Here is a 287,439-nt window from a genome sequence, read left to right as displayed (position 1 = left end):
AGATTTGGGGCTTGCCAGCCTCCATAATCATGTGAACCAATTCCTTAAAATCAATCAATCTTTCTCTCTCTCCCTCCTATACAAAGGACAGGAGCCAACAGAAGGGTCCTCATCTCTAGGGAAACCTCCAAGCTGAGACCTGATAAAGGAGGCGGAATTAGCCAGCCCAGGAGTAAGAAGAAGGGTGTGGTCCCTGAGCCAGGAGGGAGATTAGCGAGATGGAGAAGATAGTCCACAGTGGCAGGAAGGGAAGCATGCGGCAGGGAGGAGGCCGAAGAGCTAGGCTGGGACTGAACCACACGGTCTGTGAGCCTCTGTCAGGACTTGGGATTTCATCCCCAGGGCAACGGGAGCCCCTGAAGGTTTCAAGCAGGGACAATGGGGTCCACTAGAGTTGCTTTGTTGCCAAGGTACGTGGATGTTCTTGGGGGTAGGGTAGTTGGGGACGGGGGTCCATGGAGAACGGTCCCTGGGTGCCTGCCTTACTTTTGGGCAACTCTCCCAGGCACTCTGGGGTGGGGAGACTGAAGCATCCCCTAGCGGATGGAGGGGGCACAGCAGCGGGAGAGCATTCAGGTGGTTTGGGGCCCCTAGATTCTCCGCTGCTTCCCTCCCCATCCTCACCGTCACAAGGACGGGCCGAGGAATTGAGTTGTGGCATCAGGCTTAGTGTGTCGAGCTATTGTAATTAAAGGTCTGTCATTTTTTCTGCTGGAAAGGCAATTTTCCGAGGGCATCTGGGTTTTTTTTTTTTTTCTTTCTTACTGATTGTTCATGCGAGACAGGTCTTGAGGTCGTTATGCGAGTGTTAATGTTCCGTTACAATATTCAGTAATGAATTGGGACTTTCAGAATAATAGCAGTTTGTGCTATTGGCCAAAATGAGAGAATTCATCTTAATTTTTAACATCTATTGCCTTGGAGAAGCTTTTATAATTAAATGTTTGGTTGCACCAGCAAATAAGAAGAAGGAAATTTCCTTCACTACATAGGAAGGACCTTCCTACCTTCAACCAGCAAAGATTCTGGCCCTGTTGCCTCACCCACAGATACAGCAAGATTCAGATTTCAGTCCGTTACAAAAAGGAACTTTATGATGATTACAGTCATCCGGCAATAGTCCCAACTTTTTTTTTTAAGGCAGTGAGTGCCCCATAGCTAGTGGTATTCAAATATGGCTTGTAAACTGCTGAGCTGTAGAGGGGATTCCAACATTAGAGAAGGGATTCATATTCATAAAGTTACAGGGATTTGTGGACAGGACCCGCACAGGAGCTTCTTTTAGCATGACCTGCAAGGAAGGTTGTATGGGGAATTTATCACCAATTCACAGGATTTTAGTGGCACCTGCCTGCTAGCAGACAATGTGCTCTTCTGAGCTGACTCGTTCATTCTGCTGTTCTCCAGTCACTCATTCCTGCAGGCTTGGCAACGTGATGGGGTTTTCTGAGTCATTGCTTATACTTCAGAGTAATGAAGCTGAATTGGTTTTAACCTAATTCTAAACTTCAGACTTGTTGCTCTTCCCATCTGCTTTCCCAAGGCAAGTGGTCAGGAGAACTAAGAAAGACTCAGTGGAGTAAGTCCCTTCAGTGTTTACTACAAGAAATAACCTTGGCACAGGATTCCCTCTGTACATCAGGAATCAGATTTGAGCAAATGTCAGGGTGTTTTAGAACTACCCAGGGATTCCTGGAACTCCTTGGAGAAAGTTTAGGACTCTCTGTGGGTCCCTGGCTGCATGTATGAACTGAAAGGGAAAGTAGGGTTCATTGGGGGGAATCTCCATGGCCCCATGCTGACCTTTGTTCCAGGTACCCCAGTGCCATCATGGGCATTGGTGTCCCTCATTCAGTATATCTCCATGGAGAGCCAGTGCTGGAAGACCTTGTCCTTGAGAAGCATCCTGCCTATTTGGTTTCCCATCCTTCTGCCACTAGACTGTGCTTCTCCACAATTTGTGCCCTAATCTGCCCAGCCCAGTGGCAAGCACGTGGTAAGCATCCATGAAGTGTTTCTGGGATGAATGAATGAATGTCAAAAGAGGTTGGAACTGTTTTCAAACCACTCTTTCCTGACTCCTGAAGTCGGTTAAGACAGAGTTTTCCACTCCTTTCTTCCCCGCTCTCTCTTCCTCTTTTAAGAGCATCTAATTGCACCAAAACTACAATGTCTGATATGCATGCCACACTTTCTAGTTGCTAAAGCCCTTTCATTTCCATCATCTGATCTGACCTGCCCATTTTAGGGTGAGGAAACTGAGGCGCAGCGTCTCTGGAGCAGTAGATGGCAGAGAGAGGACTCCAAACTTGGTCCTCTGATTCCAAGGCTAAGGCGCTGGTGACTATGCATCCACAACTCCTGCCATTTCCAGCACTGTGTCCTCAGAAAACAGCAGCCACCAGAGGGGCCCACGCCTCATTTCCATCTCACGCAGGCCACACAGGCTTTGGATCCTGTCTTCCCCTTCTGATGTCCCATAACTGCTCCAGGACTCGTTCATAAGGGCTTTTCCTCCATAGGCAATTACCTGAGTTCATATGGTTAATTGAAATATTCCTTTTCCTAGAGTTTTAATTCATCCAGTGTAGTTTCAGGAGCCACAGATAATAAGACCTAATTTATAATTAGGGCTTATCAAGAATCAGCTAATTTCTAGACCCCTGATTCCCAAGGAAGGAGTGTGCAGAGTAGGGGCTTCTCTTTCCTTTCCAGGGAGTTGCTACCCACAACGCTCAGAGAGACACCAGGGAGGGAGGAGAACTAATTGGGAGCTGGCCTTCCATCTTGGACAATTTATTAATTGGATTATGGGAAATCTCAGGCCCCAGGCAAATCCCAAAGAGGCACTGCTGCTTCCCCTGGTTTACAGTGAGAATATTAGGCACAAAGAGTTAAGACCTAGGTTCTACTTAGTCTTTCAGGATCTGGGACTCTTTAAACAAGTTATTGAGCACTGCCTAGCCTCAGTTTCCCCATCTATACAATGGCTGGGATCGTCTCACCCTCCTGGCATCTCAGAGCTTTCCTGGGAATTACATGAGATGATGGGCATTTCACGATTTCTTCTGGGGCTGATATGCCTGAGATGAACCTGAAAAACAGCCAGAAAAGGGTGTCCCGACACAGGAAACCATGTCTCAGAGAGACTGAGATTGGTCAGGACCCCACAGGCAGGAAGAGTTGGGGTCTGCTTCTGATGCCAGCTGTCCTTTTGCCTAGCTTCCTGAGACTTTCCTTGCACCTGAAGGTCCCAGGGGTCTTGAACTCCAGTCGCCTTGTTGCTTACCTACTGCAAGCTCCACTTCTCTCTAGAAGCAACTCAAACATCCACCCAACCAGTTTGAGTGTCAGGAAGGGTTAACGCAGGGACAGCGGAGTGAGCACAGCTTTAGAATCATATAGGTATGGTTTCAAACACATACACTGACCTTTACTAGCTGTGTTAGTCAAAATTCTTTGAACTAAAAGAAATTGACGTGAGACAGAAACCCAATATAAATGAGCTTAAGCTAAAAAGAAATATTAGCTAATGTATCTAAACATTATAGAGGTCCTGGCTTTAGGGATGACTGGATCCAGGTGCTCAATGATGACAGAGCTGTCTTTCTGTCTATTGACTTCATTCCTCAGCAGGGTTTCACAATGGTGGGCAAAGATGGCTGTGGCCCACCTCTGGGGAGAGGGAGAGGAGGTAGAATGAGCCCACTGCATAGACTGAGCAGGATTTCCTTACAGCAGGGAAGAATGGTTCTGCAAAGAAAGGGAGATTGGGAAGACAAACAGCCATGTAGCCTCAAGCCAGCCACTCACTCTATCTGGTTCCCTTTTCTCATCTGTAAATTAGCACCAATAGAAATGTTGCAGGAATAAGATACAAGATGAATATACAAAAATCAATTGTATTGCCATACACAAGCAATGAACGATCCAAAAATGAAATTAGGCAAACAATTGCATTTATAATGGCTTCCAAAAGAATAAAATACTCAGGAATAAATTTAACAAGAGAAGTGTAAAACTTGCACACTGAAAACTGCAAAACTTGCTGAAAGAAATTAAAGAAGACCTAGGGACTTCCATGGTGGTACAGTGGTTAAGAATCCACCTGCCAATGCAGGGAACATGGGTTCGAGCCCTGGTCCAGGAAGATCCCACATGCCGTGGAGCAACCAAGCCCGTGTGCCACACTACTGAGCCTGCACTCTAGAGCCTGCAAACCACAACTACTGAAGCCCACGCACCTAGATCCTGTGCTCCACAACAAGAAAAGCCACCACAACGAGAAGTCCACACACTGCAACGAAGGGTAGCCCCTGCTCACCACACTAGAGAAACCCGCGTGCAGCAACGAAGATCCAATGCAGCCAAATAAATAAATAAATAAAAATTGTTTTTAAAAAGCAATGGCTTAAAAAAAACCCAAATCTAAAAAAAAAAAAAAGAAAGAAAAGAAATTAAAGAAGACCTAAATAAATGTAGACATCCTGTGTTCATGGAATACTTAATGTTGATAAGATGGCAGTACTCACTCAGATTGATTTACATATTCAATGCAATCTCTGTGAAATCTCGATACGTTTTTTTAGAAATTGACAAACTGATCCTAAAATTCACATGGAAGTGCAAGGGACTAAGAATAGCCAAAACGATATTGAAAAAGAAAAATAAAGGTGGAGAACTTACAAATTCAACTTCCTAATCTCAGAAATTTCTATGAAGCTACAGTGTGGTACTGGCATAAGGATAGACATAAATTATCAGTGGCAAAGAATTGAGAGTGCAGTAATAAATCCATACATCTACGGCCAACTGATTTTAACAAGGGTACCAAGACAATTAAATGGGGAAAGAATAGTCTTTTCAATAAATGGCTCTGGAACAACTAGCTAGCCACATGTAAAAGAGTGAAGTTGGACCCCTACCTCAAATATTATTCAAAAATCAACTGAAAATAGATCATACATCTAAACGTGGGATTTATAAATCAAGTGAGAGTTATACCAGGGATGCAAGGATGATTCAATATCCACAAATCACTACATTAACAAATTGAAGAATAAAAATTATATGATCATCTCAATAGATGCAGAAAAAGCTTTTGACAAAATTCAACATCCACTTGTGATTAAAAACTCTCCACAAAGTGGGTATAGAGGGAACATACCTCAAATGTAATAAAGGCCATATATCATACTCAATGGTGAAAAGCTGAAAGTATTTCCACTAATATAAGGCACAAGACAAGGATGCCCACTCTCACCACTTTTATTCAGCATAGTATTGGAAGTCCTAGCCACAGCCATCAGATAGGAAAAAGAAATCCAAATTGGATAAGAAGGAGTAAAACTATCACCATTTGCAGATAACATGATATTATACTCAGAAAATTCTAAAGATGCCACAAAAAAACTACTGGAGCTCATCAATGAATTTGGTAAAGTTGCAGGATACAAAATTAATATACAGAAATCTGTTGCATTTCTATACATTAACAATGATCTATCAGAAAGAGAAATTAAGGAAATAATCTCATTTACAATTGCATCAAAAAGAATAAAATACCTAGAATAAATCTAACTAAGGAGGTAAAAGACCTGTACTCGGAAAACTATAGGACACTGATGAAAGAAACTGAAGATGACACAAACAGATGGAAAGATGTGCTGTGTTCATGTATTGGAAGAATAAATAATGTTAAAAGGACCATACTACCCAAAGCAATCTACAGATTCAGTGCAATCCCTATCAAAATACCAATGGCATTTTTCACAGAACTAGAACAAATAGTTTTAAAATTTGTATGGAAATGCAAAAGACCCAGAATAGCCAAAACAATCTGGAGAAAGAACAGAGCTGGAAGTATCATGCTCCCTGACTTTAGACTATACTACAAAGCTACAATAACCAAAATAGTATAATGCTGGTGCAGACAGACATGTAGATCAATGGGACAGAATAGAGAGCCCAGAAATAAACCCATGCACATATGGTCAATTAATCATGACAAGAGAGGCAAGAATATATAATAGGGAAAAGACAGTCTCTTAAAGAAGTGGTGTGGGAAAACTGGACAGATACATGTAAAAGAATAAAATTAGAACATTTTCTCAAACCATATAAAAAACAAACACAAAATAAACCTAAATGTAAGACCAAAACCCATAAAACTTCTAGAAGAAAACATAGGTAGAACACTCTTTCACATGAATTGTAGAATTAGTTTTTTGGATCCACCTCCTAGGTTAATGAAAATAAAGGCAAAAATAAACAAATGGGACCTAATTAAACTTGAAAGCTTTTGCACAGCAAAGGACACCATTGGCAAAATCAAAAGACAACCTACTGAATGGAAGAAAATATTTGCAAATGATATTTGCAACCCTGTAAGGGTTAATATCCAAAATACATAAACAGCTCATACAACTCAATATTAAAAAAACAAACAACTCAATTAAAAAATGGACAGAAGACCTTAATAGACCTTTTTCCAAAGAAGATATACAGAATGGTCAACAGGCATATGACTCGACATCACTAATCATCAGAGAAATGCAAATCAAATCCACAATAAGATATCACCTCATACCTGTCAGAATGGCTATCATCAAAAAAAAACACAAATAATAAATTTTGGCAAGGATGTGGAGAAAAGGGAACCCTCGTACACTGTTGATGGAAATGTAAATTGGTGTAGCCACAGTGGAAAACAATATGGAAGTTCCTCAAAAAGCTAAAAATAGAACTGCTGTATGATCCAGCATTTCCACTCCTGGATACATATCCAAAAAAACCAAAAACACTAATTCAAAACCATACATGCACCCCAATGTTCATAGCAGTATTATTCACAATCGCCAAGATATGGAAGTGTCCATCAACAGATGAATGGATAAAGAGGATGTGGTATATATACACAAAAGAATACTGCTCAGTCATTAAAAAAAATGAAATTTTGCTATTTGTAATGACATGGATGGACCTGGAGGGTATTGTACTTAGTGAAACAAGTCAAACAGAGAAAGACAAATATGGTATGTTATCACTTATATGTAGAATCTAAAAAATAAAACAAATTAATGAATATAACTAGTGGTTACCAATGGGGAGATGGGATTAGGGAGGGACAAGATAGGGGTAGGGGGTTAAGAGGTACAAACTACTATATATAAAATAAATAAGCTACAAGGATATATTGTACAGCACAGGGAATATAGCCAATATTTTATAATAACTTTAAATAAAGTATAATCTATAAAAACTTTGAATCACTCTGTTGTACACCTGAAACTAATATAATAATGTAAATCCATTATACCTCAATAAATTTTTTTTAACTTTTGTGCTTCAAAGGACATTACCAAGAAAGTTACAAAGAGAAAGGGAGAAAATATTTACAAATCATACACCTGAAAAAGTAATTGTGTACAGAATATATAAAGAAAGCTTACAATTCAATAATAAAAAGAGAAATAACCCAATTAAAAATTGGATTTTTAATTAGATATTGAAAGATTTGAATATACATTTCTCAAGTGTGTCTACCTTCAAAAGAAGACATACAAATAACCAATGAGCACATAAAAAGATGCTCAACATCATTAGGGAAATGCAAATCAAAAACCACAATGAGATATCACTACACATCCACTAGGATGGCCATAATCAAAAAGATGGATAATAACAAGCATTCAGGACATGAAGAAGTTGGAACCTTCATATGTCGATGGTAGGGAAAATGGTGCAGCCACTTTGGAAAACAGCGCAGCAGTTTTTCAAAAAGTTAAACATGGAGTTACCATATGACCCAGCAATTCCACTCTCAACAATTCTACTCCTACTTTCAAGAGAATTGAAAACATGCGTCTACCCAAAAATGTGTACGTGAACATTCATAGCAGCATTATTCATAACGGGCAAAAAGTGGAAACTACCAAAAGGCCATCAACTGAAAATTGGATAAACAACATGTGTTATTCCGTACGATTCAATATCATTCAGCCCTAAAAAGGAATGAAGTATTGATACGTACAACACCATGGATGAACTTTAAAGACTTCATGCTAAGTAAAAGAAATCAGTCACTAAAGGCCACATGTTATATGATTCCATTTATATGAAATGTCTAGATTTGACAGATCTCTATAGACAGAAAGTAGATTAGTGGTTTCCAGGACCTGGGGGAACGGGACGATGGGGAGTGGCTGTTAATAGATGTGGGGTTTCTTTGTGGGATGACGAAATATTCTGAAATTAGATACTGGTATGGTTGCAAAACTTGGTAAATGTACTGAAACCACTGACCTGGATACTTTAAAAAGGTGAGTTGATGGTGTGATTGTTAATTTTATGTGTCAACTTGACTGGAGGACACAAGGTACCCAGATCTTGGTTAACCATTATTCTGGGCATATCTGGGAGGGTATTTCTGGAAGAGATTAGCATTTGAATTGGTGGACTGAGTGAAGCAGATTGCCCTCCCCGGTGTGGGTGGGCATCGCCCAACCCACTGAGGGCCTGAAGAGAACAACCTCTCTGCCCAACTTCTCTTGCCCTTGGACTTAAACCATTAGTGTACTTGGTTCTCAGACCTTTGGACTTGAACTGGAACTACACCACTGACTGTTTTGTGCCTCCAGCTTACAAATGGCAAAATGTAGAACTTCTTAGCCTCCATCATCATGGGACCCAATTCCTTATAATAAATCTCTTTTTTATATTTTACTTAGAAATATACATTTATCTAGATATAGATCCTATTGATTCTGTTTCTCCAGGGAACCCTGACTAGTACAGATGGTATGTGAATTATATCTCAATAAGGCTGTTATCTTTAAAACTGGTTTCAAAACATCCAGCATACAGGGTCATTATGGAGAAGAAATGAATTGTTGAATCTGAAATTCTTAGCACACTGCTAGGCACACAGTAAGTGCTAAGTGTTAATTTTCTTTCCAAAGAAATACTCCCAACTCCCCTACCCCCTTACCCAGTAATCGTCTTTAAGCAATTCCACCCCAGTGTCTAAGGCAGAACTTTGAGGCATTCCGCAAAGAAGGCTATGCTATGCTTGGCTGCTCACAGAGCAGCCAGGGTCATTATTAAGATGGCTGGGCTGGTCTTTCCTGATATTAATGAATAAGATATTCATTTCCCTAAGAATGCATCAACTGCTCTAGTCATCCCGGGACCAGAGGGGGATGCAGATGCAGCTCTATTAATCCAAGCAGGTCTCACATTCACTTTGATTCAAAGGTTTCATTCTGGTTGCTTTCCATGAGGAGGACAGTTTATTAGTTGCCGATGACAGACTAAGTGAACTCAGGCACTGGGTGTCTGTCTAAGGATGACAACGAGGCTATTTTAAGTCACCGAGTTCAAGGGTATCTGCCTCAGAGCTTTTGTTTAAATTGATTTGTAGTCCTGATCACTTGACCTTGCTGCATAAAATAGTTCCAAGGGGGAAAAATAGAAGAGCACAATTCTAGCCAAGAGAGCAGATGTGGTCCAGCTACCCCCCACCCCACAAGCCACCCCTTCTACAGACCAGCAAACCCACTGCCCAGCTGACCTTGACTGTGGGCTTTGACGATGACACGGTCACCACACAGCAGTCACAGGAGTCAGAGAACAGTGGAGCAGGGTGGTCTGGCTGTCTGGGCTGGGAAGGCCCAGAGAGGGAGAGGATTGTCCAAGGCCATGAAATGAGTCAGTGACAAAGTTAGGATTTTAATCCAGGTTGGTATAACTCCAGCTCCTTCTCTCAAATCTTATAAAGCTATTTAATATTTATTAAGTACCTACCATGTTCCAGATACTCTCTAATGCTTTATATACGTTAGCTCCTTTAATTCATACAACAGCCAATGAGATCAAGTACAATTGATATCCCCAGTTTACAGATGAAGAAGCTGAGAGTCCCGATTTTACATGGAGCTTGAGTAATTTGCCCAAGGTCATGTGGCAAATGGCACGTAAAATGGCAGAGATGGGATTTGAACCCAGAGAGTATGACACTAGAACCAGCCTCTTAGCCGTCCCACCATCCCATCTCTTTTTGCTTGTTGCATTGTGAAGAGAAATGAAATCAGATTCTGCCAGGGTCTAAGCTGGACAGTTCAGGTGTCTGATGTGACCAGGGCCAAATTAACCTGGTCATTGTCATATTCCCAAACCCCCTCATGCATAACGGAGCCAGATGACATCGCTTTTCAGAATCACTCCTCTATCTAGGTTTCTGGAGTGCCCAAAGCAGGACTGGCTACCTGGTATGAAATGTGCTACACTTGGCAGTGGTTCCTGGCACTACCCCAACAAGCCGTCTCATCCTCTCCTCTCTGACCAGCCAGAGATCTCCACCCATGCTCCTCTCTTTCAGCCTTTAGCTAATCAGCCTGCTGGGGTTTGTTACTTGGTATGGGCGGAAGGAGTATTGGACAGGGGGTCAGGGCACCCAATGTGTGAAATTCCTGTGTGTCCTTGAGTAAATCAGTTAACCTCTCTGGCCCCCAAATTCCTCATATGTAAGATGTATATAAGGAGATAAGTTTTTCTCACAGGGTTGTTCTGAGAATTCAAAGAACTTGCAGAAAAGGGGGGCTTTGCACCCTGGGAAGGACCAAGCATCTAAGGAGTGTTATCACCAAGATACAGCCCTGGGCAAGTGATCGGGTGTAATGAGAGGGAGTGACCAGTAGATGGCAGTGCTTCAAAGCAGCCTGTGGGATGCCTGAAGGAACGTCCTATTAACGTTTCCGTTTTGGTATGTGAAACCTTAGCCCCCCACCCCATATGTACCTCTAAAAAGGGAAAAGTGATGCTCAGAGGGCAGAAGCACCACTTCCAAGGACCCACCATAACACAGTGGCAGAGCCAGGATCAGACCCCAGTTTGGTGGTCTATGAATGTCTTCCTCCTTCAACCCCTATTTACTAGGTTCCTACTGGGCGTAAATGCTTATGTGAGGCCTTTCCCATGAGTTTTATTATATTTATTGATTCCCAGCCCCAACCGACCTCCGTGTTTGCCATCTCCCACTGTTTCCTGGGCTGTACTCACTGGGATACGTACTCACCTAGCCTGAACTGGACACTGGACAGGAGAGGTAACAGAAAGCACCCTGGATGGACTAGAGGCCAGGAGATGGGGTTCTAACTCCAATATCACCAAGAGCTTGTTATGTGACCTTGACTGACACCCTCATTAGTAGGTCATAAAATCAATATAATGGGTGTTTAATTGTAAAAGAAAAGAATTTTTAAAATGCTGGCATATATCTGCCATACTACAGCTAAACATTTTTTTTAAAAAAAAATTGTTCCACTTATATACACACACACCGTGTGAAAATCCTGTGTCCGTATATGTGTGTCTCTGTGTCCGTGTGTGTGTGAGATGTGTGTGTGTACTGGGTCCTGATGTGAAAGGCATTTTGTCTTATTCATCACAGTCTCACAGTTCTGGGAACCCAGTCTAAGGGCGATTCTAACTGCATTCTGCAATCCAGTCTCCTGCCCTTTGCAGCTGCACATCTGCAAGCCAACCCCCATGTTGCCCAGGAGTCCTACCCATGTTCATTTCTACTTTAGGCAACTTGCTGCCTCAGCAGCAGAAAGGTCTAGTAGACTCCTGTCTTCCATCATTTAATATGCTGATAATATGCACATGCCATTTATCCTTAATGCAATCACTCGTGGTAGATCTTACCCCATCTACAGATGAGAAAACTGAGGCTTAGAGAGGTGATGTGACTTGCCCAAGACCTCACGGCTAGCAGGTGCCAGAGGCAGGACTTGAACCAGGGCCAACTTCACCCGGAGACGCTGCTGACTCCACCGCCTTATGCTGCCTGGAGCACAGAAAAGGCCGAGAGACCCCTTCTCCTACGAAAAGCAGGAACCGCTTACCAGCCCTTCCATTTCTCTTATTCTGCGTCACTTTTATTTTCTCTCTCTCTCTCAAGTTTGACTGAATTTGTACTTAATGAAGCCACCTTTGTCATTTAGGGGATGTTGGAGCAATAAGACTTGATAAGGCGCGAGTGATGATGCAATCAGTTGTGCTGGGAGCCCCGGTAGGCCGCGGCCCGGAGCCATCCCCGCGCCCTCCCTGGAGTCCTGGAGTGATGGCTGCACAGCTTGGTCTCTGAGGAAGCAACCTGACTCCCTGCAAGGAGCGGGACTGGATGCGGGGTGGAGTCGTTTTATTTCCGGTGAGAACTAGAGCAGCCCTTTGGGATTAGAATGGGTAAACTGGGGTGGGGACAGGGGTCAGCCAGATGGGAGAGGTGGGGGCCAGTTCTGCAGCTGACCTGTGTGCTCTGTGCCCTTGGGCAAGTCACTCCACCCCTCTGATCCTCTGTTTCTCCAACTGTAAAATGGGGCAACGGCCCAAGGTTTTGTTGCTTTGTAAATTGTTGGTGGGAGGCTCAGGCTCTTATTGGCATTTCAAAGGTGGTTGTTTGACACAAAATAATCTACTTGGAAGTCCATCTCATGTGGTTGTACTTGTCCGTCATAAGGGGCAGCTCCACCATCCGGGGCTGCCATGTGCAAGACTGGTGGGAGGATCCCTGAGGAGGAAGGCGGGTAACAATCTTTGATAAAGGAACAAAATGAAAAATCACAATTTTATTAAAGCGTGATCTCATTTTTCCTAGAAAAGACAATATATGCACAGAAAAAAAAGTGGCTGGGAGAAGGTACCAGAAATGCTCACAGTCAGGGGTAGAATTGGGGGGAATTTCCTCTTTTTTTATTTATTTTTCTTTTGCGGTACGCGGGCCTCTCACCGCTGTGGCCTCTCCCGCTGCGGAGCACAGGCTCCGGACGCGCAGGCTCAGCGGCCATGGCTCACGGGCCCAGCCTCTCCGCGGCACGTGGGATCCTCCCGGACCGGGGCAAAGTAGAGTGCATGGAACATGAATGTTTAAGGAATAATGATAAAGTGAGCATCTATGCCACCATCTTCAATGGTGCTCCTGAGAAACCTCTCAAGCGCTCTTCTCTGCAAAGCCGCCCCTGTTTCTGGACAGGCAGCTTTTGGCCAATCATCTCTGTTTTTATTTTTCAGTGTTTTACTCCCGTAGCAAGCATCCCTAAAGAGTAGTTGGTTTTTCCTATTTTTTGAAATTTATAAACATGGAATTATACTAGAAGGGCTTCCTGGGAAGGTGTTTATCTTCTTTAAATCAACATTATGTTTTTCAGATGGATCCTTGTCGAGCATGTGGTTAAAAATGGTGCATTTCTGATGCTGTGCTGAAGTAAATTTTCTGTCCATACTGCAATTCATCTACCCATTCTAATACTGGTGGATATCTGGGTTGTCTCCTCTATATTTTCTAGTTTTTCTACAATGAACCTGTCGTTTCAGGTGGATTTGCAGATTTTCCCTGGAGCTCAGAGGGGACACGTCAGGTTAAAGCAGAAGATTGGTGGATGGCGTCTCCATTACCTAGAAGAGCCTCAAGCATATTTGGACGTCCCACTTAAAATTAGAATAGAGTAATGTTGAAAATGAAGAAGAAGTCCCACAATCATAGTGCTACATGTGTGATTAGAGAAAATTAAAATTTACAGAAATCATTGCAGCAGAAGAGGCAAAGCAATTAACTAGGAGTCAGAGAAGCTGAGTTTAACTCTCAACCCTTTCACAAATGAGCACTGTGGCCTTAAAATAGTTGGCTTAACCTCTCAGACTTTCCTCATCTGTAAAATGGAACTGGTCCCTCAAAGGGTTAGTCAAGGGAGATGGTATAGGAAACTAAGTTTTGTAAAGGTCTATACAAATGCTGGGGATTTCACATGAAAGTGCAGTGTGGAAAGCAAGTCTTTGGGAAGGTCCATTTCCTGACCTATAACATCCATTTCCTTACTACTTACCACACACTGCTTCCTGCCCAAGGCACAGAAGATACAGAAATGAGGAACACAGCCTGCCCATAGAAGGGGTTGGGGTGAGGAAGAGGCCAGTTTGAAATAAAAGTGACACCTTTATTATTAGGAATCTGACTTAGTTGCGAAGGTTGGGGGCAGGGGTGGGAATGGGAGACTCCTTGGTAACTCCCTGCTGTCCCGTTAGCTGTGTGAAGGAAAGGTCTCTGACTGTACCAAGCTCATAGCAGACACTCCCTTTTGAAAGAAAGAATGAAATAACAATAGTATTTTAAAATCAGATCTAGGAAGAGCTGCCCTCCGCTCTCCTTTTGGGTAGTAGATGTCTTCAAAAAGTTGACAAAGATCTTTGAATCTTCCTGAAACCCCACAGAGGTCCTGGAAGTCCTGGTTATAATCATGCATTGTGGCAGAGTTCTTGACCGCGTGTGTGTGTGTGTGTGTGTGTGTGTGTTTTGAACCATTGACCTCTTTAGCAGTCTACGGGAGCCCGTAGATCCCCTTTCAGAATAGTGTTTTTAAATGGAAATAACATGTATATATTTAAGTGTATATGCATTTTTAATGAAAATATATTATGGGATTGCAAAGAAAATTAATTTTATTGGAATATAGTTTTCAACATATTAAAAGAACGAATATGGGAAATAGTAATAAATAGGTTTCTTTATTAATGCACTGAATAACAAGTTCTAGCAACACATCTAAGAACTAACAAGATTTTGAAATAATGAGGAACCTAAATGATATTTCCAGGTAGCTGCAATAACTATTGTGATAGGAAAACAAAAAACACCTGTGATTTTTATAGGTGGTAGTCATAGTATTTTTTTTTTGAGTAGTATTCCATTTTGTGTGTGTGTGTGTGTGTGTGTATCACATTTTTTTAAACATCTTTATTGGAGTATAGTGAATCAGTTATACACATACACATACATATGTTCCCATATCTCTTCCCTCTTGCGTCTCCCTCCCTCCCACCTTCCCTATCCCACCCCTCTAGGTGGTCACAAAGGACCAAGCTGATCTCCCTGTGTCATGCGGCTGCTTCCCACTAGCTATTTATTTTACGTTTGGTAGTGTATATATGTCCATGCCACTCTCTCACTTTGTCACAGCTTACCTTTCCCCCTCCCTATATCCTCAAGTCCATTCTTTAGTAGGCCTGTGTCTTTATTCCCGTCTTATCCCCAGGTTCTTCATAACCTTTTTTTTTTTTTCCCTTTAGATTCCACATATATGTATTAGCATACGGTATTTGTCTTTCTCTTTCTGACTTACTTCACTCTGTATGACAGATTCTAGGTCCATCCACCTCATTACAAATAACTCAATTTCGTTTCTTTTTATGGCTGAGTAATATTCCATTGTATATATGTGCCACATCTTCTTTATCCACTCATCTGATGATGGACACTTAGGTTGCTTCCATCTCCTGGCTATTGTAAATAGAGCTGCAATGAACATTGTGGTACATGACTCTTTTTGAATTCAGGTTTTCTCAGGGTATATGCCCAGTAGTGGGATTGCTGGGTCATATGGTAGTTCTATTTGTAGTTTTTTAAGGAACCTCCATACTGTTTTCCATAGTGGCTGTACCAATTCACATTCCCACCAGCAGTGCAAGAGTTCCCTTTTCTCCACACCCTCTGCAGCATTTATTGTTTCTAGATTTTTTGATGATGGCCATTCTGACTGGTGTGAGATGATATCTCATTGTAGTTTTGATTTGCATTTCTCTAATGATTAATAATGTTGAGCATTCTTTCATGTGTTTGTTGGCAATCTGTATATCTTCTTTGGAGAAATGTCTATTTAGGTTTTCTGCCCATTTTTGGATTGGGTTGTTTGTTTTTTTGTTATTGAGATGCATGAGCTGCTTGTAAATTTTGGAGATTAATCCTTTGTCAGTTGCTTCATTTGCAAATATTTTCTCCCATTCTGAGGGTTGTCTTTTGGTCTTATTTATGGTTTCCTTTGCTGTGCAAAAGTTTTTAAGTTCCATTAGGTCCCATTTGTTTATTTTTGTTTTTATTTCCATTTCTCTAGGAGGTGGGTCAAAAAGGATCTTGCTGTGATTTATGTCATAGAGTGTTCTGCCTATGTTTTCCTCTAGTCATAGTATTGTTAATGTGTCTGTGGTTTGTCACCTATGTTCAAGAGGGAATAAAATACTAAATTTTAGTTGCAAAATTAGTGAAAATAAAGAAAAATAGACATAGAGTTTTTTCTCCATCCAAGTTTGCAGACCTCCTGAATTCTAACCATACATCTCAGGTTACGAGTCCCTGCAGGTGTTTGAAACTGTTTTTATTAATGATGAAGTGACCCATACTCACCACTGTTTTGGGGGGGGAAATGTCTCCTTTTACAAACACATGAACACACACAAAGACTCAGGCACCTGTGGAGCTCAAGGTGGGGAGGGGACACAGGACAGGCTAGAGTTGGGAACTAGGAGGGCCTTGTGGCATAAAACCAACTCAGCTAGTACAAGAGGTAAATTCTGTTTTAGATGCTTTTCAAATTTAAAAAATAAAACAAAGTAAACCAATGAACTAAGCTTACCACTTTAGATCTTGGCAAATAGATTTCTCCACTCCACCCCACCCCCGACACACACAAACCCTATGGAAAATAGTAGGCAGGAAAGAAAGATGACAGCAGGAATAAACAAATTAGGAAACACAAAAACAATGGAACAAATAAATGAAACCAAGAGCTGACTCTTTGAGCGAGCTAATAAAAAAGACCAACCTCTGGCAAATATAATTAAGAAAAGAGACCCAAATGAAATCAGAAATGAGGAAGTGATTACAATTACTAATCAAAAAGATTACAAATATTGGGGCGGGAGGGACATTGCACATAACACCATAGCAAATTTGCTTTAAATTATCAGTTAAACAGACAATAGTCTACAAATATATCAAATAATCCAATAAGAAATGTAGGTTAGATCAGTAAACAAGGAAGACTCTAAGAATGAGAAATTTATTAAAGAACAACCCTCCCCACCCCTGAAAAGAACATTGGTACCCACCCTGGAGTCTCTGGAGAAATCTATCTAAATTTTACAGAAGAGCGCATTTCCATGTTACATAAATTATTCTTTAACATAGGAAGAATGGTTTTAAAAAACTGCTAATTCATTTTGCAAAGCAAATGCAGTCCTGATTTTAAGCCCTGATACAGAATTTTTTAAAAAAGAAACAGGGTCCAGTATCATTTTAAGTACAGTCCCAGCAAACTGTGTTCAGGAGCACATCAAGAAACTAAAATACCATGACCACAAAGGGTTTCTCCAGCAATGCAAGGAAAGTTCAGCACAAGGGTATCTATTAATACAACACATCAGATCAATAGATTAAATAATATGCACCATATGGTCATCCAAATGGATGTCAAAAAATACATTTCAGTAGATGTCAAAACATTTTTAAAACTAGGAATGGAATGACACTTCCCTAACATAATAAGGATCTATTTAAAACCACACCAGTAACCTTTTTAATGGAAAAACATTAGAGATTTTCCCATTAGAAAAGAGAACAAAATAAGCTCTCTATCACCATTATTATTTATTTTATATTGATAAATCTGGCTGATGTAATAAGACATGAAAAAGAAACCATCTGAATAGTTATTAGAAAGATAAAAACTTCATTCACAGATGATATGATTATATCCTTTAAAAATCTGATGTTCTCATCTAAATTACCATTAGCAGTAATATAAAAGTTCAATAACTGGCTATACATGGATACATGGTAAATATTTTAAAAATTAATAACTTTCTTAAATAAATGCAATAACAAGACAGGAAACAAATTTTAAAATGAGGTCCAAGTTATAACCAAATATAACGAATTAAATACTAAGATATAAGGATGGCAAACAAAAAATTTCAACGTTTTCCTGGAAAGTGTAATAGAAAACTTGAATAATAGAAAAACATCATATTTCTCAACAGAAAGTCTAAATACTCGAATTTTCTGATTTAATGATTCAAGATAATCTCAAAATAATACAAAAGAATTTCTTACAGAATTTCACAACATGCATTTAAAAATAATTTTGAAAAGAACAGGTAAAATAGCAAAGAGTATTCTGAAAAAAGAGCAATGATAATGGATAGCATATAAATGTCATTAAAGAACAATAACTGAAATGATGTGGTACCAGAGCAAAATTAGATCTAAAACTTGATGAAACCAAAGGTACAAAAACAGACTTGATGACATAAGAGACTGTAATATATGAAGAGAATGTCACAAAATGATAGGGAAGGGAAACAGCATGTAATAAAGTAGTTGGATGGTAGATAAGCAAAGAAATTAGTTTAGGTCTACACCTAAAAATAAATTCCAGATTTATAAGAGATCAATTGAAAAAAATATATAATTAAAATTATAAACCCAGTGGAAGATAAAATGGTATATTCATCCTATCTAAGAAATAACAACAGGCCAAGTGTAGAAGAAATAGAAGAAATTACAAAGAGGAAAAATGGACAGATTAAGCCGTATTAAAATTCTAAATGTATGCACAAACTAAAAGAAAAAGAAAACACTAGGGAAAAGATTTATATCAAATAGGCTCTTAACTATTTTTTAAAATTTGACGTTCTTGAAAATCTAAAGAAAGTTAGAACCCTCTCACATACTTGAAGACAGGCATACATAAACAGACGCACAGAAACACTCACAAACATTCATATTGACACAGGCAGACATACGCATACATAGATACACACACATAAGCAGTAGATACACTTGCACAGGGCTGGTGGGCTCCCTAAGCCCTTCCTTGGTCCCAAGTTTAAGAATACCTCATTTGGACGGAATAGAATGCGTTAAAATAGGTAAGAACACCCCAAAGCCAAAGAAATAAATGAGCAAAAAACAAAACAACTCACTGAAAAGGAAATAGAAATAGTTAACGCAAGGACAAATGATCAATAGCCATAAACTACGCTCCAATTTTTGTCCAGTAAATTATCACACTGGTATGAAACTAATTTTAAAAAGCAAACTAATGTTGATGAAGTTTCAGGAAAATTGCCACATTGCTGGTCCTTTTCGAAAAGTAATTTAAAATACCTAACAAGAGTCCCAGAACATCAATACTTTTTGACCTAATTGCTCTTTTTCTGGGAATTCATACTCATGAAATAAATTTTAGGAAAAAAGTTCTTCATAGACATTCCTCACACCATTAGAACCCTCTAAATATTAAAAGAAAGGGCAGGGGGAGAGCTAAACAATTTTGGGAATCAACATAATGGAACAAAATACTGCCATTAAAATGAAAATGATGAAAATAAAATGATTGTGATATACTAAGTTAAAAATGAAATAAAACTGTATAGTTTTTAATTACAAAAATCATGATGAATAATACATTAGTTTTTTTTAAATTTCCCTTAATGTTACACATAAAAAGTTGTATTCTATGCTAAGCATGGAGAGGACATCATAATATTGAATATAATGGAATCCAAGAAAGGGAACCTTTGAGAGCTTAGGGGCTGCAACCCACATCCAGGACTCCTGACAATCTAATTGTGCACATGAGCTATTTGAGACAAGTAGGGCCCTAGAGCTTCTGTGAGGAACTCTAAGTTCCTTTTCCTCTCCCTCTTTCTTTTTTTCCTTTTTCTTCTTTCCTTCAAGTGGGTGATTCTTATACTTCATGATCATGATGTGAGCTTACTTCTTCCCCAAATCTTTACAGACTCATATTCAACATACCTGTATCAGTGCTGGAATGCAATGATATTTTAAAGTAATGTGATATAAATGAACTCAGACTGAGGGAGATAAAAGTCCTCACACCGTGTAATTCAACTCTTCTCTAGAATGCAAGCTCCACATCTGTCTTCTTCCACCACTGAATCTCTAGCATCCAGAACAGTACTTGGCACATAGCAGCTACTCAATAAATACCAGATTGTTGGAGGGATGTATGGATGAGACAAAGAAGAATCCACCTAAGAAGCAAAGAGAAATAAGCTTGGAAACCCAAAAACTCAGTAGATCATGGCTGTGGAGATCCACACAGAAGTCAAGAGGGGCAAATCAAAAGACTGTAGGAACTGCTACAAGCCCACACTCAGCACATGTGCCTGCAGAATTTGCCTCCATCTTTCCCCAAGGTGCACTAAAAGCTGATGCACTAGGTTGAGATGGATAGACCAAGTAGAGAAGGGACACAGTGTTGCCCACTAACTCAAATATCAAAAGCAAAATATGCTTTACTGAATTGTGAATGTCCTTGATCTGTAGGGCCCTTTGGTAGAGACCTTTTCCAATTCCCACTGGCATCTGGACCTTAGTCCTCATCCAGATGCCTAGAATCAGGGGCTGGCATTGAGGGTGAGCCAAGAGGCAGTGAGAAGTGAGCTAATCACTAGCCCAAGAATGACTTGGGGAACTGTGTCTGCCCATGCCTACACACAGAGGGGGTGAAAGGACATGTCCACAAAGAAGTGAGCTTCTCTCTCAGATGACTGCCTTACCAGTAGTTATAACCTACACCTCGTGGTAAGTTGAATGTGCTGACTAGCCAACCAAACCTTCAGAAACATAAAATTTCTCTATGCTTGAGATCAAAAGAACTAAAATTGATCCTCATCTTACAGACATTATCTGCAAACCCAGGCTTGCTTCCAAAGAGTAAGTAAAACAAGAACAATCATCAGATTGTTACATTTACCAGGACAAAAGAAGGAATCAAATCAGATATAGAATCTGTACAGATGTTCCCCTATGAAACAGATGGGAAAATATTAATATAAAATTTATATATTCCATGAGATTAGAGAATATATTGCATTTATGAAAAGGTAATCCTCTGAGATAAGAACATTTTACTTTAAGATGAAAACCATGATTACAGAATTTTAAAATGCAGTAGGGGCATTGAAGAGCATATTAAACATTGAAGAAAACTGAATTAATAATTTAAATTGTCTGTTGAAAAAAAGAAAATCTCCTAGAATTCATTAAGAAACATAGTGAGATGAAAGATGAGCAAAAACATGAGAATAAATCTAAGAGTGGCATAACAGTTTGAGCAAAAAAGCACCCACCAAGAGCAGGTAAAATTAATTAAAATAATCTGCATTTCAGTACATCCTGGTGAACTTTCCAAATGTCAAACATATAGGAAAGGAGTCAGTGATTAATAGGGTTTGAATTTTAAAAATAGAATCAACCAAATAAAAACAAGATAGTATATGTAACTTCTGAAAAAGTAGGAAAAGAGGAAGTGGAAAATGTGAACAATATAAGCAAAGACTGGGAAAGAATATAAGAAAAAATATAAGATACAGTGACAAAATCAAGAAGACAGATATTAGTCATCACAATAAATATAAACAGATCAAACTTCTCTATCAAAAGACAAAGATTATCATACTGAATCTAAAAGCAAACTCCACTTAAACAAAAAAGATAATGTTTAAAATATAAGAATAGGTAAAAAGACATAAGATAACTGTTAATCTGCAAAAGCAATACAGGGACAATGCTAACATAAAAAGTTAAATTCAAGCCAAATTTTCAAATGGGATAGAGCTACATTTTTTTTTTTACAAGATGTTGGGGGTAGGAGTTTATTAATTAATTTATTTATTTTTGCTGTGTTGGGTCTTCGTTTCTGTGTGAGGGCTTTCTCTAGTTGTGGCAAGCAGGGGCCACTCTTCATCGCGGTGTGCGGGTCTCTCACTATCGCGGCCTCTCTTGTTGCGGAGCACAGGCTCCAGACGCACAGGCTCAGTAGTTGTGGCTCACAGGCCTAGTTGCTCCACGGCATGTGGGATCCTCCCAGACCAGGGCTCGAACCCGTGTCCCCTGCATCAGCAGGCAGATTCTCAACCACTGCGTCACCAGGGAAGCCCTAGAGCTACTCTTTGATAAAAGTAAAATCCTCATTTATGATGTCATGAAATTTAGGCACTAAATAACAAGGCATTAGAATATACAAAGCGAACAATAATGATGAAAGGCTTTAAAAACACTACTCTATCTACACTTTCACTTCTGATCATGATGGAGTAACTGGAAACAGACTATCCCTCCTGTCATAAACATCTAGAAAAGTGAACAGAATATATGACATCCAATAAAAAAACTTAACAGCCATGTAAAGAAGCAGAAAAATACAATCAATAATAAGGAGAGAACAAGAACTTTCACCATATTCAGCAGTAATAAGTTCATTCCTTCCTGTCATGCCAACAGAGGCCACGTGGGGAGCAGTAACAAGGCATTCCTGACTCTTCCAACCAGGAAGGTATCAGTGGAGGCCTAATGGGAAGCTGGAATTACCATGCAGTCCAACAGCAATGAAGAGTGCCCCACCTTGGGTGTCAGCAGACACTGACAATAACATATAAATAGGGGAGGGTTAAAGGACATAAAGGGAAGTAAGGTTTTGAACTGGTAAAACCAGAATGCTAGTACACTTTGATAAGTTATACATATATAATACCTATGGATATCTAAGTAATACTTAGAGCAACCACTAAAAAATCTTTAAAAAGATATACACTGTTGATAAGTCAAAATGGAAGTCTAAAAATGTTCAAGTAAGCCACAGATGGTAAGAAAGAGAAAACAGATGAATGAAAAACAGAGAGAACAAACAGAAAACAAAAAATTAAATGGGAGACTTAAGCCCTAATATCTCAATAATTCCATTAAATGTAAATGGTCTAAATACACCAATTAAGAAACAGATATTGGGAATTCTCTGGTGGTCCAGTAGTTAGGACTCTGCGCTCTCACTGTCGAGGGCCCAGGTTCAACCCCTGGTTGGGGAACTAAAATCCCACAAGTTGTGCAGTGCAGCCAAAAGGAAGAAGAAGGAGGAGGAGGAGGAGAAACATGAGCAAACTACAAGAAACTGATTTCAAATATAATGATATGGACAAGTTGAAAGTAAAAGAATGTAAAAAGATACATTGTGCAAACATTAATCAAAAGACACCGGGGGCTTCCCTGGTGGCGCAGTGGTTGAGAGTCCGCCTGCCGATGCAGGGGACACGGCTTTGTGCCCCGGTCCGGGAAGATCCCACATGCTGCACAGTGGCTGGGCCCGACAGCCATGGCCTCTGAGCCTGCACGTCCGGAGCCTGTGCTCCGCAACGGGAGAGGCCACAACAGTGAGAGGCCCGTGAACTGCAAAAAAAAAAAAAAGAGAGAGAGAGACCAGGAATGGCTATATTAATATCAAGTAAAGTAGAACTTGGAGGCATAAAAATTATCAAAGACAGAGAGAGATGTTATATAATGATTAAAAAATTAATCCACAGAGAAGACACAGTAATCCTTAATATCTATGCAACAAAATATAGAGCTGCAAAATGTGAAGTGAAAACTTATCATATTTAAAGGAGAAATAGACAAATCCACAATTATAATTGGAGACTTCCACACTCTTCTCTCAGCAATCAATAGAACAGATAGAAAACCAGCAAGAATATAGAACTCCACAACACCATCAACAAATAGGATCTAATCAACATATATAGAACATTCTACCCAACAAGAAAATAACATACATTTTGTTCAAGTGCCCACAGAACATATACCAAAATAGGCCATATTTGGGGTCATAAAAGAAGCGTCAAAAAATTTAAAAGAATTGAAATAATAGTATGTTCTCCAACCACATGGAATCAAACTAGAAATCAGTAACAGAGAGATAACAGGAAAAATCTTCAGTTAAAAACTAAACAACACTAAATGACTTTTTAATAATCCATGGATCAGAGAGGAAATCTCAAGAGAAATTTAAAAATACATTGAAGTGAATGAAAGTGAAAACACAGCATATCAAAATTTGTGAGACACAGCTACAGAAGTGCTGAGAGGGAAATCTATAACACTAATGTATACATTAGGAAAGAGGAAAAGTCCCAAATCAATAATTTAATCTCCCACATCAAGTAATTAGAAAAAGAGAAAAAATAAACCCAAAGCAAGAAGAAGGGAGGAAATAAATATAAGAACAGAAATCAATGAGATTTTAAAATGAAAAACAGTTAAGAAAATAAATGAGACAGAGAGTTTATTCCTTGAAAAAATTGAGAAATTTTTGCAATATTTAACAAAAGAAGGAGAGAGACATGTTTACCCTATCAGCAATCAAACAAGAGGAATCACTACAGACTCTGAAGACATAAAAAGGAAAACATAGGAATACTAAAAACAACTTCACACACATATACTCAAAAATATAGATGAAGTGGACTAAACTCCTTGAAAAACACAAACTACAACAACTCACCAAATATTAAATAGATAATTTGAATATCCCTATAATTTATAAGAAATTAAATTTGTAATTTAAAAATTCCTCCTAAAGAAATAATCAGATCCAGAGAATTCCACTGGAGAATCCTATCAAACATATAAAGATTTAACAAGAATTCAACATGTTCTTTCCAAAAATAGAAAAGAGGGGAACACTTTAAGTGCATTTTAAGAAGGTAGTATTACTCTTCTACCAAAACCAGACAAATACTGTACAGAAAAGGCGCCACAGACCAATATCTCATATCAATATAGACATAAAAGTCCTTAAAATATAATAACAAATAGAATTTAGCAATGTATCAAAAGAATTATACACCTTGACCAAGAAGAATTTATTTCAGGGATACAAGGCTGATTCAATAACCAAAAGTCAATCAATGTGATCCATGACATTAATGGGCTAAAGAATAAAATCTCATGATCACATCAAGTGATGCAAAAAGAAAAAAGCATTTGACAAAACTCAATACTCATTCATGACTTAAATTTTCAGAAAGTTAGGAATAGAGGGGAATTTCCTCAGCTTGATAAAGTAGTTCTACAAATAAATCTGCTGCTAATGTTATTTAATGGTGAAAGACTGAATGTTTTTGCCTAAGACTGGGAAAAAGGGAAGAATGTCTGCTTTGTCAAACTCAGCTGTATTTCTATATATTAGCCATGAATATGTGGACCCCAAAATTTTAAATGCAATGCCATTTCAAATGGCTCAAAACAAAATGAAATACTTATGTGTAAATTTGACAAAACATATACAAGACTTGAAATATTGAAAACTGTAAAACACTGATGAAAGAAATCAAAGAAGATCTAAGTAAGACATATCATGTTCATGTTCTGGAAGACTCAACATAGTAAAATATTCTCTTCAAATTGTTGTATAGATTTAATGCTATTTCTATTGAAATATCAACAAATTTTTTTGTAGACATACACAAGATTTTTTAAAAATTATATGAACAGGCAAAGAAATTAGAATAGCTAAAACAATTTTGAAAAAAATAAAGTGGAAGGAATCTGTCTGATTTCAAGACTTATATAGCTGCAGTAATCAAGACCTATATCAGACAGGGACTTGTATCAAGAATATAAAAAGAATTCTCACAACTCAATTACAAGAAGGAAAACAACCCAATTTTTTAAATGGCAAAGATTGAAGATGTTTTAAATGGCAAAGATAATTTCACAAAAGAAGATATATAAAATGTCAATGCACAAACATCATCTAGGAAATGTAAAGCAAGACCACAATGAGATACCACTATATAGTCATTTTAATGGCCCAAATGAAAACTCTGGTATCAGTGAGAATGTAGAACCACTGAAACTCCTGTGCTGCTGGTGAGGATGTTAAATGTACAGCCACTATGCAAAAAAGTTTAGCAGTTTCTTATAAAGTTAAATATACACTTAAAATACAATCAAGAGAAATAAAACCATATGTTGCATAAAGACTTGTACATAAATATTTATAGCCGCTTTAGTCATAGTAACCCAAACTGGAAAAACTCCAAATGCCCACCAGCTGGTGAGCGGATAAACAAATTATGGTATATCCATACAATGAAGCACAACTCAGTGACAAAGAGGAATGAATTAGTGATACTAGCAACTACATGGATGAATCTCAAAATATTATGTCAACCAAAGAAATCAGACACAAAAGAGTACAATCTGTATTAGTCTCTTTATATGAAATTCTAAAGAGGCAAATCTAATCTATAGTGACGGAAAACAAAAGAGTTGCTGCCTGGGACCAGTGTTGTGGGGAGAGGAGAGAGGTTGGACTGGAAAGGTCACAAGGGAACTTTTGGGCATGATGGAAATGTTCTCTATCTTGACTATAGTATGGGTCACACTAATCAAATGTACACTCAAAACTGATACATCTTAATGTATCTAATTTACACACAAATTAATTTTTGCTTAAAGTGGTAAAATTGATTTCAAATAAATAATTCTCAGTCTTTGATAGATCAAAGAAGGGAATTCGTTAACAGAATAACATATTTAATTATGACAAATGAGAGAGAGAATATTTTATAAATATATTATTCTCAAATGTTCACAGAAGAATTTTTTATTTTTTTTGCGGTACGCGGGCCTCTCACTTTTGTGGCCTTTGCCGTTGAGGAGCACAGGCTCCGGGCGCGCAGGCTCAGTGGCCATGGCTCACGGGCCCAGCTGCTCCGCGGCATGTGGGATCTTCCTAGACCGGGCCATGAACTCGTGTCCCTTGCATCGGCAGGTGGACTCTCAACCACTGCGCCACCAGGGAAGCCCTCAGGAGAGTTTTTAAATTGATGATCTCTATGTTACCAAGAAAAAAATGAATCCTACAAGAGTAGGATTTCATTGACACATTTACATGCTGCAATGCAATAAAAAAAAACCTGGAATGCAAAATAATAAATAAACATCACTTGTAAAATTAAAAATGCCCTCATAAATAAAGCTTAAGTCAAAAACAAAATAACATTGCAACTACAGCCTGGAAAATAATTATGATAACACTGTGTATCAGACTCCAATATAATGTTCAGAGGATAATTTATATTTTTTAGTGTTGTTTATTATGAAACAGAGAAGAATCAAAATAAATGAACTAAACATTTATTTCAAGAGGTAAAAAAAAGGAAAATAAATTGGATTTAACTAAAGAAAGAGAAAAGAATTAACAAGGTTAAAGTTGATGAATTGGCAAAAGGGAAAACAAGAGAATTAATAAAGTCAAGATTTGGTTTTTTTAAATATCAATAGTAAGACAAAGTTCTGGCAAAACTAATCAAAAAGAGAGAAAGAGATGGAGAGAAAAGCTAAATTAACATTATTTGAGTGATGGCAATGAATATGGCAAAACAAAGATGTCCAAAAATTCTCTCCTCCCTAAAAGCTGTGAGAAAACTAGCAAAAGTGGTCAGAATCAACTTTTTCAGAACTCTGGAAATTAACTAAAAGCTTGTAGCAATGTGGGGAGTGTTTGTTCAAGAAAAACAGTTGAACCTCAGAAAGAACAGAAAACTTTGTGGTATTTTAATTGCTTTAATCTAATCTTCCATTCTTCAGCTCGGCAATTGTCTTGACAACTAACAGTCTCCACTTGTGGTGAAAACCAGTAGGCTGGCTGCATCTAGAGGGAGCAGAACAGGACTGTACCTCCTTCAAATCCTCTTTCCCAAACAATTTTCACTATTTGACCTAACTGGTGAGTCCCTGGAAGACTGCATGTTCAAGGCTATCTTTATTTGACCTGATTCAGTGCTTGCTCACTGCAAAAAAACCTCTTCCCTAGAAACATTTGTCAAAAACAATTATAGTCAATTGTTTAACTTCCTGGCTTCCTGAAGTGGTAGCTAATAGTTGGACCAAACAATAGACAAAACAAAACAAAAACTTAATAGGAGAATCTGGGAAATGAGATGTGCACTGGGGCTTTGAAAAACTCTGACATTACATTCAAAATTCAGCTGTTTTTTGTTTTTTGTTTTTTTTTTGCAGAAATTCAGAAGCTTATCCTAAAATTAACAAACAAGTGAAAGGGACTGAGAATGGTCAAAACAACCTTGAAAAAGAAAAACAAAGTTGGAGGACTCATACTTCCCAATTTCAAAACTTAGTACAAAGCTACAGTAATCAAGACAATGTGGTACTGGCATAAGAAGAGACATAGATCAATGTATAGAATTGAGAGTTCAGAAATAAACTATGGTCCTCTATGGTCAACTGATTTCCAATAAGGGTGCCAAGAAATTTCAATGGTGAAAGAATAGTCTTTTTAATAAATGGTACAGGAATAACTGGCTATCCACATGCGTAAGAACGAAGTTGGACCCCTACTTCACACCATATACAAAAATTAGCTCAAAATGAATCAAAGATAAAATATAATGGCTAAAATTATAAAACTCTTAGAAGAAAACATAAATGTAAAACTTTGTGATTTTTTGATGAAGTAATATTTTCTTAGATAAAACATCTACAGCTAAGCAAGCAATGAGGGAGAAAAAACAGATAAATTAGACTTCATCAGAATTTAAGACTTTTATGCTTCATCACAGATGATCAAGAAATTAAAAAGACAACCCACAGAATGGGAGAAAATATTTGCAAAATATGTGATAATTATATATCTGATAACTGTCTTATATCCTGAATATATGAAGAACTTCTACAATTCAACAATAAAAAGACAAATAAACCAATTTAAAATAACTCAAAAGGTAAAGGGTATGAATAGGCATTTCTTCAAAGACGAGAAATACAAATAAAAACAACAATAAGATATTGCTCCACACTCACTAGAATGACCATAATTTAAAAGACAAGCAATAAAAGGTGTTGAGAAGGATGTGGAATAATTGAGCACCCTCATAATGCTGGAAGTAATGTATGATGGTACAGCCATCTTGCAAAACAGTTTATCTGTTTCTCAAAAGGTTACACATAGAGTTACCATATGACTCAGCAGTTACACCTCTAGGTATATATCCGAGAGAACTGAAAATATGTGTTCACACAAAAAAGTTGTACATATATGTTCAGCATTATTCATAATATTCAATATTTATAATAGCCAGAAAGTAGAAACAACCCAGTTGTCCAGCAAGGGTGAGTGGTTAGAAAAAATGTGATATATCCATATGAATGGAATATTATTCAGCTATGAAAAGGAATGAAACACTGTTACATTCTACAACGTGGATGAATCTTGAAAATATTATGCTAAATGAAAAAAGCCAGACAAAAAGGCCAGATCCCATTTATATGAAATGTCCAGATTAAGCAAATCCATAGAAACAGAAAGTATATTAGTGGTTGTCAGGGGCTGAGGGGGAGGGAACAATGGGAAATGACAGCTTAATGGCTGCCAGATTTCTTCTTGGAGTGATGAAAACATTCTGGAATTAGATAGTGCTGATGGTTGTAAAACCTGTGAATGTATTAAAAACCAGTGAATGTTTCACTTTAAAAGGGTGAATTTTATGGTGTGTGAATCATATCCCAGTAAAAAATGTATAGTATTTGGAATGATAAACCAGTTTTAACCAAAGATCTAGAGGAAAAAAATGTTATTTGTAAGTGCATATTATACAGAAATTATAAAAATGCTATGCTCCAAAAATTGGAAATTTTAATGAACTAAATTATTTTTTAAGAATATATCTTCCCCAAATGGACTCAGAAAGAAATAGAAAATGTACACAGACTTAAAACATAAAAAACATAACTGAATTTGAGATGGTTATCAAAGAATTGTACCAAAAATGCATTAAATCTATATTTTTTCATCAGTAGATTTTTCAGACTGAAGTCTGATAACGTTTATACACATACATAGAAAAGAAAACTAATAACCAGTCATGCTGTGGGTTATGAATATAAAATTTCTTTAAAAAAATAAAAGAATGATTGGATCCACATGTACATTTAAAAAATAATACACCACCACCCAATAGGACTCATCATGAGAATAAAAGGTCAATTCAATATTAAAAATTCGCTATTATAACCAATCATATTAATGTCAAAGATGGAAAACCATATTAAGTTTTTTACATACCAAAGGTAATACTTATGTAATTTGATTTTTTTAAGACTACATCAAATCAAATGTCAACATTATACTTAATGGCAAGGCAGTAGGAACACTGTAATTAAAATCGGAAAGAAAACAAGGCCCTCAACCATCAATGTTACTTAACTTCATTATATAAGTGACTGCCTAGGCAATTAAATGATAAACTATAACAAAGCATGGGTGATATTAAAAATATTTAACAAGGAGTGTAGTAACATAAACATATATATTCATTAAAAATATTTAAATTTAGTCCTTTTTATTCTCTAAGGAAATTAAGATATATCATAAAATTGCTCTCCAATTAAAAGAGATTATAGTTAAAATTGTTCATCAAATCATTCTAATAATTTCCAAACCATTTGTTGATTTTTAGACACTGTTGGTGTAACTTTTAAAAATACAGCCATCCTATTTAAATGATGATCTCTCCGAGCTATAATCTGACACTTGAATCGCATGAATATCTTTTAACAATTTACCATTTATTGGTAGTCAGTTGGTGACTCGGTAAATGAATGTCTCTTAAGGTCCAAAATATTGTTCATAGTGCTGACTCATCTCTCAGCTTCTGATGAAATTATAGCAATTAATCTAGAATTTTTCTATCCTTTAAAATATTTGGATTTTTATATACTTAATTTCTATTATCAAATAAGCCACAAAATTGTTTACTATAATATTGTATTTAATTACAAAAATCATTTATTAATCTTCATTTACTTTCAATCCATGGCGTTTCATAAATACTGTGTTTATGAACACAATATATGAACATATGTGATATATAGCGTTTATGAACACAAATAATGTCCAAGGCAATATTAATAATTTAACAAATGAAAGAACATATTTTATTAAAGAAAAATAAAATAAAACCAAAAATTATTATTTTTAGTTTTTTGGTCATTAAACAGCAAATATATTTCTGATAATCTATCAATTTAATGTATTTTTCTCTGAATTAATACTTCATCTTATTTTAAAAGGTATACTTTTTTTTTTTTAATTAATTTATTTATTTATTTTTGGCTGTGTTGGGTCTTCCTTGCTGCGCACTGGCTTTCTCTAGTTGCGGCAAGCAGGGGCTACTCTTCGTTGTGGTGTGCAGGCTTCTCATGGCAGTGGCTTCTCTTGTGGAACACGGGCTCTAGGTGCAGGGGCTTCAGTAGTTGTGGCATGCGGACTCAGTAGTTATGGCACGTACTAGAGCACGCGAGCTTCAGTATTTGTGTCTTGCAGGCTTCAGTAGTTGTGGCACACAGACTCAGTAGTTGTGACGCATAGGCTTAGTTGTTCTGTGGCAAGTGGGATCTTCCCTGACCAGGTCTCGAACCCGTGTCCCCTGCATTGGCAGGGAGATTCTTAACCACTGTGCCACCAGGGAAGTCCAAAAGGGTATACTTTTAAAATTTCTAAAAAATCTTCATTTTCCTTTAGTTTTATATGTTCAAACATTTTTAATTTGGGGGCACTAATTGTTCTCTATACTCAGTAAAGCCTCCTATTAAGCTAAATATATTATTGATGTCTGATTAATAAATTAGCTTAAAGTAAAATCTCTTTTTTAAAATGGATAATTTTCCAATTGTTTGTTCCTATTACACAATTTTTGCTCAATTGATAAACTTGACATAATTTTTAAACTGCTTTTGTAATTCTAGCATCATAGCCCAAGCGTTCTAATTTTCATTGGCTCAGTTCCCATATTTTCAGATATAAATTTTTCCTGATGTTATTTGATGTATGGTGATAAATTAAGAAAGCATTTATAATTATTTACTTGCTTTATGCATTTTATCACATCATTCTGGGATAATTGAATTCAGTGACTTGGATAGTATCAAATTGAAACATCCAAAAATTTTCCTAAATTTTGGCTGAAACTGCAGACACCCTCCCCAGCTATTCACAGGCACTGTTTGTATAAAATTCAATAAGGTTTTCATGGAAATATTTCTCACTGAAACCTTTTTTCTCATGTGTCAATAAATTTTGATAAATTATTTCAGATGTTGTTCCTTCCTGCTTCATGATATCAACAAAAACCATTGAATTATCTTCAAAGTCTTGAATTTCACATTTAAGTAAATTATTAAAACTATTTTATGTGAAACAGTTGAGGCTACATCAATAATAACTGAAGTTTTACTGCCTTGATTTATACATTTTCCAAAAAGTTGTTTTCTCATGTCAATAGATAAGTATTTGGCAACAAGCAAGTCCATAAATTTAAATTGCTATGATAAGCCCATACTGATAATTGCTCTTTTTTTTGAAGAACAATTCTTTTTAAAGTATTTTATGTTTGACAATCTCAATTATTTTTAACCAACGGGTGGTATTTTCTAGATGTTTTTCATTTGTTTTATCAATATTCTGATCATTTTTTTCAGAAGTTTTTATCATTGCCAATGTTTTTATAGGAAACTGATTTATAATGTTCTTATAATTTTCCTCATTGATGAGAGAACTTTTTCTTTATTTAGACAATGAGTTTTAACAGAATGTAATTGCCATTCTGATGAAATGTGGAAGCATAACACTTTCAACTTTTAATTGTATACAAATTTTGCACTTTGATAATCTGAGGCACATTTACACACTGACTAGAAAAAGTCACTCATATTATTTTTATTGAAATAACTGAGCTGTTTTCATTCCACATATACAAAGTTACTTATTTTATTTTGCATTGTTTCTACACAGTATCAAAAGATATCCTGGGTTCTGATTTCTACATAATATAAGAAGCTATTCCTGGCAGGGTTCATTATTTTTTTTTTTGAAGGGATTTCATCATCATCATCATCACCAGGTCACCAAATATTATTCTTTTAAATGTTCTGCGTAAAATTCTTAAAAGAGCTTATATAGGGGCAATCATTTGAATGATGAAATATTTTCTTTGAATTCTGAATATTTTTTAACTTTTTATTTTATATTGGAGTATAGCCAATTATATATACTGATAGTTTCAGGTGCACAGCAAAGCGACTCTGCCATACATATACATGTATCCATTCTCCGCCAGACTCCTCTCCCAGCCAGGCTGCCACATAACATTGAGCAGAGTTCCCCGTGCTATACAGTAGGTCCTTGTTGGTTATCCTTTTTAAATATAGCAGTGTGTACATGTCAATCCCAAACTCCCTAGCTATCCCTTCCCTCCACCCTTCCCCCTCTCCCGGTAACCATAAGTTCATTCTCTAAGTCTGTGAGGCCGTTTCTATTTTGTAAATATGTTCATTTGCATCACTTCTTTTTAGATTCTGCATATAAGTGATATACGATATTTCTCTTTCTCTGTTTGACTTACTTCACTCAGTACCACAATCTCTAAGTCCATCCATGTTGCTGCAAATGGCATTATTTCATTCTTTTTATGGCTGAGTAATATTCCATTGTATATATGTACCACATCTTCTTTATCCATTCCTCTGTCAATGGACATTTAGGTTATTTCCATGTCTTGGCTATTGTAAACAATGCTGCAATGAACACTGGGGTTCATGTATCCTTTCAGTCCGTGTTTTTCTCCAGGTATATGCCCAGAAGTGGGATTGCAGGGTCATGTGGTAGCTCTGTTTTGTTTTTTAAGGAACCTCCATACTGTTCTCATTAGTGGCTGTACCAATTTACATTCCCACCAACAGTGTGGGAGGGTTCCCTTCTCTCCACACCCTCTCCAGCATTTACTGTTTGTGGATTTTTTGATGATAGCCATTTTGATGGTGTGAGGTGCTATCTCATTGTAGTTTTGATTTGCATTTCTCTAATCATTAGTGATGTTGAACATCTTTTCATGTGCCTCTTGGCCATTTTTCCTTGGAAAAATGTCTATTTAGGTCTTCTGCCCATTTTTTGATTGGGTTGTTTGTTTTGATGATATTAACTGGCAGGTTCATTATTAATATCATTTCTTCTTTGTTCTTCCATAGTCAGAAGATTTATGTTAACAATATTTAAAAAGAACATTAAGAAATTTATCCAAACTCTGCTGTATCTTTGTTCTGGGTTTCATCTTTAATATTTTATTATAAAGTCTTAAATTTATAAACATCAGAACATTGCACAATTACTACTTACACAAAGAATTACAGCACACTAACTATAAAACCAAAGTATAAACTAAACTATTTAGTGGCAGGTGCAATTACATAATTTGGGCATAATAATAAATTATGAATTCTCCTAAAGCAGTGGTTCTCAAACTTTTTGGTCTCAGAACCCTTTTACAGTGTGAAAAATTACTTAGGACAGCCTTAGATCTTTTGTTTATAGGGGTTATATCTATTGGTACTTATGATATTAGAACTTATAACTGAGAATTTTTTATATTTTGTTTTTATTCAGTTAAAAATAACAATAATAAACCTATTAAATTTTTTATAGGGAAGTAATTCATTATCTTGGAAACAGGTAAAAAAAGAAACGAATCAAGCATTTATCCTGCCTTCCCAATATGACCTATGCCACTGTGTAACCAAATAAAACTTATTAAATATTAACATAAATAACTATATTTTCCAAAAAAATAGTGAAAAAAGTACCATTGTTTTGCGTCTCTTTAATGTCTGGCTTAATAGAATTCAGCTGGACTCTGAAATCTGCTTCTGCATTTAATCTGTTTTGATATCACACATCATGTAGCCTCAGGAAAACTCCACTTACTCTCATGGGAGAATGAGAGTGAAAAAGGCAAAGATGTCTTGGTATTATTATTGAACATTTTGTCCTCACAGACTCCTGAAGGGGTTTCAGAGACTCTCCCAGAGGTCACCAACCCACAGGTTGAGAACCACTGTCCTAAAGTATAGAGTGCTTCCTAAAGTATGTACCACGAAACCATGCTGCCTTCTACGAAATGGGCCAAACTGGCTGGGAATCCTGCATAAGTGCTCAGATGTCACTCTGATGGGGGACCCATTTATCAGCAGTTGTCATGTGCTACAGCCATTAGCTTGAACTAATGGATTTGTATTAGAATCTATATTATTAACTGATTTTGCAGTACCTTGATGCTACTGGTACACTATTTACCAACTGGTATGGAAGTATTTCAAAATTTAAAGACCGGTAAATCATCCTGGTAAGTAGCATGGAATATCAGCTTTGCTGAGAGTTATAAATATTTTAAATGGAGAGTTATAATTGTCATTCTTTGTCAGTAATGTATTGACATAAGAAAGCCAAGAAGATTTTAAAAAATCAAAGTAATTAGGGCACTTAGTAAAAAAAAACTATTGCAAAATAAAAATGTATATGTGTGTGTTTATCAACATCTGTCTCTAGTTTAACTATATAGCAAGGACAATTCAAACTTAATAAAAAGTATGCAGAAGATGTACGAAGAAAAGAACTTGACTCGGAACACAGAAGAAGATATAGTATTATCCTAGATGAAAGGATTTAATATTGTAACTCTCCCCAAGTTAATCTATATACGTAATATTATCTCTATCAAAATAATGCTATCATTTTTGAACTTGATAAAATTATTTTAAAGGTTTTTATATAGTATTAAATTTGATAAAAAATAAATATGTAAGAATAACAAAACAAAAAATCTGGAAAAAAGGATAGGGCAGAGAGTACTGGGTTTGTTTTATTAAATGTTAACAGGTGTTAAAAATTTGCAGAATGAAAATAATGTAGTTTTAAGACCAGAATAAATAGACACATTAATGAAACAGAATAGAAAGTTCCCAAAGACCCAAGGTATATACCAATTCAGTATGTAATAAGGGCAGCATCTCAAATTCAAAGGAAAAAGGATTGTTCTTCAATAAATAGCGGAACAACTGGCTAGTCATTTTGAAAAACAAAGTTAGATGCCTAACTCACATCATACACCAAAGCAAATCCCAGTAGCATTAAAGATTTAAATATCAATGAGATCTTTAGAGCAATTAGACAAAAATAAAGAGAAATATTCATAGAATCTTGAAATAGAACAAGATCTTCTAAGCATAGAAAAAAAGATTTGATCACATAATAATTTAAAATTGCATAAAAATAATGAATAAAGTAAAATAAAGAACAAAATAATCAATAAGAAAAAGTTGACCATTCCAATAAAAAAGTGGACAGGAACATGTTTATGAATAAACACAGGCGGCCAGTAAGCACAAGAAAAGATGCTCAACTCAGTTGTAATCAAAGAATAAACATAAAAACAAGGTATCAGTTCTCACCTATCACAAGGGTCAAGAGTAAAAAGAGTCATGCCAACTACTGGTTAGTGTATGGAGAAGGGAAAGTGTAAGCTGGAGCAATGGTTTGGGATGGGGTGAAGGTGTATTTGGAAGTTCTTACAACACTCATAGTTTTGATGCATTTAATTTCATTTTTAAGGAAATATTCAGGAAGATTCATAACAAAGAATATTCAAGAAGCTCTTCACAATGTTGTCTCTATCAGTAAAAATGTCAGAAACACCTAACTGGTCAATAATAAGAGTTTGCTATATTCATACATGCCATACAATAAGGGTATGGTATATTCATATGATGAAATACTATGCTATCATTAAATATAAGTACATATTTATTGACTTGGAGACAGGTTCGTGATATAATTATAAAAGTACCATCCCAGGCAGCACACAGACTCTAATTTTATTGTTCTTAAATATTATTATTCCCATATCTGTATTATATGGAAGTGTAGAAAGTGTCAGGCTTTACAATAAAATACCGACACTCATAGCTTTAGTGGTAGGTTAAAGATGATTTTACTTTTTTGCTGTTTTGGCTGATCTATAACTTTTTTCAACACTGGACATGACTTTTGCCAATAATATATATTTTTAAAGCTTGCTTAGGATGCCACCCAACTAAATTTCGTCCTTATTACTTCAGATACATACGCTCTGTCAGCTCCAAATGAGGGGAAACGGAGGGCATTGTTTACAAAAGGACTGGATCAGGCTCTTGGAGACTGTGTTGTTGGCCGATATTAAAGGTATAAATGTGCAATGAGAAGAGATCGCCAAGCTGCCTGGGTGCTGGGGTGCTGGAGCCCATGTGCGTTCTCCTCAGGCTGGAGGGAAAGCACCATGGGAACCCCAAATTCCCAGACAGTCAGAAAGTGATCTGTGTGTTGAGTTGCCCCATCTCATGGATCTGTGGCTTCTATCTCCTCTACCAGAAGACCAGACAACAGTCCCTGAGAGTGTGGGATCCACGTACCCCTCTGGCTGCATTCTGTTTCAGTGATGACCAACCACCGTTTTCATTCAGATCCCACAGAGCCACTGAGAAGGGCGAATATGACCATGCTCAGTTCACCAGTCAGATCTTCCATCCTCACCAAGCCCTTTGCTCAGAGCACAGCCAATGACTTATCACCCCACATTACTATCTGCTTATGGACCTGTATCTTCCATCAGACTGGCTTCCACCAGCCCAGGCAGCAACCCACCTAGTTTGTATCTGAGGCCCTAACACTTGGCCAGATGCAGTAAACCTGTTACGAATCCTTGGAAATTTGGGATGAAATTTCATTTGCCTGCTGTTCCTGGCTACCACTCATCATTCGACAAGTGTTCACCAAGGAACATCTATATGCCTGACACATACCTGTTTTTCTGCCTAACTAGCGCCCACCAGCAGCTGGCAAAAACGTGTTCAGTGACTGGTGAGAAACCAGAATGACTGGGGTTTGGGCATGGGCTGAGAACGAGCTGGCTACCTTCCTCTTGCTCCTTCTGTCTGGCTCCCTTAACAAGAGGGACGAGCCAAGGATTTGGACAGGGTATTCCAAGAGCCCAGGATTGGGGGATCAAAAACAACTCAAGAGCTTAGAAGCTGTGTGACATTGGGCAACTGTCTTTACCTCTCTGAGCCTGTTTCCTCACCTGCAAGCTTGGGTCTCATTATAATGCATGCCTCACAGAATAGTTTTGAATACAGTATTATGCGAAATAATGTGTGTGAAGTCCATAGACTTGGGCTCCATAAATGGAGCTTTAGTTGTTGCCATTATTTTCCTCATGGTTATGATATTTATTAGATGCATCAGCTCTGGTGGGACTGAAGGACTACCTGAGACCTCACCGCTACCTGCCACTCCTGTCAACTTGGGTCACAGTGAGACCTGAGAACTCCCATATGACAGACAAGGCTACTGAGGCCGGAGGAGATGTGACTTGCCCAAGATCTACCCAGGGAGCCTGTTGTCATGACCACCAAGACCCAGGTCTTCTGCCTCCCAGGCCCGTGCCTTCCACCAAGCCACATGTTTTCTCTGAGGAAGAGTTGAGTCTCTAAAAAAACAGTTAAGCTCCAAGAAGAGAGGGATTGCCCCCATTCTCTTGCCTTAACTTGAGTTTCCCTGGTATAGCTGTCTTTGCACCATTAGTGAGTGGTGAAGCCAGGCTGCCCTTTTCTGACGTATGTTGCACTTGCTAACTCCAGCTCAGCTGCACACTGGCACATCCTGAACAGGCTCACTAAGAAGAGCTGGCAGAGGCAGGCTCCCCTTCTCTTTAGGAAAAAAGATGCCTCTTGGCTAGAAGCCCACCATCGGCCTTGTGTGACTTATGAACCAGAGCACAGCGTGCTGAGGCATTAGATGCCAGCACCTGCTCCCAACAAAACCACCCCACCAGCTGGTAAGAATCATTGTTTCCCATCCTCTGAGGTTCCCAATCCAGCGTTTCCCTGCCCCCTTGAAGGGCAGATTCCATGTAGAAGACCCTGGTATAGAGGATTCCATGATCAGAAAATTCGGGAAGAAGTCAAACCATATTTCCCTAATGGAGTTGCTCGTTGCAGGTTGGCATAATATAACCCCTGATGGGTGCTCAGAAAGGGACCCGTCAACTCACACTGAACTCACATTTTCCAAATGTATTTGATCACAGATTACAACCTTTTAAAAGTGCAAAATAACCATTCATGTGGTTGGTTCCCTCACTTCTCTCTGGTCTCTGATGAAATGCCATTTCAGCAGAGGACCTTCCTTGTCTCCCCTCCACAACTCTCTGTATGTTCACCTTGCTTTGTGTTTCTCTGTAGCACTTATCATGTGACACAAAGTTAGTGTCATGTGATCATTTGTCTCTTTATCTAGAATGTGAGCTCCACGATGGAAAATGTTGCCTTTTTATGGCTATACTTCCAGTCTCCAGCACATAGTAGGGCTCAATAAATGCTGTTGAACAAATGAACATCCCTGCAAAAGACTCCAATACCCAACCTCTCAGTAAGAAAGTTTCCTTGGATGTCAACCAAAAAGTGGTCTGGGATAATTTCTTTATCTCAGACATGAATTTCTTAGCCAATTGGTGTAACTATGACTTGGTTGTACAAATTAATATGAGCTCTGTGAAATTAATACATTCTGCTAAAATTTCACAAAAGCAAAAGTTGTGATTAAAATTGAAACAGAAATGCAGACAACTTCTTAAAATAGTTCACACCTCCACCAGAAGTACCATCTGAATATTCCATTCTCCTCTCATTTATTGAGTTCTTATTTGGTGCCAGATACTATGTTAATCACTTGACACTCATTGTCTCATTTAATCCTCACAACCACTTTGTGAGGAAGAGATTATTGTGTCAATTTTGCAGATGAGGAAATAGGCCCAAAGGGCTTAAGCAAGCTCCTCAGGAAGAGAATGGATTTATAGATCAATTAGGGGAGAATGGCCATGTTGACAATATTGAGTTTTCTAATCCATGAACATAGAATGTCTCTTAATTTATTTAGCTCTTCTTGAATTTCAGCAATGTTTTGTAGTTTTTAGTCTACAGGTCTAGCACTTCTTTTGTTAAATTTATTACTAAGTATTTTTTTAATTAATTTTTATTGGAGTATAGTTGCTTTATACTATTTTATTTTTTCATTTTATTGTAAATGGAATCACTTAATTGGATAGTTTATTGCTCGTATTTAGAAATGTAATTAATTTTTATATATTGAACCTTTATCCTGTGACCTTTCTCAACTTGTATCTTAGTTGTAGTGGTTCTTTTGTGGATTCCTTGGGATTGTGACATAAAGGATCATGTCATCTGTAAATAAACGTGATTTTACTTTTCCTTTCCAATTTATATGTCTTTTTTCCCCTGATGCACTAGTGGAAAAGTCCTGTACAACGTTAAATAGAAGTGATGAAGCAGATATCATTCACTTATTCCTGATCTTAAGGATAAAGCATTCAGTCTTTCACCATTAAGTATGATGTTAACTGTGGTTTCTTTCTTACTTTCTTTTGTAGATACCTCTCTCTTCCTAGTTTGTTGGTTTTTTAGCATGAACCGTTATTGGATTTTCTCAAAGGATTTTTCTGTGTCTACTGAGATGGTTATGTGGTTGTTTTCTCTTTATTTTATTAATATGGTATATTACATGGATTGACTTCCGTACATTTAACTAACCTTGCATTTCTGGAATAAAACCCACCTTGGTCATGGTGTATAATCCTTTTAATATGCTGCTGAATTCACTTTCCTAGTATTTCATTGAGGATTTTTGCATCTATCTTTACAAGGGATAGCAGTCTGCTGTTTTCTTTGCCTGTAATGTCTTTATTTAGCTTTGGTTTTAGGGTAATATTAGCCTCATTGAATGAGTCAGGAAGTGTTCTCTCCTATTCTATATTTTGGAAGAGTTTGAAAAGGATAGGTGTTATTTCTTCTTTAAATATATGACAAAATTCACCAGTGAAGCCATCTGGCTCTGGGCTTTCCTGTGGGAATATTTTTAATTGCTAATTAAACTTCCTTACTTATTTTAGGTCTAGTCTAATTTTCTATTTCTTCTTGAGTCAGTTTTGATAATTTGTGTCTTTCTAGGAAATTGTCAATTTCATCTACGTTGCCTAATTTGTTGACATAAAATGTTCATAACATTCCTTTGTATTGCTTTTTATTTCTGTAAAGTCTCTAGTGATAGCCCCTCTTTCATTCTTTTTTTTTTTTTTTTTTTTTGGCTGCATTGGGTCTTCGTTGTTGTGCACGGGCTTTCTCTAGTTGTGGCAAGTAGGGGCTACTCTTCGTTGCAGTGCGCAGGTTTCTTGTTGCAGACCATGAGCTCTAGGAGTGCAGACTTCAGTAGTTGTGGTGCACAGGCTCAGTAGTTGTGACTTGTGGGCTCCAGAGCGCAGGCTCAGTAGTTGTGGCACATGAGCTTTGTTGCTCCGTGGCATGTGGGATCTTCCTGGACGAGGGATTGAACCCGTCTCCCCTGCACTGGCAGGCGGATTCTTAACCACTGCGCCACCAGGGAAGTCCCAGCCCCTTTTTCATTCTTTATTTTGGGAATTTGTGTCTTCTCTCTTTTGTTCTTGGTCAGCTTAGCTAAAGGTTGTCAATTTTGTTGAAGTTTTTGAAGAACAAAATTTGACTTCATTTTGTTTCTATTTTTAAACCTGTTTTTAAAATTTCATTGATGTCTGCTCTAATCTTTGTTATTTCCTTTCTCATTGCTTGTTATGGTTTAGTTTTCTCTTATTTTTCTAGCTTCTTAAGGTGAAAATTTAGGTTACTGATATAATCACAATACAAGACCACTTGAATGCACTCATTCTTATCAAATTTTATATCTGATACAGGCATTTAAAAGTTATACATTTTATACATTTCCCTCTTTTCTTTAGCTACATCCCATGAATTTTGACATATTATGGTTTCATTTTCAATCAGTTAGTATATTTTCTAATTTCCCTTGTGATTTCTTCTTTAACCAATTTGCTATTTAGAACTGTGTCACTTAATTTCCAAATATCTGTTAATTTTCCAAATTTCCCTGTATTATTGATTTCTAATTTAATTCCAATGTGATTAGAGAGGATACTTTCTATGATTTCTATCCTTTTAAGTTTATTGAGACTTGTTTTATGGCCCAGCATATGGTCTCTCTTGGAAAATGTTCCATGTGTGCTTGAAAAGAAAGTGAAATATGCTGTTGTTGGGTGGAGTGTTCTATATATGTTAGTTACATCAAGTTAGTTGATGGTGCTGTGGAAGTCCTATTGTTATGGTCACCCTGCAGACCTAGGGCCTGTTTAAGGAGAGTCCTAATCCCATATTTCTGTCCCCAAACACAAATTATTAAAACTTCTGATTTAGGGCTGTTAAATCTATATCACAGGCTCAGTAGAATTCAGCAAATGCAGCAAAACAAAGCACAGCTCAAGGTTCAAGCTTGCCAGCAGGCAGCAGCACAGCTCAAAGGGCATGCTAGTCAACAAGGAGCAGCTCAGAATGATAGATGGCAGGGCCAGTTAACAAGCCAAAGCAAAAGGGGAAAAGTCCTGGTGGCAGTGGTCATCCTCTAGACATCCTGCTCACAGCTCCAGTTGTGGTGGCTAACCCACAGCTGTAGCATGGATCTGCCACCCAAAATTCTGTTTGGATGATGAATCTGATGATGCCACACGTGCACCAGTGAGGGCGGGGAAACACTTATTATTCACATAATGAAACTTTCTGGAGAGATCAGGGAAGTTTACACGGCTGATATGTAAAATAACTTGAGAGAGCAAGGAAAGGAGACTGGTTTGGGGTTTTAAGGTAGTTAGGAGATGGGGCTGGAGTAAGGGTTCCCAAGTGCACAGCCTGAGGTTTGTGTGATATTGAATTCTCCAACTATTGTTGCTGAATTGTCAGTTTTTTCATTCAATTCTTATTTTATATATTTCAAAGCTATAAGATACATATATAGCATATTTTCCTGATGTATTTACCCTTATATTAGTATGAAATTATTGTCTCTAGTAATATTTCTTACCTTAAAGTCTATTTTTATGATATTAATATAGCCACATTGGCTCTCTGTTGGTTACCATTTGCATGGCGTATCTTTGCCATCCTTTATCTTTTAACCTATGTGTGCCTTTGAATCTAAAAGTGTTTCTCTTATAGAGAGCATGTACCTGGATCATGCTTTTTTATCCAATCTCTTCTTTTTGATTTAGCAGATTAGACCATTGATATTTTGATAGGTTGAATTTACCTTTGTCACTTTGTAACTTGTTTTCTATGGACCTCTCATCTTTTTTGTTCTGTTTCTCTGTTACTTCCTTATTTTGTATTAAATTAATATTTTTGTGAACCATTTTAACTCCTATATATTTTTTAGTTATTTTCTTATTACTTACTTAAGGATTATAATATGAATGTTAACTTATCATAGTGTACTTAAATTAATACAAACTTAATTCCGGTAAAATATAAAAACTTTGCCCCAGTATATAGCTCCATTCCTACCCTTCCTCCTTTGTGCTATTATTGTCATGTGTATTCAATATCTATATATAACCTAACAATAGTGTTAATATTGTTTTATACACTTATGCATTTTTTAAAATTAAGAGAATGAAACAAAAAAATATATAGACTCTCATATTAAACTCTTTTATTTTAAGTGATGACACATTTATTATTTCTGATGATTTTTATTTCTTCCTGTAGATACAAATTGCCACCTGGTGTTAATTCCTTTTGGCCCAAAAGACTTTTTACAGTATCTGGTGAGGCAAGTCTGATAGCCATGAATCCAGGAATTCTCTCAGTCTTTTTTTAAAGAAAATCCGGGTATGTTTTATTTAGCTTATTTTTGAGGGAGTTTTGTTTAATATGGAATTCTTGGTTGACAGGTTTTATTTTTCCAGTACTTTCAGTATGTCCGTCTAGTCTCCATTATTTTACATGGAAAGTCAGTAAAGGTACTGATGCTTTCCTGTATGTGCTGAATCATTTTTCTCTTGATGTTTTCAAGGTTTTCTGTTTGCCTTTGTACATTCCAACTATGATGTATCTATGTATGAATCTTTTTTATATTTAAAGGTTATTTATTTGAGGTTCATTGATTCTCTGGGATGTCTAAATTAATGTTTTCCTCAAATTTGGAGTTTTCTGCCGTTATTTATTCAATTTTTTTCCCTGCTTTCTCTCTCTCTCTTCTCATTCTGGTACTACCATTGCATGTGTGTTGGTATGCTTGATGTTGTCCCACAGGTCTCTAATCACTTTTCATCAATCCTTTTTCTCTCTGCTCTTCAAAATGGATAATTTCTACTAGTCAGTCTTCAACTTCACTGATCCTTTCTTTGTCCATCTTGAATCATCTGTAAAGGTCCTCTTGCTGAATTTCTCACTCCAGTTATTGTACTTTCAACTCCAGAATTTCCTTTTGGTTCCTTTCAATAACTCCTATCTCTTCATTGAGATTCTCTATTTCTTCATTCATTGTTGCCATACTTTTCTTTAATTTTTTAAACACGATATTCTTTAGGCCTTTAAATATATTTAAATAACTGCTATGAAGTCTTCATCTGCCAAACATACCTGGAGGCACTCAGAGGCAGTTTCTACTGTTTCATTTTTCCTGAGTTTGGGTTACACTCCTGTTTCTTTGCATGTCTCACACTTTTTGTTGTTGTTGAAACCTGAACACTGTAGATAATATAGTTAACAACTCAGGATTCTGTATTTTCCCCCTGAAAGTTATTGATATTATTGTTAATTTTTTTATTTGTTTGTTTAGTAATCTGCCTGAGCTAAATCTTTCTCCCTAGTGATATGCAGCTGCTGCTGCTATCTCTTCCCAGGTTTTGTTTTTTTGCTGTTTCTTTTTAAGCCTGACCTCCTAAGGGTCATCCTCGTATCCATGTTGCTTAGTAGTCAGCCAGTGGTTGAACAGAGGTTGTGCTAAAACACCTCAAGCTAGTCAAACTTCCGTCTTCTGTTGCAATCTGTGTGTGGGTAAAGGAGAACATTCAAAGTTCAGACCATTTTAAAGTCAGTCCCAGCTTTTTACTTTCTGTGGACCCTTTTGGGTCTCTTACACACAAGTGTGTAGCCTCAGGGTTAGCTAGGATTGTGTGTTTAACCTGTGCCCTCTGCTGCTTATATGAGTAGGTTCAGCCAGGAATATGCTTGGCCCAGCCATGACCATAATCTCAGACTAGTAGAGCCATTGACCCTCTCTGCTCACTCGCTACCAAAATAATCAGTTTCACAAGTGATTATTATTTCACAAGCTGCTGGATGTGGGTGCTTACTACCCAAATTGAATAAAGACTCTTTGATTTCAGCAGTGCAGCTGCCTAGACTCATGGCCCACCCTCTCCTGGCAGAATCTCTGCACCAACTAAACTGGGAGGAAGATGGGAGTTGGGAGAAGCTGCAGGCAAGAAGACCACACGTCCACTGTTCTTATCCAAAGTTCAGTAGTTTTTCAAACATAAATGCTTCTCAGATTGGTGCATGTCTTTCGCTGATTTCCAGAGGATTGAAGGGGTTGTTTTTGTCAGTTTTGTCCAGCTTTATAGTTGCTCTTTGGGGAGAATGTTTGCTGATCTCTTACTTGGTCATAGCCAAAAGTCTGCTGTTTGAAGCTATAATTTTAAGCCTGTGTTAACTGATCCTGAGCATGTGTTCTTTCTACAGTACAATGTGTTCTTCATAATTTTGATTTAGCACCTGACAAGTTTTTTTCACAAGTATTAACTTTATTTAGTGCCCAGGACAATCCAAAAGTTTATTTTTATATTCTAGTGATAGAGCTAAGGCAACTCAGGTATAAGAGATACTGGAGATGAATATTTACAGGTGAGAAAACTCAGATCAGAGAGAAGAATACATCCAAAGATATATCAATACTTGAGTCAACGGCTACCAGAACTAGAACCTGGGTCTTGCATTTCCCAGCTGAGGGTCTTTGTGTGTCACCCAACTGCCTTCCTTTGGGGAAGGATTGGGGATAAGAATATCCCTTCTCACTCCCCCAAAACCTTCTCCCCTTAGCCACTCTACTCCACCTCACTCCCTAGATTGCTTACTTGTGTGAAGAAAAAGCACAAGTCAAAGGGCATTGGGTCACTGGAGATCCCTGCCCCTAGAGGGCACTGCTCTTTCTAGAACATGAACTCAGGTTGCCTAGAAAGGTAATTTAAATGTTGAAGCATTCTGGATTCTGTCAACTGAATGCATTCTTTCAATCTAATTATACAGAATTAATCTGTCTTTAATAGATGACTATTAATAATTTATATTGTTACCTTTAACAATATAATTCTGCTTAAAATGTCCATTCACATTACTTTTCTCAGGAACTTTCCCTCAACTCCTGGAGTTTAGTTGGAGTTTGTAGCAGTCTATGAAGGCATCCATGAATGGGGATTTAACAAGGCACTTTTTAGAGAAATAAAGATCAGTTGACAATGAAAGGAGATGCCAAAAACTTATAGTATTAAAACAAGTAGATATCAGTGTATCATAGTTACAATATGAAAAATAAAAATCTTTCCAAAGTTCTCTGAAATTCGTCTCACCTCATACACACAGGCTTTTGGATTCTTCTGGGGAAAAATCTCTTTATTTTGCTTGCCTTGACCGCAAAGCCTAATCTTTTTGTTTAAATCCAAATGTCAAGTTCAAAATGGAAAACGTGGTGGACGTATTCTTCTTGTCTCTCCGGGTCTACTCTCTCTCCTTCTCTATTTTGCTCTGTGCCCAGGAGGTTGACCTCTAAGGAGTGTATCAACCAGCTTCCTTGCCCTCTGGCTTCTGGGAGATTTCCCCAACAGGAGGAACCAATAGGAAAACCATGCAGGAGAAGAGAGAGGTTGTATTTATTCCCCCAGGTCTCTCCTTGCTAGCTGTGGTTTGCCAGTGATCGTGTTCCTCTACTTAAGGTATGATCCTCCAGTTGGTGGCCCTCTCCTACAGCTACAGTCTCACAGGGTCCAGGAAGTACTACTTCTCTTTGCCCCTTTGACCCAGGGGTGGAAATGGCTTTGCACCTTTGGTAGTCCCCGGTTCTTTGGCAGCCCCTGTTGCTTTCCCTTAACCCTGCCCTCACCTCTATAAATGGACACGTGATTAACTTTCCTGCTCTGTAAATGGACATGTGATTAACTTTCCTGCTTTTCATCTTTTTGAGTGCTGGGAACTGCTGGGACTCTGACTGATACAGAAAGCCAGCACAGGTCAGGAAAAGAGGGCCAAACTGGGAGTCCTGTGGCTTTACTTTTGGTTCTAGCTCAGGTACTATTTTGCTATGTGACCCTGGGTAAATCCTTTTTACTCTCTGGATTGCAAATGCCTCATCTGTAAAAAGAGGGGTTGGACAAAATCAGAGGACTTAGCACATTTTTTGCTCATGTCCTTCCAAAAGAATTCTGAAATACCACATAATCACATATTTTAAAAATTTGTCATCATGATTTTAAATAGTTGTAAAGGATACAATGTCCTGCGTATTGTAAATACTGGTGTTTAAAAATAAAACTGTTCCTTCGCTCTTTAAAATATATCCAATGGAATTTAAATATCATGCTGATTTTATGTCCCATCCTCATCGATTTAAAAAAATAGATGAACAAACCCTTCACAGTTAGAAATTTTACAATGTTCTTTTTCTCCTTTAAATCATTTTTCCGTTCCACATCCCTCACAGAGTTTTATAAGAATGTAATATATTCTTCTGCTTGTAAGTTTCATATGGATCATCTTGGCATAGCCTCTAAATCAAAAATATGTTTGTAGATGGAAATTGAAAAATGTTTTTATTTCCTGTGATCATAAGCACTTTCCTGAATTAGGTCATCAACCCAATTCATTTTAGGATACAGTTGACCAAAATGTTGGTAATTGTTAAGCATAAAAAGTAAAATAAATGGAAATGCATTAAAGTTAATGGAAGGATTGTGGTGTCTTGATTAAAGGAAACTCTGCTCCCCAACATTTGGAATCAGGCCTCTATTTGGTGCCCTCTCCCTCCCGCCCCCAACCCAGGGTTATGCACCGAGGTCAATGCCCCACAGTAAGATTAAGGGATGCACCTTTATTTTGTCAAATGGGAGAAGGGCAACCAAGAAAGGGAAGGTGGGAAAGGAGAACCAGATTCGTGCTTTCACATCGGAGCTCTCAGGCAGGTCAATTGTAGGAAATCATACAGATGGCAGTTGAGATCTAGAAATTAATTCTCTTAAAATTCTCTGTGTCGACGACTCCTTGGAATTGGATCCCCAGTGGATGGGTCCCCGACTTTAAAGGGCATCCCTGAATGGGAGCTTTCCCAGAGTCATATTTAAGAAAGCCATTTCTACGGTCAGACAGCCTCAACACGAATGTGCTGTGTGACTTGGGCAACATCATTCACTGAAGTTTCACGCCTGTCTCATCTCTAAAATGGGGATGCCTACAGCTCTACCTCATAGGGATTCTTTAAGAACTAACTGAGGTCAAATATGTAAAGCACCTGGAATATGGCAAATGGTTTATCCAGAAAGGCTTCATAGGATTGTGGAGGTTCCTCCCAGCTCTGACATAGTTGAGGAAGGGGCCTGGGATCCACTGGGTGTGATCTGTTCTCTTCCGCTAAGCCTCCCACTTTAAGGCAATGAGCTGCCACTGTAAATGTCCTGATGTCGCCGAATGAAAAGCAGAATACTCCAGGTTCTTTAACTCTGCTTTGGGGGTAAGTTTTACTGTCTACTGCGGCTTTTCCAGAATTTCCAAAAAAGCATCAGTCAATATTTATCCTTAGGTACTGACCTTTGCCCCCTCAGAGAGGGTGATATTTCCAGTGCATTCTCATGGTAGAAGAAAGGGGCCATGGGACTGTAGGTTTACAGACCCATTTGTCTGTCTTAATAGGGCTCCCCTCTTTCTCAGAGAAATAATCATAAGCAGGCTATATGCAGAGTGTGCAAGACCGGAAAATGACACCTCCTGCTTTGCAGGAAGGAGAATAAAGTATCTATTCACTTATACCCTCCTGGAGACGCTGGGGCTGCTCAGGAGCCACCTTTGAATCAGGCAAGCCAATATTTGAACTTTCTGCCAGAGAAACAGAAAGAGACATTGATATGCTAAAAAGTTGCTAACTGAGGCAGTTTTGCTGTCACCTGCTCTGATGTGACTTTTGTGCGAACGTTATTCCTCAGACACTAGACCTGCACAATGCCCCTGCTGACTGCCACTTTGCCACCAGAATGTGGGCCTCCCTGACACGTGGGCAGGCTGAGTTCTGAAGTCTCAGTTTCATTTCCCACTGATGCAGAGGAACACTGCTATTTTCCCCTTCGAAAGAAACTGCGTATTGCCCCTGGGGTGGTTTCCTTCTTTACCGTCTCTCAGAGCACAGCTTTCATTTATGGAGTCTTGGACAACTTTATCTAAATGCTTTTTTATTTTGAAATTTAATTTTGTTCTAACATTTTTTGAGAAGAAAGAAAATTGGTGATAAGTATAGTAGATTGATGACACTTAAGGTCCCAATTCTTTATCCCTCCCTGTATCCATGCCTTGTGCCATGTAACTGTGCAGTATTCTCCTGCTTGGACTCTGGGCCCAGTTGCGTGACTTGCTTTTTTGTCCATGGGATGCTCACAGATGTGACTTAAACAGAGGCTTGTAACGTGCTTGCACAGTTGGGCTTGTCTGCTTTTCCCCTCTGCCATGGCCAAGTGAATGTGCCTGGGCTAGCCTGCTGGAGGATGAGAAATGTGTGGACCGGAATCACGTGGCCCTAGTTGTCCCAGCCATGGCCAACATAGATCAGCCGTGAGCCAGCCAACCCCAGCCACGTGGACAAGCCCAGCCAAGATCAGAAGAACCTTTCAACTGATCAGCAGACTCACGAATTAAATTCATGCCAATTATTTGAAGCCTCTGAGTCTTGGGGCTATTTGTCAGGTAACATTGTCGTGGCAATAGATAGCTGCTAGCATATTGGCCGACTTGCCTTCCGGGAACAATATTCAAGGGAATCCTGAGTCTACATGCAACAACTCTCAAGGACCCTGGAAATTATGAGAATTAGAAGAAGTAGGGGATCTTACCTGGGAGGCTCAAATGCTTCCACCTTGCAGGTGAGGGTCTACGTCAGTGAGATTCAGGATAGCAAAGTGAATACGAGTACAGGCTCTGCAGTTCGACCCCTGAGTCCAAAACCCAGATCCACTTAGGAGCTCTGTATCCTTGGGCAAGTTACTTTACCTCTTTGTGCCTCGGTTTCCTCATTTATAAAACAGGAAGGATAAAAAATAGTGCCTACCTCATCAAGTTGTTACAAGAATTGATGGTTTTAATGCACTAAGAGCAGCTCATTGCAAGCTCTAGGTAAGTATTTGTTAAATAAATAAATAAAATGTGACCTCATTTATACCCACAGGCTAGGAAGGCCTGGGAGACTTCTGGATCACATTTGCCTTTTGGTAGGAAGGATACATTTAGATCATGGAAGGGCTGTTTCTCATTTCATATAGTCAAACACTGACTTCTGAAAAGCTGAGTGCATACTCAACAGTTCTCAAAAATCTAGGGAAACAATGTTTTCCTTTGGAAAATTCACTCTATTGTGTGAATACCTTCGGCTCAGTTAATTCACCTTACTAAGTCTGGGGCAGTGCTCAATGTGAGATTTCAGGAAAGTTGGCAGAAATGGTGTTATTCATTGTTTAAGAGGCCAGGAAGGATTTCCATTCCAAATTAGTGAAATAAAAGTTTTGGTGCACAGAGAAATAATCTTCAACATACGTTTATTATCTCACAATTTCTGTGGGTCAGGAATCTGCTTTTGGGTCTGTCATGAGGCTGTAAGCAATGGCTGGTGTCTCACTGAAGGCTCAACTAGGAAAGGATCTGCTTCCAAGCTTGCTTACCCGGTTGTCCACAGGACTTAGTTTCTTCTGGGTTGTTGGACTAAGTGCTAAGTTTCCTGTGTGGTGTTGGCCAGAAGCTGTCCCCAGTTCCTTGCCATGTGGAACTCCTCAATGTGGCCAGCAAGGTTGAGTCTACTAGACAAAAAGAAGTTATGGTCTTATGTAACATAACCATGGAAATGACAACCCATAATCTGCAGTATTCTCCAGATTAGAAGCAAGTCTCTCCCTCACTCAATGGTAAGGAATTATGCAAGGGCATGAATACCAGGAGGTGGGGATAACTAGGGACCACCTTAGAGTCTGCCTGCCTGGCTGCCTACCAGAGAGGCTGCACATGGCCTCTCAGTGTGGCTTAGCTTCCTCACGACATGGCAGCCTCAAGGAAGTTGGGTTTCTTACATGCTGACTTAGGGCTCCAAGTATGAGCATTGTAATGAATAAGATGGAAGCTGCTTTGCCTTTCAGGCTTCAGTCTAGGAAGTCACTCAACATCACTTGCATGGTTGTCTATTGGTTGAAGCAGTCAGGAGTTCACCCAGATTCAAAGAGAAGAGAATTAGACTCCAGCTCTTGAGGAGGAGAGGGAAAGTCACGTTGTAGAAGAGCATGTGGGATGAGAGACATTGTTGTAGCCATCTCCGAGCTCTGTCACACCTCTGATGCTGTTATCCCAACCCTTTGGTAAAGTCTGAAACTACTGTTCAGCTTTACATAGGGGAGTAGTGGAGAATCAAGGGATGACATAATCAAAAGAAGTGTGGTCTGCTAAAAGGGACCATATTTTTATTATCCAAATAGTGACACTATTGAGAGTGAAAGGGAGTGCTATTAGCAATCTTGCTGGGACAAGAGGCATAAATCAGAACTGTTCAGGGCAAAGTAGGATGTCTGGTCAGCCCAGTCCTGCCCTCATTCTCCCTGCTCCTGGAGACTGTGTGGAGGAAGAATCATCCTAATGGGTAGACTTTGCCTGGGAATCTCAGGTGGTGACCAGCACTGATAAGCCCAGTGGTTCTTCACAGCAGTGGGACTAAGAGCACTGTAGAGGAGCCCACCATGATCAGGAACAAAGCAGTCAGAAAGGTGACCCCGGAGGAATGCAACACAAATCGTTTTTTTTTTTTTTTTCAGTTACAATGGACAGAGTCCTTACTCAAACTGGCTTAACAAAACCAAACCCCCCAAAAAAGGGTATAACTGATTCACGTAATTAAAAAGTCAAAGGAAGTATAGCTTCAGGCGTGGCTGGATCTAGGGGTTCTAACTGTCATCACAACTGTTCCTTCCCACCTCTGGGCTCTGTTTTCCTCTCTGTTAGCTATCTTCAGGGAAACTTTTTCTACACGGTAGTCCCTGGTTCCTCTAGACTTAAGCTCTATCCTCTCAGTAATCTCAGTGGAAAGGGAAACTTTGCATTCCGTATTCTTGAAAGTGAATCTCATTGGCTTGACCGGCCATGTAACCATTCCTGAACCAATCTGGGGCAAAGGGGATGAAATATATTGATTGGCCAGGTCTGGGTCATTTGCTAATGGCACTCAGGGGTGAGTAGAGAAACTCCACCCAGAATACAGAGACTGAGCATGGTGGAGGTATTGTTCTCCAAGGAACATTGAAATTCTGTCACTAGAATGAGGTGTGATGGAGAACAGATGACCTCTACAGCCCTCTTTCCACAAAAAACTAGAAGAGGATAACTTTCAAGAGGGAAGAGAGAAATAAGCCTTTAGATTATACCTGCCAGTTGCCAGACCTGACCAATTCTGGCATTTATGTCTCATGACAGCTCCATGAAGTCAGTGAAATCAGTGGTCTCATCACCCTTTGACAGATGCAGAAACTGCAACACATTGGCGGAGGAGGGAAGATGTATCAGTTATCTGTTGCCACAATAATGTTGTGTAACAAACCACCCCAAAACTCAGTGATATAAAACAATAAGCATTTACTTAACTCATGAGTTGTGGGTTGGGGATTTAATCTGAATTGTTCTTCTAATCTAACTCTGGCGGTGGCTGGCTGTTGGCTGGGGTCTCACACAATTTGTGGTCAGCTGGGGCAACCAAGGTGCTTCCCCTTACTCTCCTAGTCTTCCAGCAGGCTAGCTTGAGTATATTCTCATAGTGAAGGCAGAAATGCAAGAGTGAATACAAACCCAGTTGTACAAACACCTTTAAAGACTCTGCTTATGTGAAATTTGCTAACATCCCATTGGTCAAAGCAAGTCATGTGGGCAAACTCAGGTTCAAGGGATGGGGAAACAGACTACCTTTTTAGGGAGAAGAACTGCAAAGTCACACGTCAAAGAGGGATAGGTGCAGGGAGGTGTGCAGAGTTGAGGCTCTTAATGCAATCGGTCTACCACAACAAAAGGGGAAGTACAACAAGCCATGATCCTTTGAGGTCACTAAAGGTAAATGTATTAATTTTGTTTCTCAATAAACTTGGGATAAAAGTCTTAAAGGATTAATTATCGTTCTACCTTTATTAAAGCTGCTTTTAAAAAAGTTCCTTCTTCAGCTGCTATAGAAAACATTATGATGGTTCCTCAAAAAATTAAACATAGCATTACCACATGATCCAACAATTCCACTTCTGGGTATATACCCAAAAGAAGTAAAATCAGGGATTTGAACAGAAATTTGCACAATCATGTTTATAGCAGCATTAATCACAGTAGCCAAAAGGTGGAAACAACCCAATGTCTGTCGATGGATAAATGGATAAACAAAATGTGGTACATCTGTACAGCAGAATATAATTTAGCCTTAAAAAGGAATGAAATTCTGATACATGCTACATCATGAATGAACCTTAAAGACATTATACTAAGTGAAATCAGAAGGACAAAAAAGGACAAATATTATATGAATCCCACTTATATGAGGTCCCTAGAATAGTTAAATTCACAGTGGCAGAAAGTAGAATGGTGGTTACCAGGGGCTGGGAAGAGGTAATAGAGAGTTATTGTTTAATGGGTACAGTGTAATTTTGCGATGATGAAAAACTCTCGAGATGAATAGTCGTGATTCACAACAATGTGAATGTACTTAATGTCACTGAACTGTACACTTAAAAATGGTTCAAATAGTAAATTTTAGATTTGTACATTTTACCACAATAAGGAAAAGATGTTCCTTCCCTTGACATTGATATTCGAGGTTTTGATTGAGCCAACAGCCAATCAGCTAATATTTTTGCTGCTTAACGTTAACATATGGGTGTGCTGGCCATATGGAAAACAGGAACTTGGTCCTCTCCTCGTGAACCTCATAGTCAAGTCGGGGAACTGGAATATTAAAATCATGAGGATAGGGCTTCCCTGGTGGCACAGTGGTTGGGAGCCCGCCTGCCGATGCAGGGGACACGGGTTCGTGCCCCGGTCTGGGAAGATCCCACAGGTCGCGGAGTGGCTGGGCCCGTAAGCCATGGCCGCTGAGCCTGCGCGTCCGGAGCCTGTGCTCTGCAACAGGAGAGCCCACAACAGTGAGAGGCCCGCGTACCGCAAAAAAAAAAAAAAAAGAAAAAAAAATCATGAGGATAGCAAGGCCCTGAGAGTTTACAATATTGTGTTACCTATAATACAAGGCAACTTGGGCTCCACATAAAGCCATGGCCAATAACTGTTACAGAACTTGAGAGGTGTGTTACAACTACAGATAGGTGCCTTTCCAGACCTATTAATTCAGAATCTTGGAGGTGTTGGGGGTGGGAAACCTGTCTTTTTCACAAGCCTCATAGGTGATTCAGATGTATAGCCAGGTTGAAAATCCCTCTAAACTATACACAGATTAATATTAGAGAAAAAAAACTGTTTGAAGAATTGGTAACATTGAAAATTGAAAACATTTTACTTGGTAGAAATAAGCAACAGAAAGTGAAACTGACAAAGACTAGTGCTGCACATAGTAAAGATTGTTATTGACTAAAAATGGATGGAAGACCCTAAATCTTCTTGACAAAATCTAGATCACAAAATTTGCCTGGGAAAATTGAACCTGGTAGGAATAAGAGTCACAAAAGAAAACTCACGTTGTTAAGGAAAAAATCAGCAATTTTTGATGGGGACAAACCACTGATCAATGAATCAAATTTTGTTGTCAAACATACGCTGAAATGAGATAATTCTGATGAAAGAAATGTCAGTGTAGACTTCTATCTTTTTTGAACATTTCAGATCTATTACTTTTCTTAATTTTTTATTTTGAAATAATTTCAAAGTTATATGGAAGAGTTGAAAGAATAGTACAAATAACTCTTGCATACCCTTTACCAAGTTTCATAATCGTTAACATGCAGTCACGTATTACTGCTTTATCTCATATATATGTGATGTATGTATGCATATAGGAACATATGTAGAAATAATTTCTTTCATCTTATACAACCCAGAACATCTATCAAGTCAGACATTTAACATGAATAAATACTATTATCTAATATCCTAGCATATTCAGATTTCACCAATTGTGCCCATAATGTCCTCTATAGCAATTTTTTTTCACTCTGATTTAGGTCCAATTCCAGATCACTCTGCCTTTAGTGGTCATATTTCTTTAGTCTCCTTTAATTTGAAACAGTTCCTCAGCCTTTCTTTGTCTTTCATAACATTGACATTGAAGACTACAGGCCAGTTGTTTAGTTGTTTAGTAGAACCCCCTCGATCTGGGTTTGTCTGATGTTTCCTCATGGCTAGATTTGGGTTATGCATTTTTTGGCAGGAATTCTACGTGAGTGCCTTTGGTTCTTGCTGCCTCACGTAGAGGTACATCGTGTCCATTTGTCCATTAACTGGTGAAAGATAGGTCCCGTTTTTACCTCTGTGCCTCACTCTCCTCATCTGTTCGTGGAGGTAACTCAGGAGCATAACTGAACAGTGCTATGGCTGAGCGGTCATTTCAGACATGCTCCACCCACTGGACAGTTTTGCAAATACAAGCCACTGAAATCACGTCATGATTAGTTTTGATCATTACTAACATCTAGGATACCTAATGTGTTCTGGCACTCAACATTTTTTCTAACCTTCATACAAAATATGAATATGTATATTATTATTCCCATTTAACAGTTCAGGAAACTGAGGCTCAGAGACAGTAGTGTGATGTGCTCCAGCTCTCATGGCTGGAAAGGGGCTGAGCTGGGATTTGAGCCCAGTCTTTTCTGGTCCAGAGCCTGGGCCCTGCACCATGCCACACTGTCAGCTAATCCCATTCACAAGTGTACCTCATGGCAGAAAGGACAGATTAAAGCCTCCTTTGAGGACCTCCAGATGGCATAATGAGAAAAAACAAGATGGACCACCTCCTGCCATCTTCGTTCCTCTCCCTCCTTCCCCTGGCCTGGGTTCTACTCCCTTCTGAGATACAGAAGAACTAAGGTCAGGATTGTTGCCGTAGTTGGGGGCGTAGCCTGCTGGACATGGGGCAGCTGCCTCCAAAGCTGACTTTGTTCCCTTCTGGCTAGATGATGCTGCTCAAACGAGGTGACTCCATCCCACCCCCACCCAGGGGCCTGAATTTCCCTATGTACGTTAAAGTGGAAATGAGCTGGGACTAGAAATAATAACTACCTTGTGCTGAGTGCATAACATGAATTAATGCTTTAAATCACCCTGTATGTTAGGTACCATATTTTGCTCATTTTGCAGATGAGAAAACTGGGGCTTTTATGGTAGCTAAGGTCACAATATGGTGAGTACAGAGCAGGGATTCCTACCAGATCTAATTGCCAAGACTGGATGAGATCTTCACCAGGATGCTAGACTTTCTCTAGGCTTCACAGGATGGCAGGTGTATGGAATAGGTTTTTGAAACATGTGGCACATTTTACTGCACCTGCTGTTGAAGCTATGGATGGGTTTCTCAGATTTGGCCTTAATTCTGATATTTGCTCTGGGCCATCAGCTTGATCCCCTCTCTTTTGATTTGCCAGCCTTGTGTCCTGGGCCTTCATTCTTTCTGGCTTTTCTTCCCTGGGGGACTGCTAAGGCCTCAAGTCCCTGTCTCTCTGGAGACTTCACCATGACTTGCAAGGACCTCTCTTAAGGAAATAAGTTGATGCCACATCTTCCCAACGTCTTTCTTTGTGGGGGAGGGGAGGAAGAAGTGGGTAAGGTAGGAAAAGGAGAAAATTCCACAGTCAAATCAAGACGATTTAATGAATCTGTCGATCTTGGTCTTTTGGGGCAGGAGGTTTTTCGGCCACGTTGTGCGGCTTGTTGGATCTTGGTTCCTGGACCAACAATTGATCTCAGGCCCTGGCAGTGAAAGCACTGAGTCCTAACCACTGGATCACCAGGGAATTCCCGAACCTGTCGATTTTTATTCCAATCACCAGAAATTTCCATGGGGGCAGCCAGAGCGCTGTGGGCAGAGCCCGGCCTGAGAGTCAGACTGGGCTGCCACTGGCTGGTTTGGGCAAGGACTTGAGCCTCAAATCCCTCACCTTTAAAATAGGGGTGATTGTACCTTCTCTGCCCATCTCAGAGATGTAGTGGATCGAATAAGAAAATGCTGCCATCTTGTTTAGTAAATTGCTAAGAAATCGTATAAGACTGGATTGCGTGGTTCTCTCCCATCATGTAGAGGCTTACGCAGCCTGAGTCTCCCGGGCAGGGGTTTCACAAAAGAGCATTATTTAGGCTTAAAAAAGGAACTTGGCTTGAGGAAGAAGACATCATTTTGTGAAGTCCCTGCCTTCATTCTGTTCCACACTCTTGAGAACCTACTGTTTCACTCTAAAGGCATCTTCTTCACCAAGATCAGCCCACAAGATTTTAGCTAAGACCCAGGTTCTGTTTCAGACCCAAAGGCTATTTCTGGGGCAACTGCTGTCTCTCCGTTCCCCTCATCAGCCTGTGACACAAGCTTGATATCTACCTTGCACTCTCACTTGACAAAATCTCAAAATCTCACCATTCTCAATATCTGATTACCACCCTGCCCAGCCTACCACACCCCCTTCCCTCAGGGATGGGTGTCCGAAGTCTCTGTGTGTTATGTGATGGCATTCCCCTTGCTCATCAGTGATTGGCTCCTGGTGGCATCTGAGCCGATGAGCTTGGCCAACCACATTCTCTGTCCCAAGAAGTTGGACTGGAACACAGAGATACCAGTCAGCACCTGTTGGCACTGAGGTCATTTTGACTGTGTGCCCAGAGAGGCAGAGAGCACCCACCTGGAGAGAGGTGGGAAGGAAGTGGGGCAGAGAGACAGACAATGAATTAGAGCTGAGATGTCCGGAGACCTGTTGCACAGAGTGACGGAGAGAGCAAGCCTGGTTCCTGATGATTTTCTAGTTCCTGGCTCCAAACCTCTGGAGGTTTCATTTCATTTCCTGCCCTTGGGTACCATGATTTAATTTAATAAAATAACACTTTTTTGTTAAGCAAGATTTTGTTCCTACTGGTTACAACTAAAAGAGTGTTGATAAGACTGGTAGGCTTACCCCCATTTTACAGAGACAGAAACTAAGGCATAGCGATTAAGTCAGGAGCCCAGGGTCACACAGCCAGTCAGTGGCAGAGGCTGGAAACTCGTTTCTCTGATTCCAATAGCTGACGTGTATGGAGTGTTTTCTTTAGACTAGGCACTTTCTAAAAGCTTTATGTGTATTATCTCATTTCATCCTCAAAGCACCCCTACTGTCAGCACTACAGAGATAAGGGGAGATTGAGCTGTCTGCTCAAGATCAGGTAGCATTCGAGGGCCAGAGCCAGGGCTGGGTGGGACCCAGGCTGTTGACTCCACAGCCTGGGCTCTTAGTAATTAAAGCAGTGCTGGTTCTGGGGGAAGTGGGCTGGGGATGGAAGGGGTCAGAAGTTTCTAGAATTTGATAAACACAGGTGTGTCAAGCTGAATCATGGACCCTTAGAGTATAGGTAAGCCCTTGGACGTCCCTACTTGACTACGTATCCACCTAATGTAAGTGTCTGTTCCCAGAAGCTCTGACCTATGGTCATCCTGTCCCTGTGATATCGTGGTGCCTGTTCCATCGCTGAGCAGGTCTTGTCCTGCCCCTGGGCTCTCACTAAATACTCCCTGTCCTCCCCCCAGCCCCATCCCTGCTTGTGGTGAGCCTACTCTTAGTTAACTTCCAGAACGGCGATAAATCACAGCTCTGTGTGACTGCGATGTGTCCACTATGGTTTGGGACATGTGTGCGTTCATTTAGAAACCGGATTTTGTCAGGAAGATATCAAGCCCAGTCTTCGTCCCCTGAGCACATACCCTTCGTGGCCCAGGAGGGACAGAGTGAAGAAGGGACAGACCTTCCAGGGCCAGGACCTTGATGGAGGACACACCTCCCTCCCCTCAGTGGTGTTAAATGCACTCTAGGCTCTCTGTCGGGATGTGCCTCATGGAAGAGAAGGCCCAGTTCCTGTGACTGTGGGTACTAGAGAAGCAGAAAAGGCTTGCGGTCATTCCAGAAAGAGAAGGCTGAGAAGGTCCCGTGAGTATTTTCCAGGCCGAAGGCGCCTGAAAAATCATTCCAGGTTGGGGTCACTGACCCTTTTGCGAAATCGGTGAAAGTCAGAGATTTTCTTCCCCAGAATGCACATGCAGAGATACATTTGCTTAAGGCATACCATTTCTTAATTCACGGATCCCCAAACCTATTTAAGCATCCCTGATCTAAGGAGACTCTGCCATCTGATTAAGACCCAGGGAGGAAGGATGCTTCCACCCAGCCTTCCTGCAGGGTGTTATTCCGCTTGGAATCCTCACCGACCCCGTTGGGGCTTGGTTGGGTCCTTTCTCTTTCCCCTATGCCTGTGCATTTTGCTGTTGGCACCGTATGACAATGGCTTTTCAAATTTGGTCCTTAGACCACCAGCAGCAGCATCACCTGAGGACTTGTTAGAAATGCAAATTCTTGGTCCCTACCCCGACTGGTTAAATCAGAAGTCTGGGTGGGGCTCAGCAATCAGTGTTGGAACAGGCCCTCGGTGCGACTCTACGGATCGCTCAAGTTTGAGAAGGGCTGCTGCAATCCTCTTTTCCGTGGTGCAGCTGCCCTACTAGACACAACATGCCTGGCACATAGTTAAGTGTTCAACGACTATTTATTGCATCACGTCTTCCTGACTCCCAGGGCAGGATTTTTTCCCTTGGTACCGCATGGCTCTCAGCCGTGGTGACCGAGACTCAGTGTTGTTTTGGATCCAGTTTTTTTCTGCTCCAGGGCCTTAAGTCAGGTGTGGCTCCGCTAGGCAGAGCAGGGGGTCTGGTCTTGAGACAGGTGCTTAGAAACCTTCACAGAGGGATGGAGCCAGAGAGACATCACACATGGAGCATTTCCCTGGGTAACAGGGCCTCAGCCATCTGGTGGCTGAGGGGCAGACAGGCTGGGGGCTGCCTGGCCTGCACGTGTGTCCCGGGCTCACAGGAGCCCAACACTGCCAAGCTCCACAGGCTGCCCTGCTCCCCTCGGCGCCTGCCCTACACTAGCCTTGGCACAGGCTGCCAAACCTTTGCCAGGGACACGCTTGCCAGGTTGGCAGGGAGAAAAATGGCCACTTTTTATTTTCAACGACTTTCCAGCTTTGGGGGTAGTGGGGGAATTGTTCAGAGATTCCTCTCACTCTCGTGTGTGTTTGGTCTGGAGAAGTGTGTGTCTCTTAATTCTTTGCCTCCTGTGTAGGGATAAATTTCTCACATGTTCACTCTTTAGGGAGAGACAGTGTCTTCTATACAATCCCTTAGTTTCCGGACATTTAAAAAATAACTTTTCTAGAGGGTGCAGGGAAAAAATTTCTGTAACTCTTCCTGTCTCATATCGACCCGACTTCTTAAACATCAAACAAGACAAAACAAAACAAAACACACACACACACACACACACACACACACACACACACACACATACACACACATACACACATTTGAGTTTTTAAGGTCGGGGCAGAGAAGAGATACCTGTTTACCCTTAATTTCCAATGCTTTTATTTGAAAAAACTATCCTTCTATTTTTCTCTTGGGGAGGGGTAAAGAAAGATTTCTCTCATCCCATATATACGCAGTTCTTCAAATTTTTATTCTAAAAATCTACCAGTTGTGGGAGATGTAGGCTCTCCAGTAATCCCTCCCATCCCTATATGGGGCAGGTCCTTCACACTTTTAATTTTTTAAAAAAATCTGATTTTTTTGGAGGGTGAGGAGGAAACGGGGGAAAAATCCCCTTTAAACCTTCCCAAGTTACAAGAAGGCAGTTCCCAAATTTAAAAATAATCTGATTTTTTAGGGTGTTGGATAAAAATATTCTTGTTTATTGCACAGTTTTGCAAATTTTTCTTTTTGAAATCAACTTGATTGGGGGATGTGGGTGGGGCATCTAACCCCCCCTTAACCTTTTGCCCTTCTGATCTTACATGGGGCCAGTTCTTCAAACTTTTATTTTAAAAATAAATACGTTCTTTAAAAAAAATTGACAGGAGTAGAGAGAAACATTCTCTTTATCCCGCATTTCACATAAAAGCAGCTCCTCAAATATTTATTTTTAAATTCAATCTGATTGGGGGGGCTAGAAAGAGTCCCCTTAACCCCTCCTGTCTGACATAGGGCTAGTTCTTCAAACTTTTATTTTTCGATTACATTAGATTTTTTTGGAGGGTTGCAGGGGCAATAAGAATATCCCCATTGAGCCTTCCGATTCTTCCATAAGGCCAGTTCTTCAAACTTTATTTAAAAAATCAATCTGATTTTTTGGGGGGTGGAGGGGGGAGCCGAGGAGTTCCCATTAACCCCTTGTGTTCCGTCCAGGGGCGGCTCCCCAAACTTTTCTTCCAACGTGAAAATGACCTCTCCGAGGGGCTGGAGAGCGGGGGCAGGGCAGGAGGGCGCTGGGGGGCGGGTGCGGGAGGCGCGGGGAGAGCGGGGCGCGGCGCGGGAAAGTTTGGGGGGCGGGTGCGCCGCGGCCCGGGGGCAGGCTGGCGGGCGGGAGCGGCGCGTCCGGGGGCCGGCCGGCTTTGTGTGCGACGCGGAGGCCGGCGGCGCGGAGGCCGAGGCCGAGGCCCGGAGCTCGCGGGCCGCGCGGCGAGGCCGGCCCGGGGGCGGGCAGGGCGGCGGGGGGCGGCCGCGGGCCCGCGAGGGGCGGCTCGGCGGCTGCGGCGGCGGCGGCGGCGGCGGGTGCGGGCCGGGGGTGGGGGCGAGGGCCGGGCGCCCCCCCTGCGCGCCCCCAGCGCCCCCGCCCCCCCGGCCTGAGCGGGGCGGGCGGAGGAGGGAGCGGCGGCGGCGGCGGCGGCGGCGGCATTGTGCGCGCACCAGCAGCCCGGCCCGGGAGGAGCAGGACGCGACGGGGCCGCCTCCTCCCGCACGGACCCATGAACCAGCCGGGCGGCGCGGCGGTTCCGCAGGTACGACGGGGGGCCGGGGGCATGCACGGCGCTGGGGACCCCGGGGGGCCGGGGCCCGGGGCGCTGCGCCACTTCATTGCAAGATTTGCAAAATGCAAAGTGCCTGGGCACGTTTGCGGGCTTTTTTGTGGGCGCAAACGGGAGGGTCGGGGTCTGGAGAGCCCCCCCGGGCGCCGCGGGGTGTGAGGAGGGTGGGGGTGACGGGGGGGTCTTTTGGGGCCCCCACCCGGCGCCCCCTCCAGCCCCGGGCTCGGACCGGAGCCCAGAAAACAAAGCGGCGAGAGAACAGAGCAGCCATTTCAGTTTGGACAATTCACATTTTGCAAAAATACAACCCCTTCCAGCTCTCCCCCCTCCCCCCTAAATTTGCAATTTCCCCCTGACCCTCTGTGCGCTCGGGGTCCCTGATGACCCCCCGGGAGGTCTTTCCCCCCTGGTCCTCTGTCTTTGCAACAGTGTTTTTTTTTTTAGGCCATATTTCCCTTTCTCAATTTTTTTTCTAATTTTTCTTCAAACGGTAGTTTTTTCCCATTAAAACGACGCCACCTAGAGGATACTATTTTGTAAATAAAAAAAGAAATTAAAATTGAAAAGAAATATTTTTTATTTCTTATTTTTTCAAAAGTTTGCTCTATAAGACAGTGGAGGGGAAAGAGATTCTTTTTTTTTCTTTTTGGGGGTGACAATTTTCACTTTGATCTTTCCAGGAGTATAGAGACAATTTTTATTTCTGAAGCTAAATCCAGATAATATGTAAATGAAAATTAAGCTGGAATTGGAATGAATTCAGTTTTTGAAGGGGAGAAAGCAAAAAGCCTTCTAAAACCAAAGTCAATTTGGCCGCCCAACTCATTTTAGTTTGAGAAAAAAACTATTTGGGTTGAGGAAAGGAGGGAAATTGTTGAGTTTAGGGGAAACTGGGAGAATTGGCTTTATTGAAGCAATTAGAAATTGTACTTCATTGTAATTTGGAACTTGTTTAGCTCAGCGGGCAAAAAAGACTAATTTTGCCATTTGGCAATATTTAAAGTTTTTCTATTTCCAAGAAGGAAGGATTTCAAAGAGAAAATAGACCCTAAAATGTTGGCTTTGGACACACCCAAAAATTGTAGGTTTTTTAGAAAATTTTTCATTTATGTTTTACTGCAATTGAATCTCAAGGTTCTAAAGAAAAACAGAAACTGGAAAAGTTAGAGTGAAATCCTGTCTTTTTTTCCCTGCATTTGTTGGGTTTTGTGTTATTTTTTTTTGTTTTGATGGAATAATTAAGACTGTTTTCTGATTTTGTTTCCTGAAAGGTCTAGGCTTTTCTTTTTTTGTTGTTGTTTTATCCAGAAAATGTCAGAAACCTTTTCTGAGCAATGTTCAGTGGAAAAAAAATGTAAATTCATTACATTATACAAACTGAGTAGCCCACAGATTTGTAGGAGAGACCGCCATTAAAATAAGATATGCATAATTAACATTATTATGAAAAAACTAACAGTGGATTCACAGAAGCTCATTTTTTATGACATGCAACTGAATCAGTTGATAAATACAAGGGTTGAGGAATCCTTGGTAGGAAGAAAATTTTCCTTTCTGTGTGCTTGCTCAGTCTTCCAATTTGAAAATTTTATTATTGAAAAAAAAAATAGCCGGATTGGTTTCAGCCTCTTTGATTGTGATGTGGGGTTGGTAGTTTATTAACATTTGGTATTTTTCACAAATTTGATTACTTTCAAATGGGGGGGAAGTCCATTAATCTTGATCATTGGTGGGGGGGGGGGTCTGTGATTTTTTTTTTTTTAAAAAGCACAAATTTTAGTGACTTAAGAAGGAAAGATAAAAGAGGGAAGAACAGAGGAGATTAAAATTCTTATTTTTATCCATCTTCTCTAGTGGAATACTTACTTTGCTGAAAAACTGGGGTAACACACCAATTCAGCTGATTCTAGCATCAAAATTTAATTTTTTCTTCAAGGAAAAAAATCAAAATATAAACAAAAGCCAAACCCAAAGGTACTTGTCTTTGGAACATGAAAGCATATGTGCAAATAGTATTTGATGTAGTTTTTTGGCCTTCAAAAGAATCAAATAAGGTGAACCCCCCCACCCCAATTTCTTTTTTTTCTTTGGGAAGACAAACACTGACTGAATTGAAATTTAACAGGGGAAAATAAGGTACCTACCCAAAGTTGAAGGGTTATTTGTGATAAATTAGTATCTGAACTTGCTGGGGATTTTGCACCAAAAAAAAAAAAAAAAAAAAGTTCTAATTTTTCTGTCCAGAAGGAGGGGAAAATATTGTTAGCATTTGTGGAGTGGGATCTTGATGGGACCTGATGATGGGTCACACAGGGCTAGGACAGGAAACCCTCTCCCCTTTCGCCAGTCACCAGTTGGTCTTAGAAGAAATGATGGCCCCAGTCCATGGATTCCCATCCCAGTTTTTTGGAAATTCAGTTTTCTAAGGGGATACAAATTATGTGAAATGTATTTGACAGTGACAGAGGTTCGACAATACCCCTCAGCACCATTGCATTTGGGAGATTTTTACTTTTTTAGTAACAAAATCCTTCAGGGCTGACTGGCCACATTCTGACATTTGGAATGAGCTTTTTTTTTTTTTTTTTTTTTAAACAGAGCGTAATTAAAAATTTTTTCTCTGTTGAATTATTTAGGCCGATGCCTAGGACGGTCAAAGAATTTATAATTTCCAAGGGCTCTGGAGGCCTCATGAGACAGTAGGGCCAGCTTAGCAAGTGATGGAGGAGAGCTGTGCCCTGGACTGGGGAGGGGTGGGTTGGGCACCCTTACCGGGCATCTGAGAAAAAGTCAGGGTTGTAGATAACAGATTATTTCTGGTGCAAGGAATAAAAATATTGCAGCACGTTCCTTTGTGTGTCCTGGATCTCCTGACACACAACTCAGATTCCTTCATTCCATTCTATTGAAATTTTGTTGTGTTGTCGTTTAAAGGGAACTCCTGGCTGGAAATTGAAAATCATCTCTGTTTTGTAGGCCTGTTTTTTCTTTCTTTCTTTTTTTTTTTTTAATTGGTTATTCGAATCATGTTTGTTGTTAAGGAAATAGAGGTGCATGATGGCACTGTTGGGGGCGGGGTCAGTTTTCTTTTGTTTCTATTGGCGTCTCTCAGGATTGAGACCTGACCTGGGCCATACCTCTCTCACCTCCTATCATGGATGGGAGTGTGACCAGAAATGGATATTTCAGCCGATTTTTTTGTTAGGCCATGTCTGTTCACCAAACTCTTTTTTAATATTGGGCAAAAAATCTGACAGATTGGACTTGAGGGGTGGTAATTTGATGATGGGCCGAGTTATTTTGGTGAAAGATCATTTATGCTCAGTTTCACAGAGGAGACTCTTATTAATGTTTTGCTTTTCTGCCTAAGGAGGTTTTTTTTTTTTTTCTAATAAGGTTTGAAATTTCAAGGGCTTGCTTTATAGCTTGACTTTGGACCAAGCTAAGAAGAAGGGTTTGCTTATACTTTCAGCCCTGCACAGAGGTGAACTTGAACAAGGGCTCTTGCTTTTGCAGAAGGAAAGCAACAAAGATGGCTGGTCAGTGTAAGTGTGACCTCTCTCTGGTCCTAGAAAATAAATAGCCAATGGTTTGTTTCGTTTGAGAAACAGAGTTTAAAGACTCCTCCATTGTCAGACACAATTTCCCCGCCCACTGCCCCCACCTTTGACTCAGCTCTGGGCTTGCTGCTTCCTCTGACCTCAGAATCCTCATGTCTTCTCCTTGGTGGGGTGATGAGAATTTCCTTGTGTGTTTCACTGGATGTATAGGCTGACTTTTCATGGTCATGGTGAAATTTGGAAATTTTTTCATGTGTCTCCTCCCTGGTGATGGCAGGTGAAGTGGCTTTGTGGGTACACAGGTGCCCTAGCTCTCCCAAAGTCTTGCTGTATGACCTTGGACAAACCACTTTTTCCTCCTGAGCCTCAGTTTTTGCATTTGTCATATGAGAGCTTTGGATCAAAACAAAGATATTAATAAATAGTTTTCTTCTCTGATTCTGACTCCAAGCAATGGGCTACAGCTGCCTGGATCACTGTGTTGAGAAGGATTCTGAGGTCACATCTGGACTCCCATATTCTGGAGAGTGGGGTGCAGTGATCAAATAGCAGTGTCCATCACAGAGTGGGGAGTGTACCTCTTATTCACCATACCTAGGCGGGTTGTAAAATCAATTTAGTGGGTCACAATCAGCATTAAAAAAAAAAAGAATAGAATAGAATACAGGGGAACACGAACTAGCAGAGGCATAGCTATGTATTGAAGGTAAGTGTTGTCTCATGAAACTTCAGTTTTATTTACATATGCCAATGTATGTGCATGATAAATGTAAGTCCTACCGTGAGTCACGGTTAAAAGAGTTTGACAGATACTGGTCTAGATGACCGACAGTGATGTGCTCCAAGAACATCGCACGTTGCTGTTTACACTTTATCTTCTTATTTATTATCCCAGTTGACTTTCACATGAACCCTGTGGGGTAGGTGCCCTGGGCCACATGTTTTGTCCCCTGGTTGAGCCTGCCTGAAGGGCCAGCTGTGAAGAAGTCTCAGCTACATGGCAGTCAGGCACACACCTCAGCTTGTTGGCCTTGAATGAGATGGGAAGGACAGGTGCTCTGTACGTCCACAGTGAAACAGCATCTTTGCCAGATTCTGTGGCTGGAATGGAGACTTTAGTAGCGTGGGATCCCTGTCTTGGTGGGAGGGAGAAGCAGCCCCAGTTACTTTCATTCCTCACTTTTACTTCAGATTGCCAGAGGAATTTTTGTGGAGTTAAAGAGTTCATGTTTGTGCTATATTTAAAGTCCAATCAGACTCTGAGCGAATGTCTATATTTTTGTGTGTGTGCCCTTCCTAAAAACTCTAGAATTGCTGTCTTCGTCTCCTCATCTTTTAAATGTGTCAGGCCAGCACTGTCCAATCGAAATATAATTTGAGCCACAAATGTGAGTCACATATGTCATTTAAAATTTTCTGGGGAATTCCCTGGAGGGACTCTGTGCTTCCACTGCAGGGGGCACGGGTTCAATCCCTGGTCTGGGAACTAAGATCCTGCATGCCGTGCGGCATGGCCAAAACAAAACAAAAAACAACAAAAATAAATAAAATTTTCTGGTAACACTTTAAAAAAACTAAAAAGAAGCAGGTGAAATTAATTTTAATAATATAGTTTATTTAACCCAAAGTATATCTGCAATGCTATCATTTCAGTATTCATTAGCATAAAAATTATTAATGTGCTATTTTACATTCTTTGGGGGGATATTAAGTCTTTTCTGACTAGTCATATTTCATGAGCTCAGTAGCCACATGTGGCTAGTGGCTTCTATATTGGATAGCACAGGGCCAGACCGATGTTCCATCTCGTTGTTGTCACTGGGTGGCCTCAAAAGGTTATGACACATCTTTGAAAGCTCTTGGTGTTTGCTGGTGGGACTTCGTTCCTGAACCCTCGATGCTCTGAGGCATTTCAGCCTGTAGAGGTGATACGTTCCATCCATTTAGCCTCTTCTGGCTAAAGTGGTCCACGCCTCCCTTTTATTTGTCTCAAAGCAGTCTTCTGCCAAGGTTAGGCCAGAACGCTTTAGTTAAAAGTGACAGATGATGACTAGCAACTCCAGAATGTTGTGTCTCAGCATGTGTGCCGTTGAAGTCAAGAAGTACAGGAGGCTGTTGTAAGAGGTGGGTTTTAATAAAGTATTGCCTGAAAGAAGGATTAAGTTGGAAGAAGACAGCAGGCGGGTAGGACCAGGGTTGGGGTCCTCGGCGTGGGGGGAGATCCAGGGGCAAAAACCACCATGAAATCCCCCTAGGATAGGCCTTAAGTTAGAAGCATAGAAAATTTCTGACACCTCCCCCAGTTGGTGAAATGGAAAGGTGATTTTGGGGTCAGCCAGACCAGAGTTTAAAATCCAGCCTCATTGTGTGGTTGGCGTTATGTTACTTTGGGAAAGTCACCTCCGGGTTCGGAGCCACAGCTTCTGCATCTGGAAAAAGGGGGGTAATAATCTTGACCTTGAAAGGTTGTTCTATGATTAAATGAAGCAATTCATGTGTTGCATCCAGCCAGTCCTTAGAAGGTTGTTCTTAGAAGGGTGGTCAGTACATGTCAGTAATGCCTGACCCAGTGGTCTCCATTTGGGGAGATTGAGTCCCAGTGACAAGAGTTTTGGTAGTTCTGGAAACTTGATGACTTATCTTTAATAGGCAGAGCTAGGTAACAACAGAAAATGTACACTTTTTTGGTTGTTGCTTTATTTTAGAACAGACTAGGAAGAGACATCCCTTGGACCGTACACATCTTTCTTGTCAAAAGTGGTCTCAATGCTTTCATTTCAGGGATGCTCTGGCTCCTCCAGGTATTTCTGGATTTGTTTCAAAGCCTGTGGCACAGTGTTTAAAGGGACAAATCTTAATTTGTCGTGAACTGTCTACCATTGAGCTTGTGCTCATACTGGGCCTTCTGTCTCTTGTGCCCTTTCCCTCCTTTGTCTCTGCTCCATGAGAAACCAGACCCCCTACCCCCCTTGAGACCTACCTGCATGTCCCCTTCTGTGGAGACTCCTCGAGCCTCCCCAAACTGCAGTACTTTGCAGATACTCTGGGCCCACAGATGAGAGTCGGTTGTTCGCATTTCTGTCTCGCCAGCCGGCTTGTGAGTTCCTTGAGGGCAGAGGTCATGGGTTACTCATTTTAGGGTCTGGCACGGAGCAGCAGCTCAATAAATGTCTGATGACTTAATGTGATTTTTTGGAAAAAACTCAGATCATCTAGATTTGGGTCTAGTGAAGAGTAGGTGACCAGTTTTGGGTTTGGACATTTGGTCAACACCAGTGTTTTGTTTTCTTTACCTAAGAAAATGGATTTTCTTAGAGCCGGCTCTGAAGCCCACAGCTCCCTTGGAATAATAAATCAGAGAGGGCTCCTTGGATGGCTCCTTTGACTTTACATGCTGTGGAGAATTTTTTAAAAGTTCCTCATCCCCCTTCGCTCCTGTTGTGTAAACCATTTCCTTAAAATGGTTGGGGGGCATCTGGGGTTATCATCCAGATTTGCAGGTATGGCAAATGGGACCCAGCATGTCTAAGGAGGTGGAAAAGGGGGGTGTGCCTTGAGGTGGAGGGACTTGACAATACCCCGTCCTTGCTCTAGGAGCTGGTCTTGGCCATGGGCCCTGGAGTTGGACTTCAGGGGGCTGTTTGCAGAACAGCTGGTCACATGGGCCCCTTAGATGTGAAGTAGCTAAGTGTGTGATTTGATGTTCAACCAGACCCCACCTTTGGTCGGATTCCCGTTTGCACATGCCAAAGATTCAGGGAAAATTTATGGGAAAAAACTGAGAATGTTCTGTTTATTTGCTTAATTTTTTTTTCTGTAAGTTTTTGAAAATGCTGTCATCGTTAACACTTTATGGCCCAGCTCAGCAGGTGAGCACAGGATCCCGTATTTCCTCAATGGTCAAGTTCCCACATTTTCATATTTCTGAAATTGGCATGTGTTTTACAGTAGATGTGTTCTGTTAGAGCACTATTTCTCCCTCTTTTTTTTTTTTGTCTCAAAAAGCTATTATAAAATCGATGGTGTATCTAACAGTCTAAGGCACCTTGGAATTGAGGATGTAGAGTGTCCTGTTCCTGGTGGGGTGGACTGTGACATTAGGGACTTCCAATTCTGCCCTTTTTCTTTTTAGAATTTTTATTTATTTATTTATCTATCTGTCTGTTTATCTATTTATTGGCTGCGTTGGGTCTTCATTGCTACGCCTGGGCTTTCTCTAGTTGTGGCGAGCCGGAGCTATTCTTCGTTGCCGTGTGTGGGCTTCTCACTGCGGTGACTTATCTGTTGCAGTGCACGGGCTCTAGGCACGCAGGCTCAGTAGTTGTGGCTCGTGGGCTCTAGAGTGCAGGCTCAGTAGTTGTGGCGCACGGGCTTAGTTGCTCTGTGGCATGTGGGATCTTCCCGGACCAGGGCTTGAACCCATGTCCCCTGCGTTGGCAGGCGGATTCTTAACCACTGCGCCACCAGGGAAGTCCCTCTGCCCTTTTTTTTTAACCTCACTTATCTCTGGGTTTGGCTTCTCCACCTGTACAGTGAGGCCGGAACTTCGCCTTGGGAAGAAGCATCCGGAACTCTGAATTAGCACCCCTTTCCTTTTGTGTCTTGCTGGGGCCCCTTCTCTATAAGGCAGAAGTAACCAGTGGGAGGGAGGTGAAGCCTTGTGAACAGGTGGTCCCTTCTGTATGGTCACATGGATGAGCTGTCCTACCAGTGGCAGAACACCAGCTGGACATTTCCAAGGGTAGAACAAAGCGATTGAAGTTGAAGGGACAAGGCTCCGCTCCCCTCTCTGCTCCCCTACTTAGTCATATTGTGATCTTTGTCAAAGTATTAACACTTTGTTTTCCGTATCTGTAAGGTGGTGATGATGATAATGATGATGATGAAGATAATAAGTGTGGCACAGGGTTCTTGTGAAAAGTTGCGAGGGATGGGAGAAAGTAAGCTTTGTAAAGGGCAAAGTGCTTTTCACTTGCAGCATGTTATTTGTACATCTAATCCAGGGATGGTAAATAAGTAATATGCATGCCGCCACTCCCCAAATTTAAGCCTGTGGCAGACATTGCTAATCAATCATGGCAGTCTTTTCCATTGAATCTGGCCAGTGGCCTCAGAGCCCTTCTTACTATGATGCTACCACATGAAGCCAATTTGTCATTTCTGATCTAGTCATACACACACACACACACACACACAAATACACATACCTGGGAAGAGAGGTGGAGTTACTTGCCCAGAACCTCTGTGAATAGGCGGAGCTACTTCAAGCCTCAGATTTCTTAATTCCTCAACCAGTGCTTTTCCTACTCTTTGCACATATACTATGTCAAAAGGAATTAATTTGTTCTTGAGAAATAGTGAGAGGATCTTGACTCCTCCCTTCCCTGTTATAATTAGATACCCTTGGGGTTGTCATCAAAGCAGGGCTGGATAACCTGCTTCTGTGTCTGATCCCTGAGTGATCAAAGGGGAGATGCAGTGGCTGGGCCACTGGGTTGGGTGGTGTTGCCCGCTCTCTCACTCCTGTGCTATAGGTGACGTGGCAGAGGGGCAGGGCAGGCCCTGGGGTTCCTGGATGACCACGTGGGTTTATGACAGGTTACATTCTAAGACCATAATCGGGTTCCTCAGTCCCTGGGCATCTTAATTTCTACATCTGGGACCTGAGATGGACATAATCTTCAAAGGAGTGAAATGAGACAGCATATTTAAAAATGCTTTTTAAACTCTGAAGCCCTACGTGTGGGTTATTTTGTTTTGTTTTTATTTTATATGTGTTAATTTTTATAACTAGCATTAATCACTAATTATTAGTGCCCTGTTGGGTAGATTGTATAAACCCAGAGTCACAGATGGGTGCCCACAAGGTGAATTGGCCCCTTATCTTTTTTATTTGATTTGATTTGCTGGCCTAAGGTTTAAAAAGTTCAGAACTTTTCAGCGTTTGCAGTGTATGTGTTCTCCTGTTTTGAGTCAGTTTCCAACCTCCTCTGATTTCGATCCTGTATGTGACCTGCTGCGCCCTAGAAGGCACTGGGGTCTGCCCACCCCAGTGTACCCTCTGTTTGTTAATCTGCGAAGTGGGAGAACAGCCTATTTGTGTACCCCTCACAGGCTTCTTGCAAGCATCCCATGTGTTAACGGACTCAAAAATGCTTCATAAACAGGGCAGAGCTGGAGAAACGTGTTGGTGACAACTCCTTTTCTTAAAAAGGAAAGGAGGGAGACTGAGGTGAGGATGGTATTGAGTCAACAGAAAAATGATATAAATATTTTGGCTGACAAAGCATAAGGAGGCTTCACATATAAGCTAAAGAGAAAAAATGGAGTCAGGTGATACTCCGCTCCCCAGTCTGCTATAGAAAACACAGGAACACTTGCTTTCTAGTGAAGCGAGTTCTGTTTCAGGGATGGAATCTCTGATTCCCAGGGGCCAGCCCTGGTCCTGGGGGGGATCCAGGGAGAAACAAAATCTCATATCTCCCCCATGGGTGGAAATGACTCCTACCAAGTGGAGGAAGTCTGAGTATCCCTCAGCAAGCCCCTGGCTTGCAGTTTGCTGGTAACATTAAAAGTCAGAAGCTGTTTTGGCTCCCTTTCTGGATGTGTTATTGTCCAAGACAGCATGCCTGAGGGGCTAGCCATTCTACCTCTCAGCTTTGAGCCTCCTCCTGGACAAATTCTCACCAGCCCCAACATTCTTACAGAGAATTGAGAATGGGAATTTTTATCAGGTGAAATTTTGCAGGGAGTTTGTGTTCTGTTTTATTTTGGGCTCAGAATTTTGCGAGACAAGTGAACATAGCCAGAGCCCTTGGAATACCCGGAGAGAATAGATGAAGACATTTTTGGATGCTGGAGATATTTTTTTTTAATTTCATCAACTGGGGAAAAATAACTATAAAAATGTAAGTACATTATGTGGGTGTTTCTTACAATGTATGCTGGAAAAGCAGAAAGTGAAACTGATCTGAGATAAAACTTAAACTGGCCTGAAATGAGGCCTCAGGGAAGGAAAACTTCCCTGGAGTGCTACTAGCTTGAGGTGGAATTTGTCGGGAGGCTAGTCTTTTTGCATCAGAGGAGTCTAGAGCTAAAAGGGCTCATGGAGATTACTTAAGTCTGTATTATCCAGTATGTATTGGTGACCACTAGCCGCATGTGGCTGTTGGGCACTTGTAATGTGGTTAGCCTAAATTGAGTTGCGCTGTTAAGTGTAAGATTCACACTGGGTTTTATTTTTTTTATTTATTTTTTATTGAATTATAATTATGTCTTCTCTAGGTCTGGATCTTAAAGACTTAGTAGGAAAAAAATGACTGTAGAAGATCTCAGTTTGCGGTACGCGGGCCTCTCACTGTTGTGGTCTCTCCCGTTGCGGAGCACAGGCTCCGGACGCGCAGGCTCAGCGGCCGTGGCTCACGGGCCCAGCCGCTCCACGGCACGTGGGATCCTCCCGGACCGGGGCACGAACCCGCGTCCCCTGCATCGGCAGGCGGACTCTCAACCACTGCGCCACCAGGGAAGCCCTCAGTCATTATTTTTAAAATACGGTTTACAGGTTGAAATGATAGCATTTTATATATTGTGTTAAATAAGATATGTTATTAAAATTAATTTTGCTTGCTTTTATTTTCATTGTTTACAATGTGGCTACTAGAAAATTTGAAATTACCTATGTGGTTTATATTACATTCCTGTTGGACTGTGCTGATCTAAGGCAACCTGCATCCCCCAGAGAGGGGGGGAGTAGCTTGCTCAGGGTCAGGTCACAGGGCAGCTTCATCAGGTCACTGGACAGACTACAAGACTCAAGAGTTTGGGATTGAGAAGGAAAGATGATGTAGTGGTGTAGGTATCATCATGACTAGGTGGTTAAAATGGAGGGGTAATGGGGAACTTGAGAGAGGGACAGAGAGAGAGAGAGATACTAGTAATTCATGGGGAAAAAAATTAAACTGCTTCCCACTTTGCTTATCCATTCCCCTAAACATTAATTAAACACTTTGGAAGAAAGTAAACCTAACAAGATGAGCAAAAACAAATCTAAAAGATTACCCCTGACAATTTCTCTGATTGCCAAAAAATGTCAGTCTTTTGAGTCTTTAACTAGGGTCTTTTTGAATCAGTACAGTTCGGGGCTGGTATGGGGATAAAAACCCAGGTTTTTATGGGTTTTTAAACCCATAAAATTTTAAATCCATAGGGGCTATGGATTTTGGGTCCTGGGGGGCTGGAAGCCATTCTTTTACGAAGACAGGTCTGCTCCCTGTAATGATTTAGAAAGCAAGGCTTCTAGAAAACCCAGAGGGCATATAACCAGAGTGGACAGAGTTGGCAGGGTGGGGAGGTTACCTAGCTCCCCTGGCGGAGAGACCTGGAGGAGGGTGACTAACCTTGCAGGGAGCGGCAAAGCTAAACTTGAACCCAGGTCTAACTTCCCAGCCTCGTACTCCTGCTCTTAGTGGTTTGAAAGGAGCTTGAGCTATGTGTTGGAAATTCAGCCTTACAATTTTTTTTTCTTTGATCAGGAACTCTTTCTGTCAAAAGACTGAAGTTTAGCATTCTTATTTATCTCATTTGATTTTTGCAAAGTAGAATTTGTCTGTCTTGAGCTATAATCATTGCACATTTGTTGGCTTGTTATATGCCAGGCACTGGGCTAAGCATTTAACATCTGTTATCTCATTTAATACAATCACCCTGGAAAGTAGGGATTTTTCTTTGCTTTTCTTTTTTTTTTTTTTTTTTGCTGTACGCGGGCCTCTCCCGTTGCGGAGCACAGGCTCTGGACGCGCAGGCTCAGCGGCCATGGCTCACGGGCCCAGCCGCTCTGCGGCATGTGGGATCTTCCCCGACCGGGGCACGAACCCGCGTCCCGTGCATCGGCAGGCGGACCCTCAACCACTGCGCCACCAGGGAAGCCTCTTTTCTTTTCTTTTCTTCCCTCTTCTCTTCTCTCTTCTCTTCTCTTCTCTTCTCCCCTCCCCTCCCCTCCCCCTTCCCTCCCCTTTTTTGAGAGAATTGAGGTTCAGAGGTGAATGGAATTGCCCAAGGGCACACAGCTTGTAGGGGGCAGTTGGATTCAAATTCAGATGGATGCCAAATTCCAGGCTCTCAACAGCCCTTTGAGGAAAGTGAAGTAACCAAGATGTGGAGTTGGTGATTGGCTGCGCCCTGAATCCAGCTCCTTAGATGCGCTGCCCATGCCCTGCTCTAAACCTCACCGTGAGGGGGTTGTCCTGAACTGTTGTGTCATGGGAACTTGCCCTCCCCACTCTGAGGACCTGGGTACAGCACTTGCTGTCTCCCGTTCCTCAGCTCCCAGCGCGCCTCGGTGGACCCGGTCTATGTGTTTCATGCACACAGAGCCTTTAACACCGCATTTGAAAACAGTTGCAGAAGGTTTGCTCTAATTAATTACATTTGACATACTTGGAATCGGGGCCTCCTGGATTCAGAATGCAAATTTATGCCCAGACAGATGTAAGGTATGCTTGGAGCCAAGAGCTCTGGCACATCCCAGCCAGGGCCTGCAACATCGCTTGCTGCCCTGATGGGACCACTGTCACAGGCAGTGAGTGGTGGAGGCAGGACTCAAACTTGGGGATAGCTGGAGCCCACAGGCTTTTGGAGGAGAAAGAGCCCTGGGCTTTAGGGCAGGAACCATGGGCTCTACTCTGAGCCCTGCTTCTAACTCTGCTGTGGTTTGGGGAATCTCTTTTCCCTCATTGGGTCTCAGTTTCCCCTACTATACAATATAAGGGCTTAGACTAGGTGGTCCTTCCCTCCCCCCGCCCCGTCCTCCCCTCCCCTCCCGTTCCCTGACCTTCCCTTCCCTATTAATTAGAGAGTCAGAACTTGGAGTGCTGGCTTTTGGGAGTATTAACAATTGAGGTGAGAAAGGCTTGTAATAGGTAGGTAAGCAGGAGGCTGTTGGAACACAGAGAAGGGTATACAAGACAAGGCCTGGTATCTAGACAAGATGTTGCTAATTTCCAGGGCTCCACATAGAGAAGTTATTTATTCTGCACCAGTCCCTCCTCCTACCCCATATACTCATCTCACCATCTGTATTAGAGATCTATTACTGTATACACATCACCCCAGAACTTAGTGGCTTAAAACAACAATAATCATTTCTTGTCTCTCGTGGTTTCTGTGGGTTGGGAATTTGGGAGTGACTCAGCTGGTCAGTCTGGTTCAGGGTCTCTCTGTAGTTGTGGCCAGATGGTGGCTGGGGCAGGGGTCATCTTAAAGGCTTCCCCACTCTCTTGTTTGGAGCCAGGGCTTGGAAGACTCAAACAGATGGGGCTCCTGGAGCACCCATCCATCCATCATCCATCCACCTCCCCACCCATTTATTTATCTATCTGTGTATCTATTTATGTATCTATCTATTTTTCTATCCATCCATCTATCTACTTGATATACCTATATCTATCCAATCTGTCCATCTGTGTATCTAATCTACATCTATCTAATCTATCTGTTTATCTAATCCACCTGTCTTTCCATTTATCTCCATGTGGTCTCTCCAGCATAGAGATACTTGGCTGGACTTCTACATGGCACCTTGAGGCTCTGAAGGCTCATGTCCTATGAAGACATAGCGCCAAACAGATGCAGCATCTCCTGGAATGATTTAACCTGAGACATCATGCAGCACAACTTCCACGTCAGTCTGTTGGTTGAGGCAATTATAAAAGTGTGCCCCAGTTCAAGGGGAGAGACATAAACTCCACCTCTCCATGGAGTTGTGTCAACGTCACGTTGAGTATGTAGGATAGAATATATATTGATGTGGCTCTTTGGAAAACACAGGCTGACATTCCATTTGTCTACTCACCAACCCATCTGTCTAGCTAGCTCTTCACATATTCATCCTTCTCTCTACTGACCCACTCATCCACCCATTTCATCTTTCCTTCCTTTGGACATCTGTCCTTCCTCATGACTATCTGCTTATCCATGCATCCCATTCAGTCACCCAGCACATTTTGAGCATCTGATATGAGCCAGGGACAGCTAGGTGCTTTCAATAACAAACTCAAGGGGAGAATGAAACTAATGTTTATTGAGACCCTACTCAGTGTTAGTCTTTTTATCCCCAAAATAACTCCGTAACATAGAATTATTATCATCTTTATTTACTCGTGAGGAAACCAAGGCACAGGGAAGTAACTTGCCCAGGGTCATTCAGCTAATTAGTGTCAGAGCCAGAATGGAAACTCAGGACTTCCTGATCACACTGTCCCTGGTTATCTCCATTCTGTTTCTGAGTATGAAATGGCTGTCCAAGAGTTGGTTCTACGCTTCTATTTTTTTTCTAAGTGAAAATAGGTTCTTTTGTTTCCTGATTATAAAAAAAAATCATTATAAAAACAAGCAGTTTAGAAAAACGTGATTATTCTTTAAAAAAATCACCCCAAATCCTACCACTGTTCATATTTTGATGGACATTATTCAAGTCATCTCTCTGCATATTTAAATATCTAGGTAAATATTTATAGAAATGGGACTGTATTCTTCATGCTGTTCAGTAGCCTGCTTTTTTCTTTTTAAACTCATTGATATCTTTTTTTCATCAGTAAATTTGTTTATTATTTTACTGACTGCGTTGTATTTCCACCGTGTGTGTGTCCTCAGATTTAGCGCCTGTAGGATTTTGGTTATTTCTAATCTTTTTACGTGTGATTTTACGTTCATTTGTATGGTGATCTCCTCGGCATCACTCACATATGCTGAATCACAGCATATTCACATTCTACAGGTGGTATCAGTTACGTTTCTACCAGGAGATTGGCAGTGCTCGTTTTACACATTGTGGCCATCACCTGGTATTGCCAATACAAGGAAGTAACTCATTTGTCCTTTCATGAATGGATAAATAAAATGTGGTATAGACATACAATGGAATATTATTCAGCCTTAAAAAAGAAGGAAATCCTGTCATATGCTACAATATGGATAAACCTTGAGGACATTATGCTAAAGGAAATAAGCCAGCCTCAAAAAAACAAATACTGTATGATTCCACTCATGTGAGATATCTCAAGTAGTGGAGCTCATAGAAACAGAAAGTAGAATGGTGGTTGACAGGGGCAGGGGGAAGGGGGAGATGGGGAGGGGACGTTGAGTGGGTATAGAGTTTCAGTTTTGCAAGTTGAAAACGTTCTAGAGATCTGTTGCACAACACTGGGAATGTACTTAGCACTGCTGAACTGCACACTTTAAAATGTTTAAGATGGTTTTAAGAAAAATTTAACATTTATTTAAGTTAACAAATTAGCAATTTGTCTTGTTGGAACGTACACACAAGACATACTTGTGCCTGTATACCATTGGAAATGTGCACCAGTGCTCACAGTAGAACTGTTTGTAAGATCAGATACCTGGAAACAACACAAAAAGAATTTCTAGAAATAGTCACCCTTATTTCTTCTATTATTTTATATAGGTTTTGTTTTCTTACATTTAAATTGTTTATCCATCTGGAATGTATTTGCTTTAAAGGAGGGGCAAAGGGATCAGGCTCTTGTTTTCTTTCCAAATGGTGAGCTCCTTGCTGCAACATCAATAATTGAGTGGTCCAGCTTTTCCTCCCTGATCTGAAATGCCATTTTAATCTTATATTAAATTTCCATATACTTAGGTCTATTTCTGGACTCTGTTATGTACTTTGGGTGTACAGGTATCACACTATTTTAATCTGATCACTTTAAAATAAACTGTAATCATATCTTAAGAACAGACTTATAAACTAGCATATAAATTACCACCTGCAGTGCTTACCACGTTGGGGCAGCTTTCTGGTGGGCTCCTTCACCAGACACACTCTCCTTGGTACCCACACTGGCATCAGTGCCATTATAGATAATGGAAACTGAGGTTCAGTGAGGTTAGGTAACTTGCCATAGGTACGTAGTTTGTGCTCTCATTCACATCTGGGAAGTGGCAGAGTGGAGATTGGAGCCTGGGTCTGAACAAGCTCAGAGCCTGTGGAGTTCCTTTAACAACATGCTGTGTGTCATGGATGCACGGATATCTTTCCTTAGAGACCATACGTACCTTGATCCCCACCATGCCTGGCACAGAATGGTGCTAGTGTGCGCTTCTTGAATTGGAAGGGAAGCAATTCATGGCTTATCCGAAATGGATATTATTAAACAGATTATTCCCTGGCGGCAGTTAGATATATGGTAACATTTGTTTTAATAAGTTAATTTTTAAATAATTAAGGTAACCTAATGATATTACAGAGAAATCAGAAAATAGAGAAATAAAATTGTGCTAAATATATTCTAGCCCCCTTATATTCACTCTTTTGGTGCATTTCCTTCCTGTTATTGGATAAGCATATTTTTATTGTTTGAATCATAATGTGTTAGAGTTTTGTCTCCTATCTTTTCCTTCCCCCATTTTTTGTCTTCATAAACATCATTTTTCAAGATTGCACAATATTCACAGAAGAGAACAAACATAGTTTATTTAACCCATACTCTGTTGGTGAACATTTAGGTTGGTCCTGATTTTTCCCTTTTTTAAAATTACACAGTAATGAACATCTTCTTATATTAAATATTCTGTTTTTTAAAAATTTAATTAATTTGTTTTTGGATGCGTTAGGTCTTCATTGCTGCGCGAGAGCTTTCTCTAGTTGCAGCGAGTGGGGGCTATTTCTTCGTTACGGTGTGTGGGCTTCTCATTGTGGTGGCTTCTCTTGTTGTGGAGCCTGGGCTCTAGGCGTGCGGGCTCAGTAGTCGGGGCTCACGGGCTCTAGAGCGCGGGCTCAGTAGTTGTGGCTTATGGACTTAGTTGCTCTGTGGCATATGGGATCTTCCTGGACCAGGGATTGAACCTGTGTCCCCTGAATTGGCAGGCGGATTCTTAATCACTGTGCCACCAGGGAAGTCCCTATTCTGATATTTTAAAGCCATCCCCTTTGGATATATTCCCAGAGACATTACTGGGTCAAGGGGAGATACTAGTTTTGGGCATTTGTTACTAAGCTTTGGGAACCTGTGTTGATTTGGAAAAGAACTATAGTGAGTTCTTTAAAGAATGTTTCATCAACTTTGTTATTATGAAAGGAATTCCTGTTCAATGAGGAAACCTAGAATATATATGCAAAAAAGAAAAGATTCCATAATTCCACACTTTTCCAAGATGACCTCTGGTAATTTTGTGTCTATCCTTGCATTATTTATTTATTTCAGTATTTGTTTTTCAGTAAATTATTTTAAATTTCATTTTATTAGCTGGAATTCTCTAATAATTCATTTTTCTGCATTTATGTTGATAAACCATTTTTGGATGATGATCCTTTGTCTTTTGAGATCCTAAACACCTTCTGAATTTATCCATCCATCACCCATCCATTAAATATTTGTTTCAACTATGGGTGACAACCGTTGATAGTTGTCAAGGTGCTTAATCAATGTGGATTCTGTTCACAGCCATCTGTAATGTGCCATGGAAAGTGTTTGGTGCTCTAAGACTGATTGCCAAGAGTGTTTGGTGGAGGGAAAGTTGAATCCTGGTAAAGAAAATCCAGGGCAACTTCCTTGAGGAAGTGGCATTTGCAAGGGAGGAGCGGTGCTCGGCAGTGGCTCTCAAACTTTCGTGACTGACCCACAGGAAGAAATACATTTTATAAATAAAGCAAAAGCAGGGAACAGTATTTACACGTAACCACTTGCATGCATTGTGATACTTCCTATTCTCTTCTATTTTATTTTTAAAAAATGCTGGCTGTGACTCATTAAATTGATTTCAAGACCCAACAGTGGGTCATGACCTGCTGTTTGAAAACTGCTAGCCTGGAGGCCCCTGAAAGCTTGGCGTCGGATTCTCCTGTCAGGACCTCCCAGCTGTCCTGAGGAGGCAGAACCCAGAGCTCCTTTCCCCCTCCTGTCTAGCAGGTGAGGAATAGATCAGGTATGTCCTGCCTGCCTGGCTCCCCCATCCTCGTGATGAATATTGATCTTTGTCACTTCCCATTGAAGATGTGAATGCATGAAGCAGGCAGCTGTGGAGTTCCTGAGTTGGGGAGCTGAGCTTGCAGATAAGCTTGGACCAGTTTCCCACAAGTGATTAGAAGGCTCAGGGGTTCCAATGAGCCGCAAGGAGCAAAATCATTAATGGAGATTATCTCAGAGAGGTATAGGATTATAGGTCTTTTTTTTTCTCTTTTGTGTATATATTCTAAGTTTTCTTTATTGAACTTGAACCTCTTTCATAATAATAAGTGAGTCAACAAAACACTTTTTGAAGAATTTACTATATTTCTTTTCCAAATCAACAGAGGTTCCCAAAGCTTAGAATCAATATGTGTGTGTGTGTGTGTGTGTGTGTGTGTGTTATGGAAATGTGTTAAACTAATATCTATCCTCGACCCAGTAATCCCTCTTTGGGAATATATACAAAGGAGAAGATTTTAAAATATCAAAATATTTTATGTACGAAGATATTCATGACAGTGTAAGTTTACAGAAGGCCAGCATGAGGTCTGGTAGGAGTATGCGTTGTGGGACCAAGTGCTGGGGCTCGTGGTGCTGCTCTGGCCCCAGGAGAAACAGTCATTGGATGACTGCTCTGAGAAGCAGTATAGCAGAATGACTAAGGATGTACACTTTATAGTCAGACTTACCTGCATGCAAAACCCAGATCTGCCCCTTCTAGACTACATGACTCTGGGAAAATTACTTAACCTCTCTTTATGTCAGTTTCATCATCTACAAAATGGGTATAGTGAGAATTAGATGAGGAAATATTAAAAGCACTAGAACAGTGCTTGACACATAGTAAGTCCTACGTGAAGCCTAGCTTGGCTAATTCCATCTGAATTTTTTTCTTGCACAGAAGATGGAAACTTCATGTAGGCCCACTTGTCGTCTGTCTGAGTCCTTTTGGGGTATAGGACACAGAGAGTGGAAGGACCGTAGGACTGGATGTGAAAGACCAAGTGTTGAGGGCTCTCCCCCTTATCAGGCCTTAGCTGAGTTTGGGGTGTTATTTTCCCTCTTGGAAACATTGTTGTCTAGAGTATGAGATAGCGAGTTTTTTCTGCTCTGCCTTGCAGAATTGTCATGAGGATAAAAAATCCGTAAAATGAAGAGATTGGACTTTTGAGATGTCCAGGAGTTTTATTATGCGTTCTATCTGTGGTTGGTTATGGGTTCTGTGGCTAGCCCATAGTGGGAAAGAGATGCCAAGATTGATTTGTGATGTCTCACTTTTGCTACCCCAGGGCTGCATGGCTTCCAGGCCCCACCTCATCCATGGTTGGGTGGTTCTAAGATTATGAAAGGATTGAGGAGTTGGCTGTGTAGCACTGTAACCAGGAAGTGGGAGGTCGTATTTTCCAAATGTATACATTAAAATATCTTAAATCTACAATAACTGAATGTGGGTGGAACTGGCATAGGCATGGACAGGCAGATAAATGGAATAGATTACAGTGCAGAAACAGACCCAGTGGATCCTGCCATGTATTAACTTTAGTTCTAGTACCACCCTATTTCTGTTAATGTTGCTCTTAAGGTATTTTAATATTTGATAAACATCTCTCCCGATTATTCTGTTTTCAAAATTCTCATTCGCCTCGCTCATATATTCTACCAGATGAACTTTAGAATCACTTTTTTCAATGTAAAAATTGCCTTGTGACTTTAACCACATTCAATAAATGTATGCATTGAATTGAGTAGGAAGGACATACTCACAATACTGTTTTTCTGCCCAGTAATGTGGTCTGTCTCTTATTCATGTTCCCTTATATGACCCTCAGTAAAATTCTGTAGTTTTCCACATATGTTCTGGACATTTCTTTCTAAGTATATTCCTAGGTATTTGATATTTTTGACTGCAATTGTAAGTGGGATAATTTCCCTCATTGTATATTTTGCCTAATTAGTGCAAGTACATAGAAAAGCTACCCGTTTTTATGTGTTGGTTTTTTGTTATTGTTGTAGTGGATAGCATACTATATTGTCTTCGTAGTTCCAGTAGTTTGTTTGGGTTTCTAGGTAGGTGATAATACATGCAAACAATACTCATTTCCCTTCTTCTTCCTCAATATTGTCCCTTTTACCCCATATAGTATGGGTTGACTAGACCTTCTAGAGCCATTTGAATAATAGTGGGAATAACAAATACTCTTGTATTGTTTCTTATTTTAGTGGGAGCCATTCTAGTATTTTGTAATCAAGTATGAAGTTTATTTTGGTTTTCGATATGTATTCTTTATCATTGAGTAAGTATCGTTCTGAGTATTTTTCCCTTTCTTTCTCCCCGTTTGTTCCTTCGTTTCTTTCTTTCTTTTCTTTTCTTTTTTAAATTTTATCAAGATGCAGGTGAGTGGTATGATTTAGGAATGATTTTTACTTTTCTGTGTTTGAATTTTTCTTTTGCAAGGAGTGTGAATCGTCCCCTCCCCCACCATAAAGCTATCTAGTAATAAGAGGGGGGAAAAGGATGATGGATTTTTAACAAATGCCCTTTCATTATGTACCCATTTGGCCATATGTTTTTCTTACTTTGATCTGCTGATGTGATGAATTATATTAATAGGTTTCCTAATATTAAACCATCCTAGAAGGAACCCATTTTGTTCATGGTGTTTCATTATTTTAATACATCCTGAGTCCATTTAACAGAGGTTTGTGACTGTACTCACTGGTGAGATTGTCCTGCAGTTTTATTTTTAGTGTGCTGTTTTTGGCATTTTTTTATGGGGGTTTTGCTAGTACAGTGGGTTGTAAATTGGAAAGCTTTCCATCATTTTCAATGATCTGGAACAGGAGGATAGATGCATTTCAGATTGCATCCCTATTGGTGGTGACTGCCGAGATTGCTGTGTTGAGAAGGATTCTGAGGCCCTGTCATGTGTAAACAATTTAGTGTTTTGGAAGAGTCTAGGAAATGAGAGTTTAAGCATGTGTGCCACATGTTTATTTGTAGTCCCTGCCAGGAATGATTTATATTGCATGGGAATTATCTATCTTTTGAAAGTTTAAAAGGACTTGTCTTTAAAACTCTCTATCTTTTTAGGCTTTGGAGATAATTATTTTCCACTGTTATAATAATTTTTTATTTAATAATTTTTAATAATAATTTGGCTTTTGTAATTTAATAATTTTTTGGCTTTTGCTCTTGTTGAAATAGTTTTGGTCATTTATATTTTCTTAGATTTTTTTTTTTTTTTTTTGCGGTACGTGGGCCTCTCACTGTTGTGGCCTCTCCCGTTGTGGAGCACAGGCTCCAGATGCGCAGGCTCAGTGGCCATGGCTCACGGGCCCAGCCGCTCCGTGGCATGTGGGATCTTCCCGGACTGGGGCATGAACCCGTGTCCCCTGCATTGGCAGGTGGACTCTCAACCACTGTACCACCAGGGAAGCCCTCTTAGAAATTCTTTTCATCAAGAATTTGAATTGTATTTGCATAGAACAACAGAAAAAATATATGCATATATATTATATTTTAAATGCCTCTGGTTGTATTTCCTAATCTGATTTTCTTGTAGTTGTATTTTTTTCTGTTTATTTTTTGGTTGAATGCTAATATCCAGGCCAATTTATTACTTTTGTACCCCACCTCTTAAAATTTTAAAGTTATTTATCAATTCTAACTACCTAAAATTTCCAAATTATTATATATATGTTAAATAAATCTACCCTTCTGCTTTCTTTAGATTTTTTAAAAATGGAATCCTTAGCTCTTTATGTTTTTCTGTTTAGTAATAAAGGTGCTTAATCAATGAATTTTCCTCTGAGTACATTTTTGGTCACATCTCATAAACCTTACTGTGAAGTATTGTTACTGTTTTCTCCTCTAAATATTCTGTAATTTTAGTTTTGATGCTCTCTTTAGCCTACAGATTATTTCAAAATATAATTTAAATTTTTGTGTGATTCCCTTTTTAACATTAGTGTTTATTTTTATTCATTTTTAGTTTATTTTAAGAGAATGTTGCCAGTGATAGTTCTGCTTTTGGTGATTTATAGGCATTTTTGGATTCCTCTTTAAATATTAATTTGTGTAAATGTTTCATTTGCTTGCAGAAGTAGTAATTTCCTCTTTTAGAGTTTATTATTTGCTATATACATATATTTCCCAATTTTATATATCATTATCATTATTAATTACATTTTTCAGATTCCCTATAGGGCTCCAGTCATATTGCTTTTTCATTTATTATTTCAAGAATTTGAGAGTCTGTTAATGTCTTACCATACTAATGTTTCTTTACTATGTCTTCCCATACTGTATTCCTTTTGCTCTTTACATTTTACTGTATATATTTTGTTGCTAGGTTATTTAACAGAAATTTACCTGCTTACTACATTTTATTACGGGTTGTACCCTTCATCTGTAAAAATAGGCCCTCCTTGACCTATTTTATGCTTTCTACTTTCAGTTATAGTTTTTCTAATTTTTATAATGTTTTCTGCTTTCACCTTTAGTTCCAGTGATTTTTATAAAGCACTTCCTACTTCATGTTGTTGGAACTTACCTGATAAAATTTTATATATTTATTTCACTTTTAACCTTTCTATGCCCTTTAAAAAATTGCTATATTTCTTTCAGATGGCATGTAGTTTTTTATATTTAAAAACCTGGAGTTTTGAGTATCTGTGTCTTTGGAACTTACCCCTGTTTATATTTATTATAATACCTAATGTGTTTTGTTTGTTTTTTTTGTTTTTTTTTTTACTTCTTTCATCTAATTATAGTTTTCTTTTTTTCTAAGTACTTGTATAACTAAGAAGAATTTTTTTTTTTTTTTTTGCGGTACGCGGGCCTCTCACTGCTGCGGCCTCGCCCGTTGCAGAGCACAGGCTCTGGACGCACAGGCTCAGCGGTCATGGCTCACGGGCCTAACCGCTCCACGGCACGTGGGATCTTCCTGGACCGGGGCACGAACCCGCGTCCCCTGCATCGGCTGGTGGACTCTCAACCACTGCGCCACCAGGGAAGCCCAAGAAGATATTTTTGATTCCTTCTTATGTAAATGTCATCTTGGATGAATAGAGCATTTTGGGTTAAACATTTTATCTCTCAATACTCTATAGATGTTCTGGAGTCTTAGGTTGTTAATATGGGAGAAGGTAGTTCAGAGCCCACATGGTATTTTACTTTTGTGGTTGATTCCTGCACCCCATCGCCATCCTTCCTGAACGCCTGTCATATTCTTTTTCCCCCATGAAATCCCAGGGTTATTCCAGGCAGTATCTTATGTTTGGTGTCTTGTACTTCGTTTGCTAGGTACATGGTATGTACTTTCGGTCTGTAGATTTAGCTCTTAATAATAGAGAAATTTTTGTTCCGTGTGTTCCACTGGTCTCATCTCTTTTTGGAATGGCATTTAATCATTTATATCCATATATCCCTATTATTTGTTTTCCATAATTATCTCTTCTTTTGATTATTTTAATCTCTTTTTATTTATTTCCTCTGAGTTTTATGAGTGCTTCTCAAGCTTATCCTTTGCGTTACATACTCAGTGTTTTATTCTGACAGTTCTGCTGTTTACTGCTTCTGATGCTGCTGTTAATTCTGCAGCGGCCTTATTTGGTTCCTTGTTCTCCTTAATTTCTTGAGCTTCCTTTTCATTTCACTCTGCTCTCATTTAGTCTTATTGAGAGGGCAAAGGAGAGTGTGTCTAACATTGATTTCAGTTTCCTAGAGTGAAAGCTATGTTTTGTATGTCCCTTCTCTGCATCTTGAGTGGAAGGCTTATCTCCTTTTTTTTGGTTACACAATTTTGTTTCATTTGCCCTCCCCCTATTTGCGTCCTTTACTCATTCTAAATAAGGAAAGGTATGTTTTGGTCTGGTATTAAAATGATATCAGTAGCCGCTTGCTCAGATCTTGAAAGGGGAGGGCCAGATGTTAGAAGTTGATATGATGGATGAGTGATGCAGCAGCCTGAACTTGATGCGGCTGTAGGTTTTCTCAGTCTGGGTTCCATCGTTAGTTTGGTTCAGTAAAGCAACACTGTGATATACCCAGCAGGCCATGCTCAGATTCTTTCCTGATGGGCTCGGGGTTGAACTGAAAAGCTCTGCCTGGAAGAAGCTTAGCTGCCACTGGGATTTCTATGTGGAAATTCCATAAAGGGGAGGGGGGGCAGTCTCTCTAGGTCCTGTCACAGCCCCTCCATCTCACCCCCAGCTGCCTTTGGTTTTCACCTTAACAATTCTGTGTCGGAATCTCAAGGAGCGTGGCTGTGAGATGATCCACTGTGATGCCTCTTGGTTCGTTCCTGTTGTCCCTAACATCTAGCACCAAGTCTTCAGTGGGCGACTTGTGTGTGAAATCCTCTTCTAACTTTTAGGACCTCCTTTTAGTTTTTAATTGTGGTAAAATACACACAAAATTGATCATCTTCACCTTTTTTTTTTTTTTTTTTTTGCGGTACGCGGGCCTCTCACTGTTGTGGCCTCTCCCGTTGTGGAGCACAGGCTCTGGACGCGCAGGCTCAGTGGCCATGGCTCACGGGCCCAGCCGCTCCACGGCATGTGGGATCTTCCCAGACCGGGGCACGAACCCGTGTCCCCTGCATTGGCAGGCGGACTCTCAACCACTGCGCCACCAGGGAAGCCCATCTTCACCATTTTTATGTGTACAGTTTAGTAGTGTTAAGTACATTCATGCTGCTGTGCTGTCCATCTCCAGAACTTTCTCATCTTGCAAAACTGAAACTCTATTCATTAAACAACTCCCCATGACCCACTTCCCCTGGCCCCTGGCGACCCCCATTCTATGTCTGTCTATGAATTTGACTAAGTATCTCATATGAAAGGAATCATACAGTATTTGTCTTTTTGTGACTGGCTTATTTTACTTAGCATAATGTTCTCAAAGTTCATTCACATAGTAGCATGTGTCAGAATTTCCTTCCTTTTTAAGGCTGAATAATCTCCTATTGTGTGTATATACCACATTTTATCTGTTTATCTGTCAGTGGACACTTGGGTCGCTTCCACATTTTGGCTATCATGAATAATGCTTCAGTGAACATGAGTATACTATTATCTCTTCAAGATTCTGCTTTCAGTTCTTTTGGGTATATACCCAGAAGTGGTATTGCTGGATCATATAGTAATTCCATGTTTAACTTTTTGAGAAAACTAGCATACTGTTTTCCTCCTATTTAAAAAAATGATTATGGAAAGTTTCAAAAGTATGCAGAGTAAACAAGGTTGTATAATGACCCTTCATGTTCCATTGTCCAGCTTCAACAGTCATCAGTATGTTGCTAGTCTTTCATCACCTATACCTCCACCTGCTCTCCCCGGTCGATGATGGTGGTGGTTATTAAATTATTAGAGCTGTTTCAAGAAGAACTTGCATAAGTAAAATGGACAGTTGTAGCTGAAGGTTTTGATAAATGGATATACCTGTGTAACTCATATCCCTACTGCACTATGGAACCTTTCTGCCTCTTGGAAGCTCTCCTTGTGTCCTTTGTCAGTTGCCACCTCCTCTCCCAGAGGCAACCGCTGTTCTGATTGTCTTCATGTTAGACTAGTTCACCTGGTCTAGATGTAAAATTTATATAAATAGCACCTCCTGTTTTTATATTCCTGTGGTCGGTCTGTGGGGTGTTGGTGGTCCCTGTGTCCCCTGCCTTACAGGACTCTGCTCTTTCATCTTTTTTGCAGGTTTGGGGTTCAGTGTCAGGTTAGGTAACCACTGCCTTTGGTTTTTGTTTTTATTCTGTCCTGCTAGTGTTACAACTTAGGAACCCAATGAAAAAGCCCCAGCTACTGTTATAACTTAGGAACCCAATGAAAAAGCCCAGCCATTTCCCCAACATTTAAAACTCACTGTATTTAACTCCCCTTTTTGTTATAAAAGCAGTTATTCATATATTAAAAACTTGAAATATAGAGAATTAAAGGAAAATAAATCCATGATTGTTATATCACTTTGTAATCATGATTAGCGGTTCTCTTCATTAAGTTTGTCTTTTTTCTAGATGTACTTTTTTTCTGTTGTGTAATATAACTATCATCATAGTGCATACAATTTTATATCCTGCTTTTTTCACTTAACACTGAAACGTCAGTGTTTTTCTAGCTAGCTCCATGAACGTAACAGTGGTCCTTTTTTATTGGCTCCGTACTTGCTGTAGTAGGAGCTGTCATTTGAGCACTTACACTGTGTCTTGCACTGTACTAAGTCTTATTAACTCATTGGATCCTCACAACATACCTGTGAGGTATGTACTGTTCCTCCCATTTTACAGGTGGAGAAATTGAGGCCAAGTGAAATTAGTCACACATTTGGTGAGCAGGGAGGCCAGGAGCCAAACCCAGGCATTCTGGCTCCTATCCCCAACACTTAGGCACTGTAATTAACTTCATCATTCCTTTGAGTGGGCTGCACAGGGGTCCTTTCCTCCATCTTACAGATGAGTAAACTGAGGCACAGAAGGGAAAAGTGACTTACCTGAGGTGAGGCAGCAAGGAAGTGACGGAGCTGAGGCTGGAACAGCACCGTCCTTTCTCGCTGTTTCTAGAGGTCCTTTGTTCTGCTTTGGGGGGTCCTGCCTTGTGTCCAGTTCTGCCACAGGGGAGATCACCCCCTTTATTCCAAGCTTCTGGTTTTCCTTTTATTCTCATTCTCTTTCATCCTTCCAGCAGCCCCCAAGTCTTCTTGCCTCTCTGGACCTCAGTTTCTTTATCTTTAAAATGGGCACCTCCTTTCTCCCACTCCCCTCTGGGCTGCTGTCGCTTCAGCCCTACTCTCCTGGGCTTAGCCAGCCCAGCGCTTTTCCAGACAGTTGCAGGGAACTGTACTTGCGGCTGAGCTAGCATCTGCTTTCCCATCTGGTCCCAACTTTTTCCTTAATTACCTACTGAATTGGCTCTAACAGAACGCTGACAACTTGAATGAGATATTAGCTGATACATCAGCACCCGTGCCAGGGCCTCATGGGCTTTTCCGGGACGTGAGGAAACCAGGCCCAGCAAAGCCCCTTGTTCCCTGGCTGGAGTCCCCATCCCAGCTGAGAGGCAGGCCCAGCCAAGGTGCAGGGTCCTCACAGGGTCTTCTTGCTCATAAACGCCGCCTTGTAGTGGCTGAACCCCAGGCTTTCTTGTTGTCTTTGGGGCTGGGTCACAAGCCTGGAAGCAGGTTTTGTCCTCTCTCTTGTCGCTCCCTTGGTGCCTAACCCTTCATGTCTTTTGTTCCAAGTTACTGTTTTTCCAACCATTTTTGTTTTGTTTCTGTCTAGTCTGGAAGCAGCGGGACTAAGTGTGCCACAGAGGGAGGGACATTGGCTTGGGTTTTCTTGGCCTCCAGGTGCCTCCTAGCATGCCTTTTGGGGTCTGTTTTTTGCATTCGGATAAGAGGTCTTATAATATAAGAGGTGTAATATAGGCTCTAATTCTAACTTCCTGTGGTACTGAGAAGGAAAGGCAGAGCTTCCATTTCCTCATTGTAAGCAGGGTAGGTAGAGTCAGCTGCCTAGGTGGGGGTAAAGAGCACAGATTCCAGGGCTGGCCAGCCAGCCTGGATTCAAGTCTTGCCAGTTACTTCCTCCCTGTGTGACCTTGGGCAAGTTGCTGCACCTCTCTGGGTCTCAGTTTCCTCTTTATAAACTGGAGATCAGAAAACCCCATGAAAGTTAATTGTGAAAATTAAATGAGTTAATACATATAAAGCACGGGCACACAACGAGCACTCAAATGTTACCTGTTTTTATGCCCTCCTTTTTTTTTTTTTTTTTTTTTTTTTTTTTGCGGTACGCGGGCCTCTCACTGTTGTGGCCTCTCCCGTTGCGGAGCACAGGCTCCGGACGCGCAGGCTCAGCGGCCATGGCTCACGGGCGCAGCCGCTCCGCGGCACGTGGGATCTTCCCGGACCGGGGCACGAACCCGCGTCCCCTGCATCGACAGGCGGACTCTCAACCACTGCGCCACCAGGGAAGCCCTGCCCTCCTTTTTAAGCTCATGAGCAGCAGGTGAAGTTAATTATATACTCAGTTTAGGGTGCATGATCATTTTCGGCTCATTACAGCCCTTTCTTGCTTTGTTTGTTATTTCTTTTTATCCTTATTTCCCCCTTCTGCTTCTCCCCTATCTCTAAGCCATTCACTTTGTGTATTTAACATGCTTTTTTTGGGGGTTTATATAGATTCTTACAAAACGTGTGCTGTTGTTTCGTGTGCATGTTTCAAAAGTTGACATCAATGCCTTAGTATCTGGATCTCATTCTGTCTCTCACTTTTGTCCCTCAGCTCTGAGTGTTTGAAAACAGTCACGTTACTTCTAGCCGGTGGGTGCAGCTGCCACATTTTACCCATCCACCTCTCACTGATGGACAACCAGGTTGCCTTAACTCCCCCCGACCCCAGATAAAGCTGCAGCCAGCCTCCTTATGCATGCTCCCACGTGGATCTCCGTAAGACCTTTGTTATGATGTGTACCCAGGAGTGGAATTTAGTATAGAATGAAATGGAGAGCATTTGAAGGAAGCAAAAGGAGTGGATGTTTCCATGCCCTGAATTGAGTAAATCAGAACAGCAGTTGGCCAGTTAAGAAGTTGACTGTCTATTGGGCTTGCTCTATATCCCAGCTAAGGACTTTTGTTTTTAAAATTTTTAACGGAAATCGTATGAATATGTGTTCTTTGAAAACAATTTAGATGACACAGAAATAAGTAGAAGAAAGACTAAAAATGTAAAGGGCCCCTTCACATTGCTCCCCAACCTCCTAAGCCCCATTTCTAGGAGTTAAGCACGGTGACAGTGGAATAGCTTATGTTAGGTCTTCCATATTTACAGGCACAAATGTGAACCTTACATAATGTTTTACAGTTTAACTTTTCTCGCTTAATAGGATGTCGTAAGGCCATTCCGTGTTGGCCCCAGCAGATCTGCTTCAGTTTTTATCAGTGCTCCGTATTTCATTTTAAGGTTCTGCCATAGTTTATGTAACTAGTCCCCTTCTGATGGGCATTTGGGGTATAGCCAGTTTTCTGGCTATATAATGACAGAACCAGCGCTGCTTTTGGCGTTAGTCTGCTGGTGATGAATTCCTTTAGCTTTTGTACGTCTTTATTTTTGAAAGCTACTTTTGCTAGGTATTGAATTCCAGTTGACAGACTTTTCTTTTCTTTTCTTTTTTCAGTACCTTAAAGATGTTGTTCTACTGCCTTCTGTTTTAATCGTTTCTGCTGAGAGGTTGGCTGTAATTCTTATCTTCGTTCCTCTGTATGTTATATCTTTAAAATTTTCTGACTACTTTTTAGAAGTTCTCTTTATCTTTGGTTTTAGGCACTTTGATTGTGATAGACCTGAGCGTAGTTTCCTTTGTTTCTTCTTCTGAATTTCTGAGTTCTGTAGGTTTATAGTAGTCTGTATCAAATTGGAAACTTTGGGCCATTATTTCTAAAGATATTTTTTCTCTCCTCACTCCTGCCCCTCACTTTTTTAGGGACTTCAATTGCATATGTATTAGGCCTTTCGAAGTCCCACAGCATGTGGATGCCCTGTTTATTTCTGTCTATCTTTTCTCTCTCTGTGTTTTATTAGTATTAGTTTCTATGGTTGTGTCTTCAAGTTTGTCAGGCTTTTTCTTCTTTAGTATCTAATCTGTTCTTCATGCCAGGCGCTGTATTCTTCGTCTCTAGAAGTTTGATTTGCTTCTTTTAAAATATTGCCCTTGTCTCTCTAACATGCTCATGTTTTTCCCTACCTTCTTGAATTTATGGAGTACGTTTATGATAGCCGCCTTAATGTCCTTAAAGTCTGTATCTCTGTTATTTCTGGGTCTCTTCCTATTAATTGATTTTTCTGCTTCTTTCATGCCTAGTAATTTTTGATTGACAGATATTGTGACTTTTACATTGTTAAGTGCTGGATGTGTTAGCATTCCTTTAAATATTTTGTACTTTATTCTGTTATTGTTTCTGTATTAGTTTACTATTGCTGCTGTAACAAATTATCACAATTTTAGTGGCTGAAAGCCACAGAGACTTACTATCTTATAGTTCTAGGGATCAGAAGTCCAAGATGGCTTTCACTGGGCTAAAATCAAGGTGTTGGCAGGGCTGTGTTCCTTCTGGAAGCTCTAAGAGTGAAACTGTTTCCTTTTCCATCTTCTAGAGGCTACCTGCATTTCTTGGCCTGTGGCTCCATTTCTCCATCTTCAAAGCCGGAAATGTTGGACAGAGTCCTTCTTATGCTGCCATCTCTTCTGCTTCCCTTTTCTATTTAGAAGGACTCTTCATTGGGCCCACACAGATAATCCATCCAGGATTAGCCATCTAGAATCCATCCAGGATAATCTCTCCATCTCACGTTCATCTGATTAGCAAGCTTGATTTCCTTTGCGTGTATCCTCAGAAATTCACAGATTCTGGGGGTTAGGATGTGGACATCTTTGGGAGGCCACTATTCTGCCTACCACAGCAGTTAAATTGTTGTGTGGGACCAGAGCTGTCTCTAGAGCAGAGTTTGGCAGACTATAGACCATGGGGCAAATCTGGCCTGTTTTTGTAAATAAAATTTCATTGGAACACAACTGTGCTCATTGGTTTATGTATTGTCTGTGGTTACTTTCATTCTGCGATGACCCAGAAAGCCTGAAATATTGACTTTCTGGACCTTCATAGAAAAGGTGTTCTGATTCCTGGTCTAGTGCTAATTTTTCCCCACTGTTGAGGCCATACCTTTCTGAGTACCCTCCCTGATGCCTTTGTGTACTAGGAGATTTGCCCACTTTGGCTGGTGGGAATATGAACTATTCTCAGCCCTGTGTGAGCTCTGAGAATTGTTCTGCTAGGTTCTTTCTGGTTCTTGTTCCAGGCTTAGGCAGTTTCCTTATATGCATGTGCTGATCAGCACTAAAACAGCTGGAGAATTGGAGCTCATTGGGCACCTCTGTCTGCTCTGACTCTCTACCCTCTCTAACTTCCTTGGCCCTCCCCCATTTTAAACTGTCTGCTCAACTTGGTGGCGGGGGCGGGGGAACTCTTGAACTCTGCTTGCACTCTTCCTCCCTGCACTGCAGCTTAGAAATTCTCCAAGCAGTTAGCTGGGACAATTGTAGGACCAGCATGTTTGCTTTTCCTCTCTTACGGGTTGCTGCTCTGTAAGCCTGTTGCCCAGTGTCTAGAAATAATTGTTTCAAGTGTTTTGTCCGGTTTCTTAGTTGTTTAAGGTGGGTAGTAAATCTGGTCCCTCTTACTCCTCATGACTAGAAGCCACCAGCGCTTCTCATGTCAATGTTATTTTATATTTATGAGGGTACTCCTGGAAGAGGCATCGGGGGCTCAGAGACTGTGCATTTTAACAATATTACCAAATTAGCCCTTGTAAAGGCTGTGCCACTTTATACTTTGAGAGTCTCATTCTAATAGCAGAGGTTGTGGGGACAGATGATGATATGAAACTGCTTTGAGCTCTGTGAAGTGCTGGGAACATGCCAGGGTTTACAGTTCTTAAGAAAGGGCTTCTCGATGTGGTGCATATATACAATGGCATATTACTCAGCCATAAAAAGAAACAAAATTGAGTTATTTGTAGCGAGGTAGATGGACCTAGAGTCTGTCATACAGAGTGAAGTAAGTCAGAAAGAGAAAAACAAATACCGTATGATAACACATATATGTGGAATCTAAAAAAAAAAAAAAAATCTGAAGAACCTAGGGGCAGGACAAGAATAAAGACGCAGACGTAGAGAATGGACTTGAGGACACGGGGAGGGGGAAGGGTAAGCTGGGACGCAGTGAGAGAGTAGCATTGACATACATACACTACCAAATGTAAAATAGATAGCTAGTGGGAAGCAGCTGCATCACACAGGGAGATCAGCTCGGTGATTTGTGACCACCTAGAGGGGTGGGATACGGAAGGTGGGAGGGAGACGCAAGAGGGAGGGGATATGGGGATATATGTATATGTATAGCTGATTCACTTGGTTATACAGCAGAAACTAACACACCATTGTAAAGCAATTATACTCCAATAAAGATGTTTTAAAAAATAAATAAATAAAATAATACTTTCACTGCAATAATTAAAGTGGCATCCAAGGAGTATATAAATGTAGAAAGGATAGAAAAATGAAAGAAAAAATAGGTAGTTGCATATCTCAGTGGATTTTTTCTGCCTCTCTTTTCCATGTAATAAGCACTACTTCTATCTGGAACTAATGGTGATAGTAATAACCAAAATTTATTGAGCATTTATTATATGTCACATACTGTTGTATGTGCTTTGTGTGTATTAACTCATTTGAACTTCACAATGACCTCATAATTATATCAGGACCGTCGATATTGAGAGCCCCCAAAACATTAAAACAACTTGTTTTTCATCTCAAAAAAATAAATAAATTAAAAAAATAAATAAAGGGCTTCTCTGAGCTGTTTCTCTTTAGACTTGAGTCCCTGGTGGCCATTTTGCTCTGCCATGCTGTCCTTCAGCTGGGCATTGTAGGACTAATATAATTTCCTTAACAAATGGGGATGCCTTGGGGGATCTTCTTTTAGGCTGCTACTTTCTTTCCTGACATCTGTTGAGCACCTGCAAATGCTAAATAATGTCCCAATTGCTTCATGTAGTCATTGTGATATAATTTAAATCTCCATCACAACCTTGGGAGCTTGGGATGAAATGGAAACTGAGAGAGGTGTCATGACTTGTCCAAGGTCACACAGCTAATTTCCAGGAAAGTGAGGATTCTTTCTACCTTTAAACCTAATCTGCTGGCTCATACAACAGACTATCCATTTTAGTCAAGACCCTTTAGGCTGCAAGTGATAGAAATTCATCTAAAACTTGCTTATGCGAAAAGCGACATTTGTTGACGTACCTACGGAGGTACGTCAGGGCTGGACTCAGGTAGCTTAGGTGAGGTAAAGTCCAGGGCTGGACTCAGGTAACTTAGGTGGGGTTATCAGAAATGTGTTGCTTTCCATTCAGCTCTTGTTTCCTTTTGTTGACATTCTTTATGCAGGCCTTCCCCAAGTGGTGGCAGAAATGGCTGTAGTGTCTCCAGGCTTATTTCTCACCCCAGTGGAGTAGTCCCGGTGGAAAGAGAGAACCTGTTTCCCAAGGGTTTCAACCAAAGTCCCAAGAAAGGCTCCTATTGGCCCAGCTTGGGTCACAGGCTTATCCGTGAGCCAATCACAGTGCAGGAGGGTGTGCTGTTCTGATTGGATGGACGTGGGTCATCTGGTCCTCTTGGAGTTGGGGACTGGGATTGTGGGTTCCTGAAAGGACAAGATGGTTCTTTATTGGAAGAAAGAATGCCAAATAGGCAGAAACAAAAGTGTGAACCGCATCCCTCTGGCCCTTGAAGCTCCGTCATCCATGGTGCTCCCTTGGTCTCCTTGCCACCTGCTGAGCAACATCTCTTGTCTGGCCTTGGTTTGACAATAGCGTTCCCCCCTCCCAGGTTCTAACCGTCAGTTGTTCTCTCTCACCACCTGGGACAAGTGAGGCTTCCTGGCTATCACTCTCTCGGCGGAGTCAACTCTTGCCCAGGCATTGAACAGATGCGGGGAGATGTCAGGCCTCGACTTTTCAGTGCTGGAGCCCCTGTTCTTCATCCCCAGGGTGGGGGTGAGGTGCTCCTGGGGAAGGTAAAGCTGGGAGAGCAGAGGAATTGTGTGTGTGTGGGGGGGGGAGGTTGCATGTCGAGAGAGCCTTACCCCGTAACTGGCACCAGGAAACAAGGGCCCAACAGGCTGGGGACTCCCCCAAACTCTCTCTTTCATCATTAGTAAATGAGCACTTTTCCAAGGATGGTCTGAGACCTCCTGCACCAAAGCAGCTGGCGAATTCAGCTTCCCCCTGCTGTTTCTGAATCTCGGGGGGCAGGGGCGGTGAAGAATCAGAGATTTTAACAAACTCCCCACCCAGGCAGTGCCGTCACACACTGCGGGTTGAGGTCCTCTGGTAGATGACTGTCTTTGAATTGGCTGAGTTTCCCCTGCCTTAGGTTTTTCTTGGATTCTCCTTTCTCCTGATGGAACTATTCACCTCGTTTATCCAATTTGAGGGATTGCCCTTGTTCAGATCTGAACTGCTCCTTTCAGAGTAAGGAGGTATCACTGTTGGGGCTTGGGAGTGAGTCTGAAGTGAGGAATCCATTTTAGAAGAGATCAGCATTATTGTTTTCCATCTAGTACTTTCTGAGTCTCAAGACATCCATTGGAAATGCCATGAAAAGAGCGGATAGCGCACAGTGAGTCTACATTCTTAGTAAGAAACGCTGACGCCTAAAGCCAGTGGCACATCAGGATTGGTCACAAGAACTGGGAGTCACAGACGTGCTGGAGCCTTTGGCTTGGGAAAGCTCAGTGATTAATACGACACCACATTTCATTGGTTCATAAGTTAAGACCCTAACACTTGGTTGAGTAAAATATTACATTTACTTACTTCAAGCTTTCAAAAATCTCTTTAGCCAAAGAACCCTTTCACAAAGGAAGTCTTACAGAGGAGCTCAATCTATTAAATAGGTAAAAGCAATTTTTTTTAATTGGGGAGGGAGGGCCATGTTATGACTTTCGTGGGCCCCAGATACTCTTGCCTTTGTGGGCTCCTTCCTTCATAAAAATATTAAAAGTTACATTTTATGACTGCATTGCTATAAAGATGAGTGTATTAATATTATCTGGTAAATATTTTCTCTGACCTAAAAATTCAGTTTCTTTATTTTGATTTTAAAGAAATTAAAGCACTTTTGTGGGCCCAAGCACTGTGACTCCTTTGCCTGGTGGGGAAGTCGGCCCTGACGAGACAGGTCCTGGCCTGACCACCTCCTGGTTGGCCCCTGAAGCAGGCTGGAGGAGAGGAACCCAGCTGGAGGACCATGGCACAGACTCATCACTTGTACCGGTAGACACCGGTCTACCTCACTGTGGAAGAACCATAACATATCACAATAAGGATGGAATGTCAAAGTCATTCTCCTCCTTCCCCCCCAAAAAACCCAGGTCTTGTCCTTCAGTCTCTAAAGCATCATTCCTACGAAGAGATCATCTCCCCAGCCTCTGCTTGAACCCCTGTAGGGACAGGGAGCTCATTACTGTGTTTGGGTTCTTTCTGGTCCAATTCCATAAGACTTCACGGTACCCAGCAAGCCCCTGGGTTGATCACCATTTATCCCCTAAGCCAGTGGATCCTGTAGTGCCCACGCCATTGCTGAGGTGGGGTAGGAGTCTGGGGTTTGAGGTGCAGCTTTTGCCCCTCCACTGCTGTGTGAGCCGAGCAAGGACACTCTCCCTCATTGAGCCTGAGATGCCTCATTTGGACGTGATGGTCCTTGCACGTATCGCTATCGTGTGATGCTAGAGGGAGACTAAGGCTCGTCCTGGGCAGGGATTGCTTGCAGTCCAGGTTCTTCTGGGATGTAGAGAGCTTGTTGGCTCTTGCTTGGAGTTCAAGGGCCAGAGACTCTGTATGTCCCTGTCCCCCTGGTTCCAGGAGGGGCACTGTTAAACCGCAGGAGAAAATCTGCGGAGGAAGGGAAGGGTCGGGTGGTTCAGGATGACCACTCCACTCCTGGTCCCCTAGTCGGCTGCTGATTGAGGTTTTTCTCCTGAGGTTTCAGAACATTTGGCCACCCCACAGTGCCTCATGGTGCTGTGTGCTTGCCCGCTCTGGTTGGGGGAGAGGAGAATGAGGATGGTGACGTGCTTTCCTCCCTGGGGCTTCCTGGCCCCAAAGCCTGGGCTTGCTCAGAAATGAGCAGCAGTTCAGCACAGTGGGAAGGTTCCTTTTCTACCCCTCCTCATCCAGCCTCTCCTAGTCGGTGGTGCTTGGAAGAGGGATGCACCCCTTTCCCCGCCCCTGGTACTTATGGCCCAGCCTATCCTTATGACCCTCCATGCTGCCCCTTGTCCCTGCCACATTAGACGGCTCTCCTGGACACACCCATGGTTTCTCACCTCCGCGCCAGGGGCACGCTGTCGCTGCTGCCAGGGCAGTTGGTGCGATGGCTTCCCAGACCACAGAGAGAGAGTTGGTGCGAGGTGAGTCCCCGTCCTGGCCTCTAAGTGGGGGAGCATGCTGCCCGGCCAGCTTCTAATCCACGCCTGGTATTTGCTCACCTGGCTCCTGCTCTGCACTTTGTAATTATTGATTCCTGCCGCGTCCACTTACCGTGAGCCAGCTGGGAGGACTTGCCGTCGAGCTTGGAAGTTCCTGGAAACAGTGACTTATTACTCGCCTAATGAGCGTGTGTCTGCCAGCCAGGTGTGTCCAGGAGAAAGCATGAGTGCGTGAGGTGCTGGACAGGACATCTTCGTGGACACTGGATGAATTTTCCTTTCTCTCGAGTCTGGACCTTCAGGGCTGTTTCCTCTCTCGCCATTACGTTTTTACTTAAATAACTCATCCGATTATGCGTCAAGGGAAAAGTCAGTTTCATAGGGCTGTTCATCTGAAATCACTTTTCTCCATCCTTCCGTCCGTCCCTCCCTTGCTCCCTCCCTCCCTCCTATCCCAGCCACCAGGGAGCTCACGGTCCAGTGGGAGAGATAGGAAGCCCGATGCTGAGTGAATTCCAAATTAGTGCAGAACTTCTTGCTTTCTAAGCAGCATCCTCTCCCAGAATCTTTCTGTTTTGTTTAAAACAAAGTTTGTTTTACTTCATTATAAAAAGTAGCAAATTTTCTTAGTTGAAAAAATTGGAAAACACAGAAAAGTCTGAGGAAGAAAGAAAATCACCTCTAGGTCCCTACCGGATGCTTACACCTTTGACGTTTTGACCTTCTGTTTCTTTGTTTTCTTTTTTAACCAATGGGTGCAATAGATACAATTTCTCTCCTGCTTAGAAGGAAAAAGCTCAGTTTATAAGATTAGCCTTTCCCAGTTTTATTGTAAACCCTGCGGTTTTGGCTGTAGGGTGTTCCATGAAGTGGCCGTATCCTAGTTTACCCAGCAGTGCCCTGTTTGGGGGATATTTTGCTATTTCCGGTCTTCCCCTATTGTAAATAATGCTGTGAAGAATATCTTATAAGTGAATTGGTTTTCGTGTTTTGGATTGTTTCCCAGACTTTGTCATCTAGAAGGAGTCTTAGTGATTGCCAAGACCACTTCTCCATCTTTAGTGTGTGTGAGCATCACCAGGGGGGCTTGTTCAAATGCAGCTCCCTGGGCCTCACCCCCGGAGGTTCTGATTCAGTGGGTGAGGGTGGTGCCCGAGAGTCTTGCGTCCTAACAAGCTTCCAGGTGGTGCTGATGGTGCTTGGATGTGGACCACACTCCAAGTAGCATCAACCAGCCTCCCCTGGGTGGTGAGGGAAGTTGAGGCCTACGAGTTGGGAAGAGTGGGTGATGGGTGACCATTGCCTGGGCCCGGCCAGTTGGTGGTTTCCACGCTGGGTCACGGATCCCCATGCTTTGCTGCCCCTGCTGCCTGGGAAACCTGCAGGAGAACGCAGCATTCATCCACATGAGGGGATCTCCTCCATCGAAGTGTTTCAGCCACTCAGGGCAGGCAGATGCTGGGTGCAGATGTGAGCTTAGTGTTGGGATACAGGTGGGACCAGGGTAAGAACTAGTTTAGGAAAGAAACCGGCGGAGACTGTGGTGATACATTTTAAACGACAGTGAGTGACAGCCCCTCTAGGATGCGAGGGGTTAAACAGGCGGCTGGTACAGCCTCCCCGGAGCCAAAGGGGGAACTCAGGAGTAAGTCATGACTGCCTAATTAATTCAATTAAACTACTTCATAAGCTCCACTGGTGTCAGTAAATTATTAAAGTCGATTAAAAAATCAGTGGGACGTGATGAGGGTTTGGGGATGCTGTAGCTTCCTTCCTGCTGTGGGTGCGGACGCCCTGTCTGGTACCCCCGCCAACCTACTGTGTGTGCTGAGGCCGGTCCCACCCCCCTGAGCTTTGGTTTCCCTATCTGCACAGTTGAGTGACGGACTGGCTCTCGAACACCCTGTTGGCACCAGAGTTATGAGGATTTTCCAGTCCCTTTGGTCAGAGGCAGCTGTTGCTACAGATGCGCTGCCCCATCTCTGCCCTTCCTTCTCATCAGGTTCATCTGGGCAGTTTCTAGGGGAGGCTGTGGGGACAGTGACCCAAAGGGGAGGTGCAGGCTCTGGAGAGAGAGTGAGAGAGTGGACTTCACCTAACCCCTAACCCTTGTGCCAGTCAGGGGCTGCTCGCAGGTTCTCATTCAGCACCCCCTCCGCAGGCTCTTACAGGTGAGGAAATGGAGGCTCACAGGACTCCGAGCGACCTACCCACGAGTACCTGGTGGAGTTGAGATTTGAATTCAGGGCTGCCGTGCCTCAAAGTCCCCGTGGCTGACTGCTTTCCTCTGCAGACGAATTTAAAATACAGCTGCATCCCCTGGCCATACCCTACAACATGCAACATTGCATTCATGGGAAAGAAAACACCGAAATGTTCTTTTTCTCTAGTTAGTATCCAGATGTGAGGAACTGAGGAGAGGGAGTGACATCCCCGTCCCTAGAGGTATGTAAGTCATGGTTGGCTGACGGCTCAGATAGACCTCTTAGAAACAAGATCCTGCAGCTCTGGTCCTACCTGTTGGTTGATACTTTTTCGGCAGTTTGTGCTATGAGCAGGCTGGGAATTCAGCAAGAATTGCTCCCTGGTGCATGGGCTCTGGGGTTACTGTCTTGTCTTCTGTCAGATCGGATCTTGTTCAGCCAAACCAGTAGGCTAGGCAGTGCTGGTCTTGAGGGTGACTGTGGTCCTGGGTTCGAGGGAAGCCTCTGTCTTAAATTAACTTTGTGGATCTTTGGCAAGTCCCTTCCTCTCCGAATCCTAGAAGTTTAGGTTTGTTCCCCTAACATCTCTGAAAGGCGACTCAGGCAGTACGCTGCATGGGTGGTCCATAGGGAGAGGAGGAATAAGGAGGAGGATGAGTTCAGGGCCAGATACACTTGCGAATGGAGCATATGCGATCTTAGAGATACAAAGCAGCCATTGGACCTTTAAAGTCTCTGAAAAGTCCTGCAGTAAAGAAAGGAGATTAATTTTGTTTACCCAGCCTCCCTCAACCAGGCCACTCTTTCCCTCTCCAAGCACACCTTTTGTTTAATGACCTGAATAGACATAAAGACTTAAATATTACCCTAGAGAGAGTGGCTTTTTTTTTTTTTTTTTTTTGTGGTACGTGGGCCTCTCACTGTTGTGGCCTCTCCCATTGTGGAGCACAGGCTCCGGACGCGCAGGCTCAGCGGCCATGGCTCACGGGCCCAGCCGCTCCGCGGCACGTGGGATCTTCCCAGACCGGGGCACGAACCCGCGTCCCCTGCATCGGCAGGCGGACTGTCAACCACTGCGCCACCAGGGAAGCCCGAGAGTGGCTTTTTGAGGTGGTTCTTTTTGTCATGAGAACATCCTTTCTGAAAATTGGATAAACCAGCCTTTAGCAAGGTGGTGACTAACTCCCTTAAGTTGGGTTTTCTTAAACTGAAGTCCATGTTTATTCTAGGATCCCAGAGTCCTGCCAGGTTCCAGGAGCTTCTCTTATTTCCTAGAGCCCTCGAGTAGCCAGGCCGTCAAGATCTGGAATATACTCTATTCAGGGTTCCCTTTGTGAGCATTAGCTATAGAATTTGGTGTTTCGGGGAAACCCTCCTTCCCACTTCACACCACAAGGCAGAGGAACCCATTGGTGGGGCTTGGAAGTTGCCTATATGTGTACCACGAAGTCCCAGTAATCCAGAGCTGCCTGTTTAAGAATTCGTGAACTGCAGCTGGACTTTCCCAAAGAAGGTTTGCTAAGGAAAATGCTAGTGTAAACAAGATCTTCAGGGGAAGAACTGTTAAGGTGTGTAAGGAATCAGCCTATTTTTAAGCCTTTTGAAAGCTCCCGTTGGAACATAAACACTATGCTAATTATAAAAACACCTTTTCTGTTCAAAACTGCGGTAAACAAGATGGGAGTTGGGTGGAGGAGGGAAGGAGTATTTGAACAGAGGTTAAACCGGAGATTAAACACTGTCTGCCCATACTAGTAGATTTAGTTGCTCATCTTTAAAAATTCAGGTTTCCCACTTGTTTTGACAACCTGGATGCCCAGGCAGCAGTGGACAGGAGCTCCTGCTGGCCAGAGGTCAACAGGAACAGATGGGAGTGGCTTCCTTACCTTCCCAGCTCTGGACCCCAGCCTGGCTTACTTGTGGGAATGACCTGCACTGCTCTGACCCCTTGAAATTTACACCCCTGCCTTTCTAACAATTCTCCCCAGTATTTTAAGAGCATAATTAGCATATAATTGCTGATTTCCTCTCCACTAACAGTAGAGGAAGTCCTCTGCCTTGTTCAGCAAACTTTCAAAGATAAACAGTGTCAAGAACAACCAAGCATTTTTTATTGAGCATCTACTAGGCATCAGGCTCTGTGCAGGGTGCTGGAATTCAGGGTTGAGAAAAATCTCCCTGCCTCTCCAGAGCCTGCTGGCTGTGGCAGAGTTCATTGGAGCTGCTGTGCGGCTGCCAGCCAGGTGTCACCCAGAGCTTGTGTCCTGTGTGCCCTGAATTGGGGCAGAGGATTCTCAAACGGTGGAAAAGGTCCTTGCCCTTGCCCTGCCTTTGTAGAGAGATGAGATGAAGGATGATGTGAACTCCTGAGAAGTTAGGCTGTGGGCTCCCTTTGAGCTTCGGGGATGTGAGGTGTGTTGGGGGGAGGGGGGGGCTGGTTGGTAGGGGGTCATGGACACCTACCGGAGGAGGTGTGTGACCTTGTGGTGTGGTTAACATTGAGATGGGCAGAGGGGAAAGGAGAGACCATCCCAGGCTCTAATGAAGAGGTGGAAAGATGATAATTAGCAGAGGCTTTATATGCAAATGGTATTTGAAAATGCTTAAAAATATCTTTTGAGGGAGACTGAAAATAGCAGGTGGTCTACTTGAACAGAGAGTGTTTGGGTAGTGATAAGGGTGTGGGGTTGGAGGGGGAGGAAGAGAAAGAGAGAGGTAGATGGACAGATAGATACCAGCTATCTGCTGGAGGCCCCTGAAAACCAGCTGAAGAATTTTGCTAGCTAAGGAAATATATATAACCAGCCTTAAGGCCCATGAGGGCACAGTCTATGTCTGCCTTATTCATCACTGTGTCCTCAGTTGCCAGCAAGGACCTGGCATAGTAAATGCTTACTAAATGTTAGGTGAGTGAGTGAATGAAGGTACCTGGTCGGTATTTATCACATTTATCTTTACGGCAACCCTATGAAAAGATATTATTATCCCCTTGAACCAATGAAGATGGACCATTCTCAGGGTGTGTGTGTGTGTGTGTGTGCACGCGCGTGCGTGCGCACGTGTGTGTGTGTGTGTGTGTGTGTGTGTGTGTATTATGGTGTTGGGGGGAAGCACCAGGACACCAGAAAGATTTTTTTGTTGTTGCAGCACTGTGAGATGTTGATCCATTTGATTCCATTGTATGACCGAAGGACAGTTTTACTAGCGGAAAACATGACCACGTTATATGGCTGCAATCAAAAAATCACAGCCATGAGCGCAGGCCCAGAAAACGAAGCAAGCTGACAGTGTAGGCGGAACTCGTTGACTCCGTGTCTTTCTGCCAGTGTTAGTTTGCTGTTTGTTTCTTCATGGTGCCAGTGATGAGCTCCGTTGCAGATAGGAGGTAACAGGTCCCAGTAGAAAATTTATAGAAGAAAAAATGAACACCGAATTCAGTTTGCAGTTCTCCTGCAATTAAGAAATGCCCAGTGTTGTTTAGTTGTAGATGTAAAGGGTACCAGTCTAGCCTGAAAACTGTCCCATGGGAAGGTTTTGATGCAGGGACATGATTTGATGAGCAGGTGTCATGACATCTCAGCAGAAATGCACTTAACTTGAGAATACGAGTTGTGCAGGTGGCTGGTGTCCCAGGGTCAGATGACTAGGTGTTGAGAACTGCTGTTCTCTTAGTCCCTCTCAGAGTGAGAGTATCTTGCCCCGCTGACTGTGATTGTTGTGTTGCAAGATGTGTGTCATACAACATGGTCCTTTAATGCAAGCCAACATCTTCATCTGGTGCTCAACCAGAAAAGCGTTGCTCTTTTCCAACTCTGGAGGGCAAATTGGCCATTGGATTTCTGGAAAAATGGGAAAACAGTCTTCAGTGTGATGCCTTCCTGAGGAGTAGTTGATTGGAAGTTTAAACAGTAAGATTCCAGGTTTATGTACTGGCTTTAAGACTTAACCTTGCGCTGCCTGTAGGTGGCTGATCCGGCAGCTTGTTCAGGAGGGACTGGGACGTGTGGAGAGGGTGGAATGGAGTGGCCAGTTCCCCTGGAAGCAGGGATGGAGCTGAGAGATTGCCCTGGCTCACTCGGCCGTGTTTTTCCTCTCACACTAGGCACTGCAACCACAGGGCCTTTGCACTTGCTGTTCCTCTGCGCAGAATGCATTCTCCAGTTACTTTCTTGGCTCATTCTCTCATTTTGATATAATTCTTCTCAGCAAGCCTTCTCTGACCGTGATATTTAAAGTTATACCCTCCTGCCATCCATCCTCCTTTTATGCTCCATTTTTCTCCATAGTATTGATATTATTACCATCGAACAGTATATATTTTACCTCTAGAAAGAAGTCATACTTCCTGTCTCCCTCCTTCTCTTTCCCAAGAATGTAAACTTTATGAGGGCAGGGCTTAAAAAACCCTTCTCATTTTGAAAGCATTTTAGACATAAAATTATGCAAAATAATGCAGAGAGTTTCCATGTGTCCTTTAGCCAGCTTCCTCAAATGTTAGCACCTTATATAACCATAGTATAATGCTCCAGTTATATTATGAAATTCATATTAGCACAGGAAGGTAATAGTAATCCAGTCCTATGAACTAACTAACCCACAGACCTTATTCAGATTTCACCAGTGGTCCCACTAATGGTCCAGGATCCAATCCAGGATCCCCCGTTGCATTTAGTTGTCACGTCTCCTCAATTTTCACCAGTCTGGGACAGGTCGTTGGCCTTGCTTTGAATTCTATGCCCTTGACCCCTTTAAAGAGTCCTGACTAGTTATTTTGTAGAATGCTCCTCGTAGGTTTGCCAGACGTTTGCTAGATCGCTGATTCAGGTTATGTGTTTCTGGCAGTAGTACGCCCAGAAGCAGTGGTGCCCCCTCCTCAGTGCATCACAGCAGGAGGTACAGGATGTTGATATGATTTATCACTGGGGATGTGAACTTTGAACACGTGGTTCCAGTTAGGTGGTGTCTGCCTGGTTTCCCAAGTTACTCTCTTACCTATTGTATTAATAAGTATCTTATGGGAGGTACTTTGCGCCTATGCAAATATCTTGATTCTCATCATACTTTTCGCCTGCGAATTTTAGCATCCTTTGGTGATTCCTGCCTGCAACCGTTATTGCTGTGGGGTTTGCCAAATAGTGATTTCCTATTTCTGTCATTCCTTCTGCTTTTGTTAATTGGAATTCTGCTGTAGAAAGAGCTCTCCTTTCTCCCCCATTTATTCACTTATTTATTTATACCAGTTTAACTCCTGGCTGTTTGTTTTATGGGCTGTAATCCGTTACTCTCATTCTGTTGCTCAAATTGTTTCAGATTTGGCCAGTGGCAGCCCCTTCATGCAGGCTCCTCTGTCCTTTGGACAAGTGTCCATTATTCTTTGAGCATGTCCTCATACTCTGCAAGGTATTCCAGGCTCATCCTGTGCTGTCCCCGCCCCAGCCCTGGAAACAACCCTTACTCTGTGAAGGAGGGCAAGGCTTTCTGTCTGTAGCCCTCATTTTGTTGCATTCCTAGTACTCACAGCATCTGGCACATAGTAGGGTCACATCAAATAATTTTTGGATGAATGGATGAGTAGATGAATCCTGGAAAGAAAGATTCCATAGGCCAGAGGCTACAATTCATACTTTGAGTAGCCTCCTCCTGGCGAGCCTGAATTAATGATTTAGAAAGGGAGGGGTCTTTTCTGTTTCCTCTCCTGTGTGCCTTGGGGGCTTTGACAGTCCCGTCTTATCCTTTTCAGCCTGTTCCCAGTGCCGCGCAGTCTGAAAAGGATCCCGGGGCATCCCTGATCTTGTAGAAACATCTTGTAGAGTAGAAAGAGCCAAAGGCGGGGACAGCAGCCAAGAGGAGCGGGCTGGCTGGAGAGTTAGCTGGGGCTGGCAGAGCCGCACCCGCTCACTGCTGATTTCTTGGTTGAACACCAGCTGTGGCGGGCGGGATGCTGCAGCGGTTGACGGCAGAGGTCCCGGGACCCTCACTGGTGTGTCTGTAGCTGGGGGCTGCCGAGAGCCACTTCTGGTCTCCTGAGGCGCACAGGCCTCGCTTGAGTATTCTGTGAGTTTTTCTTCATAAAAGATTAAAACTCAGTCACATTGGCTTTGGAAAAGCTTGTGATAATCAGACTTTTATTTATGGGTTGGATTGTGTGTGTGTGATTGTGCACGCGCCCCCGAAGAGGAAAACTGGCTGCCGGGCTTTCTTGCCGACCATTCTGGCAGACTTCTATGCCGGGAGCATCCTTGGCAAGTGGTAGCCTTTTCAGAGTCAGGGGAGGCCCGGCTGGCTTCTGCGTTGCCGTTGCCGGTGACCCCTGAGAATGGCGCTGGCTCCTTCACAGGGGGAACCTTCTCCACTCCTGCCTTGACTCAGCAGTTCAGGTTTGCAGAGTGCCTCAGCGTCTGTCTTCTCACTGATTCTGCAGGGTGGTTCTGGGAAGCAGGCCAGGCGAGGATGGTTGTCTCAGTTTGCAGACGGAGAAACTGAGGCCCAGGAAAAGGAAGTGGCTGCCTCTCCGTAGTGCTAAGGGGTCTGGAAATCATGACAAATTAAAAAATGTCACAATACCCAGGTGGAGCTGCAGGGGATACCTGGACACTACTAACTGCCGACACCTCAGGGCTCTCCTGGGTTGGGGTAACACAGCAGAGGTTTATGTGGGTGAAGGAGACATGGGGGGAGCAGGAGGGAGAGTTGGACTTGCTTGGAGCAGGTCACCTGGGAGGGAGAGGGCAGTGTCAGCTTCCTCGAATCTGTATTTATCAGGCACGTATATGATGCCTACTGGGGCAGGGACATGGAGAGATCCCAGCAGGTGTTGGAAGACCACCTGTCAAGGGTAACAAGCCTTCTGGTACCCTCAGGCCTTTGTACCCCCGCGTTCCTGACAGGCCTCACTCAGCCAGTTGCCATGGTGATGCAGAAGTCACCTGGTCTCTGAGAACTTTGCCTCAAGAGAAGCCGTTAGTGTGGAGCTCCTTGGAGGCTAGGAGACCCCCTCAGCTGTGATGTGTGTGTGTGTGTGTGTGTGTGGCAAGGCGTGGGGGCCGTTCTGCAGGGTGCATCCCGTGCCAGGGGCCGTTCTCTGCAGTGCTAGGAGAGGGTACTCTAAGACGAGAGAAGGAGATCTTTATTTCTCACTTATTTTCAGAGTTTCGGTTTACTTACCTGTAAAATGGGGATAAATGAGCTCACGTCATAGGGTGGTAGTGAGGACTAAGTGAAGCACTGGATGTGAAGTGCACATGAGAAGAGCCACAATGACAGTTCGTAGTAGTACAAATAGGATTTTGTGGTGAGTTTCTGCAGTTTGCCGTGTGGCTGGTTGTAGTTTTGCTTAGCTGTGTTTCCATTCACGTGGTTGAGGGCATGAGCTCTCCCTGGGTAGCCCATTTCACAGGCGGAAGTCAGTTGTATGGTTACGAGCAGTTCTGTGGTTATTAGGAGTTATGTGATGGGTTTCCCTTGCTTGCCTGTGAGCTCCACTGGGGCAGGGCCAGTGGCTCTCCTCTTGGTGGTCCTGGCTCAGAACCCAGCAGAGATCAGGCACTTAGTTCTTTTGCCATTTTTAGATTTAAATAAATTTATTTATTTATTTATCTATTTTTGGCTGCATTGGGTCCTCGCTACTGCGTGTGGGCTTTTCTCTAGTTGTGGCGAGCAGGGGCCACTCTTTGTTGCGGCGCGCAGGCTTCCCACTGCGGTAGCCTCTCTTGTTGTGGAGCACGGGTTCTAGGCGTGCGGGCTTCAGTAGTTGTGGCACGTGGGCTCAGTAGCTGTGGCTCGTGGGCTCCAGAGCACAGGCTCAGTAGTTGTGGCGCATGGGCCTAGTTGCTCCGCAGCATGTGGGATCTTCTGTGACCAGGGCTTGAACCCGTGTCCCCTGCATTGGCAGGCGGACTCTCAACCACTGCGCCACCAGGGAAGCCCCTCTTTTGCCATTTTTAAAAGTTCCTTGAACATAAAGCTTCATTTATCTGTCAGACTGAGGTTGGAATCCTGAGTCCTGTTTCTTCTTTTCAATGGCTGGGTGACTATAGGTAAGTTACTTCACCTTTCTGGTCTGTTTCCTCATCTCTCAAAGTAGGTGAGTGTTATGTACCTAGATTCTGCTCTGAGGCCAGAGAATTGCTCTGGCCTTTTGCCTGTCAGGCTGAGGATGTTCTGTCTCCGTCCAGTCGGTCAAAGGTTTCTTCCTGGTTATAGCAGCTGAGGATCCAGTCTGTTTTTCCGGAGTCACAAGACATCCGCATCTGAAGGAGAAACCTCAGAGGCTGATGGGGTCAGAGGTCACCGAGCTCAGAACTGATGAATTGGGATGTGCTGTGACCTCCTTTGAGGAGAAGAGAAGGAAACAGCACATGGCTGGAAGGAAGGAAGAAGGAACAACTTCTTCATTCCCCGCAGGGGAGACAGGACTTTCTGAACTTCACATCATCCTGAAAAGTTTCCCGCTAACCACATCCTTTTTTGGACTATTCCCTGCATAAAAGATTTTTATGACAAAGTTTTTTACAAAGCAAAAAGTGCCTCCTAAAGTGAATCATCACTCGTGGTGTTTCCTTTATATAAACCTGACCTTTCTTATGTTGTGTTTTCTTGCTTTTTTTTTTTTGCTTCTATTATTATTTGAATTAACCAAAGGAATATATGTTCACTGTTGAAATGTTAGGAAGTCCAGGTGAGCAAAAAAGGAATAAAAAAGTCAAAGTCGCCTATAACCTTCCCAGAACCCGGAGATAATCACTCTGGATGTTGATATTTGATGCATTGATATTTTGATGTATCAAGAGACATATGACATGTGTAGAATGTCAAAGCTCACCCATTTAGGAAGTATTGTGTTGGCCAAAAGATTCGTTTGGTTTTTTCTGTAAGATGGCTCTAGTAGCACTTAGTTGTCTTTAACTTCATTCGAAACAATTTTGTTAGATTGTATATGACAGCTGTCATATCAGCGTGCATTTTAAAAAAGACATCACAATTGGTGAATTTTTATGTAGCCATTTTAATGTTGAAGACGGAAGAAAAACAACATTTTCGGCATGTTATGCTTTATTATTTCAAGCAAGGTAAAAATGCAACCAAAACGCAAAAGAGGATTTGTGCAGTGTATGGAGAAGGTGCTGTGACTGATTGAACGTATCCAAAGTGGTTTGCAAATTTTCATGCTGGAGATTTCTTGCTGGACGTTGCTCCATGGTCACGTAGACTAGCTGAAGTTGATAGCGATCAAATCGAGACATTAACTGAGAACAATCAACGTTATACCACATGGGAGATAGCCGACATACTCAAAATATCCAAATCAAGTGTTGAAAATCATTTGCACCAGCTTGGTTATGTTCGTCGCTTTGATGTTTGGGTTACACATAAGTTACGCGAAAATAACCTTCTTGACCATATTTCCGTATGAGATTCTCTACTTAAACGTAATGAAAACGTTCCGTTTTTAAAACATATTGTGACGGGCGATGAAAAGTGGATACTGTACAATAATGTGGAACAGAAGAGATCGTGGGGCAAGCGAAGTGAACCACCACCAACCACACCAAAGGCCAGTCTTCATCCAAAGAAGGTGATGTTGTGTATATGGTGGGATTGGAGGGGACTCCTCTATTATGAGCTCCTTCCGGAAAACCAAACAATTAATTCCAACAAGTACTGCTCCCAATTAGACCAACTGAAAGCAGCACTGGATGAAAAGCATCCAGAATTAGTCAACAGAAAACATATAATCTTCCATCAGGATAACGCAAGACCACATGGTTTCTTTGATGACCAGGCAAAAACTGTTACAGCTTGGCTGGCAAGTTCTGATTCATCTGCCGTATTCAGTAGACATTGCACCTTCAGGTTTCCATTTATTTCGGTCTTTACAAAATTCTCCTAACGGAAAAATTTCAATCCCCTGGAAGAATGTAAAAGGCACCTGGAACAGTTCTTTGCTCAAAAAAGATAAAGAGTTTTGGGAAGATGGAATTATGAAGTTGCCTGAAAAATGGCAGAAGATACTAGAACAAAAGGGTGAAACGTTGTTCAATAAAGTTCTTGGTGAAAATGAAAAAAATGTGTCTTTTATTTTTACTTAAAAACCGAAGGCACTTTTGGCCAACCCAGTTGTAAGTAAGCTATTTACTTAGCTTCTACCCTGTGCATAGTGTTGGGGAGAAACCAGGGAGCAAAAAATAGATACAGTTCCTCCAGGAAGCAATTTATGTAGACAAAAGCAAGGGAAAAAATTGAAGTGGAAAGACCTGACATTGAGGAAAGACCTGACACTGATAGTAAAAGTTGTCATGAGTTCTGAGAGTTTTGACCTGACTTGGGAGGGGTTGGGCATGAAATGGGCTGGATGGGGGGGCATCTGCCAGGAGAGCTGACACATACTGCCCAAAGAAAGTGGTGGTGTTTGGTGTCTGTATACTGGGGAACAAGGACAGGACTGAGATGGTTTTTGTTTGTTTGCTTTTTTTGCACGTGGCTGTCTAGTTGTTCTAGTACCATTTGTTGAAAGACTATCCTTTCTCCATTGAATTGCCTTTTTCAAAGATTAGTTGAATGTATTTTTGGGTCTTTTTCTGAGCTCTCTGTTCTGTTCCATTGATCTATTTGTCTACTCTTTCACTGATACCACATACTTGATTATCATAGTTTTATAGTAAGTCTCAAAGTCAGATACTGTGAGTTTTCTGACTTTGTTCTAATTCAGCGTTGTGCTGGCTACTCTGGGTCTTCTGTCTTTCCATATATACTTTAACATAAGTTTGTCAATATTTGCAAAATAACTCTGGAATTTTGATTGAGATTGTGTTGATTCTATAGATCAGGTTGGCAAGAATCAATATTTTAACAATATTGATTTTTCCTTCCATGAATATGGAATATCTCTTCATTTATTTAGACTTCTGTTAATTTCTTTCGAGTTTTGCCGTTTTCATATATCCTTTACATATTTTGTTAGATTTATACCTAAGTAATTCTCTCTTTTACTGGTGCCAATATAAGTGGTATTGTTTTTTAAATTTCAAATTCCATTTACACATTGTATATATGAAAGCAGTTGACTTTTTAAAATATTAACCTGGGATCCTGCAACCTTCTTATAATTACTTATTCCAGTTTTTGTTTTTTGTTTTTTTTTTTGTGGTACGCGGGCCTCTCACTGCTGTGGCCTCTCGCATTGCGGAGCACAGGCTCCGGACGCACAGGCTCAGCGGCCATGGCTCATGGGCCTGGCCGCTCCGCGGCATGTGGGATCTTCCCAGACCGGGGCACGAACCCGTGTCCTCTGCATCGGCAGGCGGACTCTCAACCACTGCGCCACCAGGGAAGCCCTCCAGTTTTTTTTAATAACAGTTTTTCTTTGGATTTTCTACATAATAGTCATGTTATCTGTGAATAAAGACAATTTTATGTCTTCCTTCCCAATCTATATACTTTTAATTTCCTTTTCTTGTCTTGTTGCATTAGCAGGACTTCCAGTATGATGTTAAATAGGAGTGGAGAAGGGGACATCCTTGCCTTGTTCCCAGTCTTAGGGGGAAGGCATCTAGTTTCTCACCATTAAGTATGATGTTAGCTGTAGGTCTTTTGGTACATATTCTTCATCAAGTTGAGGAAGTTCTCCTCTATTCCTAGTTTTCTGAGAGTTTTTATCATGAACAGGTGTTGGATCTTGTCAGATGCACATCTATTGATATGATAATGTGATTTTTCTTCTTTAGCCTGTTGATGTGATGGATTATATGATTTTTCAATTTTGAGCCAGCCTTGCATACCTGGAATAAATCTCATTTGGTTGTGGTGTATACTTATTTTTATACATTGTTTGATTCAGTTTGCTAATATTTTATTGGTGATTTATGCATCAGTGTTCAAGAGAGATAATTGTTTGTTGTTTTCCTTTCTTGTAATGTCTTTATCTGGTCTTGGTGTTAGAGTAATGCTGACCTCATATAACAAGTTAAAAGTGTCCCCTATGCTTCTATTTCTTGGAAGAGATTGTAGAGAATTGGTATCATTTCATCCCTAAATGTTTTCTAGAATTTACCACTGAAACCATCTGGGCATGGTACTTTCTTTTTTGAAAGGCTATTAATTATTGATTCAGTTTCATATACATATATATATATATAAACACGCACATATATACATATTTAGATTATCTATTTCTCCTTATGTGAGTTTTAGTAGATTGTATCTTTCAAGGAATTGGTCCATTTCATCTAAGTTATCAAATTTATGTGCAAAGAGTTCATAATATTCCTTTATTCTTTTAATGTCCATGGGGTCAGTGGTGATGGCCTCTTTTCCAATTCTGATGTTAGTAATTTGAGTTTCTGTTTTTTTGTCTTGGTTACCTTGGCTAGAGTTTTATCGGTTTCATTGATCTTTTCAAACAACCAGTCTTTAGTTTCACTAATGTTCTCTATTGATTTCCAGTTTGCAATTGCATTGATTGCTGCCCTAATTTTTATTATTTCTTTTCTTATGATTGTTTTAAGCTTATATTACTCTACTTTATCTAGTTTCCTAAGGTTGATGCATAGATTATTGATTTTAGATCTACCTTTTTTCTAATATATGTATTCAGTTCTATAAAATTCCTTCCAAGCACTGCATTCACTGCTTTCCACAAATTTTGATAATTGTATTTTCATTTTCATTTAGTTCAAAATATTTTAAAATTTCTCTTGAGATTTCCATTTTGACCCATGTGTTATTTAGAAGTCTTTTGTTTAATCCCCAAATTTAAGTTTTCCAGCAAATATTTTGAAATTTAACCACAATTTTCTGTTATTTATTTCTAGTTAAATCCATTGTGGTCCTACAGCATATTTTGTATGGTTTCTGTTCTTTTAGGCTTGTTAAGGTGTGTTTTATAGCCTAGAATGTGCTCTGTTTTGGTGAATGTTTTATGTGAGCTTGAGAAGAATGTGTATTCTGCTCTTGTTGGATGACATACTCTATAAATGTCAGTTATATATAGTTGATTGATGATGCTGTTCAGTTTAACTATATCCTTACTGATGTTTGGCTTCACTTTGCAGTTCTCTCAGTGTTGCCTCATGTATTTTGATGATGTGTTGTTAGGTGCATACACATTAAAAATTGTTAACGTCTTCTTGGAGAATTGACCTCTTCATCATCATGTAATGCTCCTCTTTATCCCTGACAGTTTTTCTTGTTCTGATTTCTGCTTTATCTGAAATTAATGTAGCTACTCTAGATTTGTTTTAATTTGTGTTAGCATGGTATATCTTTCTCTATATGTTTACTTTTAAACCAAATATATCTGTGTCTTTATATTTTAAGTGGATTTTATTTTTTTGATTCAAAACGTGTAGTTGGATCTTGGTTTTTTTTTTAATCTGCTCTGATAGTCTCTGTCTTTTAATTGGTGTATTTAGACCATTCATATTTGAAGTGACTTTTAATATAGTTGTATTAATATCTACCATATTTGGAACTGTTTTCTACTTGTTGTCCTTGTTCTCTTCTACTTTTTTCCTGCCTTTCTTGGCTTTAATTGAGCATTTTATATGATTCCATTTTCTTCCCTCTCATAGCATCTCAAGTCTTAAAAAAAATTTTTTTTAGTGATTACCCTAGACTTTGCAATATACATTTACAATTAATCTAAGTCCATTTTCAAATAACATTATACTGCTTCACAGGTAGTACAGGTACCTTATAACAGTATTCCCAGTGGTTCCCTTCCATCTGTTATGAAACTGCTGTCATTCATTTCACTAATCCATAAGCTATAATCATCAATATGTTGTTGTTCTTATTAGTTTGAACAAAGTGTTATCTACTACATGGCTTAAGAATAAGAAAAATAAAAATTTTGTTTTACTTTCATTTATTCCTTCTCCCAAACCATTCCTTTCTTTCTTTTTTTTTTTTTTTTTGCGGTACGCGGGCCTCTCACTGCCATGGCCTCTCCCATTGCGGAGCACAGGCTCCGGATGCGCAGGCTCAGAGGCCATGGCTCACGGGCCCAGCCGCTCCGTGGCATGTGGGATCTTCCCAGACCGGGGCACGAACCCGTGTCCCCTGCATCGGCAGACGGACTCTCAACCACTGCGCCACCAGGGAAGCCCACCATTCCTTTCTTTATGTATATTGAGTTTCTGCCCTGTTATTTTCCTTCTCTCTGAAGAACTTTTAAACATTTCTTGCAGGAATCTACTGGTGACAGATTTCGTTCAATTTTGTCTGTATTTCTCCTTCACTTTTTTTTTTTGTTTGTTTTGTTTTTGTTTTTGCGGTACGCAGGCCTGTCACTGCTGTGGCCTCTCCCGCTGCGGAGCACAGGCTCCGGACTCGCAGGCCCAGCGGCCATAGCTCACGGGCCCAGCCGCTCTGCAGCATGTGGGATCTTCCCGGACCGGGGCACGAATCCGTGTCCCCTGCATCGGCAGGCGGACTCCCAACCACTGCGCCACCAGGGAAGCCCTCTCCTTTACTTTTAAAGGGGAATCTTACTGGATACAGATTTCTAAGTTGATAGTTTTTTTCTTTCAACACTTGAAATATTTCACTTCACTGTCTTCTTGCTTGCATGGTTTTTGGAGAGAACTTCAATGTGATTCTTATCTTTGTTACTCTATAGGTGAACTTTTTTTTTTTTTTAATCTCTTCTGGCTTCTTTCAAGATTTCCTCTTGGTCTTTGATTTTTCTGTAGCTTGAACATGATATGCCTAGGTGTAGATTTTTTGTTATTTGCTTGGTGCTCTCTGAGCTTTCTGGATCTGTGGTGGTTTGGTGTCTCGTCATTCATTTTGGAGAATTCTCAGTCATTATTATTTCAAATATTTCTTCTGTTCCTTTTTTCTTTCTTTTCTTGATATTCTCATTATGTATATGTTACACCTTTTGTAATTGTCCTGTAGTTCTTGGACATTCAGTTCTGTTTTTTACCTTCTTTAGTCTCTTTGATTCATCATTTTGAGAAGTTTCAGTTTGTGGCATTTCCTTTTGATTCTTTGGTAGAGGTTCCATCTCTCTGCTTACATTACTATCTGCTCTTGTATGTTGTCCACCTTTTCCGTTAGAGCCCTTAGCATATTAATCATAGTTATTTTAAATTCCTGGCTTAATAATTCCAAAATCTGTGTCATATCTGAGTCTGGCTATGATGGCTGCTGTGTCTCTCTCTTATTTTTTTTTTTTCTCTCTCTTATTTTTTAATTAATTAATTTATTTATTTTTGGCTGTGTTGGGTCTTTGTTGCTGTGCTCTGGCTTTCTCTAGTTGCAGCTAGCAGGGGCTACTCTTCATGGCAGTGTGTGGGCTTCTCATCGCAGTGGCTTCTTTTGTTGTGGAGCAGGGGCTCTAGGTGCGTGAGCTTCAGTAGTTGTGGCACGTGGGCTTAGTAGTTGTGGCTCGCAGGCTGCAGAGCACAGGCTCAATAGTTGTGGCACACAGGCTTCGTTGCTCCACGGCATGTGGGATCTTCCCGGACCAGGTCTTGAACCCATGTCGAACCTGCATTGGCAGGCGTATTCTTTTTTTTTTTTTTTTTTTAAATTTATTTATTTATTTATTTTTGGCTGTGTTGGGTCTTCGTTTCTGTGCGAGGGCTTTCTCTAGTTGCGGCGAGCAGGGGCCACTCTTCATCGCGGTGCGCGGGCCTCTCACTGTCGCGGCCTTCTCCTGTTGCAGAGCACAGGCTCCAGTCGCGCAGGCTCAGTAGCTGTGGCGCACGGGCTTAGTCGCTCCGCGGCATGTGGGATCTTCCCAGACCAGGGCTCGAACCCGTGTCTCCTGCATCGGCAGGCGGATTCTCAACCACTGCGCCACCAGGGAAGCCCGGCAGGCGTATTCTTAATCACCACCAGGGAAGTCCCCCTGCTGTGTCTCTTTAGACTTGTCTTTTATCATGCCCTGTAATTTTTGGTTGAAAGCCATACATGATATAACTAGAACTGAAGTAATCAGCACTTTAGTTTGAGGTTTTATGTTGATCTGGTTAGGAGTTAGCCTGTGTTAACGGTTTGCTATAACTGTAGGTGTCAGAGGCTAAAATTTCCTCTGGCGTTCTTGTTTTTGTCTTCTCTGTAGTCTTTGGATTTCCTGTGAGACTCCTTAAATAGAGTCTGAGCCTTGCAGGTCGTTTAGCTATCATCTTCTGTTAATTGTTCAGGAGCCCTACTGATGTGGTGGTAAGGTGTGGGGGGAGAAGGAGCATTTTAGACTCTTACTATTAGTTTTAAGGCTTTTAGTGGGCCTGGATCCCTGGGCTGTGACCCTAACAAGTGCTTCTCTAATTTTTTCTTTTCCTCTTTTAGGTCAGACAGGAAGTCCAGAAGGGACTTGAGTCGGGTATTTCCCTGCCCTTATGTCAGTTAATTCCTTGTAAAACTCACTTTGGTTAGACTCCATCAATATTTTCCCTTGAGGGTAGGCCTTTGTTGAATAGGACAGAATGTTCTGGGTGTAATTCAGAATTGTTACTTTTCCCCTCCCCCTGCTGGAACCAAGAGGAGAACTTTTTTTCCATCTTAAAACCCTGAGAAGCTGGTAAGACTCCTGGAGATAAAACTCAGGAAAGAGTGACGCCCCCAGCAGTTTTTCTCTCGCAAGCTCATCTCTGCTCAGTCTCCACAGTTACCCCAAATGTTCCTACCAGCTCCTGGCTTTAGGGGGCAGCTTCAGTTCCTGGTAGGCTATGAGTCTCTCTATTCACCTGTCTCTCCACTTATCAGGGTCCTGTGATCTCAATTCTCTGATGGTCTAAGACAAGTTATTGATTTTGCAGTTTGTCCTGCTTTTTCTCTTGTTGTGAACAAGTTGAAGTATTATCTCATTCTTTTATCTCTTTGTATTTTGGTTTGGGTAGTTTCTATTCTATAACCTACCTTCCACCTCAGTGATTCTTTTCTCAGCTGTGTCCGCTGAGGAGCGTATCAAAGGCATTCATCATTTTTGTTGCTGTGTATTTGATTTCTAGCATTTTTTCCTTAGAGTTTCAACTCTCTTTTTATGTTACCCATTTATTTTTACATATCGTCTGATTTTTCTGTTTGAGCCCTTAACATATTAATCGTAGTTATTTTAAATTATATTCCAAAATCTGTGTCATATCTGAATCTGGTTCTGATGCTTGCTTACTTCGTCTCTCCAGACTGTTTTTTCTTGCCTTTTAGCATGCCTTGTAATTTTTTGTTAAAAGCCAGACATAATGTATTTAGTAACAGGAACTGAGGTTGTGAGGATTTTAGTGTGAAGCTTTGTTTCTCTGACTATGTGATGTTACTGGGCCACATTTAATGTTTGCTGTACGTGTAGATGTCAGGTTTCAATTTCCTCCTTGTCTGTCCCCCCCCCCTTTTCCTATTGTCTTTGGGTTTACCTAAGAACTCCTTAAATAGAATTTGTGTCTTCCAGGTCTCAGTTGTAATCCACTATTGCTATACTCTAGTCTTTTTGATGTGGTGGTAAAATGTTAGGGAGAGGATTACATTTTAGGATTAAATCTCTCTCATTTTTTAAGTGGGCCTGAGTCCCTGGGCTGTGACCTACAGAAGCATTTCTGAGCCTTTTCTTTCTCTCCCCTTATGTGAGACAGGGAGGCTCAAGGGCCTGGCACGGTCCAATTGCCCTTCCCCCAGGTCAGATAAGACTATGAGAAGCACGTTCTCTCGAGGACAGGCATTTGTTCTGGCTTTTGTTCTCTGTGGTGTTTCAAAATGGTTACCCCTCTCCCCAAAGCATCAACCTGTTGAGGTTCCCACAGAGTGTGGGGACTCCCCTAAGACTGGGCCCTCAGGAGTCCCAAGCCAGTGGACCCTCAGCTTCCAGCAGTTAGGCAGGTATGGTTTGAGTGTTCCTACCAGTGTACTGGCTCCAGCTGTGCCACTGTTCCCAGTAAGCTATACTTCTCTGCATTTGCCTGTCTCTCCAGTCATCAGGGTGATGGTTTGCTCTGTGACCTCACCTCTCCAATCAAAGAAAGTTGTGTATTTTCAGTTTGTTCAGCTTTTTTCTTGTTATAAGGAAGGGAGTGATGACTTCCATGCTCTTTACATGTGGAAGCCAAACCTGGAAGTCCTCGCCTCGTGTATTTTGATGTTCTCTTATTTCATGATTGTGCTGGAGGGCTTGGTGCCCTTCAGCTTTCTGGGAGATGGGGACACAGCCAGGGCCTGGGCATGTCATAACGCTGCTGCCTCCCCTCTTCCTCTTGGCCCTGCCTGGCCTGGCCAGACAGATCACAGTCCATGGTTTGGCTAGTACTTCTGCCTCTCATTTGGGGACAAGTGAGGGTGAACCAAGCAGGGCTGAGAGTCCTGCGTTCAGGTCCGATCTGTGCTCTCTGGGCCTCAGTTTTTCCACCTGTGCAGTGGGGAGGGGGTAGAACCCCTTCCAACATAGCATGCTCTTGCGAGAATAACACCACCTTTAGTTGATACGTTGCCAGAGATGAGGGAATGATTTTGTAATGAGTGTGTGTTTTATGGAAGTGTTTCCAGATGCCAGCTTTGCCTTTGGTGTTACTGTTAAATAATAAAAAAGCTTCCTAATAGGAAGAGTGGGAATAGCAGTCACATGTGGGTGAATGAATAACCAGTAACGCAGAGCATGTTTATCTTGGACTTTTCTTCCCATGATGGGTATGTTTTTTAAAAAGCCTTTCCTCTGATAACAGGCCTGGCTTACGGGGCTTCCACGCCTTGTGAGAGGAATAGGGTGTTTCCAGGGTGTGATAAACTAGTGGCCTTCATTCATTCCTCCTTGTGAGCACAGGAGACCCAGTGTTAACACATTCTCTGCAGGTTCTGAAGCCAAAACTTGGGGAAATTGCTTTCCTCTTGGAAAACTGAAATTTGGGGGGGGGATGGAAATATATGTTGGGGTTAACTTTTGTTCATTTTCTTAGATATGATGTCACTTAACTCATTTGGGGGTGGGAAAAGCATTGCATATGTTCTGCTTGCTCATATAAAGGTTTATGCATTTAAAACTACAGTTAGTTTAAGTCATTATCTCAATTCTACTCTATGAATTTCCTTCTAAAATTTAAAAAATTTTGGACATGTGTTGAACCTTATGATGGTGAGCTTCGTAGGTTCAGAGGTCTCCTATTTTTTTTTAAACTTGTTCAAAAGAAGCAGGTTGGTCCTTGAATGGACAAGACATTATTGCCATCTTAGCAGAACAAACTCGGAGGCGTAATTTTCATCCTGTATCCCAGCACCTGGCGTGATGCCTGCAAAGGGGAAGTGCTCATTGATGTTGTGGAGTGAATCATTGAGTGTAGTAACATGCCTACATTTCTGTCCAACAAAACTCGACAAGAAGATGCCCACAAGCAGAGCAGGCTCTGATTCCTTGCCTTCCTGGCTCAGACCTCTCATCTTTCTCGCCTTTGGGCAACAGTGGTGCCTGCCAGTGTCTCTGGTGTTGGTATTGAACTGCTGATTTCCCAGGCTGAGGATGGATGCTGACCCGCCAGGAGCAGTTTTCGCATACAGTTATTTCTCCTGCCTGGATTTTAGTCTTGTTTGGGTAGGAAAGGGGAGTAAAGTCCCGATAAGCACAGGCACATATTTGACATTAAAATGTATGTTCATCATCCGCCAGCAAACCACAGTCCTGGGGGAAATATGGAATTTTGCTTTCTTAGGATAAAATTCAACAAAAATTATTGGGTTTAGAAGGAGTAGGGACGGTTGTGGAGTTGGGACCATGACTCTGGCTCCGTTTTTATGCTGTGAGTAAGGGCAGAGAGATGTTGGGAGGTGGAGTGAACGGAAGTGGCATCAGTTACGCGCTGATTGGCAGGGGAGTCCTGTTCAGTCATTAATTCAACAAGTAGTCACATAGCACCTGCTGTGTGCTCAGCACAGATGAGCAAGGTGGTCCCTGCCTTCGGGGACCACACACAAGTCGAGGCGATGGGCAGTTTGGGAGCACAAAGGAGGGCCCCTCCCCCAAACTTAGGGTGGCAGCGAGGGCTTCCTAGGTGAAGGGGCATTGAAGATTGAGTAGGAGGTTTCAGATGAATAGGAAAGCAGCCTTCGAGGCAGCAGGAACAGCATGTGCTAAAGCTCAGAGGCAAGTGAGCAGACGGCACATTCAGAGATCTGAAGGTGTGGCTGGTACAGGCGGGTGTTTAGAGCCCAGAGGGGCAGGTCGTAAGACACCTTTCGTGCCTCGCAGAGGAGCTAGGACTTTATCCCGAGAGCCGTGAGGTGTCAGGAAGGAGTTTGGGCTCAGGAGCGACCTGGTCAGGCTCATGTTTTAGATCTGTGCTGGCTGGCACGGCAGCCACTTGCCACATGCGGCTGTTGAGCCCCCAGAACGTGGCTATAGTCCAAGTTGAGATGTGCTCTAAGTATAAGATACACACCTGTTTTCAGAAGCTTAGTATGAAAGAGAGTAAAACAGCTCATGAATAGTTCTTTCAATATTGATGTCATGTTGAAATAACATTTTGGATGTATTGCGTTAAATAAAAAATATATCATTAGAATTAATTTTGCAGTTTCTTTGTAAAATGTGGCTACTAGAAGATTTAAAATCACATGTGAGTTTCACATTATATTTCCGTCGGACAGCGCTGTTCTCCACTTTCCGGGCTGATGGGAGGCTGTTTAGTGTAGTGATTGATTCATTTGTTTGTGAATTCATTTATTCAGCACATTTATATCTATTCATAGATCACCTACTATGGGCCAGGGATTGTTGTGGACATTGGGAATACAAGAGTAAATAAGGCAAGGCTCCTGCCCTCACAGAGACTTAACATCTAAATAAGTAGTGGAATTCAGATAATGTTCAGTGATGTGAAGATAATGAAACGTGGTTGGGACATAGTGGTAATATACAGGGAATGAGGTCTAGGGCTCTTTGAGTTTGGGAGTCAGGAAAGGCCACTGATAAGCAGAGGCTTGAATGGAATGAGGAAACAAACCTTGTGATTGATGGGGAAAAGCACTCTAGGTGGAGGGAACAGTGAGTGCAAAGGCCCTGGGGTAGGAATGAGTGTGGTGTGTTGGAGAAACAGTAAAAGGCCACTGTGGCTAGTTGGAGAAAGTGAGGGAAGCAGTGAGATGATGCAGCCAGATAGGCAGAGTCAACCGGATCCTGGAGAGTCTAGCAGGCCACCGTGAATGGGGTGGAAGATTTTATAAGGTTTTGGGCTTGGGTGTTCACGGGATCTCATTCACATTTTTAAAGGATACCCCAGGCTGCTGGGAGGGGAAAGAATGAAAATGAGAAGACTGGATGGGAAACTGAGAGGTAGCCTAGGTAACAGGAGATGCTGGTTGGGAGGGTGGGGGAGAGGTGATGGAGAGATGCTGAGGAAGGATCAGAGGTGGGATGACTCTCGATGTCAGAGACAACGGAACTTAGCACCGGGTTGGATGTGCAGTGGGAGGGAAAGCGGAATGAATCAAGGCTGGAGCCCCGTGTGCTTGGTAGCACCACTGCCAGATGGCGTGAGACTCAGGGAGGAGCAGGTCCTGGTGGGGTGGGGCTGGGAAATGGGACCCTTTAGACCTGTGAAGTTTAAGATGCCTCTGAGATAAGTAAGCGGTCTGAGGTGAGTCCGGAGCTCAGGTGAGCAGTGCTCAGAACTGAATATTAAATCGGTGAGTCGTCAGCATGTAGATGGCATTGAACTCTGTGGGGCCTGCTGAGGTCACCTACGAAGTGAGTATAGGGAGAGAGGAGTCCCAAAGCACCTCCCGAGCCTCTGTCTCGGGAACGGACGGCAGAACCAGCCCAGGGGACAACCCATGAGGGTGAGGGGGTCTCCAAATCCAAGGAAAGAGTTTTAGGAAGGAAGGAGAGGTCAACTGTGTTAGCCAAGATGAGGACTGAGAAATGTCTGTTGTGTTTGGCAGCAGGAGGGTCAGTCACTGGTGACCTTGGGGAGAGTGATTCCAGTGGTGTGCTGGGGGGCAGGTTGGCTCATTGAGTGGAGTGGACTCCAAAGAATGGGAGCGAGGAGGTGGAGTTGGAGAGCATAGACCAGTGTGAGGAATTTTGCTCCAAAGGGGGGCAGAGTTAGGTGGGGGGGACGTGAGCCCCGGTGCCGCTGTGACAGCCTGTTCTGTGCCGTGGGAAGGAGCTGGTGGAGAAGGAAGAACCATCCCAGGAGAGAGGGGGATTGCCAGAGCAGTGACCTCGGGCTGGGAAGAGGGGATGGGACCCAGCGTCGAGTGAGGGCTCGGCTTGGATGGGAGAGGTAGGCTTGGGCCGGTGTTACAGGCAGCAAGGGGGACTCTTCAGTACAGGTGGAGCAGCCTGTTAGATTTGGGGGTGGAAAGATGAGTCGTTTTCTTCTGATGGCTTTTCTTTTCTCAGGGAAAGTAGCCGTCAGTGGAGAGCGAGCAGGTTGTTTGAGGTTTGAGGAGAAGGGGGAAAGTCTCAGATATTCATCTGGGAGAGTGAATTGAGGAGGGAAAAGGTTGGGCTGCAGTAAGGGCCCACTTGAGGTTTGTGGTCGTAAATATACAGTGAGACAGTCCTGCATGGTTGTGTGTGTTTCTCCAGCGCAGGGTAGGCACGGGGTTGACGTGGGGTTTGCCAGGGAGTAAAAGGCTAGAGGGAGCTCGAGAGTTGAAAGATGATTTGCCAAGGGGGTCGATCACGATGGGTCTGGTCTTGACTGGGGAAGGATGGCAGTGGGGGAGGAGGGAGGGAAGGGGAGACACGGCGGTGGGTGGGAGGTCCCCCTGGGTCGAGGACTGGGGGCCCGGTCTGGGAGTCTGGGCCCAGGATGCTGGAGGTTGAGACTACTGGTGTGGGGTGTCACTGGCGAGGACAAGGTCTAGGTGTGAAGTGGGAGTGGGGAATTGGGCTGGTGGTGGGAGGTGAAAGGAGGGCCACTGGAGCAAAAGAGATTAAAGAACTGTTGGAATCACAGGAGCTGTTCTGAAGATAACGGTGGAGGGAAGACAGGCAGCCTGGGCTGACCTCTTCAGCGCAAGGTGTCTGTAGATGACGCCACTAGGAAGGCTGGTGGCTCGGGTTGCCTGGGCCGTGTGTTCAGCGTTGCTGCCGTTTTCAAAGGAGGAGGAGAAATGCCCCGGAGCTGGCAGAGCGAGAAGGACGCCCACAGGCCGAGCCAGCCCACGCCAGGCCCAGCCTTGGCTCTGCACCAGTGTTTGCCATTGGGCAGGTGACTTCCTCATCTTAAAAAGGGGGATAATAATTGCACCAGCCTCGTCCATCCGTTGCAAGGATTAAATGGACAGAATACACGGAACACGGTTAAGCCCAGTGCTCGGTTTGTAGTAAGTGCCCAGAGACTGGTAACTCTTTTCACCAAAACAGAACCGTCCTTAAATGAGGAAGATTTGTTCCCAGAGACGGATTTGTGGATGTGTTCCCCAAAGTGGGATTGTTGGAATGAGAACACAGCCTCCCAAGGGTACTTTGAAGATCATACGCATTCAGGCCCGTCGGTGAAGCATCGCTTTTTAGGCACAGGGTGTAGATAATGATACAAGCTGGATTAGGTTAATTCCTGAGCAGTGTGTGACTCGGGCAGACAAGAGGAGTCAGGGAGACCTTGGCTGTGAGGATGCTCCTGGCCTTGGCCTGAGCGTGGAGAGGCTGGGGCCGCCAGGATATCCTATTTGTAGAGCCCTTTATAAGCTCATTTGCTACGGCACCTCCGTGAAAGAGCCGTGGCAGGATGAAGAGGAGAATGGGGCTCAGAACGGTTGAGCTACGCTCAGGATGCCTCACAAACCCAGCCCTCCCCAAGTACGGGTGTGAGTGGCCTCAGACGCAGGACATGGTTTTACGAATGGCCACGAGGCCGATTGGCTGGCTGGTCGTGTGTCCGGGTGGCGTGGCTGGAGCCCCTCTGGCTGGTGTGGGGCTGCAGCCAGCGTCCCCTGCCTGGTGGGAAGCTGCTTTGTGGCCCAGGCCCCGGGATGGGGAGGCTCGCTGTGGCTACTCTGACCTTGGCGGCCAGCGCCCCCTGTGGAAGCAGGCGGACTTTTCCTCCCACACTACACCATGGCCAACTGTGGCAGGTTCACGAAGGCCAGTCATTTTAGGAGCTCAGGTGGGAGCTGCCAGTCCGGGGGCAGGTCCAGGGGAGGGCACAGCACAGCCAACGTCCTCTGTCTGGCTTCCCACAAGGCCGCGTTGGAATGAGAGCTATTTGCAGGGACAGAAGCACCACCTGCTGTCTACCTGGCTCTGGAAACACCCAGCGCTGTGCCCAGAGCATGTCTTCATGTCGACTGACCACAGAGAAGGAGCACCGCCCTAGGATGGGGGTTGGGAACCTTGAATTTCAGTCTCTCACTTCCTGGCTGCATCACCTCTGAACACAGAATTCTTTCTGGGCCTCTGTGTTGCTTCTGAAAGAAGAGGGGGTGTTGGGGCCTCTGTGAAGCCCCCTTACCTCCTCCCTTCTCCCCCTACCCCAGTCAGTCTTGATTGGTTTCATCCTTAATTATGGCTGGATATTCAGTTCTCTGGACTGCAAGCTCTTTGAGGATGGGGTGAAGCCTCTCTTACTCCCCAGCGTGTCCCAGCAGCTGGCACATAACAGCTGCTCCACAAATGTTCGCTGAACGGATGGCATTCAGGCTTACTTGCGGCTCTGGGCGCTTCATACTCAGGGGCTCAGCTGTTGGAGCAGAAGCGGATGGGGCCCGTTCTTCCTAAAATCCCAGGGAAGGGGGTGGTTGTCTTGAAACCACGGGCCGGGTTTCTTTCTCCTACTCCAGGGAAAGTCTCTCATGCAGAATCTTGCACATGGAGCACTCTATAGAAAAGGCGGTACAGCTGGGTGGTCAGGGACCAGGCTCCAGAGGCAGACAGGCCTGGGTTCAAATCCCAGCTCTGCTGGACCAACCGTTACCTTGAATATCCCTCTCCCAGAGTCTGAGCCTCAGTTATCTCAGCTCGAAAATAGGAATAGAAAAACCTACCTCATGATGGTGGTCTAAGGATTAAATCAAGTAAGTGACATGCCTATTACGGAGCCAATAGAAAAAGATAATTTTTTTTTTTTAATGATTGGTAAATATTTGTTGAAAGAATGAATGGGAATCCTCTAGAACCTTCTGGAATCTGGCTTCTCCTGGATTTTCTTCGGTTTGCTGCATGGGAATTGCAAAAAATGGGGGACTTTCTGCCATGAGCGCATAGAATGGGGATTGGTGCAGAATTTGGGAGGTGTCTTGGACCTGTGACCAAACATTCTCTCTGAACCGCATCTGTGTACTGGGAATAATAGAACCTGTATCATTGTGTTGTTCTAAGGATCAATTGAGATAATATGTGTATGAAATGCTTAGAACCTGGCATACTGGTAAGAATTATTAATTTTCGTCCTTGTTGTACTTTGTTTTCTGAAGATGCTTAGAAATACCTCTTCATTCCAATATTAATTTTTAAAAAATTCTCCTGTATTTATTTAGTATTTTTTAGTGTGTTTCTTTCCTGTTTTGCTGTTTAATCCATCTGACATTTAATTTTGTGTATTTTTCCAGGTGTCCCACTCTTATCTATTTCTAAATTTTATTTTTTTTGCCACATCTGATTTTATTTAACAAAACTTGACAGAGTTGGGATCCCGTTTTCCAGTGTCAGTCCCCTCCCTCTCCAGAGGTACCAGCAGTCTAGAATTTGGTGTTTATAATTCCCAGACTTATTTATAATAATGCTGTATACGGATGAAACCACAACTATCCCAAGGCATTCTTGCAACTTACATTTTTCTTTTTAAAAATGTATTTTGTCATAATTTCAGGCTTACAGAAAAGTTGTAAGACTAGTACAAAGAATTCCTGTATCACTTTCACCCCAGTTCCCCAAAGGTTAACATTTCCATGTTTGCTTTCCCTCTCCCTCACTCTCTCCCCCGCTCCCCTCCCTTCTCCTCCCCCAACTCTCTAGTAAATCCTTTTCCTAAACCATTTGAGACAAAACTGCAGGCATGATACCCCTTGACCCTTAAATACTTCGGAATGTATTTCCTAAAAACAAGGACATTTGCTTATATAACCACAGTTCAGCGATCAAAATCAGGAAATTAACACTGGTGGAATACTATTAGCAAATCTAGAAACCTGATTCCTATTTCATCATCTGTTTCAATAATGTCCTCTATAGGAAAAGAAAACCCTGGTTCACAAGCTGAATTCCATTGTCCTGTCTCTTTACTCTTTTTACATCTGGATCACTATTTCAGTCTTCCTTCTGTCTTTTATGACCTCGACTTTTTTTTTGAGTATGGGCTGGTTATTTTGTAGACTATCCCTCCATTTGGGTATTCTGATGTTTCCTTGTTATTAGATTCAGGTCAAGCAGTTTCTGCAGGAATACCTGGAAGTGACGGTGTGGCCTTCCTTCTCAGTGCATAATATCAGGAGATATTATTATTGTTAGTGAATAGTCTGTCCTTTTCTTACTGATTTGAAATGACACGTTCACAATTGTCTAAATTCTCACATCTACGTAAGTCTGCCTGTGGACTTGTTATTCTTTTAAATTGATCAGTTTACCTAATTCTGTGCCATTTTTTCCCCCAGCTGTTTTAATTGCTATACCTTCGAACTGTATAGGTTTGCCTCTTGGTGTTTTGTAACTTATGTTACTCATAGGAATGGGATTCTTCCTCCTATTATATTTTCTAATTGATTATTGATGATGTGTTGGAAAGCCACTGACTTGTGAATATGTATCCTGTATCTGGCTACTTGGCTGAATTCTCTTTTATTCTAATAGTTTTTCAATTAATTCTCTTGGATTTTTTTTTTAATATAGACAGTCGTATCTGTAAATAACGGCAGGTTTGTCTGTTCCTTTCCTATACTTACACTTCTGTTTCCTTTTTTCCAGCCTTTTTACATTAGCTAGGATCTCCAGAATAATTTTGAATAATATGATAGGGATATTGGGCATTCTTGGTTATTCCTGACTTTAATTGGAGTAGCTTTGGCATTATATTAAGTGTTTAAGGGAGGTTTTAGAGAGATACCCTTCATGTGGAGGTTTAAAAAAAATTCCTAGTGAATTATGTTGCTCATTTAAAAAAAAACCCTCAAAATCCAGAAGACCTAGGTCGATGCTTATTTTTAGAGTTGTATTACTTTTTTTTGTGTGTGTGGTATGCGGGCTTCTCACTGCTGTGGCTTCTCCCGCTGCGGAGCACAGGCTCCGGACGCACAGGCTCAACGGCCATGGCTCACGGGCCCAGCCACTCCACAGCATGTGGGATCTTCCCGGACCGGGGCACGAACCCGTGTCCCCTGCATCGGCAGGCAGACTCTCAACCACTGTGCCACCAGGGAAACCCCTAGAGTTGTATTACTTTTGTAATTTAGTGCCATGTCTTACTTGCTGATGTTTATGTAGGAATTTGGGGTCTGTATTTATTTAAGATTTATCTATAATTTTCTCTTTTAAATGATCTTTACCCAGTTTTAATAGAAGTATGTTGACTTTGTAGGAAGAATTGGGATGCTGCCCTCCCCCCAACAATTTAGAAAATATAGGTATAATCTGTTTATTGAGGATTTAGTAGAATTTGCCAGTAAAATTATTTGAATATTCCCAATAATTTTATAATTCAAATTTCTTCCTCTAATTCTTGGTCTATTCAAATTTTCTATTTCCTCTTGAGTCAATTTTGGGTAATTTTTATTATTTAGAAACAGATCTATTTTGTATGCATTTTAAAATATATATAAATAAAAAGTCATCCTTCCTTCTTCTTTCCCTCTTTCTATCCATCCTTCTGATTTTGTAGTTACAGCCACATTCTCATTTCTTAATATTTTAAATTTATTTTTTTATTTTCTTGGCCAGACACATTGAGGGGCAGGCAGGGTTAGCTATTTTTTTTATTCATAATTTCAAAGGACTTGCCCTTGCTTTTATTGTCAAGTCTTTTGTTTTCTGTTTCTTTAACTTTTGATTATTTTTATTCATTTTTGACTTTCGGTCAATTTCCATTTTTTTCTTCTTCGCTTCCTTTTTGAGTGACTGTTTGGAAGTATCCCATGGGTTTTGCTATATAGTACTCTCATTGTTCATTTTTAAACAGTCTGCAGTTTGTTTTAATTTCTTTTTAAAATATACTCCTCTAGATAGCCTTTGGGTTACATTTCCAAGTGGTTAAATTTTTTGTGGCTCTTTTTGTTTCATTTTTAGCTTTATTGCTTCGTGGTCAGAGAATATAGCCTGTGTAATTTCTAACTTAAAAAAAATTTATTGAGGTTTTCTTTGTGGCCCATCACATGATCAGTTTGTAATTGTTCCATGGATTTTTGAAAAGATGTGCATTGTTTTATAAATACATACAAAAATCTATCAAACTAATTGTGTTTTTCAAATCCTTTATTGCCTCCCCCCCGCCCCCTTTAAACCCTCATGATCTGTCCCTTTCTGGGGAGTATGCTGCAGTCTCGTATTATAACTGATTTTTTTTACATTTCTCCTTGTATTTTCAACAATTTTTGATCTGTATATTTAATGGATATAGTAATATCTTTTTAGTGGTTGAATTTTGTATCGATTTAAAATATCTTTTTGTCCGTTGTAATTCTTTTTTCTTTTTTTTGCCTTGGAGTCTGTTACCATTTCTCCTTTTTACTGCCGTGTGCCTGGTGTCATTCTGTTAATTCCTTATTTAAAAAAAACAAAACGTTTTGTTTTAAAATAATTTAAGACTTCATGAAGAGTTGCAGCTAGAATGCAGATAGTTCCCACGTACCCTTCACCTAGCTTTTCCTCATTGATAGTGTCTCATGTCATTATAGTCCTTTCTATTTTAGCCTTTCTGGGTCTTTTTGTTTTAGCTTCTGGCCTACCCTGCATCCCCCCATCTGTGATACCATGTTTTTTAATGGGGGAATTTATATACCATCCATATTTATCATGTTTGCTTGTTGAAGTTTCAACTTCCTTCTGCCACCTTAATTTGTTTTTGGTTTCCCATGATGTTTTTCCCTGCTTGTTGTTGGATTGCCAAAGTTTTCTTTAGTTTCCATTTTTCCTTATTTCTATTTTTTTCCTTTCTAACCCTCCTGCTTGGACCCTACCCCCACCCTCATTCTTACTGATTTAGAGTCATAATCTTATTTCTCATTTCTTACCTATGCTCAAATTTTTAACAAACATATTTAAACTTGGACAAGAATAAATTAGTATCTCTAATTACCCTGAAAGATTCCCCGCCCACACACAAATATTTGACCTTTAAATGTACTTATGCTTTCCTTACCTTCTCTCTATAATCTGTTCTTGGTTAATATGATATGGAATTTTATTTCCAGCTTAAAAAAATTCTGCGTTGTGTTTTTGGGAATTACGTAAGAGCTGCCTTAAGCTTCACAGCTACATTTTCAGTCACTCTTTATAGACTTCACTCTATTTTGTTGAGTTTCTTTCTCTTCTTTTTAAAATTCTATTTGATGTCTTCTTTCTTGGCTTTATTTTCCTTAATGTTTTTAAGAAGAGGTGCTGGGATGGCACCTTTGTATATCTGAAGAGGTCATTCTTTTTCCCTACACTTGAATGATGGGTTGGTTTGCAGTTGAGTTCTAGGTTCAAAGTTCTTTTTCTCAGAACTTTGTAGCCTTTGCACTCTTGTCTTCAGCCCTTGATCTTGCAGATGGGAAGTCTGATGCTAGACTGAGTCTTGTTTCTCTATAGGTTTTTTTTCCTTTGTGGAGGCATTTAAGGATTCTTCTTTGTTCTTGGAGTTGGGAAATTTCATCAGGGTGTGTCTGAGTGTCTTGTTTCATTCCTCCTCCTCAGCACTTGACTGTTGTGCTCTGAAAACTCCAGGCTTTATTTCTGTTTTGTTCTTCACTCTGGAGAGAGGAGTGAATACTGGGTCAATATTGGGTCTCCAGGGTAGAGAGACAGTGAAGCCCTGCCATCAGATGGCTTGGGATGCAAGTGCAGCTGGAGAGCTGGTCGACCCTCTACAAACCACCCATTTCTCATCTGGAAAAGGCAGTGAGAATAGCTCTTGTCACATAGGGTTTTGGGAAATGAAATAGGACATAGCTAGAAAAACATTTGGGAGTGTCTACACAGAATAAGTAGTCAGTAGTTGGAGCTGCTCTTTCTGTAATTCCCTGGAGGCATCAGAGATGGAGGAAGGAGTGGGCTTTTGAGCTGGACTTTGAAGAATGGACAGGTTAGGACCTTCTCTGAGCCACAATCTATCTGCTCAAAATGATGGAGCTTGATAAGTTTACAGGTAATAGTTATCTTTTTTTTTTTTTTTTAGTTTGACACAGAGGAGTGGCTTGATGGGAGATCATTTCTTTCTTTGGAATCTTAAGTCACTTCTTTCCCCTCTCTCTCTCCTTTCTCTCTTGCTCTTCTTTCCTTTTTTCCCATCATATTTGGTCTTTCTGGTTAATGTGACCTAATTAAAGGCAGAATCCAGGGGTTCAAAGAACCTTTAATTTGCTGAAGAGAAAGGACTGCGGACTTGCCTGCCAGAGCCTGTTTTAATGGACTGAATGAAAAGTTGGATGTCCTTGTGCATGGTCTGTTTCTGACAGGCCCTCTGTTTCCTCTTTATCTGTTGCCACTCTTCTGGGCTATAAACTGACCAGCATGTCCCCAGGTCTTGCATACAGTAGGTGTTCAGGAAATGCTTACGGAGCAGATGATGAATCAGTGCTCCATTTTTCCTGTGTGGAGAAATCATTGCTTCTCACTTCACTGGGCAGGTGCCCTTGCATTTGCTGTTTTATAAAAGATTTTATTTGTGATTGAATGACAGACAGTTCTTTCAGGAAAACAAGAAGAACTGGTTTAGGACCATTGTGAAACTCCATTTTAATAGCAAGAAGACAGGGCTTTGGCAACTTCAAAAAGGGCGATCAAGAAATTCTTGTTTGCTCAACAGAAAGAACTATTTAGGGTGGTTACATGGGTTCAGATTCACTCCAAACTACATATAATTTTCAACTTCTAATGGCTTTTTTGGCCTGTAAGGTAATTGGTGAAAGTGTAGTTTATTTACAGGAGTGTTCTAGGTTGGTTTCACCAAGCTGACGACTGTTCCAGGCGCATCTGGAAACATCACAGCAGAAGTTCAGCTGGGGAGGAGACAAGGGTAGGGTATGATTTCCAGCATGTTTTCTTTGCTTTCTTGCCATGGTTCACAAAGTAAACATTTTTTTCTGCCTGGCATTGATGAGACAGGAGAGGGAAGCAGGATGGGGCTGAATTATTGCAGTAGAGTGTGGTAAGTGCAAACTCTGCACCCGACTCAGGAGAGCTGGAGGGGTCAGGAGAGCTGGAGGCTGGGAGGACAGTATTGGCTAAGGAGGGGCTAGCCATGGATGAGAGAGGGGGGCGTTCTGGGCAGTGGTCACTGCATGAACAGAGGTTCCCAAGCAAGTGGAGTGAGAGTGTAAGGTGTGTCTGGGCAGGGCACAGACCCACATGCAGAACGGCTGGGAGCCCCTGAGTTCCATCTAAGGGGGAGCCATGGCCACTCAGCTACAGCTGACCGTGGCCTTGTCAGAACATAGGCCCAGTGTGGCCAGAGCTTCCGACTTTTTTTTTTTTCCTTAAAGAGAAGCTCTAAATCTAGAGTTTTCTGTAAAATTTCCTAACTTTCAACTTATGGCAACTCATTGAAGAAAATTTTAAAATAATGTAAAACTCCCGAAACTCATTCCAGGCCACTAGTTTGTGAAACCTGTTTAGGGGGTGGAGAGAAACAAGGATGATGAGGGACTCGGGCCCCCCGACCTGTGTCCCGTGCATTGCCAGTGTCAGGAAAGAGAGCTTGGCCTTGAATTTTGAAACAAAGTCCAGGTGACTCTGGAGAAACTTGATCTTTCCCTGACCTTACTTTACTTTGACTCAGGGAGTGGGAGTCAACAAGTTTTAGGGTTTTAGGTTTTAACTCCTTTTTTTTCCCCTTGCTAAAGCTGGGTGGGGAATGTGATGGGGCTGGTTTGCCTCTTAGAATTTCTGGCCTCCTCTTGCCCCCTGCTCCTGCCCTGAACAGTTCTGATCCCACGTGGAATTTCTACCCTTTCCACCCTCCTCTTCTGTTCTGTTGGACGATGGAATGAGGGCCAGATAAATGCACTCTTGGGCCTGAACCAGCCACAATAGCCATGCACGCTCATCTTCCCCCGAAGTAGATGAATAAATATTTTATTTAAAATTCTTTGTTCTTCAAGACACAACACAGAGGTGTCCAATAGAAATATAATGTAAGCCACATGTGTAACTTTAAATTTTCTAGTAGCCACAATAAAGGGAAAAGAAACAGTTGAAATTAATGTTAGTAATATCATTTATTTAGCCCAGTATTTCCAAAATGTTATCGTTTCAACATGTAGCCAATATAAAAATTCTTATTAAGCTATTATACATTTTGGAAGATGAACCCCACACCCCATGGCCTCATCACCAGCAACTATACACAAGTCTCTAGGCAAGAGAGGAGGGACCGAAGCATCGATGCACGTGGAGAATTGCTGGCTTCCGCTGAGACTGAAGGTCCGTGCGTGCTCTTTCCTGTCCTGAATCCTTCTAAAAAGCTAAGCGAACTAAGTGCTGGATCAAATGCTACTGTGTCTTATGAGTTTGATTGCCAGTCAAACCTGTTACCAGCGCAATAGTGGGACAGTGTATTGGACGTCAATAAAAAGTTTACTAAAAAAAAAGCTATCATACATGTTTGAATTTTGTACAGAGTCTTTGAAATTGGTATTTTCCACATACAGCCCGTATCACTTTGGATTCGTCACGTATCAAATGCTCAGTCACACGTGGCTGGCGGCCATCGTGTTGGACATTGTGTCTGTGACAGGTGCACCTAAGAAGGTGATATTCCACAGACACAGAAGAGAATACAGGCCAGCTGTGAACCAGTAATTTAAAAGGACATCTATGATCATGCTTCTTCCCTACTTGAGCCTTGAGTAACGTCAATTTTCAGGGAGGTCTTTCTTGATCCTCCCAGCCCCTAACTCCAGGCTAGATTATGTGTCCCTATTTGATGCTGTCATTAGGGGAGAGAGGGGTCTCTTTCTTCTCAGCACGTAGCACAACCATAATTATCTAGTAATCAGTGAGATAATCGTTGAACATTCCTCTACCCCATTAGGTTGCGTGCCCCAAGAATGCAAGGACCTTGAGCGCTTTGCTTGCTCCTTTTATGCACAGCAGCTCCCGTGGTGGCTGCAGAAAATCGATGATCAGTAAATACGAGATGAATGATGCAAGGCTGAGATTCAGTGTTGTAGAGTAACCAGGACCCGTGGACCTCCCAGAGGGCCCAGGCCCCCTAACAATGAGGCCAGGGGTCAGCCCCTGTGGTCAGTGCAGAATCTCTTGCTTTCTCACCGACAGAATCCACCACTCCCTGTCCCTCTCTTGACTAGCTTTTGGTTGCCTGTAAATTATATTTCTGGTGGCTGTTAATAAAAATATAGGGCTGGGGAAAAAAAAAAAGACTTCTCCTAATAGAATTTTATTAAATGGCACTAGTTTAAAAATGTCTCGTAAAAAGTTAATTAATTTGGGATTTGGGGATGAAAAGCGTGATATAAATGTCAGTTATTATTATTACAATTTCAGCCTCACACTTATGCTTTTGATCCAGCCCCTGATCTGGAGTTTCTCCTACACCCGGGGACTGGCAGCTCCACTGAAATGCCAGGCGCAAATTTGAGCTTTGGGGGTCCATCAGGGACAGAGGGACTTAGCCAAGTTAGGCCGTTCTGCCTTTTCGTCGAGGATAATGCCAGGCCGTGAGAGCTGGTGCCACTGAGTCAGGACTGGGAGCCATTCAGAGCAGAATGGCCTTGGTGCTCCCGTGAGCTCCCGGCCGTCGAAGCAGCCAGGAACATCAAGGTCACGTGCTTAGCCCGAGCCTGATCCCAGAATCCTGTCGAGCTGTCAGGGCTCTGAGAGATTAGAGCCCACTCTCATCTTACAGAAGGGGAAACTGAGTTTGAAGAGGGGTGGAAGCTTGCCTAACCCATGGTCACATAGCAGGTTAATTAAATGTATAGAGAAAAAGGCAGTGAAAGCAATTAGTGAAGTAGGGGAAACCTTCCCCAGAAAAAAGGATGCAGGCAATTTATAGGTGACAAGTCTAGAAACTGTTTTCCAAGGAAACAAGGAGTGCTGGGACTTCATATGAGTTCAGAGACAGACAGCCCTTCGCTCCTTCAAGATGCCCCCCACCATCATTCACGTGATTGCAGACACAGTACCTGGAGGGATTATGTCTACTCCAGACCTGACCCAGTGTGTAATTACTTCCGCGAGGTGGAGGGCAAGCTGGGATGTTAATCATCATCATAGCCCCGTACATTTCTCTAGCGATTGTGGGCCAAGGAGTGAGGATCTATATGCTTTCGTTTCCTCCTCTCTGCAGCGGGGTATGAAAGTACCCCTTGCGGGGGTGTGATGGGGACCAGGTGGGTGGGAGAGTGTGTGCTCACGTGCTGTGTAAGTGGCAGAGTGCAAGCCGGGGGGCGTCTCACGCTCTTAGACTCGTCTGTATCACAGAGCTGAAAGGGAGACACCGGCGGTCATTTGGTTATCCAGGGGGACAATCTCAGAGGCCTGTCCCTGAGACAGGATCCCCAGCCAGGTGGTCCTTCCTGTTTCCGGTGATGGGTCGCACCCGATTCTTCCCTGCAACCCGTTCATTCTGTTTTGCATGGCTCTGGGAAGACCTGCCCCCTCCTGTCCATGGTGCTCTAATCCTTGTACCGTTTGGGGGATTAATCTCTCCTTTGCTCTTCCAAGTGGACCTGCAGTTTTCCCACCTTGCCCTTCACTCAAACCATGTAGGTAGAGTGTCTGATTCAGAAGAGGGGCTCAGAGACGGTTTGTAGAGTGAAGGAAGGAAGCAAGCTCGTGCCCATGGGGCTCTCTGTCCTGGGGCCTTTTAGTGAATCCTTATCTACTGGTGGGTTGGGATCATCCATGGAATTTGGGAATCAGAGCTGGATTTGAACCTGGGCTTCTCCACCTGAGCAAGATACTTAATCTTAGTAGTTCTCTGTTTCCTCATCTGGACAGTTCAGATGCAGAATACCTACCCTGCAGCATTACTGTCAGGATTAAAAGAGGTGATGTGTGTAAAGTACTCAGTCAGCAGGCTCGCACACAGTGAACACTGTGGCGCCAGGGATTACCGTACCGTCACAGCACTGACGTGATTTCCGGGGGACGCCATCTTGGCCTTCCTCAGTAGCAAGTTCCTTGAGGTGTCCATCAAGTCCAGCACAGGACTTGACACATAGACTCCTTCTAGAACCTTCCAGTTCCCATGGCCACATGCCGCCTCTGATTATTGACTGTTGAACAGAACTGAACTGAATGGAGAGTTATGGCCTGTGTTACAAAGCTCAGGGTCACATCCCTGGTTTGGGACCAGGCCTGCCACGTCTCCCTGGCTGCTCTCTGTGGCTGGAACCAGCCCTGATGTGGAGACTTTTGAGCAGGTACAAGGTCTCCCAGCCTTTTACAAAGTGAAAACAGCCAATGATTGTCTGCACTAGAAAAACAAGTGCCGTGGCTCTGTTTTTGTTTTATTATAAGTGAAACTTTTACTCCTCCTCCTGCCCCTTGCCCCCCTGCTATGAAAACCCACAGCTGCCTCCAACTTTTGAAGGCCTTTAAATGGGAGCCCTGGAACAATGTGGGGGAAAAGGGTGAGTCCAGGATGCCCTGTTGGCCGCCATCTTGTTGCCCTTGACAAAGAGCAAAGACAAACGGCCATTTGTCTTCCTCTCAGCCAGTGGCAGAGCCGGGCAGCTTGCGTGGAAGGAGATGCTGTGGCCTGTCCAGGAAGAGCAGCCTCCCCTGCCCCTCATCTTTATTGGATTTCAATGGGTCTTTCTGCTCTGGGTCATATGTGCAGTGCAACCTCATAAATGGTGCAGTGGAACTTACGGCTCTCTTTGTACAGAGGGCCTCAAGCACACTCCAGCGCCGTCGTCAACCCTGAGTGGGGAAAGTGCAGAAAACTCAGCAGAACTCACTTCCCAGGCAGCCCTGAGATTTGGAATATGACCATTCTTGTCTTGTAGGCACAAGCTAGTCAGGAAGTGGAGTCGGGAAGGAAAGCAGACACTGCCTTTTTCCCAACCCCGTGGCACTCGAGTGGCAGCCTTTGCCTGCAGACCCAAATCTTCACACTTTTCTGTGGAATGTTTCAGGGCTTTAAAGAGAATTGCTGAGGCCCCCTGGACCTCACGGCTTTGCCGTTGTCAGATCAGAAGAGGGATCTGAGAAGGCGTGTAGCCTTGGGAATTGGAAGGTTCTAGAAGGAATCTGAAAGCCCTCTCCTCTCACCCTGAAGCTGAGATGTTTTCAGACAACAACTTACTGGATTAAAAGGACACATGCCATTTCATCAACTGTGGTTGCCACTTAAGTGCCAATGGTCTATCCACCTAATTTTGTGCTCTGTGCCAGGCACTGTGCTAGGAGCCAGCTGTGCTGAGGTGAGCAGATGGGAGCCCCTGGCCTTGTGGCAATTACAGGTGTTAACGACTTCAGAAGGCAGTGCCCTCTTATGGATAAAGTGTGTATACAGAGTCAGCTGTGTGTAGTGGAGTTATCTCTGCACTTACTGGCTTGGATAGGGAAGTGTGCTGTTTTTCTACATTCTGGAACTAGGGGCGGTTGCTATGAGATGATCCATTTTCCCCCTTCTCCCCAAGATGGGAAACTGGAGGACCGTGGGGCAATTGATCTCTGCCTATGTTCTTAACCTCAGAGTGGCAAGATCAGGCTTGAATGCAGGCTCTCTGGTTCCCAGTCCAGGTGTTGTGCTTGTATTAGATGGAATGATGGAGGAAGAGGCCCTGGAACAGAGCTAGGCCACTGCAGTGGCCATGACTGCACATGAGGTGCCTCGCTTTTGACTTCTGCATCGGACCTTCACTTTTCCACATGGAGGTAGCTTTTGGTTACTGCAAATTGCTGCCTGTATTTGGGAAAAAATCATTAGAGGAGCAGTTCCATTGCCACCCAGATATGAGGGCTGGGTCTTCACAGTGAAGTCCCATGGAAGGCAGGAAGGGTCCTCTGATGTGAAGAGAACCTTTCTCTCCCTCACTGTCCCTGCAGACCCCTTTCCCCTCTGTGGTCTGGAGACAGGAGTGGTTTGTACAGTCCCTCAAAGCCATTTGGTTCTTCCTCCTAGCTGATTTCTCTGCATCCCCATCACAAGGTCATCTAACTTGAATGCCTCTGTTGTCAGGGTGCTCACTACCTCTCAATTGCCCTCTTTCCCTGGAGGAGAACGTTCCTCTTCATCCTGAGCTCAGAGCTGCCTCCCTCTGACTTCTGTCCCCAGGGCCACAGAACTGTGTGTTCCCCCTGCACAGGACCACCCTACTGTAGCGAAGGCAGGTCTCTGGCCTCACACAGCCCAGCTCTGTCAGCCACCACCATGCTGGCTTCCACTGGGGAGAATACTGCCCGCTGACGTGTAAGTGTGTCACTGCCAATAATAGTGCAAAGGCTCCAAATCCGAGGGCCTTTCTAGGATCGTTTCCTGATTAATTAGGTCAGCGTCTCCAAAATCAATTTCCAGTGAAGTCGTGCCGCCTGGTAGCGCCCTTCCCCGCCCAGCCGGGCGAGGGAGCTGGCGCAGAAGACAATTCCCTGGCCTCTGGCACGGTTCAGGCCTTGTCTCTACCTGGGAAGAAAGTCACATTACACATCTCTTCTGTGATTATCCTGACTTTTTATTTTATCTGCCCTCCCCCTCAAATCTTCCATTAAACCCCCGTAGATCCTGCTTCAAACAGGCAATTAGACTAACAACGTAATTATATCCCTCAACGCTAATTGTAACTGGTTTAGGGGAAAAACAAAGAGAAAGGCTTCAAAATCTCTGGAAACTGAAAGCAGCTGTTATAATTTCCAGGTATTTCTCGTCCCTGCGTGTTTGTTTGAGAGCCCTGGTTGCTGGCGGGCTGGATGTCCAGTAGCTCTGCCTTTGACCCAGATCACCCTTAGGGCAAACTCCGGCCTGTTTCCACTCTCCTTTGCACAGTGCTTGTGGCATCCTGTTCCTGTCCTCCTGTGCTTTCCTGTCCCCCTCTGCTCCCTCTGGCTCTCATTTCTCTGACTCTATCTCGACCATTTTTATACTCTTAGAGCCGCTGAGAAAAGAATGAACAGGCGAGGAGGTTGATGATTTGGGGGAAATGACATTTCTTCCTGCTCTTGCCAACGTTCCAATGTCCCCAGTAACTGTGGGCCGCTAGTACGTGTGATTCTCCCTTGGGGAAGCAGGGGAAAGCTGGGCGGAGCTGGACCTGGTTCAGGATTTGAACCTACTGCGTGACAAGGATGCTGTAGAGAGGCATCACCTGCCGCCCTGCCCGTTCTCAGCATTTTCCGGGTCTTTTCTCCGGGCCAGGCCCTGTGCTCAGAGGTGAACAAGCGTTGGTCTGTGCCTGGGGGCCGCCCGTGGCCTGGGGAAGGAGGCAGGCAGGTAGGTAATGGAGCAGTGGGGCCATTGGGAAGAGTGTACATCAGAGGGGATCCAGCCCTGCCTTGGGTGGCTGCAGGGAGATGGGAGGTGGAGTAGGGCAGGGTGGGGATGTTGAGAAGTTTCCGGGTGGAGGTGATGTCTAAGACGAGACTTGAAGGATGGGGAGGAGAATTAGCCGGGCAGTGAACATCGGGGGTGGGGGGGCAGCTGCAGGAACCCCGGTGTAGCTGGAGCATTCGGCGTGAGGATTGCGGTGGCGGGAGCTGGGACGGAGTGTAGTGTTTGCCTTGGCAGGAGAAGGGGAGCCTGTGAAGGGTTTAAACGGGAGCGACAGGGTCCTATTTCTATCTTATAAAAACTCTGCGGGCTACAGGTGGAGGTTGTTGGATTGGAGGACCTTGAATGGAGGCTGGAGCCCCGTTAGAGGCTTTTGAAGAAAGCCTGGATGATTTTTCTTGAGTGCTGCCTACCCAAGTGTCTACACTCTGTGATGGGGATATACTCGCTGTGTTGTGTGACTTTTAACTTCTCTGAACCTCCGTCTCCTTGCCGGATTAAAATGATAGCCATATTTACCTTTCCGCGTTGTAGGGGGCGTATGAGAAATAAAGTCTGTAAAGGTTCTGTGCTTGACATAGAATAAACATCAAGGTGGTACTTTTGAATAGGGAGGATGTACCAGCGTGGCCTGGGACACTTTTCCAAAATACGCATACCCCTCTCCCATTAACTTGCGTTTCCAGAGGAGGGGAAATGGGGCAATTTTACGTTGATAGACTCCTCTGGAGAACCCCAGCAGCACACGATGGCTCTTCAGTTATCACGACTTTTCTCATTTCTGGAGTCGAGTCCCAAGCCTTGGCCTCTTGCCTCAGAACAGATTCCTGGTTCTGTGCCATTTTCCTTTTCTCAGAAACAGGGTCTCCCAGTTTGATGAAGGAATGTGCTGACGGCGTTTCCCTTAGGGTAGATGTAGTGCATGGTGCCCCTTCAAAGCCTGGAGTGGAGACTTGGTCGTCTTTCAGACAGTGATGAGCTTGGAACCCCGCTTTCTCTCAGTAAATGTTTTCAAGCTTTCGTGACACCTGGTTTGGGCCATGAAATCCCAGGTATTTCGGCCCTGGGTTTGCCATCAGTTATGCGGATGGGGTGTTTTCATTAAAATTTCCATTAACTATTTGTTTCATGTTTTTAAGCCAGTAAGCAATTTATAGATTCATTAACTTTTTACTACACTTGTGAAGCCAGGAAAAGGGCAGAAAAGGAAATGAAATATTTGGTGGCCCTTGAGTATGGAGGCCGAAAAAGCTGGATGATTAGAGCTGGTCTGAAGGAGTGTTAGGAAGGGCTGAGATCTTCCAGAGGAATCCAGGACTGGAATATCCTGGCAAGGAGCACCACCCCTTTCATTCCCCTCTCCCTCTTCTCCCTTCTCCCCAGAGCTGATCCATCCTTTTGCTTGTAATACTGATTATTTTTTCACCAGATGGCTGTCCTCCCTCTAATGACACACCTCCCCCAGGGAGCTCACCACTTCTGGGATAGCTATGCGGCTCTAAACATTATTTCCTTATGTTGTGGTGCAGTCTGACTCCTTATAGGACTCTTATTTCATATTTTTGGTGGGGGAGTTAGGTATGGCACGATGGTTGAATGTATGGGCTTTGGGGCCAGACAAGCTTGGGTACAGATTTGCCTACTAGCTGTGTGATTTGGGGCAAGTAACTTTACCTCTCTGAGCCTCACTTTCTTTATCTATAAAATCACAGTAGCGTTAGGAACTCTGGAAAGGCCCAGGAAAGTGGCAGCAATATTCTTCAGTGTACACTTAAGTGGTGAGGACAAAATGAGATGGTTTATTAAAGAAGCCCACCTTCTAGTCATATTCCAGACTGTGCCGTGCGGCTGGACTACTCATCTGTGAACATTCTCACTTGGATCCAGTTCCCTACAACAGCAAGTCACTTTGCCTCTCAGGACCTCAGTTTCCCCAGTTCTAAAGTGGGTGAATAATCCCCTAGTTAATGAGGATGTTGGATGACTTCTCACATATTTAATGAGCCTTTTAGAGTCACTGGCACAGCGTAGTATCTCAATACACGCTAGCAGTCGTATAGTTTTTGTGGCTGCAATTACGTACAATATAAAAACCTCACTCTCAGGGTCTACTGTATTAAAAACGCAATAGGCTTAAACATTACCTCTCCCAAGAGCCTCTTAGAGAAAAGCTTAGTGCTTAAAGGTACTCTCCAGGTCATCTTGTTTTGCTCCGAGGTGGGACTTGAATGCGCTGAGTGCTTCCCAGTGGATTGGTGTGTACCTGGGCTCAACCACCATGTTTGCTTAAGTGGCTACGTCCTCAGAGGACAGAGTGTGGATGCAGGTCTTTGTAGAGTCACAGGTCTTCAATCTGGAGAAGGGTAGCATCCCAGGAAATCTCCTTGTCTAGACTACCTGCCTTTATAGATGTGCAGCATGGGTCTTTTAAAGTATAGTGAGTTTTTCCTCAAAAGCAGTAATGATAGAAAGCTAATCAGAAAGGAGGGGAAAAAATCATATATTTTTGAGCCATGCAGGGCTGGCGCTTTTCGGTATATATATATTTTCTGTTTGTTTTTGTTTTTTGCGGTACGCGGGCCTCTCACTGTTGTGGCCTCTCCCGCTGCGGAGCACAGGCTCCGGACGCGCAGGCTCAGCGGCCATGGCCCACGGGCCCAGCCGCTCCGCAGCACGTGGGATCCTCCCGGACCGGGGCACGAACCCGTGTCCCCTGCATCGGCAGGCGGACTCTCAACCACTGCGCCACCAGGGAAGCCCTTTTCAGTATATTATATATGTGCAAGCAGTGTTTCTGTAGTTATATATGTAGTTTTGATTCTGTTCTTGTCATTTCACTTTAGTACGTAAGTGTTTTTCACGTAGCTCTCCACCATTCATAAGCCTCCATTCTAATGGCTTTGTAAGGAAATATTTATTTACATTGTTGTACATATAGGTCGTTCCCTAGTTTTTATTATAAATAATGCAGTGGACATCTTTGTACATGAATCGTTTTCTTTCTTTTGTACAATATGGATAGAATTTGTTCCCCAACATGGTCAAAGGACATGAGAGCCGGTAAGTTGGTTGTGACAGTGTGCCAAGTTAAACTTAGAGAAAGGCAGCAGTGGATGTGACAGCTGAGGGCACACCACTGCTTTGGAGATTCTTAGAAGAATCCCATTTGGGAGAGTTGACATGGCAGAATGCCGCCTTCTCATCCTCTATCTTAGCTGGGGTCGGTAGCTGATGACCTGTTTTATTTGCCCAAAGACTTTGGGCCGAGCCATGAACTGGTGGCTGAAATACTGATTTTTACATGCCTGGCCTAAAACATACATTCAGTGCCCATGATTGCAGAGTCCCACGTTGGGCTTAGCAAAGGACTAGGCCCGATAAAGCTACCACTTTAACTTTAGAGACTTGCAGATTGCATTAAAGTACATGTGACCTCACACATTTTACTTCCACTCTGGGCCTTTATTTTCCCTCTGTAAAACAGGCCTTCTGGCTCTAAAGACTGTGCATGGATGAGAAAGTACTGTATTTTGTGCACTGAAAGTGTTGCCCAGTGAAGTCAGTCAGGAAAGAAGATTCGAGCTTACTTTTGAATAAAGTGTTGCTGGTTGCCTGGTACAGGGTACCAGGTAGACTGCTTTGGGTAGACTTCTGAGAATCATACAATGTCTTTGAATGCCTCCTCTTAACTGTTAAGTCATTTGAGCTTCTGTAGTTTTCCAGTTTTAATTAAATGTAGGCGTTTTCTGTTTTCTACTGCTTTGGCTGTCAAGTTTGCTGCCTCTAGATGTTGTGGTGGGTTGACCTTTTTAAATGAGTTTAATGGAGATGGAGAAATAATAATGATGGTGACGGTGAAGACAGCGGTAGCTGTTACTTACATAGCACTTAGTCTGTGCCAGGCACTGTTCTAAGTGCCTTACATATATTAACTTCTGTCACTTAATGATTTCATTAAATCAGTTCATTTCATGAAAGAGAAGCAAGACAGGGGATCTTGCAAAGGAAGACTGGAGCCAGAAGACGGAAGGAGTTTGGTATTTGTCCTAGAAGAAGACTTGGGTTTGAATCTCGGCCCTGCCAGTAACTAGGAACTTTGGGCAAAGTCCCTTAACCTCCACTCCCTCCTGTCCGAAGTGGAAATCGTGGCTCCTACCTTGTAAATAATTAAATGAAGTAATGGATGTAAACATCCCATCAATCAGTAAATAAAAATGAGGCATCGATAGAAAGTGGTATTCCTGCCCCATCCCACACTCGGCATTTGGGGAGCCTGGGTCATTTTCTCCTTTAAGAATACTGTGTAGGTGCTTTCTGCCTGATGGGCTATGTGGTAAGCTCTGGGGAATCCAAAGGCATGGCCCCTGCCCGGGGAAGATATATGGTCCAGCTGGGAAGACAGGTCATAAAAGGATGACTGAGTGTACCGGCTAGTTGATCGATACTATTTGAATGGCTTGGGCAATAAGTGCTTTAAGAAAACAGGGGAGAGAGATCGGCCCTGTGTCTTGGGGAGAGAGGAAATGGAGCCTTCAGTGAAAGGGAAGGGCCCTTCCTTTCTTTGCAGAATGTAGTGTGAAACTAAGCCTTCAGCCACAGCCAGGACACAGAGGGACACGGGGTTGAGTCTGTGCCCTGTGAGACAGGAACGCTCCTGTCTTTTATGATACAGTTCAAAAACCACCAGCATGAAGTTTCACTGTGGATCTGGAGTGGCCTTGGAGGTGGACACAGTCCTGGGACGCTCGGAGTGTTTCCCTTGCAGCCCGCCCAGCTGGCATCAGACTTGGCACCTCAGAGCCTCCACTCTTGATCTCCTTGAATGTCCCCTTGAGTGTTCTAGATCTGGTCAGGAGATGATTCTAGAGTGTGCACTGGGTACTTGGGTCTTCTGAGTAACATTGGGGACAACTAGCTTTCCACATTATGAGTTTTCTGTCAATAGTAGATTCTCAGCAAAGGCCAGAAGCAAAAATACGGTGGAAGGCCATTCAAGCATCCCGCATGTTGGGGCACTGGGACTGGAGGGCCAGGCTTCCATTTATCAGATATTCAGGGTGCTTTCAGCCCTGAGCTGTGGCTACTGGATATTGCAGAATCCAGTTTGGTTTGCAAACTGTTGGTTTGTTGGTTTGACCTCAACTCCATCCCTTTCTTTCCCCTGTGTGCTCTGAATTGCAAGGAACTACATTTCCCAGGTGTGTTTGCCCTCTGGCCTTCAGACAGTTTAGCCAGAAGGATGCACAGCAGGGACATAGGAAGGTGGGAAGAAGGGAAAAGCCCAGGGTATTTCTCCCCACTCGTTCTCTACCTCCTATGGTGTTTTCTGTGTAGCTCCAGCCCCTCCCTCTCTGAACCACTCCCATTGGGCAGCTCCTGCGAACTGCCCCAACTCTGGTAACACCGTTCTCTCTCCAGGCCTGGAGGTGGTAGCAGAGCTCCTCATGGGCTCATCCACGGTTGCCTTTCTGCCCCCTGTGTGTCTTCTCCACTCAAATCCCTGTGTTAAATTGCCTCTACTTGAAAGACGTAGAGTGGCTTGTCTTTTTCTGGCTCAGACCCTGAAGGATGTACCACCCAGATCAGGCCCCATAGAGCCTTTGGCTGTTCCCACCCTGAATAATCCCATGGAAGCCATGGTAAGATAATGGCTGCCCTAATGAATTCAGGTACCAGATTTTTTTTTCCCCCTGCAAAGAAAACAGAATTGTAGAATAATTTCAAAATAGTCTGGCTGTCTAGATTTCTCCGCGGGTGGCCATTGGGATGTGTAGAATTACAATCTTTCTTTTCTTCGTGGGCCTCTCATTTTGTAGGATGATGGGTGCCTCCTTCCTTTCCAACTGTGAGAAGAACTATTTTGATTTTTAAAAAAATTCGTGCAGTCATTCTCCCCCTCCCCCTATTTGCCTGGGCTGTTGATCTTGCGATATATTTATAGAGATCGTGGTTGGCTGACCAGGAGTTATTTTGCAATAGGAATTTGTAAGATTTCTACTTTGAGCATGTGTTCCAGACTTTCCTTTCTTTAAAAAGAAAAAATCTTTCTTAGAGCATCTACTTTGCCCTTCTGTAATTATTTCTTTTCACAGCCAAAGTAAGCCTTGTGTTTTGCACATAGTTTTTTTGTGTGTATTTCTTCTGTCTCTGGTCTTCTTTTTTATATATATATACATTTATTTATTTATTTATTTATGGCTGCGCTGGGTCTTCATTGCTGCGCCCAGGCTTTCTCTAGTTGTGGTGAGCAGGGGCTACTCTTCATTGCAGTGTGCGGGCTTCTCATTGCGGTGGCTTCTCTTGTTGTGGAGCATGAGCTCTAGGTGCACAGGCTTCAGTAGTTGTGGCTCGTGGGCTCAGTACTTGTGGCACGTGGGCTCTCAAGCACAGGCTCAGTAGTTGTGGCTCACGGGCTTAGTTGCTCCGTGACATGTGGGATCTTCCTGGACCAGGGCTCGAACCCGTATCCCCTACATTGACAGGCAGATTCTTAACCACGTGCCACCAGGGAAGTCCATCTGGTCTTCTCTCTTCTTTGGGGTCTCTTTTTACTCCAAATTTTAAAAGACCATGGCTCCTTCTTCATGTAGGAAATGTTTTTGCAAATGAGAATGTGGTGACTGGAAAATGGGTGCTTTGGGGATCAGGAGACCTCTGTTTCTCTATCTGTAAAAGAAGAGTGTTGGACTAGATTAGTGGGGGCAAGCATGCTACTGTCCGCAGCTTTACCTCGCTCACTGCAGACATCAATAATCAGTCACAGCACTCTTACTAGCTGAGCTCTGATACGGCCCCAGAATCTTTCTCAACACATTGCCCCAGGCAGCCATGTCTAATAGATGAGAATTGGCACTGAAAAGAAAGCCTGTTTGCCATTCTTGGACTAGATGATTCCCTAGACCCCATTCACATAATGGTTCTCTAAGTATTGGCAGTACGATTCCTTTCTTCTTTAAATCAACTGACTGACCTTTATTACACTCCATCTGTATGCAACACAGCCCTGGGCGCTGTGGAGCCACAGAGGAGCTCTAAAAAACTAGCCACCCTCAGGGAACTTGCAGTTTAGTTGGGAGCAAGACTGCAGAGAGTGATGATGTTCCCAGGTTTGCCCAGGCACGCCCTTGGTGCTGTAGGGGTTGTCCCTGTGGTCAGGGAAGGCTTCTTGGAGCAGGGCCTGGGGTCCAGCCTGTCAGAGGGGAATGCAGTCTAGGCAGTGGGACAGCGTGGGGGGAAACAAACAACAGGGCCAGCAAGTTTCAGAACTAGGAGGGTCTTCAGACCTCATCTGATCAGAACTCTCCGTTTATAACTCAGGAAACTGAGGCTCAGAGGAAGAAAGGGACTTGCCCGAATTTTAGTAAATGATAATTATATAGCTAAAGTTTAATAAATGATAAATCATTTTAATAAATGATAATTATTTTTATAGTTAATACTTGTAGAGCACTATATGCCAGGCATTGTTTTGAGAGCTTTAATATATTAACTGATTTAGTCCTAAGTAACCTTGTAAGGTGAATACTATTATTTCTCCTATTTGACAGATGAGGAAACTGAGTCTCAGAGGGTTAAGTGATTTACCCAGCGTCACATGGCTTGTAAGTGGTGGAGTCAGGATTTGAACCTAGGCCATCCGGATCCAGATTCTCTACTGGGAACTACTAAATCCTGTTGGAGTCATCAGAACATGTTCTTGTTTTTTTTTACTGTATTAATTTTACTCACCACCACCAGTGGAATCATAATGACATCATCCAGATCTGTGCTCATACAGTACTTTTAGCACTAGCTGAGAATGTTAACAGACTTTATATGTTTTTATTCTAACCCACAGCTGTGTTTCGTGGGGCTTTTTCTGTCTGTTTTACATAGGAGAAAACTGAGACTGCGAGAGGTGATGTGACTTGAGGCGGGTCACAGAGCTAGTAAGTGTCCCAGGCAGAACTTGGAGTCAGGTCTGCTGGCCTCCAGATGTCAGAGTTGGAAGGTTTCTGAGACACTGCCAGTCCAGCAGCCTCATTGGACGGGTGGGCAAATGGAGGGCCAGACATTGCCTCTGCCAGCAGTCAGAGGGGGTCTCCTGGCATGGGGGACTGCTGCTCCCCCCTGAGGACTGTCTGGGCACGCCCGCCTCACAGCCCTTTACCTGGTCCCCTTGAAGAGGTTTGGAGTTGCCCTTACTTGCTGCCTTGTTTAAAAATACCTAAGGGGTTGACTTTGAAAAAACTCTGTCCCCCAATTCCCCAATCCTGGAGTTCACTAATTTGAAGGTTGCAACCCTCTGTATTCATAATATGGTTTTTTTTCCCATGAAGCAAAAAAGTTTTTCTTTTTTACGCCCCACCCCCACCCCCAACTTCCTGCTGATCTGAAATGAATATTTATCATGTATTTAATGAGTAATCTGAGTCTTGGCTTGGTGAGGCTGTACCCAGGACATGGTTTATGGCTGATCTGGTTTTAACTCGCTCCAGGCGGTTTTCCCTGTAGTTTTCTGTAAAATCATAAACCTGGAGAGAGAATTTTTGTGGAATCCAGTCACGTGACTCGCTCTTTTGTAAATTGAGAGATTAACTGTGTGATGGTTAAGAACTGAGATGCATTTCTTTTTTCAAAAGAAAACAAACAGAGCAGCATTTATGCACCCAGAGGAGCGTGTCTTCTTCTAAAGATGGGGAAACTCACTCGCCAAGGTCACCCCTCTGGGCCTTGGAGCAGCATGGCACTGGGTTTGAGAACGTGAACTTGGAATCGGAGTGTCTGCGTTGGAAGCCCGGCTGAGCCTCTTTCCGGCTGTTCCAACACCCTGCAAGCTCTGGGTCCTCGCCTGGACAGTGGGGCTGGGAACGGTCCCTACTGCTTAGGGTGGTTGAGGAGATTAAATGAGACGGTGCCCACGATGCCTGCGCCCCGGGCTGGCATACAGGAGGTGCTCAGTAGATACTGGCCTCTTGGAATCGCTGGTGTTATCCCCCTTCGGGGCCCCTGATGCTCGACTAATAATAAAAGCTGACGCTATGTGGATGTAAAGGCCCCGCTCTAAGTGTGAGACTGATGAGCTCACTTCATCCTCAGAGCAGCTTGTGAGGTGGCCACTCCCATCATTCCCATTTTACAGAGGAAGGAAGTGAAGCACTGAGAGGTCAATTTAGTCGCCCAGGGTCCAGCTAGCAAGTGGCAGAGTTTGTGCTCCCGCCTGATTCCCAGTGACTACCACCCTTGCTGCTGAGGTCCTTCACATCTCTCTTCCTCAGTCTTGGAGGCTGAGGGCTTTTTGACTGCTGGTCCTGGGGAGGGACTATGGGCTCCCATTGTGGTCCCATCCAGCGCCCTGGGATGAGAACAAGTCTTGTAGTCCCACATGGCAGCCCAGGGGAGGCACCTGCCCCTCCACTCTGAGCCAGGATCCCACCACTTCTTCTAAGGCCCATGAGTCAGGCCTCAGGGGTGGAAGTGGGTTCACCTTTTACTCCTGGCCCTCTGCACACGATCCCAGGCTGACAGCGTTCCTCAGCAGCTGCAGTGGTGCATTTATTTTTAAACCTGTCACTTACTGAGCAACTACTGCATGCCAGCTCCACCCTGGGTGCCTTCCAAATGCTATCGCCGGAGATCTTCGTCACTCCCAATAGCTCTAGGTCCTGGGGCTTTCTCTCCTCCACTGCGGTTCCCAAAAGCATCATCTCTTCCCTGGAAGATGACAGTGGCCTCCGTGTTGGGCTCCCTGCCTCTATACCGCAGCCAGCAGTTGCTTCCAGAGGCGCACATGCCTTCTGGGCAGCCTGTGAGCCTTGGAGTAAGGCCGAAACTCCTCAGCCTGGTTTACAGGTGCTCAGTAATGACCAGCTGTTGATGACGCCAACAAAGACGACGATGATGATGATGGTGATGATGATGGTGATGGTGATGATGTCAGTAATAGGGTCCTGCTCCAGTCCACGTGGCTGCCCACCAGAGAGGAGAAGAACCTGCCTATACCTGGAAACTCGTATGAAACAGACAAGGCATGTGCTCGTTCCATTCCCAGGAAGCCTGGTTTATTTCTTGATACTTGTCCTCAGATAGCAAGGGCTTGGGGAGGGGTCCCGTAACCTAGAGGAATAAAGACATTGGTCATTTCCCATGGGTTTCCCTTGTAGTTGGAAACATGGCCAGTCAATGAGGGGCCTCCCTCAGCCTCTGGGCTCTGGCTTGGGGTCTGGTCAGGAGCTCCCTGTGTGAGCCTGGCCATGTCCTTCCTCCAGAGGTGGAGACCCTCAGAGAAGTCTCCAGCCCTGCGGGGTTCAGGGACCCAGGCTTCCCAGCTTGGCAAGATGGCATCCTTCTGCTTGCTCACCGGCACCCAGCTTGTGTTAGCTCCAGTTGCATTAGATTTCGCATTCCCACTGTTGGCTGGGAGCTCTGTGTGCCCTGTTCCAGCATCCTCCCTCAAGAAAGCCCTTCCTGATCCTATAGTCTCAGTGGATCCTGTTGTTAAAGATGCTCATGGAGCCCAGGACTTTCTCTTCAGAGCATGTCTCTCGGTTGGCAATTACAAATGGGCAGCATGAATTAAATAATCGCGGCCTGTCTCCCCCACTGTTCTCGTTGCTGCTGTGTCCCCAGTAACTTCCCTGGTGCCCAGTACATAGTAGGCACTTAATGGGTAGTATTTGGGTGAATGAATAAGGAACCATGTCTGATTCATCTCAGTATCAGTCCCCCAAGGCCTTGCTCAGAATCACACATCTAGTCTGAACTCTATAAATACCTACCGAAAAATGGTGTCAGCTACCTGGGTTCCAGTTCTTTTAACCCAGAGTCTTCTCTGGTAGCCTCCACTCCACCCCTCAAGCTCGGAACCACTCCGTCAGTGGCTTTGAGTAACCATGTTCAGTTGGGAAAATAAATCCAAAAGTAGAAGCAAGTACCACAAGCTAGAACCGCATCACTGACCGCGATCTAAGAAGCGAGGTCCAATTAGGGGATTTATAACAGATTTAGTGCCCTGGGAATGGAGTCCTCTTTTAACTTGCAAAGCTTTTGTTCATTGTTGGTGCAGTCACCCTTCGTGGATATGTTTCATGAACACCTGGTGTGTAAAAGTGGGGACTACCTGTGCTTGAGTTGGGGCCCAGTGGTTGGATAGGAAAACAGTTTATCTACATCGTTTGGGGGCAGGTTTGATTTGTTTGTTCTAGAGATGAAGGGCCAAGTATGTAGAGGAAATGGCCATGGACTTGGGGTGAGAAGACATGTGTGAGCCCTGGCCATGCCATTGGCCAGCTGTGTGACCTTGGGTACGTCACTTGGCCCCTTGGGTGCTTGGTGAATTCTTGGTCAAAGGGGATAAACTGCAGTGTCTTCTTCACGGGGTTATTGGAGGATTCAGTGCAGTGTAACCATCTATAAAGTGCTGTGCTGATGATTAATATTCTCATGCACCAGAGAGACGCAATCCATTTCTCTTGGTCCAAGATTTTTGGAATCTTCCCTGATTCTTTTTTTCATACCCCACCTCCAGTTCGTCAGCAAGTCCTATTGGTTCTACCTTCCGGTATACTCAGAACGCAGTGTTTTTCCTCAGTTCCCTCACTACCACGACCCTGGTCCCAGCCACCTTCATCTTTTTCCTGGGCTGGAAAAAGATGGCTCTTTTTTCCCATCCTTGCCTACGGTCTGTTCTCAACACAGCATCCAGAATGGTCTTTTCAAAATGGAAGGCAAATTACATTTGACTCTGCCCGAACCTTCCAGTGGCTCCCCAGAGTAAAAGCCAAAGCCCTTCAGTGGCTGTGAGGCTCTTCCTTCCCCCCCTCCCCCACCTCTTCTCATCCTTGCCTCACTCTGCCGCAGACACACTGGCATCCTCTTTGTGCTTGAGCACACCAGGTACGCTCTTGCCCTTGGGTCTTCCCACTGGCCATTCCTTTTTCCCTAGTCGCCACATGGCCAACCCCCTCAACTTCCATTGTTTACCCAGTGACACCTACTCTGATCACCTTATTTAAAATTGCAGCCCACAGCTCCTCCCTTGGCCCAGCATTCTGATTCTCCCCTGCCCTTCTCTATTTTTCCCCCCATAGAACGGATTACTTTCTAGCATACTATGTATCTTACTAATTTATTACTCCTAATACTACCATCTGCCCCCTCTGCATATAATCACAATGAAGGCAGGGATATATCCCAACTGCCTAGAACAGTGTCCAGTGCATAGAAGGAACTCAGTAAATACTCGTCAGATGAGCGAATGACTTTCTTCTGACTTGAGTCATGTATCTCAGTGGGACAGAAAGTTCAAGTTAAATTTGGGGGATCCACTGGCTGTTGGAAAGGAAAGAGATATATAAATGAGGTTTGAGTTGTTTCGAACCCACTTGTCTTCCTCTCAGTAAATAGTAGGGGACATAGAATCATCTTCTGGGCAGGTCCTGGGGCTCTGGTAGGTGCTTCTCGAAGGTTCGGTGCCTCCTGCAGGCCTCCAGGTCAAGTGCACTTGGTTTCACTCACCACTGACGCTGAGCATCTTCCTGCAGGGTCAGTTATACCAGTTGGAAATTTAAAACGGAATTTTTGTGTTCAAACTAACATACATACATATATATGCAGTACACAGACATATTTTGGACTAATATGCCTTTGGTACTTGTGGATATAACATTCACGTGAATTAGTAAGAAAGAAAATGAGATTTCAAAGACGTTTGAGCATGCAGAGAACGTCCCTCCTCTCCCGGTTCACGTTCACGCTTCCCTTCCAAGGGTGGAAGGAAGCCGAGAAGCAGTGAACACTGGGGATTTGGAATTGTCCAGTAGTGGATTTGAGGCTGTCCACCCAAAGCCAAGCATAGTGTTTAACATATAGTAGGCTTTCAAGAAATATCTGTTGAATGAAGAAAGGAGTGATTGATTATTTAAGATCAGTTGTTACATTTTATCCAAGTATAATTGCCAGTGCAGTTTATCGTTCATCTCAGCAACCTCTCGGTATCAGTATTTCCTGAGAAATAATAATTAACGGATTCAACCTTATTTGCTGAATATTTGTGCCAGACCCTGAGCTGGGTGCTGGAGACATCGCCACGTGTAGGATGCGGTCTTTATCCAGGAGGAGCACAGTCTGGGAGGCACAGGCCTTCCAGGAACTGTGGTCCCCATCCCATAGAGCTGGTGAAAGGCACTGGTGGTGGTGAGTTAGCAGTGCTGGGAGAACAATGAACAGGGACTAATCAGATCTGCTGGGGGGAGGGGGAATCGTTGGAAGTCTCCAGAGAGGAAGCAATGTTTGTGTTGCAGTGGGGGAGGGAAAAGGCAAGATCCTAATTATACCACCACGGAAATGTGCTGCCTCAAGTCCATCCTTGGCTTGACTAGCTGATGCGCCATCTTGGAGATGCCCACTCCACCCTCTCAGAGCTCCGGGTCCATGAGCCCTCACATTTGCAGTGGCCCCTCGGCCTCCCTGAGCCTCTGGCTCCGCTCTCTTATCGCAGAAAGGCATTTCATTCTTAGAGATCAGGCAGCCAGGACCCAAGGAGCTGTTTTCCTCCATTGTGCAAGCATGACAAATCATTAATTTTTGATTGATTTGCTTAGAATTATGGGCGTCCCAGCATTCTTTCCGCCGCTGAACAGCTGTATAACAAATGAATATATCAGTGTGCACAAAAGATTGGCGATCTAAGAGAAGCAATTACATTGGCCACCCTCCCCCACTCTCACCCCTTCCCGGGCAATGAAGGAAGGAAATTTTTACCAGAAATTCCTCAAGTGGCTTTAAAAAAAAAAAATGCCTTTTTATAATTGAATTAAGTCTTTATCTCTTCATCTTTTGCAGCAGATTTCCAAGCACACACCAGTTCCCCATGTGCTTGCTTGGGTTCCATCCATCCAGGAAGAATCTTTAATAATGAAATTTCAACTCACAAATTAAAACCAAAATGAAAAAAGGAAAAAAAAAAAAAGGAGCAAATTCTACCCCTCCTTTTTGCTTTTTTTTTTTTTCCGGTCGCTGCTATTCCTTTAAGATTTTGGAACAGTACCAGTGCACTAAATGTGACCTCCATAACTTTTAAATTAAGAATTTATGCTGGCTTGAAATTTATGAAATATTTCAGCATGAAAGAAAGCCTTTTTCCCTCAGGAAAATTGAGCAATAAATCACAGCACTGCGGATTTACTGCCCTAGAGCCAGCGAGAGATAGGATTTTTTTTTTTTTTTTGCTTCATTCTGAAAAAAAATGTAATCATATAAGACAGCTTAGCTGCTATCCTCCCACTCTCTAGAATTTTTAATTTCAGCTGTTTCTGCTTGGATTTATTTCCAATATTCCTGCTCGGCTTTTCAATTTCCTCAGTTATTAAATTTTAATTCAGTGCATTAGCATTTAAATTAAAAAAGGGTTTATTTTATCGAAATCGTTGGCCAGCCCCCATCCCGTAGCACACGAATTGCCTGTTTCTGCCATTTGCACAAAATGTGAAATGCAGCTAATGTCTTACAACTTACATTTGCACAAATTTAGAAATAAAATTTCTGGGTTTGGAATAATATTTTCTTTCCAAGAAAATCCTTAATAAGAGAATGGAAAAGAACAACTTAACGTTCATTTGGGAGGGAAGAGGAGGGTCGAATGAAACTAAAAATAGCCTTGCCCAGGTCCTGAGAAGAAGCTGGTGTGTTAGGAATGGATGGGGCTGGGAGAGGAAGCAGGTGCCCTTACGGGGAGTGGGGGCGGGGTGAGGGGGGGGGCTTGGATACCTTTACCCCCAGCTATGTGAAAGTGAGGAAGAGGACCTCTCATGAGTACACTTCCCCCACCATATTTCATTTACCCTTGAGGGGTTTGGTTAAGGTTGGGTCAGCTCCACATAGAGTATCAGAGATGAAAAGGAGGGGGAGATGATCGGATTGAACTCTCGTGCCTCCCGTGCCTGTTTTTACCTATGAGAACCTCAGGTCCAGGGAAAGGAAAGAGCTTGCCCAAGGTTCAAAGTGAGACCCAGACAGAGCCAGGCAGAAGAAGCTGCATCTTTAGGAGCACATGGTCCAGTGGCAACAGCAATAGAGTTTCCATTACTTCAGTGGTTACTACACATCCCTGGCCTGTGCGTAGTAGTTTACCTACGTAGCTGCATTCAGTATCATTCTGACCAGCCCTTTGGAGAAGGCCTCAGGGCTGTGGGGTCTGGTAGACCTTCTGACTTGCAGCCCAGGATTCAGATCAGGCCCGGAGACAGGCTGGGAAGACTCCTGGCTCAGTCTAGGCCTGGCTCTGCCTCTTGCTCGTCTGCTGTGTAATCTTGTACAAGTCACTCTGTTTTTCTGTGCCTCGGTTTCTTGGGCCCAATCGGCATATTGCCATTTTGCAGATGAAGAAACTGAGGCCTAGAGAGTGCAGACGAACTGCCAAGGATTATATAGCTTGAAAATGGCAGACCCAGGACTTGAACTCAGACTTGTCTGACTCTAAGCCCTGTGCTCTTGAACTTTGGTTTAAATTGAGAATCAGATCTGATTACACTGGGTAAAGGTGAGTTTGTGGTTTGGGATGAATTGCATGAAATTGCTGGTAGTAGACCATTTGGGCCTAGGAAAATGGCAAAGTCAACTTAATTCAAACAGTAGGGCTTGCTCTGAGATATTTGTGAGGACACAGACAAAGCCGGCCTGGCACCTTAGGGATCTCTACAATGAGAATGGGTGTCCTCAGCACTGTGGCTGGGGGGGCCCGAGAGACTGTCCCCTGTTGTTATGGTGGATCTGGACTCAGCCAGGCCTGAAGGCTGAGATTGACAGGTGCTGTGATATTGACACGTGCTCTCTTGGGCATCTCTCACTTGTGCCCATTGTCCATCTCTACCCCCCTTCCCATATCTGCTTCTCATCTCTGCCAATAAACGGACATTTCCCACCCTGCAGGGATGAACTCTTCCCTCCAGCCATCTCATTTCCCCAGTTGTACCATCTAGGCTTCTACGAAAGGATTTGTTTGGACAGCTCTTTGAAAATTTTCAGCATTTTGTCTTTGTTTTATAAAAATGGGTGGAAAACAAAAATGCATGTAGCTACCAGTGATAAGAAGCTCAAATATCATAAACACGGTGAAAGGGAAAATGGGTGGAGATGGTCAGATGTGCCTAAAAGAGAGACTCTTCTCCCCTACCCAGTCCCATGTTCAGTACGCTTGAACTGGTCAACTCTGTGAAATTGTGAAGGAAAAGGACAAAAAAAAAAGCATTAAAACAACATTAAAAGAATGTATAAAATTCTATATGTATAAATTTGTATGTATAAATGTATAAATTTGAAAGGCTAGAGATCATTGGGGATTTTACAGTTTTTTTAAGCTCTCTGGGATAGAATTTCCACCTCTACCACTTCTGCCTCTTCTGATATGAGCATTAGAACAACTTCTTCCCATTCGCTTTCCATACAAGTTTGACGAATGCAAGATGTTGGAAAGAGGCTGTAATTGATCGTGTTCTTTTGCTCCCAGTGAAATGATTTGCAAACCATTTTCCGCTTTCTTGTTTCCTCCATGGAAATAATTCACTGGCATCCCGTTAACTGCTCCCTCCCAGGCCTCACGTTTCTACCTCCCTGTTTGTCCTTCACCTTTCCATTTCCCTCGTGTGGGCAGTGGAGGCTGTGTGTGTTCACCCCGTTTCCCGATTGTCCCTCCTGAGTGTTGGAGGGAGATAGAATATTCCAGAGCTGAGGAAGGTGGGCATTGGAGTTGACCCAGACCTGGGCTTATAGCCGTGGGATGTTGGATAAATGCCTGAAATACTTAAATGGGGCTGTTGTGTGCGTGTGTTGGGGAACCCATCAAGAGGATTCGGTGAGAGGTGTTGAATGCCCACACACTAGCACCAGGTGGGAAGTTAGCTCAGGGAGCGAGTCTGGGGTACCCGCAGGGGCCAGGCCGTGGGGTGGGAAGTAGGCAAGAGTGGGTGGTGGGGACTGTGGTGAACCAGGTATGTCAGCTTTAGCTGACCAGTCGTGTGGGACTACATGTTGCTTTCAGAAGCTGAAATCTGGCTTTCTTGGGGGTGAAATGCCTTTATTTTGATATACTGACTGTTTAAATTGAAGTCCGCCATCTGGGTTTGCCAGCTTGCAGCTTCTCGAAAGCACTCATCCAAAGGTAGCTGCCGCTGTTTTTGTTGTAGGTCCTCAATCCTTCATCTGCAATCCTGAAATTCGAAAAGCTTGAAAACAAAAAGATGTTTTGTAACTGGTTAGGCGGCAGAACTTGACCTGAAGGGAGAAGAGGCTAGTGCCCGGTTTCGTTTAGCCCACTTAGGGCTGACTGCATACGTTTTACTATAGAAATATCAACGTGCTTGAGTACCAGGGCCTCCCCAGACCCTGCCAGGGTTATTTCAAAATAGAGAACACATGCGCCACATTGCCTTTCTAAAATTGGAAAGGTTCTGAATTTGGAAACACATGTACGCTAGAGTCTTGAACCTGCATTATTCTAACTGTGATTACCATTACTATTAACGTTTTGACAAAGCTGGGGAATGCATCTGCAACCAGGGGTGGTGGAGAACCCAGGCGTTTTTTCCATGTCCTTGGCCTCCTCATCGAGGTCCCCCCAGCACTGGCCTAGGAGTCAGGATCCCCGGGTATTTGTCACGCAGTCCTCATGAGACATCAGGCAGCTCCCTCCTCTCCCAGGGCCTCAGTCTCTCCATCTGAACCAAAATGTTATGATTTCTGAAAATTCCATTTGGTCAGCCTTATCTTCCCATCACCCAGCCCCAAATAAAAGAGATTATGAAGCAGTGCTCTCTTGCCTCATCCTGCTTGCAGGGTTGGGGGACAGACTATTTTAACATAATAGGATTTCCCCCCTCCAGTTGGTAGGAATAAATCTTCAGCTACTGTTTCACTGGAAATCCCAGCTGAAAATGAAAATGGTGCAATTCAATCTCAGATTTAGTTGGTTACTTACTTTTCACTGAGTCCCCAGGGCTCTGTGGTTGCTGGGTTTGTGTTGGCAGTGGGTGCTCAGTTGGATTTAAAGGGCCAAGCAAATTGGGGTGGGGGGGTTGGCTGTCCTAACTCCCTCTTACCACTGGGGGCAGACTTCTAGCCTTGAAGAATGGAGTAGGGCGTTGTGGCTGGCTCACCCCCTCTGAAGGCTGGTGTTTGAGCGGGAGCTTGGTAGGGTACAGTGGGTAGAATCTGTGTTTTCCTCTTGGCTGATTTAGGTGTTCTGGGTTTCTTTTGCAGGCTGACGGAGCCAGTGCAGCTGGAAGGAAAAGCACGGCAAGCAGGTATGCTCCGCCTCCCCTGCTGCCTACTGCACCCCCGCGCCACCCCCCGCCCCCCGCCGTCTTCTTCACCCTGGTTTCATGACTAACAGCTACCTCTCTGTGGTCATCACCTTCCACCTGAAAGGATGAATGGTCCAGGCCAGCTCCGTTTGTTGAGAAGTATCCATACTTGCCTGGAGGATATGAGGTTGTGGGTAGCACTTTCCAGCCCCCCTGGTGCCCTCTCTGGGCACCTGTAACTGGAATCTAAGGATGACTCAGTGCTGAACTGGCCTTGGCCGCTCAAGTTGGGGGAGACTTAGGGTGAAGTGCAAGGCTGGGCAGAAGAACCTGGGCTTGAATCCCGTATCTCGGCTGCTGCATTGTGAACTCCAGGGAAGCCCATCCTAGTCTGGAATTCATCGATACTGCTTGGGTCCTGCGCTCGTATCCTGAACCCATCCCTCCAAAGCAGGAGGATGGAATATTCTGCTTAGCCAGACCTCACCCTTGGAGCTGGCAGGAGATGGGGGAGAGGTGGTCCCCAAAGGAGAGCTGGGCTGTCGTTACCAAAGATGGGGGAAGGCGATGCTGGACAGGCCCATGTAGTAGACATCCACCACCGGGGGCGCAGGCAGGCACTTAACCTGGTGTAAATGTTAGTGTTCCTGCTGCAGTTCGTTTGGTAGAGCAGAGCTGCAGTGGCCAGATGACCTTTATTTAGGGCATTGGAGGCAAGAAGAAGGCAAGGGACAGACTAGAGAGACGGCTCCCCAGGCCACACCCTCAAAATCTAGAACAGGCTCTGGGGTTACCTACTGGAGCTGGGTGTGCCAAGCAGAGGCATTTGCCCTTTAGCACATGGAACACTAGTTCTTCAAATGTTAATAGGGGTTCTATGGCCAAATAAATTTGAAGGATGGTGAGTTAAACAAAGTCAACAGATTTCTTTGCTGTGGAACTTTTCCAAGCATTTCATGTGCTGGTGTGTTTGCTTGATAGCATCTGAGAGAGAGAGAGAGAGAGAGAGAGAGACCGACCAGTGTTCTGTGCAATGTGCTTTGGGAAACCAAGAGCGCAGAAGAGTAAGGTGTTCAGCCCTGTGTTTCAGGGAGATCACTATGGTCCCCGTTTGCAGGAGATACCAGGCTGGAGGTCAGTGTGTCCCACCCAAGCCATCATGGCCTGGCTTCCACCCACCTCCCCAGTCTCCTCGTATGTCTCCCCCTTGCTCAGTCTGTTTTAGCTACCCTGACCTTCTCTTATTTATCTAACACTGTAAACCAGGGGTCGCCCATTTTTACCTAGAAAGGGTCAGACGGAAAGTATTTTACACTTCACAGGCCATAGGTCTCTGTGGCAGCTTCTCAGCTCTGCCAGTGTAATTCGAAAGCAGCCATAGATAATACGTAAATACACAAGTGGTCGTAGTTTGCCAGCCCCTGGCCTGAGAGCCTTTGCAGCTGCTGTTCCTTTGCCTGGGATGTTCTTTTCCGTGATCTTCCCATGATTCGTGCCCTTTGATCCTTCAGGTCTCAATTCCATCCTCCCCTCTGAGAAGCCTTTTCTGACCCCCTCTGGCCCTGCCTGTGTCCCTCGTGGCCAGTTTATGCTCTTCAACTATTCCACGTATTTGTGTACTTTTCTCTGCCTCTTGACTGCCAGCTCCAGAGGCAGAGGCCACGTCTGTCCTGTTCACTGCTGTGGGCTGGCCTCCAGCCGGTGCTCAGTGAGTGCTTATGGGATAGGTACAGTGAGTGAGATGGGAGAAGATGCATGATGTAGGAGTCAGGAGTGTGGGCTGGAATGGAGGGCTGCACGGCTGGGCTTGGGCCTGGGAAACTGGACAGTGACTCACGTGGCCAGCAGTTGCCCAGATCCTTTGTGTTTCTCTCCTGGGCCCCTGGTAGTGGAATCTTGTGTAAGAACAGTGTATGAGGCTATGGCCTGCGGGGCAGTGGGAGTCCCTAGACTGGCAGTGCCTGGAAGAGTTCTCTGGATCTGAATGTCAGGACTGGAAGGGGCCTTGGGCTTTGTCAGGTTCCCCTCCCCGCTCCCAACCCCCTTCACTGTACACATGGTGAAGAAAGGCCCTGCTCAGGGTCATGTGCTGAGTGAGTGGCAGTGTCAGGCCTTGACCCTGCCTAAGCCAGTGCTTTCTCTACACGGTGATGCTGTACTCAAGTGAGGGTCTAGCCAGCCTCCCCCACTGCCTTCTCGTGTTCATTGAGCACCTGCTAGGTTAGGCCCAGACTCAGGTGGATTAGATGCTAATTTATTCATCCGGCAGATATTTGAGCATCTGCTGTGTGGCAGGCACTGTTCAAAGTGCTGGGTCTGCAGCAGTGAATGGAGACAGATTTCCCTTCACTCCTCATAACTTGTATGTGGATGTGGTCCTTGCCCTCACTCTCTAAGGCATGAATCTCTCCCATACCAGCATCTCTGCCTCGTGATCAGAGGACAGCAGGGGGGTTTCCCCACAGTGCTCATAGGTGCCTGAAGGTCTGTTTTGAATCTTATCAGCCCAAGGCTGTAGTGAGAGGGAGAAGAGTGCTGCGATAGATTAGAGATGCTTGCCCCGGTCAGGGGAGGCGGGAGGTGGCATGGGTGCCATCTCTTTGCTCTCCCTGTTTAACCTAGGTTTGCATGTACTCAGTGATGGGGCCCCATGTTACTACCACAGTGCCAGGATATACACCAGGAAGGGCCAGCCCAGACCTCAGTGTGTGACTTGAGATGTAAAGAAAACATTTCTAATAATAATAATAACAACGACCATTTAGTCAGGCTCTGAGCTAAGTGATTTACATTTATTAATTGATGTAATCTTTATCACAGCTCTGTGAAGGATGCGCTTATGATTCCCACTTTACTGCTCAGGAAGCTGAGGCCCAGAGAGGTATACAGGCATCAGGCTGCCCAGTTGGAAGTGAGCTCCACAGCCAGGATGGCTGCCCAGGTCTGACTCCTCTGATGCAGGTGCCTCACCGCTGTGCCCTCCTGCTTCCCCGTAGGAAGTGATCAGTTTACAGAGGTTAGAGGAGCCTGTTAGGGGACCAGGGCTGGGCCATAGGCTGGGGGCTCGTCCAAAAGGCAGGACCTCCAAAGGAGCTCACAAGTGAGTTTATACCGATTCTGTCCTTAAACCTAACAGAGCATCTTTGAAGGACCAAAGCAGCATTATTGTGGAGCGACCCAGCATTCAGTGTGAGAAGTGCTGCATTCCAAACGTCTCTGGACATTTGTCCGGAGAACATTAACATAGTCCTTAGCTGACGCCACTGGTGAATTTGACCCCGGCCTTGGGTTAGACTGGCCAGGTGGGGTTTAGAGTTGTAGATACTTGATGGAACGTTAGACTCATGCAGTTCCTGTTTCAGATGGGCAGACAAAGACCCGAGGCTCCCTGAAGTCAGTTAGGCTGGATGGCCCTGGTCGGGACTGACCTTGAGGGACCTGTGACCCTCTGACCTCCGCTCCCTGCTCCCAGCTGTGCCGCGCATGCTGTGTTATCACACCAGGGTCTGCTTTCGTCCCAGCGCCTTCCTTTTGGCCCGGAACACCTAATTTTGTTCCTTCTCCAGAGGGCCTCTGGCTAAACCCCAAAACCAACAGCCTGGGCTGCTAAGGAATGAGTGTCAAATTGAGGGGGACAAGGAGAGGTGGTGTTTCTGATCTTAGGAAACAACTAACTGTGGTTTGGTTTACTTCCCTGTAACCCAGCCTGGATCGATTTTACAAGACCAGTGATCCCAGCACTTGAGGTTAATGCTAACCTAGTGTGCAGGTTACAGATCACGTAGCACAGCTGCAGCCAAACGTCACTTATTTTAAGAAGCGTGGAGGCTGCGGGGCCTTAACTGTGGAAAATTCTAAAGGAAACGCAGTTTTCATAATCAAGTAAATGCAGCTACAGGCTTGCTGTAATGAAGAAGTATGCCCTTTTTTTTTGTCAGTTGAAGGTTTTCAGAGCTGGAAGGACTCTGTAGATAATCTGGTCCAACCCTTTCATCTGGAGATAAGACAGCCAGGGAGAGAAGAAGCCGAGGGACTCACTTGTTCACCAGGTGTACCAGTTGCCCTAACAAGTGATCAGGATCTTCTAGACAGGGACATTGGAGTGGGGGAGAAGGTGATAAGACCAAGTCTCATTCATTCATTCCACAAACACTTACTGAGTGCCTGCTAAGTGCTAGGGTCTGACCGAGGTTCTGGAAATACAGTGGTGAGCAAAACAGAAATCCCTGGTCTTGTGGAGCTGATGTTCTAGTGGGAATGGAGGCGACATAATAAATACTGAAAACACATTGTATGGCATTTGGTAAAAAGTGCTGTAGGGGGAAAGCAGGGAGGGGGGTTGGGAGAGTCAGGAGGAGTATTGCATCAGCAAGAAAGTGACATTTGAACAAGGATTTGAAGGGAATGAGGGACTGAGCCAAGCAATCATTTGGGGGAAGTGCATTCCAGGCCGAGGGAACAATAGGTGCAAAGGCCCTGGGGCAGGAGCTTTCCTGGAGCAACCGCAAGGAGGCCGATGTGGCTGCATATATGGCCTTGGAGACTTTTGTCAGGACTTTGGCTTTTACCCTGTGTGAGATGGGGAGCCACCGGGGATTTTGAGCAGAGGAGTGACATGATACGCTTTGGTTTTAAAAGGATCATTCTGGTTGCCAGGAGGAGAATAAACTGCAGGGGGGCAAGATGTTATAAGACGTATTGCCAAGGGTTCAGGACAGGCAGGACCTTAGAAGATAGGCTTGGAAGGGAGTTTCCAAAAGGCCCTTTTTTTCAGGCCTGAGGAGTCCATTTCAGCAAAGCATTGTGTAAGTCCTGCATCCACAATGCACAGCCTCCTGCTTGGTCCTGGGAGAGCCCCAGAGTGGAGCAGCATGGCCTCTGTGGCCCCCACTCTCCATGCCTGGTCTGCTGGGCATCTAACTCACCCTCTCTCTGAACCCAGACTACCGGGGTTCAGATCCTGGCACCATCCACTTCCTGGTTGTGTGACCTTAGGCTAGTTACCTGACCTCAGTTTCCTCATCTGTAAAATGGGGATTATACTCATACCTCCCTCGTAGTGGTGTTGGTGAGGATTAAGTGCAGTAATAATGATATGTCTACCCTTAGCACAATGCCTGGCCTATAGTAGGTGCTCAATAAATGCTTGCTTTTATCACCACCATCACCACGATGCTGAATTCCATTCCTAGGAGGAGGGAACAGTGGGTGGCAATTGATTTCTTTTTTTTTTTTTCTTTGTTGGAGAGGAAAGATTGCTTTATTCAGGAGGCCAGCAACCTGGGGAGAAGATGGACTCGTATCCAAGAACCAACTCCCAAGATTCTGCTTGACCATGAAAGTTTTTAAAGGGAAAAAGGGGAAGTTAATCGCAGTTAATCATTTGCGGAGGAGGTCAGAGTCTTTTATCTTCCACTGTGTGCAGATTTTCTTCTGATGGGTTGGTGGTGAGGTAACAGGGTGTCGCTCCAGGCATCATACTCAGCCTGAAGTTACCAACCTCCACCTGGATGGGGGCCGTAGTTCCTGCAGAACTCAAAGATATTGTTATGTATATTCCTTGAGGAAAAACCAGAACCTGCCTTATTATTGCACTATTGTTTCTTGACTGCTCCTCCTTTGTTTCTGCATTCCCTCCCTTACCTGACAAGCAGCTGTTTGAATCTGCCCTTTGGTACTCAGGGAAGGTCTAGGAGGCTGAAGCTTCTTTCCTACAAACAAGAAATGGGGGACACAGAAAGGACTTCTACTGAGGAGGGTCCCCCAGGGTCCTGCTCGGTTTCACATAGTGTCAGCAAAGTTCTATTGCCACTTAGCGTTCACCTCCAGGAGCCAAAAAATAAGTGGCTAGGTTTAAGATGCCCAGGAGGTTCCTTCTCCAGCAACGTAATATACCTGGCCCTTTTGAAATCGTGCACCTCAGATTGGGACTTGAGCCCATGCGGCTGGGACTCAAACCCAGCCAAAACCCACTGTCTTCCAACTGAGATCACACGCCTGGTTTCAGGACTTAATGAAGCTCAGGTTCTTGATGTCTCATCACTGAAAGAATTCAGTGAGAGACAGTGATAGGTTAAGAAGTGGATTTATTTAGAGAGAAACACTCCACAGAGTGTGGGCCATCTCAGAAGGTGAGAAAGGCACCAGGGTATGGGGTTGTCAGTTTTTATAGGGGTGGGTCATTTCATAGGCTAATGAGTGGGAGGAGTATTCCAGCTATTTCAGGAAGGGGCGGGGATTTCCAGGAATTGGGCCACCGCCCACTTTTTGATCCTTATGGTTGGCCTTGGACCTGTCATGGCGCCTGTGGGTATGTCATTCAGCTTGCTGATGTGTTACAGCGAGCATATACTGAGGCTCAAGGTCTAGTGGAAGTCAACTTGTCCGATTTGTCCTCCATCTTGGACCCATTTGGTTCTAATCAGTTTATGTCATGTCCTCAGGCTATGTCATTTTTTCAGAGGTTGTGCCCTGCCCCCTTCCCTCCTGTTTCATTACCCCCTCAGAGATTTTACTGCCATATTCTTATGGGAATCAGAAGTAAAACAGGAGGGAAGGAGATCTCAGAAACAAATACAGATCACTTACAGGCAAAGAAACTCATACTATCTGTTATTGTAAGCAGCATTTCAAGAAAACTTTGGAGGGAGAAACCAAATTCAGCCTAGTTTTAGGCCATTCCTAACAAAATCCAATTACCCAACTAACGATCACGCATAACTCTTTTCAGTGTTTTTCATTCTTCACACCTTTGTTTACTAAGGTAAACAAACAGAAGTATTATGCTTAACACTGATGACTCTTAACATGTCTCTATCAATCAAACCAACAAGCTTAAGCCACCCTCAATACCAGATATCAGTTTAGTCCTGAATATTTTCCAGATGCCATGAACCTGAAATTCATTCTGGCCAGATTATTTTCTATTTCTGAGTATTTATATAAGCGCTTAATTTTTATTTTATTTATTTATTTATTTATTTTTGTGGTTCGCGGGCCTCTCACTGTTGTGGCCTCTCCCGTTGCGGAGCACAGGTTTCGGACGCGCAGGCTCAGCGGCCATGGCTCACGGGCCCAGCTGCTCCGCGGCATGTGGGATCTTCCTGGACCGGGGCACGAACCCGTGTCCCCTGCATCGGCAGGCGGACTCTCAACCACTGCGCCACCAGGGAAACCCCGAGTGCTTAATTTTTAAAACGCCAATTAAGTAGAGCTCTTTCACGAATTAATGTTTGGCAATACCATACACCTACAACACACATATAGATACGTACGAACACACAAACACAGAGGCCTCAGAGTTCCCATTCCAGAAATTCAGCCCTGAGGCAGGTACAACAGAAAAGCCATCAGTTACAAGGGGTTGGATTCAAATTAGGCTTCTAGCAGATGGAACAAATCAAGGTCACCTATCTAGATGGCTAAATCCTTTTTACTAGTGTTTGCAGAGAAGACACTTAAGATTTCTATTTATCCTTGTGACAAGTCAAGTTCTAAATTACCTTTCCCTTTTTTAAAAATTTGCATTTAAAAAGATGGCAGTGGGCTTCCCTGGTGGCGCAGTGGTTGAGAGTCCGCCTGCCGATGCAGGGGACATGGGTTCGTGCCCCGGTCCGGGAAGATCCCACATGCCGCGGAGCGGCTGGGCCCATGAGCCATGGCCGCTGGGCCTGCGCGCCCGGAGCCTGTGCTCGGCAAAGGGAGAGGCCACAACAGTGAGAGGCCCGCATACCTACCGCAAAAAAAAAAAAAAAACACTGCAAAAAAAAAAAAAAGATGGCAGAGATAAGTGTTCCTGAGAAGACCAGATAGGACATTTGCATCTCAAAGGTACAGGCAAGTTCCTCCTAGGATGACTTTGTTTCCCCTTTGTTTAATACTGACAAGCCTCTTAAGATAAATAGGGAAGGTTTGGGGAGTGGTAAAAGGATTGGTGGGTTTTGGATTATTTTTGGAGTCACTCCTCTGGTCCTGTAAAGACTGCATTTGTAAAACAAGGACAGTTTTGTTTTCTTTTTCAAAGAATTGGGTGGTTACCTCAGTGATATTGGAGGACTGACATACCCATTCACATGTATTGGAAAGTTTTACTTTTCCTCATTTAGCTTAGGGGAGAAGGCCTCTTCCAGAATTCCTGTCAGGCTCTGAATATCAGCTCTGGTGAGTTTAGTCAGACCAGTGGCCTCCTGTTTTGGTAATCTACTCACAAACATTTTTGAGGGTCTTCCCTAGGTTTAAGAAATTTGTACCTTAGACACTGTGTAACCCTTTTTACTTAATAATCACCAGCTGGATATCTTTGGCCAAGCCTGGAACCTCAGTATTCCACATTCCAGGGTCTACTAAGGCTTCTATTTTAGCTTCAGATTTTATCTGTTCCTCTTTGCTTTTTATTAGAACCATTTGGTGATGAGGGTAGTTCCCTTGTCCCTAACTTCGTTACAGATCTCTTCCCATTGAAGGGATGGGACAGTCAGGCACAAACAGGAAGGAATGTAAAAACAGCTGGCCATTGATCTCGCACAAAAGGGGTTCCAGGAAAGTGTGCCCCTGTCTCTTCCCCGACAACCGCATTACGTATTCCTTATGATTGCAAAGGTTTCCAGTCCTTTGGGTTAAGACTGAGAAGGCTGCATCAGTGTTTATAAGAAATTCTACCAAGTGACCCGCCACATCAGCGACCACCCGAGGCTCGACATTAGTTCTGTAGATGGTATCTCTAGGCAGAGCCACTTTCTGCCTTGGGCCCCTTTAGTCTTCTGATTGCAAAACCATCAATGGCCGAGGGGCCCCGTTGCTGTCCGGCATCTGGAGCATTCCCTCTTCCAGTGCCCTGGCTGTAAAGGGCACATCGATCAAAATCTTCCCTCTAGTGACCCTTTTGTCCACACAGGGTACATTGGCCTTGTATGGGGTATCCAAGGGCCTTGTGGTCTGCCAGGGCCAGATTGGCCAAGAAAAGCCGGCTTCCCCTTTGGTAGTCTGTGAGCGGACAAAGCCACTGCAATCATTTGGGCCTTTTGCGTATTTCTCTGGGTGCATTCAGACCTTTGGCCATATCCCTATTACTGAAAACCAGATAAACCAATTGGAACAAATCATTTACTGGAGTCTGAGGACCAGCAGCTGCCTTCTGGATTTTGCGCCTGTTGTCTGGGGCAGACTGGGCTATGAAACGCATAGCCAAAAGGCCGGGTACCTCAGGGGAGGAGGAATCCAGTAGGGTGGGTCAGTTAAAATGTCCTCCGTGTCCTTCCTAGAGTTATCCCTCCGAGCTCCGCACACCTTAAATTCCTTTTGGGTTCCATTGCTAGATACAAGGCCATGAAAATTTGAACATAGGGTACTTCACTCCATTTTAAATGTCCTAATTCATATTGTGGCCACACCCGATTACATAACCTACTAAGTCTTTTCCCATTTAATTCCTGTTGTCCACATCTTTCCAGTCCCAGCCTATATGGCCCAGAGGGGTATTGGTCGCGATGGATGCAGCCTGACCCCTTTCAGACAAGCCTGAGGTGAAGTCTCTAACTGCCAAGCTGTCCAAAATTCCACTCTTAAGTCAAAATCCACCGCGCAATTTGGTCAAGATTTGCGCTTACGATTTTAGATGCTATCCCTTCCAAGGTAGTCTCCCAAACAGGTATTAGTGCCCAAAAAGTTGTGACAGAGAAACGGCACAGAAGATGTCCCCACCGGTGTTGACGAAGATTGGGAGTTGGTCTAGTTGGTCTCAGGACTTAGTGGAGCTCAGGTTCTTGATGTCTCATCGCAGAAAGAGTTCAGTAAGAGACAAAGTGATAGGTAAGAAGTGGCTTTATTTAGAGAGAAACACTCTCCCCAGACAGAGTGTGGGCCATCTCAGGGCAGTTGATTTCTCATAGAGCCTGGACATGGGAGAGAGGCTGGAGGTGAGGATGAGGGTGGGTGAGAGTGGAGATCGTGTTTGTGGAGGGGCTACCGTGATCCACATCCTGTGTCCTGCAGTTTTCACATCTCACTTGCTCCTCCCAGGGGCCATCTGAGGCAGTGATTGGCATCCCTCCTCAGAGACAACTGAGAAATAGACTCGTTCACCGTCCCCCAAATAATCAAATGGCTTTGGGCCTTGCTGAGTCTTGTCCTTTAAGCCAAGATTTTCCACTGGTGGATAGTTTAATCTCATAACCACATGTGTACGGCTGCATAATTATTTCTAAAATAATATCTTCTTCTTGTTTAGCGTTTTGGTTTTCAGCAGGAAAATTAAAGTAGCCCTAAACAAATTAACCTTATTTGCACAAAATTCAATAGTATCAGAAGGCCTGATGCTAGTCAATGACCAGTATGGTCTTAGCAGAATGAATTATTTGAGAACCAGCTCTGGGTATATTTTAGTCAGGCTGCGTCTTCATCTTGACTCTAGGTTTATGTTCCTGTAATTGGAGCTCATTTGATTTCCAGAAATGTGTGTTCTCACCCTACCAAGCTTGGACCAAAGTTTGGCTTACGAAAATCATACATTGCAGGCTGATTCTGAGGGTTCATATCCTTGCTCCAAGGGGACCCCCTGCTTTTCTGGATGGGCAGAGTTCACTTTCTGCTTAATCAGTTATTGTTAAGCCTAGCCTCTGCACAAATAGGGCCGATTCTGGAAAATTCAGACATCCTTGGATTTGTCCTCTGGAGACAGCCACAGAAATGCAAACTACAAGTCATATGCGTCAAAATCGGTAAGTCCTTTTTCCAAATGGTACTGCGTTCTTGAGCTTGGGGTGATCCAGCAAAGGGAAGTGATTGGGATCTCTAGGGAACCTGGCCTCAGTCCACCCACCCAGCTCGAGTTTCCCACCTGTGCTCCTTGAGCAAATTAAGCAAGTTCTCCTTGTGAAGCTGCAGTTACCAGGTCAGAGCATCTGGAAGTCTTGTCTTGTCCTGAAGAAGCACATTCTTGAGAATGGAACCAGGATGATCTGACCTGGTTGCTTCTTGAGCCTCTTAATGACAAGGGCCCTCGATCTGAGAAAGTATCTCGGGAGGCATCCACAGCCTCACTGTCTGTCTGGCTCTGCCAACAGGAGAGAAAAATCCTCACCCTTGGCTTCCACTTCCTCCAGGTTCGATGCAAACCGCGATGGTTAAGAGTGTGGGTACGTCACACCTACCATCTTGGTCATGCCCACCTTGTGAACCTGCCGACGTGTGTCCCCACCTCTCCCTCCTCTTCATCGCTGCTGCGTGTAGGGGGCCGTGCCCTCCACTCCTTTGGTTTTCACAGGGGCTAAACATTCCTCTCCTGCCTTCATTTATGAGTTCTCCACCCATGGCCTAAGAGCTCATCTTTTTCATAGTTGGACCAAACTTTTCACATTTTGCCTGGCGAGTGCTTGGTAAGGACAGGAGAAGAGAACTAACAGTTAATGAGTCCCTAAAAAGAAACAAAATTGAGTTATTTGTAGTGAGGTGGATGGACCTAGAGTCTGTCATACAGAGTGAAATAACTCAGAAAGAGAAAGGCAAATACCGTAAGCTAACACATACATGGAATCTGAGGGGAGAAAAAAATGTCATGAAGAACCTAGGGGTAAGACAGGAATAAAGACACAGACCTACTAGAGAATGGACTTGAGGATATGGGGAGGGGGGAGGGTAAGCTGGGACGAAGTGAGAGAGTGGCATGGACATATATACACTGCCAAATGTAAGGTAGATAGCTAGTGGGAAGCAGCCACATAGCACAGGGAGATCAACTCGGTGCATTGTGGCCACCTAGAGGGGTGGGAGGGAGGGAGACACAAGAGGGAAGAGATATGGGAACATGTGTATATGTATAACTGATTCACTTTGTTATAAAGCAGAAACTAACACACCATTGTAAAGCAATTATACTCCAATAAAGATGTAAAAAAAAAAAAAAGAAGTTAATGAGTCCCACTATGTGTGTGGTGCTGTGCTGGGTGCCTTATGAACATCTCTGTGCTTTAATCTTTTTTTTTTTTTTTTTTTTTTGGCTGCATTGGGTCTTCGTTGCTGTGCCCGGGCTTTCTCTAGTTGCGGCGAGCAGGGGCTACTCTTCGTTGTGGTGCACGGGCCTCTCATAGCGGTGGTTTCTCTTGTTGCGGAGCACGGGCTCTAGGTGTGCGGGCTTCAGTAGTTGTGGCTCACGGACTCTAGAGCACAGGCTCAGTAGTTGTGGCGCACGGGCTTAGTTGCTCCGCGGCATGTGGGATCTTCCTGGACCAGGGCTTGAACCCATGTCCCCTGCATTGGCAGGCGGATTCTTAACCACTGCGCCACCAGGGAAGCCCTGTGCTGTAATCTTCTAAACAACCCTTTGAGGTTAGTGCTTACACGTCAGGAAGGAGAGGCGTGGGCAGGTTAGGAAGCTTGGCAACGGTCCACGCACCTAGTTTATCATCCTCAAACCCCTTGAAGGGCTGGACTGTGTAGTGAGGAGTCTCGTTTATGAGTCCGGGGACAGCACGCCTCTGGGCAGTGAGGGTCCAGGCCCAGGTGCTCACATGAGGGCGTGTGGACAGAGCTGGCTGTGCATTCCAGACCTCAAGTCTGTCATCAGCCCATCTCAAGGGCTGGTGGGTGAAGAGCGGAGGGGTGGAGGCCAGAGGTAGTGCCAGGATGGGACGAGCACATTGGAGGGACGACAGAGCTTTCTAAGCAGCTGAGCGGCTCCTGGTATCAGTTGTCAATGTGGGCAGGGTGGAAGGGGAGCAGTCCCATTGGGAAGCTTCTTTACGTTTCATTCCAAGGAGGGTGGCCAGAGGAGTTGGGCATCAGCGATCGAGGCCAAGTCACAGCCTCAGCAGGAAATAACACTGACGGCAGAAAGGGTGTATTTATCCTCTGTTTATATGGCCAGCAAGAGAACCTAGGTGTGGCCTCACTCTTCATGGTTGAGTTACCTGCTCTCTGGGGTCTGCGTGGGCCACCACGGGTGCCCCGGAAGATGCAGGACTGTGGGCGTGGGCTCCTCTGTGGCCTCCCCTTCCCCACCTGCCTGTCAAGGGCATACTAAGTGGGTGAGAATTCCTGAGTCTGCAGGGTCCCAAAGTTGTGTAGGGAGAGCCGCGGCAAGGTGGGTCTTCAGAGAGCCGTGCGCATTGCTGGCTGATACGTATTGTACCAAGGCCAGATCCATTGGAAAACGAAGGCAGTGCATCTGTTTAAGAGGCTGTTAACAGTAATTCTGCTGACCTGGGCCAACCTTCCATGTGCCATGGCAGCCTTGAGAAGCTCCCAGCTTTCCCCAGAGGGCCCTGCCTGCTACATGTCAGAGTTTGTGACTTGACAGCATTGCTCAAGACTCCTGCTTTTCTCTATTTTAGGTTTAAATTAACCAGGGAATTAACTCTTAATATTTAAGTCTTCATGCTGTCTTTCTGAGCTGCGGTATTACCCAGCGTCGTGGCTGACTGACACCATACATTGAAGAAAATTAAGTGCCTAAGAATTAACTCAAACTAATGATATATTTATACATTGCAGGTTATTTTGAATTTCTAGACTGTTAAGAGTTGTTTAATAGGTTATTCGTTTTAATCTATTAATCTCATCTTTTCTACTTGACTGTTTATTAAAATATATCAGTGCCACCTGCCAGAAGTAGATCTTTCTGAGGGTTATTAAGGCATGGGTGATGACGTAAAGATTTGAATCACGGGTGGAATCGTAAATACAGCTGCCTTGTTACTGGGGTTTGTGGAAACTGGGGTTTTGCTGTAGTTTCTCTCTTTTGGCCCTTCCAGGCTAGTGGTAAAGCTGCGACCTTTGTCCCCATGATGATTTCTGTCCTTGTGGCCAAAAACAGGACCCTTTACATCCAAAGGACAGGTGTGAGCACAGCAGCCTTTCTAGGGTACATCAAGGAGAGCTGAATGTCAGCACTGAACACGGAGCCCAAACACCTTTCTCTGTGGCAGAGATGGAGCCCTCCATTGCTTTTTTTTCTTGCATTTCCGTGTTCCTGTTTTTAGCATCTAGCATGTGCCTGTTCGGTCAAGATACTAAGGATACTGTAGGAGACAAGGGAATACACATGTTCCCCATCTCTTGGAGCTTCCTGTCATTTAGTCATTTATTTGTTCATTCATTCAACAAGTGTTTTCATTATTTTCTCTTCTCTTGAGAAAAAACAGAAATCATCCAAATGATTAAAAAAGCCCAGGGGTTGGAGTCAGGCAGACCTGGTTGAATCCTGCTTCTGTCACTAGAAAGCTGTGTGACCATGAGTCACTGTTTCTCCAATCCTCAGTGTTCTTATCTGTAGAGCAAAACTACCTGCTGTGTAAGGCATTGTGGAGAGCAGGGAGACAGTGCATGCATAGGGCCTGAAGCCGCACTGTGACTGGCCCGTCCTAGCCACTTGGTATTCACAGCTGCCCTGTCCTCACTCACCCTGTTATTGGCATCATTGCCACCGGCATCTCTTCCGCCCTGTATGCTGGCATTTTTGCACCTGCCGTTTTCGGTTTGTATCGTTCAGCAGACGTTAGCTGACATCAGCCAGGGGCTAGGCACAGGGATACACAAAGCAGTGGGGTAGAGCCTTTACCTCTGAAGGTCTCCCAAAACCACATGGAACTGGCAGGCAGATTCGGATCTGGGACCTGTTAGAAGCAGAGGGGGCATTCCCAGAGCCACTGGTGGAGGCTGCGGGCTCCCAGGCGGTTGTCACCCTGAGACAGGGTGTCAACACCCCATGCCTGCCTGAGGGCCCGAATCTGCTAATGGAAGATATAATGGTGACCCTGCATCTTCAGGAGTTGAGGTCATCATGTAATATCAGATCATCACCTTGTCCGCCTTGAACTTACATGTTATATGTCACTAGTATCTCAGTAAAGCTGGAGGAAAAGAAGAGTTGGTGTTAGAGCATTACCAAGGCTGCTGCATTTTGGCAAATTAGAAAGTAGGAAGAGTGTGTTATATTTAAGAAAATTTCCATTGGGAAGGATGGAGAGAAGACCGTGACACTTCAGGAATACACTTCACTTATTCAGAACGTTGGCTCCTGTGAAACGTCCTCAGCCCATGTTGTACCGAGGGCCAGATGGGTGGGACATTGCTGCCTTCAGTCCTGGGGACCAGCTGAAGCAGTTCAACCACCGACAGTTCTTTTGGGGGGTGGGTAGAGGGAGACACCTCGAGGGCCACAATGGCATTGACCTTTGCAGGGCTCATTCTTGACTCCTTCAGTGGACAGGTGCTTATTGATCACCTCCCCCATGCCAGGCGCCGCCGTAGGTGCTGGCGTGTGACAGTGAACCGAGGAGACAAAGTCCCCGTCCTCTTGTAGCTGTCATTCTACTTGGGGAGACAGCGAAGCGGACGAGGAGTAACAAGCATGTTACATGAATGGAGGGTGGATGCTGAGCAGAAGGCGTGAAGCCGGGAAGGGGTGTGGAGCGTTGAAGCTGGGGTGCAGCGGAGACGGCTGACGTTTGGGATCAGGCGGCCACGGATCTCTCTGCCGGCACTGGGATGTTTGAGTAGAGACCTGGGGGAGTGGAGAACTCGCTGTGGGGACATCTGGGGAGGAGGGCAGAGCATTTCAGGCCTGAGGCGGGAGCTTGCCTTCGTGCTCAGGGGACAGCGAGCAGGCTGGTGGGGCCAGCGAGGAAAGCACGAGAGGGGCGGTGTGAGCAGATGCGGTCTGCGGGCGTGTGGGGCGTGTCACAGACGGCCCTGCGGGGCCGGGGCGAGGACTCTGCTGCTGCGCTGAGTGAGACATGGAGCCCTGAATGAGTGCTGGGCTGAGGAGTGACACGAGCTAGCTGAATAGGAAGGCTCTGGCTGCTGTGTCGAACGTCAGTTTTGGGGCGTTGGGCCAGGATAGGACCAGGGAGACGGGCCGTGAGAATGCTACAGCAAGACAGGAGAGAGGGGAAGGCGGCTTGGACGAGAGTGGTGGCCGTGGGGTGGTAAGGAGTGGTCAGGTTCTGGGCATATTTTGAAGCTGGGGTTGATAGGATTTGCTGATATGTTGCTTCGGAGAGAGTGAGGGAAGAGACAAGGATGATTCCCAGAGTCTGGGTCTGAGGAGCTGGAGGGCGGAATTAATACTAACCGAAGTGGAGAAGACTGCCACTATCTCATGACCGTGTCTTAAGCTGCGGGATTTAGCGGGAAGAGCACTGGGATTGGAGTCAGAAGAATTGTTTTCTTGACTTGGGGGAAGGGGCGTAGCCGCAGTTCAGTTTGGACCTGTAAATACGGGTGCGTGTTAGACATCCAGGTGGAAGTGTCCAGTGGGTAGTTGTCATGCGGGTCTGGAGCTCGGGGGTGGGGGGGAGGTCCAGGTTGGAGGTATGATTTGGGATTTATCATCACATAGTTAATATTTAAAAGCATGAATCTAGGGGAGATCATGTAGGAAGTGAGTATGGATAAAAATAGAAGAGGCTCGGGCTTCCCTGGTGGCGCAGTGGTTGAGAGTCCGCCTGCCGATGCAGGGGACACGGGTTCGTGCCCCGGTCCGGGAGGATCCCACATGCCGCGGAGTGGCTGGGCCCGTGAGCCATGGCCGCTGAGCCTGCGCGTCCGGAGCCTGTGCTCCGCAACAGGAGAGGCCATGACAGTGAGAGGCCCGCGTACCGCAAAAAAAAAAAAAAAAAAAAAGAGGCTCTAGAACTGATCCTTGGGGCAGGTTGACATATAAGGGTTGGGTTGGTGAAGAGTGGCTGGAAGGTGGGAGGCCCACCGGGCAGGCCCAGAGCTTAGTGAGGAAAGGGTTGGAGGAGGAGAGAGAGGAGCTCATTAGAGGCTGCTGATAGAGGACGAACTCAATGAGGACCCAGAAGAGACTGTTGGATCTAGGAGAATGGAGGTCCCAGGAGGCGTTGGAAAGAACGGCTCTGGTGGAATGGGGGAGGCAAAAACCTCATTGGACCTAGAAAGCATTGCCAAGGAGGAGCCTGCCAACATCTACGAATGATAATCATTTGTACTCAGATCATCGGTAGGTGGGCAGCTGGATAGAGCTGGAGGCCTAGGTCAGTGGTCAGCCTCTGCAGCAGGGTAAACACAGCCCCTGAAATCATGGCTGGATGTGTGTTCATTCATTTAACGCCCCATGTATCCATGCATTCATGAAGAGTGTATTTAAGCTCACCTTGAGGGCAGTTAACCCTCATTCGTAATGCTAGGAGTCTTTTTTTTTTTTTTTTTGCGGTATGCGGGCCTCTCACTGCTGTGGCCTCTCCTGTTGCAGAGCAACAGGCTCCGGACGCGCAGGCTCAGCAGCCATGGCTCACGGGCCCAGCCGCTTCGCAGCATGTGGGATCTTCCTGGACCGGGGCATGAACCCGTGTCCCCTGCATCGGCAGGCGGACTCTCAACCACTGCGCCACCAAGGAAACCCTGCTTGGAGTCTTTTAATGAGGTTTTATTCTAGAGGGACTTAACCAAGTCATTGCTTACACACTGTGATTAGAGATTTCCCCCCCCTTAACATTGTTTCAGGTGACTAAAGTACTAACGTAAAGAAGCAGTGGCCTTTGGGGGAGGTGGAGTGGCCCTCAGGCTGTCTTGGAGCACAGACATGCCCTGCTCCCCATCCTGTGGAAGGAGACATGCACACTTTCGGGGTAGAGGTCTGGCCTCCACCAGAGCCTTCGACATCTCAGACTCTAGCTCACTTGTCGTCAGATGGGAAAACAGAATCAAGCAGGGGTGGGACCGAACTACAGTGTGCTGAGGACGTCTCATTACTACTGTGACTTGGTAGAACTTGAAGCATTAGCATTTTCGGTGGGATGATGTAGAAACTGTACTCAGAGAGGACGTTGTCTGACTCCCAGGCACCGGGCATCACTGGGACTCTTCCATCAACATGGCCAGAAGTGGAATTTGTCTTTGAGCCCCCAGTCCACTGAGAAGTTGTTTGGTTGCGTTGTCTTGGGCTGCAGGGCTCAGTGGGAACGGCCCCAGGATAGGAGTCACAAGAGTTGTTCAGACAAGCTCATGGCTGGAAGTCTTGCGCCCTTGGGCATGCCGTTCATTCTCCGTGTTGACTGAGTTCATACTGTGCCGCAGGGCCCAGGCTAGGGCTGGATGTGGATGGGGACGGAACAGACATGGGCCCTGTCCTCTGTTCTGGTTCCCCATCTGGCCACAGGGTGCTTGTGAGTGTCAGATGTGACGGGGTGAGTATAAGCACCGAACCATCTGGTAAGACCCAGAGGAAGAGATTTGCTTCTGAAACTTCCCCCAGGCAGGCTCTGCGGGCACATTGGACTGGCCATATCAGATCCAGTCCGGGGGATGAGTAAGAACGAAGCAAAAGAAAACTTTGGGGGTGGTGGAGGTCAGTGGTTTGCAAAAGTTAACTGCTTCGGAGGTATTTCTTCCAATTTAGTCACGCCTAGTGTATTAGTTTCCTGTGGCTGGTGTAACAAATTACCACAAACTAGATAGCTTAAAACAAAAGAAATTTGATCTCCCAGTTCTGGAGGCCTGAAGTCTGAAATCAAGGTCTTGGGCCAGGGTCACACGCTGTCTGGAGGCTCCGGGGAGATCTGCGCTTTGCCTCTTCGGTTTTGAGTGGCTGCAGCATTCCTTGGCTTGTAGTGCCGCGTGTCTCCAATCTGTGGTCGTGCTGCCTCCTCTTCTCTGTATTGTTCCCTCTTCTGTCTGTAAATCTCCCACATGTCTCTTATGAGGACACCTGTCATTGCATACAGGGCCCACCCAGATAATCTAGAATGATCTCCTCTCAAGATCCTTAAGTGAATTACACCTACAAAGCGCCTTTTTTCAAATGAGTTTGCATTCACAGGTTCTGGGGATTAGGTCGTAGGCCCGTCTTTCAGGGGAGCCGCCATTTACCACCCATTAAAAGCAAAGCTGTAGATATCAAAGATGGAGAAAGTAGGGGTTCTTGGAGGTCTAGTCACCACCACCCTGTTATCCAGACCTCATGGGTGCTTCTGGGCCTTTGCTCTGGAACCCCTAGGCCTTTAAGGAAAACACTTTGAGAACCATTGCCTTAGTGAAAGGCCAGGGCTGTTAGGGAATTCCTTGGGCAGGGACCCACTTGGTCTGACTTCTCTCCTGGCATTCTGGGATGAGCAGTAACCAGTGACCACAGACATCCTGCGCTTACTGAGAAATATCCTTTTAGTGCCTGACATTGGATTTTACGTTGAAGCATGACTCGGATTAAATATAAAATTCATAGCATATCTTAAGCAACTATTTTGTAGTTATCTATATATAAATCTATTTTACAGTGACACAAATAGAATAGATTATGGAGTGTCAGCATGTAGATAGATTCCAAGTGCTTTTTCACTAATATACCTAATGATTCGTGCTGAGAATATCCATGGGTTCCACTGTACATTTAAATGGATATAATTAAAATAATGAGCTCTATTTTAAAAAATGATACATGAAAAAATATTTTCTTAAAGGAGTTAGAAGGAGCTGCAGCACTAATTCACAGTGATATAAGTACTTCTGCAATTCCATTGTTATTAGGAGGCCTAATTAAACGTAAAGCATCCGAGAAAAGCAACACTTGGGCTTGTAATCTAAAGTGTGAGGCCGGGGGAAGAGAAGTCCCCGTGTTCTCAGTGCAGCAAGGGTTCAGGGGTGTCACCTGTAAGAGAGTGGGTGGTTGTGTGCCATTGAGCTTGTGGGCAAGAGGGTGTGAGAGTCACGTGTGCAAGGCAGACGGGGCATTCAGAGACGGGGTCTAACGCCATCTCGAGCAAGCAGGGAAGGCTTCCCAGAGGCAGGTATGTCATCATGGACCAGTGTCATCATAATGACAGCTGCCATCCAAGGAGATCCACTCTGTACAGCTCTCTGGCTCCCCTCCCGCCCCGCGCTGGCAAGGAGCACAGTCCCCCTTTAGCAGACAGGGAAACAGACTCAGAGAGGGGAATCTCTGGCCAGAGGTTGCGGGGTTTGTGGACACCCAACCTGTCAGACTCCAACAGCTCCCCCCTCCCACCAGGATGGCAGACACTAATGAGGTCCTTGAGGGCAGGAAGGGACACTAGGTCTGTTAAGACAGGATGGTCAAGCGCTCACAGGCCCTGGGGGGAGGACGTTCTGGGCAGGGAGCTGTTCTATGTCCTTCCCATCCTGTGACGTCAGCTGTGGGGAACACTGACAGGTGGGACACCTCCGCTCTGGTGGGCCTCTCTGCGGGCCCTGGGAAGCCCATCTGCCCTGAACTTGGGGCTTAGCCCCATGTGCAGTCGGGGTCGGGAGCAGCCAGGCCCAAGCCAGGGAGAGTCCTCAGCTGCCTGCCTGTCCAGCAGCCCTTAGGACCCGTGGGCTGTGTTCTTGCCAGGCTGGCATGGAGGGTCGGACAGGGTCCCTGAGTTCTATCTCTGTGCTCAGCGAGCCTCAGGGTGGGCAGGACTGGCCAGTTGTAGCACCCACGTGGTCTCAGCTAGGGAATAGGGAGGGATTTCAGCAACTCTATCACCAGTTTCCCTCAGCATAGCATCTCCACTCTAGGAGTCACTCTAGACAGTGTCCTGGTTGTACATTTTTGCAGTTGGTCCTCACGAGGCCCTTTGAGTTAGTGTGGGGCTCCCTGCCTCACGGGTGCGGAAACAGGCTCAGAGAGGGTCAGGGCCCACTCAGGGTTCCCAGCTGGCATGACAGTGCTGCCTTTAAACCCCACTGATTTGCTTCCACAGCCCCTGCACTAAAATCTACGCGTGTAAGACTCTTCCCCTGCGTTCTCTCATTCTCTGAACACTTCTTTCCCCTGCCTGCCATGTAGACGATAGGTGCCCCAGAACGTCTCCACTGGGGCCAGCGTCCTAGGTCCCTTGCACACATTGCCTTGTGTCTGCAGCACAGTGCTGTGGGGTAGGTGCTGCGTTTATCCCCATCGTATGGGTGTGAAGACTGAGGCTCGGGGTGGAAGTCACTTTTGCAGGAACCCACAACTGGAGAGAGTGGCAGTTCTGAGATTCGGCTCTGGGATGATCCAAATTCACAACCCAGTGCTCTTTCCATCTCAGTTCCTCGCATCTCCTTCCCGCCAGGCCATCAGGCAGCCTCTGCTCCCTCTTCGTGGTTTGCAGACAGCCTCCTCTCTGTGTCCTCACATGGTAGAGAAATAGCGGGGAAAGAGATCTCTCTCCTTCTTCTAAGGCCACTGTCCTATCAGATAAGGGCCCTACTGTTCTGATTGTATTTAATCTTAATTACGTCCTGAAGGCCCTATCTCCAGATACAGTCACGTTGGGTGTTAGGACTTCACCACGTGAAGCAGGGGTGGGGAGACACAGTGCAGTCATAGGACCACCCCAGTGGCCTTTCTCTGCCCCCTCGTCATCAGCTGGAGCCTTCCTTCTCTCTCTCTGCTCAGTTCCCCAACCTGGGAGAAAGTTGAGAGCTGGGCGGGACAGTGGACATGATAAAACCCATGTTCTTGTGGTAGATGGAGCTGGAAGCCCAGAGAGGGGAAGGGTCTTGTCCAGAGTCACAGAGCAAGCCCACTGCTGATCCAGGATGAGATCCCGGGTCCTGCCTCCCAGCCCGGGCACCTCCGCTAAGCTCCAGTTGGTATGCTAGCCAGCCTTGCCTGAGCCTGGGCCTTGAAGTTCACGGTCCAGCTGCTTCTCTGGAGCACTGGAGAGGGCTGGACATGGCCAGGGCAGCATCCCCAGGCCTGGAACGTGACCTGATTCCCCAGCTTGTGCATGCCTCAGCTTCCCCACCACTGCCGGAAGGATGAGGGAGAGTCTCACTGAAAGGAGAACAGTTCAAGAGTGGATGGCCGGGACCTGGCGTCGTGCCTCGGCCTGCCACCAATCTTGTGTGTGGCCCTGGGCAGGTCACAGCCCTGCTCTAGGCCTCAGGGCCCACCCTCGATATTGAGCCTATTAACTTGAGGATGTTTCTCCTATTTGAAGAGCCACCTAGAGGCCGCATTGTGGGGGGGCCAAGTGTTGGCTCCGCGGCCTCCCCCTCAGTGAGCCTTTTGGCCTGTATGTTCCCTAGTGTAAAGCAGGGTGAGCTCTGCAGCCCTTCCGCCAAGGAGCAAAGGGAAGGGCACCACGTGCTCTGCGTACATCAAGCCACTGAAACCCCTGCTGCTCAACTGCCATTAAGGACTAGCAGCACCTGCCTCCACTGGGTGCTTGTTAGAAATGCAGAATCTCAGGCCAAGCCACAGACCTGCTGCACCAACTCTGCATTTTACCAAGATTCTCAGCTGATTTACGGTCACACTGAAGCTTGAGAAGAACTAATGTCAACCAGCCAGAGCTTTTCTTGCAGGTCTCTTGTAACTCCAGTTACAAGAGTTACTGGTCACGTTTAGACCCCAGCTTTTCCATCTGCAAAATGGGTGCAGTGTGAGCCATCCTAGTCCAGTGATCTTCAAACTGTGTTCCTTGGAGCCCTAGGGTTCCCTGGAGGACCCTCAGGGGCAGCGGTGGGAACCTGTGCTTTAAGGTGAGGGTCACATGAGAGGTGGGTCTAGAGCTAAAAATTTTGCAACCCCCCCTTGGCTGGGGCGCGCCCAGGTAGGTCTGGGGCGAGTCTGGGGTCCACACTGAGCAGACTGTCTTCTTTCCCAGGGAGCGCTTGAAGCGCAACCAGAAGAGCACCAAGGTGGAGGGGCCAGAGCCTGTGCCGGCCGAGGCCTCGCTGAGCGCCGAGCAGGGAACGATGACGGAGGTGAAGGTCAAGACGGAGCTGCCCGATGATTACATCCAGGAGGTGATCTGGCAGGGCGAGGCCAAGGAGGAGAAGAAGGGGGTGAGCAAGGATGGGACCGGCGACGTGCCTGCCGAGATCTGCGTGGTGATTGGCGGTGTCCGCAACCAGCAGACCCTGGGTGAGCGCCCGTCCGCAGGGTCGGGCTGGGGCCAGGGTGGGAACGTGGAGCCGGAGTGCTAGGGCGGGAGGCCTGGGATCCCTGTCCCTCCCCGGCTGCGAGAGCCTTCTGTGGCTGCCCTCAGGGAAGGGCCTCAGCTCCTGACACTCGCCTTTGCCTGCTCAGCTCTGCTCTGAGCTCTTGTCTTCCCACCTGACGTGGCAAAACCCTACCTGTCCTTTTAAGACTTTGCTCAAGTCAGATGCCTGGAACTTTCTGCAGGCCCGGCGAATCTCTCACACCATGGGGCTCCCACACTCCAGATGGGTCCAGCACAGCCTGTATCACTCGGTGTCCTAAATGCCCGTCTGCATTTCTTCCTCCTGGGCTTCCCCGGGGGCCTCTGGGGGCAGCTTTCAGTGTGGGTCCTGCTCAGACCAGTTGTCCAGTCAGGATCAGATGGGTGGCAGTCTGGCACCTTCTCCTGCCTCTTCTGGTCTGGGCCAGGCTCAGAGGAGCTCAGTAGAAACGAGCTTCTTAGAAACCATCTCTCCCTGCTACATTACAGTGTGAGCCAGGGGATACCCCTTAGGGGCTGCCTGCACTCCTGCCAGTTTGCAAACACAAAGGCCCACAAAGCCTGAAAGATACGTTTATTTAGCATCGTGGAGATGAGCCAGACAGGCAGGTGGTAGGTGGTAGGGCCTGGGTCCAGCTGGAGAGCCCACGCCTCATGTATGGTAACTAGGTGGGGACACGGGCTCAGGGTGGCCAGATCTCTGGACAGAACACATGCCAGAAATGAGAATTTGAATGTAAATTCTTTTGGCTTTAAACGTTGGTGACTAATTTGACTTTTAAAATCTGCCAAGCAAAACATACCTGTGGGTGAGAGTCATTCCGTGGACCACCAGTTTGCAGCCCCAGTCTGTAAAATACAGTCCACGAGCCTCAGCCTGGCACGGAGACCTTGCCTAGTCTGCTCCCAGGTCTCTGTTTCCATCTGTGCCCTCCTCCGCATTCCTGTACTCAGGAGACCGTCTCGCTCCCCTCTGCCTGTCCCTCCTGGGGCAGCTCTGCCCACCTCCTCCTGACTTCCAGGCTCCCATCCCATGTGTGCCAGGCAGGGGAGGCTGCCCTGTGTCTGCTTCCCCAAGTTTAGACTCGAGACCTCTTGCCTTTTCTTCCCAGCCGCTGGGGATCAGCCTCAAGTTCCCTTTCCCAGCTGTTCCTGGGCTGGTTGTGGCCACCATCACTCCACCTGGGTCACTGTGGCGTCCTGCTAACAGCTGTGCCTCTGTGTCTTTCTGCCCTCACCTGCCATCTACTTTGGCTGCCAGGGACCTTGACAAAAATGAAACACTGACCATGTCACTCCCCACTGTATCTAAGGTCAAGGCCATAGCATCAAGGTCCTCCATAACCTGAGCCCCATAGCCCCCTTTCTTATTTCTTTCTTCCCGGTCCTTTCATTCCAGCACAGTCTGCTCTTCTGCAGCATTTCCTACCCTTTGCTCCTGCTGTTCTCTCTCCCTGGAATGTCTTTGCCGAAATCCAACCCAGTTTACAAGACTAGCTCCGGTGCCCCCTCCTCCCAGAAGCCTTCCTTGATCTCTTCTGGTCAGAAGTGGTCTGTTTCTGCCCTGCCCCTCAGGGGGCACTTCCCATTATCCACTTGAGATTAGAGGGGCCCTGTCGGCACCTGGCTCTGCTACAAGATGGGCAGCTCCTGGAGATTAGAGCTCTAGGACCTGTCTGATCTGTGACTGTGCTCCCTACTCCCACCACACAATTCCTAGCAAGGTACTAGTTTCTAGGAAGCAGTGTTGTCATTGCTGCTACAGCTGTCAGAATGGGGCTAGGTTATGCCACAGTAACAAAAGACCCTAAAAAGTAATGAGATCTTGGTAGCTCAGAACCACAAAGGTTCATTTATTTCTTAGTCCCACTACATGTCCACTGTGGGCCAGTTGGGGGCGCTGCTCTGTTCTGGACCCAGGCTTAAAGCAGCCATTGTCTGGAATGCTGCCAGCCAAGTGACAGAGGGAAAGAGCTCTGGAGGGACTCATGTGCCAGCTGCGATCCACAAGTGAGATGTGTTAATTCCCTTCACAGTCATTGGCCAGGTTAGTCAGGTGGCCCCGCCCAACCCCAGGGAGGTGGGGAAATGCCATTTCCCATGTGACAGAAGGGGGGATGAACCAGAAATATTTGCTGAAGAGCATGAGTGACTTAGCCCAGTGTCGAATGAAAGAAGAGTCTTTTCTGGGGCCTGCGTCTGACCTCCCTCCACCAGTGTTCACTCCCCAAGGCCTAGGACTGTGTTAGCCACTCATAGATGTGTTAGTTAACTGAGGAGAGGCCCTGCCCTGCTCACTTTAAGACTCACTGGACCCAGGAGTTATTTATGCCCTTCACTGGGAGATGCCCAGTGAAGGGTAGTTGAATCTGAACCTTGAGGCGGGGCCAGCAGTCAGGATTCAGTGGGGAAAGCCTGGAGTGGCCATGCATGGAAATGCTGGGAGTCCTCCCTGGGCCAACTCCCTGCACAGTGAGAGGCCCCAGGGCCTCATGCCAGCCACAGACTCTGGTTTCCAGCTCAGCTGCTACTCAGCAATAGGTTCCTTGGCCTTGCTGTGCCTTAATGTCCTCTTCTGTTAAAGGAGACATGCTCCCTGTCCTGGCCACTTCATAGGTGTGGGAACCGAAGGGGACAGTGTTGTGCAAGGAGAATGAGCTCGGCTCCTCAGGCTGGGAGTGGATCCAGGCTCCCTGACTTAATGGCTGTTGCACCTTGGGCAAACTGCTTGACCTCTCTGTGCCTCAGTTCTCACAATTGCAAATTCATGGGGTTAGGTGAGGATTCAATAGGATAATGTGTATAAAGTACTCAACATTATACTTAGCAAATAATTCGCTGTTATTAGCAGTAATACTAGTATTGATAGTATAAAGTACCTCTTCGAGAGGAAAGAGTAGTAATAGTTTCTGCTTTTTTCCCAGGTCTGAAGAATAAGCCAGTGTGATGTAGAGAAGAAGCAGGATAGAAAAGAAAGTTGGCATTGGCTGAGGTGTCAGAAGACATGGCTTCTAGTTGGTTCTCGGTTTTCTCCCCTGAGCTTCTTCTAGTACTGCCCCCCTAGAATCCAGGGACGTTGAGGATGTTATGCAATTTCTGAGTAACCTGATTTTGGAAGACTTCTGTGGAAAAGGTGTAAGAACCACAGTTAGAAGCGGAGCCACCATTTTGGAGCCGGTACCAAAGCAGGGCCAGGGCACCCCCTGCTGGTCATGATGGCGTCTCACATCCATCAAGGCAGACCTCCTTGAGGGTGTAGTCTCTTCTGCCAAGGGTCAGGCTCAGAGGAATCTGGCTTGGCCTTTTAGTAGCAGGAAAGAAAGGCAACTTTTTAAAAAAAAATCAGTGTTAGAATTGAACATTCTGAACTCATCTCATCTCAAAAAGGCAAGTAGATATTATCTTATGGGCCACATCCGAGCAATTGCTGCTGGCTATTAGGAGTTCTGTGTTGAAGATTCTAAAGGGTGTCATGATTGATTATTGATGTCTGTCATGGATATGGAAGTGGGCAGAGGAGCTCCGCATGCTATAGATGCGGCACTCAGACCCCCTTATTTTATAGAGGGACAAACAAAGGCCTAGGAAATGGAAGAGATTTGCCACTCCACCTCACAGCACCCACCTCCCACCTGCTCCTGGAAGTAAAACAAGGAAGGAAAGCATTCCCAGGGATCTGGCCGGGACAGAATGCTGGTTAGAGCCATCCCTTTAAATGAGCTTATGCCACAGTGTGCTTCTGTGCCCTGGTGGCTGGGCGCCGTGCAGTGAACATGTTCCCAGGGCACTTGGCAGGGGTGCGCAGGGCTGTGGCCGGGCTCTGTTTCTCAATACAATAGTGTTCCTGTTCGGTCACCCAGTGCTGTGCCCTGAGGGAACCTCCCGCTTGCCTTTTCTCTGAGCTCCATCCGCCTGTTCCCACCCTGAAGTCCTCACTGGCCCTTTAACAGCCATCAGACAAACAGTGTTCCTAGTGACACAAACATTATCTGAGGCACTTCCCATGGAGGAGCTTTGGGTCTGGACACATGGATGGCATTTGGCCGCTTCTCAGACTTGTAGAGCCGGGAGGGGCATCAGTGCCCAGGAGGCTGGCTGCCAAGCTTGCCGTAGTTGCTGCTACTTTTCTGCTGCCCAGAAATTCTTTGTGCTGAAAAGGGTATCTCTCAGTCTAGAGAGACTGAGAAAAGGGTTATCTCTCTCCTTTTTTAGCAAGAAGAGCAGAGACAATACTGACTGTGACAACTTTGTTGGATAAAACCAGAAGTGAAAGGCATCCCTAACTGATCACTGCACACTGTCCCAACAGTGTACCTCAGAATCCTTCTCAACACAGTATACTAGGAAGTCACTGCCAGTCAGTTAGAATTGAAAAATCTGAAGTAGACACCTGCTTGTCAACCTTGTCCTAGATGATGAAGACAAGGCGAGCTGGGTTTACACCAAAAAGCATCCAGCCCATGGAGCATTTCCTGGAAGAATGGTGCAGAAGAGATGATGGAGTCTAAGTATTCATGACTTAGAGCATTTTGGTGGGACGGGACCGGGCAGACACATTCCAAGTAGCCCCAACCAATACAGGAAAGTCACCAGGAGGTGATTTCAGCTCATGAAAGGGAGGACTCCGTGATTATGGGAAGTGTTTGGTAACTGAATACAGGCCTGTGAGGGAGTGAGTTCCTGTCCTGGAGATGGGTGAGCAGAGGAGGGTCACGACCAGGTACAGGAGGGAGAGTCAGTCAGCTGGGAGCCTGGATCCTGCAAGGATGTTTCTAGGCAGCGAGCTTTGGGCACCAGGGGTGGTGGTGTTTTCACACACACAGGGCTGCCCAGGGAGGAGGGGCAGGGAAAGAGGAGGCGGGGCCTTGGCCACAGCTCTGGAAGGAGCAACAGAAGAGCAGACAGCCATTCAGACACAGACACATGGGTTTCGGTCTCTTATAAACCCAGGCAGCGAAGGTGCCAGGTCCCGCTTTGTAGTGCCAGCTGATAGTTTCCTGTTTCAGTCGGCGTTGGCAGGGCTTTGGGCCTGAGCCTGCCAGAGCCTACGCTCAGCTGTTTGCCGCAGCCACTCAGAAAGGAGGGTTCTGGCCTCCCTCTCAGGTGCGTCTTATCCCAGCTGCTGACTCTCCATCTGGTGGTCCAGGGTGGGATGGGGTTCCTGATTGGAGGGTCTCCGTGGGAAAGGGCCCCTGGACTGTAACCAAAAGACCTGGGGTCTGCCCTGCTGTGGGGCTCAGGATGTTAAGGCTCCCTTAACCTCTCTGAGCCATACTGTCTTCACTGATCAGTGGGTGTAATAAAGTCTGTCTGTCTTTCCAGTAGGATTGTTGAGGTCAGACTGAAGTCATAGGTATAAAAGTGGTTTTGAGGGGGACAGAAAATGCAAAACAGATACCAGTGGTATTAGCCAAAGCCTTGGACGTTGACACATCCGGGGTTACCTCTGGAATGATAGGAAGCTGAAAGGCCAATGGCTTCAAACTTCTTTTCTTCAATATCTCCTAAAAGAATTTTGAGAAACTATATTCTCTTTCACATTTTTGAGTTGACGTCTAACGTTTTCATCCAAAGTTGGAGTAATTACAAAGGATATAATTTCTGACGTGTTGTATTGTTTTTTTTTAAATGTGGCATTTTGGAAATAAAACTCTGAACCACTCTTTTAAGTGTATCCAAGGGAATCCAAACCCCACCACTTTTGATATCCACCATCATCCTTTTAAAAACCGTATGAACAGGCTCATCTTGAACAGTCAGAAGTTATGCATCTTTCCTTTTTCTCCTTGAACTCATATTTCCAGCCCACTTCCCTCACAGGATTTTATCCTAATGTAATGTATTTTTTATGCTTGAGAGTCTTTTATTGATCACCGTTTCACACTCATCTCCCACAACAAGATGTACGTAAGTTGAAATAGAAATTTCTAAAAAATAGGTTGGGATCAGAAAGCTGTACATTTTAAAACGTTTGTTTTTCCTGATGGAGTTGCTCTTAGCATATACTTTGTCAAAAACAAATTTAGATAAATAGCAAACGTAAAAGTAAAAAATTACTGAAAATGCACCTCTTAATGAAATAGATGAGCCTTTATTTCTTCTTCAATTGGCTCAAGTTTCTGTGAATTAATATTTCTTATTGTGGAGTGAGACAAGATTCAGCATTCATTTAATTCCTTTTTTTCCATTTTCTTTTCTTTTTTCCAATATATTTATTTAATTTATTTATTTTTGGCTGCGTTGGGTCTTCATTGCTGCACGCGGGCAGGGACTACTCTTCGTTGTAGTGCGCGGGCTTCCCACTGCAGTGGCTTCTCTTGTTGCAGAGCACGGGCTCTAGGCGCATGGGCTTCAGTAGTTGTGGCACGCAGGCTCAGTAGTGGTGGCTCGCGGGCTCTAGAGTGCAGGCTCAGTAGTTGTGGCACACGGGCTTAGTTGCTCCGCGGCGTGTGGGATCTTCCCGGACCAGGGCTCGAACCCGTGTCCCCTGCATTGGTAGGCGGATTCTTAAACCACTGTGCCACCAGGGAAGCCCTCCATTTTCTTAAGTGTAAGTGCTTAGAAGGCTTGATCACATAAATAAGGAGCCAGGGGTGGAGGCAGTCTTGTTTTATCAGTGTCACTCAATTCTTTGAACACCTTCCAGTTTGTACGCCAGAAATCACACAGGGGTCTATCGTCAGATATTATTTTCAGTGGTCTCTTCGCTGACAACTCCATTAGATTCTTCTTCAATTTTGTTGAAAACAAAGAATTAGAAATCACCCAATTTACAAAAGAAATTATTCCCAGTCATTAGATCCACCCACTTTCTAAGTCCAACACAGCATCTCTTTGCCTGGAGCCTTGAGATGTTCATCCCCCTTGGACAGCACCACGGTGGGATTGGGGTGGGTGAAAGGACCATTGTGTTTGTCGTGTGGAGAAGGGTGACGGTGAGGAGAACCAGCTGAGTGGGGCCTCCCTGCCCTCCACGTTCTCTGGCCCATTGGTTTTAGGAAGAAATGCATTGGGAATGGATTCTCTTAAAATTCCCTGTGCTCATACATCCCCAGGGGATTTGTACTCTACTTGGAAGACCGTGGTCCCGAGGACATTTATTTGGTCTGAGTCCCAGCCCCAGAGAGCCTCAGGAAACCTACTTGTCCACGACTTAACCTCTCCAGGCCCCCTGTCCCCCAGCAGGCTGTGCTTGGTCCAGCTCTGCTGCTTCTTAGGACCAAGGGGGCAGGGTGCTCCTGAGCATGTGATCTGTGAACAGCGGCTCCCAAGACTCTTTGAGCTAAATATGGGACTGCCTGTTGTGAGGAGCCATGTGTCCGTCCCCCCACCTTGTGTTTTTCTTCTCTCCTTCCCCTGCTCTGGATTTCTGCCTTGTTGCATTTTGTGTATCCTGAAAGGTGGTGGAGCTGATCTGGAGCTCTCTGGGTGCCAGTGATAGAGTTCAGGCATGCCGCCCACATTCCTCTTCTACCTCCGTCTTGCCACTTCTCCCTCCAGTGGCTTCGGGACCTCCACCCACTTGCTCTCACCTGGCCTCACTTGGTCTGTCCAGTGCTCTTGGGAAGGGAGCTTAAGCCAGGCTCTCTGCCAGGTGGTTACAGAAAATGCTAGACAGATGCTCTTCATCAGTGCCTGTGGATTCTTGTTGTGTCACTAGTGACAACGGGATGGGGGAGAGGAAAAGGCTTGTGTCTGTGTGCTGACATGTCCTGCCATCCATCCCAGGCAGTCTCTCCCAAGGCTCTTGATAGGGTGCTCTGGGGGTCCTGTGGTGGTACCAGACCTGGTAGGGGGCTCTGCTGCCCTGCAGTGTTAGGGGGAGCCCCATGATTGAAGGGGGTTCCTTGGCATCCGGAGGTAACCTGGCACGGTGGCAGTAGGATGGCTCTGGATCCCTGAAGGCCAGCTTTGAGCCCAGTTCCTCACTAGCCACTATCTGAGTGGCCCCAGCCCTGGACCACCTGGCCCCTAAAACTTTCAAGTTCATGGTTGAAGTGGCCATTGAGTTGTCTCAACCACATGAGGGCTTCTGGGAAGATGGAGGATGGAAATGAGACCTGGGTGTACTCGGTAACTGGTAGCCGTTAGCAGGCGCCCTCTCTTCTTGGCATCCTCCCGGGGGCTGACTGTGTGGTGGTCACACACATGGGCCCTGGAGCAGGACAGATCAGGTGACCTCTGGCCCGATGTATTCCCCCTCATCTGAAAAATGGGGATAATAATCACCTTCCTGGGCTGGATTTGTGAAGATGAACTGAGCCGATGCGTGAGAAGCCCCCGAGGCCAGAGCCCGCTCCCACTAGCTGGCTGCGTGAAGTGGGCAAGTTGCTGCTTCCGCACCGTGCGGTGGGGTCAGAGGCCAGTCTGTGCAGAGACGTTGGAGAGGCGCAAGTGAAATGAGTTGCAGCGCCTGCACTTAGTAGGCTGGGAGAGATGGAGACAAAGGACAGGAGGGTAGCTGGGAACGTGGTGGAGTGAAGAAGCGGGCGGGGCAGGGAGTCAGGCAGCAGGGAGGGGGACCTTCTGAGCAGAGAGTCTCCGTCGGTGAGGTCCCTCCAGCGCCCACTGCACCAACCTGGGGTACACGGTGGCCGTGGGCCAGGGGGACACAAGGCCACAGCACACGTGGGGTACATCCTCCCTGGAGGGTCATTTTGCTGGAAGGATTACGGGGAGAAATGTTAGGTTATAACCACGGGATGGGTAACTTTATGTTACATCCATGTTTTGAATCAGGACAGAGGAAACAAAAAACTGCAGGGGAATCTGGGCCTGCGGCTGCTGTTCTGCCATACCCCAGCCTCCCTTGGGGAAGTGTGGCTGCCCCTTCGCCAGCACAAGCTCTTCAGTGAAAAAGTAGACGGCGTGGTCTTGTCCAACCCTCTCGTGTGTGGATGGGGAGACTGAGGCACTGAGAGGTCAAGAGACTGGCCAGCCCTAGACTCAGAGCCCTCCTCACTGGGCCCCATCTTTAAGGGCTCTTTCTGATTTCTTACTAGTTCAGATGGAAGAGCGCCGGAAGGCAGCCCTCACGGTGAATCTGTGCGAACCTTATTCAGGGCCCAAGCGTTGAGATATGCATCTGGTACCTGATGGCTGAAGGGCAGGAGGACCGATCGGGGGCCAGCATGAGGGCGGGGCCGTGGCTGAGTGCAGCCGTCAGCTGCAGACCCCTGAGTATACAGGGCCTGCTAGCCTCTGCAGGGACACAGGGAGCCACCTGTTCCACCCATCACTGCCACCGGTCAGCAAATCTGAGCCTGCCCGGGGCCCGGGAAGACGTGCTGCTGGAGGGATGGTAGAGCACGTAGGAATCTGGAAACCGGGAACGTCAGGACCTTTTCAGCAGCACTTGCTATGGGCTGCAGCTCTGAAACAAGCCAAGGGGAGCAAGGAGTTCCGTGGCCAAATTTGTTGGGAGACCTGGGGTTAACAGTCCGCTGGGTTCCGTTACTGCAGGACCTCTCCCAGCGGGCGCAGCTCCCGTGCATGGTGCCTCCCCCGATGGGCCGGGCCTCCCCCTTGCTTGGTCACAGGCTCCTCTCCCTGGGATGCATTCAGGAAGTTGGGTCCCAGCGCACTTTGGGGAAAGCTGACAGTAACAGCAGCTCTCCTTTACCGAGTGCTTGCCTTGTATTAGGAACTGTGCTTAGTGGCCACAGTATTACTGCTCATATTATTGCTCGCCCCCCCCTTCCTCCCCACCCCCCGCCAATGAGGTGGGTAGCATTTTACTGTGTCCATTTTACAGAGAGGAAGCCTGAGGTGTGGGTGTTTCCATGACTTGTCCAGGGCCCCAGGCTGGTATGTGGTGAGCCGGGATTTGAACCCAGGCTTGCTGACACAGCTGCGCTGTGGGGCTGCCACTCTGTTGCACTCTCCCCACGCACCAGCCTCCCTGCCCATCCAGCCCCTTCTGCAGACGGAGCACCTGCAGCCTGGGGTCTTAGGGTGAGTGGGGGAGAGGCAGGACCTTGAACTCAGGTGTCCCTCCTGCCAACACACACTGCTCTGTCCTGAGACTCTGTGCCAAGCAAGGGGTCTGCTCTGCGCTGGGGCCAGGAGAGGGCCCGAAGCTGGCGAACTGTGCCCCTGTGGTTCTCTGAATGGGTTGAGGCCTGTGAGCAAGGCTGCATGGACCCTTGGCTGTCTGTGGATTGAGGGAGAAGCCAGTGGGACACCTGCTTATAAACAGTGTCAACTGGGTGGGTGAGTCGGGGACATCGCAGCCTGCAGGCTCTGTCCATCAGCCTACACTTACTGTATGGTTTGAGGAAAGACCTTGGGTACTGAGGGCAGTTGGAGAAACTGAGGCCCAGGTCTAGTGACAGAGAGGGGTAGAGCTGGGGCTTAGAGACCTCATCAGAAGTGCATCAAGTCTAAACAAGTCTTCCCCATCACAGACTGTGGCCTCGGTCCTTTGGGGAGAGACTCCCCCTTCCCTGGGCTGCCTGCCCCTACACGTCCCCCCGTCTTTCCCTTCTCCTGCTCAAGGCCCCTGACTGCGGCCCCTTGCTATAGCCGTGTCAGGGTCCCGCAGTGTGCCCACCAGGTCCTGCACTTGGCCGTCGTAGCACAGCCACTCTGCACGTCCTCTCGCCTGGTGGGCCGTCTGCTTCCCATCAGACGGAGGGCAGCGATCGCGTCTTGCTTATGGTTGGGGCCTCGGTGCCGGGCATGTGAAGACGCTCAATAAATTCCCAATCGGTTGAAGGAGAAGAATTAGCAGAAACCGTTGAAGCGTGGGTTGGAGGCATAGGGAGGGAGTCCAGGTCTTTATTACTCAGTGACAGATGAGTAGAACAGCAGGACGCCGTGAATTTACTGAGCCCCTGCTGTGTGCTAGTCACGGGACTGAAGACAGGGAAATATACACTCTGATCTTTGCCCTCCGTGGGTTTATATTTTTCCCAGTAAGACAAGGGTAACACATATAAAACCACTGAATAACAGGCTGCTAAATTCCATGCTGGTTTGCAGGACAGCGTTCCCTTGAGTGACCCACAGTAGCAAAGTGGCGCTGCCCCCTGGGGGCCGCTGACTCACAGGTTGTAGCTCATTCATCCTGATCTTGGTCATGAGATGCAGGTATAGTCCTGTTTTACAGGTGAGGAAGCTGAGGCTCGGACCGGAAAAGGAATGTTCCTGCGATCAAACAGCTAGGGGCTGGCAGAGCTGAGCTCACGGTCAGTCTCCAAGCCCAGTGCTCTTCTGACTTAACCTGATACTTGGAGTTCACACCCAGTAGCCGGGCCTCTGGCCCCAGGTCGGAGAGCGCAGGCAGTGGGAGTTGATGATGGTCCCACTCACCGACTGTCCGCGCTCGTGGTAGGAATACTACTCATGCTTCATCCAGTCTTCACATAGATGCTCTTAAGTTATCCACAGTTTTCCAATAAGGAGACTGAGGCCCGGCCAGTAAATGGTTTAGCTGAGACTCCATCCTAGGGCTGTCTGACTTCAAACCAGTGGTTCCCACGCCTGGTTGCTGGGCATCAGAATCTTCTGTGGATGCTTTGGGAAAAGGCAGCTTCCTAGGCCCCTGGCCCTGGCCATTCTGGTACTGTTAGCCTGGGGTGGGGTCAGGGACTCTGTGTGTGTGCAAGCTCCCAGGTCGTTCTGTTAGGGATGGGGCCTGGGCCCAGGTGGTGGCAGGCCTGTGTGAGGGATGGGCAGGGCCTCTACCTCCTGGGACCCCTGCCAGGCTGGGTCTGATGGGCTCTGCTTGCCTTCCTGCCATGGGCCTTTGCCCTATGATCTGCATGGGTGGGCCCTGCCTTTGACTTATCTGAAATGCCTGCTGGGAACTCAGCCATTTCAGTCTACCTGCCTCTGGGAGAAGGGCCTGGCAGAGGGCTGGAGTCAGACATTCATACCATGTTGATCTCTGCACGTCTGAGGGATCAAGACGGCACCTCAACAGACAAGGTGCCCTCTCCTTGTCAGACACATCTGTAGTAGAGCTGGGCACTTCCTGCTGGGGTGTAGGGCGAACTCTGTGAGGTAGGTACTTTTAGCCCCGTTTTGCAGATGAGCAGACTGAGGCTTAGTGTGTTTAAGGAAATTACCAAGGTCATGCTGCTGGTAAGTGGCAGAACCCAGATACATGGTTTAAAGCCTGTGCTCTTAACCTCTGTCCATCCTGGCGGGGAGAGCAGTAGCTAGAAATTATTCTGTTGCATCTAAGTGATGATTTCCTTACATGAATGCAATTTATTCCTTATCCTGAAATTCTTTTACATTCATCTCCTTTTTCCTTTCAAGGAATAACTGTGAGTTACCTAAGAAGTTACCCTCTCTGTCTTAGATTTGGAAGCTGAGGCCCAGAGGCGGGAAGTGACTCTCCCAAGGTCACTCAGAAAATAGAGACAAAAGCCTGAAATAGACCCCAGCCTCCTGACCTCCAGCTCAGTGCTGTCTTTGCTGGTCCTTGCTGCCTCTTTGCTCGTGGGAGACACGATAGCCCATTGGCACAGAGTTAGCATTACCTGGAGGCATCACCGGGGTCCCGGGGCCTCGTGGTTGCGCACGTTGGATGCTGGCTGACCAGTCCCTTACTTTCCTGTTTTCTAGGTTCCTACGAGTGTGGAATCTGTGGCAAGAAGTACAAATATTACAACTGTTTCCAGACCCACGTACGGGCACACCGAGGTGAGTGGCATGTCCCTGGGGCAGAGCTGAGGGGCCGCACCTCCCCATCCTCCGCCTGGGTCCCTCCAGGGTGACCCCAGAGGCCCTCAGAGCTCTTTCTGCAGTAGGAGTGGGACCTGAAGAGGAGAGGAGAGGCCTCCTTAACTTGGGAGAGCACCCAGGGATGGGGGTGGGGTGGGGTACAGCAGGATATGCCACCAGTGCCCCCTGTCTGCCCCGCACAGACCCGCTTCCTCCCAAGGTGCTTCAGTGCTGTTCACTGTCAGCGGTCCTTACAGGGAAGGTGCTCGTGTGTCATCTCATGTGCTGCTCATGACAGCCCAGGGAGTGGGGCAGGGTGCTGTCTCCATTCTGAAGATGAGGGTGCTGAAGCTACGGGGACAGGAGGGATGGTGCCTGCCCCTCCCTGAGCCTGACCCTGGCAGGCAGGGAGGAAGGGCACCGGCTCAGGGCCTGACAGACAGCAGAGAACACGGGGAAGGCTTTGTGCCTGTATCCTGAGTGGGAAGAGAGCATCCCTGGGCACGCGGTAGCGGCTTCTCCTGCCTCCGCCTGCCCGGCTTCTCTCTCTTTTGGTGCTGGCCCTTCCATTGGTCCACTCTGCTCACCTCCTTCTTCTCTCTCTCACAGACACAGAAGCCACCTCAGGGGAGGGAGCCTCCCAAGGCAGTGAGTATTTTTCCCTCCTCTTGGACTGTGCGGGCTGAGAGGGCCAGGGGTGGGAGGAGAAGGGAGAGCCAGGGCCGGGGGTGATGCTCTCAACCCATCACCCCCACCCCAGGCGGCTTCTGGGAGGCCTGTTGCTGTGATGCAGGCTTTGGCTTTGGACACAGCACCTCAGAGCAGCCTTTCCCAAAGTGTGCTCCGTGGCTAGGCATGCTGGGGGAAGTTAACAGGCTTTCTGTCAGTAAAGGCTTCTCTGGCCAGATAACCTGGGGAAGCCTTGAGTTCTGCTAAGTTGAACATGTTTCTTTGCTGTAGACTTTTCAGGGCCCTTCACTGGCAAAATAGGCACATGTATCCCAAAGAGGGGTCCAGGGTATACACCATTTCCTATGTTCTTTTGACTCTCACTCATGGGTCGGGGGCTTCGTAGCTGATGTTGGGGAAATGCATGGGCACGCACCCTGGGGTGCGGCATCCCGCCGCTTGGCATGTGCAGGACCTCGGCATCTGCGGATACTGTTCTGCTTGGCTACGTGTGGCCCCTGCTTGCCTTGCCTCCAAATCTAAACCCACAGGGCTGGTAGGCAGCCAGCACAACAAACCTGACTGAGCCCCGGAACCCAGCAGTTTCCCTCCCAGGTGCGTGTGTGCGCACATCCACCCAAAGATGGGAATCAGGGTGTTCTTAGCACTACTCGTAACGGCTTCAAACTGGAAGCCACCCAAGTGCCTAGCGCTAGTTGAATAGAGAAGTGAGTCGTGGTGTGTCCCACAAAGGACTACAGTACAGCAGTGAGAGGGAAAGGCGGACAGCTACACACAGCACCGTGGGTTACCCGCAAACAGAACGTTAGGAAGAGGAGCCCGGCACAAAGAGTGCTTCCCCTAAGATCTGTGTATAGAAAGTCCAAGAACAGGGGAAACTAATTCACGCTGCAAGAAGTCAGCGTCGTGGTTACCCTTGGCAGGGGGTTTCTGGGTTCTGTGATTTGAGTTGGGCACTGGTTACAGGTGTTTTCGGTTTTCAAAAATGTAACGAGCTGAATATTTAGGATTTGTACGTTTTTCTCCATCAGTGGTCAGCATATTTTTTGATAGGGGACCAGATAGAAAATATCTTAGACTCTGCAGCCTAGGTTATCTCCATCGCGGCTGCGCAGCTCTGCCGTGGAGCACGAACACAGCCAGAGACGGTGTGGAAATGGATTCCTTATCAAAACAGATGGTGGGCAGGCCATAGTTTGGCCACCCCTGTTCTGCATGTTTGGTATACCACCATGAAAAGTTTCTTAAAATAATAAATAAACACGAGCCACCCCCCCCACCCCCTTAAAAATCCAAAACCGAGTAGTTTGGGGAGGCAGGGACTTAGTTGCAATTGGGTCCTAACGGCATTTCTTCTAAGGCACTTTCGCATCCACTCTCTCTTTGGATTCTTACACCACGTGAAAGGCCTGCAGGGCTGAGGCTACCCCTCCGTTTTCTGGACAATCTGAGCCTCAGGTTGGCCAGGCACCTGCCCCAGGGTCCTCGGCAGGAGGAATTCAGGGTCCTATGCCACCTCCCCAAGCCCCATGCTGCTGCTGCCTGGCCCCGGGCTCCTTCTCCCTCAATAGCTCCCTTCTCTTCCGGCTCCCATCGCCCGCCTGTGGTCAGCCGCACAGTTAAGGAACTTCCCTATTTATCTTTCCTTCTTTGGCTATTCTGAGCCCCTGGCCTCTCCAGCAGCCCCTCAATGATCCGTTATGCTCCATCTGGCTTCCGCTGTTCCCGGAGTTTCACTAGTTGTGGAGGACTTCATGACTGGGGGTATTTTTAGTCCTTCCTCTCTGCGAACTTCACTCCCCACGGCCTGTGTGCTTTGCTGAACTCTGTGTTCCGTCCTGCCCCCCCGCCCTGCCCTGGGCCAGCAGCGCCTGCTCAGACAGCCTGGCCTTCTCACACCCCAGCCTTGCGACAAGACCTGGCCGTGGAGTCCTGTGGAGAATGTCAGATGAGGATACTAAGTTCCAGAGAGAGTTCCAGAGAGAAGTCATGCAGCTTCTTAGGGGTGGAGGTGGGCATAGAAACCAAGTCTCACACCTTCTAGTCCAGGAATCTTTCGTTTATTTGTTAGAAAAATAGTACAGTCATACATAGAGGCATATACCCAGTTACCCATCTCTCAACTACGAACATAGATCAACTCCGCATCGAGCTCTCTTGCCTTTGTTTAACAATAATATTAGGTAACATTTACGAAGTATTTATCGTATGTTAGGTGTTGTGCTCACTTATTCTTTATCACAATTCTGGGAGATGAAGGAACATATCAGTCCTGTTTTACAGTTGAGAAAATCGAGGAGCAGAGAGTTTAGTGCACGTGCCCGACGTTAATGGCACCTGTAAGTGGTGGAGTTGAGTTTGAACTTGGGCAGCCTGCCTCCAGAGCCTGCCTCCCCAGAGATTCCTGGAGTCCCTGAACTCTCTTGGGGTTCTGAAGATGTGGTTTCACTGACCAAAAAATCATTTTGCCTTTCTTCCTTTGGGGATAACTCTCTTGTCCTAATTCGCTCCTGCCTTAGGAGGGCCCGGGCACGTGGTCCTGTCCACGTTGAGGAGACATAGATCAGGATGTGGCGTGGGATTCGACAGAGCAGGGTGGGGCACTTCTCAGTGGCAGAAAGCTGGGGGTTCACCTTTTATTGGAGGTGGCAGACGTACATGGCCCAGCTGGTAGGAGAGGCAGCGTTAGCAGAGATGAGACACGTGGGGTGGGCGACTGCGGGGCGACCAGCGCTGACCAGTATGGGAGAGGACTCACGGGGCAGGACCCCATCTGGAACCAGCAGACCCCAGTTGGGCTTGACTTCTCCACCTCTGTTCCCCGGGTGTTCAGCTCTGAGAAGGATTACGGTCCAGATGGGACATGATGGGGTAGGTTGTTGCCTGTGTTGGATTGCTGGCCATGGGGAAGGATCGAAGCCTGTGCCAGGCTTGGAATCCTGGAACTGCCAGCCTGGGAGAGGCCCTGGGAATCAGCTCATCTACCACCACGCCCCCTCCCCAAACTAGGGGGGAAATGGAGATGCTGAATCCCGAGGTGGGGTTGTCACTTGCTGGCAGTCTGGGTGAGGCAGGCCGGGACCAAGAGTCTCCTCCCCACGTCCCACCACCTCTACCCTGCCACTCCGTGGTGGGTCGGGGCAGGGGCATGGAGATGGGAGGGCCTGGTAGGATGGTGGACGCCTGAACCCTTCCTGGTCCCCACACCCTCAGAATGACTGTGTGTACCTCGCCTGGAGACCAGGTCGTCTCTGTGGCCCTGCATCTTCCAGGCATGTCCAGGGACTGCAGGTGCCATGGAAAAGGTGGAGGCAGAGGCGGGGAGCTGGCTAATGCCATCTGTGTTCCTGAGTTCAGCTAAGCAGGGGCCAGAAACCCTCCCACAGAATCGCCTGGCACTGCAACCTTGGGATGGGGCAGTCACATCACATCCTGTGTTTGGGTGCTAAGGAGCAAAAGACGGGCCAGGAGGCTGGTACCCCAGCCCAGGAGTGGAGAGTGATTCATCCGGACAGAGAAGGACCATGTGCCCTGACTCAGCTGTGGCTTAGAGTTAAGTGAGAAGCTGGATCCTGGCTATTCCCTGCCCCACTCTACAGCCTTGAGCAAGCCGCCCAACCTCCCTGTGCTGGGCATCCTCGGGAAGCTGGGGTGGACGAGCCATCCCTAGATCGGCCCAAGGAGCAAACACACAAGGTCTTTGCTAGTCCAGACGTTGGAGGGGCTGCCGACGTGGCAAAGGCACTGTCCTGTACGAGTCCAGCCTCAGACTCTGGAGAGGCCTAGGGGGTCATCCAAACACAGGCCCTGTCATTGTTTATTGCTGTGTCACACACTTCCCCGTGGCTTCACCTGGTCCTCTGGCTCTGGGTCTCTCACGAGGCTGCAGTCAAGGCCGGGGCTGTGGTCTTATCTCACAGCTCAGCCGGGGAAGGGACCGCCTCTGTACGTACTCCCATGTTTGTCAGCAGGATCCGTCCTTCCCAAGCTGTTGGGCTGAGGGCCTCAGTTCCCCACTGGCTGTTCACCAGAGGCTGCCAAGTGGGTCTCTATGTGAGGCAGCCTGCAGCAGGGCAGCTAGCAAGAGCGAGACGGTGTGAGCAAGGCCAAAGTCGTAGTCTTCCTGTGACATCACTTAACTCTAAGCCGTGGCTGAGTCAGGGCACGTGGTCCTTCTCTGTCCAGATGAATCACTCTCCGCTCCTGGGCTGGGGTACCAGCCTCCTGGCCCTCTTTTGCTCCTCACCTTACTGCATTGTCTCTGTTAGAAGCGAGTCAGCGGGTCCGGCCGAGACATTGCACAGGACAGGAACGCCAGTAACCAGGGTCATTCAGAACCATCCGTGATGGGCCTCACCCAGGCCCCCCTTGCTGTAGGGCTGGCAGCAGGTCCCTTCTGCCCCTCAGTAGACTCAAGTGTTAAATGGGTTATTACCTCCTCCCTCGATTACAAGGCCGAATGGAGGGAGTGCTGGGGAAGCTCCTGGCCTGGCCCCCAACAGGACAGCCAACACCCAGGAAGCTGTAGCCGCAGTGATTGTTATTCTCACATAACGAAGGAAGTCATGATCCGGGCCCTTAGGGGCTCAGCTCGCATGGGGTAGGATTGGAAGTGCCTTTGAAAATCACTTCAAGGCTCCCTGGTCTCCTTGTGTACAAGACTCCTAACACCCCAGGAACTATTCTCCATGGAGTCACCAGTTGGGCCCAGTCTGGTCCATACCACCTTCCCCAGCCCCAAGTGACTAAAGCCCTGGTAACTACGTGTCTTTCCACCCTCCGCAGACAACTTCAGGTACACGTGTGACATCTGCGGGAAGAAGTACAAATACTACAGCTGTTTCCAGGAGCACCGAGACCTGCACGCAGTGGATGGTGAGTCAGGCCCCTCACTCCTCAGGAGCGGAGTCCCGCAAAGAGACCCCCCCTCCAGGACTGCTTATGGGGCCCAGGGCCCACCCACAGCTTCCCCTCCCACTTCCTACCCAGGGAAGGTCGGGCAGCAGGCAGGCCACGAGTGGAGTGATGAACCTCCGAGGGTTCTGGGCTAGAGAAGGTCCCCATCATATTCCATATGTCTTTCTGATGAGGGTAACCCAAGTGAAATTGCCGTTTTTGAGGGTCAAAATCAGTCGGATATCAACAATTTTATACTGATTTATTTTATGATTTCATGTTGAGTATTCCCACGCTCTGGTGAAATTAAACCAATTTTTTAAATCGATGATATTTTAGCATCTTAGATTATACAGTTAGAAATTAGAACGATAAATTTAGGTAATTTAGTTTTGGAATCTTAAGAATCCTAGAAATAGGGTCTTGGACTGGAAAAGCCTCTGGAGGTTTCCCTCTCTGGCCCCACACCCCAAGCCCGTGTCAGGCTGTGACAGCCGGGTCTCACCACCTGTCGCCTCTGGTCCATCCTTCCTCTCACCTCCTTTTTCTTTACCCACGCGCCCATCTCTTCCTTTTTTTCTCCTGCCCTGGTCCCTCGAGCGTCTGGCGGTGATCCAGAAACAGGCCAGCCCGAAAGCGTCTTCCTGCCCGGGGATGGGCCCTCGAGGAATAGAGGGATGTGCCCTCCTGTGGCCCTTGGTTTCCTGGGCAGCCGCAGTGGCTGAGGCAGCTGTCCTGGGCCCCAAAGGCAAGCTCGCTGGGGCAGAGGCTGGGAGCACTGGGCAGAGGCAGCTATGGGCAGGGACTAACAGGGTTCCTGTTTGCTTCTTTCCTTCTGCGGCTGCCGCCTCCCGCCCGGGCGCAGTGTTTAGTGTGGAAGGGGCCCCTGAGAATCGGGCAGGTAAGTCCTCGGTGGCTGCCCACCTCCCTGTCCCAACCTGGGCTCTGAGACCTGGTTACCAGGGCACTAAGGGCCGTGTGTTCTCCCACAGACCCCTTCGACCAAGGTGTCGTGGCCACTGACGAGGTGAAGGAGGAGCCCCCGGAACCATTCCAGAAAATCGGGCCAAGTATGCAGGCCTCTCTCTGGGGCCGGGGCTGGGTGGGGAGACAGGTGGGGGTGGCTGAGGGCGGCAGGGCGAGTCCCACCACTGGAAGGGGGCAGCGTTGCTAATCCTGCAGCTCTGGCCAGCGAGGCACTGGCCTCCTTGTACCTCACTTTGCCCACCTGTCAAATGGGTCAGTCACTCTTAGGACTTGCTTTTGAGAAGCAGCAGGACAGCACAGGGTCCAGGTCAGGGCAGTGAAGGTAGCACAGGCTTGGCGCCCAGTGTTAGCCGTCCTGAGCCTTGGCTCCTCACCTGTGGAGTAAGGGTGACACTTCCCCGCAGGTTTGTTGGGGGATTAAATGAGATCATGGATATAAATCACCTCTTAATTAGCACAGTGCCTGGTACATAGTAGGTGCTCGGAAAATACTGTCTTTACTGTTGTCAGAAGGGGTTTATCAGCAAATGAAGCTCTCCGGGGGAGCTACATGCAGACGCTCCATCCTCATCCCGGTAAACCCCTGAGAGCAGGAGCCACGCACTTGACCTGCCTATTCGCAACGCACTGGTATTGAGTATTGTGGGAACACAGCAGTGAGTAAGACAGATGTGGCCCTGCCTCGGGTAGTTCACACAGGGAGGGGGCAGCAGGTCAGTAAGCAGGTAGTTACAACATAGAAGCCCAGGGAGCAGTGGGGCTGGGAGGCAACTGACCAGCCTTGGGAATCCATGAGGCTTCTGCATGGGGATGAGGGTAGGGATGAGCCCCTGTATCCCACATGAAGGCAGCAGAGCTGCACTTGCTCCAGGAACTGAAAGGCAAATCGATTCTGAGTTCAGGTCTTACAGAGCCTTGAAAACCAGAAGAAGGCAGTTAGATTTCATCCTGAGGGGAATGAGCCGGAGTTTACTCAGTGGAGGAGGGACTCGATCAGGTTTGTGTTTTAGGAAGACATTTTGGCTGCCGCAGGGGGAGTGGATTTGGGTTGGGGTGGAGGTTGGTTCTCGCAAGTGAGACCGGTCCAGCCCTTCAGGAAGTTGCATGCTTGCCTCTTCCTCTCTATTTTTCCGTGCCTCTCTTACTACCCAGCAAGAAGAGACCTTTATTGGCTCTACCTGTGGCAGTAAGGATTAAGGCAGCTTGTGAAAATACACACACAAACATAGATTGAATGGATGAGGAAGTTTAGGGAAGGAGAGTCAAGGGAGCTGGAACAGTGAAGCCAGAGACAAGCCTCAGAGGGCGGGACTTGGTCCCGGCCCTTGGAAGGCATTGGATGGGCCCCTGAGTGTTCTTCCTCCTTCCTCGTAGGAGATGATTCTCTCCTTTTCTTTACCTCTTAAAGCACTCAGGAAACTGGAGATGTGATAATGTCTGTAAATACGATGTAAAAATAATGTCTGTATGACAGCACTTGTCATATGTAATGGTAAACATTCAATAAACAGTAACATTAAAATAATCTTGAAGTGGGGACTTGCCTGGCGGTGCAGTGGTTAAGACTTCACCTTCCAATGCAGGGAGTGTGGGTTCGATCCCTGGTCAGGAAACTAAGATCTCACATGCCTCAGACCCAAAAAACCAAAACATAAAACCGAAGCAATACTGTAACAAATTCAATAAAGACTTTAAAAATGGTCCACATCAAAAAAAAAAATCTTAAAAACAAAAAAATAACAATCTTGAAGTGAAGAAAATGATGAAATCCTTAACAGTAAGACTGCCAGAAGTTAGACTGTGGGAGAACCCAGATGTGAATCAGACATGTTCCATGATGGACGTTCATAGACCAGTGCAGGACAGGGACATTGGGATCTGTGAAACTGCCCCCCTCCTGCTTCAGTGCTGTCTGCCAGCAGTCCCAGCATAGCACCACCCCTTCCATCTGTAGTATCATAATTATCAAAATAGAATACAGACAACATAGGCTATAGAATCAGACAAGCCCAGGTTTGAATGCTGACATCACCAATTTACTAGCTACTTACCCCCACTGAGTGTCCTTTGATTCTTGTATAAATTGGGAATAAGAACATCTATCTGTTCTTCAGGGCTGTTGGAGGATGCCTGTGTCAAGTGTCTAGCCCAGCACCCGGCTCGTATTTAGGGCTTAACGAATGAGCGATGTTGCTGAGAGATAGTCAAGAGCGAGAGCTTTAGAGCCATCCCAAAGATGAACCCCAGCTCTATACTTAATGCCTGTGTGACGTCCTGCAAGTTTTGTAATCTCTTTAATCACAGTAATGACAGTAAAACTCACCTCTCAGGATCTCATGGAGATTAGATGAGATTATATTCGTAAAGGAATTAGTATAGTCCTTGACATTTACATGGAAAGCATTAAACAAGTGGTACCTATTAATTATCCAGAAAGGTACAGAGCAAGATGAAACTTGTTCTCTATATCAGTAACTACGTCTGACAGCCAGCCGGTGCTAGGACCCAGGAGGAATTATCACAAATTATATGGAGTAGGGAATTGCATTGAGAAAACTGACCGAGTTTGGCTCCCAGCTTGACGCCATGGAACTGAGATGTCTATAAGAGTATGACGCTGTTCCTTGTTACCACTCAGCAGCTGCCTTGTGAGATCAGAATCCTGCTTCTTGGGCTTCTGCCACTTTTTGTAAGCTGGCCAGTGCCACAGAACCCTGATAGTGATGAGGCACAGAATAAGGGGAGCCAGTAGGGGTACAGTGCACTGTGGAGGGACTAGTCCCCACAAGTAGAGCTCTATAGGTCAGGGGAAGAGGAGAAACAGTGGCAGCAGGGCATGCTGGGAAGTATGCCCTTCACGTCCATGTCAGCTGAGCAAATTGGAGAATTAAGTACTCAAGGAGGAGGAAGCCAGAGCCAGGACAGAGCAGAGGAATCCTGCTAGAAGGAGGGAGTTGGTCTAAGAGGCCCTGTGTGTCAACGTGCTCTTCGGATGCAGATCTGAGAATTACTCCCATGGTAATGGTCTACCATGATAATGGGGGGATGATTGAGGACAATTCGTTCAAGTCTATTGAAACAGTGTAAATCTGGATTTATTTATAGGTTACTTGAGTTTTATACCTGGATAAGGAAGAGTGACTTGAAAGGTAAAAAAAAAAATAAGAAAATAAAACTTGGGAACTATGAAAATTCCACATGACAAGAAAGGAATTTAACAGACTTAGAGGAAGAGTATACCTCTGAAAATGATCTACCACAGAGTCTAGAAGGAAATGCTGTTTGGCAACCACAGTCAAGTATGAGAAAATATGACCTGTCTTAGTTCACTCAGGCTGCCATAACAAAGTACCATAGACTGGGTGACTTAAATAACAGAAATTTATTTTCTCACAGTTCTGGAGGCTGAAGTCAAAATCAGGGTGCCAGTATGATTGAATTCTGGTCCAATGACCCTCTTTCTGGCTGTACTCTCACATGGTGAGAAGAAAAAGAGAGCAAACTCTCTGGTGCCTCTTGTTATAAGGGCACTAATCCCATCATGAGGGACCCCACTGCCATCCTCATGACTTCATCTAACCTAATTACTTCCCAAAGGCCCCATCTCCAAATAGCATTGCATTGGGAGACAGGACATCATCATCTGAATTTTGGGGGGAAACAATTCAGTCCATAGCATGACCTCTGTAAAAAAGGAAGCTGTATGGTGAAAAAGCAACAAGATAAGATGAAAAAGCAAAGAGAGAGGAGTGAGATGAGAAGAATTGGAGAGAAGCAGAAAATATAAGAGCAGATTTAAAACCTACATTGTAGATAGTAAAGAGCAGAGTTGATCTGCAGAAATGGAATTAATAATGTGAAGGACAAACTTGAACAGATGAGCTTAATAAGCAGAAAACATGATAAATATGGAGAACGGGGAAACTGTTCCAGATAATTGGTGGGACAGAAGCAATACTCCAAAGATACAATAGAAGAAAAAATTGCTCAGCTAAAGGAAGACCTATATGTCAGGTAGAAGCAATAAAAAAGGACCCATAACTAGATAGATATTAGTGGCTTTTTAAACTATAAATATAAGGGGGAAAACTATACAGGTACCTGGAAATAAAGAAGCAAGTTACTTACAAATGATTTCAAGGTGGACTTGCATCGGACTTCCCTGCAATACTAAATGCTGAAAGATCATGGAATAAGTTCTGAAGGGAAAAAGGTGTAATCTAAGAATTTTATATCTAGACAAACTGATTTATGTGTAAAAAAAAAAAAAAACGTGCTATTTCTCCTATATACCCAACTTCAAAAAATTACTTGAAGATGTACTCCAATGAACTGAGTGGTTGAACACATTTAAGGGCTCAATTGTGAGGCATTAATTCATAGTAAAAGAGGACTTGTGAATACTGAAGCCAGGTAAACTAGAAGTAAGTTTAAGTTTAAAATGTTGCAAATCTGATTATAAAATTGAATGCAAAAAAGATCATTCTAAAATATTAAAAATGAATGTTAAAAACCAGGAAGGAAGGAATAGGTGAAGGATACAATAAAGTAGGTTAAATCAGTCCTGCTTATAGTGTGGTCCCCAGACCAGCAGCATAAGCATCTCCTAAAAGCTTATTAAAAATGTAAATTCTCAGGCCCCACACCAGACCTGTGGAATCAGAATCTCCAAGGTGGGGCTCAGGTGTCTGTGTTGTAACAATCTTTCTAGATGATTCTTATTTAGGCTAAAGTTTGAGAGGCACTGAGTTAAACTACCTTTCTCAATGGTAATAGATATGAAAATATCATTTCGTGCTTGACTATAAAAATTAGAGAAATGTATCTTATATACTGTCTAGAACAATGGAAAATATTGGAAAACGCTGGAATATTGGAGAATAATGGAAAGGCAAAGAAAAGAGTTCATACATCAAACAACTGAAAACTAAGGGAATAAACCAGAAAGGGTATAGGATGAAAAGAAAAGAATCATAAGACAAGTAAAACCAAGTCAGTAATATCAATAAAAGCAAATGGCATAATTTCCTTTATTAGAAGACAAAGATTCTCAGGTTAACTTAAAAGAATCCAATTAAGAATGGTTTATTAGAGACATACTTAGTTAATTCCTTGTCTTTTACTCTTCTCTTTCCCATGGAGCTCTTTCCTACTCCCTTAACTAAATTGAATTCCCTATTAAGATTTTCATAGCCCCGTGTCTCCTTGAGACTACCCATTGTGGTTGCAGTTTTAGATTTGTGTGATGATTTGATTTTTCTTTCTCCTTTTCCAGACTGTAAGTTCCTTGAAGGCAGGGACCATTGCTCAACATTTTGTGCCAGCATTTAGCACAGTACCTGTTTGATGAATGCAAGTACAAGAAAATTTAGGGAAACAGCTTTAGGCACATGTGAACAAGTAGAAGGATCTAACAAAGTAATTATCAAGAACTAATAATATTAATACCAGACAAACTAATAAAACAGTGTAATTAAAAGTTAGAGTGGGGCTTTCCTGGTGGCGCAGTGGTTGAGAGTCCGCCTGCCAATGCAGGAGACACGGGTTCATGCCCTGGTCCAGGAAGATCCCACATGCCGCGGAACGGCTGGGCCCGTGAGCCATGGCCGCTGAGCCTGCGCGTCCGGAGCCTGTGCTCCGCAACGGGAGAGGCCACAACAGTGAGAGGCCCGCGTACCGCAAAAAAAAAAAAAAAAAAAAAAAAAGAGTGGTGGTTCTTAACTTTCTAACACTTCAGGATTTTCTTCAGGACCTGTTAAAACACAGTTTACTGGATCCCATCCTTAGGATTTTTCTTGCAGAATGTTTCAAATAAGTCCCGAGAATTTGCATTTCTAACAGGTTCCCAGGCGATGCTGATTGCCACTAGCCCAGGGACCATGCTTTGAGAACTGCTGTGTTAGAAAATAGTGTCATGTTAACAAAGGATATGGTTCAAAGTGGAGGTTTTGATCTCATGAGCCCGTCTGCATCAAACAACATTATATCTAAATATAAAAAAATAAATTCAGAAACACAATGAATTGGAAGGATTGATCACAACATTTAGTCTTTGACAGAGCAAGGAGAGAAATAAAGGTTATATAGAGTTTGAATAATACAATTAATACAGTTGATCTAACAACTTCAGAGCCTACAAAGAGCAATAATATATCTTTACCGTGGTCATGAATCAGTTAACAAAAATTATTTAGCTACCAAAATTTTTAAAGCTTCTATATTGCGAGAAAAGAACATAAACAGACTAAGAAACCAATTGAGAAAAGATACTTGTAGCATGTCGAACGAAATGTTGATGCCCTTCATCTATAGAGTTCTTAGCGATTTTAAAAAGGTAAACATGCCTGTAGAAACATTGACTGTAAACACAAATAGGAAAGTCACAAAAGAAAAACTGTAGTTCATTAATCCTCAAAAATAGCTTCCTTAGAACTCAAAGAAATGGAAAATAAAACCAGCAGTGCAATGTATTTCTCCCTATCAGGCACAGTAAGAAGATGATAGTACTTAATGCTGGCTACAGTATATGGAAACAGTCATTTTGAGATCTTTCTGATGGGAGCGAAAATTGGCCCAGTCTTTCAGTAAGTAGTTGGTGCTGTGGTGATCAAAAGCCTTAAAAATGCAGACCCTTAATTTATCCTGAGGGAATATGTGCAAAGATTATGAACAATAATCTTTATTTCGCAGTGGTGTGCAAAAATAATGAGCAGATGTGCAAAAATTTCTACGAGGGTATGGATCACAGCATTTTTTTATAAGGGAAAAATTTTGAAACAATCTCAATGTCCTCTGGTTTAGGAGACTGGCTCAGCAAATTCCAAAGTCCAGTGGTAACCAGGCAGCCAATAAATGCAGTAGAGATCGATGTTTATTGATTTGAGCAAGATGTCTACAAAATATTGTTGATTGAATGAACGCGCCAGGTTACAAAGAGCATACAGATCAGGGCCGGCTAATTCAAGGCCCGTAGAAGCCAGACGGCTGACGTCAGTGAGAGATGAGATGGGAGTGCCGGGTGGGGTCTGGGGCAAGTGGCCAGGTGAATGCTCCACCCTGTGGGGTAGCTGCTACTCTTTTTGGGGGATTATAGATGATTGAAGTTTCTCTTATATTTAAAATTTTGTATTTGTATTTATCAGTATTTTATAATTTTCCCCCAGTGAACAATATTACATCAGAAATTTTTAAGAAGAAAGAAGTTAGGCAGTGCCAAAAGAGAGGTAAAGATGAAGTCCGGTGGGACCCAAGAGGAAGACGTGGCCCCTTCTGCCAGGGGGTGGGGGGCGTTTGGGGGCAGGGAAGACCCTGGAGACAAGGTGACCCACATGTGGCCATTGCAGAGGGCAAGGCTTGAAAAGGGGCTGATAAAGAGGTTGGCACTGGAGGTCAACTCAGGACACCACCCATTTCCTGAGCACCGGGGCCTGGGGGTGGAGCGATGGAGGAGGACAGCGTGTGCCAGGTACTGTTCTAAGCATGTGACATACAAATTTAATCCTCACAGCAATCCTATAAGGTGGTCCTATCATTGCCCCATTTTACAGATAGGAAAACTGAGGCACGGAGAGGTTATTAGATTTGCCTAAAGTCACACAGCTTGAAATAGAGGAGCTGGGATTTGAACCCTGGCGGTCTGACTCAAGGGGGCTCCTGATTCTAGTTGGTGGTCCCAGAATGAGGAGGGGTTTGTGGGGAGGGAGCAAGCTGCTACTTCTGGATGGGAACAGGCACCCATTCCCACACTCTCCTCTCCTTGGACAGAAACCGGCAATTATACCTGTGAATTCTGCGGAAAGCAGTACAAGTACTACACGCCCTACCAGGAGCACGTGGCCTTACACGCCCCCATCAGTGAGTACCTTCTCCGGTTGGGGGAAGGGTGGGCCAGCCATAGGCTGAGGCTCTGGAGTTTTGCCAGGGGAGGGTGAAAGCAAAGGTGAACTTGTTCTGGGTCAGCCTCTAGGTGTCCAAGTCTGACCTGGGGCCACCTGACTGCAGGAGCAGGGAAAGCCCCACCCTTAAGCCAGGAAAGTCTGAGTCCTCCCCTGGCGGTCTCAGAGGCCTGGGCCCATGTGGATTTGGGGTTAGGAAGGGTGGGCATCATTCACCCAAGTCGTTCAGCAGGCTTGTCCTCACCTCTTCCAAGCACCTCCAAATCAAGTGGTTCCTGAGTCGCTACCCCCAAAGGCAGCACCATGTAATGCAGCTTCAGTCTGAACCAGTGCAGGGCCTAACCCAGGCTAGAGGATGGTCAGTTAGACAAGGCAGCTTTGCCCTTGGAGGTAGAAAGGGTAAGAAGTCAGAAGGAGTGCCAGGCTGGCCTCAAGCCCCGGGTATTAGTCCCAGTGGAGTCACAGGCATGTGTGTGGCCTTGGGCAGGCCCCAATCTCTCCCTCCTCCCCTGGCCTGGGAGGGAAAGGGTTCTAAGGATCCTTCCCACAGGGACATCCTGGCCTTCCATTCTCCCCATGCGGCTGATTTCCCAGCTTCCCTTTTGGATGTCAGAGGGGTCTGTATCCTTAGATCCCCAAGTATATGAGCTAAGAGGGCCCTCAGTCCTCAGCCAAAGTTCAGACAGGGCGGGGCTTAACCACATTGCAGGGCAGTAGGGCGGGGTGTTTAAGAGGTATTTGGGAGTATCCCTGCTTTTGTTTTTCACAAAAGAGCTATGGGGATCCCACTCCACAGTCTGTGGATGGGAAGGTTTAGGTTCAGGGAGGGGAAGGGATTATGCAAGGTCATCAGGGTGCAAGGTGCCTAGAGGACCCAACCCTCCTGGAGCACTGGCAGTAGCAGCACAGGCCCCTGGGCCCCTGAGGGCTTTCAGGTGGGCAGGGAGGGGTGTCCAGAGCTCAGGCGGTGGAGGAGGTACTTCCCCAGGAAGTCCTGCCTGCTGCGCAGAGCGGCAGGACTGAGGGGTCTCCCTCAGATGGGGAGCACCCATCCTTAGGTGGAATACTGGGCTAAGGTTCTCATACTGCTCGGCCCCTGACTGCTGGGTAACCTTGGACCTGTCACTTCCCTTCTCTGGGCTCAGGTTTCCCACCTGTGGGAGCTCTCGAGGTCTTTTCAGCCCAGGGGTCTGGATTCCAGTCATCTCCAGTATAAGGAGACCCTCAGGCAGGCATCTGCAGTGGCGCGATTACAGGAGCCTCTCCTGCCACCCGTGCTAAGCATGTATGGGTTATTTATTGCCCACCACACGGCCAGGTCCTGTGTGGGGGAGAGAGGCCACAGCTTACACTGGGTGGGCACTGACCCATCCATTTGACCCACTCACGGTGCTGGTGCTGAAGCATCAGGGCTGTGGCTTGAGCTCCGTGGCTCAGACCCCTCTGGGGATCCCGCTCTCCATGGGCACGGACAGGGGCAATTGTTTGTGGGTACCTGCTTACCTGTGCTCTCCGGGGAAGCAGCAACTGCCCCGCTGCCTGGTGCCCAGAGGGGATGCTACGCAGGTGTTAGTTACAAAGCCATCCTGCAACTTGGTTTCAGCCTTTGGAGAAAACCTTCAGTGCTGTTTCTGCTCTTTCCCCAAATGGCTCTTGCTGGAACAAGTTGAATAAGGTCATGGAGTTAATAAGAGGAGGAGCTTGGCTTGAACCCTGACAGGCACCCTCCAGGCCCATACTCTTAACCATGAAGTTCTCCTGCATCACATGTCAGATGGTACAGCAGGAAGGGGTGCTTCGTTTGTACCCTGATTACTTCCCTAACATCCAGGTACTTCTCTCCTGAAAGGCTGTCTACTCTTTCTCTGTTCCTCATTTTCTTGTTCTCTCTATCGTGAACTCTCTTTGTCTTTCTGCATCTGTTTGTTGAGTGCATCTCTTCTTTATTAGTGAAGTCTAGGGACTCTATGATCATCTGTGTTTAAAATTACAGAGAGAGATTTAGGTTAGATGCAACAGAGGATTGATTCTCCAAAGCTGACCAAGAAATAGCCCCTCCAGTGGCCTTTGGATCTAGATATTTGTATGTCCATGGGTTCTGTGTGGGATTGGAGGCTGGACTTGATGGCTTCATCAAGTGGTACTCAGGGCCAGGCCTTGAGAAACCCTGGGTCTCCTGAGAGCATCCAGAGAGACGTAGGCTGACTGGAAGGAGGTCTAACGAAATGGAGTCATATAATATGTACTCTTTGGGGTCTGACTGCTTTCACTTAGCAAAATGTTTTTAAGATTCATACATGTTGTATATATCAGTTCATTCTTTTTTTTTTTACTGCTGAGCAATATTCTGTTGTGTGTAAGTACCACAGTTTGTTGAGCCACTGGCTTGTTCATTTGAATTGTTTCCAGTTTTAGGCTATTATGAATAAAGCTGCTATTGAAAATGCTTGTACTAGGCTTTCTGTGTTCATTTCTCTTGGATAAATTCCAGGGAGTAGAATTGATAGGTCATAGGGGAGAGTATGTTTACCTTTTTAAGAACTGACAAACCATTTCCCAAGATGACTGGGAAATGCGCCTTTCACTAGCGCCTTTCACTCCCACCAGCCACAGATGGGAGTTGCACTTGCTCCAAATTCTTGCCAACAATTTGGTGGTAGGAAGCCACTCTGGTGAGTGTGTAGTGGTATTTCATTGTGGTGTTAATCTGTATTTTCCTGATGACTAATGATGTTGAGCACTTTTTCATTTGCTTATTAACCATTCGTATATTTTACTTTGGAAACTGTTTAAGTCTTCTGCCCATTTTTTTGGGTTGGGTTGTTTGTCTTTTTATTGTTAAATTGGAGGAGTTCTTTATATACTCCAGATCCAGGGTCTTTATCAAATATATATTTTGTGGACATTTTCTCTCAGTCTTTGGTGTGACTGTTGATTTTCATATAGTATCTTTTGATGAGCAGTTTTTCATTTTAATGAAGTCTAATTTATCAGTTTTTTTATGGTTAGTGTTTTCTCAGTTCTACTCAGGATATCCTTGCCTACCTCAAGGTGGTGAAGATATTCTTCTTTATTATCTTTTAGAATCTTTGTACTTTCAGCTTTTACATTTAAGTCTCTGATCCATTGTAAGTTAATTTTTGTGAATGATGAGAGGTATGATTTGAGATTAACTTTATTCCATATGACTGGTTGTTCCAACACCATTTGTTGAAAAGATTGTCCTTTTTCCATGACATTGCATTGAGACCTTTGTTGAAAATCAGTTGAATGCGTGAGTACGTGTGAGTTTATTTCTGTTCCACTGATCTATTTGCCTGTGTTGGTGCCAACATGGTCTTATTTACTGTAAGTCTTAAATCAGGTACTCTCAGTTTTTCAACCTTGTGTATTTTTAAGAATATTTTTCTTAAAACAAAGAACTTTGCCTTGCAATATAAATGTTAGTCTTATTGCCCATTGCTACAAAAAAATCCAACTGGGATTTTGTTTAGGATTACACTGAATCTATCGACCAATCTGGGGAGAATAGACATCATAATAATAGTCAATCTTCCACTTCATGAACATAGTATATCTCTCCATTGGTTTAGGTCTATTTAAATTTCTCTCAGCAATAGTTTGTATTTTCAGAGCAGAGGTCTTTTACATATTTCATTAAATTATATCTAAGTATTTTATGGAGTTTTTTGATGCTACTCTGATTTTTTTATTTTCCAGTTTTTGTTGCTATGATTTTTGTATATATTGAATTTGTATCCTGCAACTTTGTTAAATTCACTTATTAGTTCTATTAGCTTTTTTCTAAATTTATCTGAATTTTTCTTGTACGTACTGATGTCATCTGCTAATAAAGACAGCCTTACTTCTTTTTTTCTAATCTGTATTCCTTTTATTATTCTCTTTCTTCCCCATTATGCTGATTAGGACCCTCCAGTTCAATGCTGAATAAATGAAATGTGTGGATATCTCTGCCTAGTTCCCAATCATAGGGTTCAGTTTTTCATTGTTAAGTATGATCATTTCCATCATTAAGTATTATGTTAGCTAAAATAGGTTTTCATAGATGCCCCTTTGTCAGTTGAGGAAGTTACCTTCTATTTCTAATTTACTGAAAGTTTTTATCAGAAATTGGTGTTAGGTGTTTTTTCTGCATCTGTTGAGATGATCCTATGATTCTTATCTTTTATTCTGATAATGTGGTAAATTACATGGTTTTTTTTTTTTTTTTTTTTTTTTTGCGGTACGTGGGCCTCTCACTGTTGTGGCCTCTCCTGTTGCGGAGCACAGGCTCCGGATGCGCAGGCTCAGCGGCCATGGCTCACGGGCCCAGCCGCTTCGCGGCATGTGGGATCCTCCCGGACCGGGGCACGAACCTGCGTCCCCTGCCTCGTCAGGCGGACTCTCAACCACTGCGTCACCAGGGGAACCCAACATTTCTTATACTGTAGGTCTGTTGATGAAAGATTCTCTTAATTGAAAGTGTTTTTATTTCACCTTTTCTTTTGAAGGATATTTTCTTTGGATATGAAATTCTAGGTTGAGATATTTTTCTTTCAGCATTTTAAAAATGTCATTCCTTTATCTTCTGGCTTATGTTGTTTCTGATTAGAATTCAGAGATCATTCTGATTGTTATTCTGTATTTAATGGGTCTCTTTTCTCTGAATGCTTTTAAATATTTCTCTATATTACTAATTTTCAGCAATTTGATTACGATGTATAGTTTTCCTCGTGTTTATCCTGTTTGGGGTTCACTGAGCTTCTTAGATCAGTGGGTTTATATTTTTCCTCAGATTTGGAAATTTTTCAGCCAGTATTTCTGCAAATATTTTTCTTCCCCAATCTCTTCCTTCTCCTGTTGAGGCTTTAATTGCATGTATATTAGATTGTTTTATGATGTTTACAGATCATCAGTTGAAGCTCTGTTCGGTTTTCCAGCCTTGTTTTCCCTCTGTGTTTCAATTTGGATAATTTCTAGTGTCCTGTGTACAAGTTTACTGATCTTTTCTTCTACGGTCTTACTTGTTTCATTAGAAATGTCCATCAAGTGAATTTTACGCTTCAGCTATCGTACTTTTCGTCTCTGTAATTTCCACTTGGTTCCTTTTTGCATTGTTTCTTTCATTATATTCATATTATCCTTTAAGTGTTTGCACATGTTTATAATAGCCGTGTTAAGGTCCTTGGCTGCTAACGCCATCATCCCTGTCATTTCTTTATGTTCCTGTTGATCTTTTTTCTCTTGATTATTCCCCACATTTTCCCACTTCCCCTAACAAATAAATTTTTATTCTGTGCTGAACATTGTGGATGCATATGCTGTGTTGCTGAATGTGTGGATTTTGTTGTCTTCTTCTGAAAAGTGTTGAATTTTGTTCTGGCTTCTGGCAGGCAGTTCATCTACTTACAGATCAACTCGATACTTCAAAGCCTTGTTTTAAAGCTGTGTTAGGGCAGTTCCAGAGCAGTCCTTATTCTAGGGTTAGAGTAATCCTTCTGAGGCATGGCTTTTCTGGGTCTCAACTGAATGCTGGAGGTATTCAGCAAGATCTCTCCTCTGGCAGGTGGAACTCAGACATCTCCTTGCCTTTTGCCACCTCTGAATCTTCAGTCAGCTCCCCACGCCCCCCCGCCCCCCCCAAGCAGCTGTTGGTTGCCAGTCTTTGCAGAGGCTCCCGCTGTACAAATACAGTTTGGTGTTCAGCCAGAGACTTCGAGGGGCCCCTCTGCCCGTTTCTGGAGCTGTTTTTTTGCACAGTTGCCTCCTCTTTGTTATTCTTCCCTGTCAATTCCAGCTGCCTCAGAAGCCCTGAACTCTGATCACTGTCTCTCAGATCAGTGAGATTGCAGTGCGTCCTTCGAGCTCTACCTCTGTGCTGTGGTCCAGAGGGTCTGTCCTAGCAGAGAGCTGGGGTGATCCTGGGGCTCACAGCAGGTCTTCTTTCACGAATCACAGTCTTGCACCATCTACATTCAGAGTCTGAAAATTCTTGTTCCATGCATTTTGTCCAGCTTTACAGTTGAATCTGGAGGAGGGCTAGTCCTGTACCAGGTATGCATACCATCATGGCCAGAAGTGTAAGGTCTCCAGTTCTCTTTCTAAGATGAAAATCTGTGAGCAGTGGTTCCCAAATTAGATTCCTCTTGCATCACCTCTCCCTTGCATTCCCTCCTCTAGCCTTTGAGCACCCTATTCCCTTTTGCCTCCAATGCGTTTCCACTCCCCTCTACTGCGTTAAAGGTTTCAGGGAAATCCTCTGGTCTTCCCTGCCTCTCCGCTGCATGGTTACCTTTCTTGAATCCGTATAGTCTCTGAATTTCTGTTCCAGTTAAATTTTCAGCTTTACAGAAAGAAGAGACCGCGTGCTGTCTTATTTTTAATATCTCTTATGTGTAAATATCTCATACCTTTCTTACTAGGCCAGTCTGCCAGTCTGAATTGCTTTCTTCCTTTCTCAGTGAGAGCCCAGGTAGGAATATCAGCCTGATAACATTCCATGTGAGAAAGTCAACAGATGGAGCAAAAGGTTGAGTGAAATGAGTTAGGAGCCTGGGAAGTTTATCTTGGCTCGGCACTGATCTCCTCTGTGACCCTGGCATGGTGCCTGTACCTCTCTGAGCCTCTTTGTCCCTAGCTGCCTTATACCCTTGGTACCAGTGGGAGGATAACATGTGAGAAGCTTCTTTCGCCCTCTCTTGGGCATCCCATCTTTAATGTGCTCTGTTTAAGTGCTTCTGATCCATTCGTGCTTTGATTCCTGGTTCCACAGTATCTGTTGAGCACTTCCTGTGTGTTAGGGAATGTGCCAGGCACTGAGTGCGTGGTTGGACCAAAGTGGCAGAGTCCCTACCCCCACGGAACATACAGGGTAATGGGGAAAGAGACATTGATCAAAGATCACACCATGGGTCATCATTGGTGGCAGTCAGATCTTGGAAGGGAACAAGGGAGGCAACTGGAAGATAAATGACCAGGTGGGGTATCAGGGAGGGCTTCCGGAGGAAGTGATGTTTAGGTGGAGGTATGTAGGACCAGCAGTAGTAATCCAGGCAGAAACTGGAGGGAAGAACATTCCAGGCAGAGGGGATACCATGAGCAAAGGCCATGAAACTTGGAAGAGAGAGGGGTTGACTGAGAGGGCAAGAAGTGGGCAGGCCCCAGGCAAGGGTTTACTGTATCATGTGCTTTTGGGTGTCCTGAGCTCCCTGCCACGGGGAAGGAGGGGCTCTCCCACACGGAACGCCAGGATTTTGACAGCAGGCTCGCAGACCATGAAAAGATCTGGTCCAGAGGGTCTCCTAGAAACCATTCTGCGGGTGGAGACAAGGCCTAAGAGGGGAAGCAGCACGCTCTGTTTACTGCTCAGAAATTCTCTGTCCCTTGTGCCCAGGTGCCCGGGGGTGTGTTAGTGCCTAAGGGGACCACATGGCCTGTGCAAAGACCTCCATGAGAAGCTGGCAGGCTTGAGCCCCCGTCCCATCCTGGCACTAACTTTCTGTGTGGCTGTAAACTTATTAACCATTCTGGGCCTTGGTTTCCTTATTCCTAAAAAATACCATTAATAACTGTTTACGTCTGAAGAGTAGTTTACGGTTCAAGGTGCTTCCGTGACCTGTGTGGATTCTCACAAAATCCCCGTGAGGTTGGTAGTGCAGAGATGGGTGTCCTGCTCTCATCAGTGGAGGTGAGGTGGGAAAAGTGAGGCCAAGAGGGGAAGTAAAGGGTCCAAGACCACAGAAGCCGGAGGTGACAGACGAGATTCAGAGGTGGGTCAGGCTCACCGCACACTCAGGGCTGCTTCCGTTAAACAGCGAACCACAAGCTGTGGTCCCCAAACTGCACTTCAGGGAGACGGGAGAAATCAGAGGTGGGACGCTGGACGCCTCCCTCAGAGTTTGATGTGTAGGTTTATCCCGTGGCTAAGAAAAAAACAATTGAGAACTGTGAGATGAGCCACCCTTCCGGTTGAACTCGGGACCTTCAAGGTCTTTCACTCTGAAAGGGAGGGAGGGAGAAAGGGGGATCATATGTAAGTATCCTTCCCCACCCACCCGTCTCCAGTTCCTGATTGAGAAAGTGAGAATCTGGAGAGTGGGGTGGCGGGGAAGAGGAGTGGCGGGGGACACCTGTGTTCTCCACAGACTGAGCCTGGGGGATTCCTCCTGGGGCGTGGGGGGGGCAGGTGAGGGCTTGCTTACGGGGCCACGACCAAAGGACGCCCCATCCCCAGCTCCTGGCATCTGGCTGCTACTGAGGTGGAAAGGCAGTGACCTCCCCAGAGGGACAAGGGGGGCCAGCCTGAGTCCTCTGAGCTCACCTCAGGGCCTCGGGTCCCGTGTGACCTTGAACAAGGCCCTGACTCCTGCGTCTCTGGGCCTGGGCTTCCTCCGGCCAGGAGTGGGCAGAGGTGGAGGGTCAGGGAGCACCCGTCTATTTTGGCTATGAGAGCCGTGGGCGCAGCGTCTGGTGCCCAGGATGGACACTGCCCTGGGAGCAGGGGTGTAAGAAGGTCTCTCCTCTGCCCCTGAGGCAGGCAGTAGGGCAGCGTCCTTCCCAGGCTCCGGCCAGGCTCTGCGGCAAGGTGGTGCCCTTGAGATGTTCCCAGTGCCGGTGGCTTCCGTGAGCCCCCAGTCAGCCCCGGAGGGGTCCCTTCTCTTGCCGTCTGGTCCACTCTTGCCCTCCGGGAAGAGTTGCAGTTGAGTGAAACCACTGTCTCCCCTTTCGGTTGGAAGGTGGCACTGTGGCCACATTCAGGGGCTTGCCACCCCGGTAACTACGTCTCCGGGCAGCGTGCAGGAGGCTGCCACCTGATACCAGCCGAGCTGGAGACCCGCTGAGGGTCAGGGCCCCCCACCCCTGTTCTCAGTAACTCCAGTTTCTGCAGAGAAGGCGGGCAGGGGAGGCAGGAGGTGTGGGAAATGGTGACACAGGCTGCCCCTAACCCCACCAGGGAGCTGCTGCACTGATTTCTAATAAAGCGTCAGGTGTTGGGTCGAGCACTGTCCCCTGAGATTGTCAATCCCAGGCAGTGCCCAGGAGTTCCACGAGCCCCTTCCCGTAAAACCGTGGGGCGACATTGGGCCCTCTGCTCTTCCCCTCTCCCGTCAATCAACCCTGCACGTCTCTGCCTCTCTGTCGTCTATCATTACTGCTGAGCCAGCCTGCCTTGGAGGGAAAAGAGGCTCAGGAGTCAGCATTTTAGAAAATGCATTTGAGCCTGGGTTGACTAATTCAAGTGCCCCAAGCATGGGTCACAGGCCGAGTTCTTAGACACGCAGAGCCTGGGTTGGTCAAGGGTTATGGGTGACCCAGCCAGTGGGCTGGTCAGTGGCCTCCAAGTAATGCTGAGTGTGAGCTGGCGATCAGGCTTCCCTCGAGGAGAAGCTGGGGAAGGTTCTAGACTCCCAGACTTTCTCAGGCTCCAGGTGGGAGCCAGAGCCCTTGCTCTCTGTGGACCAAGAAGTTTTGGTCCTCGAGCGTAGGGGTACTTGGTCGGCTCCAAGCTCCCTCGGCAACTGAGAGCGTGACCCTCTCAGGTACTGCCCCCGGGTGGGAGCCACCGGACGATCCAGACACGGGGTCTGAGTGTTCGCATCCAGAGGTCTCCCCGTCTCCACGCTTCGTGGCAGCGAAGACCCAGACGAACCAGTCGGGGAAAAAGGCTCCGGCCTCCGTGGTCCGATGCGCTACCCTCTTACACCGCACCCCTCCAGCCACCCAAACCCCGACGTTCCGCACTCCAAATTCGGGATCTCCGGCAAGCAAGGCAACTGCAGGTACCAATGGCCTATGTTACCCTCACACTTCCTCCACTCCCCGCCCTTCTCCCCACCTGCCACAGCTGTGCCCGGGGTCATTGTTCCCTTGCAAGAGCGAGGGTGGTGGTCCCTAGCTCTCTGGGACGAATCTGGGTCCCGGCTCTGCCTCAGCCTGGCTCTGTGACCACGGCAAGCCACCTAGCCTCTCTGAGTCTAGGTTTTCTTACCCTAAATCACAGGGTTGTACAAGATGGTTTGCAAACTAATTTTTTTAAGTAGGAGAATGTTTTTCTCCCCAAGTCATGGCCTAAGGGGTTTTAAATTCTTTCAAATTAATTGCCAACCTTTGAGCATTAGGAGATTTTTATATGAAACTTTTGATTTCTGGCTTACATTGAAAAGTCAGATCTGGCAGTCCTGGGCCCACTTTCCTCAGGGTAGCAGTTGCCTTGGGGCCGAGCCACAGCTGCCTCCTTCAGTAGAGCGTGTGCTCTCCGGTTTTCCACAGTCCCCACCACTCCCTCCTGCCTCCCCAATACAGTGGCCACGTGGCAGGTGCCATGTCTCATTGTGATCACACTGTTGTCTGTCTCACATCCAGCCCAGTTCATCCATTTACGTCACCTGCCTGGACCCTCTTGGCATGAGTTCGCATCCCCCATTTTTCAGAAAACCCAGTCTAAAAACTCATTTCTACGAAGAGCTGCTCTCCGTGAAGAAGAGTGTTTGGCTGGGAGCTCTGTTCTCTTGGCCTCCCTCTCCCTCACTGTTCAGGAAACCCCTCCGTGAGCCATAGCCCAGCGGGAAGCCAACGGATGCCCACTCCAGTGTTGTCTGAGTCTACGCAGAAAGGGCTCAGCCTCTGGAAGGGCGAACAGGCAGTGAAACGTGCACACCAACCATTTCTTACCAGTTATCGGGGAATGACAAGACACACTGTGTGCTGAGTACCAGCTAATCAGGAATCCTGATTCACACCTGGATGGAAAGAGCCTTGGGCCTTCTCCCTAGATATGTGGGATGTGGGGTAGAGTGATGACTTGGTCATTCTGGGACTACGGGCCTTTCAGATACCCTCAAGAGGCCCAAAGTTATCCATTAAAAATATACAAGTGATCAAACTGAGAACTCACTCAGATGAGCCAGGGGGCTGGACCAATTACAGCCACGTGGTGAGTGGTGCTCGCCTTTCCTCTGGTTCAGAAAGCTAACCAGGAGCAAGGATGTGGTTCTTAAAAATATTTGAAGCTATGCTTAAGTGCTTAGATCTCCCGAAAGGAGAGTAAGTAGTTAATCAACTTTGAAGGTAATGGTGTTAAGCTACTGTGTAGAGAAGAGCTAGTAGCCATTGTTTTTTGGCAACAGTAGGTATAAATCAGTTAAACAGGCTGGTCGTCACGGACTTATTGGTGGTAGATACTGGCTCAACTAAATGATGGGATCACGGCTTTCAGATCTTGATTTTACTCTCGACCTTGTGGCTGGGAGTTTTTGCATCTGCAGTTTCTGCAGAGAACTGCCTGTAGGGCCTGTGTGGTCTATGGCAGCTCTCAGAGCCCAGAGTCACCAAGTAAGCATCACAAGCGATGGGGCTTGCCTTTGGCCGCCTTTTTGTGACCTGGAAGACTTGTGATGGGTGTCACACCTGGACTACTAGCTGCGCAGGTCAGGGGACACCAGGTTGTGAGCCGGAGCCTGCATGTTGGAGCTGGAAGTCATCACTGCCCCCGTCATGCTAGAACAGGCAGCCGCTCCCGTGCGTGCGTGTGTGTGTGTGTGTGCGCGCGCGTGCGCGCCTGCGCGGGGATGTCCCCTGTGGAGCCGCTCGCTGGTTTTCAGCCAGAGGTGCCTATAGCAGGGATAGCTGATCACAATCTGCTTTACCAGCTGAGCCATAGGAGGCTAATTAGAAGAGTTTGTAACCTTAGTTGTGCTGAATTGTACCAACGTGTTGGTCAGGCTGCACGAAAATCCTCCATAGATGGGTAACCGTCCCCTGCATGCATGAGGTTTAAGATGGCAGAAGGAACCACTTCCCTGCCCCAGCCCTTTTTAAAAAGGAAGCATCTGTCCCAAGAATGAAATCTCCTTATTCTGCCATCTTAAAGGGTTAGGAGCTTAGTCAGGCCCAGGAACTTGACAACCTCACTCTCTCTGGGTTTTCACCTATAAGATGGGCATGACAGCGTGGACCTCATAGGGCGATTGGAGGATTATGTGGATGTAAAGCATCTGGACCAGTGCCTGGCCCATAGCAGGTGCTTCGTAAATAAGAGTCCCCCCGTTTTTCCTAGGTAGAGAATTGAGGGGCTTTCTTTGCCGATTTACAGATGGTATCTTGAAGTGGGCAGGTGTGTAGCTCTCAGTCCAGGCATTGTACAGACACAGTTAGAAGAGAGGGTCTTGTGTGTGATGTCGTCAACAGCCTCTGCAAAACGGAGGCTGCCTCAGGAGGCACTGTCAGAGTCGGGGGCGGGGGAATTGAGCAGGGCCTATAGGAGCCACCTGGGGCTTCCTTTCCCATCACCCCAGTGATCGTCTGGAACCTCGGCTCCCATAGTATGAGCGCTTGCCCTCCTGGCGTAGGGTGGCCTGGGTGACAATGGCATTTCCCAGAATCACCATTTTCGAAGGATGTTAAGGAATCTCATATTTTTAAATGGGCTTCAGTGGCCGATTATATTTGGGAAGGTTGGGTTCAGTGAAGCTAGATGGGTCTCTCTCCGGTCGAACTTCTCAGAGCCTTTGATATCCTCGTGCAAGCTGTTTCTCCTTAAGAAAGGCTGCTGGGTCAGCTGCTCATCCCAGATTGACTTGTTCCCAGAAGCCTTTATATCCTGGCACATCCAGCATCCCCACTGAGGAGCTTGGAAAAGCCGTCACCTTCTGGCTCAGACGTTCGAGACAGAACGTGGGTGTCTCCCACCTGGTTGGACCCTTTCTCTGACTCCGGCGTTTACAGAGAGTTCTGGGAGAAGGCGAGCCACTCAGGAAGGCACGTCAGTGGAGACACCCCAGAATCACTCAGGGAGCCAGTCCCTTGCCCCCGGTGAACCCCGACCAGACCTCACCTGGTCTTTGGCCTCCCAGGGTGTGGGGCTACCCGGCTCAGCCTATCATGACATCTCCGCCACCCAGGGACCCCTTCCACCCTCTGGCCCTCCTCTCTGCCGGAGCCACCCCCAGGAAGCAGTCTGTCACCCTCCCTGCTCCTTGGTGGGGCCTGTGTCAGCAGAATCGGGCAGAGCAAGTCGCGAGTGGCAGATCCAGATGACTTAGTGTCACGTGTGGCTCCCCAGGGGTCAGAGATGGGAGACCCTGGCCTGTGTACCATCTACTCGATCAGTTGGAGCTCAGGAGTGCGCCCACATCCCACACACATCCCCCCCGTGCCTGGACCTCCACCCACCCTGGGCACTGTCGGGGACCTCCTGGGACCCTGACGAGGTATCAGGCAATTCAGGTGAGCCTGAGGAACTGCAGGTTTGGGGTTTGGGGTTCTGGAGCCCATCCCTCTGCTGGTTCCCCAGCATAAAGCCTCAGGCACTCACGCAGCCCAGGGGCCGGGGCAGTTCCCACGTCCCTGGCCTCCCGAGCCCCCTCTGGCATGCCCCTCCCTTTGGACCTGTTGCTGACCCATCACCGTGGTGTTTCCTTGCTCTCTCCTCTCCCCACCCAGCAGAAAGCGCTTTCAGTCGGAGGGTAGAAGGCAAAGCACAAAACCACTTTGAAGAGACGAATAGCAGTTCCCAAAACTCCAGCGGTGAGTGTGCCCCGTGACAGTCACCCTGTGCTGCCGCCTCAATCCGCTCCGGGACCTCTGTGGTGCGTGATGGGGCAGGGGGTCGGGAGGAGGCTGAGAGCAGAGCATTAGAGGGCGGCCAGAGCCCGGCAGGCAGAAGCGGGAGGGACATCCCTCCGGGCCTCAGGAGCATCTCCGGGACTGTGGATCCTCTTTGTCTCTTCCCCATGGAGAGAGGAACTCCCCTGCCCCATGACCTGTGTGATATACTGACTTGGATGGCCCCCTTTGAGCCATTGCTATGTTTATAGGATGAACATCACAGCCATTTTTTTTTCCCAGAAGAAGCAAAGCGGGTACAGTAGAGAGAGCTGTGGCCTAAGAGCCGGAGGCCCCAAGTTCTGGTCTCCTTTTGGACCTGGGAACATCCAAAGGTTCCCTTCCAGCCCCTACCAGCCCAAGTAGGCTTGCCTGAGGTTCCCAGTGGTGTTTTGGCGCCCCCTGGTGGTTGCCTCCTGCAGGACTCTAGTGGAACCCTAGAGCACCTTAGAGCAGCCGAAAGCCGCTGTCCCCAGCCAGACCTGGGGCCAGCCTGGCGGAGCCATGCGTGAGCACAAGCAGCCTCTGCCCGAGAAAGGCACAGCAATCTGGTCTGCACAGTGCCAGCCAGGGCAGGGTGTAAAAAAGATTTTGATACTTCCTTTATACTAAGGTAAGCCATCACTCACTTTCTTGCTCAATTAAAGTTTAATCCACCAGATTAGGTGTTGGCCTGTGCTCAGCACCGTGCCGGGCACTGCCTGGGTGCAGACAGATGATGCACGTGGCTTGACCACCAGTCAGGGGCTTTGTGAAACATCCAGGAGCGCAGACTTGCACGTGCAAGCTTCCTCAGTGATCTGAGCTCCAGCCGAGGCTCGACCCCAGCTCCACCATCCACAAGCCGGTGACTTGAGCTCGCCTCTCGATCTCACCTCTGCTGTGGAATGGGCATGGCACACACGTCCCTGTGGTGGGGAAGATTCAGAGGGTGCCCTGCAGAGTTCACACACTCACATGGTAGGCTGTTTGGGAGGTGGTGGTGTTTTTAAGTAAACCAAGTGATTTGATGAATAAGTGCTCCGAGGAAGGGAGTGAGGTGTGCCGTGGGAGCCCCGAGAATGTTGCCACGATCCTTTAAACCGTAGAGAGCATGTCGACTTTTCCAAACTGCTTCATCCTTTTGGAAGCTATAACCCACTCAGCCCCTCCAAAAGGTGAGCCTTAAGGAACTGGAGTGACTGGCCCAAGGCCACACAGGAATAAGCAGCAGAGCCAGGACTGAAACCGCGGTCTCCCGGGAACCTTTGTTCCCAGCCAGCCAGGCTGCACCCCCTGCCTCTCCTTCCACCAGAGCCGATGTTCAGAGTTGGGAATGACGGTGTGAAGTGCTGCTCCCGCCGGCAGCCACCATTTATTGAGCGCTTACTGTGTGCCTGGCACGTGTTCAGAGCTGTATGTGTCTTAACCTGTTTTCATCCTTACCACAGCCCAGTGAGGGTCAGTGTTATTGTTATCCCCACTTTTTGGATGAGGAAACTGAGGCTCAGGTGACGTTGATTGTTGCCCCAGGTCCCCAGCTTGTGAGTGGTGGAGCCAGGATTCCCGGTATAGTCCATCTGGCCCCGTTCTGCCGCCTCCTGCCTGTGAGGCTCAGCTGACCATGCCAGGAAGCGCGGGGAGCTGCCAGCAGACAGAAAAGCCCTCAAAGCGCAGCCCTCCCTTGGCCTCTCTGGTGTTTGGTGCCGGACAGTACCACCCCGGTGCCAGGACCTAGAAGCAGCTCCCAGCTCCCTGTCCTGAACCAGGCAGCCACACGTGGATATTTTCTCCTTGGCGCTCTGTGGGCTGACTTTTTGAAAGTTGGGGGTGTCCTGGAGGGATGGCCCCAGCTGATCTCACCCTGCCCGTGCCCCAGCCCCACCCCAGCTGCCCCCTCCTCCTCCGAGAGCCCATCTGGCTCACTACTTCTTAAGGACAGAAGTAATGACTGTCATCTCCGAGCACCAGAACCAGAAGAGACTTAGCTAAACTGTTTCTCTTTTGCAGAAACTGCAAGTCCCCTGATTTCCAATCCTTTCCCTCTCCTACAGAGTAAGTGATGGTCCCGTCGGGGGGCTGGAGAGGGCGAGGCAGGGTAGGGAATGAACTCAGCCAGCCACACGTTCGGGACCTCCCCAGAGCATCAGACCTGGGCCGCCCTCCCAGGTAGACCCATTTGGAGGAGGTGGAGGCACAGGGAGACCCAGCCCAGGCGGGTGGAGGAGTTTGGACAGGTGTCGGGTGGAGCTGACCATGGGCGTCCTGACTCTGCCACCCCCAGCCCTGCAGGAACAAAGCCACCCTTTCCTGCTCACGGGGGCAGCCTCAGGACGCCTCTTCCGAGCGCATCTCCGCCATCCTCCTGCTGTCTTTTCCCTACTCGTTTTTGCTCTCTTCTCTCTTTCTTTTTCCTTCCACGTCCCTCTGCTGGGCACGCGTGCTCGCGTTCCTATGTGCTCTCATTCTTGCCGCCCTCCAGCCCGCTTCTCTTCCCTCTCCTGTCTTATCCCTGCTTCTCTAGCTTTTCTGTGTTTCTCCACTTCTCACCCTTTCTCTCACCCCTTCTCTCCTTCTCTTTACTGCCCTCCACGTCCATTATGTTGTTTTTGGTTCATTCATACGTTCATTCATTTGTTCACTCAGCAAACAGTGCTGTCTGTGTGCTTCCACCGGCTGAGAGGTGGGCTGTGGAACAAATAAGACGTGGTCTCCGCCCCGAGAGAGCTTTTGGTCCCTTATCCCCGGCGCCCGGAACAGTGTGGCACACAGTGAACACTCGATAAATGCCGCTTGACTACACTCGGCGGTCTTGATCTGCCAGTCTTCCTCTCTCCATTGCTCCTTCCCCCGCAGCCTCTCCCTCACTAGCTAGTGACAGGGGGGCAGACAGGCCCAGAGCCCTGAGGGCACAGCCCCCATGTGTGTCTGGGTGCCCAGTTCCAAAGCTGCCTGCAGCCCAGCAGAAAGGCATCCGGGTTCGTGCTGCCCCTGAAACGGCTGCTCCGTTTCTCCCTGCAGAGCCCTACACGTGCGGCGCCTGTGGAATCCAGTTCCAGTTCTACAACAACCTGCTGGAGCACATGCAGTCCCACGCGGGTAAGGGCCCCACGGTGGACGGGGGCGGGGTACTGAAGCCCCCCTCATGCCTCCCACCCTCAGATCCTGCGAAAGGCAGGGACGGCCAGGGCCAGCCTGCGGCCGCTCTCCCAAAAAACAGTCCCAGGACGTGGGAGCCCTGGTTACTCCGTTGTAAGTCAGGGTGGTCTGTGCCCTGCGGGGGCAGCTGGCTTGCTGGCAGCGTAGCCAGAGAGGGGGTCGGAGCTGGAGAAGGCTTCCAGAAATTGTGACCTCTGCCCGGAGCCTAGAGGCCAAACAGGAGCTGAGCGGGACAGAGTCGTGGGCGTGTGTAGGGTTGAGTGTGGTTTGAGACCCAGGTGAGCGGAGGAAGGGGAGGGCAGTGGAGAGGGCTCAGCCCGGGGCAGCCTGCGGCGAGCCCATTGCTTTCGCGGTCATACCCCCGAAGCAGCAGTCCTCAAACGTGAGCGTGCATCAGTCACCGGGAGGGCTGGTGACAGCACAGATTTCTAGGCCGCACTCTGAACTTCAGACGCGTGGGTCTAGGGCGGGGCCCAGGACTCGCATTTCTGACAGGTCCTCAGGCCACACACACCCGGCTTGTCCGGGACCACACTTTGAGAACTGCTGCTGTAGCGCCACAGCTAGGAGTCTGCTGTCTGGACACCCTTTTTATCAGCTGTTTTGCCATCTGTCCGGCTTACAATGTCAGCTCCCTCACTAGACCACCAGCCTCCAATTTTAGGTTTTGGTCATAGTAGCACTGATTTCTTTTTTTCTTTTTTTTAACGTCTTTATTGGAGTATAATTGCTTTACAATGGTGTGTTAGTTGCTGCTGTATAACAAAGTGAATCAGCTGTACGTATACATATATCCCCGTATCTCCTCCCTCTTGCGTCTCCCTCCCTCCCACCCTCCCTCTCCCACCCCTCTAGGTGGTCACAAAGCACCGAGCTGATCTGATTTCTGATCTGATCTCTGTTTTAGGCAGGCAGACACTGTTTGCTGTAACAGGTAAATCCCAAATTCTCAGTGGTTTGACATAACCACTTCCTTCTCAGCCACATCACAGCCTAATGCACGCGGCCTTCCACGTGGAGATTCAGGGACCCAGACTCCTTCCTTCCTGTGTTTCCATCCTCCCCTGGATCACAGAGTCCTCTCTCTCTGACTGATGGGCGGGGAGAGAGGCACACTTCCTTCTTTACCACTTCAGGCCACAAGGGACACATATATGCTCAAATTCCAGAGCCCTGCCCAGGGACAGCCCGACAAGGGAAACGGGAACATGGGGGAGACAGCTCGCTGACCCTGCCACCCTCCCCGTAGGGTGATCCTCTGGAGGCATTGGAGGTGATGTGAGAAAAGCGCCTGACACAGACGGTGGCTCAGTAAAGGCCAAAGAGGAGCTGACCAGGAAAGAGACTGAGTGTTTGCTTAGCTGCTGTCACTTCTGCTGTCATGGTGGTGGTTGTTGTTAGTTATTGCTTGTCTCTCTCTTAGGTTTCTGAATCTTTCATATCACCTTCCAGGTCTGGCCTGACTAGCACAGAGTATTACAGGGCGAGACGCTCTCCAGGCAGGTGCTGTTCTGTTAGTGTGACCCCTCTTCATTTATGCAGCGTGTATCTATTGGGTATCTGCTGTACACTAGGCACCAACTCGCATGATTTTGGGTGGGAGGGAGATAATTTATTTCTAACGTACTCATTAAAATCAGTGCAGGGACTTCCCTGGTGGTCCAGTGGCTAAGAATATGTGCTTCCCGATGCAAGGGGTGCGGGTTCAATCCCTGGTCGGGGAACTAAGATCCCACATGCTGCGCGGCACGGCCCAAAAATTTAAAAATAATAATAATAAAATAAAATCAGTGCAGAGCTGGATTGGCTGCCATGACACGTGAGTTCCAGTCCTCTCTAACCGATGTGACCTCAGGCAGGAAGCTTTGTCGTGCCCCCCTCTCTGAGTCTCCATTCTAAAACAAGGGCACACAGACCTGCAATCTCCAGCTGCCCTCCTTACACCAAGGTTCTGTCTTCACGTGTCTCACAGCTCCTGCTTGCCTTTGCTGTCAGCCATCCTGCACCAGGGAAGGCCTTGAACGCACTCAGAGCACTTAGACTTGACCTCGTGGGGAACCAGTAGCCAAAGTTAGAAGGATGCCGGGGACCACTGCCTGAACACAGCGCTTGGGCCCGAGACCCCCACGGCCCCGTCTCTGCTCCCTCCTCCTCTGAAACCCTCTGCCCCTCTGCCGGCTCTGAAAGCTGAGCCCTAATTAGGGAAGAGTCTGGGTGCCAGTGCCTCTCTGTCCCTCAGGCAGTTGGGCGGAGGCCATTAACATGCAAATCAAGGGTGCGCCTGCGGGCGCCCCACCTCCCCCAAGCATCCCAACTTGTTTTCCGAGAAGAGCTGTGGGCTGCTTTGTTCTGGTTCAGTGCTGGCAGAGAATGCCTTGCCGGCAATCCAGTGCAAAGCCAGGCTGAATCCCAGCCAGGCTGAGTCGGGATTAAAGGATTGACTCCATAGAGAGAAATTAAGCGTCATGATCTGCGCAGTTCACAGCGCCGCTGATAAGGGGGATCAACCTCGAATAACAGCAATCTCATTAAGAGGCTGCTGAATGGCACAGGGTAATTCCCGCTAATAAACTTCCCGTCTGCGCTGTAGGAGAACCCGCCTGGCCCCTGGTGACAGCTTAGGAGCAGGTTTTGGCGGCAATAATACTAAAGATAGCTAACACTTAGTGAGCGATTACCGTGTGTCAGGCCGGGCTCCTCAACAAGCTGGCTGGCATTATCATCCCCATTATACAGATGAAGAAACTGAGGCTCAGAGAACATAATCGCTGGCCCAAAGTTGCATGCCTCGTAAAAAGTACCTCACATCGTTTGAGTTCTTACGTATTAGCTCATTTGATCCTCAGAACGTCCCTCTGAGTTGTGTCCACATTAGCTCGCCTTTATAGATAAGGAAACTGAGGTGAAAAGGGCTAAGTATAGAAAATGGAAGCACATATTTTGGGCAGAAAAATGTCACTTAAAAATTATCAATAAGAAAATGATTAGTCCTGTGCAACAATTAATGATTTAAATAATGATCATAATATTTAAGAAATATAAACTGTTTCCATAATGTTTTGCCTCCAGAATGCAATAGCTCATTTCCTCAACTGCTATCAGTAGGGCAGATGCTTTGATTTTTTTCCCAAGTTATAGTGCTGTTTGGCTTGTTTGTGTTTAGAAGTGTGCATTATGCAGTTCATTTTAGTGTGCTGTTTCTGTGTTGTTTATTTTTTGTTCTTTTAATAAAATGTGTAAATTTCAAAATAAAATAAAGTGGCTAAGTAACTTGCCCCAAGGCAGTGCCGCCACAGTATCAGACCAGGATTCTGACCCTCCCATGAACTCAGAGCCGGTGCTCTTCAGCAGGATAGATGGGGTGGAGGATTAGGGGTGGGGGAAGCCCCCTCAGAGGTCCTCTCTTCTAGCCTCTTTTCAAGTAGTCGGGGGACTGCAGCTAAGTGAGGCCTGGGGACTTTCCCAGGGGGCAAACAAGTTGGTAACTCAGAGTGGTAGGATTTGGGAATGGCCACGTTTAATTTCTGATCCCTTTGAGCTACTTCCCCTCTCTGGGCATCGATCTTCCGATCTGTAAAGTAGGCTCGTCACCATTCTCCACAGGCTGGGTGAGGGTTCTGGAGATGATGTATGTAAAGTATGAAGGGCTATAGCACATTCTAAAATAAGACTGAATAATGCAGTTTTCTCTTTTTCCGTCCCCTGCTAGAAACAACTGCTTTCTTCTTTCTGCAACTGGTCCCTCCTTGGGAGACAGCCTTTATTCCAGCTTTGCATCCCGCCCTTTACCGATGTCTGTGTATCTGTACGTGTGTGAGCACGTGTATCTGTGGTACGCAGCGTTAGCCACACTGAGTAAACCTTGTTTCCAGCTCAAGCTATAGATCATTTACTGAGTACCTCACCCATTTAGCAGCATTATCTGTGAGATAAGGAGAAAAAAAGTTTTTTTAATAAACCATGCTAGACATCATTATCTAATTAGAGGTTGAGTAATCCCAATTTCAAAGCCTTGCAGAAAGGCAGAGAATGAGGGAATCGCCCTGCAGCTTGCCCAGCCCCGGGATTTTGGAAGGAGGAGGGGAAACTGAGCCCTAGAGAATTGAAGTGCCTAACTCAAGGTTATAATACTCAGCCAAAGCCTGGTTCAAATTCCGGGCTTCCAAATCTCTGTACTCTAGCAGAGAAAGTCAGTAAGAATGGCTGCTGGTTTCCGTTTTAAAATTTGTGTTTCTCTTTTTTACACGTGAGGTCTATTCATTAAAGGAAATTGGGAAAATGCAGAGAAATTACAAAATGAAGACTCAGCCATAATCTCACTACTCAAAGTTAGCCACTGTTTTTTTTTTTACAAATATTTATTGCGTATATATGGTGTACTGCTATAAAGTGAATGTTTTTTTTTTGTTTTGGCTGCGCTGGGTCTTCGTTGCTGCGCGTGGGCATTTCTCTAGTTGAGGCGAGCGGGGGCCACTCCTCGCCACGGTGTGCGCGCCCCTCACTGCAGTGGCCTCTCTTGTTGAGGAGCACGGGCTCTAGGCGCGAGGGTCAGCAGTTGTGTCTCACAGGCTCCAGAGCGCAGGCTCAGCAGTTGTGGTGCGCAGGCTTAGCCACTCTGCAGTATGTGGGATCCCCCCGGACCAGGGCTTGAACCCGTATCCCCTGAATTGACAGGCAGATTCTTAACCACTGCACCACCAGGGAAGCCCAACTGTTACTCTTTTAATGGTTTCTTTTCAGTCTACTTTAAAATCAGATTTACTGAGATATAATTTACATAAATAAAATTCACCAATTTTAAGAGTACAGTTTGATGGGTTTTGATAAACGTATAGTCATTTAACCACTATCACAAGCACAATGTATAGTGTTACCATCAACCCAAAAAGTTCCCTTTGCAGCAAGTCCCTTTCCCAGGCCCCCACCCTGGCAACCACTGTCTGCTTTCTTTTGTTATAGTTTTGCCTTTACTGGAATTCTGTATAAATGGAATTAGATGATATTTAGTCATTTGTGTCTCACTTCTTTCACTTTAGCATACTTTTGAGGCTCATCCCTGTTGTTCTGTGATATCAGTATTTCTTTTTATTTCTGAGTAATATTTCATTGTTTGGATATATCACAATTTGTTTATCTATTCCCCTACAGATGGACATTTAGGCTGTCTCCAGTTTGGGGCTATTACGAATAAAGCTGCTGTGAATGCCCAAGTGCAAGTCCCTGTGTGAACATTTTTTTTTTTTAACATCTTTATTGGAGTATAATTGCTTTACAATGTTTTTAACTACTAGGTAGATACCTAGGAGTAGAAATGCTGGGTCATTTGGTCACTCTATATTTAACCTTTTAGGGAACTGCCATACTGTTTCCTCAAGTGGCTACACCATTTTTACATTTCCACCAACAGTGTGTGAGGGGTCCAGTTTCTCCACATCCTTGATAACGCTCGTTATTATCTGGCTTTTTGATTATAGCCATTCTAGTGCATTAAGGGATATGTCACTGTGATTTTAATCTGTGTATTCCTGATGACAAATGATGTTGAACACTTTTTCATGTGCTTATTGGCCATTTAAATATCTTCTTTGGAGAAATGTCTATTCAGATCCTTTGCCCATTGTTTAATTCTGTTTTTTTATTATTGAGTTGTAAGAGATCTTTTTATCTTTATATACGAGGGCTCTATAGATATATGATTTACAAATATCTTCTCCTATTCTGTAGGTTGTCTTTTCACTTTCTTGATGCTGTCCTTTGAAGCACAAAGATTTTTGATGACGACTGCCTACTTTTTCTTTCATTGTTTATGCTTTTGATGTCATATGTAAGAAATCATTGCCTAACCCAGGGTCACAGAGACTTAACTCCTCTGTTTGCTTATAAGAGTTTTATAGTTTTCACTGTTACATTTAGGCCTGTATTCCATTCTGTGTTAATTTTTGTATGTGGTATGAGGTAGGGGCCCAGCTTCATTCTTTTGCATGTGGATATCCAGTTATCTCAGCACCATTTTTAAAAAGACTCTTTGTTCCCCCACTGAATTATCCTGGCACCCTTGTCAAAAATCAATTGACTGTAAATGTGAGGGTTTATTTCTGGATTCTGAATTCTATTTCATTGATCTGTACGTCTGTTTTTGTGCCAGAAGCACACTGTCTGGATTACTGTGACTTTATAACAGCTTTGAAATCGGGAAGTCTAAGCCCCCCAACTTTGTTCTTCTTCAACAGTGTTTTGGCTATTCTGTGTCACATAAACTTTAGGCTCAACTTGTCAATATCTGCAAAAATGACAGCAGGACTTTTGATAGGGATTGTGTTGAATCTAGATCAATTTGGGGAATATTGCCGTTTTAACAATATTGTCTTCCAGTCTTTGAACATGGGATGCCTCTTCATTTATTTAAGTCTTCTTTGAGTTCTTTCAATAATGTTTTTAGTTTTAAGTGTACAAGTCTTATACTTCTTTTATAAATTTATTCCTAAGTATTTTATTCTTTTAGAAGCTATTATAAATGGAATTATTTCCTTAATTTAATTTTTGGAGTGTTCATTGCTAACGTAGAGAAATATAATTGATTTTTTTTAGTATATTGATCTCATATCCTGAAACCTTGCTGAACTTATTTATAAGTTTTAATAGTTGTGTGTGTGTGTGTGTGTGTATTCCATAGGATTTTCTATACACACAGTCATGTCATCTGTAATCTGTAAGTAGATCATTTTACTTCTTCCATTCATGTGGATGCCCTTTATTTTTCTTTTCTTTTTTATTCTTTCTTTCTTTTTTTCTTTCATTGACCTGGCTAGAACCTCTAATACATGTTGAATAAAAGAGAGTGGACATTCTTATCTTGTTCCTGATCTTAAGAGGAAAGTTTTTCATGTTTAACCATTAACTATGATGTTGGCAGTGGGTTTTTCATAGATGCCCTTTGTCAAGTTGAAAAAGTTCCCTTCAATTCCTAGTTTGTTGAGTGTTTTTATCATGAGAGGGTGTTGGATTTTTGTCAAATAATTTTTCTGCATCTATTGAAATTATCGTGTGGTTTTTGTCCTTTATTCTTTTAATATGGTATTGATTTTTGTGTGTTGAACTAATCTTGTATTCCTGGAATAAATACCACCTGATCATGGTGTATAACCTGTTGTATATGTTGCTGGATTTGGTCTGCTCTGTTTTATTAAGGATGTTTGTATCTATATTCATAAGGCATAGTGGACTATAGTTTGTTTTTTCTTGTGACTTCTCAGTCATGTTTTGGTATCAGAATAATACCTGCCTCATAGAATGAATTGAGCAGTGTTCCCTCCTCTCAAATTCACAGAAGAATTTGTGAAGTGTTCTTTTAACTTTTTATAGAATTCACTGATGAAGCTATCTGAGCCTGGGCTTTCCTTTTCTTTTTTATGGTCGGTGTTTTGACTGCTAATTCAGTCTTTTTAATAGATCTATCCAGATTTTCTACTTCTTGAATCAGTTTTAGTAGTTTATGTCTCTCTAGGAATTTGTCTATTTCATCCAGGTCATCTAATTTGTTGGAATACTACTGTTCATAGTATTTCCTTATAATCCTTTTTATTTCTATCAGATCAGTAGACTTGTTTTTTTTTTGTTTTTTGTTTTTGATGTCCTTTATGAGGTTGAGAAAGTTTCCTTCTCTTCCTAGTTTGCTGAGATTTTGTATCATAGGTGGGTATTGAATTTTATCACATTTTAAAGTGCATTTATATCTATGGAGATGATTTTTCGTATTTTTGTTTTCCTCTTAGTATAGGGAATTACACTGATTGGTTTTCTGTAACTATTCTATTTCTGGGATAAGCTTCATTTATTCATGATATGTTATTTTTTATTTTTATATTTTTTATTTTTGGCCACATGACTTGCGAGATCTTAGTTCCCTGACCAGGGGTTGAACCCGGGCCACAGCTGTGAAAGTGCTGAGTCCTAACCACTGAAACTGCCAGGGAACTCCCATGATGTGTTGTTATTTTTATATATTACTATATTTGGCTTGCTAATAGTTTGTTAAGGATTTTTGTGTATATGTTTATGAAGGATGTTGGTCTGTAGTTTCTTTTCTTGTAATTTTTTTCTCTAGTTTTGGATCAGGATAATGACAGCCTTATAAAATGATTTGGGAAATGTTCTTTCCTATTCTAATTCTGGGAGAATTTGTTTAGAATTTGTATTATTCCTTCCTTAAATATGTGGTCAAACTTTCCAGTGAACCCATATGGGAATTTTCTTTGTGGGAAATTATGTAAACTATGAACTGAATTTCTTAATAGTTATAGAACTTAAGAGATTTGAGGTTACCTGTTTCTTCTGGAGTGAACTTTGGTACTTTATGTTTTTTAGGGGTTTTTTTTGTTTGTTTTTTTTTGCCTCACTTAAATGGTTGAATTTATTGGCCTAAAGTTATTCATAATCATTTTAATCCCTTTGATATGTGTAGCATCTGTAGTGATGTCCCCTTCTTTTACTCCTGCTACTAATAATTTGTGTCCTCTTTTTCTTTTTTTAATGTTTCTTGTTAGAGGTTTATCAATTTTACTGATCTCTACAAAAAATTAGCTTTTAGTTTCATTGATTTTTCTCTATTGTGTTTATCCATCTTCTGTTTCATTAATTTCTGCTTTTATCTGTATTATTTCCTTTCTTCTGCTTATGTTAGACTCTTACTCTTTAAACTTACTCTTCAGATCTCTTAGTGTAGAAGCTTTATAACACTGATTTTAAATGTTTATTCTTTTCTAATATAATTATTTAATGTTATAAATAACATTTATTTAGATGTATCCCACAAATTTTGAAACGTTATGTTTTAATGTTTAGTTCAGAACATTTTCTGATCTCCCTTATGTTTCTTTGACCTATGGGCTATTTACAACTGTGATGTTTAATATTCAAATAGTTGAAATTTCTCCAAATGTCTTTTTGTTGTTGATTTCTAATTTAATTCAGTTATGGTCAGAGGCTATACTTTATATGATTTCAGTATTTTTCTGTTCCACCTCGTTTTTCTGGTAAGCTAGTTATATGTATATGGGACTGCTTGGTGTTGTCCACTCTGTTCATTTATATTCAGTCTTTTTTTCTCTTTTCTCATGAGAGTAGCAATTACTGAGAGAAGACAGTTGAAATTTCCAGTTGTTAGGTTTATCTATTTCTTTTTTCAGTTTTCTCAGCTTTTGTTTCATGTGTTTTAATGCTCTTTTATCACTTGCACACACACTTAGGATTAGTATATATTCTTGGTGATTTGACCACTTTATCATTATGTAGGGTCTCTTGTTACCCCTGATCATATTTCTTGTTCTGAGGTCTGTTCTTTCTGTAATACTGTCACAAGCATCTCCACCTTTCTCTTCATTACTGTTTGTATGTTTTACCTTTATTTAACCTTTTACTTTTAACTTATCCATGTCTTCATATTTAAATAGGTTTCTTATAGATAGCATATCATGGGGTCTTGCTTTTTTATTAAGTATGACAAAGTCTACTTTTATTTGAAATGTGGAGACCATTTAAATTTAATGTGATTTCAGTATTACTGGGTTTAAATCTACCATTTTCGTATTTGTTTACTAATTGTTTCACTTGTTGCTTATTCCTTTTTCTCTAATTTTTTGCCTTATTTTGGACTGAGAATTTTTTATGGTTCCATTTTTATCTCTACAATGGATTTATTTGCTATAACTATTGTTTTTTTTATAGTCTATTTGGGTTTTGAACTATGCATTTCTAACTTATCAAGTCTACATTTAAAGGCTATTATCCTTTTCATATTGTGTGAAAAACTTTCAACACAATCTTCTATTTCCCCTCCCTAGTCTTTCTTCTATTGTTAACATATGGTTTATTTCTACATATAATTACCACAATTCATTGTTATTTTTTTCCAGTGAGCAGTCAGTTATCTTGTTAAAGAGATTAAAAATGAGGGAAAACACTTTTTATATCCATTCATGTACAATTTCCAGAACTCTTTATTTCTTTCTCTAGATCCAGATTCTTATTTGATGTTATTTTCTCTTTGGGGGGGGTGATGTCATTTTTTTTTTTAATACCTAAAGAACTTCCTTTAACATTTCTTATAGTTGCAGGTATGATTTTTTTTTTTTTGGTCCTTATTTTACCTCCATCTGTGAAAGATAGTATCACTGGATTTAGAATTCCCTTATTTTATTTTTAATTTTTTTTGTGTTTTTTTTAAATTGAAGTATAGTTGATTTATAATGTTGCATTAGTTTCAGGTGCACAGCAAAGTGATTCAGTTATACATACATACATATCTTTTTTTCAGATTCTTTTCCCTTATAGGTTATTACAAAATATCGAGTATAGTTCCCTGTGCTATACAGTGGGTCCTTGTTGTTTGTCTGTTTTATATATAGTAGTGTGTATATGTTAATCCCAAACTCCTAATTGATCCCTCCCCGCCTTTCCTCTTTGGTAACCATGAGTTTGTTTTCTGTGTCTGTGGGTCTGTTTCTGTTTTGTATTGATATATAAGTTCATTTGTATCATTATTTTACATTCCACATATAAGCGATATTATATGGTATTTGTCTGGCTCGCTTCACTTAGTATGATCATCTCTAGGTCCATCCATGTAGCTGCAAATGGCACTATTTCATTCTTTTTTATGGCTGAGTAATATCCCATTGTATAAATATAATTTATATTATATAAATTTAGATTATAAATATAATATAAATATCTTCTTTATGCATTCATCTATTGATGGACATTTAGAATTTTAGGTTGACATTCTCTTTTAATAGTTTGTTCTGTTACCTGCTGGGTCTGTTGTTATTTTTGTTCCCCTGTACTTAACTTTTCCCCCTCTCTGGCTGCTTTTAAGAGTTTCTCTTGTCATTGGTTTTCAACAATTGGATTATGATACTGTGCCTTGGTGGTGTTTTCTTTATGTATTTCTGCTGGGGGTCAGTTGAGCTTTTAGAACCTGGGTTTATGGTTTTCCTCCAATTTGGAAAGATTCTGGCCATTTCTTCAAATATTTTTTCTGCCTCACCCCCTTTTTCTGGGACTCCAATTATATTTATGTTAGACTCCTTAACATTGTCCATGCTCCATTTATTTATTTTCAATCTTTTACTCTCTCTGGTTTTCATTGGGTAGTCTTTTTGCTCTGTCTCCAGCTTCACTGATTTTTTTTCAGCAGCTGTTGTAAGCTCCTTATTAGCTAATTCCATCATCTCTGTCCTTTCTAGGTCTGTTTCTATTGATTGGTTTGTCTCCTTATGTTATAGGTCATATTTTCCTACTATTTTGAACGTCTGGTACTTATTAGATGAATGACATTGTGCATTTTATAGTGTTAGATGCTAGATGTTGTATTTTTTAGGAGTATTAAACTTGGCTTACAGTTTGTTACCTGGGATCACCTTAATACTTTGGAGGTTTGCTCTTTCAATGTATTAGGGCAGATCTAGTGGCTTAGTCTATGGCTAATTTAGCCCCATAGTATTTCTCATGCATTGAGGTCTTTCCATTCTGGTGGAGGGGATGCAGATGATTTCCCCCACGTGGGAGCCCTGGGAGTTATCAGCCTACTGCATTTTAGTGATTCTTGCCCTAGTCCTGTGGAATTCGACCCTATGCATAGGCAGATTAGCTACAGCAAAGGCTCCAGGGAACCCCATTGAAATCTCCAGAGCTCTCTCTTTTTGTAACTCCCTCCTCTTTGGTACTTTTCCCTGTAAATTCTAGCTGTCTTGGGCCTGCCTGAACTTTAATCTCTGTCTCTTCAAGGGGACCGCTGGGCTCTGTTCAGTTCCCTGGTCCTACGCAGCATCTTGAAAACTGCTTCCGGGCAGTAAGTTGCACAGTCAGAGAGCTCACCGCATTTGTTTCTTTTTCTGGGATCAGACCCTGGGTTGCCTGTATGAAAGCAGTCATATATCATCATGATTAGCAGTTGTTTGCATCTGGAGGGCAGAAGTGAAAGTCCCCTCCCCATCTTTTTTTGATGCATAGATTTGTTCGTTATTTGACTTGTGAGTCTAAAATATGTATCTATAAATAATACGTATGACATTATGATTAGAGCTTGCTTTTCATTATCTTATGCATTTTCCCATGTTGCTCCAGTCTACATGACCACCTTTCTAGTGGCTGCAAACTATTCCTTGAGTGCACATCCCAGAGTCTCTTGACTAGTCTTGCAGGGCTGACTGAATATGTAGAAGTTGGGGAGGCCTCTTCTATGAATAGTGTGGCCTTGACCTCTAAGGCCTGATGCCTTTAACTGAGAAGAATGGAAGAAGGATGTCTGGCAACCCTGAACAGAGGCCACTGACCCATTCATATCCTCAGGTTGTGAATTCTACCTGTAAGATGATGTCTCAAGGAAATACACCCACAACAACAGCCAAAGAGCACAGAGAAACAATATGAGAATATTAGGCAAGTAGGTTCATAGCAGAATAGTAATATTGTAAACGGCACAGCCCAGAAACTTAGGACTTGGAGTGTAGTTAAGCAATTTGTGGAATATTGTGTGATAAAAGACTGTGTGGCCATTTGTGATGGCAGGCATGTAACTCAGACCATTTCCACTCAGATATGATCTTACAGCAATGTCAAGGAGTAACCGTGCATAGAAGATGGTACCTGCCCATTACTTAAAACTGAAAACGGCTGCACACGTTAACAAAAATTAGGGACGTGCAGGGAGGAGGCAGCTAGGAACCGGGAGACCTGGGATGTCCGTCCCAGCTCTGCTGCTGGTTTTCTGTGTTTTCCTGGGCAAATCCTTTCCTGTATCTAGACTTTGGTTTTCACTTCCTACATGTAGCGAGGGGGTTGGGAATTGTATACTTTATGTCATATAGGGCTTTGGTTTTGTTGTGTTCTTTTAAGTTTAAAATATACTAAAAAGACGAAAAGGCACACTTTATAGAAGCAAGAGCGTGAGATGCTTTTGGCCTCTTGGAGTGTAATGGGCACCCCCTCCCGGGTCTCAGAGCTAGAACTTTGTGCTCGGGGGTGTTGGGGGGTGCCTCCCAGCCAGACCCGGGACACAGCGGTTCCCATTCCCTGAGTGCTTACTCCGTGCTGAGCACTGTACCCAGCTCTTTTCCTGTATGATCTCTTGTTAGTCCTTCTGGCAATTGTGTGATTATCTTCATTCTTCCGAGTGATGAAAATGAGGCTTTGCGGGCCTCAGATAGTTGTCTTAGGAGCCCGGATTTGAACCCAGGCCTGAGTCCCAGAGGCCAGTCTTGCCTCCACCTGCATGCTCTAGTTCTTCTCGCCTGGTGAGCCGGCAGGCCTCTTGCACTACAGGGAAACACACTGTCCCCTTTGTGCCCGCAGCAGACAACGAGAACAACATCGCCTCCAACCAGTCCCGATCGCCCCCTGCTGTCGTGGAGGAGAAGTGGAAGCCCCAGGCCCAGAGGAACAGTGCCAACAACAGTAGGTCTTTCCTGGGCGGACCCGGGGACTGGTGGAAGTCTACTACACCCACCTCCAGAGGCCTCCCCCTCAACCCCAGCTTGTTCCCCTCTGCTCCCACATCCCCACCCCTGTGTGTCTCCCATGGTGGTGCAAGACCACGCATCATGGTTTCCAAAGCACTTTCATGCCTGAGACCTCATTGGTGGGAATTCTGACCTCGTGGGGTGGACAGAGGCAGCCTGGGGAGAGGTGATCTGTTTGTGGTCAGAGAACACAGATTAGTGACAATCAGAATTAGAATCCAAATCCACTCTCCACGATTTCTCTTGTCTGCTTTTTCCTGACACTGTGGCCTCATGTACCTTATTCACTAGCGACTCCTGTGTTAGAGGCCATTCCTATATTGAGGAAGAGGTTAGACTGGTTGGCTTCAGAGGTCAAGGTGAATGACATGCAACAAGTATTTGCACACGTATCACTACAGTCTATTCCCATGCTCACGGCAGGCATTACTAATCAATCACAGAACTTTATTCCTGTGAGACTGTCACATATTAAAGACTGCCAAGACCATCAGTTTGTGTGGAAGATGAAATCTGTTCATAATTCCTAATACTAGATGCTTGAGTATTAGGCCACTGCCAGACCAAGGAGCCTTGACTGGCAGGGTTAATCACACCTCTCTTTGTGTCCCCTGCCAGCCACGACCAGTGGTTTAACACCTAACAGCATGATCCCCGAGAAGGAGCGGCAGAACATCGCAGAGCGGCTGCTGCGGGTCATGTGTGCCGACTTGGGCGCGCTGAGCGTGGTGAGCGGGAAGGAGTTCCTGAAGCTGGCCCAGACGCTGGTGGACAGCGGCGCCCGCTACGGGGCCTTCTCAGTCACCGAGATCCTGGGCAACTTCAACACGCTGGCGCTGAAGCACCTGCCGCGCATGTACAACCAGGTGAAGGTGAAGGTGACGTGCGCCTTGGGCAGCAACGCCTGCCTGGGCATCGGCGTCACCTGTCACTCGCAGAGCGTCGGCCCTGACTCCTGCTACATCCTCACGGCCTACCAGGCAGAGGGCAACCACATCAAGAGCTACGTGCTGGGCGTGAAGGGCGCGGACATTCGCGACAGCGGCGACCTGGTGCACCACTGGGTGCAGAACGTGCTGTCGGAGTTCGTGATGTCGGAGATCAGGACAGTGTACGTGACAGACTGCCGGGTGAGCGCATCCGCCTTCTCCAAGGCCGGCATGTGCCTTCGCTGCTCAGCCTGTGCCTTGAACTCGGTGGTGCAGAGTGTGCTGAGCAAGCGGACGCTGCAGGCCCGCAGCATGCACGAGGTCATCGAGCTGCTCAACGTGTGCGAGGACCTGGCGGGCTCTACTGGGCTCGCCAAGGAGACCTTCGGCTCGCTGGAGGAGACCTCGCCGCCGCCCTGCTGGAACTCCGTCACGGACTCGCTGCTGCTGGTGCACGAGCGCTACGAGCAGATCTGCGAGTTCTACAGCCGGGCCAAGAAGATGAACCTCATCCAGAGCCTCAACAAGCACCTGCTCAGCAACCTGGCCGCCATCCTGACGCCGGTGAAGCAGGCGGTCATCGAGCTGAGCAACGAGAGCCAGCCCACCCTGCAGCTGGTGCTGCCCACCTACGTCAGGCTGGAGAAGCTGTTCACGGCCAAGGCCAACGACGCGGGCACCGTCAGCAAGCTCTGCCACCTCTTCCTGGAGGCGCTCAAGGAGAACTTCAAGGTGCACCCGGCGCACAAGGTGGCCATGATCCTGGACCCACAGCAGAAGCTGCGGCCCGTCCCGCCCTACCAGCACGAGGAGATCATCGGCAAGGTGTGCGAGCTCATCAACGAGGTCAAGGAGTCCTGGACCGAGGAGGCCGACTTCGAGCCCGCCGCCAAGAAGCCCCGCTCCGCCCCCGGCGAGAACCCCGCCGCCCAGGAGGACGACCGGCTCGGGAAGAAGGAAGTGTACGATTACCTGCAGGAACCCCTCTTCCAGGCCACCCCGGATCTCTTCCAGTACTGGTCGTGCGTGACCCAAAAGCACACAAAACTCGCCAAGCTCGCCTTCTGGCTCCTCGCGGTGCCGGCCGTGGGGGCCAGGAGCGGGTGTGTAAACATGTGTGAACAAGCACTTCTCATCAAAAGGAGGCGACTGCTCAGTCCAGAAGATATGAACAAACTCATGTTTCTGAAATCCAACATGCTTTAAGACTTCCGGATGAAAAGAAAGAACAAAGAAAAAAGAAGAGGACGTTAGGAAAAAAAAAAAACCACACAACACTGTCGCAAACAAAGAAAAAGGAATTTAAGTTCTAAACACTGTGGACCTCATTATAAATGCCCCCTGGAAACTTAAGTGCTTTTTTCAGTGTGTGTGTGCATGTGTGTACGCAATCACGCGTGTGCACTTTGGGCGTGGGCGGCTCTGTGCTCATCCGTGTGGCCGCAGAAGTGTCGCACACGCATGCACACATATACTCCCCTGGTGCATGTACGCACGCCTGCTCGTGGGCGCGTGTGCATTAAACTGGGCGTGTCAGGAAAGCTGAGTGTTTGGGAAAGAGGGAAGATGTTTCACCTCCTTTTCTCAGTAAGGGGGCTTTAAAAGACTCCATGTTCAGGTGCGCAGGTTGGTAGAAAACTGATGTAAAACGTTCAGGCAGCTGAGATCTGAAGTGACTTGACGCTCTCTGTCCTTCACTCTGTGGTCCCCCTTGCCCTCCGTCCCCCTCCCCAAGCCTTCCTGACCCTATTGCACCCCACCCCTCCCCGGCTGCCCTGCCATGGATTCTCCAAACTGCATCAGATGGACAGCTTCTGCACTGGACTTTGTTCTCGTTCACCTTCAGGGCATTGAGCTGCTGCCTTTGTGATACCCTTGGGTGTCATGGGGCAGCCGCCTTAGAAACACACCTATCTATCTCCCCAAATCAGGAAAGGAGACTTTAAGAATATAAAGCTGACCTTTTGCTTTTTAATATAAGATAGAAAAAAAAGACATTTTTCAAAGAAGTATAGATACTGTCTCCACTCCTTAATAATTTTTTTCCTAACATTTTTTACTTTTTTTTTTTCAAATTTGATTTAGGCTCTGCTAGGAGGCACTGAATGTCTGTAACTTATATTTTGGAGGGGGTTTTTTTGTTTGTTTTTTGATTGCCCTTTTTGTTCCTCAAGTCACACTGTAAACTAGCTCATCTCAGTGGTATATTCAGTATCCTAAGGTTTTCATTAGACTTCCCTGTACAGTCCAGTTTTCCTGTATTCGAACAGCCAAGACCATGAACTTGGTTGTGCTGTTTGGAGACCAGGAGTGAGGTTGGAGTCACAGGTTTCACAGACGTGGGGCTCGGTGGAAGCCATAGGGAAGCACGTGGCTTAGGAGGTCTCCTGAATGTAAGCGGAAGACCGCCCTCCTGGCTTGCTGTGTCTGGTCCTGCGAATGTCTGATTTCTATACCCAGAGTGCACTACACTACTCGCCACGTCACTGACCCTTCCAGCTCAGCAGGGACTCCTGAGTTGATCCATGTTCACGTCCATCGCACCTCAGACCCACGGCCTCCTCTCCCCAGGACCCCGGGGATTCCGGCGGGTCCGCTGCCCACAGCCCTGGGGGGTCCCCACGCGAGCCTCAGCCCTCCTTCTAGGACAGTAGTTGAGCACGGTGCCTTGTGGGCCAAATGATGGATGTTTTGAGGGTGAAATGGCATTAGGCCACATTCAACTTGATGCTGTGAAAGAGGTTTTCAGGCTTTGTTTCTCTGTGAGCAGTTTAGGTTCCACACACGGCCTAAATGCCAACAGGGTGACCCTTTCCCCTCTGAAGAGGTGGTTCCGTCAGGATCAGTGCTCAGCCTCCCACCCCACCTCTCAGTGAATGAAGTGCTGGTGGTCCCATATCCCCCCGTGCCCACGGCTGTGGGATAGAGATAGTTACACCAAGGCTGAGGATGCCTGCCATCGTGGGGGGCACATTCTACCATCTTGGGGGTTGACCACGTCCACTCCATCCCTTCCTAGTAACAAAACATTGTTCAACTGTGAGATACCTCGACTACAAAAAGCACTGTACAACGGCCCTCTCCCCCCGGTCCGTGGCAGTAAAGTTGGGGAAGTAAAGTTGATTTGAAAGCTCAAGGCTTAGGATCATGGACCAGAACACTGTCCCAAGTGTCAAGCCTGCTCACTTTGCCTCGTGAGAACTAACCCTCCCGAGTCTTGGACACACTGAAAGGCATCAAAGTGGGCCGTTTCCCCATTCACTCCAGCAAGCCATGGTCTCAGGAACCACCACGCCATTTCCTCTCCCGGAGAAGTTCTGGGTATTAACTCCACGGCACTTCCAGTTGGGGTCACACCGTCAGAAGAGCCTCCGTCTGCACTGGACAGTCACCTCGTGTCGCTTCCTAGAGTATATGGGAGCATCCGCAGACTTTTCGATGAGACTTTTGGGGGCGTTCCAGAAGGTGGCTGCAGGGTTGCTGATGGGTGACAGATGCCTGCAGCAAAAGGCCTCCAACTTTGCTTTGCTGCTGGGGAAGGGTCCTCGACCTGGCACTCTGAACCACACGCGGAGGATGGGAGCTACCCGTTCTGTGTGGTCAGTGGGAGCCAAGCCTTGGAGCCCATCCTCCCTCTTAGAGCGGAGCTGTGCTGGTGTTGCCTCATTACGGGGCCACTCGGTTAGCAAATAGGCATTTCACTTTCTTGCAGAGCCATCAGGACCACGCCCTGGTATCAGCGTTCTTCTCTTCAGAAAAATTTAAGTCTTAACTAAATTGCAGTTATCTAGTCATATGTGTCACCTCCTGTCCTGTCCTCCTTTCCACCTCAGTTCAATCCTTAGGGCTTGGCGTGCTCTGCAGATGTGTTGTGAGTGCCACTAGGTCTCGGAAAGCTGTCTCCTGGGGCTGCCTCATCCAGATGTGGGAACAAGGTGGCAGGTAGTCATTTCTCTCTTGCAGCCTCTGGTTCTTCAGAAACTCGTTGCCAACAGGAAAGGCTGTACCAAGGTGCCCCCTCCGTGTGCTTACTCGTGCAGAGCCCGCTGCAGTGAACAGCTTGATAAAACCCAAAGATCTCACAGGCCCAGCCACTGGCCCCACATCTCCAGCAATATCCACCCTATCCAAATTCTAGCTTAGCCAAAGGATTGAGGTCGGCGCTTCCAGTTCATCTCCCGGCCCCTAGCCTGGCATCGACCTTCGGAAAGTTTTTGTCTTCTGCCTCCCAGTTCTGTGACCACTATGGGACTTTACAGCTCAAGGCGGTTGCCTGCTGACTTGGACACAACTTGCCTGAACCATGTGATTCCCAGGATAGAAATGGCCTTTGCGTTGACATACACAGACCCCAGAGGGGAGGTGGAGAAAACACACCTCCACTCTGCAGGGTGTTCCCCCTCATCTGAGGTCAGTTGGCTTCACCACCGAAGCCCAAGCCAAGGACCATAGCCTCGTGGGTGGTCCCTCAGATTTGAAGTAACTGGGGGGTCTCAGCTCCACCAAGAGCAGCGGTGCCGTCCCAGTCGCTGTGAGTGGATGCTCTTGTGCCGACATGGTTCTTTTTCCCCGTGCCCAGGTCCACCAGCCGGGCCTCCCTCCAGATGGTAGTTAGAAACCAGGAAACGAAACAGAGGGGCCACTGGGCAAAGCTCCTTTCTGGCCACACTTCATCTCGGGGTTCACGGCATAGGAAGCCACCTACTGTGTCCACGGGCGAGGGCGCTTCGCCACCAACCTGCCTGACAGCCTCATGCTTGGCGTTCGGGGTTTGGCTCTTGTCTGGGAAAAGGATGTTGAGGTTTCCTGGTGAGGAGAGGACAGTCCGATGACACAGTTGAGAAGTTTTGCGTCTCCAGATGTCTGGGAAGGACTTTTTTTGACACCAGCTCTGTAGGCTGGCAAGCGTCTTCTCCTTCAGTTTGCTCCTTTCTCTCCTGCACTTTCGAGAAACACCAGAGAAAAACTCTGCAAGGCGTGTTTTCCACTGTGAAGCAGACCCCCTGCCTTTAGGGATCCTCTAGGCTTGCGCCTGGACTTGGACTAGACTCCTTGGAAAGTGGGCACCTGAAGAGCTGTCAGGGATGCAGCGTGCATTCTTGGGGGCCACAGGTTCACAAGAAAGGTTTGGAATGAACCTGGGATGCGGATGGAGAAGGGAGGTCCTGTGAGCCATGGCCCAGAAGGGGACAGTACCTGGATGTTGCCATGACGATGGATGTGTTTGCAGAGACAGGAAGAGGAGGCACCCAAAGCACGGCCGGCGGTCTCCTCCTGCCCCCTGAGCCGGGCAAGTTCATAGCTCTGCCCCTTGCCTTGGGCACAGCGACAGCGCCTCTGTCCCTGGGACGTACCTGAGGGAGGGCTTCTAGAAAGGCTGCTGGTTTAGATGAAACCCAGAGGCCAAGTAAGGCTCAGGCTGTCCCCTGGAGACAGTGGGTGCAGGGCTCCTGTCTCGGCCCCCCTGTATCCGGCCGGGCCAGTGGGAGAACTGGGAAGGGGCCTGCCCCCTCTTCACTGTGGCTAACGTTTGCTAGGCCAGTTATGGTGAACCAATGATACAGTGTTTTCCCTTTTCTGTTTCCCACCGGGTTTCCCCTTTTCAGGGTTTTCTGGAGGATTTTGTTGTCGTTGTATTTCTTCCTCTGTCCTTTGCGTTTAAGGATCGTGGTCCGCGGAGCCCCGCCGTTCCCTGGAGGGGCCCTGTAGTTTCTGTGCGGAGAGGCACCTGCTCCTGCTTTGATGAGGGTGAAGGGCATCGGGTTGCTGTCTGTTAATATTCATGCCCCTCCACCACCACGGGCGTTGCTTTAAAGGTTCAACTGCTGTACAGAGAAGGATTTGCTGAGTTTGCAGCTGGGTGTCAGCATAGGGGCCCTCCCCACCCATGCGTCCCACTGGGCACCTTGACTCTTCGAACCAAAGTTCCTTTTAAAGGGGCACAGCCCAGCCTGGTCCGCAACCTCAGGGGCCTGGGATCCCTGTGGCGCTTCCTGAAGTCCAGCTTGGCAAGAGACCATGGGGTCTGAGGCCAGCTGGAAAGGGGGGCTCCTCCCACAACCCAGGTGCCAGCTGATCCCTGCCTGGGACCCTTCCCTCCCACCCAGCCAGGGTGGCCGGGTCCCAGAGCGGTGAGCGAGCTCGTGGACTGGCACGGGGGCTGGAGACAGAGGGACCTGCGGGGCTGGGGGCTCCCAGACCCGCCAGGCAGTGCGTCCAGGGCCGTTCAGATGCCGAGCATCAGGAAATCATTTTGTACAACCACCTGAAGCAGAGATATTTTTAAAAAAGCATAAATTATTTTCAGTTGTTTTCTGATGATCCTTCCTTTTTCTTTTCCCCGTAACTTTGCGTCGGTGATTGTCTCACATCAGGTAAATCTTGAGAAAGCCTTGGTGCCCCTCCCTCCCAGGCCCCACTCGGTACCCATGCGTGTGCACCCTCATCCTTTCTCAGTAGTTAAGACGTTCTAGGCAATACCATAGGCACAGCTGACTGTGTCTCTGTCTTCGAGTGCAAGAAACTCAAGTCATCTTAAAAAAATACAAAAAAAAAAAATTTACAAAAAAACAAACACAAAAAAAATATCTTTTTTAGGCCAGAGTTTTCTACAGGTATTAATGAATATTTTTCTTAATCCTTATAAGTTTTATGTGTTTAATATTTCTTAATACCGGTAGCATTAATTTATACTTTTGTAGCAACACAATATTTTTATAAACAGCCAGTGCTTTGGCTCAAGTTTCCACAAGGGGTTTATGCAGGGTTATCTTGGGACCCTGTGTACCATGTACTGTATTTAAAAAAAAAGTTACCTAGTGTCACCCTTGCTGTGTTAATTAACAAAAGACGTTGTTTGCGGTCTCCTGTGTCGTTGGTGTGGACCCAACAGTTCTCCAAGGAGTCACATTGCATGGGGGTTGAGTTGACAGTTCTTGTGATATGTGAACCCCCGAGACCAAACTTGAGGGTTTATTTAGGCTTTTCTGTTTGTCCTTTGGATTTTTGGTTTCATTTCGTTTTGGTACCGTTTCTCCATTTACGGCCAAATCAGTTTTCTGGTGTTTAAAACTTTTACTGATGTCAAATGGAGGAAAGGAACAGGAAAAAAAAAAAAAAAAGATTTTTACAAAGTAATAAAATTTAAAACTGAGCTGTTTAAATGTTGCTGTTTTTACCTGTCTGTTCTTGTCCAAAAGTGGGACATTCCCAGGGAGAAGAGGAAGGTTCCACTTGGTTCTTTAAATCGCCAAAAGCCCCCACCCAGAAATCAGCACCCCCTACCCCCCCGAATTCTTGCAACATTATTTCCTGGTTGGTTGATGCCAAGGTAAAAAGACATCCTTTTAATGGTTAGAGAGGATCAGTTGCTTAAATGATTTCATGTCAGTGTTGTATTTATGGTTTTACAATAAAACAACCTTTAGGAAGATGGCAGTGCGTGGTGTGATTTCTTGGGTTGGCATTGGGCCATGTCATCCAGGTAGGAGCAGGGCACTGGGGAGTAGAGATGGACAGAGGCAGAGATGTCACCTGGGGGTGACAGAGCTGGAGTCCATCCCGAGGGGATACTACGTGAGGTTGGGGTTAGTCAGCTCCTCGGAGCTCCCTGCTGACCTCAGGCACCAGACCCAGGTTGGTGGTGTCTGATACCTAAGGGAGGGACACGGCCACAAGAAGACGTGGTCTCCGTGGGCCTTGTTGTGAAACACTGTCCCAGCGGAGGAAGGATGGATTTGGTCCGAGTCCTACAGGCCCAGTGCCCAAGGGACACATCCAAGTTCGCCTTGGCCACCATCATTTATGTGATGTGTGTTGTGTAAACCGTCCGTTTTCTGGGGAAGAGTGCCCGTAGATTGTGCCAAATTCCTGATGGCATCTGTGACTCAGAAAGTTAAGAATTAGTGGGAGCTGTGGAGACACATTTCAGCCCAGTGTCTGGACACACTGTCCCCAACACAGGTCAGAGTGGAAAGCCTGCCTTGGGAGGAAAGGCTCTCTCCATCCCAGGAGAGGTTCAGGCAAAGCTCAGATGCCCGCAGTGGGTGTGAACCAAGCGACTGGTGGGCCCGCCGGGCAGCCAGACCAGGTAGCTCGGGTGCCCTTCTTCCTCTGTCCTTCTGAAGCTCTGCGTGGCTTTCCCGCAGTGTCCCCTTCTCTGATGCTTCCTCCCCATTTGCTGGCCACCGACCTGCTGCCATCCTCCGAGCCAGCACCCCAGACAGCTCTCCCACTCCCTTCAAGACGGTGTGGCCTTCCTGCCCCACCTGCCTGGAGTCAGCACACCCGTCTCCTAAGTAAAGCACACGTCCAAGTTCGTCTTGCCCAGTGGTCATGTGTGTGAAGTTTGAAGTGTTGTGTACTGTCTGTCCGGGGGAGAGCATCTGTGGCTTTGCCAGTGGCATCCGTGACTCTAGCCAGTGCCCTCCACGGTGGGCTGCGGGGGCCCAGCCGGGTGGACTTGCCCCTGTGCTGGCCTCGACCCGAGCCTCACACTCCAGACACGCACATCAACACTTGGCTTGGAGAGTCGAACTGAAGGCAAGTCGTGGAGAGAAGACGCCACCAGAAGACAGCTGTGGCCAGAGTGGGCAGGGAGGGTGGCAGCTTCTCCTAAAGCAGGCCTGCTCCTGCCAGAACAGCCATTCAAAGGTAGAACCACGTCCGGCTTTATCCCTGTCCTCAACCAGAAACGGGTGCTCTCCTCGAAGAGGATGTGCTGCTCGATCAGCCGAACAAATTCCATCCAATCGCAAGGATGACGGCACGAATTGGCCGAGTCTGGGCCAGCCTCCCGGGGGCATCAGCCCTGCCCTCAGAACCCCCCTTCAGTGGGAGTTTCCTGCTGTTCGGTGTACCGTGTGGACATTCCTGAGCCAGCGGTTGAAGTTTAATCAAGGAGTTTCTATTGGCTCTAAAACAAAAGTCTAGAGTCCTGCTGGAGCGGGAAGACTCCCCCGCTAGCTGGGAACGTCGGGATCCAATGAGGTCAGGGCGTGGCCAGAGCCTCCATATGACTGAAGGGCCAGCCTCTGGATTTTAAAATAAAAATTTTTAAAAAAAGCATGTCTGTTTATTAAGCAGCCACATGTATTTTGTGACAGAGATGAGCATGACCAGTATCTTTAAGAGAGAATTTGAGGTGAGACTGTTTAAGAATCAGATGAGTCATCAGGGTAGCCGCTTCGCTGAGAAGGATTCTGGTCCCTTCTGGGATGAGTGGACTCCTGACTGGAGGTCACAGATGTGCCTCAACCCCATCCCACCCCTGAGGGGTAAGACAAGATCCAAGGGATTTTGTAGGGAAAGTTTTAGTAACTGTCATGGAGATAAAAGCCTTCAGGACCAGGGAGGGTGGCAGGCAGGGCTGGTGACCCACAGGGGAGGCCCCAGCTAGAGGGGTGTCTCGGGTGCAGGATGCAGGCCCAAGGCGGCCAGAACTTATTTTTCAAGAGAATTGAGAAACCTAGAGTTTTATATGGGAGGTCCATTTTTTTTTTTTTTTTTTTTTTTGGCTGCCTTGGGTCTTTGTTGCTGTGCCCGGGCTTTCTCTAGTTGCGGCGAGCAGAGGCTACTCTTTGTTGCGGTGTGCGGGCTTCTCATTGTGGTGGCTTCTCTTGTTGCAGAGCACGGGCTGTAGGCACCCGGGCTTCAGTAGTTGTGGCGCGCGGGCTTTAGTAGTTGTGGCGCACGGGCTTAGCTGCTCCGCGGCATGTGGGATCTTCCTGGACCAGGGATCGAACCCGCGTCCCCTGCATTGGCAGGCGGATTCTCAACCACTGCACCACCAGGGAAGTCCGGGAGGTGCATTTTTTAATGGTGAACTCAGAACTGTAAAATATCCTAGGAGCCAAACTCCCATCCACCAGCTGAGCTGAGGCTGGCCAGCCTACCTGTGGCTTGCACTGTCCGGTTTAGGCATTTGTCCTTCAGGTCCCTTCAAAAATCTCTTTCTTCAGCATGGCACCTTCCAACTGCCATAGGTGGCAGCCCCATGTGTGAATCATGCATGGAGGGGGCAAGGTATGGACGCAGGACGTGATGACATTTGTTAGTTCCAGGCTGGAGAGCCTGTCACTTCTCCCTGTGTCCCCACCCCCGACCCCACCCACTTCTGCCCAGTGACTCCCAGCCAGGCCCACAAACGCTGTCCCTCAGGACTGTCCTCTCTATGGAAACCTGGAAGCCCCAAGGTTGGGACTTCCGGGGTGCGTAAGGCGGGGAATCTCTATGTGGTCTGACCAAGGGGGCTGCAAAGCTCTCTCCACCCAGATCCTTGCCTCTGGGTTTCGTCCCCTCAACACAGCATTCCACCTCAGAGCCCAGGAGGCTGGGGTTTGGACTCTTGCAGCGGCAGCTGTCAGGCCTCTGGGTGGATGGAGCCCAAAAGAGGTGTTTACAAGTCCGATGTTTGTAAATCCGGCGTGTGTGAGCTGGAGGCTCCCGGAGTTGTGCGCTTGGGCCAAGTTGGTGCCTGAGCCACCCTGGACAGCCTACCTGCTCTCTTCCTCCAGGGAGCAGAAGCCGGGCCAGACCCAGGGCTTTCAGCTCCGGTCCAGGGCCAGCTGGTGGTTCTGGGCACAGCGCAAAGGGCGGTGACCATTCTTCCGGGGCAAAGGGCCAGAGCAAGGATCCCAGGAGATGGGATCTCCAGGACCCTTGTGGAGAAACAGCCCGAGGCCTTCCAGCCCCTGGCAGCTACTGCTGGGGATGCAGCTGTGAGCAAAGTAAACGCTGGCGTGGGGTTCTCTGCGGCCAAGGACAGGGGAATCCTTTCAGGCGCTCGTGGGGCATTTACCCAGACCCAGTTGGGCACACACTAGGGCACGGTGATTTCTTCTGACCCTGGGTCTCTGATGAGCCCTGTCAACTCCCTCCCAGAAACAAGTACCCAGAGTTTTCCCCTCTTTTCTCTTCTAGCTTTATTAAGACAAAACAGTCCCATTGTATACAGAGCTGTGATTTATGTTTCATAATTTGCATAGCCAATTTCATGTCCTGAAGATAGCTCTATTACATTGCCAACACATACATTTTTCACATGTGGGGAAAGCTGGGTTACTCATGCCCGCTCCCCAGCTTGTCTCCCCCTCCCCTCCCCCCATCTCATTATACTTCGTGATGAATCGTCAGGACATGGGATTTCAGGAGTCTACAATTTGCTTTTTATTGGAACCTGCCGCGGGACCCTGGGGCGGACACTGGCCCTCGCGCTCCCTGTGGCCTGTGGACCTCTGGCCTGTGGGCCGTTCAGCTGGAGAAGCGCAGCAACTCCTCCTCCCCTGTGGACACAGAGAGGCTCGGGGAGTAGGTGTGGGGTCGTCCAGGGGTCTGTGGGTGGGGACGGTCAGGGGATGGGGATGCCTCATAGAGGAGGGACGGCAGCTTGGGCTGAGCTTAAGCCGGAGCCTGAGGCCGGAAACTTCTGCTTGCGGAGTGACTCGATTATCTCCAGAGTGCGTTCCACGGAATGATCTGATTTTTTGCCTCCTGATTTACCTTAGGTACCATTTTCCCAGTGGGGAGATAAGGCACAGAAATCTTTAAGGCTGCTGTTCCCTGGAATGCTATTCCTGTTATCATTATAGCATCACCACCATTATTAGTAACGGCTGCCGCTAGGTGGATGTAGACCGTGCGAGGCTCTGTGAAGTAGGTACTTTGTCCCATTTTACAAAAGAGAAAACTGAGGCTCAAATTGACACTCAGTGTGTCCAGCCCAAATGTGGCAATGCCGGGATTGGAGCCCAGTTCTGCCCCACTCATGTCCTGCCTTCCCTCTGCCTGGGCCCAGATGCCCCATCCCAGCTGGGGTAAGGCCTCAGGCTTGGCCCCATTTTACAGGTGGGAAACTGAGGCCCAGAGAGTGGATGGGCTGGTCACCTGGTACAGAGTACAGAACTCAGCTTTCCAGACCCTCACCTCCTACCAGGGCTCCCCCACCTGGACCCCGATATCCCCCAGGCCCAGCCTGGCATTGTCGGGCCTCCTACCTTCACCAGGAATGCCACAGTACTCCTTGCACTCCTTCTCTGAGTAGAACTGGTTGCTGTTGCCCTCGCAGCCCCCGTAGATGAAGAGGACGCACTTCCCCTTGACAGCATCAAATGCCCAGAGCTGGGTGGAGCCTCGGCAGGGGCCAGGGACTATGGGGAGATTGCAGGCCTCTGTGGAGGGGGAGGGAGGTGCAGAGCATTGGAAGTCTTTAGGACTGCTGACCTAAGACACCCATCAAAGGGCCTGAGCCAGGGACCCTGCTCATCCACAACACCTGGACCCCTTTTTATAGATTGAGAAGTGGGACCACAAGAAGGCATACGTGCCGAGGGTCACCCATACCCAAGTGTGCAATTCCTATGACTTCAGGAAACCTGCCCTGGAATTCCACCACTGGAGCATCCTCTCTTAGCTACCTGTTCAATGGGCAGGTGGTCTGTCTGAAGGACAGGGTTGGGGGGCGCAGGGGGAGGTGGAGAGGTGGGGCCACACTCACCCACGGTCCGGCAGGTCTGCAGACACTCCTTCTCTGAGACAAAGTTGTTGCCGTTCCCCATGCAACCGCCATAGTGGAAGGTCTCGCAGGCCATGGATGAGCCGTTATAGAAATACCTCTGAATCATCCCCAGGCAAGGACCTTGTGAGTAGCCCAGCTGGCAGGAATCTGGGGAGGGGCAGAACAGCAGTGCTCACTGAATGCTGACTGTGTACCTGTCACCGGGCCGGATACTTTAACAGGTATCATCTCATTTAGTTTTCATGTCTGCATTAAGAGGAACGATTCTCAATTCATTTTAAAGGTAAGGAAATTGACTCCCTGAGAGGTAAAGTGACTTGCCCAGAGTTACATAGAGCTGAAATTCAAAGCCATATTTGCTGGATTCCAAAAACCCATGCTCATTCCATTCCATAACATGGGGAGTTACCAACGACCCAGAGACCCAACATCCCCTGTGTTGGTCTTGTCTGCCCAAAGACTCGGTAAGGATAGTAGTTGATGGTACATTCACCAGCACCCATGCCAGCCAGCCTGACCTCTGCCTTATGTCCCACCGCCGTGCCTTTGCTCTCGTCATTCCTGCCCCTAGAATGCCAGAATGCCTTCCTTCCTAAAACCATATCTGGACACAGCATGAATTCCCCTTCATCCAGGAAGTCCTCCTTGATCACCTCATCCTCCATTTTCTGAACTCCCTCAGCCTTTTAGCTGACCCTCCCTTTTGGGTCCCTCACTTTCTTCCTTGACTGCCTCCTCTACTAGACAAGAAGGTCCAAAAAGATGGTGGTTCGTCCCCATGACCCCAATGCCCAGCGCAGAGTCTGCGGTGGAGCAGGGTCGGGGTTCAGTGTTTGCTGAGAGATTTGGAGAGTGATCATTTTATCAATCACAAAAAGCATTCTCACGTTCTTGCCCATGTGCTCCCCCAGCAGCCCTGAAGGGCAGCTCAGCAGGCTGTTATCCCATTGTACAGATGAGAAAGCCACGTCTAGGAGGCCACCTAGTGGTACAGACAAGCCAAGAACTCGCTTCTCATCGTGGAGCTGAGACTTGCTAAGCTCAGGGACCATGCCTTACACTCCTCTCTCTTCCCCCATAACCGCTGGCCCAGGGCAGAGTACTGGATTTGCCCTTTCTAGGCTCAGTCCTTGATTCTAGCAGAAAAATAAGAAAGACTTCACGGTGATGAGGGCAGCTGGGGTGAGCCAACTGTGGACCCTTCCTCTCTGGAGTGTGGCAGAAGGGGATTAAAAAAAGGGGGGTGATCATCACCTTCTTTCTTGCCGAAATCAGTTACTAGTTGTCCAGCCCCTGATCCTTCCTCTTCCTGGGGCAGAACAGCCCGCCGGGCTCTCTGGGGGAAGAAAGAGAAGAAGCCGTTGCAGGGATCTAGCCACTGCTCCTCCCCTATATACCCCTGGAATATATAAACAAACCACTTGCTTTGGGGATCAGGGTGTAGACAGAAACACTACTAGATTGGTTAATGGCCTGTTTTCCCAAAAGCTTCAACCTGAATTCCAGAATAGGCATCACAAGATAGATTTCTGGTCTGAAATGACAAATCAGAACAATACCTACATATCCAGCTTCCAGCTGAAATGCCCAGAGGAATATAATAATGGAAAAGAAACCTAACCCAGAGTTGGGAACCAGGGAAGAGCAGCATTCCCATACTAGAAACTAAAAGGCATTTCTACACAAGGGAGTGGGAGCGGGAGTGACTTGCAGGAAGGGCTGACCAGACCATCGTTAACTGCTTACAGCGGAAAAGTCATGTGGAGAGTAAGAAGGGACCCCGAGATTGACCCTAATACTCCTAGATATGGGGGTGGGGGTGGGGACTGCAGAGCAGGGCAGGCTGCCAAAGCTGTCAAAAGGATCTCTGGGAGTAGAGTCCACTGAGGCACAGTCCCGGGACAGTTACAGAAGGATGAGCAGGGACACTGCCGGCCATCAGGCAGTCTTCCTGCCCACAGGTGAGACCTGGAATCTGAAAAGGTAAAACTGTAGTAACCTTCAACGTTTCCCTTCTCCTTTGAAGGTGCAACTGAAGCTGTGATCAGGGACTCCCACTGTCCACCAGAACCCATCTCAAGCTGGTTGCACATAGGTCTTCCTTGGTGAGGATGAAGGAAAAGAGAAAAATCATGGAACGAATTAAATAATGCAACTGCTCAGAAGAATCACACTGAGCTGGAGAAATATCTCCACTAAACACAGGGTGTAGGTAAGAAACAGAAGAAAACTAAAACCATCAATGAAATTCGAGATGGCATTGCATCAACGTTAACAGGAGCCCACAGTTATGCAGATGAATAATATGGGAGAAGTAGAAAGTTACTGGAGGTGAAAAGGATTTTGTTAAATTTAACCACACAGTAGGGATAATAAACTGCAGTTTAAAGATTATGAGAAATAAACTCACAGAATAGGAATTCTAGAAGGAGAGGCAAACAATATAGAAATAATAGAAGAAAAGTTTTCCAAGTTGAAGAGAGACTTGAGTTGTTCAATTATAAGGGCTCAAAGGGAAAGAGAAAATTAATGAAGAGTCCTATCTTGACATTTCCTAGAGACAAAGGATAAAGAGCCTAGTAGTGGCCCTCAGAGTAAACGAGAGCATTTAATAACAGAAGCGGCAGAGCAATATCTAAAGGTTGTAAGAGGGTAAAGGTTGTAACCCAGGGATTCTCCACTCAACCAGGCTGTTGATCATGTGATATAAACACAGAAAGATATTCTCAGACATGCAAAGATCCTATAGTTCTCCACCATGTACCTTTCCAGAAAAAAATTACTTACAGAAATATTCCCAACACTTGAGAAGGGAACCTAAATACAAGAAGATGCATGATGTGGTAGAAAAGAAATGATGGTAAACTAGAAAGCCAGTAAAATAGAGAGTTGAGGTTAAATTGTTGTTAAAGTCGTCATTCAACTTAATGTAAATGTTAAAAGTAATTCTCCAAACAAAAAAACTCCCAGCCCTGGCAAGTCATCAAATTTCTGATAGCTCTCCCTAATACTTCCAAGTCCTGAGAGAAGAAAACTGTGGGGAACCCTATCTTCTTCCTCTTCTGATAGAGGAGTAGTGAAAATGACTTCTGGGGAAAAAAAGAGGAAAATAGAGCCTGACTCTTTCTAAGGGAAGGTTCTGGGGCTACACAGTCAATGCTCCAGGGGGTGTCACTGGGGGCAGATGTACCTTGCTGCCAGCCCCGACTAGGTGGAATGAATCCCCATAGGGTATTTATCAGTCCTTCCAAAGAGAATGCAAAGCGAGTGTATTCCAACCAGCTCTGGACTTCAGAAAAGTGGATGCAACACAAAAAACCCAGACCTTACTCTAAGTTCGGGTGGGAGGGGACTTATATTTGCAGGAAGAGAGCCAAGGAATAAATGAAACCTCCACGCCACCATATCAGAATAAACAGAAAGTCTATCTAAAACGGACTAAGCAGGAGTCAGAGAAAAAGAAGTGATACAGAAACTATGCAGACCCACTTCAGAAATGAATGAAGAAGTAGCCTGAACTAGAGAAAGAGCCCAAGAGTCCAGTGGTGGACATGGCCATGAACTGCCAAGTCCTCCCATCAGCAATGGATTTATATTCCCAGCTACCCACTGTCAGCCCCTGTTGGAGACTACCTCAGCTAAGGGAGCCCTCTCATTCAAGGTCATGCTCCCTTCCCAGACTGATCAACATAGGGTATTAAGGCTCCGTCCCTTGGCCCCATCATGGGACAACTCCCAAGGGTGGTCCTGGTTCCAGAGCTCCCTATAGGGTTGGTTGAGCCATTGTTGTGACTGCCCTGCAGCTCTTCTTCTGCCTCTGCCCGATCTTCCCTTTGTCTCTTCCGTCCATGTATGTTGATGTAGGGAACCCAACCTAGAAGAAAACATAACTCAAGAAGCAGAAGGAAATCCCTCTTTGGCCTCAAGTTATGGAATTACATAATAAGAACATGCACGAATTAAGACAAGATTCAAAGATGAAATGGTAAACGCTGACAGAATAAGACGAAGAGAGAACCCAGGCCTAAATAAACAAATTGAGAAGCAAAACAACATCGGTTCAGGGCTCGTGAATAAATTAGGAATAGTGAGGAGCAGAAAGAATAGATGCTGCTAAATAGAAGATTTCATAGACGAGACAGTCCCAGTGGATGCAAATAAAAGCAATTTGAGAAAAGCTAGTGCATGATGGAGGATAAAGATGCTCCAGGATGAGAGAACAAGTGTTCGCCAGATGGCAAAACTCCGCAAAGCGAATAGAATATGAATTCCATATCATGAGAGAGAGTTTCCTGAAATACAGTAGAAATGTCATCTGTGGAAGGAAAGAGCACGGTGTATTCCAGGAAGTTTTGATATAGACTCTCAACCCCAAGACATGTCCTTGTTAAGATGCTGACTTCTTATCAAGGAGAAAGTCTGTCCAGGCATCTGAGCAGAAGAAACAAATTGCTTCCAAGGAGAAGAAATAGCAGGCTGGCCTCAGGCTTCCCTGCCGCGGTCATCAGTGTGGAAGAACAATGGAGCAGTGCACACAGAGCTTCTTCTGAGGGAGAGAAAACATGACCTTAGAATTTGACACTCAAGCGAAATACCCTTCAAGGAGGAAGGAAATGGGCAGACATTCTCAAACAGGGAAGAATTCTGGGATTAAAACACCCATGAACCTTCCTTGAAAACAGCACTTGGTAAAAAAAAAAATGGCACTAAGAGATTAATAGAAAGAATAACTCAGGAATGGAGAAGCTGTGTTATATTCAGTAAGGGTGAATGTAGACTCCACTAAAATACAGAACTATTACTAGATGTCTGGGAATCGTGGTGACAGAGCAGAATGGGGATGGTATCAGTCTGGACAACGTAAAAGCAAAAGGGAAGAGAAGATGGAACCAAGTTTGGGAGTGAGGATGTCTGTCTTCCAAATCCTGCAGACAGCAGATATTCTCTAAAAGTATCCATAGCGATGCCAGCCTCTTAAATATTAGTTCATAACCTTGACTTTATCTAGAGCATTCTTTAAGGAGTAAATCTCTTGTGGATAATAAATATTTATTTGAAGTTTTTTTTAAAACCTTCAAACTTCAGGGCTTTTTTTCCCCTGTCATTCCGCACGGCTTGCAGGATCTTAGTTCCCTGACCAGGGATCGAACCCGGGTCCCCTGCAGTGGAAGTGTGGAGTCCTAACCACTAGACCACCAGGGAATTCCCCAGGGCCCTTTTAAATTCGAGTAAAACTACAAGGAATGCCTTTTAAAATTTAGAAATAGCATCTGTAATGTAATTCCATTTAATAATAGCATATTTAAATCTGTTCCTCTATCTATCCAACCTTCCTTCTATCTGCCCCTCTCCAGGTGTATGCAGGTCAAATTACCGGAGTAATGTGACTGTTGGTAGGTGTTGGGTGGTGGAATTTTTTAAAACTTATTTTTTATACCTTTATACTGCACTGTTTTGATTCTTTATATTGATCGTATGTTAGTTTTATAATAACAATGGTAATTTTTTTCTAAAAAATATGTAAGCAAACAAATAATATGTTAGCAGTGTTAATTCTATGTAGGAATAAGGACATTATTGTCTTTTTTTTTTTTTTTTGCTTTCTTGTATTTTTTCAAATTTTCAAGAATATGTTTCTAAAATAAATATTACATGTATATATGTACTTATATACACACACACATATATAGATATATACACACACAGCAGTAGACTAAATTAGGATACATAATTTCCAAATAATCAGAGAAAGAAAGAATGAAGAATTAATATGGCAAAAGGCAGGAAAATAAAACAGAAGAAGGAAGCCCCGCAAATCAAAAGTCAGCACAGGAGAGCTGCTTTGCTCTCGGATTTGCGTTTTTGGGGGATCAATTGACTTTATTTTCATTTATTGCGTATCGAGTATCATTATCTCATTATTGAGTATGTCACTGCTTTTAGGCATTATGCTAAGACCTTTTCTAACATGTCACTGGATTCTAACACCTGGAAGGTAAAGGTAATTACCCCGTTTCACAGATGAGGAAAGTGACATCCAGATGGGGCAGCAGTTAGCCCAATGGCAGAACATGCCCATCACTGCCTTCTCTCAACGACCCCACCTACCAGCACAGCAGGGCCTAAGTGGGCAGGGTGGGGATGGGGTGGGGGGCAGAGGTACTCACCGAGAGTGGAGTGGGCGCTGGTTCCTGCTCCCCAGGGATACACTCACCTAGGGCAGAGGACAGGAGAGAGAGGGAATGAGACCCAGACATCCCAGACCCAGACAGGCTTTGTTTGTTCCATAGAGCTAACGACTACGTGCCAGGCGGGACGTGCGCTGGGACCTGTCTTGTGCATTAGCCCACTTCATGGACGGCTCCACCCCCACGGCTTGCTGCAGGTCACTTGCTGGAAAAGTGATAGACTGGTGGCTGCACCACTGTCACAACCTGCATCGTCTCCACCCACAACCAGCATTTCACGGTTGATATCTATTGAGCACTTGCTAGACACCAAGTGCGGCGCTATTGTATTTAATTGCTTTATTTATTTCCCAGGGACTGGGAAGATGTGCTCTGGGGGTCGTGAAGGATAAGACGGGCATCAGAAATGGGAGGTGGGGTGGAGGTGTCACTTACCTCTGTCGGGCATCCTGAAGATGGAGTCCTCAGGGATGCCCACACCCAGGGCAACTTCCCTGAACTGCTCCAGCAGGGTTTCCCGAAGCTGTGGCTCCCGTCCTGCAAGTAGGAAGCAGGGGAGACTCCTAGAACCACAGATACCTGGGCCATCAGGGCCTGAGGTTATTTTGCCCAGGAAGTTTCATTTCGGGGAAGTTTGAAAACTGTTGGCCCAATTCCATCTCTTCGATACCCTTATGGAAACCTCAGCCCCAGAAGAGGATGAGGTGTCCCTCCCAGGCTCCCCATCTGGGTCTCCCAACTCCCCACACAGCTCTCTTTCCACTGGTTCTTTTAAGAACCCGAAGGCTCTGGAATTCTCTGGAATTTTCAAGATCAAAAGAAGAGGATTCTACCTCAAATGGGAGACGGAGCTCTACCTCCTCTAGGGAGAGTAAATGTTTTCACCTTTCCCTTAACTGGAGTTTTGTCAGAAGGAAAAAGCAAAACTCCCTGCTCTTCCCCACTCCATTTCCCTAAATCCCGGGTCTCCTCCCACGCCCAGCTCCAACGAGTGTATCATGTTCCAGGCCTTTACCATAGAGCTTGGCAGTAATGGTGGGTCCATGGCGGCGGCTGAATTTCTTGGTCAGAAAAATGGCATACTCATCATAGTTGGTGTGGACCACATAGGACTCCATGGTGATGTTCCATTCTGCATGGAAGATTCAGGAAGACAAAAAGATCAGTGGTCAGAAGGTTTCTAGCCTGAGATCCTTCACCTATTCACCCACACATCATCTATTCATCCATCCTTCTGTTCACCCATCCCTTCCATATATTTATTATCCGTCTTCACTCTCTCCCTCTCCATCCATCCATCTCCTCCATATATTCATCATTAATTCAACCACCATCATTCCATCCATCCATCCTCATCATATATCAATCCATAAATTCATCCATTTTCTTTTTCCTTCTTTTTCTTTTTCTTTCTTTCTTTCTTTTTCTTTCTTTCTTTCATTCTCTTTCTTTCTTTCTTTCCTTCTTTCCTTCTTTCCTTCCTCCCTTCCCTCCCTCTTTCCTTCCTTCTTTCCTCCATCCATTAATCCATCAATTTATCTATTAAATGATTGATTGACTACCCCACTAATCTACCATCATACTTATATTCACTTACCATTTTTTAATTCTCTCACTCATTTATTTATCCAACCCCAAACATTCAACCCCTGACATGATTATTTGATGCATAGAGCAAATTCAGTAAACATCTGCTGGATTAATGATTAAATTCATGTCCAAGTCCCTCTATCACTTGGCACCACACACACTGTATATGGTAGATGCCTAGCAAATTTTTATCAGCTGACTGCAGATGCCTAACACGAGGGCTGATGAAATCTTGATGTTATCCTTAGCATTCAGCACCATCACTCAAATTCTGGATGAGCACGTGCATGGCAGGGCAGGGGCGGGGGGAGGGATAGAGAGAGAAAAAGAAAGAAGGAGAGAGAGAAGGAGAAGGAGGGGGAAATTTGGAGGGAGGCTAGATGACTGCGGAAAAGTTGTAGGGGCAGAGAGGGCTGAGGCAGAAGGAAAGAGAGCTTAAGACAGCAGGTATCTTTTAGCAAAGGAGGGAACTGTAGATGTCTCCTTTGACTCAACTTACTGGGTTTGTGATAGAAGAACTTTCCGTCAGTGCCTGTTTTCTCATAAGCCCCAGAGATCGCCTCACAGACACCTTTCCTGGAAATGAACAAACCAAAAGGAAGGTAACTTCCGGCAGAGACCATCGTCCTGACACCCCACTCTCCTGCAGGGTCCCTCTAAATGCCTTTTTTTTTTTTTAATTTGGAAAGTAACATTTCCAAATATCTGGTTTAATTCTCACACCAGCCCTGGGAGACACAAATTTCACATGAGGGAACAGAGGGACAGAGATAAAAAGGAACTAATCCATGCTAACGTCTTGGTAAACCCAGCACTAAAAATCAACTTCCTTAAGCAAATCTGCACATCAGACTTAGGCACCATGAAGTCAGAATGATGAATTAACACATTAATTCATGTATTACTTTTTGTCTCTCTCATTTTCCTCATCTGAGAAATGGGGATAATGATAGCTTCTACCTCACATGGTGGTTGTGAGGATCAACTGAGATATTATATGGAAAAAGCTTAGAGTAAACACTATGCACTTATTAGGTATTATTGTTACTATGATTATTATTTATCTTGTTAATATTTAATGAGCAGCATCTATGTGCCAGGCACTGTGCTACATGCTGGGGATACAGAGGAGGGCAGGACAGACCCTGTCCCCTCATGGAGCTTATAATTGAGTGAGGTGGGTGGGCAGGCCAGGGGCAGATACAGTCAGTGTGAGAATTGCCACAAGGGGCGGGGTGGAGCCCGAGGTGCTCCGAGAACACAGAAGAAGGCATGTAACCTCAACCTGGGTTGGGGGGAGTCAGGGAGGACTTCCTGGAGGAAGTGACAAAGAACCTGAGTCCTGAAGGATCCATAGGAATTAGCGCAGGGAGGTGGGGAGAGGTTTTGGGATAGAAGAAACATCCAATGCAAAGGTCCAGAGGATGGAGGGTCCCAGGGACTGAAAGAAGGTCCACTTGGGTGGGTCACAGAGTACATGGCAGAGAGTGGGGCAGGGAACAGTGAGTGCTTGGGGGTCGGGGGCAGGGGGTGCTGAAAGGCCACGTTGAAGAGTTGAATTTTATTCCCAAGGGCAATAGGGAGCTCTGGAAAGGTTTAAGCAGATTTGAGTTTTTGAAAGGTCTTTCTGGTTGCTGGGTGACGAAAGGATTGGATGGAAAGTTGGCGATTAGAGGTGGGGAGAAGTGTAGAGAGGCTACTGTAGACAACCAGGAAAGAAAGGGTGGTGGCTTGGTCCAGGGTGGTGGCGGTGAAGAGGAGACAAGTGAACAGACTGGAGGGATTTAGGAAGGGCAGGGACAGGGCTTGATGATGGATCGAATGGCCGTGGCAGTGGAAAGAGGAGTCTAGGACAGCCGCCTCCCACGCAGCTTTCCAAGATGGGGGCGGGGGAGAAGTGCCCTTACTGAACTAAGGGCACCCAAGGAGAAAGAGCAGGTTGGAAAGCAGGCACAGTGTTGGGGGTGTTGCCCTTGAGGTGGAGGTGGGACAACTAGAAAGGGCTGCCCTGGTGGAGGGCAGCAGAGAGGTCTGGAGCTCAGGGCCGAGTCCTGGCTGGAAGTGGAGACCTGTCACTTTCTAGGATGGGGTGGTGACTGAAGCCAGGGCAGGGGGTGGGGTGGAGGTGGGTCCCCACTCACCGCCAGTGAGTATTAGTCACGCTGATCTCCCTGTCCGTTGCTCCCTCTCCCAGCACCAGCGAGCTCATGGTCATCTTGTCCTTGAACCTCTTCAGCCACGGGCAGGTGGAACCCACAGCCACGTGGAACCATTTCCCGTAGATCTAGGAGGCAGCCACAAGCTCTGAGGATCTGGACCTCGAGGAAGATTTGGAGGATATCTGTCCCCCTCCCTCCTCTCAGTGACTTCTCCTCCTAAGTGATCATCCTTGTCTTACAGGTAATTGGAGGCTACAGGGCTTCCAGGGAGGATGGAGCCCTGATGGAGGAACTCCAGGCATCGCGGCCAGCTTAGGACGGAGATGTGCAGGTGGGCCCCACCTCGCTGGCAGAGGACCTGACTCTGCTGAGATGTGGGATCTGGGCTGCTCACCTGGACGGGGTCCAAATCTCCAAGCCTTAAGGTCATCGTCCACCACCGCTCCCCAAAAGCAGGAGTCCTGTCTTCTACTCCTCTGGGGACAGGTTGCTCACCACCTTGCACACAGCCCATACCTCCGTGTCAGAAAGTATCTCCTTTCCCTAAGCTGCGTCTGACCCAGGGCAAGCCTGCCGCCTCTTTCTCCTGAAAGGGCCCTCAGGTCCCCGCAGACCTTTCGCCATCCCTGACCACCAGAGGCCCTCTCCTCACGCCTCTCCTCCACAACGTTCCTCATCCCTGAACATAAGCAAAGTCCTCAGGCCAGCACGGCTACAAGGGTCTGACGGAACCCAGGATGGTGGTAGAGGGGCAGGCCCCGTTCAAGGTCACCCAGCGCTTCGGGCAGAGCTGGGGCCGGAGGGCAGACTCCCCACACACAGCGCCCTGCCTGGGCCTCTTAATCCCACCAGCCTGACCTCTGTCGTGCTTCTCATCTCCCCATAATCCCACACGTAGGGCGGAGGACCCAGGACGGGCTAACAGAGATGCTACGACGAGGGAGGTGAGGACTTGAAGGTTGAAGGGCTGCGGGGTGGAGGGTCACAAAAACCTCGGTGCTGCTGGGGGCTGCAGGGCAGCGGTCGGCACCGAGCCTTTTCTGGGTGGGTTCTAATCAGAGCATGGGTTCCCCTGGGAACCCGAGAGGGCAGGTTCAGACGTGAGGACCTTTGACTCAGAATGTCAGCCTGGAGGCCCACAGAACGGTGCATGCGGAATTGTAGCTTCAGCAGATCCCTGAGAGTCTGGGCAGCAGCAAGGGCCCTGAGGGACCCACGCGTGGAGTTCCAGATGCGGAGACTGAGAGCCCGGGGCCTAGGACTTGCCCCTCCCCCGCAGCAAGGCCCAGCCGCTCGGACACCCTGCCATCGCTGCCAGAGAGGCCAGCCTTACCCTAGACAGGTCGAAGTTCTCCTGCACTTGGATGTCGTCGGGCAACGTCGTCACAGGGCTGGCACTCACCGCCAGGCAGGCGGTCAGCTGCAAGAGCAGGGCCCCAAGACTCTGCATGGCTCCGGGCTCCTCCGCCTGGGGTGTCACTCACGGGCTCCGTCTGGGGACAGGAGAGCCACCACCTGCCTGCACGAGGCAGCTATGGACTGGGGCTGGGGAACGGGCCTGTGGCTGTAGATGACCTTGCTGTTTGCTCTGTTCAGCCGGGACCAATCAGGGCCCCAAGGCCAGGGCCAATCGATCCCTTGTAGTGCCCAGGCCGGGGTCAGGGTCCCGAGGGGCCAGGGTGGCTGCTTCAGAGGAGCTGCTGGCCAAATGCAACCCGGTCCTGGTGCAGCCGGGCGCTAGGTTCAGGCCCCATGAAGGCTTCCCCAGAAACTCCTCACCTGTCCCAGGTGGGATGAAGAGACGGGCAGCCCCTGGCCCTTCCCGCTGGGTCGTTCCACCTGTGAGCCAGGAGGACAAGCCTGACTGGCCCATTTCTCAGATGAGAAAACTGGGGCCCGGGGAGAGGAAGTGACTTAGCAGAGACAATAGGGAGGTCTGTGGCAGAGCCCAGACGAGAGCCCGGGTGTCCTGTCCCCAGAGTTCCTTCTCTGAGCCGTGGCTTCCCACAGCCCTAGCAAATAATAGTAGAAATGATGATGATGGTGTTCACAGCTTCCATTCCGCGAGCACCTGCTGTGTGCCAGCTGTCTACCAGCACTTTCCACCGGCCACGGAATTGATCATCCCCACAACAACCCCATCAAGTAGGTGCTATTACTCCCCTTTATACGTAGGGCGTTTGAGTCTCCAAGAGGTAAAGTGACTTGCCTAGGGTCTCCCAGCTGGGAAGCAGCATTGCTGGGAGAGGCAGCATCTGGTGGTGGCTGAGAGCGTGGACTCGGGAGCCAGACTGCTTTCTGTGCCACTCACTGGCTGTGTGGCCTTGGGTGAGTGACTTTCCCTCTCAGTGCCTCCGTGCCCTCATCTGCAAATGGGGATAATAGTTCCTGGTTCAGAACATTGTCACGAGGGTTGATGGAGTTACGCTTGTAAAGCACTAGGACAGTAGCCGGCAATGGTAAGAGCGGAATGTGTATGTAACAGGTTGGATAGTGTCTCCCCCAAATTCATGTGCACCCGGGACCTCAGACTGTGGCCTTATTTGCATAATTAGTTCAGGTGAGGTCATACTGGAGGAGGGTGGACCTAAACCCAAGGACTGATGTCTTCATAAGAGAAAGTTGGGGGGGGGGTAAGATTTTGATACAGAGACACACAGACACACAAGGAAGACGGCCACGCGAAGACCGAGGCAGAGCTTGGAATGAGGCAGCAGTAAGCCAAGGGCTGCTGGCAGAAGCTAGGAAGGATTTTCCCCTGGAACCTCCTGGAAGAATGCGGCCCTCCTGACAACTTGGTATTGGACTTGTAACCTCCAGAACTGTGAGGAAAATACATTTCTGTTGTTTTATACCACCCAGTTTGTGGTGTTCATTAATGGCAGTCTTAGGAAACTAGACAGTATCCATTGCATTAAAATATTTAAATGGGAATTTTTTAAAAACCCAGGTCTGTTTGTCTCCATAGAGCAAACTCTTGCCAGTGATACTGCAGGCCCTCTCTAGGAAGAGCCCTTCTCCAGTGGTCAGAACTTCTGTCTTCATTTCCTCCCTGCCCTTGGCACAGAACATTCCACACACACAGTAGCCTCCTTGCTACAGCTGGGAATGACCCCTTCAGACAGGCAGGTCCACAAGAAAGACCCCTGCTCATGTGAGGATCCGGCAGTTCCCCCACAGAGTTGCCCCAACAACTGGTGAGTCATGTCCCTCTGTAAGAGTCGTCAATACATTCATCTTTCCAGTATCAGGAACAAGTGTGTCTCTAGTCATAATAAGTGAATGTGTTTCCTCTGCTCTGTCACTGGCAGCTTGGCTAGTGATGACATTCCCTTTTCACTTTGGCTGTCAGGAAGCTCAAAGCCATATGACAAATTTAATCATAGCAAGTATCTTGGCTTAGATTTCTGAAACACTTATCTTCCCTCTTGTTCACCAAGTTTCGCAGGCTTTTATGCTTTGGTTCGTGGTGGTAGTAAGAAGGCAGAGTCTGAATTAAGAGGGGTGCAGACAACTGGCAGCCAGAAGGCTTGACTCGCTCTGCATGACTTTGGGTATGGCCTTCCCTCTCTGAAGCCCACTTTCCTCACCTGTAAATGGAAGAAAACAATCCCTGACGCGTCTGCCAAGAGGTCAAGTGAGCGATGTGTGTGAAAGTGCTCTGTAAACAGTCCACTGCCTCACCTGCATGATGGTCTCAGGAGGTCTGTCTTTGGAGAGACCAGACCTGATATAAGAATGAAAAAATAACAATGAATCATGAATAGGAGCAGTGCCACCCTTCTAAGGTTGCCTGCAGTGTACCATGATGGCTCGACCGATCTTCATAGAGGGTCTACGTTATTAGGGTTGTCAAGCCCATTGGCCCCAGGGGAAGCCGGAGGCCCACGGGGGTGTAGAAGAATCCCTCCTTTGGATAGGATTGCTCATCCAGCCACACAGCCTCTCCTGGGGGTGGGGGGATGCAGTGGGGGGGGGGGAAGAGGCCCGGAGGATGGGCCCGGGATGTTGATCTCTTCTCCCGCCTCCAGCGATGTTTTCTCTCCTCAGATTATTAACCAGAGCAAACAGAGAGAGCAAACTCTGCCAAAGCCCACCTGGACTTTGAGCTGCTTTTTAAAAATTAACCCTGGGCCCAAGGATGGAAGGCCGGCAGTGATCCGGGGTGCTGACCCCTCTTCCCCTTCTGGCCATCGGGGTGGAAGGATCGAGGCTCTGGGGCCCCTGTCCTCCTAGGGGACCCAGGGGTCCAAGTGTCCACTGGAATTGGCCAGGTCCCAGAACCATTTCAAGGGGAAGGCGAGGTCCTGCCTGTGCAAGAGGCCTCTGAGCCTCAGAGGTGCCCAGTGTGCAGGAAGGCATAGAGGCCTGTTTCAGGTGAACACTCTGGGGCTCAGAGAAGGAATGGGACTTGTTCAAGGTCACCCAGCTTGGGGCCAAGTTGGGGGCCAAATAGGCCTGACTCCAGTGCCCAGGCTTTCCCCCATCATTTATTCATCCACTCATTCATTCACCAAACATGCACTCCATGCTCGGTGCTGAGGGTAGGACGGAAAGCATGACAGACTCCCCAGTTCTCCCTGCCAGGATGGGGGGCAGGGGAGTGAGAAGAAGGTAAAAAGACAGGATGGTCCCTGCAGTGATGGGGGAAGCAGCAGAGGCCAGGGGAGAGACTTTGACCTGAGTAGTAGAAATTAGCCAGACAAAAGCGCATGCGTGGGGCAAGGGTGGGGTTGGAGGAGGAGAGGGTGTTCCAGACAGAGGGAACAGCAGCTGCGAAGGCTTAGTGGAGGAAGATGCAGAGAGAAGTGTATTTGGAATGCAAAAACAAGCAAACAAGCAAAACCATAGGTCTGCAGCTTGGGAGACAGAGACACGTGGGGAAAGCCAGGCTGGGGAGGTGGCTGAGGTCCAGCAGGGAGGACTCTGACGCCAGGTCAAGGGGCTTGCTTGTTATCTGGAGTATGTGGGGAGCCCTAGAGAGTTTTCAGAAGTGCTTTCCGGGCTTCCCTGGTGGCACAGTGGTTGAGAGTCCGCCTGCCGATGCAGGGGACACGGGTTCGTGTCCCAGTCCGGGAAGATCCCACATGCCGCGGAGCAGCTGGGCCCATAAGCCATGGCCGCTGAGCCTGTGCGTCCAGAGCCTGTGCTCCGCAACGGGAGAGGCCACAACAGTGAGAGGCCCACGTACCGCAAAAAAAAAAAAACAGAAGTGCTTTCAGATTTTAAAATCGGCTGAGGTGAGAGAGGAAGCTGTGCAAGTGGGAGGCCCAGGAAAGCAACTCTCTAGAGACTCGCCAGGAAGAAGGAAGGGGCCGCGACACTGGGACCCAGCAACTGGACAAGCAGGGACATCAAAGACATGGGTGGACGTGGTCAAGGTTGGGGCCTTCCTCTGCTCATGGTGGAAGAGGGTGGCCGGGAGACCTCGCCTCCTCACAAGGAGGCATCCAGCTGCGGGCCTCGCCCCAGTGCCTGACCCTGCCCAGTTCCCTCAGACTCAGAGCCGCAGCCCCATCCCTTCATGGGGAAGCTGGAGGCGGTAGCAACCAGACGCCATGACAGTGATGGGGAAGGGGTGCTTCTCACTGCCCAGCTCTGTCTAGGCTTTGTTCCTCACTCCCCACCCCGGTCCCAAAGAGCCAGGCCACCCAGAGACTTGAGTTCCGGTCCTCGTGACTTGCTGGGTGACTGTGGGGCAGTCCTATCCCTCCCTGGCCTCATCTTCCTCATCTGGGCCTCCAAATGAAGGTAAAATAACTCATGTGACAGGGCTGAAGTAAGCACTGGAGGAGGGACATTTGTGAAAGTGCTCCCCAGTGTACATGCCGGAGGTATCGATGTCGTCACAGGCACTTAGCCCAGCGCGTGGCACCAGGTAAGGGCTCCCTACACAGCAGAAATTACACGCAAGAAGGTGTGGGCATCCCGTGGCCACTAGAGGGCAGCAGAGAAGTTCTAGAAAGACCATTGGGGTTTGTCCCCATTCCTCCGTACAGGCAGGAGGCAGAGGCCTAGAGCAAAGGCCCACGGAAGTGGTAGAACCAGGGCTGGAACCCAGCCTTCCTTGCCCCAAGCCTGCTTACACCCCCCTGGTGAGTGTAAAACACTCAGCTTCTGCCTCGCCTATCCCCAGAGCTGGATGCTTAGATGGGGCCCTTTGAAAAATCGTTCGCTGCCCAGTGAATTCGGTTCTCCTGATGAACCAGAATTGGGAGTCGCTGCTATAGACAGCAAGGGCGGTGATAACCTGAATAACCACTTGATTAAGTTCGTACTGTGTGTCAGGCCCCACGCTGAGCACTCTACAGCATGGCTTACTGAATCCTCCCGTTAAGGTTCAATCATTTTACTACAACACTAGTCCTACTTTGCAGATAGGGAAACTGAGACTGAGAGATCAGGTGACCTAGTGTCAATGGTCACCCAGCCAGTGAGTAGTGCTCCAAACCCAGATCTGTCTCCCTGACACCCAGGTCACTCTGCTGGCCTCCCAGCCCCTTGTCCCCTGATAAACAGTGGGCCCTTGGCTGTGTTCTTTCAGACACCTGGAGCAGAGGGGTGGGTGTCTCCCTTCACTGGACCCCTCACAGCAGGAGTGAGCCTGGTTCTCCCTTCCCTGGCCAAGGGCGTGCTCTGTCTCTCCCATGAGACCCGACCCTTCCCTTTTTCCCAGCACTGTGCTGGGCACTTAGGTGCTCAACAACCACATACTAATTGACTGACTTAGAACTGTGAGTGGGAATGTAGGTCAGACCCCCAAAAAGGGCCACCTAACTAGAAGACAGCTGAGGGAGACTGGGAGATTGAAATCACCATGGCCAAATCCTTGAATCACGATCAATGAATGAGCAAATGAGCGAGTGACCGGGATACTCATTGGCACGACTTAAAAGGCAAAGATACCTGTTCCCTTGCATCACCGACTTTGAATTAGTCTGTGTATCGTGGCTGGGAGGATCCCCAAGGCTTTGTCCAGCAGTGTGATGGTTGAGCAACTGAACTTTGCACCCAGACAGTCCTGGGTTCCAGTCATGGCTGCAACCCCTTCCTGCCTGTTTGATCTTAATTGACTTCAATTTTCTCAACCTGAGTCTTCCCCTGTTAAATGGAGTTAATAAGAGCTCATAGGGGTGTAGAAGAATTAAATGATGAGCAACATGTCACGTTCTTGCTGCTTGCAGAGAGCTCAGCAAATAAGAAATGATAGCCCAGGGTGGAGGGTGCCCTTAGATGTTGTCAATTTAGACTCCTAGCCTGCAGAAGCAGCCCAGAAAGTGAGACACTTTGGAGCTCAGTGTTCTTGAGATCCAGCTGCCCCTGGAACAGAGCTTGTGGCCCAGAGCCTGGCTCCCTTTGTACCCCAGAAGAAAGGGCTCCCGAAGGAATAAACTTCCAAAGGCCTGTCTGCATTCAGGAAGAGGACACAGGCGTTTTCCTACTCTTTGCAGACTGGTCTTATCTGTCCTGCATTAAAGCAAGACCTCAGGAGGCCTGCCCGACTCCTGGCTGACCGAGTTGACATCACCCAATATCCTTGGAGGGACTAAAACAGCTCTTTTCTGAAATCACGAGGCAAGCCAGACTCCTTGGAAGGTCCCACTGGCCTTTCTTTGATGAAAACAAATGAATCTCTCCCAGTCAGCTTCCCTGGAAGGACAGTGGGAACACTTCCCTGGATTTTCCACTGGGTGACCCAGTCCTGAATGGCCACTCTCTCCCTGGAAGAATCTGTATTAGAAGGCGCACCTTGCAGGAAGGAGTCAGCAGAGCTGGATGTCAAGTTCATGAGTCTGTATAACCAGAGTCCAGATATTGATGCAATTCCTCTCCTGGAAAACAGGACTGGTAGAATGTTTGTGCTGAAAGCATTCATTAGTAATAAAAATAGTAATAACAACCAGTATGTATATAGCACTGACCACATGCCAGGCTCTGTCCTAAACCGTCTACACAGTTTCACTCTTTTAATCCTCGTATCATTCCCCATGAGCACATTAACTTCTCGTCGTGTAAACCAATCGTATCCCCACTTTATAGAGGGGGACTGAGATTCAGAGAGGTTAACCACCTTGCCCAGGTTCCCACAGCCATAAGCTGGGCAGACAGGCTGAGAGGATGGGTTTGACAAGGTTCTATATAGCCTGGAGACCACCCAGAGCCCTGTGCACCACATAAAAGCGGGACTTCAGGGGTCCATTTCTAATTCTCTCGTTTCTGGCTAGGCTGCACAGAATCCTCCTTCATTGGGTAGTCTGTGAAAAATTATTTTATCTTCGGAGGTGGTGAAGTTTCTTACATGGGGGAAAATAGCTTGGGAAGTCCATTTCTCTGCCTCACTAAAGACCTCTGTATGGTCTGGCTTTGCTGGGCTGTGCTGGGATTTGATGGAGACTGACTTCTCCAAGGAGGCTGCTCTATTCTGCTCAGTGGTTCCTGGTTGGATAAAAACTGCTCCTCTATTTTCCCTTCCTCTGTGGTCCTACTGTGTGGCACTTGGCATGATGGTTGAAATCATCTATTCAAGAGCCAGACCACCTTATAACAAATCCAACTTTTGCCACTTACTAGCTGTGTGACCTTGGGAAAATTCTGAGCCTCTTCTTGTCTCGGTTTCCTCACCGTAACATGAGGATAACAGTAGTACCCACTTCACGGAGTTGTTATGAGAAATGAATGCATTACTACATGGCCAGTGCTGGAAGGATGCTTGGCGACAGATAAATTTGTTGATTGTTATTATTTATTCCATTGCAGAGCAACTGTCACTTTGATTGTTCTTTTCCCCCACTTGGCTGGAAGCTCTTGGAGAACAGAGCAGTGGCTCAAGCTCAGGCCAGTGTCCTCATGCCTAGTAGACCAGGCCTGACCTTCATGTGTGATGAGTGAGAGATAGTGTGATCAGAGCCAGGGGCTGAAGGAAGGTTCGTGAGGAAGACACCTATGGCCAACTATTAAAGATCTTTCTTTGTTGGCCAGCAAGTACAGATGTCAGTGATGGCCAGGGGACCTGTAGGTCTGTTGCAGAGCAGGCTTAGAACCCAGATCTCCTGACGCCAGTCCTGGTCTCCAACCACAGCATCAACTTGTTTACAAGTTCCAGTAGCTGCTGCTCCTTGTTTCATAGCAAGACCACCCCCACCTGCCCAACCCCGCTCTGCCACGTTTGTTTGCTTAAAATAAAGGAAGACAAGTCTTTGGAAGCTCAACAAGGAGATGGCAATGGAAAACGTAAGAGGACACAAAATATCCCTCAAAGGGGCTGAAATCGACCTGTTGTGCACAAAACTGAATAACTATGAATTGGGGCAAATGTGTCATTAGACAAAGGGAGGAAAGACCTTGAGTGAGAGAAAGCAGGATGTGAGAGAAGGCTGAAGCAGAGAGAGGGAGAAAGCAGGATGCGAGAGAAGGCTGAAGCAGACAGAGGGATGTGGGTAAGATGTTCTGGGCAGTTGCATCTTTGGTTGGAATAAACTTTTATGTTCTCTCCACTTCTCGGGGTTTATCTTGGGGTTGGTCATCGAGAGGAGACCTTAGAGCCTCTTAAACACAAGCACCCACAGGAGTGCTTTTCCTGAAGCTTCTCTTGTCCTACCGTAATGCTTTCAGCCATGCTCCCCATTCTGCACTGGCTAAGAGTCGGAGTCCCCAAGGATCTGGAGAACTCAGCCAGGCTTCCAGACACCTAGGTTGATCTCTAGACTTGTCGGCATTCTGGAAACTAATGATGGCCTTCCAAGCACTGGTGACCGTCCTCACCCCCAGCCAAAGACTCCGGAGAATCCCTCCCAACTTCTACGCAAACGTTTACAATTTCAGAGAACTCTGCTAGAGATTTGGAATTCTGGGAAATTCCTCCAGTGCTTCAGGATTTCCAAGAGCTGCCCCCAACTCTAATGTACCAGAGCTCCTCTTCAAAGTTGGACAGTCCTGGAGAACTACTACCCTATTTCACGGGGCCGGAGAAATTCCTCCAATTCCGGCATTCTGTAGAAAGCTTTCCTGTGGAATCTACTGCTCTCAGTTAAAAGCACAGGATTTGAAGAGTCTTGATACATTACTGGGGTCCGATGGAATTCCTCCAGGGTTAGGGATTCTGGATAAGCTGCAGTTCTTGAGTAAGGATGCCGATTGGGAGATGGACGCATGGTTCATGTGATGGGGGTAGTGGGGACTAATCACCTTGAGTCCTGAATCTATCTCTGGGAAAGTAAGTAGGGATTTTGCTGAGCTGGACCCAGGAAACCGGAAAATCGTTTTCCAGTGGCTCCAGTGGGAGAAGGAATCGTTCAAACAAGAATGAACCGGCAACAGCCAAGGTCCCCCTGGGTGTTCCCTGTCCATTCTTCCCAAGGCAGCCAAGGAAAGCTTTCACGCTCAGTGCTAGGGGCCTCCTCTGCCTGAGGCTAGAGACCTCCCAGCAAGCAGGGCCACATTAGAGTGAGAAAAGGCCTCTGGGGAACGGAGGAGCCCAGGCTCAAACCTGCCGAGCCACACAGGCTGATGTAACATCAAAAGCACCTAGAGTAGAAAAAAGTGGCTTTACGGCATTAGTCCGGCTTGCCCTCCTTCTACCCTTCAGGTCTCTGCACAAATGTCCCCTGCGTGAGACCTTTCCTAACCCCCCTATATAGAACTGCACCCGCCCTGACAGATGGACCTCCTGCTCTGTTTTGCTCCATGGCATTTATCACTATCTGACTTCCCATGTGTTTTGCCCAATGTCTTGTTTCTTGTCTGTGTTGAGGGTAAGGCTTCCTATGCTTTGTTCAGTGCTGGCCCACAGTTGTTTCTCAACTAAATAATTGTTGAGCAAATTGTTTCGGAACCCAGATTGTCAATTCTGTCAAACTGTCACGTCGACTAAAAGCTGCTTTTGGCTAAATTACCCGCAACAGGCGAAGCCTCGTGCTAAAATCTTTCCAAATGTCAGTGGATTTAATCCTCATGACTGTCCCATGAGGGGCTACTATTCATGTATCTATTCTGCAGATGAGGTGACTCGGGCCAGCGCAGTTAAGTCACCTGCCCAGGATCACTCGTGGTAAGTGATGATGTTGAGACTTGAACTTGTGTCATTCCGTCTACGGACTGAACCCGCCCACCCTGCCTGGCCCGGTGCCTGTGGTGTCTGGCTGTCACCCCACCACCCTGGGTTCTGCCTCCATGGACTCCAGCCTTCTACAAACACCTCTATTCACAGTCACAGGTCTTGCCTTTCAATCCGTGGCCACTGGGGGCTCCAGCCAGGGATGACCCTGACACACCCAGCTTCAGGGCCCAGCTCTGCAGAGAGGGGCTCAGGAGTCAGGGCCCTGGGAGTGGGGAAGCCTCCGAGAGTCCCAGGAGCCTGCCCCAGGTCACACTGCACACTCAAGTGTAGCCTGTAGACACCTTGCTTTTATCTTTGGGTCCTTACTTACTTCCCCCGGGAAAATAGGGCATAATTAGGGAACATTCCCTGGGCTAGTTTCCACAGCGGTGGGTAAAAGAGTGTTGGGTCTTTTCTTGCTTGGTCTGGCACTGGGGAGTGGGGTGGGGGCAGTCGGAGTTGATTTTCTCAGGCCAGGCCTGTGGGCAGGTCCAAGCACTGTTCCAGATGATGGATGCAACCCCTCCCCGGGCGCATCCCCAGGCGCCCTGATTCTCCCCAGCGGCTCCCTGGCTTGTCCTCCGGCCTCCGCCTGCCCCTTCCCCAGTGCTCCCCAAGCCCGTAGTGAGGGGTCCCCGCCTGGGGTCTTGCCTGAGCCCAGTGCCCAGCGCCTAGGTCTCAGGGGATACCCAGCCTGAGGCTGGCTCAGGTACCACTGGTTGGGGCATCTCACCTCTCTCTGCACTGATCATTTCATTGGTCTTCCACCTCCAGCTCATCCTTACCAGTTAGTCCAACTGCCACAGTGGCCAGTGTGACCTAAATGCAGACCTAAGCTGGTGACTCCTTAAGACTCTTCTGTGGTTCCCTGCCATCCTCGGGACGAACCCCAACTCCCGATGTGGCAGACAAGGCCATGCACTTCGTGGTCCAGGCAACCTTTGGAACTCTGAGCCTTTGCCTCTGCAGCCCCTCCACCTGCCCTGGGCCAAATGCTGTTCACCCTCTGAAACTTAATCATGGCTCTCTTTGGCAAACCTTCCCTGACAATTTCTGATTGGGTGACCCTCTGTGCCTCCACTGCCCTGGGATTCCCCCATCAAAGCACATGTGTGAGGTTGTAAGTGTCTGTCTGTCTGTCCCCCACCAGACTGTGAGCTCCCCAGGCAAAGCCAGCTTGTCCCTTGTCTGTCTTCTTTGCCACCTTGATTTACAGTTGTTGCCAGTGGTGTCTGCTGAATGAATGAGTGAATGTATGAACAAACAAAGGAATGAGCCATGTGGGTCTCAGTTTCCCTAACTATAAAATGTGAGAGTTAGGTTAGCCTCATGGCTCTTTCTGCATTGAGGTCCTCCCACGCGCACCCCCAGTTTCTCATGTCACATCTGGAGTTACCCCTGATTGCAGACCCACTGCATCCTATTGGGCACTGTGCTGGGAATCATGATATTCATAACCTCCTTGACCCTTATTTAGAGATCAACAGGACAGGAAGCCATGTCTAATGGACTGAAAACCAGAAAGTGGTCCAGGGAGGATGCAGGGCTTGCCCAGGGTCTCAGAACCGATCTGCGGCATCAGAATTCAGGCTTCATGATCCCTCCAGCACCAGGACACATGCAGCTGGGACAGAGAGTGTGAGCCCCTCGGTCCACCACCTGCCCCAGCTCAAGGCCAAATCAGTTTCCCCCAGGCCTCCTCCATGGAGATGCTCACCATTCAATTTCCCCGTGCCTGCCCAGCGGCATAGAGTAGTTGCTCAATGAAAACTTGTATAATACATGAAAGGAAATGGGAACCTGAAATATTCCTCATCAGAGGGCAAGGGGACACACACCTCTGCCAGGAGTCCTTGCCTTCTCTTCCTCAGAACCCCCCAAACCCCCCCGGTCTCTCTGGGATTCCCTCAAGGGCAAGTCAGAGGACAGGACCAACCAGACTTAGAGGGGATGCCTCTCTTTATTCATTTATTTCACCACTGCTACCTGGTTTCTCCTGAATCCGGTCTCATTTCTCCTGGTCTAGGCTGGCACCCTCCCTTTGCTTCCCCAGACTGCCCCATCAGCCCCCACCCCCATGCCTCAGGAACTGCCTTCCGCCCAGCCCAGCTGCAAACTGGAGCAGCAGCTGCAATAACCCATTTAACAGATGGGGAGACTGAGGCCCAGGAGTGCAGAGCACAGCTCTAGGTCACGTGGTGGTCTCCTGGGTTCGCACTTTGCCCTCAGCGTGAAGGGAGGACCCGGCTGGGGCTTCCACTGCCTTCGCTGGGGGTGACTGGCTCCGGCCTGGGGCTTCAAGTGCCTTCACTGGGGGGTGGCTGGCTCCGGCCACGTCCAAGGGAGCTGCCGATTTGGTCTTTGAGGGCCTCCAGTCTCCGGGCCAGGTTTGGAACTGCAGCCCCACCTGAGGGACAACGGTGAGACTTGAGGCCAGCACTCCCTTGGACCCTGCCTCATCCAGGCCCATCAGGGTCCCAACATCCTCTGGGGAAACCTCAGGTGGTACCCACTCCCCTCCCCCTGCCATGTACCCCATGGGCTCCAGCATACATCTGGGAGTGCAGGTGGCCCTAGGAAGAGAATTCTAAGTTCCAGAAATAGAAAGATCTTAGAACTCTCACCTCTTAATATGCCCCCTATTTCAGAAATGGGAGGACTAAGGTTTGGAGAAGGTGGGTTCTGGCCCAAGATGACAGAAAACACTGGCAGCCCTTCCCCTGCTCCTTTCTTCACCTCTAAGCACTGGCGATGTGTTCAGGGGCCCCATGGGCAGGGGAGGTGCAGAGGGTACCACTTCCTCCTTGGTCAGCATTTCTGCCAGGACCTGGGTCTGAATCCAGTCGCTGTGACTCCTGGGCCAGGGTGGGTTGGGTGGTGGGAAGCGAGCCTTCGCGTTCCCGGGCCTCCTCCCCCACCCCCACCCCCCAGTGCCCCAGAGCTGGACCCACCTCTCTCTTGAGCACTTGGCAGAGCCAGGGCTACATGGGGGCACCCAGGGTGGGGGCCGGGCAGACAGGGGCATGTCAGCTGGGGCCTTAGAGCCAAACACCTGCAGGCAAGACCAGAGCCCAAACTGGGTGACCCCAGCCCTGCTTCTGTGCCCCACTTCCCTGGCGCCGACCATGTCGCCACCATCCCTGCCGTATCTGCCCCATGGGGCACTAAGAATGTCAGGTGGGCATAAAGGGGTGGGGTCATGGTCACTTTTTCTGTGGGCAGTGCGTGGCCCTTGTGATGTCCTCTCTGGAGACAAGGAACTCCATGAGGGCAGGAACCATGTCAGGTCTGTGAATCCTCAGTGCCCAGAACAGGGGCTGCCACGAAGCAAGGAGCTTAAGGAGGGTTATTGAATGAGGAAGTGAACACTCATTCACTAAGTAAATGCATCCATTAACTCATTCATTAAGTAAATGCATAAATGAGTAACATGTTAAGTGAATGAATGAGTACGCAAACAGCGGAGCACGTTCCCGAAAGAAGGTAGGATGGGGAGAAGGGGCAGGAGAGTAAGTAGCTGTTTTGAACCCTGGGCAGAGAGAACCCAAAGCCAGCCACTCCCCACTATGACCCAGCCCGGCACATCAGAGTCCCCGGAGTTCTGGAGCTTTCCAGACTGCAGACTCCCTAGATCCAGGTCTCCAGATTGCCAGCCTTCCCTCCCCCCACCTCGGCCTTTCCTACCTGGGGCAGGTGGAGCTCCCTCCGTGGGCAGGCCCAGAGGGCCAGTGGCGCTTGGCACAGGGGGCAGAGGTGGCAGCAGGGGCAGGGGCAGAGAGGCGGCAGGGCCTGCAAGAGGCTGAGTCAGGGGCTCTGTGACATTCCTGCTCCTCCCCTCTCCGGGCTGGGCAGAGACTCACGTGGCAGGGGGGAGGTGGCACCATCACACAGGGACACGGTGGGGCTGGGCCAGGGCCCGGCTGGTGAAGGTAGCAGGCAGAGAGGAGGCGCCTGGAAAGAACAGTGGGGTCTGTCTGTCTGTAGTCCTCAATGCTACCAGCAGGCTGGCACCAACGTCCTGCTTTTAACAAACACTCATGGAGTGCTTACTATATGCAGGCACTGTTCTCAATGCTTTACATATGAACTTATTCAATCTGATCTTTAAGACAACCCTGGAGGACCTCCCTGGTGGTGCAGGGGTTAAGAATCCACCTGCCAATGCAGGGGACACGGGTTCGATCCCTGGTCCGGGAAGATCCCACATGCCGTGGAGCAACTAAACCCGTGAGTCACAGAGACTAAGCCTGTGCTCTAGAGCCCGCGAGCCACAATACTGAGCCCACGTGCTACAACTACTGAAGCCCGTGTGCCTACAGCCCGTGCTCCGCAACAAGAGAAGCCACTGCAGTGAGAAGCCCGCGCACCGCAACAAAGAGTAGCCCCCGCTCAACACAACGAGGGAAAAACCGCACGCAGCAACAAAGACCCAACGCAGCCCAAAATAAATAAATAAATAAATTTATAGGGCTTCCCTGGTGGCGCAGTGGTTGAGAGTCCACCTGCCGATGCAGGGGACACGGGTTCGTGCCCCGAAAAAAACATTTATAAAAAACCCCCCAAAAACCCTGGAAGGCAAGTACTATATCATTCCTATTTTACAGAAGAGGAAACCCAGGCAGTGAGAGGCTAAATGACTCACCCAAGGCCACACAGCTGGTGGCAGAGCTGGAATCAGAACCCAGGGGGTCTGGATCCAGAGATCAGACCTAGCCGTTTCACTGAGCCACCCCTTTCCCACCTGCCCTCCATCCAAAGGCTTGTCTCTGGCCGCGCTCACCTCTCCAGCTCGTGGACCTGCTGAGCTAGGATGCGCTGCTCATCTTGGGCCAGGTCCCGGCTGCTCTGCAGCTGCCTCTTCTCTTTCCTAGGAAGAGCAGGCCCCGGGACCATGACAGGAGGCAGGGCTGGCGGGGGTATCAGTCAGCCTCTCTTCACTGCAGCACAGTAGGAGCCCCAGGAGGCAGGTGGGGACAGAAGGGGAGCCAGGGACCAGGGAAAGGAGGAAGCCCAGCAGTGAGGGGCGGGGCACGGGCGGGGGCAGGGCCCTACCTGAGCCTCTCGTTCTCCAGCATGAACTCCTGCAGCATCCCGTAGAGGTTCCGCTGAGCCCAGGACACCCGGGCCGCAGTGAGTCCAGAGGCTGCAGGGAAGAGGGAGGTAGCTGGAGCCCCAGGAGCCCCAGACCCTATCCTCATCTCACTCCACCCCCAGGGAGCTCATACCTTTGGGGTCCATTTGGCCCAGTTGGGACCGCAGGCGATGGTTCTCCTCCTGGAGCTGCAATAGCTCAGTCTCCAAATGCTGGGGTGGCTTTGCCCCAGGGGACTGCAGAGAAACAGACCCAGAGTTGTGGTTGTAAACATTTCACACTGCACAAGGGCTCTGGGGTTGCAGACTGAGTGGAGCTTAAAATCCAGCCCATGCCCCACTCGTCAGCCTTGAATCCTGGCCCAAGGCTGCGTCCATCTGGAGGCGGCACCTTGTCCTAACAGCATGGAAGCGCCTGGAGGGCCCGCTCGAAGCTACACCCCACTCCCTGTCCAGCCCCAGACTCAGCTCTGTTCAAACCTTGGCCCGGATTCTGACCCCAAATAAGACCCCACGTCAGACTCCAACTTAACTCAGACTTATCATGATACCAGCTCGGATGTTGGCCAGACCCTGAATCATGTTCCTCATCAGACTCCCACCCTAGACCCTCCATAACCCTGACTGTGACCCGCACCCGCCCCCCCCAACCATAACCCCATCATCAAGATTCCGACTCTAATCCCAACCCTGACTCAGTCCCAGACTTCAACGGGACACCAACTCAGTCCCCAGCTATTGCCTGATCCCCCACCCTCTGCCCTGCCCAGCCCTCTGCCTGGGTCTCTCCACTCACCTTGGGGGCCTGGGGCCGAGTGGTGATCCGCTGAGCTCGGCTTGCATATCGCAGGGTGCTGAGGGTTTCGGGAAGGCACTGGGCTGAGGGGGACACGCAGGCCACCTGGGGAGGACAGCCCCTGAGTGTTCCTCTCTGGGAGCCCTCCCTCAGGACCCAGCCCTCCCCGCCAGTCCCCCTTAGGTACCATGAGGGTCACCCCACGCCCCCCCAGCGAGTCCGCCAGCAGCTTGGTGAGCTTGCTGTCCCGGAAGGGGATGTGGTTCTGCTTCCGCTGTGGGTCCAGCAGCAGGGAGATGCAGTGACCTGGGTGGGGAAGGCAAGGTTACCTTCATGTCCAAGGCCACCCAGCGGGTACTCTGCAGAGCCAGGATCTCCACCCAGGCTTGTAGGTCTCTAAGATATCTCTTTCCACGTGATCTCATTACCCATTCAGACTGGCTTCTGCCACCAGACGGGGCTCCATCCCTGATCCCCAGGGCCCACTGAAGGGCCTGGCACCTGGCAGGGGCTCAGGAAATGTCTGACAAATAAATCAAATGAAGAGGCATTCCCTATGCGTCTCCCCATGCATGCACAGAGGAAGGCCAAGGCCCCAGCTGTTAAGGACCTCAAGGCCCAATGACCTGGGGGATGGGGAAGAGGGAAGACATGTTAGTGCCCTTCCCCTCACTGGGCCTCAGTCTTCCCAAATGCAGCAAGGGACAGGTTGAATGTCTGAGGGCTCACACTCTGCACTTGAGTGTTTCTACCTCCTCAGTTAGAATGTAACTGTATCCTCAGTATTTATAGATCTATAAACAAAGTTCTAAGAGGGAAAAAGCATGAGACAACAGCCAGCCGAGGCCGGAGGGAGGCCTGTGGCTTCTGAATCACAGCTCTTTAACTCTCCTCCATGCCCTGCAACTCCTCTGGTTTCCCTCACTGCGGACAGCTATGGGTAAGGCACAGAGGAGGGATTCAGGAAGTCAGTCCAGCTGGCCCCAGATCTTACCCAGGGCCAGCAGGCTGCGGTTGATGCTGTTGGCCTCGGTCATCAGCTCCCCACGGGATCCTGTGGCCGCCACCTTCTCACTGCCAGCCAGGTCTACAAAGCACAGCTTCCCCCCGGCAGGGGGTTCCCCGGGATCCACAGGAGGCATCTGCTGGGGTTGGGGGAGCAGGGCTTGATGGGGACGTGGGCGGGGCTGTCCCCATCAAAGCCACAAGGCCGAGGGTTTTCACCATGACCTCCTGTGAATGCCCAAGTTGTTTTATGCAGCCAGAGGCAGACCCTTGCTGGGTGGCCCTGGGCCAGCTCTTTCCCAAGCTGGGGCACTCACAGTTTGGTGGCTGATGTATAGTGTGAGCAGGGCATGGCTTCGGCTGGAGGCCTGGTTCATGGTGTGAGCTGAGCTCCTTCTACGGCTAAGACCTAGAGGGGAAAAACATATGGAGCTGGACGTGGTAGGAAGAGCAAGTGGTCACCAACAAAGAAAAAGGAGAAAAGGCATCCTGGTAGAGGGCCCAACCAGTGCAAAGGCACAGAGGCAGGAGAGTAGAATGATGGGTGCTGGGTCGGGCTCTAGCACAGATCAGTGAAAGGGGGCTGGAGAGAACTGAGTGGAAGAATGTCAGTCTGATTCACATTTTATCAACATCTCTCCCACTGCTGTGTGGACGGAGAGAAACTCAGACAAAGAGGTCAGCTGGGAGGCACGGCACAATGCTCGGCCCGAGCCCAGGGTCTCAGTGTCCCTGATGCCGGCCACAGTAGGTGCTCAATAAAAATCTGATGAATGGATGGATGAGAGTGGAACTGAAGGGCCTTTAGGCTAGGCTAGGAGGTATGGCCTTTAGTCTCGTGGCACTGGAAAGGTCTGGAAGGGAAGCGGGATGTGGTTTGCTACATGGAGAAGCATGGACTGAAAGGAGGAGACCCTTCCAGGGGGGAAAAATGAGGCCTGACTGAGGCAGAAGCCTAGGGCTGGAGAGGAGGGTGGGAAGAGTCTGGAAGGCAAAATCAGGAGGCCTGGGGGGTAGGGGTGAGGGACATTCTTGGGCTGTATCTGAATTGTTGGTTTGCTGGCTCTTTTCTCCCCCAAGGGTCATCTCTGAACCCACAGCTCCAGGCTGGGGCCCCGAGGGCATCTCTCGTACCCCAAAGCTCCCCTGAAAAAGCACGCACCCATTTGCAGAAGTTCCATCAGGGCCCCCAGACTCCCAAACTCCACCACCCGCAGATGCTCCACGTAGAAGCCCCGCGTCTTGTTCCAGCGAACAGGGAGGGGCCGGGGAGCCCCTAGGCTCAGCAAGTCTCGGACCTGAGAGTGGAGGGTGGAGGGTGAGGGAGGGGCCTCTCTGAGTTCTTGCTTCATCCACCCCGAGACCTCATGGTCGACAGTCCCCCATCTATTCTGCCCCTTGACCCAGCCTCCTTGGAAAGAAATGCCTCCTTTTCCTTGTGGGCTGTCTTTCTAGCCTTCTCAGTCCCCCACCTGCTCATTGTAGATCTCCAGATAGGAGGCATGGAGAGTGACAGGGGCACCGAGGTGCTGCACGCGGTCCAACAGCCAGGCGAAGGTCCTCTGCGTGATGCCGGCCAGGCTGGGGGGTACGGGCACGCCCTCCCCCTGGGGGAAGAAACAGCTGGGGCTGGCTTACCACCACCGCCGCAGTTATAATTACCCTTTGTAGAGCACTGTGCCCAATTCCCATACAACATCACATTTAATTCTCAGTCAGTACTATCACTTCCATTTTACAGATGAAGAAACTGAGAGCTAGTAAATAAAGGGGACACAATTTGAACCCAGGTGCTCTAGACTGGCCAAGTCCCTTCACCTCCCTGATCCTCAGTTTCCTTGTCTGCAAATAAATGGGGCTGGGCCCCATCGTCCACGTCGCTCCCCTCTGGGAGTCTGCGCTGCCTGCGGCTCCCCAGGGCTTCTCGCCCACCGACCCCTGACCCCTGCGGGCTCCGAATGCGATCGGCCCACCTGGGGAGGAGGTCCGGTCAGGGTGTAGGTCTTCCCAGAGCCGGTCTGGCCGAAGGCGAAGACGGTGCAGGAGAAGCTGCGGGCCGCAGGGGTGTGGCTGTACCCAGGGAGGGGTGGGGGGCGGGGGGCGGGGCCGTGTGGGGGCGGGGCGTCACCAGGCCTCACTCACCCACGCAGCGCCAGGTCGCCCAGGCGCCGCACGCCGCAGGCCCGGAACACGTCTTCTTGCGTGCGCGCCCCGTCCAGCACTGCGCCGAAGCGGAATGCCACGTCGGGGCCCCCGCCTGGGGGGCTCACCTGGGAGAGGGGGCCGTGGAGAAGGGGGCGGGGCACTCTGGGGAGGGCGGGGCTCACCTGGGGGAGTGCGGGGCCTGGGGGAAATTGGCCTGGAGGGACCTGGCATCTTCCCGGTAGGTGTTTTTGGGGGAGTGCGTGGGAGGTCCTCACCTGCAGAGTCCGGGTCCCTGAGCAGTGCAGCACGCTCTGCTCCCCTCGACGCAGCTCCGCCGCGCTCATGGGACGCACCCTGTGGTCCGAAGAGGCAGGGAGGGGGTGGATGGTCCATCCTGAAATCTCCGTCAGTGCCTTCCTCGCTTGGACCCCTCCTAGCCAACCTATACCCACCTGAGCACCACCTGGATGGGCGTTTCTGGCCCCTCTGGTCCCTGCTCCAGGTTCCGCGCGGGGTCCCTGTGGCAGCAACGCGAGTTAACCATCCCTGCGCCAGCGGCTCCTTGAACCTCCCTAAATCTGTACTTACCCGTCGGGGGACCCGCGTTCCTCCATGTTCTGCTTTGCACACGGGTTAGCTCCGCCTGAGTCTCGTTCTTTTCCCTCCCCAGTACCCTCCCCCTTCACCACACTGGGACTGGCTATACACACCTTACATCCTCCACCCTCATCCCCCCCTTCCCAGGGAGCCATCCATCCGGAAAGGCTGGGCCTACCCAGGGCTAGCTAGTTAAAGATTTACCCACAGCCACCTCTGTGGTGGAGAGAGTCTGTAGCTAGGGGACTCTGGAGTCTGAGGATCACTTGCCCTTGGCCAGTCCCATCAGGAGGGACCACCCAGACCAGCCTCCTCTGTGCACAGATGGGGAAACTGAGGCCGGGATGGGAAGGACTCAGCCAGGGCCACACAGCAAGTCTGGGCAGAGCATGGACCAGGCTCTTCCTACTTTCTCTGCCTACTCCTCCAGTTTTGTAATCTTCCTCCCCACCTTACCCCTCCCCAGCAGTTCCAGCTTCCTCTAGCTCAGAGCCCCAGGAGGGGAAAGGGGTCTAGAGGGGTGGGAGGGGCCCAGGTCTCAGTACCAGGAAGATGTGGCTGGACTGAATTCCTTGAGCTGAGCTGACAACAGGCTCTGAAGCATCTGGTTAAACTTTGGGCCACCTGCCTCTCCAATGCCAGAGCTGATCCAAGGCCAGGGAGGTTGTTTAACTCTCTCCTGGCCTGGCTGATGAGAGCAGCAGAGACGTCTGTGAACATGCTGGGCCGGGGCAATCACCCATTCAGTGCCATTCTTCATGCAGGGCACCGGGTGGAGGAATCACATGCAGATCCTGCCCCTTCCAAGCTCATAGTCGCGCTACGGAGACAGGTAAGTGCAATCTGATGTGCAGGGGTTTGGAGGAGGGGGTGGGATTCAGAGGCCTGTAGGAGCAGGGAGGTGAGAGTGGTGGGTGAGTGTGTTCCAGGCAGAGGGAGCATATCCTGCAGGAAGGCCAGGATGGGGTGGGGAGATGTGTGCGGCATTGAGAGCTGGTTTGAGGCTGGACTCAGCTCACGAAAGGCACATCAAAGAATCTGGACGCATTCCTCAGAGAATCAGGAAGCCCATGAAGGGTTACCAACAGGGAAGTGACACCATCAGTAGGTATCGATTGTTATAATTATTGCCATTCTGGCTATCTCTGCATGTTCTCTGAATATTTCTGTAAATTCCTCTTCCTTCAAAGAAACATTAGAATGAAAGCTCTAATAATCACCCCCTCTTGACGAAACACGCTCTATACCACCACAAATGACAGCCAACTATCAGAGCCACCCAAGTAGCAAATGATTTATCTTGGGTGGCAGTGAGTTCCCCATGCACTGGAGGCATGCAAGCAAGAGCCCAGTTGACCTTTTGGTTTTTTTTTTGTTTGTTTGTTTTTTTTTTTTTGACCTTTTGGTTTTATAGGGCCTTCTAGCTAGATCTGCAGGGAGAATTAGGTAGAGCAAAGAGCCGCCTCCAGCTCTGCCACTAACAAACCGCAGAGCCCTGGGCAAGTCCTTTCCCCTTTTAGCCTGTTTCCTTCCTATGAAAAGAGATTAATGATCCTGCCCTTATTTTATATAGTTCTGTGATTTCAGTGAAACTATAATTGAAAGTGATTCATATATTGTAAAGAATTATTTAAAAGCAAAAATAAAAATCCCTAGATGATCTCCAAGAGTCTTTTCAACTCTGAAGTTCCTTAATCTATTATATTTTTTGAATCCTTGAGGTGGATAGGACAAGAATTACCATTGCTGTTTTTCAAATGAAAACAGAATAAAACATAACAGGAACATAGAGATAGGCAGGGGAAGTTGTCTAAGGAGAAAATAGCTGTAAGTGGCCCAACTGAGAGAGTTTAAATCCAAAACCAGGAACTCTAAGTTCTTTGCTGTCTGCTGTGGCAGGTTGACTTTTTTTCATGTCGTAAACCCAGTAAGTGAACGAGGGTTAAGGTCTATGAGTCACTCACATCTTAGTGTGCATGGGTTTCATCAGATTGCTGTTCCTCCTCAAACTGGAGTGAGGGGAGCCACACTGAAGGGATTTTGAGACAAGTGCAGAGACAAGGGACATGTGCACCTGGGGTGTGACGAGCTGTTTGATCAGGACGTTTACACCAGGCTCCCAACCTGGATCCGAATGTGGCCGTCACTGGGTGTCTACAAGCAGGAGCAAAGTTCTGGTTCTGGTCTCTCATGGTAAATGTGAACATCTGCCACCCTCACGTGGAGCATTCATGCAGCAGATTTTCATTAAGCCTCCTCTCTATGCCAGGCTTCCAGGCATTTGAGATACTCTAGGGAACAAAACAGACAACGCTAAGTGTTTGTGGGGTTGTGGAGCACCAGGAACTTACACATGACAAGTGTAAATACGACCATTGTTTGGAAAACTGTTTGGCAACATCTACTAAAGCTCAACATATACCTGTCCTATGACCCAGCAATTCCACTCCTAGGTCTGTGCCCAATAGAAATGAGTGCATACTTCCGCCTAAGGACATATACAAGAACATTCTGTGTAGCTTTACAGTCATTTTAACCACCACCTCCATCACCGCTACCACTATTTCTACCTCTGTCTTTGTCATCATGACTGCCACCATCACCCCATCACCAATACCTACCAGCAGTGCGCGTAATCAGCACTGCCAATAACCAGCAGTGCCCATAATCATTAGTCACTGCAACCACCGTCTCCACCACCATCATCTTTGTTACCATTGTATGTAGTCTGTGTTTATTCACTTGAGAAAATTCAAGATGCAGTACCTGGGCCCCAAGCCCCTCATTGACCCTGATGCTGCCTGTTCCCACAGCTGGGACTGAGTCCCTCTGTGTCCACCTCCCCTCGTCACCCTGTTTTGAGCTTGTCCTCCACTTCCAGACCGCCCCTTTTCCTAGGGAGCAGTGGGACTCCTGTGGTTGAGGGAGGGATAGAGAGAAGGCATGTACAGAAGCTCAGCACATCTTAGAAGCCGGCTGGACCCTGCAGGGGTGCATCGCCAGGCCTCGCTAGAGGGCAGCAGAGCAGCATGCCAACACGGCCCCAGGGTTCATCACAAAGGAGGCTTTGTCAACGCTCTTTCTATACATTTTCTCCTGAGCTTGTGCCCTGTGGAGGGGCTGGCCGGCCTTGTGCTGTGCACGGGGATGAGCAGGCCCTCAAGAAGTGCTTCTCGAGGGAATGAATAAAAGCCACATTGAGCAATCAGGGGACCCTCCCACACACACCCTGCTCCTGGTTCTAGCCCCTTCAGTCCACTGTCCTCCCTTCAGCCCCAGCCATCCCCCGCCCTGAGAAAACCCTACCCTCATCCCTGGGGCCTCAGAATGAAGTCTGAGGTCCCCTGGCTGGGACTGAAGGCCCTTCAGACTCAAGGCCATTTGGGCTCTATCTCCAGCTGCCCCCTCTGGCTGTCCGTCTCCACTCCCCACAGCTCCCAACGCCTGCATCCTGTGCTCCAGCCCAAAGCTTTCCTAGGCTTTCCTTTGATCCCTTTAAACCTTTGCCCCTGCTGTTCCCTCTGCGAGGAGCACTCACTTCTCCCTGGTGGATTTGTCCTGCAAGCCTTCCCATCCATAGAATGCCTTCCCTCACACCCCCCGCCCCATGAGGTCAGGTTGGAACCACATCCGTGTCCTCACAACCTCCTGGCTTCCCCCCGTTACAGTGCTGACCACACTGCGTTGCTCTTCCTCTCTGTCGGGAAGCAGGGACTCTGTGGGCTTCATCCCTAGGGCCTCCGAGCCAGGGCCCTGCATGCAGTAGGAATGTAACAGATGTTGGTCGGAAGAAGGGAAGGAGCCGGGAAGGAGGAAGGGAGGCTGGCGCGAGGGCTGCTGGATGCATCCCTCCATCCCTCCCTGACCTCCGTCTCTCCTCCCTCCCTTCCTCTCCTAACCACAGACTCTCAGCTTCATGATGTAAGGACTCATTTAGAGACCCATTTATCATAGAGATCATCAACTCCTGCCACAAAGCTACTCTCAGATGTGCCCAGAAGCTGAATGACACTCTCCCCAAGCTAGCCTCTTGGACCAACCGTGTGATACAAATTTGGAGTTCGCAGAGGGTGGAGGACAGGCTCTAGGGGGCCCTGGTAAGCCCGAGTGTCAGTGCCTTCTGCTCCCCCTGACACATTACACAGGAGGGCTCGTCCCCATTTGTGAGGTACAGAGACTGAGGCTCTGTGGGAAGAGGTTGAGCCCAGCCTGGGGCTCACCCTGCCAGACAGACTTGCATTGGATTGAGGTGGAAGAAAGATGATAAAGAAGATCAGTGAGGAGGATGGTCTCCCTTTATCACAAGACACCCATCTGTCATTGCTCCACTTGTATCCCCCATGGAGGAAAAGCCAGATGGCTCCAAGGCCTGTTGTGAAATTTTCCAAACAGAGCTTGCTGTAATCTTTCATTAAAACATCAATGTGGGCCACAGGACTCATTTCACAAAATTCTCCAAAACAGGAACCTTAAGGGATCACTGAATGAATGTCTCTCTGGCCCCCTAGCCCATTTTGCAGATGGAAAAACTGAAGGGGGCCAGTACGGGCTAGAGCAACAGTTGCGTTCGTGACCAAGAGTAATGATTTTAGGACTAGATGGAGAGAGTAACCTGTTGGCACACCCAGGCCATCACTCTTTCCCCTTAAATGCCTGGCTCCTCTCCTCCAAAGCCTCACATGGCTTCTCTGCTGTGTGTGGTAGGTACCGGCAGCCATGCCAGGCTTCCTGCTAGACAAGGAGCTTGGTGAGGGTAGGGATCCCATCCCCATGCCCAGCACAGGGCCTGGCACAGAGGCACACTCACTGTCTGTCTGTCTGTCTGATGAAGGCATGAAAGTCCAGCAAGAGGAAATGATACTGCCTGAAGGGTGGTTGAGAAATCAAAGGACCCAGGGTTGTTGAACCTCCTGTTGTTTCCAGGATCTCAGCTCTTCTCCCTAGAAACAGAAACAGCTTTCCCCTGCCTCAGTCCGCCCACTGCTCACCCAGGAACGACTTACCTGTGAGCTGGATGTCTTCTCCTAAAAGCAACAATGTTAATATGTAAGAAAGTTAAGGGGCGTTAAGGACCATCTTGCACAATGATGCCTCATGTGTCTGGAACCTTCATGGGTCAGAGGGCTGGGAGTTAATATTTATTGAACACTGGTTATTTTTTCTACTTTAAGTAGTTTTCAAAGCAATCCTCTGGATTGGCACTATAATTGTGCCCATTTTACAGATAAGAAAACTGAGGCTCTGAGATGTTGGGTAACTTGCCCAAGTGGTGTAGTAGGGATCTCCACCCACTAAGTGGTATAGTGGGGATCTGTCAGTCGCCAGAACTTGTGCTCTGTCCTCTACTCTCTGCAGCCTCTTCCTGTGAGCTCTTCTGCAAAGCTGAACTTGGCTGACTGAAGTTGACCTTTTACCTACACAATATGTCTGAACTTTACCGTCTCTCTTGCAACATGCTCCCCTATGGGCTTTCATACCCCCCCTGCCTTCTTCCCTGGGGAATGTTGAGTGATACTTTAAGGCAGTGGAGCTCCTCCCCTGGCCTCAAAATCACCTGGGGACTCCAGGCCGCACCCACAGAGATTCTGATTAATTGGTTTGGGGGTGGGAACCAGGCATCAGTGTTTCCAAAGCACTCCAGATGGTTTTAACGCACGCCAGGATTGACAACTT

At 46.2% G+C, this 287,439-nt stretch overlaps 3 protein-coding genes across 15 annotated transcripts; 1 reads left to right on the top strand and 2 right to left on the bottom strand.

Annotated features, from left to right (window-relative positions):
* The first annotated feature begins 61,664 nt into the window (after positions 1–61,664).
* On the top strand, positions 61,665–246,018 carry ZNF618 (zinc finger protein 618). Of its 13 annotated transcripts, none has more exons than XM_030858914.2 (16): positions 61,665–61,786; positions 157,343–157,386; positions 179,940–180,199; positions 192,834–192,911; positions 193,542–193,580; positions 198,408–198,497; positions 199,384–199,419; positions 199,511–199,588; positions 206,669–206,728; positions 207,270–207,359; positions 216,940–217,179; positions 220,844–220,924; positions 222,992–223,036; positions 224,003–224,080; positions 237,491–237,592; positions 238,276–246,018. In XM_030858914.2, exons 1-16 carry the CDS (start codon positions 61,754–61,756, stop codon positions 239,790–239,792), a joined length of 2,871 nt encoding a protein of 956 aa, XP_030714774.1. In that variant the 5' UTR covers positions 61,665–61,753; the 3' UTR covers positions 239,793–246,018. The 13 variants fall into 13 exon arrangements, with proteins under 13 accessions (XP_030714774.1, XP_030714775.1, XP_030714793.1 ...); XM_030858915.2 differs by having other exon boundaries at positions 220,841–220,924; positions 237,494–237,592; XM_030858933.2 differs by having other exon boundaries at positions 220,841–220,924.
* Positions 246,019–249,836: 3,818 nt separating this feature from the next.
* Positions 249,837–262,487, bottom strand: AMBP (alpha-1-microglobulin/bikunin precursor). Its single transcript, XM_030858937.2, has 10 exons — positions 262,371–262,487; positions 261,020–261,162; positions 259,378–259,454; positions 258,304–258,420; positions 257,724–257,825; positions 257,268–257,314; positions 252,355–252,436; positions 251,080–251,247; positions 250,580–250,753; positions 249,837–249,868 (listed from the first exon to the last, which is right to left on the bottom strand). The coding sequence occupies exons 1-10, from the start codon at positions 262,485–262,487 to the stop codon at positions 249,837–249,839; spliced, it is 1,059 nt and encodes a 352-aa protein (XP_030714797.1).
* Positions 262,488–274,429: 11,942 nt separating this feature from the next.
* Positions 274,430–281,921, bottom strand: KIF12 (kinesin family member 12). The gene is made up of 18 exons (XM_060299936.1): positions 281,758–281,921; positions 281,622–281,687; positions 281,167–281,523; positions 280,998–281,073; positions 280,497–280,631; positions 280,187–280,322; positions 279,342–279,433; positions 279,014–279,164; positions 278,207–278,325; positions 278,020–278,124; positions 277,358–277,460; positions 277,185–277,275; positions 276,913–276,999; positions 275,993–276,083; positions 275,817–275,921; positions 275,084–275,184; positions 274,869–274,987; positions 274,430–274,539 (listed from the first exon to the last, which is right to left on the bottom strand). The coding sequence occupies exons 1-18, from the start codon at positions 281,919–281,921 to the stop codon at positions 274,430–274,432; spliced, it is 2,208 nt and encodes a 735-aa protein (XP_060155919.1).
* Positions 281,922–287,439: the final 5,518 nt, after the last annotated feature.

Source organism: Globicephala melas, chromosome 6, assembly GCF_963455315.2.
Source record: "Globicephala melas chromosome 6, mGloMel1.2, whole genome shotgun sequence".
NCBI classification, from domain to species: Eukaryota; Metazoa; Chordata; class Mammalia; order Artiodactyla; family Delphinidae; genus Globicephala; species Globicephala melas.
This window is presented reverse-complemented; position numbering and strand designations above follow the sequence as displayed.

Excerpts from the sequence above, each read along its gene's own strand:
- KIF12 (XM_060299936.1), bottom strand. The coding sequence starts at position 281,921 with ATGGCTCCCTGGGAAGGGGGGGATGAGGGTGGAGGATGTAAGGTGTGT. Across the intron at positions 280,323-280,496 it reads TGGAGATCTACAATGAGCAG|GTCCGAGACTTGCTGAGCCT; the intron begins GTGGGGGACTGA and ends CTCCACTCTCAG. Across the intron at positions 277,000-277,184 it reads CTGGAGAACGAGAGGCTCAG|GAAAGAGAAGAGGCAGCTGC; the intron begins GTAGGGCCCTGC and ends TGCTCTTCCTAG.
- AMBP (XM_030858937.2), bottom strand. The coding sequence starts at position 262,487 with ATGCAGAGTCTTGGGGCCCTGCTCTTGCAGCTGACCGCCTGCCTGGCG. Across the intron at positions 251,248-252,354 it reads TGATTTCGGCAAGAAAGAAG|ATTCCTGCCAGCTGGGCTAC; the intron begins GTGATGATCACC and ends GCCCCTCCCCAG. Across the intron at positions 249,869-250,579 it reads CTGTGGCATTCCTGGTGAAG|GGGAGGAGGAGTTGCTGCGC; the intron begins GTAGGAGGCCCG and ends CTGTGTCCACAG.
- ZNF618 (XM_030858933.2), top strand. The coding sequence starts at position 61,754 with ATGAACCAGCCGGGCGGCGCGGCGGTTCCGCAG. Across the intron at positions 193,581-198,407 it reads GGAGGGAGCCTCCCAAGGCA|ACAACTTCAGGTACACGTGT; the intron begins GTGAGTATTTTT and ends CACCCTCCGCAG. Across the intron at positions 220,925-222,991 it reads CAGTTCCCAAAACTCCAGCG|AAACTGCAAGTCCCCTGATT; the intron begins GTGAGTGTGCCC and ends TCTCTTTTGCAG.